Raw genomic sequence first — 284460 nt, forward strand, 5'->3', positions numbered from 1 at the left:
AAGCAGGCTCCCCACCAGGAAGGCAGCCCGATGTGGGACTCAATCCCAGGACCCTGGGATCATAACCTGAATGGAAGGCAGACGCTTAACCAACTGAGCCACCCAGGCGTCCCCATAGAATGTCTTTTTGTTGATTTCCCTAACTCAGGATCCAAACAAGATTCATACACTACATTATGTTGATGTCCCTTAAGTCTCAATAAAAATACTTAGTAGTTCCCCTTCTTTGCCATTTGTTGGGAAAACTACGTCATTTGCCCTAAAATTTCTCATATTCTAGAGTCACCTAGTTGTATCACTGTGGTGTCATTAAATATATCCCACTATTGCCCACTTTTCCTGTAAACTGGTAGAGGCAGAGGTTCATTTGGACTCCAACTCTAATATTTTTGGCAAGTATACATAATGGGAGGTAAGAGATACTTGGTTTTGCATCACATCAGGAATGACCCGATTTATTAATCAGGTGCCCAACAGCCTTTCACCTAAATTATGATCTACCTAGTTTTGATCTATTACTTCATTAGGGATTGCATTCTGGTGATGTCCTATTTTATCATCCCTTCTGCCTGAATTAGCTTTGATCTATAAAGAACTTTCCGTCTTTGAGACTTATCTGTAAAATGAGGCAAGGAGATTTTCCTAAATGAACACAAAATTAGAACCTCCGGAACCTGGCTCCTTTTGTAGGAATCAAGGTTGCAACGCAGAGAGACTATAAGGTGTAAATAGTGAAGACAGACCTCATTTTGAATCCCAGTTCAAATCACAACCTCTGAGAGCTCTCATTTCCTCACCTATAAAATGAGGATAATGAAAGTAGTATCTGCCTTCTGAGGTTGTAAGATTGAGAGCAGGGCACAAAGTAAACACTCCGTGTGTGTTAATATATGATCTCAGGGCTCTGGCCTTTTGGGCTCTTCTCAAGTCTGGGAAGAAGGCTGTTCTTTGCTCTCTCACCCATTCTTCCATCCTTAGGGTTCTAGCCTATTAGTGGACTCTTCCCCCATCCCAACTGTTCAGGGGTTTGGTGCCCATACTCTATGCCAAGTGGGCTGCTCACATGCCTAACCTGATGAGCAGATACTGTGGGCACTGTGTAATGCTTTTAGTTTTGAATTAGTTGCTAACATTTAGAGAGGATTTCCCATTAATGGATTTCCCATTTCTAGCAATGCTGGGCCTGCAGGTCCCCATGGCAACCATCAGCTGGAGTTGGATGGCAGCTGTCTCCCTTTACTGGGCAGCTGTCTCCCTTTATTGGGCAGCTTGACTTGTTTACATATGGCTTGGCTCTAGCTGGAATGAGAGCACCAGCTGATGTTTCAATTTGGGTCTCGCCTAAAACAAGCCCAAAACAAGACCTCTTGGTGCAGATAGTTTATTTGCGAGATGATCCCAGGAAGCAGGAATCAGGCCGCAAGGAGAGTGAGACAGAGAAGGAGGAAAATCCACTAAATGTATGTGTTACCAAGGTCCCTGCTACAGGCAATAAGGACTCAGTCGCCAGAGGGCAAGAGGTGGGGGCAATGATCTCAAAAGCATATAAATGTCCCAGAACTGCCTGCCTGAATTGGGGTTGCCTACAGGGGAGTTAGTTCCCCTGAATTAACAAGCAGCCTTTGTAGCCAAGTCGGCCTTAGATGTCAGAGGAGAAAATAAAAAGCCACATGGCGGCCCCTGAGGTGGGCTTCTGCCAGCATGAGGTGAGTCTGACCTTGTAGAAACTTGTCCACTACCAGCAAGGTAGGAAGGGTCTGTGACAGAGCGTCAGAGGTTCCACTATGGGCTCTGAGCAAGCCAGTAGGGCCTATGGGAGGTAAGTGTAGCAGGGGCAATAGCCTTGAAGACAAAGTTCAGTTCTCCCTCAGAGGGAAGGAGTTTTGTGACCTGCGTGTTTCCCTCCCTTTGTCTCTTGGAAGGTATTTCAGTCCATGTGTAGAGGACTGAAGCAGGGCCAGTCAGAGGCCTCTGGAAATGGCCGAGGTGATTGAAGCCACAGTTTAACCTACTCTCCAGAGGGCCCTTTCCTGGGGAAATACACTGGAGAAGCTGGGGCAGGCCAGTTAGCTGTCCTCATCCATGCCGCAGCTTACCTCTACCTGTCTGCTTCAGAGACAACCTGAAGCATAAGTATCTACCATCCCTCTTAAGGCACCCAGAAATCAATATAGTTGTGAAAGGTGATTTAAAAAGGTAAAGACCAGGGGCACCTGGGTGGCTCAGTAGGTTAAGCCGCTGCCTTCGGCTCAGGTCATGATCCCAGGGTCCTGGGATCGAGCCCCGCATCGGGCTCTCTGCTCAGCAGGGAGCCTGCTTCCTCCTCTCTCTCTGCCTGCCTCTCTGCCTACTTGTGATCTCTCTCTGTCAAATAAAAAATAAATAAATAAAAAATAAAAAGGTAAAGACCAAACCTGATCAGAATGTATTATCCACTTTCTCTTCTCAGAGGACCTCCTACTTCAGCATTAAGCCTCTACTCAGCCTGTCTACCCTTTTCCAACTCTCAGGGTCAAGCTGATCTCCCACCAGCTTACATGGGGCTTGAGCCTTTCTCTGGCATTTCCAAGCCTGCTTCCCAGGATTTGCAGCTGTGGTGACTTACTTCTGTCATTATCACATTCTCCTGAGATCAGGATATGGCAGATAAAACAGAGAGCAGATAATTTGAGGTCAGGTTTATTCCACAAGATGTGAAGCTGTTTTTCCACTTCCTCGTGAGGCTTTTTGACAGTGAGTCTGAGTTTTGGGGACCCCATGTAACAATATGGCTAGGGAGGAAATGATGTTCAGGGCTATTTCATATGCTCTTGAACCTCTGTAATAAATTTCCATTACTAAAGGTGATCCTGAGTATATTTCTTAAGCTGGGTACATAGTATCTTCATTTTGTTGTTACTCTACCTCACACTTAATATGGTTTTGATTCCATACTAATAAAAGCAATTTGGGGAGCTTGGGGGCTCAGTGGGTTAAGCAACTTCCTTTGGCTCAGGTTATGATCCAGGAGTCACAGGATCAAGTCCTGCATCGGGCTCCCTGCTCAGCAGGGAGTCTGCTTCTCCATTTGACCCTCCTTCCTATCATGCTCTCTCTCTCAAATAAATAAATAAAATCTTAAGCAATATAAAAAAATATAAGCAAGTCCCAGTGCCCCTTCTCTATTTTCCTCAATTTTAGGAAGTTAATTAATCTGTTACCTCTTTTCCCAATGAAAATCCTACAGATTCCTCTGGAATCTCGATGTTCTGTTCCTTCACCGGGATCTTTCCTTCCTAAATCTTTTTAGTAAGAGTCTAGGGTCCAAAGGGAGGTTGTTTTCATTTCTGTTTATGATAAACTCATTCATCTAAAAAATATTTACTGATCCACTAGTATGTGCTGAAGGTACTACAGTGAGGAAGTCAGACAATGCCACTGCTCTCAGGGAAACTTTATTCTTATATAAAGAAGACACGACAGTATAAATAACCTGTATTTATGGGGGAGACAAGCAATAAAATAGAAACAATCAAGAAAAGCTTCACATGGTAATAAGTACAGAGAGTTACAATAGGATCATGTGCTGGGGAGTGTCTGGGTGGCTACTTTCAAATTACGGAATCAAGAATGACCTTAGGAGGTAACATGACAGCTAAGAGTTGAATAACAAGGAACTTGACATGTGACAGTCAAGGGAACTAGCAGTGCAGGCAGAAGCAAGAACTATGCAAAGCGTTCTCTCTCTCTCTCTCTCTCTCCCATCCATTTATAGAGCAGTATTTGCCTATGTGATCATCAACTCAATTATAACATGAGTTCTCATTTGACCAGGTCTTGTGCTGGGCTCTACAGTGAGGAAAATAGAGAAGGGGCACTGGGACTTGCTTTCAGGGAGCTCCTAATAAACCTGGCAAGTCAAAAGGGACCCACACCCAGCCACAGACCAGGGAACTATGCAGGGCCCAAGATGCTGAGAAATAGTCCAGATATTGAAGCTGCAGGGATTCCAAGTGTTAAGTTATGAAGTGCTTTTTTCTTTTTAATGTGAAGCTTGCATTTTTTAAAAAAGATTTTATTTATTTATTTGACAGACAGAGATCACAAGTAGGCAGAGAGGCAGGCAGGGTGGGGGCGGGGAGCAGGCTCCCCGCTGAGCAGAGCACCTGATGCGGGGCTCAATCCCAGGACCCTGGGATCATGAACCGAGCTGAAGGCAAAGGCTTTAACTCACTGAGCCACCCAGGCGCCCCTCTCAAGTGCTTCTTATATATGGTTGGAAAAGTCTATGCTGAAAAGCATAGACTGAGCACTCTTTTGTCTGCAAACAAAAAATTGCCAGTTGCTGCAGTTTTCAGCATTCCACACTCATTCCTTAAAGCTTATTCCTTTAATTGTGCTGCATCTGACTCCCAACAGTTCATATCCATATCTCTATCCTGAAGACTTTTTTCTAAAACTGGAAGTCTGCCTTGCCCAGGCATAGCAGATCAGAAGAACCTGGGGATTACAATGCTGGGAACAGCTCACAACTAATGACTCAGTAGATGGGAGTATTAACATCCCAGCAACCTCACCCATCCATAGGGACAATTCCAAGATGTTTCTTCTTCTGTACTGGTTGCCAGAGTTCCCCCATCAGGGCTAAGGTCTAATCATCACTATGGTAGCTGGCTTAAGAGCACACATTTTACTGCCTATCTTCCTTGTTCACTTCTCCACCCTCCAGATGCGAGTTTCTTAGGGCCGTGTCTCAAATAAGCAACCTGCACTCAAACCATTGTCTGAGAGTCTTCTTCTGAGAGAAATAACCAAGATAACAGTTGTTTAATGCCATATCCTAGACCCGATGGACTGGCTGAGCAAATGTAGCCCCACAGCAGATGAAAAATTTTTACCAAAACCCAATCTACTTGCAAAAACGGGTGTCTAGAAAAGACATCAGAGCCAAGGACAATTTAGAGTTTGAAATGAGAGAAAAAGATGATCAACACAGAGTAAGGAACCTGTCTGACAAGAAATGTTGATTGTAGTAAGTTTTTCATATGAATTTGATGGCATCCAAGCTCCCCACTAACAAGGATGAAGCCTTAGACATTTGTGAAAACACAGTCATGCTTTTTTTAAAAAAAGATTTTTATTTATTTATTTGACAGAGAGAGATCATAAGTAGGCAGAAAGGCAGGCAGAGAAAGAGAGAGAGAGGAGGAAGCAGGCTCCCCACCAAGCAGAGAGGCCAATGCCAGGACCCTGAGATCATGACCTGAGCCGAAGGCAGAGGCTCAACCCACTGAGCCACCCAGGCACCCCACAGTCATGCTTTAAAGCAAGTTAGTGGGGGGAAAAGTCACTTGCCTAAAAGGCCAAAAGATGGGTGCATTATCCACATTTAAGGTAACTCCTTTTCTCTTTTCTTTTCTTTTTTTTTTTAATTATTTAAGACCTTTATTAATGGGTGCTTGCTGTTTGTTGACTTTTTTTTTTTAAATCAAGTTGTAAACTTTGCACATTAAAAATGAGGTTCTTAAAAATCTCAACTTGCCCAGATATGAAACAATATAAAAATCTTCAAAGCTGTGTTGACAAAAATCAGGCTTTTTAAAAACAAAACAAAACAAAACACGTCTGTCATTACCAAAAAGAAACATCTTTAGGTTAAAATAATAAAAACCCCATGCCACATATAGTTCTTCTTATCTGGCCAACAGGCAAAAAGCAAGCATTTAAGGTCTTCAGCTCCAATCTTCTGTTCATTTCTTCTTTTTTTAAAAAATTTTATTTATTTATTTGTCAGAGAGAGAGAGATAGGAGTGAGAGCGAGCACAGGCAGACAGAGTGGCAGGCAGAGGCAGAGGGAGAAGCAGGCTCCCTGCCGAGCAAGGAGCCTGATGTGAGACTCTATCCCAGGAGGCTGGGATCATGACCTGAGCCGAAGGCAGTCGCTTAACCAACTGAGCCACTCAGGTGTCCCTCTTCTGTTCATTTCTTATTGCTGGAATTTCATCTTCATTTCTTCGTGTCGGGTGACTAAACTGGATGATGTTAGAAATGGTAAGCCGGCGTTTACTCAGCCTTGGGAGCTGACGAATTCTCAGCTGGTGGATTGGCTGCTCCTGTGTCTTTGCCATCTTGTGGTTTAGGGTTATGTGGACGTCTGCCTCCGTAATTGAAGTTGTGGTGATGGGAGCGTGGAGGTGGTTGCTGACCTTGGGTCTCATTTCCTTGGTTTTCCTTATCTTCCTCATTGCCATCCTTTCTAGGCTGTCTTTAGTGAGGAGGCCCGCTGCGGAATTGTGGTCTATAACCCCGATACATATTGCCTGGCTGGTCTACCTTGTTCTCCTTCATGCTGGTTGTCAGCACCTTCCACCACTTCTCCCTGCACAGGACTGCTGGAATGCAGTGGTCGAAGCCCTTAGGGTCTCCCCATGTAGAAGGTGCTGTCTCCCGTAGAGCCAGCGCTGTTGGGCCTGGCCTCTGCGAGCACTTTCAGATCCTCCCTCTTTTCCGAATTCTCACTATTCTGGTAATGGCTGGGAATTGCACGGAGGACCCCTGGGACATGCATACTGTCTGTGATGTTTCAGGTCTGCTGCATGCTTACTGCCTTGTGTAGGAACCCCACCAGGGCTTGTCACAGCTGCTGCCTCCACACCCTTTTCTCCTTCAACAACATCAAACTCTACACTCTCTCCATCTTCCTCGCATAGGTGCTTCCCGGAGTTATTCTTCTTTATGGCAATCTGGTGTACAAATACGTCTTCCTGGGTGTCATTCCTGTTGACGAAACCATATCCGTTTCTTACACTGAATCATTTTACTGTTCCCAAAACCTTCGCTGCAACGACCTTCCTGTCCCTAACAGCAAGTGACGCGGATGGGAGGCCACCCGTGTTGCGGGGCTTGGTTCAGGCAGCGCTGGGGTGGGTGGGCGGCGGCGGCTGTCTCCACCCTGCTGCTCATGGTGGTGGGGATGGTGGCTGTGGCTGGCTGCAGCTCTCGCCTGGGGTGTGATGGTAACTAGGCCGGTGGTGGCAGTAGGGTTACTTAGAGCTCTGGGGGTCCACTCTCCGCTCCCGATCGAACTCGACTTCTTAGACTTAGTAGTTGTCAGTCACTGCCCAAAGGGTCATCTCTGTGCTGCCATACCCTCATCCTTCTCCTGGTTATTAGCCCCACCCCAAGCTGATCAGCCTTGGGATCTGCCCACTATTGTGGTGGTCAAGACCGATATGAACCCCATCACGTCAATCAAATCTCTCGCTGGGATTTTTCTCACTGGTGCTGGCAGGATATGTGCTTTCCCCTCAGACTTCCCCAGGTATAAGGATGTGTGCTTGGAGCCGCTATGGCCTTGTCTCCTGACCCTCATGGAGAAAGCCCATCTGCTCTTGACTAATAGCATGAGACTTATTCTGTCAAAATACACATTTTCTGCAAAATGAAATGGTCTACTCCTTGTTTTCCACAAAAAAAGAAATCTAGCATTTAAGAAAAATGTTGTCAAATATTCAATACAGATTTTTATCAAATTCTGGTAATATTTGTTGCTGTGTTATAGGTCCTAAGATTACCTCAGGTTTGATGATTGGCTAGGAGGACTCATAAGATTCAGCATGTAACTGTACTCACAGCCATGATTTATTATACCAAAAGAACACAAAGCAAACTGCCAAAGAGAAAAGGCATATGGGGTAAAGCCCAGAGGAAAACAGGTTCAAGCTTCCCCTTCCCAATGGAGTCACACAGGATGAGCTTAATTCCTCTAGGGATGAATCATAACAACACGTGAGAAATGTCTACCAGGGAAGTTCATTAGAGACTCAGTGCCCAAAGTTTTTACTGGAGGATGGTCACATATATACACATCCTCTACCTACACACAAAATTTCCAGATTCCCAGAAGGAAAGCAGGTGTTCAGCATAAACCATATTGTTTGCTCAAATAGTTTAGGCAGAGCGAAGCACTCTAATCACTTACCTCAAGTTTTCTATAAGTGTAGGAAAATGACTACCATAGAGATTCCCAGATTCCATCCAGAGAGCAACCTTCTAAGCAGGTTTTTCTAAAGATAGCAGTCTTGGACCTATTCTTTTCTGCACAATTTACCATTTAAGATACAGGATATCCTTTTATAATGGTGTAAGCAAATAAGACAAAATTACATATGTATCTTCTCATTGGATTCCTTTTCTCTCCTTTTGTTTTACCTTTTTGTTCTAAACTTAAGGACATACAACGTAACAGTCAATTTGGTAGAGATCCCTCCTTGAGGCTAAACTGTGGGACAATTGAGATAATCATGTCTTTTCTTTAATCTGTTAATATGGTGAATTATAGGAATAGATTCTCTGATGTTGAACCATCTTTGTATTCTTGAGTTAAAGCCAACCTAGGTCATGAACATTTTGGGGTTTAAATGTTGCTAAACTCCATTTCCTAATATTTTTTTTAAAGATTTTATTTATTGATTTGTCAGAGAGAGAGGAGCGAGAGCAAGCACAGGCAGACAGAGTGGCAGGCAGAGGCAGAGGGAGAAGCAGGCTCCCTGCCAAGCAAGGAGCCCAAGGTGGGACTCGATCCCAGGACGCCGGGATCATGACCTGAGCTGAAGGCAGCTGCTCAACCAACTGAGCCACTCAGGTGTCCCTATTTCCTAATATTTTGTTTGGATTTTTAAATCCATGTTTATAATGAGATTGGTCTATAACTTTCTTGTCCTATCTTTGTTTGGTATCCGTATCACAAGATAAGTTAGGAATCTGTCTTTTTCCATTTTCTAAAATATTTTATTTTTATTATTATTATTTTTTAAAGATTTTATTTATTTATTTGACAGAGAGAGATCACAAGTAGGCAGAGAGGCAGGCAGAGAGAGAGAGGAGGAAGCAGGCTCCCTGCTGAGCAGAGAGCCCGATGCGGGACTTGATCCCAGGACCCTGAGATCATGACCTGAGCCGAAGGCAGCAGCTTAACCCACTGAGCCACCCAGGCGCCCCTAAAATATTTTAAATAAGAAAAGATTATTGATACTTATGGGTCTGGTAAAATGTGCCCATGAAACAATGTGGAACCTGTGTTTTTGGAAAGGAAGACTGTTTATTATTACTGATTTTATTATGAATAATTCCAAAGAAATATAAGAGTAGAGAACATATCTGAAAAATCCCCATATACCTCTCACCTAGACACAATAATTGTCAAGATTTTGCCACATTTGTTTCACTCATTATATGAAAAAACTAAGAACATTTTCCTGCATAACCAAAATTTCATTATCTTTATCTTCATTATTAGGTACCTAACAAAATTAAGTATATTTCTTGGATTTCACCTAATATCTAGATCATTATCAAATTTCCTATTTGGTTATATCAAAATGTCCTTCACAGTTGTTTGGAAGGAGTAGGGATTACTAATTCAATTTCTTCAAAGGTTGCTAGTTTATTTAGGCCTTCTATTTCTTTGAGTCAACTTTGGTAATTTCTATTTTCTAGAAAATTATGTTTCATCCAAATTTCCCCACTAGTACTCCTGATTAGTTTTGCTAGAGCTCTATCCATTGAAGTGCCAATTGCTGGTGTAATCCCATTCTAAAAGGCTTAACACCCAGAATCATTACCTGAAAATTCCTCCTACAAAGCGTTCTTCAAATTAAGCCTGAGTTTGTAAACTGCTTGGATATTATTTTTCTACTACTCTTGATGATGAGGGAGAGGGTATTGAGTCCTTTTGGTGGATGCTAGCCCTGGGCCTGCCTTGTCCCAGTAGTTTCTTCTTCACCTTAACCACAGACCAAATAGCATACCTTATCCTCAAATCATCTGAAATATAATTTCAACTCACAGGACAGAATAAAAGAATTTTGAACAAGGAGGGAACTTAGAAAGTATGTCATCCTGCTTATTTTACAGATGAAGAAACTGAACTTCAGGATCAAAGTGATTTGCCCTACATCATATAATCAGTGGCAGGAAAGAAAGTTCAGTGGAGTGTCAAGATAAAAATGATTTTCAGAAGATTTAAAATATTTTAAATACTCCCCAAATTAAGCATTTCATTCCAAAGCTCTAAAGCCAATTTACATTGACGCCAGATGCCCAAAGCACAGTAATTACAAATCACTTCCCTGGGCAATGCTCCCGTTCTCTTCCTTTCACAAGTCTGTATGGAAGTTAGCTTTACCAACCCATTTCATCTCTGATTAGGTATGTACATTTCATCTTTTCCAAACCTATCGTTAGCTGTAACAGTGTAAGCAAAATCAGACCCAGGACCACAAGCTTCTCAATTCAGCCTAGGTTACAAAGGTGAAACCCAGGAGACTGTTGCTCTGATACTGTAGATAGAGAGGTAGAACTGGCAACCTCCGACAAGAATAGCACTTTCATGATGGTGCAGAAAGTCTCTGCACTTTACAAGGTGGCACAGATGCAAAAACAGATTAGAAACTTAGTGACCTTGATTTTTAAATTTACTATAAAGCTACAGTAATCAAAACAGTGTGCCACTTCACTCTTTAGGATGGCAATTATTAAAAAAAAAAAAACCAACAGAAAATAACAAGTGTTGGTGAAGATGTTGAGAAATTGAAATCCTTGTGCAATGCAGATGGAAATGTAAAATAGTTCAGTCACTATGGAAAACAGAATGGCAGTTCCCCATAAAAAAAAAAACAGAATTAGCTTGGGACGCCTTGGTGGCTCAGTCCTTAAGTGTCTGCCTTTGGCTCAGCAGGGGAGTCCACTTCTCCAACTCTCTCTCCTTCTGCCCCTCTGCTATCTCTTCCTCTCACTCTCTCAAATAAATAAATAAAATCTTAAAAAAAAAGTTTTTTTAAAAGATTTTATTTGACAGAGAGATAGAAAGCACAAGTAGGCAGAACAGGAGACAGAGGGAAAGGGAGAAGCAGGCTCTCCACTGAGCAGGGAGCCTGATGCTGGGCTCAATCTCAGGATCCTGGGATCATGACCTGAGCTGAAGGCACATACGTAACCGACTGAGCCACCCAGGTGCCCTGAAAAAAAAGAAAAAGAAAAAAAAAAAGAAATTTAAAACAGCTTATGACCTACCAATTCTACTTCTGGGTATATGCCCAAAGGAATTGAAAGCAGGATCTCAAAGAGATATTTACACACTCATCTTCACAGGAGCATTGTTCACAATAGCCAAATGATGGAAGCAACCCAAGTCTATATCTGCTAATGAATGGATAAAGAAATTATGGTATATTTATACAACGGGGTATTGTGTAGCCTTAAATAAAGGAAATCCTCCAATATGTGAGAACATCGATGAAACTTGGGAATATTATGCTAAGTGAAACAAGTTAGACACCAAAGGACACGTATTGTACGATTCCATTTAATATGTGGTAACTAAAACAGGGAAGTTAGAAGCAAAGAGTTAAAGAGTGGTTGCCAGGGGATGGGAAGAGAGGGAAAGTAGTTCCTATCAAAGGTTATAAATTTCTCCTATGCAAGATGAATTCTAGAAATCTGCTTTACAACATTGGGTTATTGATAAAAATACCATGTTGTACACTTGAAAATCTGTTAAGGTGGGGGGAGCTGGGTGGCTCTGTGGGTTGGGATCCAGCTGCGAGTCCAATGCCAGGCTCCCAGTCAGTGAGGAGTCTGCTTGTCCCTCTCCCTCTGCTCTTCCTGCTACTCACTCAAGCACTGTCAAATAAATAAATAAAATCTTAAAATCTGTTAAGAGGGTAGATCTCATAAAGTGTTCTTACCATAATAAATTAAAAAAAAAAAGAGTGGTTGTCTGAAGCTGGGTAGAGAGAATGCAGTTATTGTTTAATAGATACAGAGTTTCAGTTTTCCAAAGTGAAAAAAGTTCTGTGGCTAGATGGTGGTGTTAATTGCACAACAATGTGAATGTACTGACTCTGAACCCTACACTTAAAAAGAGTTAAATGATAATTTTGCTAGTGTGTATTTTACAGTTTTAAGAAAATAACTTAAAACAAAAACAAAACAGTTTGGCCCTAACATACATAGAACAGTTAACAAAATAGAGTCCAGAAACAGCAACACGCAAAGCGAAGGTAATTTAACAAACAAAAGGCAGGGTTCTTTTCTTTCTTTCTTTCTTTCTTTTTTTCTTGTTTCGTTTTATTTTTTTTAAACAAATGGTGGTGGAACTCCTCTATGTTTTCAAAGGGAACCAAAACAAACAAACAAAAAAACGAACCGCAACCTCTACCTGACACCACAATGAAAAATTCCAATAGATTCTAGACTTACACGTAAAAGTTCTAGAGGAAAACACAGGAGAAAAATTTCCAGGGATTTGGAGTAAGCAGAGATTTCTTAGCACAGAAAAAGCAAACCACACGAAAAACTGATCAAGCAACTTTACTAAAATTAACTGCTTTGCACAAACCACCACCAAAATAATGAAACGACCCAGCTCAGGAGAAAATACTCGGAATTCTATATAACAGAAGATTTGTATTTAGAACATACACATATCACCTGTTTAACAAAACATTTGTACTCTGAACTCCCGCATTCAATGGTAAGACGAACACGAATACAACATGGGCAGAGGTCTTGAACTGACTTCACAAAAGATGAATGGGCTTGAACAAAGACTGCCCCTGCGATGCTGACGCCAGAGAGAAGACGGACGCACACCTAACGCCTCTGAAGTCAAACAGTCTAAGAGGAAGAGAGTGTCATAACTACGCCTTGAGAAAACGAAAACAGGCCAAACGATCCGTCCGACTTCATTTCTCACGGCTTGCTCGCAGGTGTAGACAATACGGAAGCATCGCGGTACCGGAAAACGCACGAACACTCACAGATCTTGAGGCTCAGAGGAATCAGAGAGCGCATGCGTGATCAGGACGCCGAGATCGGGCGACTGACTCTAACGCGAGGAAAGGGGCGGGGCAAAAGAAGACTAGCTCAGGTATAGGAGCGCAGGGCTAGAAGCTCCTCGGGAGCTCCCAGACACGCCCACCTGCGCGCGCACTCTTCGGTTAAACACCCCCTTCGAGGCTGTGCTCTCGCGGTATTTGTCCCGACTCTCGCGGGGTTTAGCGTGGCACTGGGAGGCCGGCCCGGGGGAGGGGGTGGTGGTCCGTTAGTGGCGTTGGGCTCCGGCCGCTGCGGTGACAGCGCTTTCCCCTCCGCTCACGGAGAGCTGCTCAGGCTGGAGGCCAACCAGGTGAAGAGCTCGCCCGCACGTGTGCGCGCTCTTTGGGAGTCGGGAGGCCCAGGGCTGGAGGGAACCCCGGCTCGGCCTCCCGTGGTATCGCTACAGGCCAGCGCGAGGCGATCGTGGCGCGGGCTCCGCCCCAGCCCCCGCCCTAGCTCCCGCCCTGATCGCTTTCCTCCCCCTTTCTCGTAGCTCTTGCCGCCGCCTCGGTCGCGATGGGGGCGCAGGACCGGCCGCAGTGCCACTTCGACATCGAGATCAACCGGGAGCCGGGTGAGCGGGAGGCTGGGCTCCTGCGGGGGCCTGGACCATCCTTGGGGAAGGGGAGGGGTCTACTCTCATCAACCCTCCCCCAACCCTTTTTGGGAGCGGGTAGGCGCAGTCAGCACTACCGTTGCTCCTGAGCGAAAATCATTGGGAGAGGAGAGCGGCCGGCATCCGCCACTCCCATCCCACTCAGGGTCTGGGTCTCGCCCTCCGAAGCCCTTTGCCGGGACAGTCACGCCTTGCACCCCCGGACTGAATGTTCGTACCATTCCTGGCGCCAAAGGGAAAGGGTGCAATCTGTCTCGGACTTTGATGTCTCAGTGTCTCTTAAGGGGACAATCACTCCAATTCCTATTTCTGGTATTTTTCTCTGCTCTGAGGTTTAGATTCGTATATTCTGTATTTCCCAATTCTTGTATATCAGTAGGTTAACTCCCACCTTTATTTTTCCTTAAGTATCTTTAGCCAGAATTTCTTGGTTCATGGGCAAATGACTTAGTGAAAGTCTAATGTGATAAAGCGAAGTGTTCTGTACCAACAGAGACTTGCAGCACGCACGCATTTAGCATTAATGCTTCGTCTTTCAAGGAATCCAGCCATTCATTAATATATATTACTGAAAATAAAATATTTTCTTCTAAATGGTAGTTGTTTTATTTTAAATAGCAGAGCCTGCCAGGTTCCGAGCTGTTTTCTTAGCCTTTTTTTTTTTTTTTTTTGTATCTGTGACATAAGTTTTAGTTGGAAATAAATATGCAGTCTTTGTGCAGCATCTTGTCCAGCAGATTCTTGAGAGCCTGCTACTGTCCAAGACTCTGGGGATATAGCAATGAATAAAACAAAGGACTCTCTTCCTTGTAGTTTGTATTCTGCTGGGAGAAGACAGACCATAAACAAGGGGAAAAAAATACAGTGGCTTGTAGTAGGGATACTGTTTTATTTATTTATATTTTTATTTATTTTTCTTTTAAAGATTTCATTCACCTATTTGACAGAAAGATCACAAGTAGGCAGAGAGGCAGGCAGAGAAAGAGGGGAAAGCAGGCTCCCGGCTGAGCAGAGAGCCCGATGCACTCGATCCCAGGACTCCAAGATCATGACCTGAGCTGAAGGCAGCGGCCCAACCCACTGGGCCGCCCAGGCGCCCCAGGGGGGTACTGTTTTAATATGTTGGTCAGAAAAGGCTATTTTGAGATGACTGGCAAACATCTGAAGCAGAGGAGGGGGTACGCCTTCCTGGATGTCTTTGAGGAGCATTTCTGGCCAAGGAAGTTAGTACAAAGGCACTAAAGAGGGAGTGTGCTTGGGTGTTTGAAGAACTGCCAGAAGCCCAGGGTGGAGTAGAGGAGGGATGAGAGTAGGAGGAAATGGTTATAGACCACAGTAAGGACTTTTGACCCTGTGAGATAAGATAGGGAAGGATTTTGAGCAAAGGAATGTTGTGATGTTAGAAATACGGTTGCATTCTCTGTGTTTAATATTTTGAGCCTTGATCTTAATCCTTACTCTATAGTGAGTCTGTGCTTCTGATAACAGGGCTGGCTTTTTTTAAGAATTAAAAATAGCAAATTGAACATATTAAAATAAAAAAGCTATTTCCCACTGTCAAAAAAAATTAAAGATAGACTTATGAAAAGTATGCATATCCTAGATTTGCAAATAACCTTTGTTATGAAAAATCTCCAGGATATGTTTGTTAAATGTAGAACGAATTTCGTGCTTATACTGTTCTGCGTTAAACCGGTTGATAATTGGCAATTTCATCTGGTTCAATCTCCTGTATAATACTTCAAGCACTTTTCAGTGTATTACCTAAATAGTAGGTACTTGATTTTTACACAACTTTTAAGGATCACTTCAGCTGTTTGAAGTGAGGTACCCTGCTTTGTAGGATTTAACCATTAGTAAGTACGTCATTGAGGACTTAGCCAAGTGATATTCTTGACTTCTTGTATTGTTAATACTTTACTTGCTGTAAATACAAAGTAGTATCAAAGATCCTTTAGGAGTGACCGTAATGACCACATTAATGAGAGATTAGAAAGTAATGATAAGGGGTTCCTGGGTGGCTCCGTTGGTGGAGCAACTGCCTTCAGCTCAGGTCTTGATCCTGGAGTCCTGGGAGTGCCCCATGGGGAGGAAAAAAAAAAAAAAAAATCCCTGCTCAGCAGGGAGTCCGCTTCTCCCTCTGATCCTCCCCTTCTCCATCTTTCTCATTCTCTCAAATAAGTAAAATCTTTTTTTTTTTTTAAGATTTTATTTATTAATTTGACAGAATGACGTCGAGAGAGGGAACATAAGCAGAGGGAGTGGAAGAGAGAAGTAGACTTCCTGCTGAGTAGGGAGCTGGATGCGGGGCTCATCCAGGATGACCTGAGCTGAAGGCAGACGCGTAACGACTGAGCCACCCAGGTGCCCCTCAAATAAGTAAAATCTTAAAAAGTTCTGATAGAAATTGAGTTGAATGCAGCACAGTATGTATTGTTTTTCGTTACTATCCATGAAAATTTTTATAGGAAGTTATCAAGAATTTTGAATTACAAAATGAGTTTTAAGTATGTATTAGAAGAGGAAGGTGTCTGTATAGAGAGTTTTTCTCTGTGAATCCAATAAAATAAGTTGGTTCCTCTTTGAAATAATTCCAGGACTATACTTCAGGATTTTTTTTCAGAAGGTTTTTAATTAAGATTTTAATTTCTTCAATAGTTGGCAGAACTGTTCATCTTATTTATTCTTGAGTTAGTTTATCTGTGGGATTTGTAGTGATAGCTCTTCTTTCATTCCTAATATTGATAATCTGTGCCCTTTGTCTTTTTTCCTTGGTCTCTGGCTAGAAGTTTATCACTGTCATACTTATCATCATTTCAGAAAACTAAATTTTGGTTTTGTTCATCTTTTTCCCCTATTTTCTTCCAGTTTTAATGATTTCTGCTTTTCATACGTTTTCTGTTGCTTGCTTTGGGTTACTTTGCTCTTTTTCTAGTTTCTTTAAGTGCAGATTTGTATTGTTGACTCGAGACCCTTTTCCAGTATAAGGATTTAATGCTATAAATTTCCTTTATATGCAGGACCCCACAAATTTTGACATATTGTTCATTTTCTTTCAGAAAAGAGAATATTTTCTCTTTTCCCTTGAGGCTTAGTCTTTGGCTCAAGAATTATTGAGAAGTGTTTTAATTTCAAAGTACTTGGCTATTTTGTAGTTTTTGTGTTAATGATTTCTACTTTAATTCCATTATGGTTGGAGAACATACTTTATATGATCTCAGTTCTTCTAAATTTATTAAGGTTTGATATGTTCTATTTTAGTGTATTTCCCATGTGCACTTAAAAAGAATATATATTCTGCTGTTTTTCTGTGGAGTGTCCTATAAATATCAACTTGAGTCAGTTGGCTAATGGTGTTCAGTTCTTCCATATCCTGGCTGAATTTTTTGTCTTCTTGTTCTATTGTTTACTGAGAGAGGACTATCGAAGTCTCCGTCGATAATTGTGGATTTAATTTCTTCTTTCAGTTCTGTTAGTTTTTGCTTCATTTTGTTTGAGGCTCTCTTGTTAGGTGGATGCATGTCCATTTAGGATTGTTATGTCTTTCTAACGAATTGACCCTTTTATTGTTATGTAATGACCCTTGTTATTCCTGGTAATTTTTCTTGCTTGGAAACCTGCTTTGTCTGGTATGAATACTGCTTTCTTAGCGTTTATCTGGTATGTCATTTTCTATCCTTCTACTTTTAACTTATATTTAAAGTGTTTCTTGGGGTACCTTCCTGGCTCATTTGGTGGAGCATGAGGCTCTTGATCTTGGGATTGTGAGTTCAAGCGTCATGTTGGATGTAGAGATACTTGAAAATAAAATCTGGTGCACCTGTGTGGCTCAGTCAGTTGAGTCTCCAGCTCTTGAATTCAGCTCCGGTCATGAGCTAGTAGGGCCCTGCATTGGGTGTCGAGCCTGCTTGGGATTCTCCCTCTCCCTCCCTCTGCTTCCCACCCCCCCCCCCAAAAAAAAAACCGTGAATAAATGGGTTTCTTACAGATGGTAAATAGATGGGTCTTGTTTTTTTAACCCATTCTCATAATCTTTTAATCAGTATATTTAGGCTTTTACACTTAGTGCAACTATTGTTTGTTTGGATTTGTCTTAATTGTTTTTGCTTCCTCTGTTTTCTTGCGTTCTGGGTTATTTGAATATTTTTTAGTATTTCTTTTAAATTTTCCTGTTGATTTTTTTGATGATCTTTATATGGTTTTTTTAGTGGTTGCTTTAGAAATTATAATATATATCCTTGACTTTTCACGATGTACTTAGAATTAATATTTTACCACTTCAGGTGAAATGTTGAAACCATCCCACTATGTAATAACCCTTTACAACCTTATGTTGTCTTGGTCATATGTATTACATCTACAAACATTGAAAGCCTTTGCTTTCAAACGTCACACATACTAGCTTAAGAGGAGGAAAAAATACTCTCATTATTGACTCACGTGTTTACATTTCTGATTCTTTTTTGTTCATTTCTGAAGTCTTAGGTTCCCTCTGGTATCGTTTCCCTTTCACCCGAAGAATTTGTTTAAAGCATTTCTTCAGAGCAGAACTTTGGCAATAAGTTCTCTTTATTGGTTTTCTGGTTTTGGTTTTTCACCTGAGAATTTTACTTTGCCTTTCTTCTCTTTTTTTTTTTTTTTTTTAAGATTTTATTTATTTATTTGACAGACAGATCACAGAGATCACAAGTAGGCAGAGAGGCCGGCAGAGAAGAGAGAGGAGGAAGCAGGCTCCATTCTGAACAGAGAGCCCAGTGCGGGGCTGGATCCCAGGACACTGGGATCATGACCTGAGCTGAAGGCAGAGGCTTTAACCCACTGAGCCCCCAGGCACCCCTCTTCTCCATTTTTTTTTTTTAAAGTAGGCTCCATGCCTAGCATGGAGCTCAATAAGGGGCTTGAACTCACCACCCTGAGATCAACACCTGAGATCAAGAATCAGATGCCTAACTGACAGAGCCACCTAGGCACCCCCACTTTGCCTTTATTCTTGAAAGATATTTTCAGTAGTTACAGAATTTTGGGTTGATGATTACTTTCTTTTAGCACTTGAAAAATGTTCCTTCTGGTCAGTTTTGTTTCTGATAAGAAATCTATAGTCATGCAGATTTTTGTTGCCCCATTATGTAATGTGTTCTGGTGTGAATGCTTTTGAGATGTTTACTTTGTCTCTAGATTTCAGCAGTTTTATTATGATGTGTGTGGGTGTGAATTTCTTTGGTTTATTCTCTTTGGGGTTTCTGATCTTATTGAATCTTTGTCTTTTGCAAAATACAAGACATTTTCAGCTACTGCTTCTCCAGATACTTTTCTGTCCACCACTCTTTTTCCTATCTTTCCAGGACTTTGATGACACAAATAAATCTTTTGATGTATTTTTTGAAGACTGAGGCTTTGTTCAGTTTTTATTTTTGTCTTTTTTTCTTTCTGTTTTGCACATTGAGTAATTTCTATTAATTGGTCTTAAGTTCACTTTTTCCTCTGTCATCTTCATTGTGTTGTTGAGCCCATCTCGTGAAATTTTAATTTTGACCATTTTATTTATTTATTTATTTTTAATTTCATTGTGGTTTTGCTTGAGATTTTGTTTTTCCATTCATTTTAAGAATATTTGTACTTAACATAGTGTGGTTGAAATACCTGCTTTAAAATCTTTGTGTAGGGGTGTTTGGGTGGCTCAGTCAGTTAAGCAGCTGCCTTCAGCTAAGGTCATGATCCTGGAGTCCCAGGATTGAGTCCTACCTTGGGCTCCCTGCTCATCGGGGAGTCTGCTGCTTCCTCTGCCTCTCATCCCGCTCTTGTGCTCTCTCTCACGCTGTCTCTCTCAAATAAATAAATAAAATCTTTAAAGTTTTTGTCTAGCATTTCTAGCATTGGTATTATCATATAGTTGCTGTTTTTGCCCTTTCCTTATGGAATATGAGATTTTCATAGTTCTTTATTTTATTTATTTATTTATTTATTTTTTTAAAAAAGATTTTATTTATTTATTTGACAGATAGAGCTCACAAGTAGGCAGAGAGGCAGGCAGAGAGAGAGGGGGAAGCAGGCTCCATCCCAGGACCCTGGGATCATGACCTGGGCCAAAGGGGGAGGCTTAACCCACTGAGCCACCCAGGCGCCCCTCATAGTTCTTTAAATGACAATAAATGTTGAATTGTATCTTGGCCATTTTGTGTATTACGTTACATGACTCTGGGTCTAGTTTAAATCCTGTGGAGAGCCCTCACTGTTGGTGAGGATGAGGTTTCTGTAGCAGGCAGTAAGCCTGGTTAGGTTTAGCTGGCAACCACCTTCTCCTGTTAGAGTCATATCTACACATGCATAATGTATGGATGAGCCCTGGAGTTCATAACACCATGGGACTGTTTTCTTGAGGGAACTCCCTCTTCTTTGAGATTTCCCCAATATATTCTGGCCCATAGGGACTCCCTTTTTTGGTCATCCAGCCAGAAAGCCAGGGTTTTAGTTTCCTTACTCTACCATGTGCTTTTTATAAATATGTCTGTCTGAGACTTAAGTGGCAAGAGAATTGAGAGTTAAAGAACAGCAGGGATTCTTCTGTGCTCTTGGGAGCACAGTTCCTCTAGTCAGAAGGATTCTTTGCCTCCCTTGAAGTTTCATGTGCTTGTCCAGTCACCACTGTTCTTGACACCATCCTTGTGTAATTGCCTAGGAGCTAGAACTAGAGAATGGAAAGAACAGAAAGAAAACGAGATGTCCCCCATTCACTGTCACCTGTAGGGGTCCCTTTCCTCAGAGCTCTTCTGTACCCAGAGTGCAGTTCCAGGTTTCAGATTGCTTTTGATTCCCGGCCACAAGATAAGGTAGGAAAACAAAATTCATTACTGATTTGGTGGACTTTTTTTGTGTTACTTCCCCAGTCTGCCTGCTTCCATTTTTTTTTTTTTCCAGTGCTAGATAATTGTTCCATGCTTTCTGTTCAAGGTTTCTTAGTTGCTTTCAGTGAGAAAGGTAGGGTGGAGTATATTTATTCCATTTTTATTAAACCTGGAATTCCTCATAAATTTCTAAAAATGTTAACTGACAGAAATTAGCCAGTCATTTTTCATTATCTTTACAAATAAACTCTTGTTTTCTGAAGGCATTACTTTTTGTATGAAATGTGGTACCCAGTTTGGAAGTGTGTGTCTGTATATATGAAATCCTCATTGATTTCACATTGACAACTTCATTTTACTGACAGACTTAACCTTAACCTTCTCTGGTTAAATGTTCTCTAGGGTTAGTAAGAGCCTCCCAGGGTGGGCATGAAATAGTAATCTTGTTTTTCCCTCTTTGGTGCCTCAGAAGCTTGCATTTTCCTTGCCTTATCATTCAGATCCTTGTACTAAGAAACGAGTCCAAGGAACCAGGTCTTAGATATCTGCCAGTAAACTGATTTAATCCAGGTTAGTCAAGAATGGCCATTATGGGTTTTTTAAGTACATATCAGGGAGTCATCAGTAAGTTAAGTGAGGGTCATGGGTTGCCTTTATCACAGCCTTGCTATGAGGGTACACCAAAAGTCACGTTTTACCATACATAGACATTAGCAAATAAGTATGCCGACATATAAGGAAAAAAAAAAGGTCTGTAAGTTTGATGGTGTCCCAGTTCTGTTTTCTTTCAGTGCTCCCGGCACTTCTTACATGAAAGATTTCCTGCTCTTGAATATTGTCCTGCAAATGTTTGTCAGGTACCAGAATACCGTAAACATGTGGCTAGCCTTGGGATTTTTTGGTAGACCCAACCTCAGGTTCTACTCCAGTTGGTGACCCTCCAGATTCATTTGTCCTGTTAATGTAAGGGTATGGAATAGCTCCAGATATTTTTGTTGTCTGTATATCACTAATTCTGAACATCACTGGTATACCAGTAAAAACCCATTTCTAACGTGCATGTTGCTAGTAATAAAGCCCCAGGTTGATCAGAGATAAAGATAGCAAAAGTATTTTTAGTAACCATCTCTGAGGTGTGGCCTTTGATTCTCACTTTTAGAGGGTATTTCTTTCTGGTTAAAGTTTAATTTTTAAAATCCTTTTTTTTTTTTTAAAGATTTTATTTATTTATTTGAGAGAGAGCGAGTGAGAAAGAGCATGAGCGAGGTGAAGGTCAGAGGGAGAAGCAGACTCCCCATGGAGCTGGGAGCCCGATGCGGGACTCGATCCTGGGACTCCGGGATCATGACCTGAGCCGAAGGCAGTCGTCCAACCAACCGAGCCACCCAGGCGTCCCTGGTTAAAGTTTAATTTAAAAACTCATCATTCATTTATTTTTTTTTTCTCATGATTCTTTTACATCAACATTTATGTAAGGTATTTCAAAGTAAATTATAGTTATACTACATTATAGTAGTAAAATGATACAGGCCTTTTTTTTTTTTTTTTTTTAAAGATTTTATTTATTTATTTGACAGAGAGAGATCACAAGTAGGCAGAGAGGCAGGCAGAGAGAGAGGAGGAAGCAGGCTCCCCGCTGAGCAGAGAGCCCGATGTGGGACTCGATCCCAGGACCCTGAGATCATGACCTGAGCCGAAGGCAATGGCTTAACCCACTGAGCCACCCAGGCGCCCTTTTGTTTTCAAATTGCAAGATGGCTTTCATTAGGCCCTAGGGTGTCAGACACCCATTTGTTCACTCTGATGATGCAACAGATATAATTCACGAGCTGTCAAAAAAACCAGTCTTCTACACCAGACATAACTGAGATTTGCAAAAATGTAAAATGATGACACATTAAAACCTCTTGTTCATTTTTGAAAATATAAATTATTTAAAATATTTGTGTTGGGACACCTGGGTGGCTCAGTGGATTAAAGCCTCTGTTTTCTGTTCAGGTCGTGATTCCAGAGTCCTGGGATCGAGCCCTGAATTGGGCTCTCTGCTTGGCGGGGAGCCTGCTTCCTCCTCTCTCTCTGCCTGCCTCTCTGCCTACTTGTGATCTCCGTCTGTCAAATAGATAAATAAATAAGACCTTAAAAAAAAAATTTGTGTTAACATATAATGAGTTTATTGAAAACTGATTAATATTAAAGTTTCTCTATTTTAATTTCTATTATGGTAAATATCAATAGATAAAACCTATACAAAAAATCTCTAAGGTCCTCAGTAATTGTTAAGAATATAGAGGGGTGGGGCACTTGGGTGGTTCAGTTGGTTAAGTGGCTGTCCTTGGCTTAGGTCAAGATCTCAGGGTCCTGAGATCAAGCCCCCAGATCAGGTTCCCTGCTCATTGGGAAATATGCTTCTCTATCTCCCTCTGCTTGTGCTCTCTCGCATTCTCTCTCAAATAAATAAAATCTAAAAAATACATATATATATATATATAGAGAGAGAGAAGTTCCAAAAGCAAAAAGTTTGAGAACTGCTGTTCTAGACACATGCTTTCACAGAATGCAAGCATTGGGCTTTATTTACAGATGTTTTAAACTTTTCTTTTGGCTATTATTTCACATTTATAAGAAGCTGAAAAATAAAATTAATAAAAATCACCCATCTATCCTTTATACAGAATCACCTCTTTACATTTTATTCCATTTGCTTACTTTTTATGCACATGCAATTTTTTCTGAATCATCTGAGGGTAAGTTACCTACATCATGGCTCTTTATTCATAAATACTTCAATGTATTTTATTTAGCATATTTGTTTAGAATGGAGATGTTGCATAAGTGCAGTGTAATTATCAACTTTATAAATTTGCATTGATGTGATACTTTAATCTACCATCTCTGTGTTCCTTCCATTTTTGTGATTGGGCCTAAAAAGTCAATTATAGTATTCTTTCTCTTCCAATACAAAATCTAGTCTAGAATCAGATACTGCATTCAGCTGCCATGTAACTTTATTCTCCATTTTTATACCTTTTTTCTATTTTTTTTTCTTTTATGACACTGACATTTTAGAGGAATACAGTGCCATTCCACTTTTTTTTTTTTTTTTTTTTGAAGATTTTATATATTTATTTGACAGAGCACAAGCAGAGGGAGAGGGAGAAGCAGACTTCCCAATGAGCAAGGAGCCCCATGGCAGGGCCCGATGCCAGGACCTGAGATCACGACCTGAGCCGAAGGCAGTCATTTAACAGAACTGAGCCACCCAAGTTCCCCGAAGTTCGTTTTCAAAAGTGATAACCAGGGTATTTCTTTAGAGGAATGATTGGCTTTGGAATTTTTTTTTTTTTTTTAATGTAGGCCTCAGAGCAATATTATAAAAACCTGGCAATTCATCAAAATAGATAAAAATGGATAAAGATAAAATATATAATAGATAAAAATATATATCTGAAATTGATGTTTCTACTTCATTGGTTAAAATTCACATGGATCCAAGAAACAATTGAAAATGGAGTACTACTTGTGACTTCGGGCAAGCCACCTGACCTCTTTGTAGAATGCAAATACTATCAGTTTTGTCTTAATGTGGCTCTAAAGGTAGCACAGCAAAATTTGCTTATATTCAGAATTTCCTTTTAAACATCAGAGTCATCATATTTAAGATAGTTTCTGCTTTGAGAGTGAGGCATGTGGGGTCTGGTATGTACTAAGGGAATAGGAGAAAGGCATCTGCTATCTCAACCTCACCCTGGTCCTGAGCTTGTGAATAGAGTGACTGGATGCAGTAGTCTCCACTATTAAGAAAATTTCTTCCCTTTTTGTATACTCAAATTAAATAGGACTCCAGTGTAGTGGTGCCTGTGTAGTAAAGTTGTTGGGAAGAATAATAAAATAATGCAGCCAGCTACCTTACAGATTGTATTTTTGTAACAGGAATTTAATGTGATGGCATGGATTAATTAAGGAGCATGGTTTTAATTAGGCTGACTGCCCTTTGTGTTATAACAATCAGATAACAAGGTAGGGAGCTAGTAATATAGGAAACAAAGGCAATTGAGCAGCACTCCTCTTAAGTTATTCGTGTCTGTCCTTACTAATCTTAAAAACCACTGGAAGGATTATGCTACTGAGAGTGCTGGGAAAGGGGGACAGAGTGAGGTGCGATCAGTTGTAGGATTTCCACAGTGATGTGGAAGTTTTACAGTGTATGACCGTGTACGCTTATAGCTAAAAACATGCCTTTATTAGTGATACTTCTAACGAAGAAATCATTCTTAACTGCAGTCTTAAATTCCCTTGTCACCTCCCATTTTCCCATAGAAACCATTGTTTTTATATGTGATTTTTGATGATGCAGTGTTTCTTTAAATGCTATCATGTTACTTGCGGAGAGCAGACTGTTACTTGTAAAGAATCTGGCACGGTGGGGGCTTAAGTGGGTAGAAGAATCCATGAAACAAGATGGGATAGGGAGGGAGACAAATCATAAGTGACTCTTCATCTCACGAAACAAACTGTGGGTTGCTGGGGGGAGGGGGGTTGGGAGAAGGGGGCTAGGGTTATGGACATTGGGGAGGGTATGTGCTTTTGGGTAAATTGGAAGGGGAGGTGAACCATGAGAGACTATGGACTCTGAAAAACAATCTGAGGGGTTTGAAGTGGCGGGGTGGGGGGTGGGGGGTTGGGGTACCTGGTGATGGGTATTATAGAGGGCACGGCTTGCATGGAGCACTGGGTGTGGTGAAAAAATAATATTGTTTTTCTGAAAATAAATAAATTGAAAAAAAAAAGAATCTGGCACAGTGTCTGACATGATTTTTTTTAAAGTTGCTTTAATTATTGTATGTGCATGAACATGAGCATGTACCCTGAGTTGAGTACATGGCTTTCATATTAAGGTATTTAGACAGACCTTTGTAAAGATTAAGGCTTTTTGTTCACATTTTAGGAAAGAGACTTGTTTCAGGTTTCTGTAAGCAAAGAGTTTGGTGTGGTTTCTTGCCCTTTTTTTGGTTTGTTGGTTCATTCATTCAGAAATTGGGCGTGAAGAATGCAGTAATAATACCAGGCCTGATTGCATGGTTTTGAAGGCAGACACTTGGATTTTTATGGGGACTTTGAGAGGAGAGTTGACTTCATAGCACCTTCCTTTCCCTCCCCTTTCTCTTCCTCAACCCCAAGTGAAATATACAAACATTTTTTTTCCCTTTTCTGCCTTTAACATGAGATGGCTGTTCCTTGTCTAACTCGTACCTCCTGCCACTGCCCCTCTTGAATCCCTGTGCTTTTCTGTTACTTTTCTACCTTTGTTGATATTTGCCAGTGTTGTTGCCAGGGAATTGTGACTGGCATTAGTGGTATGAACTAGCTGTCCAGTACCATTCCTTACAGTTCTCTTTTTGCACAGCATGTTTGGAGTCTTAAAACTTCCCAGAATATATCTTTCAGCCTGAATCCTTGGTAGAACTTAGCGCTTACACAGACGGTCAGGTGTTCATTAAACACTTATCTTACTGGGAATAAAAGCAGATGGAAACTAAAAAGATTTCTTTAAATAGGCAGAAAAAAGCTCAGGCTAAAAAGGGGAAGACTTGGGTGACTGACAGAGTTATCTAGAACTGAGGTAATGCTTTCAAAATTATCTCAGAAATTGCATTCAGAACCACTATCTGTGAATGCCTGACTGTACGCCTTGCTACAGGTAGTTCCCTATTTTAGTTTGTGTTCCAAGAGACTGTGTCTTAAGTAGATTGCTATTTGGTGAAATCCCAAATTCCTGTTACCAGTCCGTACAGACTTGCACAACTCACTGAAGCCTTACTCTTAATTAGATGATTTGTGTGAGTAGAGGGCCTAAAAAGGGTAGATCTCTGTATTCAGGTTGGGTACCCCATATGATGGGGAAAAGAGAAGAGTTAGGTCCCTAAATTAAGCTCCAAGAAGGGATCCGCATAGGTAATGTAATTAATACGAAGACCCTGACGTTTTCTTTTTTTTTTTTTAAAGATTTTTTTTTATTTTTATTATTTATTTGAGAGAGACAGTGAGAGAGAGCATGAGCGAGGAGAAGGTCAGAGGGAGAAGCAGACTCCCCATGGAGCTGGGAGCCTGATGTGGGACTCGATCCCGGGACTCCAGGATCACGCCCTGAGCCGAAGGCAGTCGTCCAACCAACTGCGCCACCCAGGCGTCCCGACCCTGACGTTTTCATCAGTAACTGCAGTGACATTAGCAGTTTGGAAGTTACCAAACAGCCCAGACGGTGTGAACTACTACAACTACTGCTCCCTGCCTGTCTCCCTGCTCTCTTACCTAGCTGTTGTCATCACCTGAAAAGCTTGGTGTTTTTTCTAGAAGTCTAATTCTGGGAGTAGAAGAAGGAGACTGAAGAGCAGAAATAAACCGAGGGTACCTAGCTTCTGGCCCAAGACAATCATCTTTCCCAGAGAGCCTGAAATTTTCCACTTAACTGTTAAATGCAAACTGCAGTTCTGTTACACTGAAGTAAATAAGATCAGTTTGGGCAAATAAGCATCTCCTTTTAAAGAATGCTATCATTTCTAAGAAGATTTGTTTTTATACATGACCTGAACTTCATGCAGCAAGACTCCTTTCTTTAATTGCTCAATGAGAGAGCCAGTCCAGGAGTGTGTGTCGGGCAAGGGAAAGTCAGTGATGTTAGAACCTAGGAAGACAGCTGAGTATGTTTGAAGGAGCACTGGTTGAGGACTCAGAAGACCAGGCTGTTGCTCTGCTCATTTCTATGTAGGTGGCCTTTCATAAGTCCCATTATTAATAGCTATGATAATACTAATACATGTATGTGTGTGTGTATGTAATTTTTTTTTTTTTTTTTTAAGTAGGCTCCATGCCCAGTGTAGAGCCCAACTCAGGGCTTGCACTCAACCCTGAGATCAAGACCAGAGCTGAGATTGAGAGTTGGACGCTTAACCGACTGGGCCACCAGGTGCCCCCAAACCGTGTATTTTTAGGTTGACTTAGTCCCCACAATATTATGATGTAAGATTTATACCCATTTTACAAATGAGGAAACTCAGAGAGACTATTTGATCTAAGATCATATACTAGAAATTGCAAGCCAGGTCTCTAGCCTAGGTTTTCTTTCTTATCATTATACCATGGCTGCTGTGCAAAATCTAGGAATTAGTGGTGTGACATTCCTTTTTTTTTTTTTTTTTTTAAGATTTTATTTATTTATTTGACAGAGAGACACAGCGAGAGAGGGAACACAAGCAGGGGGAGTGGGAGAGGGAGAAGCAGGCTTCCTGCAGAACAGAGAGCTGGATGCGGGGTTCGATCCCAGGACACTGGGCTTAGGGCCTGAGCTGGAGGCAGACGCTTAACCAACTGAGCCACCTGGGCACCCCAGTGTCGTGATGTTCCTTGAAGAGCAGATTGGAGGGGAGTGCTGAGTCCTAGGGTACATTAGGATATTTGTTGGCCAGGGAATGGAGCACTTGAGATGGGAAGGTTGGAGATGGCAGTAGGGAACTCTTAAACAAAAAAGTATTTCTGAAATGTATCTTCCATTATCATTGTATACAGGAAGGGATGAAAAACTCCTTTTACTTCTCCCTCCCTTCCTAGAATTTTAGCTAATACTCCCTAGTTATTTGCTTAATTACATCAAAATTATGGAACAGGTAGGCTTTCTTGGCTGTCCTCCGAACTTAATCACCACTTACAGCACTGTTGGTTAGAAAATGTTTTCCATATTCCAAACTGCCAATTTAAAGGTGGCTTTTTAAACATAAAAGATTTAAAATGGAGATTGCCAGTGTTTATGAATGACACATTAGGAAAAGAAAGGAATATTACAGTCATTAAATCTAATTTGCAAGTTCTAAACTATGTGACCTAAACTCTTGCTGCATCTGTTTGGCACATTTTAAGCTGAAAAGGGCTTCATTGTTTTTTCTGTTAGTAAAAATAGTACATGCTCATTATAAAAATTCCAGTAATATTTAAAAAGTTAAACTTGCCTTAAAATCCTGCCATGGAGAGGTAATCACAACCTTTTCTGAACATTTTTTTTTCAATTTAATTTATTTTTTCAGTGTTCCAAGATTCATTGTTTATGCATCACACCCAGTGCTCCATGCAATATGTGCCTGCCTTAATACCCACCACAAGGCTCACCCATTCCCCAACCCCCGCCTCTCTAAAACCCTCATTTTGTTTCTTAGAGTCCAGTCTCTCATGGTTTGTCTCCCCCTCCAATTTCCCCCAGTGCCCTTCTCCTTTCCTTCACCCTATGTCTTCCCGTGTTACTCCTTATGCGCTGCAAGTAAGTGAAACCATATGATAATTGACTCTCTCTGTTTGATTTATTTCATTCAGCATAATCTCCTCTAGTCCTGTCCATATTGATACAAAAGTTGGGTATTCATCTTTTCTGATGGAGGTGTAATACTCCATTGTATATACTGGTTCATACACAATTTTTAAAAATAGCTACATACTGTTCTGGTCCTGCCTCTTTCTGTTAAAGGGGGTGTTCTCAACTTTTTTCCGTTTTAATAAATTGAGCTTTATGTGATCACTTTTAGTGGTTATACTGTTTGCCATCATATGAAAATATCTGTATTTTTTTTTTTTAAAGATTTTTTTTATTTATTTGACAGAGAGAGGTCACAAGTAGGCAGAGAGGCAGGCAGAGAGAGAGAGGGAAGCAGGCCCCCTGCTGAGCAGAGAGCCCGATGCGGGACTCGATCCCAGGACCCCAAGATCATGACCTGAGCCGTAGGCAGCGGCTTAACCCACTGAGCCACCCAGGTGCCCCGAAAATATCTGTATTTGTTAGACTGTATGAAAGTGATGGTTGCTAAACATAAAGGCTGAATAATGGGGGCTTAAATTTAAGACAGAGATTCTTCTCTTATATGGCTCCCAGCAGATCCAGCCTGATGGTATCAGGGATCCAGGCTTTTTGTCTTGTTTAATAACTCTGTGTTAGAGTAGATGGCTGGATAAAGCTCTTACCTGAAAAACTCAATTTGGATAAATACAGATGAAATGATGGAATTAGAAGAAACATTTTGCTCAGTATGATTGGTTTGGGAAAGGATCATCAGTGGTCAAACCATTGGGTGAAAAGTTGTTATAGAACACGGTGTGCTCTTAAGTTTCAAAATGTCATTCCACTTACTAGTGTAAAAGTGGGGGGAAGTTCTTTTATAACTGACAGATCTGGTTAATATTTCAGCATTGCCAGTAATGTGTCAAACTGACCTGTGCTTCCTGATGGGATGCAAAAAGAAAAAAAATACGGAGTAGAGATGGGGACTGTTCTAGATTAAAAGGGGCCAAGGCATGACAACCAAATCAGTGTATAATCTGCAGTTAGAGTCTTGGATTTTAAAAAGAAGTATAGGGGGGCGCCTGGGTGGCTCAGTGGGTTAAAGCCTCTGCCTTCGGCTCAGGTCATGATCCCAGGGTCCTGGGATTGAGCCCCGCATCGGGCTCTCTGCTTAGCGGGAGGCCTGCTTCCTCCTCTCTCTCTGCCTGCCTCTCTGCCTACTTGTGATCTCTGTCAAATGAAAAAATAAAATTTTAAAATAAATAAATAAATAAATAAAAAGAGGTATAGGGAAGCCTTGGTGGCATTGTTTGTTGTGCCTCTGACTCTTGGTTTCAGCTGAGATCATGATCTCAGGGTGGTGGAATTGAGGAGTTGTGTTACGCTCAATTCTTGGCAGGGATCTCTGGGATTCTCTCTGTCCTCCCTTCGCCTGCCTCCCCATGTGTGGTGTCTCTTGTCTCTCTCTCTCTCTTTCTCTCTAAAATAATCTTTAAAAAATAAAAAAGTATAATAAAAAGGACATGTGGAGTCAGTCGGGTAAATTTGAATATGGACTGTATGAGACTGTGGTGTTAATCACCATTAACATGGTGTGGTGATGTTACTGGGGCTAGGTAGGAGAATGTCTTGGTTCTTTAGGAGTATATACAGAAGTAAGTAGGGTGAAGCATAACAATGTCTTTAATTTTAAGTTTGAACGGTGGGGGGGGCGAAGGGCCTCGCATGTTTGTTAGATAACCTTCAGAGGTCATTTTGTTAAATTCTTCTAGAAGTCTCAGTACTTTGGGGGGTTGCAATTAAATGACTGTAGATTACTTTAGGGAAAATTGGACACATTTACAATTTTGAGTCTTCTTGTCTAAGAACAAGTTACGCCCTCTTTTTATTCAAGTTACCTTTATGTCTGTCAGAGGTTTGTAACTTTTTTGAGTCCTGCACTGTTACGGCTAAGTGGTTAGAATGTTTTTTATTGGTGTTGTGAATGTGATTTTAACTGTTTTTTAAAATGTGCTTTTAACTGATTTTTACTAGTTCTTGTTGATCATAAGATAAATATCAACAATTTTAATGTTTCTGTTAATATTTCAATTTGTTTTTGTAGGTTATTTAGATGTACAGTTATGTCTTTCAAATGATAAATTTACTTTTTGTTATGTATACTTCTCATATGGTTCTCTTGTCTGTTGCATTGCTTAGAATTTCTAGAATGGCATTAAACAGTAGTGATGCTGGGACACCTGGGTGGCTCAGTGGGTTAAAGCCTCTGCCTTCGGCTCGGGTCATGATCTCAGGGTCTTGGGATCAAGCCCCATGTTGGGCTCTTTGCTCAGTGGGGAGCCTGCTTCCTCCTCTCTCTCTGCCTGCCTCTCTGCCTACTTGTGATCTGTCTGTCAAATTAATAAATAAATAAATAAAATTAAAAAAAAAAAAAACCAGTAGTGATGCTAACAAGCACTTTTAACTTGTTCTTACTTTAATGACATTAGTGCAGTGCTAATGCTCCACCATTAAACATAATGCTGGCTATTGATTGGAAGGGTGTCTGATAATTTTTGTGTTTTTGTTAAGGGATGAATGTTAATTTCGTCAAATGGTCTATTGGTTTCTGTCTTAGGATATTTATAGAGTTCTTCCTTCACTTAGTAAAATAATAGATTTCCTAAATTTTATTTTTAAGATTTTATTTTAATAGTGAACATGCATATACCCGCTTATGGGGAAGGAGCCCAAGAGTTGAATACTTAACTAACTGAGCCACAGAAGTCAAGTGCCCCAGACTTCCTAGTATTTAATATTTAATATTGTAATATTTAATAGTATCTTTTAAAAATGAGATTGATATATATTGATATATATTTATATATATATATATATTTTTTTTTAAGATTTTATTTATATACCTGAGAGAGAGAGCGCGCAAGTGGGCAGGGAGGGGAAGGAGGAACAGACTCCCTGCTGAGCAGAGCCCAACACAGGGCTCCATCCCAGGATCCTGGAATAATGACCTGAGCTAAAGGCAGATGCTGAACAGACTAAGCCACCCAGGTGGCCCAATATATAGGATTTTAAGGTTTGTTTTATATCATCTTTCTTAGGCTTTGGTATCAGTTTGTTTCATAAAATAATGTTAAGCTTTTCATCTTTTGCTGTGCTATGAAACAGTTGAGGTAACATTACACTTTAATATGAAGACAATGAGGTGACAGTGAAGTGACATTACACTTTAATATTTAACAATGCTCTTTTGGATACTTAATAGCATTTTAGTTTCTTTCTTGGCTCTGTTTTTTAATCTCTGTTGGCATGGGGTTGTAATCCATACATTCTTTTAATTCTTTTTTCTGTATTTTGGTATTCCTTTTTATTTTTCCTCCAAAAGAGCCAGCTTTGGAATTTATTTGTCAAGTCTAATATTTTTGTTTTCTAATTTATTAATTTCTGCTTGCAGTTTCATTAAAAGCTTTTTTACATTTTTCTTAGGTTTGTTTACTGCTTTTATCTTCATTTGAGTGATTAATTTATCTAATCATTAATGAAAATATTTATAGAGTTGTATGCATTCATTGGGACAAGGAAGTGGTATTCAGAACCTTTTGCCTTTTGAGACCTGGCAGTTCTAAGATCTGGCCTCACTCCTTGACATCCTGGTTCCTAGAGTTCTTTGATTTTCTGATCTCAGCCCATATCCTTGTCAACTACACGAGCCAATAGATTCTCTTGAGTTTTTGCTGGTACTATCTGCAGGATACCTTACCTGGGTGATTGACCTGTCATGAAAAAAGTTCTGTGTGCCAAAAAAAAATTACAGAACTGTTTGGTTTTAAATCTTATTTGTATTCTCTTGCTATTTGCTTTGCTTTGTTTTATATCTTTTTACTGTGGGTTACTCTGCCACAGTAATTTGAAAGATTTTTAATAGATTTTTAGCTCTGCAAGTGAATTATATGTTTAAGTATTCCTAAACCATATTTCCTTTACCGCTTGACTCCCACTATGAAATATGAGGAAATTGACTTTTTCTAACCAACTCCGCTCTCTCTCGTTGGTTTTAATGTACTGTGATATCTATCTTTGTGATATATTCATTAAGTATATAAAGCAGAGTATATTACAATGTGCATAATGTGCCACTTATTTTTTTAAACCTAGGAGCTGCTTGTTTTTATCTTAAACTTGAGATATAACATCTTAGTTTCAAGTATATAGCATAATGATTTGGTATATGTGTTTATATTGCAAAATGATAGGAAGTCTTGTTAATATCCATCGCCACACAGTTAAAATTTTTTTCCTTGGGCACCTGGGTGGCTCAGTGGGTTAAGCCTCTGCCTTTGGCTCAGGTCATGATCTCAGGGTCCTGGGATCAAGCCCCACATCGGGCTCTCTGCTTAGCAGGGAGCCTGCTTCCCCTCTCTCTCTGCCTGCCTCTCTGCCTATTTACGATCTTTCTCTCTGTCAAATGGCTCAGTGGGTTAAGCCGCTGCCTTCGGCTCAGGTCATGATCTCGGGGTCCTGGGATCGAGTCCCACATCGGGCTCTCTGCTCAGCGGGGAGCCTGCTTCCTCCTCTCTCTCTCTGCCTGCCTCTCTGCCTACTTGTAATCTCTCTCTGTCAAATCAATGAATAAAATCTTTAAAAAAAAAAAATTTTTTTTCCCTTGTGATAACTTCCCTTACATTTTTTTCTTGTAATAAGAACTTTTAAGATCTACTCTTAGCAAACTTATGCTATTGTTTTAAAATAAGAATATATCAATATTTGCCTGTGTGTACAAAAAGACTGGAAGCATACACATGAAATTGATGAAAGTGATTACCTGTTGACAAAAGTGGGAATAAGACTACTCACTCTTTACTTTTTTCTGCTATTGGATTTTTGGATCATGAAAACATTGCCTGTTCAAAACAAAAAGAACATTTTTAGAAGGTTCTTAAAAATAACAAAAAAAATTTACTAATACATACTTTGTTTCCCAGTAGTTGTAACATTTATATTTTGTAACCATAATTACTATGGTTATTTAGGTTTAATTCTGTGTTGTAATGGATTTAGTGCTCAGTGCCATTTTTTTTTTTCTCATTCTTTTCTCATTAGTTCTTTGAGTCCTATCTCAGGCTTATACTTCAGATGGATTTTTTTAAAGGTTTTATTTATTTATTTGAGAGCAGAATGAGAGAGAGAGAGAGAGCGCACAAGTGGGGTGGGGAGGGTGGAGGGGGGAGAAGAGGAGGCTCCCCACTGAGAGCAGGGCTCCATTCCTGGACACTGGGATCATAACCTGAGCTGAAGGCAGACATTTAACTAGCTGAGTCACTCAGGCACCCCTCAGATAGATTTTTCAGGATAAAATCTCAATAATGTATTTCCTTTGCTATATATAGAATTTTTGTTCACAGTCTATTAGTCCCTTTAAGATGGTAGACAGTGTTCTGTTGTCTCCAGTTTCTAATGTAAAGTATCAGAAGTCAGCCTGATTTCTTTTTCCCTGTAGGTGACATGATTTTATTGTCTGGATGCTAGAAGGATTCTTTTCCTTTGTACATCTGAAAATAGATTTTATTAAGTTATGTCTTGATGTCATGCCACTTGTAATAACTTTTCCTGGTATACAATGAATACTTTTTTAAAAAAGATTTTATTTATATTGGGACACCTGGGTGGCTCAGTTGGTTGGACGACTGCCTTCAGCTCAGGTCATGATCCCGGAGTGCTGGGATCGAGTCCCGCATCGGGCTCCCAGCTCCATGGGGAGTCTGTTTCTCCCTCTGACCTCCTTGCTCATGCTCTCTCTCGCTGTCTCTCTCTCAAATAAATAAATAAAATCTTTAAAAAAAAAAGATTTTATTTATATATTTGTCAGAGAGAGAGCACAAGCAGGGGGAGCAGCAGGCAGAGCAGGCAGAGGAAGAAGCAGGCTCCCTGGGAGCCTGATGTGGGACTCGATCCCAGAACCCTGGGATCAGGACCTGAGCCAAAGGCAGACACTTAACCAACTGAGCCACCCAGGCATCCCTAATGAATACTTTTTATCTGTGTATCTAGGTATTCCTTTGTTTATATTTTGTTAATCCCTATCTTTGAATAATGTGGTTTCAAGTGTTCTTATTTTTGTTCAGTTATTTATTGCGTACTTGTTCTGTACCAGCCACTGTACAAATCAGTGGGGATAGAATGGTGAGTAAAACAGATATGGCCCCTATCCCTCTGCCCTCACACACATCAGTCAGGTTTAAGGTAGATATAAGTGCATTTTGTTCATACCACTCATGGCTTATTACACTAAGATTTGTAGCTGTCATTCCCAGCTAAGCTGTGAGCTCCCCAAAACAAGCACAGTGTCTTATCTACTGTTAAACAAACTGACACATGGGGAGGAGCTCAGTTAAATGGGTAAATACTTGGCCTGATTTTGTTGAAATGGTGCACCCATTCCTTAATTTCCTCTTAGGTTTTGCTGTCTGCCTACACACTATGATCTGTTATACCTTTGTTCTTAATCCTCATCCCTTACTTGTATGTAGTTACTCTTTGTCCTGTGTAATATACCATTTCTTAAAAATTTTTTTCTAACCAGTGCTCATTTTTCCAGCTACTGTATCTTTTATGTCTCTGATATGTGTCTCCTTTTTCACTAATGCACCTCTAATTCCAGTGCAGGTGTTTCTAAGAACAAGAAGCAATAATACTGAAAGGTGATATTTGATTGTATGCAGATTATGGGTACTTGCTGATTTTATTCCTGCCACCTAGTGGCCAAATCGGGATTACAACATGACATAGGTGTGTATTGGCTTTTCCAGTCTGTAGCCAGTGATTAAAAATGTGTTTATCGGGGCACCTGAGTGGCTCAGTCATTAAGCATCTGCCTTCGGCTCAGGTCATGATCCCAGGGTCGGGGGATCAAACCCTGCATCAGGCTCCCTGCTTCCCCGGGAGTCAGCTTCTCCCTCTTCCACTGCCCCTGCTTGTATTCTCTCTCTCTCTCTCTCTCTCTGCCAAATAAATAAAATCTTTTCTAAAAAATGTGTTTATATTACCTGAGTAATCTCAGTATTGTTCCCCTGTCATGGCTCTTTTAAAGGATCTGCATGTTGGTATATTGGGATTAAAGTCAGAAGCCATTCCTGTTCTGTAATTTTTGTCCTTAATCATGTATTTTTTGCCCTAAAAACACCATACTGATGCTTACACAAGCTAATGCTAAACATAAACCAGTTTCAGATTTTAGTTTGAGAGTTATAGAGGAGTGCATATTCATTGGCACAGTGGTAGTTCCTTAAGAAGAAATCTTAGTACATATAAAAGGTAATATTATTGACAGTAATGATTGATTACCAGAGATTACTAAATCCCACTAAAGTATAAGTAGTGTTAACAGTATCCTGAGATCTTACTCATTCATTCAAAGGCATCATCATTTTCTGAAGAGGCATCAGCAGAGCATGTTAATTTATTATAGGAGACAGTAAACCTCAGGCATATATTATTGGGAAATGGGGTTGCTATCATAATCCTTAATCAGTTGGAGAGTCAGAGAATCTTCTCTTTCAGTCTTTTCCTTAAGTAACTAGTTTACATTTTTCTTTTCAGTGTGTTTTATAATCACAGTTCATGCCTGCTATGTCTGCTTTGAAAATAACTACTTAACCACACTGCTTGCTTGCTTGCTTGCTTGCTTCCTATCTTAGAGAGGGAGAAGGGTAAGAGAGAGAGCATGAGAAGGGGAAGGTCAGAGGAAGAAGCAAGACTCTCAGCTGAGCAGGGAGCCTAATGCAGGACCTGATCCCGGGACTCCAGGATCATGACCTGAGCTAGAGGCAGTTGCTTAACCAACTGAGCCACCCGGGCACCCTGTTTTTTATCTTAAAGACTATATACATCAGAATATTTTCTGTTTTGATTTTCAAAAAAGTACCTGTTTTCTATAAAATGGCTATTGCAATTTAATTAAAAAACATATGTTGAAAACTTGTTTATCTTGCTAATGACCTTATTTAGTTCAAGCTAATATTTGCTAGAATGTGTCCTATAGTGTTCACTTTAAAACTTTTTTTATTCAGTTTGGAAGGAATTAATACTAGTGTACTGGTTTGTAGGTAGAGATCTTCTGTGTTTTCCTGATAGAAAACTTTGACCTTGCCTTTTGTTTCTAGACTCTTCAGATTGAACATTTGTAGGCATTTTAAATTAAGAAGACAGTCTAAACCAATGTCTGAATGTCCATAGCCTTTCTCATGTCTTGCAAGCCCAGTTGGTTTAATCTATTCTTTCTGTAGATTTTTAAGTTATTTTTCTGGTTTTGGCAGTGTTTCCAGCCTTGCATCATGTTATTGAGACCAAAACAATGTGGTTTTGTTTTATTTTTTTCTTTACTCTTAACAACATAATGCTGTAAAGGACATAGAACCTCTGCTCTAAGCCCTGTCCTATGAGACTGAGAAGTCAGTCAATAGAATCTTCTTTTCTTCACCAAGTTAGAGGGTAAGATATTAGAGGTGAGTGTGTTTTAAAAAATATCATTGTCTCGGGTGCCCGGGTGGTTCAGTGGATTAAGCGTCTGCTGGCTCAGGTCATAATCCCAGGGTGCTGGGATCAAGCCCTATACCAGGCTCCCTGCTTGGCAGAGAGTTTGCTTCTACCTCTCCCTGGGCCTCCCTCCTGCTTGTGCTCTCTTGCTCTCTCTGTCAAATAGAGAAATAAAATCTTTTAAAAATTAAATTAAAAAAATAACATCATTGTTTGATATCCCTCTTTGAATATTAGGCCTGGAAATGTAATCACATTTAACCGTTTTCAAATGTATTAAAGCACTAGAGGGTTCAAAACTTCTAATCATCTGTAAAGGAGAAACTAGAAACATTTGAAACTTTCATCAGCTTTCTTTTGGAGGCATTAAAGGTTTTGAAAAAAAGAAAACTTGATGTTGAAATCACTGTGGTTTCAAAAGGCTGAGTTTTTGATTGTTTAGATAATACCTTTTATCTAGAAAAGTAACCATCTTACAGGGATCCCAAATATCTAAATATGTTTGCAGAGTTAGATGATTTTGAACTTGATGCCAACCTATCCAGCCATTTCCCAGGGGTTTATGAAGATTGATGAAAATACTTTCTTCATACTGGTAAAATATTTCCATGTAAATACAGAGGATTATATTACTGCTGTTATATGCATTTTTTAAAATTCCAATTTCTTGGGGTGACTCAGTGGCTCATTCAGTTGGATGTCCGACTTTTGATTTGGGCTCAGGCTGTCATGGGTTGTGGGACTGGCCAGAGTTGGGCTCTCTGCTCAGTGGGGGAGTCTACTTGAGATTCACTCCCTCACCCTCTGCCCCTCCCCACCATGCATGTGCCTCCGTGAGTGCTCTCTCCCAAAATAAAGACAGTCTTTAAAATTCTGATTTCCTTTTTCTTTATTCTTTTAGATACAAAGATCAGGTAGACCATTTTGAAATTGCTTTAAAATTTTGGCTCCATTGAAGCTATAGACAGAATGACATAAGAAAGTCTTGTATGATGCCATTATTCCACTTTTTATCCCTTAAGGATGTCTTTTATGTAGTAGCTTTGTAGCTTTGTTCTCTCCTCAGAGGAACTGACTGACATGGCCAAGAATAAATTCAGTTCTTAGCGACAGAGAATAAATCAAATCAGTTTGTGTCTGTGCTGAAACTGACTTATATTTGGTACACAGTTAATTTTGATTTATTTATAAGTCCGTTTGAATAAATACAAATGTTTATTCCTGGGCGCCTGGGTGGCTCAGTGGGTTGGGCCGCTGCCTTCCGCTCAGGTCATGATCTCAGGATCCTGGGATCGAGGCCCGCCTCCGGCTCTCTGCTCAGCAGGGAGCCTGCTTCCTCCTCTCTCTCTGCCTGTCTCTCTGCCTGCTTGTGATCTCTGTCTGTCAAATAAATAAATAAAATCTTTAAAAAAAATAAAAAAAAAATAAAAATAAAAATGTTTATTCCTAATGGAAAAGATTCTTTAGATTGAAGTGAAAGGGGACACAGGAAAGTGATTGTAAATCAGAATATTATTTTTTACTTTGTTGAGAACCTTTCGTGAGGCCTGCAAAGTCAAAACTACTTTTATAATAATACAATTTGCCTGTTGCGCTCTCATTCACAAGTTGAGTTTTCCAGAGATTACACAATAAGTAATGATGTCACCACTCTGACAGCTGATAGAACATGTGCTTTATATTCTTGTGTTTTGAAAATTTCTGAGTTTTAATTTATAATATAATAAATAGCAATAGACATAACCCACATTGTAAAAGTGCAATCATTTTTAAGAGTTGGAAGGAGTCCTGAGAACAGAAGGTTTGTGAAGCACTTTTCTGTGGCATAAATTTGTAGGCTTGCCCCTTACCATTTCCTGTGTATTGTATGTTTTTTGTCTGTTCAGTGTGTTTTGGGTATTTTTTAGGAACCGTAAGCTATTCTCTTTATGCTCTCTCAGGGAATAGAAGGTGAGTTTTAGTTGTGGGTCGCAATTCAGGAGTTTGGCTCTAAATAGTTCTTGCATAAAGGTAGAAAGCTAGATACAGAGGACAGAAGAACTTTCTTCTAACAGTACGGGCCACAATGACTGTCTTGTGATATAATGTGCTGTCATCACTGGAGGGGCTCAGGCATAGATTAGACAACTATTGAGACTTATTTTAAAGCAAATTAATAGTGTTCTGGTAGGTAACTGTACTAAAAGGGATCTAATCATGTAAAGCCCCTTTACAGGACACTTAAAATCCTGCAGTTTTAGGGCTGAAACCACTTAGGCTGCCTGTGAATTCTGACACTAACAAATTGCGTGGAATTCTTGTTAGTTGGCATTGCTCAGTGAAATTTTTTCCAGTTAAGTCTTTTGAAAAATTAAATTACAGAAATGGGTCTTTCAGTTTGTTAATTCTATCTGTCCTATTTCTCCCATATAAAATGTGGCATATTTAATCATCTTGCTTACCTTTCTTTAATGTGTTTTGTTTCAGTTGGTCGCATTATGTTTCAGCTCTTCTCAGACATATGTCCAAAAACATGCAAAAACTTCCTTTGCCTATGCTCAGGTAAATGAATTATTAAATTATTTCCAGTGAGAAGTTGTGGCTTATAGTTTTATCTTGCTTCTCAGAGTAGATATTTTCTGTAAAAAGTGGCCATAAAATGAATTTTTAGGGCATTAAAAATGCTATTGTCACTAATAAGAAATCAGGGAAGCATAAGAATAGAGACGACAAAGAAGTGGTCTCAAAAGTAAAAAAAGAAAGTACTACTGTGTGTAACAAAGTCATCTGTAAACATTGTAGTTCATAAATTCTAAATTTCAGTGTTTTGAACAAATTTACCATTCCAGATTCACAAGACTTCTAGTATTAGAAGATAGACAAAACATAATATGGCTGTTCTTCATTATATTTAATTGGATTTATATTTTTTAAAGTACAAAAAGATAAAAACATGTATAATGTTATTTTAAAATAGCATTACATTTTTAAATCCTTGCTTGGATACACTTAAATACATATATGCTTTGCATCAATTCCTTGATTGCCCTCTTTTATTGGAGTGATAACTATTTCTAATCCCTCTTTTCTCCTGTTGGCATGTAGAGTCTCTGCCACACAATTTAACATTTATATGCTGCTTGATATTTATTTTATTTTGTGTGTCATTTCCTCGTTGCCTCATACTTTGTATCTCTTACAGTGCCAACATGTATGGGAGGGATTTCACAAAGGACTAATTGGATGTTTCTTTCCATGGAAAGATGTTTGTAGCTAAATTTCACTTCTTTTTTTTTTTCCCCAGGAGAGAAAGGCCTTGGAAAAACAACTGGGAAGAAGTTATGTTACAAAGGTTCTACATTCCATCGTGTGGTTAAAAACTTCATGATTCAGGGTGGGGACTTCAGCGAAGGTAGAGCTAAAGTTGTGCTTTTAATAACCATCCATCAGTTTCTTAAGCTATTATACTGTTATAAGTGTTGTGTCACAGCGTGATGTAAATATTAAGTGGTCACTGAGTAGATGTGTAGAGCAAGAATGTATGAAAAGAAAAATACTAAGCCATTTTATTTTTATATACTTTTAATAATAATATTATAAACAGTTGGTGAATTCCCTTACAATGAATGCCGAGTACTTGTGGATTATTTTTATTCTTCCTGAATTTTGTTGGTGTGATTACTTTTTGAAATAAATGGGTTATAGAGATAATTTTTAATAGTGTTTATTATAATAGGACTGGTCTCTTTTTTGGACTTTTATTTTCAAGCTGAGGTTAACTGAAGATTTGTAGAATTTATTATAGCAGTCACAAGGTGTTAGCTTCTTCAGCAAATTGAAAGCATAAAAATAATTTAAATGTATTAATATATTTTTAATTTTCATTATAATTTAATGTAGCTCATTATTTGCAGGTAATGGAAAAGGCGGAGAATCAATTTATGGTGGATATTTTAAAGGTAAGGCTTAATATTTTATGGTCCTTTGTTTCAATTCTGATATTAAAGCAAATTTGATCATGTACTTTTAATGAGGAGAGGTTTACTTATAGTTCACTTTTTGCATGAAACTAATGCTGCATGAAAATACTTTATTTGCATGAACTTGGGGATAAATTATATTGTAATATGTAACTTGTAATTGACAAGATTAATTAAGGCTAACTTTATGGTTAAACATGACTTTCAGCATGGAGGTTAGGCAACTATATACATGAAAACTCCTATCTTCCTGCCTAAAACTGTCAACATATTCTTTTGTTTATAGAGAATGTGGTCTTTTGCAAAATGAAAAGGTAAGAGAACAAAGCTCAGTAACACAAACTCCAATTCTGTTCCCTTGCACCCTTCCTAATAAATTTATGGAGAGCCTGGGTTAGGTTGTGGCTGGATTTCTTATATTGCTTGAAGACTTGGAAAATTCTGTATACTGTTTCATACATACATCTGTATCTTTTTTCTTTTCGCAATGGGTTATTAGTTCTACATCAGGGAAAAAAATTCTAGTTGTATTTCTCCCCCCTAAACCAAACAATTTCTTTTAATAAAAGTTGGCATTTCCTACTTTCTCAAAGGTTTGTATGTTTTCTTTTGTATACTAGAACTATATGATTGTGTTTTATTCCTACAGTAGTAATATTTGCATTAAGTCTAACTATTGCACTTGCCCCAAAAAGCCTTAGAAAAGTCAGTTGCAGAGATTTAAAATGGGATCCAATCTTACTAGATTTTAATGCCATGATAGCTTCAGTGTTATAATAGTCTTTTATATTTCTTTTGGGGGAAAATGGATTACTACTCTTTTTCAGAAGCCTGTTCCCAAGGTAATCATTTTTTAAAGTTTTCTATGTTTCTGTTTGTTCTAAAGAAAAATTTGTTTGTATGAATGCTACAAGGAAATTTAAATTAGTTTTGAAGATATTTCTGCTGGAATTAAAATCATCTTTGAGTGATCTTTGTAACAGTTTTTCCTTTGAACCAGTAAGAAGTAGGTTCATTAGCTGGTTCTGTCTGCTTATAGCAATTGGAAGCTAATGTTGTAGGCCACTTTAATGTGGTGGTTCCCTGTGGCAGATACTTGTGTATCTTAAAATTATATTTTGCCCTTTAAGTTTTTGTTTTTACGGGACTTTCCTCCTTAGATAATTTTTGATCCTATCTATTAGGAGTCTGTATACTTGATTTAATTTACATACAACCTTAAACTTAATTTATGTAACTTTTAATTTTTTGCTCTCATAGTCTAGCTTCAATACAGTTGAATAATAAGTTTACCATATAGAAATTAGGCACATAAGATTATTAAACTTCTCCCATATATAGTGTGTTAAGCAAGATAATTGGAAAGTTGAAGAAAATGAGCTTTACTGTAGAGATTTTTCTAAAATCTCTTTACTGGTTTTCTCTGAAAGTTAATAGTTCACATTATCATTTAGCAAAAGTATGTTACTATTAAAAGTGACTGTTCTAAGGCTGTTTGTATAAAACATTAAATGTATATTCTTTTCCTTAAGGCTTTAAGTAGTATTTTTGATCTTTTTATGCTTTTGTATTTGATTAGTTAAAAAATTTTTTTCTAAATATTCAGACAAGTATCTATACTGACCAGAAGAGGAATTTCATCCTTTGCTTTCTATTTATTACTGTGAACATTAATTACACTTTAAAAGTGTCTTATAATTGGAGACTGACAAATTTGTGTTTTCTTCAAACAGATGAAAACTTTATTCTCAAACATGACAGAGCGTTCCTTTTGTCAATGGCAAATCGAGGGAAACATACCAATGGTTCCCAGTTTTTCATGTGAGTAGGCATAATTCAGAGATGAGCTTTTCTTAAACAGAGAAGCGCTGTTCATGAGAAAGATGGTATAGTTAAACCAAGTTTAAATGCTAGAATTCTGTCAAATTGGACTTTGTTATTAATTTCTAACATTGCAGAAACTGGTAAGCTCTAACAGCCGCCTCAGCATTCAGCATATATCCCCCATTTGAAGGATGGTACTTAAAAGATGTAACTTGAAGATGAACCGTAATTTCAAAGTATGTTGTCATCTTAAAAGAAATTGGCTTTGACTGAAGAAATTTGGAGGGTCAATTTACCATTACCAACAGAACATTAACTGTTGATTAGCATTTAAAAATTGTTCATAGACTAGGACTAGATGTGCCCTTGGCCTGGAGAACACTTGTTTTGAGTAAACCATGGTGTGGTTGCTTTTTCTCTTATTGTTGTTCTTTGAGCTAATTTGAGAGAGGTACCATTATTTTCTGATACTGTACAGAGATAAGTAACTTTGTTGTTGCATCAGCATTGTAAAAAAAACCTAAATCTTTTGTGATTTCTATGGTTAATTGAATTAACCCAGTATTGCTATCATTTCCACCAAAATTTATGAGATTAGTACTCAGGAAACTTCAGAATGTTGTATTTGCTTTTTAAAAAAACAATCACCTTTTCATGTATATACAGGCACAACCAAAACCTTACTTGGCATACTTTTAGTTACATTCTTTTTTTTTTTTTTTTTAAGATTTTATTTATCTGTTTGACACAGAGAGATCACAGGTAGGCGCAGAGGCAGGCAGAGAGGAAGGGGGAAGCAGGCTCTCTGCTCAGCAGAGAGCCTGATGCGAGGATTGATCCCAGATGACCTGAGCTGAAGGCAGAGGCTTAATAACCCTCTGAGCCACCCAGGTTCCCCTTTTTAGTTACATTCTTATCTAAAGCTACTGTAAAACCAATTTTTATTATAATCCCAGGATTTAAAATAGGAAAGATAATTGGCTAGCATGAAGTTTAATGCTTTTGATTGGAAGTAAATCTCCATAGTTGTACTGTGTATGTTGGAGAAATATTTTATTCATGGTTTTCCAGAAAAAGTTCTTGTCATCTTTCTGAATGGACAAATATGAATGGCGCTTCCCTGTCGTTAATGGAGTAAATTATTCATGTAAAATAAATGTCACATTTTAAATTTGTCTGCAAAATAGATTTCCAACATGATCTGATAAAGTTCAGATAAGGGGCATTCTGTTCATAAGAATGTCCTAAAAATGGAAAGCTGATGGAAGATGACAGTGCCTGGAGCTGTGTAGGAAAAAAGGAAAGACCAAAAACATTTGTTCCTAGATCATGTTTTGATCCCATAGAGCAGTAGTTATTAATACTTCTCTACTAGAGTATTTTTCTTTCCTTAACCTTCTTAAAAAAAGTAGTGGGAGATGTTTTGAAAAACTTCTTTTATAGTAATTTAATATAAAGCTATTTACTCTTTGAGGTTTCCCATTTCCATTTTTAAGCTTATCTGAACTGTGAACATGATAAACTAATGAAATTCATTGGTCAAGAAGCTACCATCTGAGGGCTCTAAAGTTTCTTTTAGATTTCCTTTTTTTAAATACGACTACATTGAATTTATCAGGTAGCAGCAGCTTCTTTCCATTGTTACATACCAGTTAGCTTGTTTAATCAAATGTTAAGAGTAAAATCCAGTGCAGGTACATACATTAATAAATATCCAGTGTATGATGAAATTCTCCCTTCAGAAAATTAATTTTGTTTCTGTGTTATTTAGTACTTGCCTAAAAGTCTTTTGTAGAAATGCTTAGTATCAAACAAAATTGCGGCCATTGCTGTTTCTACATAGTTTAATTTTACTTTGGACTGCTGCTGTTCTGGCAAGGAGTGCCAAATGAAAATTTTAGCATCCGTGAATTAGGATTAAAAGTTTTAAGCTTGTTTTCATAATTAACTGTAGATGGCACTAAAATCACTGTGAACTTGTGTTGAAATAAAATTTTCTACTTTTAGTTTGAAATTTACTTCTAGAAATGAGTTTGTAGTTAAAAACAGTCTTAAAAGTAATAGTGTTTTTGTACATACAAAAAAAATCCTTTTTTTCCCTCTAATTTTTTAAAAGAGCTTTTTGTAGCATGTCCTTTTTTTAATGCTAGCTCAAAGTACTGGTTCCCCACGGTTGAAGGATAAAATAAAGCTAGCAATCACCTTTCTAAACAAAATACTTCCTTGCTTTTATAATAAGGGAAAATGGAAATGATGATGGCCGATAAAAAGAAAGTCTTTGAAAAAATCTCTGTCTTGCAAGCCCAGATCATTTTGGAGCTGAAGTAGTGAAAAAGTATAATGTACTGTCTCCAGGTTTTGTCTGTCATCCTAGCTAAGCCTTCTAAAAGCTGGGGCTACAAGGGCCGCCAAAGGGTGGTGGTGCACTTCCCCTCTCACCACAGCTCTTGCTGGGGTGCCTCATACATCTCTTCTGCATTCCAGACAGGAAAGGGTAGTGTGAGAAAGGGTGGTAAAACACCAAGAACTGCCTTTATATTTCTAGTTTTATAGGCTTAACAAGGACTTTTAATACAACTTTGGCAAAATAATATTTGTATTTCATATTCTAAATAAACTACCTTGTAATTCCTAAGGAGGAAATTTGATGTCATAGTATATATCAAAATATTCCTCAAAGATTCTTGTGCTTCATTCAGTAACTAATGAAGTATGTCTTCATTACTGACACATTTAAAACCTCCTCTTCTTAAGGCATGCATCATTTTTATTAAATGTAATTGTGCATATATTGCTTTCTTTGGTTGAAACAATTTATGTATATGGTAAAAATCAGATTTGCTTCTGTAAAGCTATTCATGATTTCTGCAGTAACTGCTTTTATCTGCTATTTTAATCATGATGATTTTGCTTTGCGGGGGCCTACTATTTTTTTTTTATATAGTACTGCTCAAGAAACGTGGAGGTAGTGATAGACGGCACTGTCCCCATATATAACTGAGGAAATAATGGTTTGTTCATGTTGAGGTATTTCTGAAAGAATTAAAAGACCTGGAACCAAAGTAGTAACCAAGTTAACTTGGTATTTAGTCATTTTGTCCCTTTTATTATTTATTTGTTGAAACCAAACACTAGGAAGAAACTGTAATAAAAGCTATAGAATTATGAGGTCTAGAGTGGAAAAGGATTTCAAGATCATCTTGTCCAATCTTTTCCTTCTATAAATAATGCTAGGATAAAATGACACACCTGAAAACATTTTTCTTTTCCTTTGGCTGTTAGTAATGACATTGTGTTAATTCTGTAATTTTCATTGTTTTTCAATACATTCATTGAAAAGATAAAGAAGGTATTGCATGAAGGAGTCATTAAAATGACTAGGTGGTTTATAGCTTTGTATAAATAACAATCACTTGGGTTAGAGCTACTGTTCTGGCTGTCAGGAGACCTTGGTTCTAGTTCTATTGGCTATTTACCTTGAGTTAGTTTTGTCTTTCCTTTTTGGCTTATGAAGTATCTATCCCATTCTTAAAGTAAACATTTGGATATGAAAATGTGGACATAAAAGGAAGAAGGTGTTTTGTAGGTTGATCCTCAGTTTCTGAATATGTGGAATGATTTGTGTGCAAACATCATCTTGCTTAAAGGAAAATAGTAGTAATTGCCTAATTTCCATCAGTCTGAAAGGTGCTGCAAAGAAGCTTCAGGCTCATTTGCCTAAATTAGACAGCAGTCTTCATCAGCTGCAAACAGAACATTGATGTGGTGGTTACATTTGTCTTCCTTCACCTGGTCTGTGCAACCTTATGTTCAGCCATGGAGTAGAAAGACCTGCAGAGCTTTGGTGAACAGTCTCTGTTTGTTGGCCACTGTCAGTGGTCATGATAATCATAAAAATTTAAGAAAACAAAATAATGCAGAAAAGTCAAACTTTAAGCAAAAAGTGTTAACAGGTATAAATAGGATTATAGGAGGAAAATATCAAGTAGTTCCAGGATATGTTCTAACCAGACTTGGGAATGGCTGCTTTCCTGAGTGGGAGAGAAGTGCTGATTGTTTCAGAGCAGAGCAAGGGGAGGTGAAGAGTGGTTTTGGGTTAAGGGGTTTATAAAGCTATGTTGCAATTTGGGGTAGCAAAAGTAAATTTGGGCAGAAATGCTTTTTCCTTCCACATACTCATGCATCTGTATGAGAATAAATGCTAGTAAGTGTCAGTAACCTGGGAGGTTCTAGTTTTTTCTTCTTTTGGCCAGTGGTGGTGGGGGGGGTAGTATCTATATGTGTACATTGCAAGATTTTTCATCAAGATGTTGGTGAAACTTAACCATAAACCAAATTCTCTGAGTTTCAAGTGTCATCTGTAACATCCAGTCTTAAAATCACTTAGTGTTTTGTGACATATGTATTAGCAACCTGGAAGGAGTTTTGTATCTAGTAGTGTTTGATGTGTATTACATATTGTTAACATTAGTGCTGAATTTTTGGTGACTTTTGGAACATACAGGGAGAGCTCTGTAACATGGCTTGGTTCGTTTCCATGGCCCTTACACAAGCTGTATGTCTCTATATCATTTGGTGCCTCTTCATGATGATGTGTAGTGTCAGGAGTTGAAGGAAAAAATTGCATGTTCAAAGCTACATTAGACAGAAATCGGTTATCTTTACGTTCATACTATTTTACACCTGGAGTCACTTTTTTTTTTTTTACAACATTTTTTGAAAACACCATATTATTTGAAATGTTGTATTCTTTTTGGCAGTAATTCATGTATCAATCCTTGATAAGAAATTAAAGCTTGTTTTTAAGTATTTCAAGATTCAATAGTCTGAAACCTTTGTAAAGAATTTTATCCACTATATATGACATGGATTTTGGTCTGAGTATATAACAGATATGTTTAAAGTATAATAAAGTTGTTTAGACTGTGTATTTTTTTAAATTTTTTTACAATGGGGAAAATCAGAGATTAGGCAAGTATCGTGGCCAAAATTTGACAGAATACTTCTATACTTTCATCTCTCTTGCCTTTTTATCCTTTGAGAAGATCCTTAAAATTCTAGTTATGCATTATTATTATTATTATTTTCGGGGACTTAACAACTACAGAAGTGTTGAACAGAAACTGTAGTCCAAACTTTGCTCACTTATTCCTCATAGTGGTCTGTTGTGTTTGATGAAAAGATTTCAAATGTAGAAACATGAAAGATTTTTTAACTATTTGAAGTGAATTACTAAAAAAAGAAGAGAAAGTTCCCTGAAATGTTGTTTTGAATTATCTTAACTCTGTCCTTTTCATTGAAATTTTTGCTTTCCATTGGTAGTAACTCCTCCTGGGAATTCAGATTTTTATATTCATGTATGTACTTGGGATACATTACTCTCTTGTTGAGAAAGATGTTTGTTGACTTAGCTAGTTTGTAGGATTTGCAAAGCGAAATATACTGTTTGGTTCCTCACCCTCTAGTGTTAACATATTAAGGCTCTGAGCAGATTCCCATGTTTACCACAGTGTTTTTCTTAAGCATAGTTCGTCTCTACATACATATCCTATGTGAAAGAAAATTTAGAGCCCTCCATTTTAAAAAAAGCTTTCTTGCTTTGCATAAAACTTGAAAATATTTAATTTCAAAGTTATATTGATATTAAAACATAGATTCAGTCTTGTCTTAAAAGTGTATTACAATTTATTTCTTGCCATTTTTGTGTAAAATTTACAGAAAGAGTGTTACATCGTGCGCTCCAAAGGTAATGTCTCATTACTCTAAGGCTCTCTTTTTCTTTCTTTGCTTTTATCTCTTTAATCCTATTGTTATGTGCATTGAACCATTTTAAGCAAAACTTTCTGTTTGATTTATGGCAGCAGTACATGTAAAACAAGTGTGTTTTATTGCTCGTAGTTAATCCTGGGAAGTATATTTTCATTTCAGTGGCTTGTTGCCACCATGTTTCCACACCTCTTCTGGGGGAGGGCAGGGAAGAGGGTGTATTGTATATAATGGTGTAGATTTCATTTCAGTACAGAACTGTTAATTTCTGTATAAAGCCAAAAGCTTCTTTGGTAATGGTATAATAATGTAGATTGTTTTTTGGAGTAACAGTGACACTTTTCAGTTTCTAGGATTTACAAACTTTAAATGAATCCTTATGCATATATTTTTAAAGTTCGTTCAGGGGGTGGAGGAAACTGGAAAATCAGTGTCTAAGTGACAGGAGAAAATGGAAATGTGAAAATATTGAAAGCTTTTATGATTTGAAATGTTTTATGGTTCTTTCTCCTTCAGGCATGTTTTCATAAGCCTGTATAAATTTACATATTTATGGTAGTCTTTGGCTGTAAGGTTGGAACTTACTTGAGTGTCAGCCCTGCATGGGTCTTTAAAACTGCATAGTTTTGAAAGATCAGTACAATTAGGATTTGGTGGGATGGGATCTCTTTGTCCGGTTGAGTAGGATTGAATCGCTTGGACCAGGAATATCATTTCTCTCTGCCCATTTGGCAGTGTCCTCTCTTTATCCATGTCTGGTGTCAGCCTAGGGCCAGTATGCCTGCTTTACATTGTTATTTCTGCTCCTGGAATGTAGGCTGAGAACCCCGAGGGGCTTCTTTGTTAAGATACTTTCAGTATCCTTTTTTTTTAAAAGATTATTTATTTATTTATTTAACAGAGAGATCACAAGTAGGCAGAGAGGGAGGCAGAAGCAGGCTTCCTGAGAGAGCCCCATGCAGGGCTCAATCCCAGGACTCTGAGAACAGGACCCGAGCCGAAGGCAGAGGCTTAACCCTCTGAGCCACCCAGGTGCCCCTACTTTCAGTTTTTTTTTTTTTTTATATACTTTCAGTATTCTTAATATGCAATCCAGCCCGATATAAGTGCACATTTGTATGTCTGCCTCCTGAATTGCGGATGTGAGTGATGGATTTAATTATTCATACCACTCCAGGCACAGCAGGCCCCCTGAAGTTTGTCCCTGAAATTGTTGTTGTCTTCATTTGTTTTCCCCACTGTTGCAGTAAAAGACCCAAGTTTTTTTGTCTTCAGTTGTCATTTGAATTCAAAACAAAACTGGAATCTGTCATAAAGGTAGCGCGATTCCATCCTCAGACTGAGTCTCAAGTGGTACATTGCTACCTAACTGCATTAACTAGAGTGTTTTCATCTTCCTATTTGCTCCAGAGTTTTGCCATAAGGTGGTTTTTACAGGACTCCTTGGTTAGCCGCTGTGGCAAATTGAATTGGGTTCTGTGTGTTTTAGAAAAATCTGTGGGCTTTTCCTCCAAAAATCTGAGAGTTGTGAGAAAAAGCAACAAGGAAGGAGGAGGAATATGCCTTAATCAATAAACCACTCCTTGTTTTCACTGCTACATATTTGAAATCTGTCCCTTAATATTGTAGGATGTTTACCTTTACAGATTTTCCCTCTTAGACCTTTCATACAGTGGAATCACTGTCTGGCATATGTACTAATTTCTTCCTATCATAAGTATGCTTTGGTAAAGTTTTCTATATATGGGAAGTACATTTCCATCTTAAAGTTATTATACAGAGTAGTTTCTGGAAGCTAGTTTAATTATTTAAGCATTAGTTCCTTTCCTCACCTGCTTGCCAGATTTTTTTTCTTTCTGCCTGTTTTTTACTCATTTTTACTATTTTATTGGTTTGAATTACAACTTCTCACTCTTCTAAGGAGAATTTGAGACTTTGTGGTTTTAAAACTCAAGATCGCTTTTAAAATTCTGGAACTTCTTAAATTGACGTTTTTTAAAATAAAATTTCTGTACTGCTTTTACACAACTGAATATTTTTAATGTAAGTATAAATGCTACCATTCCTTGTAGAATAATGATTTTTAACATTGTTGTGAAGATTAAAATTGTGTTTTGTTGAATTACATGTCTTAGAATTGCCTTAAAATGAATATAAAAATTGATATGGGAGCTCCTAGCACAATTGACTGCTTTAAACATGGCCTGATAATCCAGTGTCCTTTCTCAAATTCTGCTATTTCTCTAAACTAAGATTTTTGTGGTATATACTTCTGAGTCTAGTTATCTGCTTTTGAATTTTTTCACTGCAATTCACATAGTGTGAAGATCTGTGAAAATGCTGTGGGAAACAAGCAGTTTTGGTTCAAAATGTTTTAACCAAATGTATCCTGTAGGCTTCTTAAAAGTGACTATCTGCCAGTTGGTGATTGTAGAAGAAGCAGGTTGGGCATTTTTGGCCCAGAGAAATGCAGTGTCTATAAGGTTATCCCTCATTACTTACTTGCTGTTAGAAGTGTTGACAAAGGGAAGGTTCGCTCCCTAGTGCCTTTTCAGGGTCGCTCTGAGTGGCAGAGCTTCACCTTAGGTGGGAGTGTCAGGAAGTTCTGAAAACAGGACTTCTGTGGCCTACCTCCATCTGCCTGCCTAAAAGATGCAGACTGACTCAGTATGAAAAATAACAAATAGGAGAACTCATTTAAGTGCGGGGTGCAGGTATCAATCATGCTTTTCTTTCTTTAGGGCAAACAGTAGTGCTTTTTATTCTAGTTACGTTGATAAATTTTGAGTTTTTTTTTTGTTGTTTTGGATTCGGGAATAACTTTAATTTTAATGTATTTTTATGCTATTTCCAAATTGTTTCATACATATTTATAAGAATAGTCTTCATATTGGAGAAATAAATACAACTTTGTAATTTGTTATAATCTTGAGTGATGTTTTTAACCAGTAAAATGGCTACTATTGTTATTTGAAAGGTTAAGTTTGAATGTTTACCACATTTAACTTTTTCCCTATCTTTTTATCTTTACCTCTTTGTTCTCTACATGCTGTGCTTTAAACCCTTCTGCTCTGTTCATCTGAACACCTGGTTTTTGCCATCTTCTTTGTGTTGATGTTTATTACACAGTACCACAAAACCTGCTCCACACCTGGATGGGTAAGAGTGACATTTCACTACCTTGGGGAGTTGTTTGGGTGGCCAGTGCAATACAGGTTGAATCATGGATAAACCACAAGGGGGCGCTCTTGATCTCTCGGTTAATCTCAAAGCCAAGCTCCTCCTTAAGGATCCCAGTTTAGTCAGTCTTGAGACCTCATAGCTATTGTGTTACTGAGTGGGGTCTTTATCTGGGCTTATGGATAGACCTCCTAGTCATGAATTTAGTGACCCTGTAGCAATAGTTTGAGTATCAAGGGCAGTCTGTTCTCAGACTCTACCGTAAAGGATATTGTTTTAGGCAGAAAACTGAGTCCCAATTTGAGTAATTTTTGTTGTTTGTTCCTTTTATGAAGCACATTTCAAGTTCTACTTACCTTCCAGTTGTTTCATTCATCAAACACTTTATTTTATATTGAGGTCTGTAGACCAGTCATTTATAACAGTTGTGAATACTGCTTATGGCTTGTCAGCAAACCAGTTCTTTCTTGAATTTGTATTATAACAGGGTTCATGTCGTCTTTGGATTAGTTATTTCTGGTTTTGAAGTAATTGAACAGATTGAAAATCTGAAAACAGATGCTGCAAGCAGACCTTATGCAGATGTGCGAGTTATTGATTGTGGGGTGCTTGCCACAAAATCAACAAAAGATGGTAAGGGTTTTGGGGTAGTGGGGGGAGCTAGGATATCAGTAAAACGTGTTGAAGACTATAATTTAAACATACCTCTTGGATTTTGGTAGTGGAGGAAACCATACAAGTTGTATAGCAATAGCCTGATGCTTCTGTATCATACCTTCTACCCAGCCATGCATAAATCTTATCAAATCTCCCTTTTTTTTACTTCCCCCTGCTGTCAGCCTTGTTCCAGACCTGGATGATTGCAGTAGCCTCATACCTGCTTGTTTACCTCTGTTCTTTTCTATAATCTTTTCTCAGCAGTAGTAAATTCCTACTGGTCTCCTTGCTTGTACTCTTGATCTTCTCCAAGGGTGCCCTTCTCATTCAGCCAAAGCTAACGGCTTTACTTGGTCTGTAAGGCAGTTTGCTCTCTGCAGTTTTCTTTCACCTCTTCCCCCTCATTCATAGTCTTCCCAGCCATGTTGACCTTTCTACAGACTGCCAAATACACAGGGACCTTTGTGTTGCCTGTCCCCTCTTTCTGTAGCACTCTCCATCCAGATACCTACCTGACCCCTTAGCTCATTTCCTTCAGGTCTCTGTTGGAATGTAATTTTCTTTTCTTTCTTTCTTTCTTTTTTTTTTTTTTTTTTTAAGATTTTATTTATTTGGGACGCCTGGGTGGCGCAGTTGGTTGGACGACTGCCTTCGGCTCAGGGCGTGATCCTGGAGTCCCGGGATCGAGTCCCACGTCAGGCTCCCAGCTCCATGGGGAGTCTGCTTCGCTCTCTGACCTTCTCCTCGCTCATGCTCTCTCTCACTGTCTCTCTCTCAAATAAATAAAAAAATAAATAAAATAAAATCTTAAAAAAAAAAAAAAAGATTTTATTTATTTATTTGACAGAGATCACAAGTAGGCAGAGAGGTAGGCAGAGAGAGGGGGAGAAGCAGGCTTCCTGCTGAGCAGAGAGCCCAATACGGGGCTTGATCCCAGGACCCTGAGATCATGACCTGAGCCAAAGGCAGAGGCTTAACCTATTGAGCCACCCAGCCGGCCCCGAATGTAATTTTCAGTTACCCCCTGACTCTACCTATTCCCTTACTCTGCTTTTTTTGGTGTTTCTGTCCTAGCACTTACCATTTGTCATATTATGCAGTTACTTACTTTCTTACCTGATCCAGCTAGAATATAGGCCTCACGAGGGCAAGGGCTTTGTTACTTGACAATCTCAACAGCACATTGTATTATCAACGTGAAGAAAAATTTATTAAATTTTGTCTTCAGTTTTCTGTTGATAAAGCATGTTTTACTATACTAGATAGTCACGTTTTACTCTGAAAGGTAAGCACTGAAATGCAGTACTAATAGTCTTGTTAATATTTCTTAAAAGTTTTTGAGAAAAAAAGGAAGAAACCAACTCATTCAGAAGATTCGGATTCCTCTTCCAATTCCTCTTCGTCTTCAGAATCTTCTTCAGAAAGTGAAATTGAACATGAGAGAAGCAGAAGAAGGAAACATAAGAGGCGGCCAAAAGTTAAACATTCTAAAAAGAGACGAAAGGAAGCAAGCAGTTCAGAAGAACCAAGGACTAAACACATTATGAGCCCAAAAGGGTAAATGTGAAACACCAGGGGAATCTTAAGCTAAAACAAACAAACAAACACACACACACACACACACACACACACACACCCACCCACCCACCCCCCCACACACACACACCCACCCCCAGGGGAATCTTAAGCTAAAACAAACACACACACAAACACACCCCCACCCACCCCCACCCCCCATGGGGAATCTTAAGCTAAAACACACACACACACCCTGATGGGGAAAGCATGTGCAGCTGTGTAAACTTAGCTTTTTAACCTGTTGCTAATAAAGGTTAATATTTTTTGAACTTTAATTTGAAATTTGACTATTCTAGGGGTAGCACAGACATTCCATATCAAAGATCTATGTGTTTGCAGGTTCTCTACATGCTGTGCTTTAAAAAGAAAAAAGTTAGGATCGTTTGACAATTTGATAGCAGAATTTTAGTACTGTGTTCATGCTTTATATGTTCTCTTTGTGAAAACTGTACAAACCTTTTGAGTGAGATATATCAAATTTATTTTATTGCTATTAATATTACGTCGTAATATTTAATATTATTGTGAAATGCAAACAGCACATTTTAATTGGTGACATGCTTTATTCTCTCCCAAGTCACTCTGAGAGGAGTTATACTAATGAAAAAAGGTCAGTTGATTCAAATGCTAAAAGGGAGAAGCCTGTGGTCCGCCCAGAGGAGATTCCTCCAGTTCCTGAGAACCGATTTTTACTGAGAAGAGACATGCCTCTTGTCACGGTGGAACCTGAACCGTAAGTAGGGTGATTAACCACAGTGTTTTCATTCTGTGAATGATAATTCCATCAGCTCGTTGCAGTTCCACACTCATTTATTGAGCATGACCTATAATCAAAGCACTTTGAATGGTACAGTGGGAGGTGCTAGGTTAATGAATGACATGTATCTGATCTTGCAGAATTCTCATTCTACTAGTAGAGAAAGGGGGTTGGGTGGGCAAGTTGGCCAGGGGGTAAGTTTTTACTGGAGCTCTGGAAAGATTTCATTACTAACTTTTTTTCCCCTGGCTTTTCATTAAAAGTGAGATTAGGTTGTCAGAACAGAGGATCAGTTGAACTGTTTGGAGTCAGTTGAATGGTAAAACATGGTCCAATTTGAATACTGTTAAATTAATTGCATGGTGTTTGGGGATACAGTTTAGTATCATAAATACGTGACTCTTGCTGACTTGCAAAGTTGTAACTTCTCTGCATTGGACAGATAATGTGTAGATTTGTAGATCTGGTCTACAGAGCTACACATTTGAGACCAAATGTGTAGATTTGGTCTCAAAAAATACTATGTAGTATATTTTGTGTGTTACCTCAAGTTTGGAATTATTAAAAAAATGTTATTTGAACAAAAATACCATAATGTGGCATATCATTGATAAGTTCCCTGTGAATAGTTCTGTTGGAGGTTTAGAAGTGGTCTTTGTTTACAGTCAGGTTTCCACATAGGGTAATCATTTAGTTCATTAAACATTTTTAAATCCTAATATTGTCTTATTTTTAAAAGCTGTTATGAAATGAGATGTATCTTTGAATTAAAAGCTTAACATGCTGATGTCTTCATTTCAAATTCTGGCTTGTTAATAAATTTTAGTGGTACTCAAAATACAGGACGCCAAGTTCATTGGTCAAATCTGTTTGGCTTTCAAAAGTCAGGGAACTTGGAAGGTCAGTTTCTCTGTCAGGTGGTGGGTGTTATCCATGGGCTGGATTTGGTCTATTACCTGTACAGCCTGTGAGGTTAAAAAAAATGGTTTTTACATGATTGAATGTTTGTAGAAAAAACAAAAAGGAGAGTAATATATATTTTTTAAAGATTTTATTTATTTATTTGACAGAGATCACAAGTAGGCAAAGGAGCAGGCAGAGAAGCAGCAGCAGGCTCCCTGCTCAGCAGAGAGCCTAATGTGGGGCTCAATCCCAGGATCATGACCTGAGCCAAAGGCAGAGGTTTAACCCACTGAGCCACCCAGGCGCCCCTGAAAATATATTTTTAAAGATAAAATACATATAGTCCCATTACAGATTAGCATTACCGTATGAACAGCATTATCTCTTTTTATAGGGAGCATTGTGAATCCTACTTAAGTGAAATGTTATTCGCCCCCTGCAAAAGAACTCAATTCCTCTCATTGGATCTTTAGTACAAAGAACGATACTCAGGTGTCATGTTTCAAATTTTACTGATAAAACATCAGTGAAAATTTGTTTTCTTGTTATCTAAGTACCTATCTAATAGCTTTAATTTTCTTCTTGGCCTACAAATCCTAAAATACTTACTACTCTCGGATTCTTTTCAGAAAAAGTTGGCTGACTTCTCTTAACCTGGTAGTGGTAAACAGGTGATTGCATTTGTGATTGAAAAGTGCTGATAATTTTGTTCGGTCATACTCTTCTTTGGTCACATAATAATGTTCTTGGAAGTTATTTTGTGCAGAATTATTTTAAATCATAATTGGATGGTTGTTGTGTCATACAAAGATAGCACAATTGATGTATTTTATTAGGATCTTTGAGATTTTGATCAGTTGTTTGGGAGCTGTAATTAAGTGTGCTTCAAGAACTCAGCATATGTAAGGATAAGAAGCAGGGGTCATCAGCCATAGTGAACTTGTCACCTTGCTGATTTACCAGCAGTTAAGCTCCTATCATTTGTAATTTGCTTAGTGGAATTTGGGTTCCACACTTGACTGCAGTTTCTTTGTTTTTGACCTTAGAGGTACTTCAGAATAATTTACAGGCTTTTGAAAATACCAACTTCTGGGCCATACAGCAAATAAAATTAGAATGTTCTGGGGACAAGGTAGAGGGTTATAGCATTGGATTAGTACCTAAAAGGTTCCCAGGTAAAGGTTAATTTTTGCTGAACACATAGAGGTGAGTTCAGTCCTTTTTCTTCATGAGGAATATGGGGTTAACAGCCTACCAAAAGTACCAACCTACCTCACTGTGAGAATTAAGTAATGTCATGAAATGACTGAAAAACACTATATGTATATTTTGTAGTTAAGATTCTTCTGTAGAAGAATTGTGTTTTGTTGTGGTTTTTTTTTTTTTTTTTGTATGTTTATTTGGAGCTTGATTTCTAGAGTCTTAGAAAACCCTATTGGAAGGGCTGAAGCAGTGTGGCTAGGTTGGAGCTGGGGTTCCATCCCGGCTGGGCTGTCGCCCCTTCTGGGCTGCCACAATGGAACTCAGCGCTGAATGCCTCTGGGAAAAGCTGCAGCAGGACCCAGAGACAGAGCTTATTGAAGTCGAAGACACGACTCCCAACCGTTGCGGGTCCAGTTTCCCCTCCGAACTTGTTGGCCAAGTTCAAGGGGAAGTCACTGCTTCAGAGACACCATGTGAACACATGCCTCGCCAAAGAGCTTCTGCACATTCATGCCTTTGAGCAGAAAACTCTGACCGCAGAGCAGTGGGCCTGCGAGAAGCAGAAATAAGAGACCAAGGCCTACACAGCCATTAAATTATGAATCAGGGCAAAAAAAGAAAAGAAAACCCTGTTGGCTTTAAGAGTCAAGTTGTATTTCTTCATATGACTTAGGGCAAGATTTGTAACCTCTTAATCTTAAAATTCTCTCTTTCAAATGAAGATGCTAATAGTACCTACCTCACAGTGTTGTTATGAGAATTCCATGAGTTAATGTCTTTCAGGTGCTTGTTAACTAAATGTTAACAATGAAGAGTCTGAAAGGGAAATTAAGAAAGCAGTTCTATTTAAAACAACAGCTAAAAGAATAAAATACTTAGGAATAAATTTAAAGAGGTAAAAGACTTATACAGTGAAAATTACAAAATATTTAGACCTAAATAAATGGAAAGATGTCGCATGTTCATGGTTTGGAAGACTTGATATAGTTAATATGTTCAGTACAGCAAGCTTTGGATTCTGTGTGATCACTGTCAAATTTCAACGGCCTTTTTGCAGAAATGGAAAAGTCAATATCAGATCATATGGAATTGTAGGGGGCCCCAAATCGCCAAAACAATCTTGAAAAAGAAAGACAAAGTTGAGTGCCTGGGTGGCTCAGTTGGTTAAGCAACTGCCTTCAGCTCAGGTCATGATCCTGGAGTCCTGGGATTGAGTCCCGCATTGGGTTTCTGGCTCCATGGGGAATCTGCTTCTCCTCCCTCTGACCTCCCCTCTTATGCTCGCTCGCTCGCTCTCTCTCAAATAAATAAACAAAATCTTGGAAAAAGACGAAAGACAAAGTTGGAGCACTCATACCTTCTGATGTCAAAACTTAACACATAGCTACAGTCATCAAAATAGTATGGTACAGGCATAAAGATAAATATATATAGACCAATGGGGTAGATTTGAGAGTCTAGAAATAAACGTGTAGCAGTATGTATGGCCAGTTGATTTTAGAAAAGACTGCAAAGTATTCAGTTGAGAAAGAAGTCTGTCTGTTCAATAAATGGTGCCGGAACAACTGGATTTTCACATGCAACAGAGTAATGCTGGACCCCTACTTCACATAATATACAAAAATTAAAATGGGTCCATGACCTGAATATAAGAACTAAAACTATAAAACTCTTAGATAGCATAGAAGTAAATTTTTATGACCTTGGGTTTGGCAATGAATTCTTATATTTGACACCAAAAGCATGGACAACAATATAAAAAGACAACTCAGTTTAAAAATAGGCACAGCATTTGAATAGATGTTTCATACAAATGGCCAGTAAACACATAAAAAGGTGCTTAACATCATTAGTCATTAGGGAAATACAGATCAAACCCACAGTGAGATAATATTCACCTGGCAGGATGGCTATAACTTTTGGGTTTTAAAACAAAACCCCAAAAAAACTAGTGTCAGCAAGGATATGGAGAAATTGGAATCCTTATACATTGGTGGCAGGAGTCTAAAATTATTCAGACATTGTGGAAAATAGTTTGGTTGTTCCTCAAAAAGTTAAACATAGATTTAACCATGTAACCAAGCAGTTCCATGGCTAGGTATATTTTTGCAGTGTATTCACAGTAGCAAAAAGAAAGCAATCCCAGTCACCAGCAGATGGTTGGATAAACAAAATGTGTTGTGTACAAAATCTTATTTGGCCATAAATGAGAGATTACAAGAGGCTGAGGGAGTTTGGGGGGATGGCGAGGTATTCTTAATGGGGGCAGTGGGTCTGGGTTAGTGAAAAAGTTTAAGAAAGATAGTAGTATGGTTGCACATCAGTGTAATTCATTAATACACTGAACTATAAAAATTAGCTAAAAGGGCCAGTATTATGTTATACATGTTTGACTCAATTACGTTTAAAATGCTTACTAACATAGTGTCTGCCACGTGGTAAGTACTCAGTAAGAGCTATCCATCATGCTAGTAACAGGGAAAAACTTGAGGTATGAAGACTTCTCACTTGTGGGGAATGGTAGCTGCCACCAAGTCTGTAGTCTTAGAATTACTGTATGGCAGCAGATTCAGAGCCCTGAAGGAGGGGCAGCTTATTGTAGAGTTGGGGGAGACAAATGAATTATTAAAAACATAAAATAATAAAGTTTTTAAAACAATTTAAGTATCAGAGTCAGAAATATCTTAGGATTCCATTAGAACATCACTTAGAGACTGATAAAAAGGGATTTTGTTTAAAAGTAGTACTATGCTTAAAAAGATGCACAGTTCATACCTACATTTCTACCCAGTCGGGTTACCTTTTTTTATTTTATTTTTTTTTAAAGGTTTGGCATTTAAAAAGTGCCTAGAAAATCAGGTTACTTAGAGTGCCTCATTCTACAGAAGTGTTGGATCTAAATGAAATGACTGTATTATAGGAGCATAAATTCTGCATTTAAATATTGAGAAAACTGCTTGGCATTTGCTTAGTTTTACTTTTCAATCTTCTTTTCCAGGAAGATTCCTGATGTTACACCCATTGTAAGTGATCAGAAACCATCTGTATCAAAATCTGGACGGAAGATTAAAGGAAGGGGCACAATTGTATGTGTGTTAAGACTTTTCTTTTTTTCAAATTACTATCTAAGTGGCAAAATCCTAGCTTTAATTTTAGATATAGTCCAAGATCTGTTGAAGGAGCTAGTTGTATTCTCCATAGGGATAGGAGGGTATTGCTATTAGATTAAAGTTTATTGAGCATTTTAAGTACGAAATGGTATGTGAAACAGTGTGTTGAGAAATCTTAGTATGTTGAATAATCTAGGCTAATGAATGTAACCCTTAGGACTAAAAAGGAAAAAAAAATCCCATTTCTTTCTCTCTTTTTTGCCCCCCTCCTTTTTTTAAGATGTTATTTATTCATTTGAGAGAGAGAGCACAATCAGGGAGAGGGGCAGAGGGAGAAGGAGAAACAGACTCCAGCTGAGCTGGGAACCTGACATGGAGCTTGATCCCAGGACCTAGAGATGATGACCTGAGCCAGAGGCAGACACTCAACCATCTGAGCCACCAGGCGCCCCAGTCCCATGTCTTTTAGTGTCTTACGTTTGATATCACTTTATATCATCCTTTTGTACTTTAATCATTATTGCTTTTGAATGGCATCTGGAGTTGGGTCTTATACCTAACTCTCTCCTGTAGCAGACTATAATTGAGCAGTATTTTAAAAACAGGTATTCCTGTCTTTGTTTTTGAAGCGCTATCACACTCCTCCAAGGTCAAGATCATGTTCTGAATCAGACGATGATGATAGCAGTGAGACTCCTCCTCACTGGAAAGAAGAGATGCAGAGATTAAGAGCGTACAGACCACCTAGTGGAGAAAAATGGAGTAAAGGAGATAAGTAAGAGCTTGGAGTATGAGCACAATCCTGTGTCTACTAGATTTTACGTGACTTCTGGACTTTTCATTAAAAGTTCAACTGTGACCAAAGAGAATTCCCATTTGGGAATACTTGGCAGGAAGAGAGCTATTACGTAGGAGGGCTCATTGGCTTCAGGGTGCTTTTAAATCAAAATTTGGTCTTCCCTCACAAAACTATAAAACCACTGAATCTCTCCAAGATAATCTTACACAATTTTAGAAATAATCAGGGCTTAAAAATCATATAGCGGATTCTTTCCTAGCCAGGTCTCTTAGACACTGATGAATGAATTGGCAGGTAGGAAAATTGTACCTAGCATGTGCATTAACTTCTGACCCCGCAGACTGTTGGTTCTTCAGAAGTGTACCCTTCTCTTAACCCTCAGTAACGTTCCCCCCAGCGGACTATCTGTTGTAGAAATGGGCTGGCTCCAGAATAGTTAGTGAAAAATACACCAGTGGGACCCTCTGTAATTGTTCCTCCTGGTAGTAGCTGCCTCTTCTCTGTGGGTGTCCAGGGGAATGGTTAGATGTCAGAAGAGGGAATGTGTCTGCTCTGTGAGAGTGGTTTAGACACAGTGGTATAAAGAACTCTTAATTTTGAGCCCTGACATTAACCCATTACCACTAAGATTATAAAGCCTGCATCTATTTTCCTGAACTTTTCCCTCAATTTCTGTAGGAAGTAATTTAACTAAAACCTTAAGAGAAAGTCTTGATTACCTCTGTGAAGCTGAAATAAAACAATAGCCATGCTAGCTTCTTAAGAGGCTTCCTCTTTAGAATTCAGTCAGCTGTCCTGTATCTGCAGGGACTCAACAAATTGTTTGGGAATTTGATTTGACCCTCCCTCAGAAATTGTTCGAGGAGGCAGAGATGTCTAGATGTCATGAACATCCTAGCCAAGGAACTCAGTATGTCAGCAGTGCTCTCGTGATAAATTGGTTTGGTTTGATTCGGTTCAAAACCGTTTTTCTGTCAAATTTGAAGTTTTTTGCTTAATTAAAAAAATCCTTTTATAAGTGAATCTGTCAGTAGTTGTCAGTATGTATCTCTGAAATTAAGAGGTTCAGATGAGGCCTATCACCCTTTGATGTAGCCTTGTACATGTGCTTAAAATGTTGTTGGAGTCAGTACTTTGTTCTTAACTAGGCTTTTGTCAAGCATTTGTATTGAAAACAAATGTGTTTTAAACTTAAAGCATAGAAAACATGCTTAAAATAATTGCATGCATATTGTATCCTTTTCAATAGATTAAGTGACCCCTGTTCAAGCCGATGGGATGAGAGAAGCTTGTCGCAGAGATCCAGATCATGGTCCTATAATGGGTATTATTCAGACCTTAGTACAGCAAGACACTCTGACAGTCACCATAAAAAACGCAGGAAAGAGAAAAAGGTTAAACATAAAAAGAAAGCTAAAAAGCAGAAACATTGCAGAAGACACAAGCAGACTAAGAAGAGAAGGATTATTGTACCGTCAGACGTAGAATCCTCAAAATCTTCCACCCGACGAATGAAATCCTCTTGTGATAGAGAAAGGAGATCTCGTTCTTCCTCATTATCATCTCATCACTCATCAAAAAGGGACTGGTCTAAATCTGATAAAGATGACCAGAGCTCTTCAACCCATTCCAGCAGAGACTCCTACAGATCTAAATCTCACTCACAGTCTTATTCTAGAGGAAGCTCAAGATCAAGGACTCCGTCAAAATCCTCATCACATTCTCGAAGTAGATCAAAGTCCAGATCTACTTCCAAGTCAGGGAATCAAAGGACAGCATCAAAATCACCAAGACGAACAACCTCTCAGATAAGTGAAAATAAACCAGTTAAAACAGAACCTTTACGAGCAACAGTGCCACAAAACGAAAACGTTGTAGTACAACCAGTGGTGGCGGAAAATATTCCTGTAATACCATTGAGTGACAGTCCCCCTCCTTCAAGGTGGAAGCCTGGACAGAAGCCCTGGAAGCCCTCTTACGAGCGAATTCAGGAAATGAAAGCTAAAACAACCCATTTGCTGCCCCTCCAGAGCACTTACAGTTTGGCAAATATCAAAGAGACTGGAAGTTCATCATCCTACCATAAAAGAGAAAAAAATTCAGAAAGTGATCGGAGTGCTTATTCAAAATATAGTGATAGAAGTTCGGAAAGCTCACCAAGGTCAAGGAGCAGATCTTCTAGGAGTAGATCGTATTCCAGATCATACACAAGGTCACGAAGTCTAGCTAGTTCACGTTCAAGATCTAGGTCTGCCTCATCTAGATCTCATTCACGAAATAAATACAGTGATCGTTCACAGTGTAGTAGATCTTCGTCATACTCTTCTGTTAGCAGTGATGATGGAAGACGAGCCAATAGAAAATTCAGATCCAGTGGGAAAAAAAAGAACACTTCAAATAAGAGGCACAGCAGCAGCTCTGAGAAGAGACTTCGCAATAAATATGTGAAAAGCAGGGACAAGTGTTCGAGTCAGAGAAAGTACAGCGAAAGCCGGTCGTCTTTAGATTATTCTTCAGACAGTGAACGGTCAAGTGTTCAGGTTACACAGTCAGCTCAGGAAAAAGAGAGGCGGGTCCAAATGGAAATGCACAGTAAGCAAGAGAAAAACAGAGATAAAGAGAAATCCAAGCCTGAACAGGAATGCCCTCGTTCAAAGAAAAGGGCCTCGAAAGACAATCTTTCTGATCACCTGAGAAATGGCAGTAAGCCCAAAAGGAAGAATTATGCTGGGAGTAAATGGGACTCTGAGTCAAACTCTGAACGAGATGTAACTAAAAACAGTCAGAGTATTTCCCGGCCATCTTCTGATAAGGAGGAAGGTGAAGCTACATCAGATTCTGAGTCAGATTTTGGTGAAATACACAGCAAAGCCAAACCCCCAAAGAAATCTTCAGCAGGTACTTCACTGCCTGATGGTAATGGTGCTTGGAAATCAAGTAAGCAGCGGTCTTCAACCTCTGATTCTGATGGGTCCTATTCCAATTCAGAAAACACTAGAAGAAAGGCACGGAAGCATAAACACGGGTCAAAAGAAAATCTTAAAAGGGAACAGACCAAAAAAGCAAAGGAGAAATTAAAAGGGAAAAAAGACAAAAAGCACAAGGCTCCAAAACGAAAACAGGCATTTCACTGGCAGCCTCCACTAGAATTTGGGGAGGAGGAGGAGGAGGAGATGAGTGAAAAACAAGTTACTCAGGAGCCAAAAGAGAAAAAACAAGTTTCTGAAAATAGTGAAACCATGAAAGAAAATACTCCACACCCTGAGAAGTCCTGTGAAGAGGGCATCCTCTCAGGTAAACGTAATCCAGTCATGACTTCGTCAGATACCGATCAGCCTCCTAAAGAGGATGGTAAACTCGGCGCTTCTCCCACGGCTTTCAGTCCTGAGGAGCTTGCTGCTTCTCCCTCCAGCATTCAGCATGTTGCAGAAGGTGTCCCGGGCGGACTGGAGGATGTCCTGCAGACAGATGACAACATGGACATCTGTACTCCTGACAGGAGCTCCCCGGCCAAGGAGGCATCCCCTCTGGGACATTCAAGGCTGGCTGCCCCAGACGTAAACATTGTTCTAAAACAAGATGTGCACACGGAGCCTCCTGAGACAGAGGAGGTAAAACAGGAAAGCAGCACGTCGGAAAGCAAAATGATGGGGGACGTGGGGAAACGGGACAGCAGCCCTGCTAGCCTGGCGTGCGCTGTCGAAAGCACTGTGAAGAAAGAGGGGGGTGAGAAGAGCCAGCTTGGTGTCCTGGATAACAAGTGGAAGCCCCTGCAAGGGGTGGGGAACCTGCCGGCACCGGTGACCCCCACATCCAGCACCGTGGAGGTGAAGGCGCTGACTGCGGCCCCCGAGATGAAGCCACAAGGTTTGAGGATAGAAATTAAAAGCAAAAATAAAGTTCGGCCTGGGTCTCTCTTTGATGAGGTAAGAAAGACGGCACGCTTAAACCGGCGGCCAAGGAATCAGGAGAGTTCAAGTGAGGAGCAGACACCTAGTCGGGATGGTGATAGCCAGTCCAGAAGTCCGAGCAGATCTCGAAGTAAGTCGGAAACCAAATCAAGACACAGAACAAGGTCTGTCTCCTATAGTCACTCAAGAAGTCGATCGCGAAGTTCCTCGTCATCCTATCGGTGAGCAATGTAGTCCCCTCCCCCTCAAGAGTCTGTTACTGTTTAACTTGGAAGAACGTCAGAATTAGAGACAAGATCACTATTTCCAAATATCTGGAAGGGAGTAAGGGGAAGTCTTGTGCTGAGTGACTGAGAGAGCCAATTGAGGACATAGGAAGGGGGGGTTTTAGGTGAAGAAATTTGGGCTCGGTGTCAAAAACTATTGCTTGTTAATTAAAGCTCTCTGGCAGTAGACATGAATTTCCATGATAGGTGGCAAGTCTGTCTCTAATAGTGTGACACTGCTTTTGGTGATGCCTTAGAAGGAAATCCTGAATTTATAGAATTATGTAGGATTGAGAGATCATTAATATAACCCTCCATTTTCCACAAATGGAAGCTGGGGGCCACAGAGGCCAAGTTAACCTGCCCAAGACCTACATCTGTTTAATTTTTATTCAGGGGTTAGTGGGGAGGAGCATGGTATAAACCATCATCTTTATATTGATTTATTTTGTTTCAAAGTTGGGTCTAACTTTTGTCATCAGCATAGACTGGATTGTGCAGAGAATGAGAATTTTTATAAACTAAAAAAAATGAGTGATGTGATATATTAATAAGTGATCTGTATTCCTTTTTTTTCCTTGTGAATATTTCATGGTTTTACCTATCTCTTAATTGCTCATATCCCTTAGTATACTGTGCTTGCTTTTCATCACTTGAGCCTAAAGTACAGTTAAGAATCTTAAATTTCCCCTTCCTATTCATCATCCCTTTCTCACCCAGATTTCTTTAAAAATAGGAACCAACACTTGCCATCTGTAGTAATTGTCTCCCATTTACTCTTTAGCTGCTTGTAGTCTATCTGCTGCATCTTCCCTCCCCTGCCTCTTCCTAAAAGGGCAGGTACCTCATATGAGTGCCAGGGCATGTTTTCAGTCCTTTTGATCCTTCTGGAATCTGCTGCTAGCTCTCTTCTTCCCTCTCAGACCATTCCGTGCTTACGTTGTAGGCTCTTCTCCGTCCTCCTACCCTGACTCCCAGCTGGCCCAGAGAACTGGGAAATCCTGGCCTGTTCTTTCTAGGTTCATATTGCTAGATGCAGGCACTATTGAGCGACTCTAGCCGCCCGTCTGCTTAACATCTGCCTTCCATTCGTGCTTTGACAGTTCTGAACTGCTGGCCACTCTTTTAGCTTCCTGCTGCTGCCTTTGGGTGGCATTTCACTTGATAAATGAAGACAGGGTTAGAAAGCCTGAGGAGTTTGCTTTAAGTTATGCTATGAATGGGTAGTAGACCAGCAGCTAACCTTGCCTCCCCTACTAGGTTGTGATATATCACTTCAGTCTGGGGCCATTTTCTACTCATCTTTTGGTTACCTCACAGAATCTGCTCTATAATTATCGAGTAACTGACTAGACTCTGAGAACATAATGTGTTCATTCTCTTATAGGTAAACTGGAAGTAGATCATGTCTTCTAAAACATAAGTACATAGTGAATAAAATAAAACCTATGAAGATGTTTCATAAGTTGCCTAGACATAGGGATATGGTTCTGTCCTAAACAACAGGTGGAAAGTCGGAGGAGAAGGGTGGGGAGCCAAGGGAATGCAGAGGGGCAGAATTGTACTTTAACTTAAGTTCCTTGTTTTATTAAATATTAAATAGATTAAAAAAATTAAATGATTAGGTATAAATAATTTAAAGTGTCATCTAGATTTTTAAAAATAGAGCTTTGACATCCTGATTATGTCCCTACCCAGTGTCAGTCTACTTTATTTTCTCTCCTAGAATTAAACATTATTGTAAATTTTTGTTGTAGTTTTGTTGTTCCTTAGTTTTGCCACAAATATTTCTATTTGTATAGTGTTTTTGCATGTCTTCCAACAGAATCTTTACAGATATACATACCTACATATGTGTTCTAGCTATGCATTTTTCACTGAACATGATGTTCCAAGAAAAGTCTCTGTTGATATATGTAGCTGTATTTCATTCATTTTGCTATTTGAGAATATTTTACTGCATATCTGTGCTTCTCCCCTCCCCCATTCTATATTTAATGAAGCTTTGGATTATTTCTTCTTCTGGTCTTAACAAATAGGGCTCCAGTGAATATACCTTTACTAGCCTTTTCTGGTTTATTTGATTCTCTTTGATTTAAACCCTCATTAGCTGTCACTTTCAAACCCACTGTGAAGAGTTTGTGAATGACCTTTCCTTTTGCTGTGTTCTTCCGTTCCAGTCCTACTAGGATTCATTTGAACAGCATGGTGAGTTAATATAATTCTATTTTTTCACTTTTAACTGTAGATCAAGAAGCTATTCCAGAAGTCGCAGCAGAGGATGGTACAGCAGAGGCCGCACAAGAAGCCGGAGCAGTTCCTACCGCAGTTACAAAAGTCACAGGTGAGTGTGGGAACCCCACCCTACCATGGTCTGTATCCTGTCTGCTTTTCAAGGCCTGCACTCACAGAGTGGGGGAGCTGTTGAGAAGGATCTTGTCATTGCTAAATACCAGACAGATCTATTGTCTCGTCTAGTTGTTTCTTTCTAGGAACTGTCAGAGTCTCACTGGCTATCCTCAGGATGTGATCTTATCAGAGTGAGGAAAGAGAAGCAGCAGAAATCTTTTTTTAAAAGGCCCTGCCCATTTTCTCCCCCCACCCTACTCCAGTATATCTTCCTTGACTTCCGTTCACATCCGTAGTCCCCTCTTAGCTTGGGTTAGGGATTGGGGATAGGAGGACTGTTAATAGGGGGCCACAGAATGGAGCGTCTTGGGGGTGGTGACCCAGGTTTGTATTTCTTCCAGCTTCCTCAAACCCTCTTTTGCCTCTCAGATATGTTCTACTGTTGCAGCTTCATTTTACCTGTTGGTGTCTGTCCTGTGCAAACTTCCCCTCCCCGTCCAGTTAGAACCTCCCCAGTGACTTTGGTTATGTGCACCTCATAGAAGAATCAAAGTTAATCAGAATGAAATCCAACATGCTTTTAAAAAATCCACCATACTTTTGATAAAGAAATGAAATAAATACAGCTACTGGATTTCATTGTTTTTTTCCTTGATGGCAAATATGTGTCTTGATTTTTGATATAACATGTCCTGACCCACAAAATGATGGTCCCTCATGTGATTCCTATCAGGACATCCAGCAGGAGCAGATCCAGGAGCAGCTCGTACGACCCCCACAGCCGGTCCAGGTACAGACGGGGTGGGGAACCACCTATGGGGACAGAATTGAAAAGCTGAATTTCATAAAACCCTTCATTCCCTTTTAAAAAGTGTTGTAGTCTGTTGAAAAATTGAAACACAAGTATTTGTCTCATGAAGTCATCTCTCTCTACATGAGGCTTTTTTGCATGGCTGTTGGCCCATCGTACTCTAGTGTCAAAGTGACAATCGATGTCCAGTTGTAATGGCAGGTATTGATTGAATATAATGGCCTAAGAAGATCCACTAGATTCAGTCAGACTAAATCAGTGTGTTAACTTTGTGATATTTTTCAATGCAGAAAAGAAATGAACATTTTTCTGTTGCATGTGGTAAGCCTCACTGGGGCATTTGTTAAATGTCTCCAGTACTTGCTGTGCAGATGTGCCCATGTTCTCAGAGAACACTGAGGAGATCATAAAAAGAAATGGAAGCCTGTGGGTATTTGAATGGGGAACTTAAGTGTGTGTTGTTGCTGTTGAAGCAGGTCCTACACTTACGATAGCTACTATAGCAGGAGTCGGAGTCGGAGCCGGAGCCAGAGGAGTGACAGTTACCACCGAGGCAGAAGTTACAACAGGCGATCCAGGTGGGTCTTCCTCCTTCAGGGCGCTGCACGGTATTGTGGGTACTTGGTGTGGGAGGTGACGAACGGCTCGTAGAAGAGAGCATAATCGTCTGAGGTCAGAAATCTTTCTTTCTCTTGAATTTTAGCAACCCACAGGAAGTGGCTTTGTATTAAGGGTTGCTGGTCAGGTTTGTTGGTTATTGTTAATATTTTAATCTAAAATGGATTTTGTAATATTTACATTCCCTTGGACACACAGTTTTTTTGGAAGGAGTAAAGAGAGAAGGCCGCCTAGATCATGTCCCACTCCCTTAAATAGGGCCAGTTGCTAAAAAGAGCTAAACCGGGCTCCTGGGTGGCTCAGTGGGTTAAGCCTCTGCCTTCGGCTCAGGTCATGATCTCAGGGTCCTGGGATCAAGTTCCGCATCGGGCTCTCTGCTCAGCGGGGAACCTGCTTCCTCCTCTCTCTCTCTGCCTGCCTCTCTGCCTACTTGTGATCTCTGTCAAATAAATAAATAAAATCTTTAAAAAAAAAAAAAGAGCTAAACCAATTTATTAGTTTTTTAAACTTAAAAAAAAAGTATACTAAAATGTCATCATTGGCTTCAACAGCAGGGTTGAGGTATATAGCATCAGTTTTAGTAAAAATATATTTATGTAAATTACAGATATTTATAGGTATTATTTTATAGAACTATTTGGGCTGGTACTGCCATAGTCTTTATGGCAACTTTTTGTAATGTCCCTTTCCTGGTCACTTTTGGTCTTACCTTTCCCTCATCCATTGCAACTATAGTCAGTGATCCTTGTCTAATGTCAGTGTGATGTAGACACCTCCCTTGTTTGAAATTCTTGAAGGGCTCCCTACTGCCCAGAGGGGCAGGTTCAGGCTCTTCAGCATCACATGTAAGTCCTCTCTACCTACCAGCTCCAGCTGGGGTTTTTCTGTCTTCCCTCCTTTAATGTTCTAGAACCTCTCCTTCTGCCTGGAGATACACACGACTCTTGAGATGGCCAGTTTCCCACCTACCTACCCTATAGGTCTAAGCTGCAACCCACTGCCCCAGGGGGCCATCCTGACTGATAACCCTGAGTTATATCACCCCCACCTCCCCATGATGTGGCCTGTTTGTCTTGTCCACTATTCTGTGTGGTCCATGAGTCCCAGGAAACTGTACTTTGTTTTGTCTACTGTATATGTCTCTCGCATCTAGTAAAGTGACCTCCTTTAATATTTTTCAAAATTACTGGTGACTGTTGCCAGGTCCTCCAGATGCACTGTCCCAGTGGTCCTGTCCATGCCTGCCCCACCTTCACCCCTCATTGGGGTCCTCATTTTGGTTTCCATATTTTTAATGAATCTCTTCTTATACTTTTTTAAATCCCTCACTTCCTCCGTCTAATTAAATATTGATACTCATTTTGGGTAACATGGAAAATTACTCTCATTTGCACGAGTGGATTTTAAGTAATTTCCCAAGATGCGATGTTTCATCTTAACCTTGATATTATTGCCATCTGTCATTTAAAACATCTTTGAAAAGTCTGCACTGTTGCTGCTGGCAGGACCCCACTCATCCACCCACTGTGCTATGCCCCTTCAGTATTGCTTTCAAGCCAGTTGTATCAAAAAAGAAGCTTCAAGAGGAATTCAAAGGGTTGAAGTTAAAAGGTGTGTATATATTTCTTTTGTTATACAGGAGTTGTAGATCTTATGGTTCTGACAGTGAAAGTGACCGAAGTTACTCTCATCACCGGAGCCCCAGTGAAAGCAGCACATATAGTTGAAAGTGTCCCCTTTTTTGATACAAATTATATCTTGTTTGTAAATATCTGGTAACTTAAAAGTTTAAGAAACTTAATGGCAGTCTGTTGTTCTATTTCAATATTAGGGATAAGTTTCAAAAATAGGCACTTCTTAATTGTTATTGTCCATTTACATGTGCACAGAATTTAAAATACAGATATGTCTCCTAAAAATATTTTTATGCCACATTTTACAGTAGCCAACTATGGAAATGAATTTCATTTTCTTGAATCAAGAAGTCATGAAATTTAAGGATAATTTGCAATATTATTTTAGATTTTTTCTTTCCATCTCACGTATTCCTTAGAATACAGATTCTTTTTGCCCGTTTTTCAGGTTTTAGCCTATATGCTGCCAAGCACAGAACTGTGAAGAACTGTTAAAGGTGGCCAAATATTTATATACCACTTACACCGTCTTATACATATGTGCTCTTAAAAACAAACCACCCAGAATTGTTACTGATGGTAGCCAGGAGTCTGAGGCAGTGGCTCTGGAGTTCTTAATTCCTTCCTTCCTTCCTTGGTTCTCAGAGGATCAGGAACGTGGTCATCATACAGCCCACCATCTATCTGTACTACTTCTGCCTGGTGGGTGAGGTTAGGAAGAATAAATCAGCCTTAACTACAAATACCTGGACTGTCTCTAAGGCCCTAACGTTTTATGTGCTTTGTAATACATACTCTCAGAAGTTTAGATTGTAAAGAACAATTCTGTTCCAGTTCCTGTTTTGGTGCTTGGTACCTTTTGGTGCCTCTTCAAATATACGTCATGGTAGAATCTCAGAGGAGAGAGAAGTGATTTTTTTGTTTGTTTTTAAATTCGCTGGTAACCAGGCATGGTTCCTTCTTCTGAGCTGTATTCACTTTAAATATCTGGAGGGTCTCTCTTAAGCTCAGGTGTGGCCTAGGGTCCCCTGGAGCAGGCAGGATTGGCACATGGTGTCATGTGGCCCCTCGGGGCTGTTGCACACAACTGGCACTGTGCCTCTGGAAGAGTGGATTGACGAGTAGATTTCTAAGTACCACCAGAACCTCATTGCCACCATCCTGGAGACATTTTGGGGGGCTTTTAAGTCTTTCAAGTCAGAGGGATCTGCCCCAACAGCAGCTGAACTGTTCTAAGCACCAGCATGTTTTTCCTCTTTCTACTGTGACCCACTCTGACTCAGTGATGCTCGCAAGACATGAGTAAGTCCGGGACAACAGGGGAAGAGGGGTACAGGACTGCACAGACAACGTTTTCAGCTTTGGGTGGTTCCTCCAAAAATGATTTGACCTGTAAAAACGTGTGTGTGTGTGTGTGTGTGTGTGTGTTTAATCTTTTGAGTTTTTCCCCCAAGTGTACTTAATCACCTTAGTGCCAGTTTAAGCCAGTTATGCAGAAGAAATTCATATTGGATGTTTGCTGTGGAACTCTGCACACCCTACCCGGGCCTTGCTTGGGGTACTTGAGAAGTGGGAAAGAGCCCTCAGTTGGAGGGATCTGACAGCCCTTGATGGGTGAAGGGGTGACCGATATTTTAAAACCATCACCCATAAAAGGTTCATAAACAGGGTTAAATGGTCAGCTGTTCGCCAGGTTGATAGACAAGAATACGTTAGAAAAAAAGGACCCAAGTCAACTAGACCTACTTCCTAGTGAATGCAGAACAATATGTGATTCATGTGAAGGGTTTTCTAAAAGTTGCCTGTAATACTCTGGAAAAAAAAAACTACATTCAGAACTCAAACAAATTGCCAAATCTAACTAGGTTAAGAAAAGATACCCTTGGACAATACTCGTTTTCTCTTGCCTTGTAACAAATTACCCCATGCTTAGCAGCTTAGAACAACACCCATTTCTTAGCTCACAGTTCTGTAGCTTGTGAGTCTGGCACAGTATGGCTGGATTCTCTGCTCAGGGTCTCATGAGGCTGAGATCAAGCATCAGCAGGGCAGCATTCCTTTATGGAGACTCTCGGGAAGAATCTACTCCCAAGTTCATTTGGTTCCTTGTTGGTTGTCAGCCAGAGGCTTCTCCCTCATCTCCTGAAGGCTGCTCACGCTCTTCTTGACCATTCCCTTCCATCTTCAAACCCTCAGTGGCCCATTATACCTCCCATTCCTCTGGCTTCCTCATCATTTGTAAGGTTCATATGATTAGATCAAGCCCACTGATCAAGTCTCCCTGTTTTCATGTCAGCTCTGCCATAGAACACAACATAATCACAGGAGTGGCTGCATAGGTGCAGGGTCCTGGGATGGGGGTGGAAGCGGGGGTGCGGGTGGGGGCAGGCTGTTCTAGAGCCCCACCTAACCCAGACAATAACTGCCCACTGTGGGGAAGTTTCATCCCAAAAAGGCCCTAGAAGCCTCAATTGTTTCCTCCATGGAAAAGAACAGCCCTCAGCCGCAGCATTCAATTGTGTGTTTACTGAATGAACTACAAAAATAGCTTTTCTGCCTAGAGGGGATTGTTCTGTATTTTAAGTTATTTTTTAATAAAATTTAATTATGTTGCGTATTGTGCTTCTTAATAGAAAATATTATTGGACTGTTTTTGTAACGTCTTGTTTACTGCAAATGAAACATGATATAGCTGGTATTGTTCAAAACCTGTAGAAAATACTTTTGTACATATCGGCAATGTCTAATTTGTATACACTTCATTTAAATGTTCCTAAAACTTGAAAGGGGGACCTTGTAGAAATTAAAATATATACTTAGTCTAAATCTGTGCCTGTTTCATCTTTCTTTTACTCACCCAGACTTCAGATCTCTCTGAAGCGGAAAAGGAACCGTGGGGTCTCTTTGCTGATCCAGCCAGTAGAGAGACTTCATCTCTGCAGCTCATATCCATCCTGTGGCTGAGTGTTCGTGGTGGGGCGTGAGGTGGAGCTGGAGAGAACCTCAGGCAGAGATGGGGATGTTCAGTACCCAGAGAAGCGTTGATGGTGCTTGGTCTCACTTCCCCTGCACATTCTACATTGCCCCCAGGCTTTGTGGTCATTCAGCTGAGGTGACCTGCCTACAGATGCCTTTGCTGAGGATGGACGGGTCCCATCTCATCTGGGAGCTGCTGCCTTGGAATAGCACCCTTAGCTGTCTGTACCCTGGACAGCCTCCACCTTCCCGCCCTGACAGCGGTTCGCTGGGCACACGGCACTCGCTCCTTGAGAAAGCATTCATGGTGATATTTTTAGTGTCCACATGAGAATTTGCAGGGCAAGTACAATTAACTTTTTTCTCCTCAGAACTCAGAGGAATATGTATTTTCTTAGTGAATACGACATAACCTGTCACAGACTTGCAGAGATTCAATTTTCAGAATTAATGGTAGACGTCCAAGTCAGAATCCCTGACAAGAGTCAAATCTAGATACACTAAAATTTAAAGGAAATTTCAGTCTTTTTGCTATAGGAGAGTTCCCAAGTAAGGTTCCTTTTTAGTGAGCTCCATCATTCTGTTCACATTCTGATTTTGTTCATGTTACCATTCTGATAATGATTGCTTTGATCAGCTGGGCGGTGCTGGAGGGAAATGTGTCAAAGACTTTGGTCTGGCTGTTCTGAATTAGCTGGGCATTAAATAAGAGGTAAGAGAATTCAAGAAATATGCCCCTATCACAAGTGTCCCTGAACACTGGCTTGGCATCACTGTTGGGGAGGGAGGGGAAGCTGTAGTTGGTGCAGAGAAACTTGCTGAGCTAGTGATGCAAATTAGCTGGCCAGGTGAGGCTTGGAAGCCACGCCTCACACGCCTACCTCACTCGCTGGAAGAGCCTGGACTCGAGAGGGCGGGTTTCTAGAAGTCCCAGGAGAGACTTGTGAGATAATGAGTTGGAACGCAAGCTGAGAGGAATCCTGGGCCAGAAGAAGTCCTTGGGTGCGGGGTGGGGGGGGGGGAGGGGAGGGCACACTGCCAGGACACAAAGCAGGCAGGAGGCTCTACTGGTCTGTTTAGAGGTTTTGGTAGAGGCAGTGCTTCCTTGCCCCTTTTCCCAACCCCTGTAAATCACCCGGCCACCATGGGCTGTGCCAGTCTTGAGGCCAAGTACTTCTGCCTCGTGGAGACCCTGGGCCCACTATTCATAGCTCCACAGGCTAGCCTGAGCACTCTTGGGTCTCCTCAACTGGCCTAGAGCCCCAAGGAAATAAGTAAAAAAGGAGTGACCCAGGGCTGCAGCAGAGACACCTACATTCCGCCTCTGGAGTCCTGACCCTGAGCCTTTGCTCTGTGTACTAAGAGGACTTGGATTGCCCATTGCTTGGCTCACAAGCCCACAAGCCCTGAAGGAAGGTGTGCACAACTGGCGCAGCTGGACGTGGAAATCGGTGGTGCCAATACCTTCCCAGGCTTGTCTGGTGAGGAGCTGGCTTACAGGGGGTTACCCAGGTCCTCCTGCAACCAGCATCTCTACCAGCAGGCCAGGTTCCCAGAGAAGGGGGCTGAGAAGGACCCCACTAATCTCAGTGCCTCTGGCCTAATTTGATTTTATTTTGAATTAAGACCTCTCTGGCAACTATTCTACGGTACAGTCCTTAAGGGATTTGACTCAGGCCACACTGCCTGGGTTCAAGTTCTACTCTGCCAATTCCTAATTGAGTGAGTAGATAACTTGCTTGACCTTTATAATTCAGCTCCTCATCTGAAAATCTGGGATACCAAGCCTCCTCCCTAGAAGTAGTGAGAATTAAATGCTCAGAACCAAGGATACATCAAAGGTCCAGGGATGCTGGCCCCTGGGATTTGCCTCCAGGAGGAGGGTAGGAACCCACAGGTTTCATGTGGAGGGCCAGGCTCAATCACTACTGAGAAGCCCAGGGTCCCTTGAACCAAAAGGGTGGGAGAAGATACTAGAAGCTTCTGGGGAGGCCTCGAATGTGAATGCCAAGGCCATGATGTTTACACAGCAGGAGGGAACTGGGCAACCTGCTGGTTTGAATTACGCCCCCACCCCCCCAGCAGCTGTAGCCTATTAGTGTGGTGCTCAGTGGTGGCAGAACACAGGAGCAACACCCCCAGCTCCACACCCAGAGCTCCATGCTCTCCAACACTGAAGGGGCCTGAGTCAGCCCCTAGCGGGTAGCTCGAACCCTACCATCCCACTGACTTAATGCTGTGTTGTCCCCCTCTGTTCCCGGACACTGTTCACTCTACTGTCCTATTGCAGCTACAGCAGCTATACAGCCTCCTGACTGCCTAAGGAGGCTGAGTCCTGGGCACACATGCATGTATACACACACACACACACACACACACACACACTCCCACCCTGGGCTGTTTATTCTTTCTAGGCTCAGTAGGGGAGAGTCCGGTGTCCCCAGGCAAGGCTGGGAACTGCCCTAGCACAGTTTGGGTCTATCTCTCCTCGACACGGGACAGAAACCAAGCTAGATGCTTCGGAAATTTACGAGGACACCCATGAGCTGACCTCTCAAGGCAGGGGCATGGCTTTGCTGACCTTGCCAACACCCAGCCCCAAGTGTCCAAAGGATCACCCAGCTCCGCACCTGTCTCCACACACTGGATTACCCTTGGGGCCTGGGATTTTGACCTGGGATCCTCATTCCCAATAACCCAGTCCAGAAAGCCTCCCTTGACCAACATTGAAGTGAAGTGCCCAGGGCAAGGCCCTCTCCAAAGCCAAGAGCAATTTTGCCATCCCTATCCAGCCACTCACTCCCACCCGACAAGAATTGACTCCACCATATCAAATCGCCTGTAGTTGCCTGCAGATGGTATCCTGTCTCCGCTCTCCTGGCCTTTCCAGGTGCCGTTCTCTGCCGGGAGTACCCCTTATCTCCCTCTGCTCTAGTTAGTTAACTGTCAGTCCTAAACTGAGTGGCCCCATTTGAGCCCACCATACTGGGCTTTTCAAACAGCCCCTTCCTGCCTGTTCATGGGACTCAAGTGCCAGCAGCCTCTCCCAGAGCTGCCTCTGCCCTTGGGCTCCCCTAGTAGATGGGCTAGAGACCAGAGAAGCAAGAGAGGAACAGCTGTGGTCTTCAGGGAGATAGACCCCTGTTCCCGCTCTTCTCACCCCCACCTCCAGCCCCTCATTGGCTTGACTGATGCAGCAAGGCCAATCCCAAAGAGGCCAGCAGCCCTACCTTGGTTATGTAATACTGGCCATGCCCCCTGGCCAAGCCTTGGCTGGAAGTGGGCCCAGGAGTGTCCAAAGCAGTCCACACAGCCAGGCTTCTCCTAGCCCTCAGGGGAGGCCACTCTCTCCCAAACTCTCCTTTCCCCAGCTCCTGACACTGGTGCCCAGCTGCATGATTTGTCCTGCTCTGGGCCTCACTGTGTACAAGTAATGGGTACACAATCCTTCCCCCGTCACCTCCCAGCTCACTGTGTCTAGAACAGAGGACGAGGCAGAAAGCAGCACTGGGGGTGACAAGTTTGGTCAGGCATGCAGGCCACTCTGGCCTGGGTTCAGCCTGAGGCCTCCAGGAGCTGGACCGGCTGTCTGTGCATTTACCATGGCCACAGAAGCGAGGGATGTCTGCAGTAGCTCCTACCGGAGGCATGTCCCTGGCTGTGCCCCCACTCTCCTCCCACGCCATTATTCCCCAGGGGCTCTCCCCACGCTCCATCTAGCTCTGTGTGTTATTCCCCTTCATCTTGGCACTCTTTTGGTCACCCCCATCCATGCCCCTGAGATGTCTTCTCCCTGGCCCTGGGGTCAGGAGGCCCTTGCCATGTTACAAGGCAGACCATCACACTTTCTGATGGTGCCTGCCTGGGATCTTCACCTCTGTTCCATTTCCTCCCCTGGCACCCAGAACCAAGTGACTCTGAGCAGGCCCTAGAGTCCCTGCCCACTCAGGAGGAAGATGGCATCCCCAGGGGCGCCTGTTCCAGTCAGGCAGGGGCTGCTGTGTAAGCACACGGGCTCGTGTGCCCGGAGGGGTGTGGGGACCGTCGGGATGAGGGCACTATCAGAGTGACCAGAGATGGAGCAGCAGCCAGCTTGGGGTGGGGTGGGGGGCACAGGAGGGCATTGGAATGATAACATGGGCCACACGAGAGGCCCACAGAGGCTCCCTCTCCACCCTGGTGGCTCAGCTACCACCTAGGCCCTGCCAGGCCAGCGCCCTGTGGTCCCCACCCTGCCGCCTGCTCAGGCTGGCAGCGTTCCTTTGCAGCCTCCTGCCAGCACGGCTTGCCCCCTGCCCCCACTAGTGTCCATGCCAGAGCAGCATTCCGCCGGCCTGGCTGCATCTCCCCAGCAGAGGCTGAGCGGGGAGGCTACTCAGCAGTGGTCGGGTCACACGGGGGAGGGGTGCAGTGCCCCCCCTCCCGCCCCCGGCCTCTGGCCCTCACACCGCTCATCTTGCCTGGGCCCGCCACCTTCAAGGCTGGCTTGCTGCTGCTGTAGTCTGAGCTCTTGTACCTCCCGCCCTAGCGTGGGCGCGAGCAGCCAGAGGAGGTCACCAGGTAGGTATGGGTCAACCAGCACAGAGCAAAATGAGCCCTGGGCTGTCCTGGGCTAGGGGTGGTGGGGGCCAGGCTAGCTGGAGATCCCAGACTCACCCTCAGGTCAAAGCGGCCCAGGCCAGAGGGTGGGGGTGGTGAGCGAGGCTAGGGTACGGGGGTTCGGTCTCTCAGCTTGGGGTCGCTCAGGGGAGCAGGTGGAAGGCTTTCGGCAGCTGGTTGGGGAGTGGGCGCGCCCAGCTTCCCGATTTCAGGGCCGCCTCCTACTCCGACCCCGCCTCTGTGGCGCAGCTGGAAGGCACCTAGATTAGACTCTGGGACGAACTTCCCGGCAGAAAGGGGGCTCGGCGCAGGAGAGTGAGACCGGGGCCCATCGGCTGGGATGGGAGCAATGAGACCTGGCTGGAAGCCCCGGCGGCCCGAGGCAGAGCAGGCTGCGGTGGAACCGCGCACACCACGCGTGTCCGCGCCCCCCGCCGGCACGCAGGGCGGCCTGGCCCTTTAAGCGTCCAGACGGCGGCCCCAGCTGACGCGCGGGCTCCAATCGGCGCCCCGCGCCCCCCGCCCGCCGCGCCCGAGGCTCTGGGGCCGCAGCTGCTCGGCGGCTGGACTCGCCGCGGCCCTGCGCCTCCGCCCGCCCGGCCGCGCCCCCGGGGGCCATGGTCGCGGGGCCCTGCGCGGGGGCGGCCCCCAGCGCGGCGCTTCATGGAGCGGCCCCGGCCCGGCCGCCGGGGGCAGCGCGATCCCGCGGGGCCCTGTGAGCCCCCAGCGCCACGGCACCATGGTACGCAAGGCCCTGCCTGTCCCCCCGCTTATCCGCCCACCTGCCCGCTCTGCCCTCCCGAGCGGACGGCCCGCCGGCTCCAGGTGGAGGAGTTGGAGGGATCTTCTCCCTCGCCGAGTCTCCCCGGCCCCTTCTCTCGGGTCCCCGCGGGCCAGGAATGCGGCTCTTTGGCGCGGCCCTCGGCGGGGAGGGGGTTAAATTCCTGGGGTGGGGGCCCGGGCGCGAGAGGCTGAGGTCTTACTCTGCACCCGCGGAGGGGGGCGCTTCTCTGAGCCTAGGACGGCGCCGCCCTCGGACTGGGTGATGGGGGGAGGGGGGAGGTCGGATTCCCGCCTGGGCCTTGGGCCACGTGGGCGCTGGAGCCGCCCTGCCTGGGGATTTGGGGCGACTGGGCCAAGCGGGGTGTGTTGGGGCGGACGTCCTCAGCTCCTGTCCAAACTACTGTGTGACCTTGGGCCAGTCCTCTGCCCTCTCTGGGCCTGTGTCCTGGGAAAGGAGTGGGGCCATGAGTGCAGAAGAGGCTGGCACAGACACCCCTTCTCCAAAAGGAGGCGCCTGGGAGTCATGAACGTATGCCCCCTTGCTCAGTGTGGGTGCCCCCCTCCCCACACCGGGCTGCTGGGCAGTAAGGATTGGCGTGGGCGTTTGGGAGGTGGTGCAGATGCCTGCCCAGGTTTCATCCCAGTGCTTCCAGGAAGGCACTGGGACAGGCTAGGGAGCCTGTGGGGCTTCATGGCACAAAGATAGGGTACCCCTTCGAAGCAGAAGGCTTTGGCCCTGGCAGGCCGTCAAGGCAGAAGTCCCTGGCACCTGGCCTCTCCCCACCCCACCCCCAGCCCCACCCCCAATGTCGCTTGCAAATAGAGTTTGAGGGCTTGAAACCCCCTGGCAGTGGGAGTCCAAACCACTCCTCTGGTCTAGCATCTCAGGTCCTCCTGGGCTGGACTTGAGGGTGGGGTGTATGGCTTCAGCTGGCCCCCATGATAGGGAGGCATGTGTGCAGTTTCAGGGAACTGGCCCATCTGGCTGGGTTGGGGGGGACAGTGCAGCTGGTGGGCCTTGTATGGGAGGTGCCAGGCAGGGTTGCGGCGGGGGACAGTGAGCCCTGCTGAGGTAGTTGAAGGGTTATGGACTTCCAGCAGCATGGGTGTGCCCTGTCAAGGAAGTCCAGGCAGGGTGCCTGGTGGAGACTCTTGGGCCCTTCCAGGGTGCAGAGTGACTCTGGCTTGGGGCTTTTCTGGCATGGGAACAGAGTCTTTGGGGCACCCAGTATTCGCTGAGCTAACCCCTCCTTCCCTGCTGAGATCAGGGGGCCCTGGCACCAGATCTGCGCACAGAAATGTCAGGCACTGCCTTTTTTTTTTTCCAGCGCCAGGTAGGCACTGGGGGGCATTCTTTGATGGGAGAGCAGAGAGGACTGGGGGCCCTGTGGCCTAGGATGTCCTCCCCTCAACAGACCTGGCTTGAACGGGCCTTTATCCAAGCCACTTCTGCCCCTATCTGGCCCCTGGTGGCCCTTAGGCGCCCCGTCACAGCCCAGGTTGCACGCTGCCCTCTCAAGGACCTGCAGGTGGTGGGGGTAATGGCGGGGTCCCGGCAAGCACAGCTGGTCCTCTGAGTCAGAGGTTCCCCAGATGCCTCTTCCTGCTTTTTCAGGCATCAAAAGCCAAGAAATCCATCCACCGGGAGGGGTGTCCAGTCCTGCCCAGCAGGGAAGGGCTGGCCTTAAGCAGAGCTGGGAGTCTAGGGGTTCTGCCACTGCCCACTGTGCGACCCTCCTGTTCTGAGCCTCGGTTTCCCCATCTGTGCAATAGAGTTTTGTCCCAGAAGATGAATCAGAATGAGTCAGAGGAGAGAGATGGGAGGGACTTGGCACCATGTCCCTGTTAGATTGGCCCAGCCTGGACAGGCCAGCAGTCCTGAGACAGAGGGGGCAGACGGGTGGCTTCTTGGCTGAGGAGAGGGAGGCGTAGGAGAACTCAAGGGAGGTAGTGTCCGTGGTCAAGAGTGGCCAGACCGGGATTGGAGAGCATTGGGTGGGTGCTGCCGGACGTGGCTGGGTATGCAGTGGTGGGGTGGGGGGCCAGGGACAGATCTGGAAGCACGTTGCCCCTGAGGCTCTTTGAGGTTCATCCTGAGACCCCAGTCTGATTCTCATTTAGGCAACTGAGAAGGTGAACCCAGATATCACCTCCCCCCTCCCAGCCCAGTCTGGGCCCACCACTGCTGCCCCACCAGTGGAAGGACTAGCATGGAGGGTTGGGGTGGGCTGTGGATGGATGGACTTGCAGGGAGGTGCTTGGGGGAGAAAAACTGATGGCTCTGTGGCAGTGAGGCAAGGTACCCCTCAAATACAGGAGGCTCTGACCCAGCTCAACAGGGCCTAAGGATGGCCAGAAACTGGAACGTGCAGACTTAGTCCAGCCAGGCAAGTGATCCATAGACGGTAACTGAAAAACTCTGCCCTGGACCCGGGCAAGGGAGTGGGCAGCCTGCTTCTCAGTGCTGGCCATCTTTTGGGAAAGCTGCTGTGGAGGACCCAGGAATGATTAATCCAGCCCTTATTCTGGACAATTCACAGGGGCTGGTTGTGGCTCAGGAGCCTGATAATCTGACCCATCAGACTTTGAGGGCCTCTCTGGGGCTCCAAAGTTCCCAGGTAGTGCAGCTTCCAAGATGGGGCCATCTCCGAGCCTCTGTGCCTGGACCACACCTGACCTGGGCTCTGGGGGCCTAGGGGGAAGAGGGTCTAGGGCAGGCCTTGGGGGCCTCCTGTCTCTAAGCCTGGTGGACAGAAAACACAGCAGTGTCCTTCTACCTCCACAGAACCCCTGTGTGAGGGGGAGATGCCGACAGCCAGGCCTGAGGCCCTGGGCAGCCGCCTGGCCCAGTAAGGAAGGGCTGCCTAGATCCCACCGGCCTCCTCTAGCAGGGCAGGAAGACCAAGGTCTGGGCCTGGATTTCTTCCCAAGAATTTCTATCCCTGCAAAGCCTTAGGCCCAGGCCTTGAGCCCACTGCTGGTGAGGTGAGGGGTTCCTAGGTACTATTCCTGGGGCACAGTAGCAGCCAGAGGCCAAGCAGTGAGCCAGTGAGCCTTTCATTCTGGAGGGGCCTGGGGTCGGGCAGGCGTGGCTTTATTTGTGCGTGTGAGGGAGAGAATCCACAGAGCTCAGGAACTGCTGAAGGAATGCTTGTTCCTGGGGTGGCACCCTCGCCCCAGTTTGCCCGGACTGGCCCAGTGTTAGCATGGAAAGCCCCTAAGTCCCACGCACTCTGGGATGCCAGTGACCCTCGTCCCTGTTCCTTCCTCTTCCCTTCCCTGCCCAGGAGGACTTCCTGTCTCACAGGGAAGAGCTGGACGCCCAGAAAAGTTAACCAACTCACTCAGGAGCTGCCTGTCGTGATTGGAATCTGAGTTCTGAGGGGCAGCTGGCTTGGGCCCGAGCCCTGGCTCCCCGCGTCCTGGCCAGAGCTTCGGCTCCTTTTCTAGAACACGGAAACTGGAGTACCGGACAGGCTGCCTCCTGCACGGTGGGTGCTGCCCGGGTTGCTGGCCTTGACCTGACCTGTGCCCTCTGCTCCCCCCCTCCGCCCCTCGCAGTTGCTGGTTGAGAAGACGACAGACTCACCGGCGGCCGAGTTCTCGCTGGTGGAGGACGTGGCCCTGCACTTTGCCTGCTTGATGGGCCGCCTGAACGAGCAGCGCCTCTTCCAGCCCGACCTCTGCGACGTGGACCTGGTGCTGGTCCCCCAGCGCAGCGTCTTCCCGGCACACAAGGGCGTGCTGGCTGCCTACAGCCAGTTCTTCCACTCGCTCTTCACCCAGAACAAGCAGCTGCAGCGTGTGGAGCTGTCCCTGGAGGCGCTGGCCCCCGGCGGCCTGCAGCAGATCCTCAACTTTATCTACACGTCCAAGCTGCTGGTCAACGCGGCCAACGTGCACGAGGTGCTCAGCGCCGCCTCGTTGCTGCAGATGGCCGACATCGCCGCGTCCTGCCAGGAGCTGCTGGACGCCCGCTCCCTGGGTCCCCCGGGCCCCAGCGCCGTGGCCCTGGCCCCGCCGGCCACCGGGGGCTGCACCCCGGCTGCACCCCCCTACTACTGCGACATCAAGCAGGAGGCAGACGCCCCGGGCCTGCCCAAGATCTATGCCCGTGAGGGCCCCGACCCCTACTCTGTGCGTGTTGAAGACGGGGCTGGGACTGCGGGGGGCCCGGTGCCGGCCACCATCGGGCCAGCTCAGCCCTTCTTCAAGGAGGAGAAGGAGGGTGGTGCCGAGGAGGCCGGTGGGCCCCCAGGCAGCCTCTGTAAGCTGGAGGGCGGGGAGGGGCTGGAGGAAGAGCTTGGGGGTTCCGGCACCTACAGCCGCCGGGAGCAGTCCCAGATCATCGTGGAGGTGAACCTCAACAACCAGACTCTGCACGTGTCTACGGGGCCTGAGGGCAAGCCAGGCTCCACCACAGGCCCGGCCACCATGGTGCTGGGCCGGGAGGACGGGCTGCAGAGACACTCAGAGGACGAGGAGGAGGAAGAGGAGGAGGAGGAAGAGGAGGAAGAGGAGGAGGAAGAGGAGGGTGGCGGCAGTGGAGGGGAGGAAGAGGAAGAGGAAGAAGAGGAGGGTGGCAGTCAGGGAGAGGAAGAAGAAGAGGAGGAGGAAGGGCACAGTGAGCCAGAGGAGGAAGAGGATGAGGAAGAGGAAGGGCACAGTGAGCAGGATCAAGAGAGCTCAGAAGAAGAGGAAGAGGAGGAAGAAGGGGGTGACACAGGAAGCAGGCAGGGGCCGGCGGGGCGGCGGGGCAGCAGGGCAGAGCCCCCTCCCCACAGCCGCATGGCCACACGGTCTCGAGAGAACGCCCGACGCCGAGGCCCCGCTGAGCCCGAGGAGGCCAGGCCTCGGGGTGGGAAGAGGCCCAAGCCTGCTCCAGGGGGAGCCCCTGCGGCGGCCCGAGGGCCACAGGCCACTGACGGGGTGGGGGCCAAGGTGAAGCTGGAAGAGAAGCAGCACCACCCGTGTCAGAAGTGCCCTCGAGTCTTCAACAACCGTTGGTACCTGGAGAAGCACATGAACGTGACCCACAGCCGCATGCAGATCTGTGACCAGTGTGGCAAGCGCTTCCTGCTAGAGAGCGAGCTGCTACTGCACCGGCAGACAGACTGTGAGCGCAACATCCAGGTGGGCCTGGGGGGCTCCTCCTAGGGCAGGTGGGGCAGGACTGGGCTGGAGGGCCGAAGGCTGGCCCCCTAGGCCGCGTCCCCAGGGTTCTGCTGCCTGCCGTGCCCAGACACACTTACCCCTGGCCCATGGGGCCAACCTGGGCCCAGGGTGGTGAGCACTCGGGGGAGAACACCAAGGAGGGCTTCCTGGAGGAAGCAGCTAGACCTCGGCTTTGGCACATGGTGACTTGCAGATCGGACAGGAACAAATAGTACTCTTGGCCAGAGGGGCAGAGGGGAGGATCAGAGGAGGGAGTTGTCTGAGTACTTGAGGCTGGTGGATAGCTAGCTCTGAGGAGGGGTGAGCCTGTGTTTTAGTAAATACTAAGGCTGCTGGAAGGCCATCAGGGCCACCATGCATAGTTTCTCAGGCTGGGCTCCGCACAGAAGCCCAGACGAGGAGGGGCAGGGTTTGCCTGGAGGGGGCGCCATTTCCACTTGCACAGAGGCTGAATAGAGCCAGGGGGTGGCCCGGAGGAGGAAGCCCCTGCTGTCAGCTCTTTGGAGATGCCAGCTGGCCTGGGCTTGGGAAGAGGGATTGGATGAGAAATTTGGGAAAAGCAGGGGCTGCCGGGGCCAAGCAGGGGGCTGGGCTGGCTGCCAGGCCTCGTCGGCCTGAGTGTGCGCCAGCTCTGCCTCCCAGGGTGCAGGCAGCACAGGGCCCGCCAGGCTGCTTTTTATCCCTTCTGGCCACGAAGGGGTTGTGGGGGCAGCAGGTAGGCAAGTGCTAATTGCCTGAGCTAATTGTTAATTGCAGTGCCCTGTGGAGAAAGTGTTACCTGGAGGGTTACCTGGTCTCCTGCCCCGCCCTCCTGCACCTGTTCCCACTTGCCTGCCCGCTGGGCTCCCCTTTGTCTCTCCACTGCACACACCCGAACCTTCCTTTTGGAGGGGAAAGCTGCATGTGCCTCTTCTGACCTGGGCACCTTGACCTGAGTCCAGTTCTGCCCCAGTCCTGACCTGCTCCAACCCTCTGGAAGTGTCTCCTGTGGGGATGGGGAAGACAAGAGGAGGAGGGGAGCATGGCCCCTGGGGTTCCCACTACCATCCCATTTCCTCATGGGACCCAGGACTCCTGCAGCTCCCCACCCCAGCCAGTACTTTGGCACCTCTCTTCTTCGGGATCTCCAGGGTGTCGGGGCACAAGTCTTGGCAGAGAAGAGGCCAGACGTGGGATCTGAGAAGGGCTTCTCCATGCACTGTGCGCAGCTTCCTGACACACTGTGGCCCTTCGGCCAGTTATGTGTTTCTCCTCGGTAGACAGGTGCCTTGTTGAAATGAGCACGGAGTCAGGGCTTCCTGTATAGGGGGTCCCTGACCTGAGTCCAGTTCAAGGGTAAGGAAGGGCCCCAGGCCGCAGCCCAGGGTAGGTGGGCATCTTTTTAGGGAGTTACCATCCCCAACTCCCAGAAAGTCAGATCTGGCAGGCTGCTGGACGTTGAGGGCTCTCCCTCCAGCACAGTCCACGTGCAGAAACTGAGGTCCAGAGAGGGGCAGATTGTCCCAGGGCACACAGTCCTGACGAAGGACCCAGGGCCTAACATCCTCTCCCTTTGCAGTGTGTGACGTGTGGCAAAGCTTTTAAAAAGCTCTGGTCTCTCCATGAGCACAACAAGATCGTGCATGGCTATGCAGAGAAGAAGTTCTCATGTGAGATCTGCGAGAAGAAGTTCTACACCATGGCCCATGTGCGCAAGCACATGGTTGGTAAGTCTGGCCCCGGGAGAGTATGGGGTTTGGGGTCAGAGCTGGGCCAGCTGCTGGTTTTGCTGGGAAGGACTTCTCATCCCAGTGCAGTGTGAAGGTGTGTGGAGGCCCCTCTCAACTGGGAAGCCTGGGAAGACTTGTTGCAGTGGCAGGTGTGACCTGGATAGGCTCAGAGGTTGGGGCTACCATGTACGGTTGGGCAGTTTGGACACTGAGCAAGCGTTCCAGGACAAGATGGAAGGGGGCGCCCAGAATCCAGCTGGCACACTGCTAACTAGACTGTGTGTCTTAGCATGGGGTTTTAGCCACCAGGGAAAGAAGTACCTTTTCCTAAATTACACAGAATGCCATATGGGCTGACACAGGCCCTTTCTCAGTTTGATGAGAACTGTGCCTCTCATTTTTTTCTCACCTTATGGCCCTTATAGGCCTTCAGGCTCCACTAAATGAGGAGGCCCCCACAAATGTGTGCTGGGCTCCTCCTCTGTCTTGGGATGGCTGTCCCTCCCCTCTAGGAGGGCCTGACTGGCAGTCTGGTGTTTGAGTGGCCCTCCTTTCTTTGCCAGCTTCAGGTCTGGGGCTCAAGAGAGGTGTGGCCCCGGGCCAGGTCTTACCCCTTTCTCTAGCCTCCTGGGAGCTGGGACCTTGGAGTGGAAGTCCTGGCCAGGAGCATGTTGCATAGCCCAGGACCGGCAGTCTTCCTGGGCTCGGCTTTCCCAGCTCTGAGCTGTAAAGGGAACTCTCTGGCCCCAGTCACTTCCTTGAAGACCTTCCTTGAAGAGTTTGTTTGTCCTTATCTGTCCGTGGTTTTGGGGGGGAACACAGCCATTCCCTCTGGACTGCCCAGTGTCATCCCCTGTAAAGCCCACCTTTGAGATTCAGTACCACTTCTGGCCTCTCTCCGTAGGACACTGTGAGGCGCACAGAGGCAGTGCGGAGAGCCAGTGGCAGGGCCAGGGTCTGAGCAGAAGCCAGTACTGCTTGGGGTCCTTGCCCCAAAGTCAGCCCCAGGTGCTAGACCAAGGCTCTGAGGCAGACCGTGAGGCAGAGGGGCCTCCCAGGAGGCCCAGTATGGGAGGTGGCCAGGTAGGGATCCCCTAGGAGCGGCCGTGGAGGTCGCTCTGAGACATAATGGCCTGCCCCACAGCCCACACCAAGGACATGCCCTTCACCTGCGAGACCTGTGGGAAATCCTTCAAACGAAGCATGTCTCTCAAAGTGCACTCACTGCAGCACTCTGGGGAGAAACCCTTCCGGTGCGAGGTGAGTGCCATTCTCCACCTGCCCCAGGGGCCACCCTGGACCCGCAGGGGTCAGGAGCAGCAGCTGTTTCACAACCAGGGGGCAGTGGAGTCCAGGATTCAGAAAGAGGGGTGGCCCCCCTGGTGTCTGTGGCCCCCACTTCCCACAGCGTTCTGACCCCACCGCTGCCCCCTTGCCCCCCTCCCACCCCCACCCTCAGCCAGCCCTCCCTGACCCAACCCCCACACAGTCATGGTGGGCCCTGCTCTTGGGCTGCCACCAGGCAGGGACAGACTGTCTGGAGAGGTCCAGAGAGGCACATCTTGGGCAGAGCAGTGAAAGAGTTGCAGGCTGCGGGGTGGGGGGTGGTGGTGGAGGGGGACAGTGTTCCAACAAGGAGCAAGGATGGGGGGGCTTGGCCTTACGCAGGAGGGCCTTATGCAGGACGACTCCCTCCATTCTATGGCCTTTCCCCACTTCCTGCCTTCCCTTCGGGCCTGGGCCCTGGTGGCCGTTAGTGCCTTCTCTGCCCCATGCCCCCTGCCCCAGGAGCCCCTTCCTGTGTGTGTCCGCCCTGGGCCCCTAAGTCCCCACAGCTGCTCCCCACCTTCTGCTCCCCACCTTGCGCCTGGGCCTCACCTTCCCCCCACCCGCAGAACTGCAATGAGCGCTTCCAGTACAAGTACCAGCTGCGCTCCCACATGAGCATCCACATCGGCCACAAGCAGTTCATGTGCCAGTGGTGCGGCAAGGACTTCAACATGAAGCAGTACTTCGATGAGCACATGAAGACCCACACAGGTACGCGCGCCTCCCGACGGCGGGGTGGGGGTGGCGTACAAGGCTGCAGGGGTACCCCCTTCCCACACCCCGGCACTGCCACAGGATGCCTGCCTGCGTGCGATGGCCCCAGCCGTGCCCCTTCTCCACTCCGTTCACCCTTCTCGGGGGCTCAGCGCCGTCCTCCGCACCTCTCCCTGGGCAGGGAGGCCCCGCGGGTACCGGGGTGCGCCAACTTCTCGGTAACGCCCCTCTGCCCGTGCCAACGCCCAGGGGAGAAGCCGTACATCTGTGAGATCTGTGGCAAGAGCTTCACCAGCCGCCCCAACATGAAGCGGCACCGACGCACACACACTGGCGAGAAGCCGTACCCCTGCGACGTCTGCGGCCAGCGCTTCCGCTTCTCCAACATGCTCAAGGCGCACAAGGAGAAATGCTTCCGCGTCAGTCACCCCCTGGCCGGCGACGGCCCCCCTTCCGGCCCCGGCCTGGCCCCGGCCCAGCCTCCCACGCACACGCTGCCCCTGCTCCCAGGGCTGCCCCAGACCCTGCCTCCCCCGCCCCACCTGCCGCCCCCACCTCCACTCTTCTCTACCACTGCCACTCCCGGCGGGAGGATGAGCGCCAACAACTGACTGCGGGAGGGCACACCGGGGTCTGGAGCCCCCCGGGCCGCCTCTGGGAGGGACCCCAGCCCGCCCCTCCTGCCTGGGGTCGGACAGCGACATCGGCCACCCCCACCTCCAGACGTGGCTGGACCTGTACCGCTTGAGGCCACTGGCCATGGGGGTGTGCAGGCTGGTAGCCCCCTGTGCGGGGTGGGGGAGAACCTCACTCCCAAGTGCCCCCCCTTTCAGTGACTCCTTGAAGCCTTTGCCTTTTCTTTTCTTTCTTTCTTTCTTTCTTTTTTTTTTTTTTGGAAGTGAAGGAAAAGGAAAAGAGCAACCTATTTGCAGCACGCCCTCCAGGTGAGGGGGGTGCTGGAGGCGGCAGGTACAGCAGGGAGGGCGGGCCTGGGAGCAGGTGTGACGGGTCACTCGCCTGAGGCCTGAGCTGAAGGGCGTTGGCCAGGCAAGCCCGGGTCAGCTTCAGTGACTCATCTCAGCTTCCCTTGTGCCCCCTAACTTGTTCCCTCATCTTGGAGGCTGTGGGGAAAAGTTGGGGTGTCAGCCTCCCTGGAAGGAGTCGTGGATCCCGTCTGAGGGCTGTGGACACTGAGGCAGGGCTTGAGTGTGGATGCCCACGAGTGTGTCGTGGGGGGAGTGGCGAACTGTGAAGGCTGCAGACCCAACTTTGCACCGTGTGCAGTGGGGCAGGCAGGGGCTGGACCCCATGCGTTTGCTCTCTCACCCACCACCTTGCCGGCAGGCACAGGGATCCCTGAGCTGTACCAGATGCCTCGAGATCCCTAAATCCAGGAGAAGACATAACCCCAGAAGCTGCTGGGCCATGGGGGGCTGGGGCCTTGGCCCCAGGTGGGCAGACGGGCTGGCTCCCGCAGCTCCAGATGCCGGGGACTACAGTCCCAAGAGTCCCTGCGACTGGGTGAACCCCAAGGGCAGGCCCTGAGAAGGAGGCCATGTTTGAAGGTTTCAAGGTGCTATCAGTGGGGCAGGGGGCAGGGCAGCTATTCATAGCGCACCCGGGTCCTCACGAGCTGCCCTGGTTGTCTCTCCCGTGCCAGAGGAGATGTTTGTGTCTGTCTCCATCCCTGCTCTGAAGGCAGAGGCCTCGTCTTCTTCCTGGGCCTGGCCACAACCCACTCCAGGCCGGTGTGCGGCCTCCCTGTCCTTGCAGGGCCTCTGCACCATGGGCAGGGAGCCTTTAGCCCTGGTGATGAGAGGCAAGTACACATTCAGGCCCCAGGGTGGGGGGTCAGGGTTCTGGGGGAGCCCCAGCCTGTGCTCAACACTTGCCCCCATGAGGCCAGCACTAATAGGACACCCTTTTTGTTGTCATTTAACGTCTTCATTCCTGCCTCACAAATGGGGAGGAAGGTTCCATAAGCTACGTTTCCTAGTTAAGCTCTTTCCTTTTGTGTTTATACAGTTTTGTTTGTTATACTCTGCACCTTAAACCCCCACAACTACCCTCACACTACCACCTTCCCAAGCATGGCTGGAGTGGGAAGAGGCCTAAGCCCAAGGAGGACAGTGGCAGGGGGCGGGGTTGGGAGTGGGGGACTGGGCCCCATCAGCCCAAGGGCTGAGGGGGTGGGAACCCCTCTGACCTCCTTGTGAGGCCCATGGCACTGGGTGGGGGCTGGGGACATTTTAATCATCAATAAACGAAGCACTTTATTCTGTACAGATGTGGGCAGGTCCAAGAAGCCCAAGTGATTTGAGGATTTATAATCCAAGCTACACACCCCCAGATTGTTCTCCGGATGCACAGGGGGCAGTGCCCTGGCCTAGTTGCATTTGGGGCTGCAGCAGGAGTATTCCAAGTCAGAGCCTCCAGACGTACCCTCAGAACAATCCTGCTGTCCTTCGGAGAGAGAAGATGGGCCCCTCACTGAGAGAGGACGCGTGCCTCCCTTTCTGGCTCCCAGTTCTGCAGCTCCCTTACCCCAAGGCTGGGGGTTTTAGACTCCCGCTGTACTATAGCTCCCTCTTCTGCACCCCTTGATCTCTGGGCTTCCATGACGTCCTCAGGGTCCCCCCATACACACACACACTCTCTCCGTTTCCTCCTTTTCCTTGCTATTTCTAACCTCTGGTCCCAGGGCCTGGCAGCTCTTCCGAACTGGCTCACATTTTCCCCAAGAAATTTGATCTCCCCCGATTTGCTGTATGTCAGGACCCCTATGGGTTCCCCAACCCCTGTCACTGACACCAGTGTCTCCCATGGGGACTGGTGGCCTTATCACCAGCTAGCCCCACTGCAGCCTTAGTGAGGGAGCCTGGGGGGTTCTGGCCAGGCCAGGTCCCTGTGTGGCCACACTTTGATAAGCAGAGACGAGATGGGTATGGGGCAGGGGAGGATACCTGGTGTGGAAACCCTCTCCCATGACTTGGGTTCCCTGTTCTAATACACCTCTCCTCTGAGGGCAGGGGTCCAGGCGGCAGGCTGGGCTCTGGTCACAGTGGTCATTATAGCTGTGGGTGGGCACAGCCAAACCCTCCTGGGAGGCCCCTGTCCCAGCGGTGACAGGAGCCCTGGTCCCTGGTGCTAAATGCTCTCTTCCACTTGGGCCAGTGTGGGTGGGAGCTCCTTTCCAGCCAGATCACAAGGGTCTGAAGCAATAATGGAACCTCATCAGTGCCAGTGTGGGCAGGGGTTCTCATTTTACCAGCTTTTACATTTCCTTTTTATTTTTAAAATAAATAAACGAGCACCTAGATGTGGGATTAAGAGGACCAGGGCCGCATACCCACTTCCTGGGGCTGGTGGCGGGGAAGCAGGGTTGGGACCATCACCACCCGCTGGAGATGTGCTGGGGGTGGGGAACCCCTCAGTCCAGATGGACTTTTCAGCCCATTTGGCCAGAACTCAGGTCGGAAACCTGGGTCTGCTCCCTCCTCTGCTCCCCATGGGCTCCCTGGTCTTGGGCCAGCTGGGGGTGAACAGAGAGATGAGGCGGGGCCTCAAACAGGGGCTAGAGGGCAGTCTCTGACCTTGCCATGTAAGGCCACAGCACCCCTCTGCGGGGGTTCCGTGATGGCAGAATGGCTGTGCCAGGTGTGTGGATGCTTGATGTCTGGGCCCCAAAGGCGTGGGGGATAGCAGGAGGTTGAGGACGAGAGTGAAGGCGAATAAAGTCAGTACAACTGTCCCTTGGCCCGGCCTCTTCTTTACATATTGCCTACCCTCTCCTCTGGCTGGAAAGACCTAGAGCACCTGCAGGCTTGCCATAGGCCTGGGCTTTAGGAACACCGAGAGTCAGGAGCTGAGGCAAGAACAGAGATGTACCCCCCAAGCGGATGTTTGATCCTGAGCTGGATGCAGAAGGGGATTCTAGGAGGAGAGAGATTCTGGGGTTGCTGACGCTGAGGTCCCTGAAGGCAGCCCCTGCAGAAGGCCAGAGCCCACAGGGAGCTCCAGGACAGCCCAGGCCACTCCTGCTCCTGAGCTCAGCAGTTAGCCGGCAAGGGCAGTTTGAAGCCGCTTGCTATCAGAGATGCTGACGTGAGCACCAGAGAGACAAAAGCTCAGATGGAAGGCAGCTAGTGGCCTCCAAAGAGGGAGCAGACAGTCCTCTGTGGGGACTCTAAGAATTAATTCCTTATGCAGGTGATCCATGGATCCTGGCTCCGTGCCGAGTGGAACTCTGGGCCCCCAGGACTGTGTGCTGAACGAGACCCCTGGCTTTGTGACCCTTGGCACAAGATGCATGTGGGGTCTGAGCAGGAGGGGCTGGGTAGATTCCTGAGCCAGAGACAAGATGCAGGTGCCCCCCATCATGTGAGGCTGGAGATGGGTGTGGGGGAGCTGGTCCTGTCCTAGGACAGGTTTCCTGTTCTTGTACACCACCCCTCCGAGGATAGGGGTTCAAATAGCAGGTCCTAGAATCTGGGAGCCTTTCCACACAGCCCTACTTCTTTGGCCAAAAGGAACTCACTCAGTTTCAGTCACCCTGAAAACAAGGCTTGCAGGTGAGCCTGAGGGCCTGGCTGCTCCCGCCAGTCTCGGGATTCTGCTTCTGTGTTTCTGCTCTCCACCAGTCTTGCCACCATCTGCTTGCATGACGCTTCTCTGCACAGTCTCTTCCTTCAGGTCCACCCCATCCCACCCCAATCATTCTAGTAACGTTCCCAACTTCCTGCTCCATTGTTGCTCAAGCACGAGTCTCACTGGGCTGGGAGGAAAAGGCCACAGGGTGGTGGTGGGCACCATGGCTGGTGTCCCTGGAACACTCGTTCTCCCCCGGTTTTGCTCTCTGGGACCAAACAGCTTGTTAATACCTCCTGTCCTGGAGCACGGGCCCTGTATTTACACCTGAGTCCCGGGGAAGGTGGGGAAGGCGAGCATGTCTTCTACTTCGGGCAGGTAGTGCTCGCGATCAGGAAAAGGTGGTCTAAAGTCATGGGGTGGCCACAAAGAGCCCCTCCCCGACCCCGAATCCTGGTTCTGGCTCCAGGCATTCTAAGAGAAACCATGGTGCATGCCTGCGCTCTGGACACAGGTCTGGAGTATACTGCCTCCTATAGGAAGCTCCCAGCCTGGCAAGGCCAAGTCGCTGGGCAGGTTCCATAATGGATTGTTCCCTAGGTGATGCCCCTCTTCCATAGCATCAGTGGCTCCTGGGCGAAGGGTAAGACCAGTACCTGCTGTGAGCCACGTGTGGCCCAATGCCACACAGCACTGTGCTGTGTAGAATCCCTGGGAAAATACCAATTTTTTACAATTAAAATTTTTCTTAGACATAGTTGAAAAAGTCAAATATTTCTGGAAGGCATTTTTTCTCTTAAATAGAAGTTGCAGTGGCCTGTATACCCTCTTTTCCCACTCTAAGTAGGTAATGTTCCAATCCAATTGGTATTTTTGGTGTCGACTTTCATGCCTATGAAATCATGTGTTCACTCCTACTTCCTGATGGATTCAGTGTTAGGTATCATTTATTGATTTCTTTCTTCAACATTCCCAACACACACACACACACACACACACAGAGAGAGAGAGAGAGAGAGCTTCTCTTTTCCTTTCTCCAAGCACATTTATATTATTATTTGGTTAGATTAACATGCAGTGTAAATACTATGACTATGTAATCGCTGATCTCAATCAAGCCATATCATAGAATATGATTCCTTTCCCTTTCCTATACAACTGTTCCCCTCCTCTCTTCAAAATGTAGTTCCTTCAGCTTCTGTGTCCCCAAAAACCCTGCCCTAAGGGTAACTCTCCTTCTCATAAGTGCACACACAACGGGTGTCCCATCATCTCCCTCTTGGCGGTGTCTCTCCAGAACCCTCGCTCATCTCTGGAGTGGTTGACTTCCCCCAGCTGTCATGGTGGGATCTCCCACCCTCCTGAGGACTCCCTTTGCCAGTTCCTAGATGCACCTCCCGTTCCCCTGAGTCCTCTATCTTCCTCGATCTGCGCTTGCTCCCTCAATTTGGTGAAGTGTGTCCTCCAGGGGCTTCCTGAGGAGGGGCTGATGGGCACGTGAAAAGCCATGGCCAGGCCCGATGTGATCGGTCCTTCCCTAGTCGCACAGGAGGCAGCAGACCTAGGGACCATCCTTACACGGCTTCATCATCACCACCACTCGAGAGCAGGGTGGCAAGACGACACTGGCATGCACCAAAGTGACGCCATCTCCCTTAAGGACACTTCGGCTTAAGAACAACCCCAGACCTACATTCCCTGTCACACTGCTGAGACTGGATCCCTTCAAGTTAACTACCGAAAACTAACCTCTAGAAGGTTTATGTCTTAGTGGACTACTTTTTTTTCTAACCCTGAAATGTAGCTTCTCTTCGGGACCACTTCAGGGAATGAAATTCTGAAGATCTTGACTACTTTTATTCTACCCTCACACGGGGATGACTTCGTGTGGGCACAGAACCCTCTCTTAAAAATTGTTTTCCCCTCAGGATTTTATTTTATTTTTAAGATTTTGTTTATTTTGAGAGAGAGCGCAAGAAGGGGAGGGGCTGAGAGAGAAGCAAGCTCCCTGCTGAGCAAGGAGTCCTCTGCCGGGCTCGATCCCAGGACTCCAGGATCATGACCTGAGCCGAAGGCACCCAGGCACCCTTCCCTCAGGGTTTTAGATGCCAGTGTTTCTGTTGGGAAGCCCGATCCTGTCTTGACCCCAATGCTGTGTAGGTGGCCTGCTTCTTGCTCTCTGAGGCCTTCAGGGCCTCTGCTCTGCCTCCAGCATTGTGAGCTGTCACAGCTAAGTCCCTGGTGTGGGTTTTTTCTCACCGAGTGAGCGCAGGACTCAGTGAGCCCTGTCGGTTCAGGAAAGTTATCTGAATTACGCCTTTAACCGTCTTTTTCTGTTTTTCTCTGTTCTTCAGCTCCTGTCATTTAGATGTTGGACCCCTTGGGCAGCTTCTCTCATTCTCTTACCCAGTATCATGGTCTTCATCTTTTTTCTTCTACTTTCTGGGAGATTTCCTCAAATGTGTTTTCTAAGCCTTCTAATGAGTATTACATTTCTGCCATTATAGTTTTCAATTTCCAAAAGTTCTTTGTTTCTCTGGGAGTTCCTTTTTTTTTTTTTTTTTAAGATTTTATTTATTTATTTGACAGAGAGAGAGAGAACACAAGTAGGCAGAGAGGCAGAAGCAGGCTACCCACGGAGCAGAGAGCCCAATGTGGGGCTCCATCCCAGGACCCTGGGATCATGACCTGAGGTGAAGGCAGAGGCTTAACCCACTGAGCCACCCAGGCACCCCAGGAAGTTCCTTTTTTATAGCATGTTTCCTTTTATGTAAGGATCTTTCTGATATTAATATTAGCAATGTGTGACTTTTTTCTGCTTCCAACTATTTTTTATCTATGTTGCCTCTAATTTCCTTTCCTTTCACTTGTTTTTTATGAGACTTTTTTAGAATGAGATTTTCCTTAAATGTTGGGTGACCTTTGATCACTTTCCTCATTGAAATTTTTATGGAAATAAGGGTACCTGTGTGGCTCAATCAGTTAATCGTCTGCCTTCAGCTCAGGTCATGAACCCAGGGTGCTGGAATCGAGCCTCATGTCAGATTCTGTGCTCGGTGGGCTGTCTGCTTCTCTTCCCTCTGCCCCTCCCCCCAACTCATGCTGTCTCTCTCTTTCTCTATCACAAATAAATGAGTAAAATTTTTTAAAAAGATTTTATTTATTTATTTGACAGACAGAGAGCCCAAGTAGGCGGAGAGGCAGGAGAAAGAGAGAGAAAGAGAGAAACAAGCTCCCTGCTGAGCAGAGAGCCCAATGCGGGGGCTCAATCCCAGGACCCTGAGATCATGACCTGAGCTGAAGGCAGAGGCTTAACCCACTAAGCCAACCAGGTGCCCAAAATCTTTTTTTTTTAAAGAAATTTTTATTGCAATTAGAGCCATACACAGCCATAAGAAATTATACAGAGAACCCTCTTTTTAAATTTTTTTTTAAATTTTTAAATTTTTTATTAACATTATCATAGCACTCACCATAGCACATACCTTCCCCAGTGTCCATAACCCAACTACCCTCTCCCTACCCGTCTCCCCCAGGCAACCCTCAGTTTGTTTTGTGAGATTAAGAGTCTCTTATGGTTTGTCTCCCTCTTGATCCCATCTTGTTTCATTTCAGAGAAATCTCTTATACGTTGTACCTAGGTTCCCCCAATGATAACGTTTTGCACAACTAGTACAATACCACAACCAAGACATCGACAGTCACATTCCACCAATCTTCTCCAGATTTCCTGTTTTACTTGTTCTCACTGGTGTGTGTATTTACTTCTTAGAATATTATCATACATGTATATTCACATATACACCACACCATGGAGACAGAGCATTCCAGAACCATGGGCTTCTATCTCTTGCCCTTTTTGCCCTCTTATAACTATACACAACCCCCTCTCTGTTCCGAGGCACTGGCAACCACTGATGTGGTGGTTGTCATTTAAAAATTTTTATCGTTTCAAAATGTTATATTAATGTGTATGGTATCTTTTGGGATTGACTTTCTGAACTCAGCCTAATTGCCTGGAGATTGACCCAAGTGACTGTGTATATCAATAGCTCATTCTTTTGTATGGCTGAGTAGTATTCTATAGTTCGTATGTACTACATTGTTCTGCTGAAGGAGAACAAGGCTGCTTCTCATTTTTTGCTAGTTCTCATACAGCTGCTATGAGTATTCCCGCATAGGTTTTGTATGAACGTAAGTGTTACTTTCTCGGGGATAAATGTCGCAGAGGACAATTGCTGGGTTATGTAAATAGTTGCTTGCTTAGTTTTATCAGAAACGGCCAAAGTATTTTTTTGTGAGGCTGTACCACTTTGCACCCCCACTAGCAATGTGTGAGGGATACAGTTTCTCTTCATCTTCACCAGCATTCGGGTGTTGTCACGATTTTTTATTTTAGATGCTCTGACAGATGTGCAGTGACATGGTGGTTTTAATTTGGATTTCCCCGATGAGTAATGATATCGGACATCTTTTCAGAGATGGTTTGCCATCTGTACATCATCTTGGACGAAATATCGGTTCGGGTCTTCTGCCTATTTTCCAGTTGCATTGTTGGTTTTCTTTTTTACTGTTGAGTTTTGAGATTTGCTTATGCGTCTAGATATTGCAAATACTTTCTCCCAGTCCAGAGCGTGTCTCTCGAGCCTTTTCCCATGGGCTTTTGCGGATCATAAGTTTTGTATTTTGATGAGGTCCAACTTACCAAATTCTCCTTTTATGGATCATGCTTTTGGTATTGGGTCTAAGAACTCTTTCTCTAGCCAAATGCCAAAGGTACTCTCCAGTTGTTGGTCCCCCCCCCAAAAAAAAGTTTAGTTTTTTTTCACATTTTAAATTTTTAAAAAAGATTTTATTTATTGATCTAACAGAGAGAGAGCAAGCATGCAAGTAGGGTGAGCAGCAGAGGGAAAGGGAGAAGCAGACATGCCGCTGAGCAATGAGCCCAATATAGGGCTCCGTCCCAGGACCCCGAAATCATGACCTGAGCTGAAGGTAGATGCTTAACCAACTGAGCCACCCAAACACCCGTTGTTTCACACTTTTTAAAAAAATGCTCACTTACTTTATTCTTTAGGAGCCAACTCTAGTCGTGGGACCAACAGTGCTATAGTTTTTTTTTTTTTTATTGTGGTAAAATACACATAACATAAAAGTCACCATCTTAACCCTTTCTAAGTGTATAGTCAGTGACAGCAAGCACATTCACACTGTTGTATAACCAGCCATCTACAGAACTCTTTTCATCTCCTAAAACTGAAACTCTCTACCCATTAAACCCTAACTCCCTACGCAGCCGCAGGCCACCACCAAGCCCTCACAACCACCATTTTACTTTCTGCCTCCATGATTTTGACTATGCTAGATACCTCACATTCGTGGAATCATACGATATTTGTCTTTTTCTTTCTTTTTTTTAAAAAAGATTTTATTTATTTATTTGACAGAGAGAGATCACAAGTAGGCAGAGGCAGGCAGAGAGAGAGAGGAGGAAGCAGGCTCCCTGCTGGGCAGAGAGCTCGATGCGGGGCTCGATCCCAGGACCCTGAGATCATGACCCGAGCCGAAGGCAGCGGCTTAACCCACTGAGCCACCCAGGCACCCCAGTATTTGTCTTTTTCTGACTGGCTTATTTCACTTACTATAATGTCCTCAAGGTTCACCCATGTTGTGGCATGTGTCAGAATGTCCTTCCCTTTTAAGGCTGAGTAGTGTTCCATTGTGTATAAACTATATTTTATTTCTCCATTCATACATTGATGGACATGTGGGTTGCTTCCATCTTTTGGTTGTTGGGAATCATGCTGCAATTCACACAGGTATACCTGTTTTTAAGACCTTTGGGTCTATAACCAGAAGTAGATTGCTAGAGCATATGGTAATTGTATTTTTAATTTTTTGATGAACCACCATACTGTTTTTCATAGTTTCAGTGTCTGTACCATTTTACATTCCCACTAACAGTACAGAGAATTCCAATTTCTGCACACCCCCACCAACATCTGTTTGTTTGTTAGTTTAGTTTGTTTGTTTTTAAATAGTAGCCATTCTAATGGGTGAGGTGGTATCTTGTGGTTTGTGTTTACATTTCCCTAGTGATGAGTGATGTTGAACAGCTATTCGTGTGCTTGTGGGCCTTTTGCACACCTTTTCAGAAAAAGGTTGAGGCAAGTCCTTTGCCCATTTTTTTTTTAAAGATTTTATTTTTAAGTAATCTCTACACCCAACTTGGGGGCTTGAACTCACAACCCTGAGAACAAGAGTCACACACTCTACCAACTGAGCCAGCCAGGCACCCCTATTTGCCCATTTTTAAAATCAGATTGTCTGTTTCATTGTTGTTGTTGACTCTTAGGCCTTCTTTATATTTTTTGGATATTAAAACTGTATATGATTTACAAATATATTCTACTATCCCATGGGTTGCCTTTTCTGTCAATTGTGTTCTTCCATATACAGAATTGTTAAATTTTTATATAGTTCAATCTGTTTTTTTTTCTTTTCGCCTGTGCTTTTGGTGTTGTATCCAAGAAATTGTCAGATCTGATGTCATGAAGTTTCACCCATATTTTCTTCTAAAAGCTTTCTAGTTTTTGCTCTTACATTTTGTGGTTATCTTTGGTTCTAAGACAAGGGTCCAACTTCATTCTTTAGGGTATGGATATCTGGTTCTCTGAACACCAGTTGTTGAAAAGAATATTTCTTTTCCTCATTGAATGGTTTTGGTACTTTTGCCACCAATCATTTGACCATATATGTGAGAGTTTATTTCTGGGCCCTCTGTTCTGTTCCACTGGTCTCTCTGTCTGATTTATGCCAGGACCACACAGTTTTGATTACTTTAGGTTTATAGTTAAGTTTTGGGAAAAAAAATGTGTGAGACCTCCAACTTTGTTATTCTTTTTCAAGGTTGTTTAAGATGTTTTACATTTTAAGCCCATGATCCATCTTGAGTTAATTTTTGTATAAGGTGTAAGATTAAGATTGAAAAATTTTTTTCCGCCTATGAATGTCTAATTGCTCCAGAACCATTGGTTGAAAAGTCTCTTTCCTCCTTTGACTTGCTTTTGACCTTTGTCAAACATCAGTTGAACATTAGTTGGATCTATTTCTGGGTCCTCTATTATGTTCCATTGATCTATGTGTCTGGTGCTCTGCCAATACCACACAATCCTGATGACTAGAGCACATAGGAAGCCTTAATATCAGGTAGAATGATTCCTCCCACTTCATTCTTCCTTGTCAAGATTGTTTTTACTATTCTAGGTCATGCACTTTTCTATACAAATTTTAGAATAAGCCTATATATGTCTATTAAAAATGTTTCTAGGACTTTCATAGGCATTGAATTAAACCTATAGTTCAGTTTGGGGAGAACTGTCATCTTTACTGTGTAGAGCCTTCTAATCCATGAACATAGTATGTTTCTCCCTTTATTTAGGTCTTCTATGATTTCTTTCATTAGCATTTGTAATTTTCAGCATGGTTCTTATATGTGGTTTATTAGGAATATTCATAAATATTTCAATATCTTTGGAGTGATTATAAATAGCATTGCTTTAAGTTTTGGTTTCTACATGTTCATTGTGAGCAGATGGAAATGCAGTTAATTTTTGTGGGTTGATCTCATATCCTCTGACATTGCTGAGGCTATTTATTAATTCCTAAAGGTCTTTTTTTTTTTTTTTTGGTAGATTGCCTGGAATTATTTATCTTTCATTCCAGATAGTTTCACCAGATATAGAATTCACCACTGACAGTTCTTTTAGTTCTTGAAGAATGTTGTGCCACTTCTTTTTGGCCTCCATGGTATCTGATGAAAAATCCACCATCACTTGAATTAGGGTTCCCCTATAGGTAATGTGTTTTTTCCTTTCTGGTTGCTTCCATGACTTTTTCTTTTGTCTTTAGTGTTTGGAAGTTTAATTATGATGTGTTTTGGCATGGATTTCTTTGGGTTTATCCCTGTTTGGGGTTTGCTTAGGCTATTGAATTTGCAGATTTGTGTCTTTCACCAAATTTTGGAAGTTTTCAGACTTTATTTCTTCAGTTACTCTTCCAGTCCCTCTCTTTTCTCCTCTGGGACTGTAATGATACAAATGGTGGATCTTTGGTTACTGTCTCATGGGCCCAAGATACCATCCATTGTTTTTGTTTTTGTTTTTTTTCACTCCACTCTCTCTCTGTTCTTTGGATTGGGTAAACCCTATTCACCTGTCCTCAAGTGGACTGATTTTATCCTCTGTTTGTGAGGCCATCCAGCAGGTCTTTATTTCTGTTCTTGTATTTTTCAGTTCTATTATTTCCATCTGGCTCTTCTATATAACTTCTATTTCTTTACTGAGATTTTCCCCTTTTCCAAATTTATTTCAAGAGCATTGTATTGATTGCTGAACCATTTTTATGATAGGTGCTTTAAAATCCTTTCCAGAAAATGTCAACATCTGATTAATGTCAACATCTGATTAATGTCACTGTTGGCATCAGCTGATGCTTTCTGCATTCAAGTAGTGATTTTCCTGGTTATTATTATGATGAGTAATTTTTTTTTTTACTGTACCCTGGACATTTTGGCTTTATGTTTAGAAGACTTCAGGTTCTATTTGGTTCTTTTTTTATAACAGGCAGTTGTCCTGTTTAAGTTTGGCATGCAGGTGCTGGCCTACTTTTGTGGGCTGCGGTTCCAACGAAAATTTAATTTTCAGAGACTTTGCTGTGTTATTTTCACCTGCTTGGTTTATCTGGTGCTTCTGGGGCTCCCACCTGTTCCTGCTACTGCTGCCAGAGAGAGCAGAAGGAGTTTCCCCAGGCCAGGTTGCCCAGGGTCCCTTGGCAGGGAGATGGGTCTCAGGCCAGATATGGAAGGACAGCGCTTTCCCTGGCTGCTTGTTGTTAGTGGGCTTCTGACACACTCCCCTTGCTGGTGATGCTGCATTTGTTTGGTATTGTCATTGGGACTCCTGTTCAGTTTGTGAGATGAATAAACCCACCCGGGTCATCCTTTGCTGGGTGTGTGTGAGGGAGACACCTGTTGCTGAGATGTTCCTTCATTCTTAGATTCCCAAACCAATTAGTCATCCTTCTTCCATCTTTCTGAGTTACCTTTTAATTGCCTCTTGCGTATCTCCATGGTTTATCATTGTACTTAACAGAGAAGAATGGGGAGAAATGAGTCCCATATTGTGTAGGCCAGAAGTCATCTTTTCAATAATTTGTTTATTGTAGCACCAAAGAGCTCAGTGGCATTCAGCCTTGTAAACTGGGGGGCTTCACTTTACATAGGTCTCACTGTGTCTTTGAGGTCCCTTGGTTACTGATATCTTTTTTTTTCTTCTAGACTGTCAGAGATCAGGGAAAGTTCTGGTTTCTACCCTGGGGAAGGACCACTGATGTGGGACTGTCCCAAACATAGAAAGACTACTTAGGAGATATGAGGAGACCACCAAGAGTGACAACTGTCTGCCACATATGGACATATAGCATGGCTACTCCAGCAAATACTCAGCAGCTGAGTCATCACCCCACAAGCCTATGTCAGGGTGAGGCCTGTTCATGCATTGAGGGCAGCAGATGTTGTTGAATCTCTTGGTGCATTGGCAAGGTGTTCTCTGACCTTGGCGAAATGCGTGTAAATTTTCTCAAGATTTTGGCTTGGCATTTTTCTTAAATAACCCTTGTGATGTGCTAAGATTCCTAATGAAGGCAGAACATGAGTGGGCAAACTCGCTGAAGCTCAAAATAGTTATCTGTGTGAAAGAAGTCAGAACAGAAAGACAGACGCCACGATTCTGCTTATATAAAACTTTAGAAAATGCAAATGGATGATGGTGATGGAAAGTGGATTAGTGACTATCTAGGCTTGAGTTGTTGTGGGGAGAGGTGAGGGAGGGATTAAAGAAGGGCACAAGGACATGTGGCTGATGAATACATTCTTTTAACTTGATTGTGGTGCTGGTTTCATATATATATATATATATATATATATATATATATATATATAGTTTCATGGGTATGTGTGTGTATATATCAAAACTTAACAAATTGTGGGATACTTGCGTGGCTCAAGTCAGTTAAGCATTTGCCTTTGGCTCAGGTCATGACCCGGGGTCCTGGGATAGAGTCTGCCATAATTGGACTCCCTGCTCAGTGGGGAGTCTGCTTCTCCTTCTCCCTCTGTGGGCCTTCCAAACCCCATCATGCTCTATCTCTACCTCATGTTCATGCGCTCTCTTTTTCTCAAATAAATAAATAAAATCTTTTAAAAAAAACATCAAATTTTATACTTTAAGTACATGTAGTTAATTGTATGTCACTTCTGCCTCAACAAAGCTGTTTAAAAAGAAAACATAACAAGACTATTTGCTGGCCATCTAAATTTCAGTTTCTATAAAAGGGGGTAAATAATATAATTTTGGGTAAGATTAAATGAGTAAAAATGAGGGGCGCCTGGGTGGCTCAACCAGTTAAGCATTTGTCTTCGGCTTGGGTCATAACCCTGAGTCCTGGGATGGAGTCTCCCATTGTTGAACTCCCTGCTCAGCGGAAAGTCTGCTTCTTCCTCCCCCTTTGCCCCTCCCCTTGATTCTATGCTCTCTCTCTCTCTCTCAAATAAATAATCTTAAAAAAAATGAGTAAAAATTAAATTTAAAAAATGAGTAATATTAAAATTTAATTTAAAAATTAAAGTGAGATGACATTTTCCCTTAAGTCAACCAAAAGCCATGCAGTTATGCTCTGTCCCTCTCTCCTGTACTCACAACCAATCCCTGGCTGACTCTTTGGGTGACTACCAGAGTGGCTGGGGGCAGAGGTGAAACAGGATCGGCCATGTTGGTGACTAGATAGTTGCTGAAATGGGGAGGTGGGTACATGTTAAACTGACATATTATTCTCTTTACTTAGGGATATGTTTGCATTTCTCATAACTATAAACAATAAACAGTGGCACTCCATTTCACTGAAAGGAAAAACTGGCCCAAGTGGCCCTACATGATTCCCCCACCCTAACCCCCCGTCCTTTTTCCCTCCTACTCACCTCTTCATTCATTGTTCCAGCCCCACTGGAACCTGCCAGGTGCACTCCTGCCTCAGGGCCTTTCCTCAAGCTGTACCCCACCCCCCACCCAGAATCCTACTATCCCATGGCTTGAACCTGCTCAAATGGCATCCTTTCAGTGAGTTCATCCTGACTGTTCCACTAAAATTATTACCACTACCACCTGTCCTTTTCCATGACCCCTTCTCTGCTACTTGTCATTTAGCAGTTACTATTATCTGACATCCTGTGTAACTACTTGTTGCTGACTCCCCCCATGACTTGGGCTGAATGTAAGTACCATAAAGACAGGAATTCCTGCCTGATGTGTTCACTGTTGAATCCTCAGCACTGAACAGAGTGCACAGCAGGTTCTTGATGAATGAATGAGCTACATATAAATATGCTAGTGGAATGCCTGGGAGGGAGTGAGCACTACAGGAGTCATCATAATCTAAAAATATGTCATTGAGTCACCTGATAAACATAAGTTAATTGTTCCGTATATACTTTCTGTCCTGGTCTTTGGAAAATGAAACAGCCGCTAATTTTTGTTAATTAGTGGGAAGCAATATGGTAGGGAGGGATTCCCACAGTCTCCGGAGGTGAGCACATCTGCTTTGAATCCTGGCGCGGGCTCTTGCCAGCTATGTGACCTGACCAACTTGCTCAGCCCCTCAGAGCCTGATATCTTTACTGATGGTCCCTGTTGGAAATGGCCTACAGTCAGGGCTGGGCTGGAAGCCCTGGGGTGAGACTTGACCCTTTCCACAAGAGGGACAGGACCACCTCCAGAACCTGTCCAGCGGCTGCCTCTCTTAGACCTGTTGGTGGGATGAACAAACGATGGTTGAAGGCATTGCTCATGGGGGACAGGCAGTGACATCTCTGAGATCACAAAAGGGGAGGTGACTCAGACCTGGGCCATCTTTTGGTCCCCTCTCCAATCCCTCCACCCCTCAAGCCCGAGGTTATAAACAAGTGACTCAGAGGAATGATGGGAGAATGCCCCATAACAGTTCACACTAGTGTCCTGGGGGCTAAATTTAACCCACAGCTGCAGCTTCTGGCACTTTGGGAACAAGTTAATCTTGGTGGCTGCGTCTGATTGTGTGTGTGTGTGTGTGTGTGTGTGTAGTGGGGGAAGGGTGGTAAGTCCAGAGAAGGCTGGGCATCAGTACTGGCTACCCTGGGCCTTTACCCTGACACCTCTTCGATGGTAGACAGGGTGCAAGGGCCCCAAGGCAAAGGTAGGCTCTGATCAAGCTTATATGAATCAAGAACAGTGAGCATAGACAGCTATCTTGCAATATTAAACTCTTAGAGTGTTACCTTTTGAACATTAGACTCCAGACTGTCCCTCCCCTAGAATGTTAAAACCCTGGGAATTTAAGTACCTAGAATAGTTGAATCCTAGAAAATTACTTTCTTAGCATGTCTGACACCTTGCAATGTTAAAACCCTGAGACAGTGTATTCCCAGGAACACTAGAGATGAGGTCCTTAGACTCTAATTCATGAAACTCCCCATTGTGTAGAAAGGGAAACTGAGGCTCAACAGAGCCATGTGACCTGTGCAGGCCCTTAGAAAAGTAGTGACCAAGTTTATCCTAAGGCACCTTCTTGCTTTCTTGCACAGTCTAAGGAGGGTCTCAGATTTGGAGTAGGAAGCGGTAAGGTCTTCCCATATAAAAGGTACGGCAACAAGGTCTCCAATGAGTGACTGCCTTTCCAAGTTCATTGAATAGGAAACACAAGCACACTATATCCAGGGATGGCTGGGATGAGATATACTCAGGGAGGAACACAGAAGCACCCAGACAGAAAGGCCCAGGAGGCATGAACAAAGGGAGATCCTGGGGGAGGGACGCCGATGCTTCTCTCTCTCTGGACTGAGGGGCAGAGCTTGGGTCAACTCCTCCCCTCAGGGGCATTGCCTGACCAAGGAATGTAGTCAAGGCCTTGCTGTGCTCCATTTAGAAATGAGGAAGTGAGGCCCTCGTAGGCCCAAATTCCCCACCCCTGTCCCATAAGCGCCCGGGGCTGAGTCAAGGCCGCTCTGGGAGGGGTCCTCTGCCCAGCTGTCCCCTCCGTGTCATGTGCAGGAAGCCAGGCAGCTCGCCTTACAGGGCCCTGTCCACCTCTATATATAGCCCCGCGAAGACAGCTGCGTAGACGAAGAGTGACCTAGAAGGAAAGCAGGGGAATAGAAAGAGGAGGCCCCGGCCAGACAGCAGCACCCCCAAGCCACCCACCATGACGCTGGGCTTGGAGCAGGCAGAGGAGCAGCGTCTGTATCAGCAGACGCTCCTGCAGGACGGGCTCAAGGACATGTTGGACCACGGCAAGTTCCTCGACTGTGTGGTGCGGGTGGGTGAGCGCGAGTTCCCATGCCACCGCCTGGTGCTGGCCGCCTGCAGCCCCTACTTCCGCGCGCGCTTCCTGGCCGAGCCCGAGCACGCGGGCGAGGTGCGCCTGGAGGAGGTGTCCCCGGACGTGGTGGCGCAGGTGCTGAACTACCTGTACACGTCGGAGATTGCGCTGGACGAGGCGAGCGTGCAGGACTTGTTTGCCGCGGCGCACCGCTTCCAGATCCCATCCATCTTCACCATCTGCGTGTCCTTCCTACAGAAGCGCCTGTGTCTCGCCAACTGCCTGGCCGTCTTCCGCCTCGGCCTCCTGCTGGACTGCGCGCGCCTGGCCGTGGCCGCCCGCGACTTCATCTGCGCGCGCTTCTCGCTGGTGGCGCGCGACGCCGACTTCCTCGGGCTCTCGGCCGACGAGCTCATCGCCATCATCTCCAGTGACGGCCTCAATGTGGAGAAGGAAGAGGCCGTGTTCGAGGCGGTGATGCGGTGGGCGGGCAGCGGCGACGCCAAGGCAAAGGAGGAGCGCCAGCGGGCGCTGCCCACCGTCTTTGAGAGCGTGCGCTGCCGCCTGCTGCCGCGGGCCTTTCTGGAGAGCCGCGTGGAGAAACACCCTCTCGTGCGTGCCCAGCCGGAGCTGCTGCGCAAGGTGCAGATGGTGAAGGACGCGCACGAGGGCCGCCTCACCGTGCTGCGCAAGAAGAAGAAGGACAAGGGGAAGGAGGCAGCCGGGGCCAAGGCCGCTGACAAGAGCGCGGGCGAAGCCAAGGCGGAGGACGAGGAGGAGGAGGCGGAACGCATCCTACCCGGGATCCTCAATGACACTCTGCGCTTTGGCATGTTCCTGCAGGACCTCATTTTCATGATCAGTGAGGAGGGGGCTGTGGCCTATGATCCGGCAGCCAACGAGTGTTACTGTGCCTCCCTCTCTACCCAGATCCCCAAGAACCATGTCAGCCTCGTGACCAAGGAGAACCAGGTCTTTGTGGCTGGGGGCCTCTTCTACAACGAGGACAACAAAGAGGACCCCATGAGTGCTTACTTCTTGCAGGTGCCTGCCCAGCCCTGGGAGGGACAGCCAGTGCTGGTTCTGGGAACGGGGGTCAGCTTTGGGGCCCATGAGAGACTTGTGTCTACTTGTTGGGGGTGCCACTGTGTCTAAGATGAGATGTAGACCAGAGAGGTTGACTGACAGCCACTTACCTGAAGGTTGAAGACAGTTATAGGCAACTGGCAATTAGTGTAACACTGATGTCTCAGTTTCAGGGGCATGTGAGCCCCAGGGAGGTCTAGTATGTTGGAGGCCCTCTCTCTGCACAGGGATTGGGATCAGGCAAAGTGAGAAGGAGGAGCAAGTCAGTGGAAGGGTCTGGGGCAGAACCTTGGCATGAGGCCAGGACTGGAGTATAGAATAAGAGTGTCCTATACACAGGGACCATCCTGCCTAGTCTTTTCACTGTACAGATGAGAAAACTGAGGCCCAGAAAGGACCAGTAGAGTCGGGTGACCAGTCCAAGTCGTAGGGTACTGCAGGATCTCAGAGGGCAGACGTGGTTTCCTGGTGACTGGCCATGTAGGTTTGGGTCTTGCTATTTGGGTGGAATTTGGACACATGAAGGGAAGTTAGCGTGTTTCTGCCTGAGGAATGGTGAGCAAGGGGTACAGATTGGAATGAGCCTAGTGAGTAGTGTGCTTGGTGAGGCCTGACCAAGTGCAGAGAAGGTTGAGGGGCAACTAGGCATCAGGGTTAAACGTGGGGGGGGCAGGGAGGGAAGGGGGCAACTCCAGCAGTTTCCAGCCAAGGTATTTCGTGAGCATTGTTTATTTTCTCTGGGCCTACGTTTGTAACTGGGGTTATTATTCTTCCTGCTTGATAAGGTTGTTTGAAGGTTATAGATGGTTATAAAGTGCCCATCGGCACATTGCTCCCTCAGAAAGCTGAGCCACAGATATGGTTGTAAGACTGTGGAGGTGTAACAGGGCGTCAGACTTTTGGGGATGGTTGGTAGAGCTGTACAGTTTTCTGTACAGTGGGGTTGGGTGGAAAACGGAGGGCAGGCAGGCCTCAGTTCCCGAGTTGTACTGGGGAAGGGACATGGCTCTGCGTGGGGGGGCCCCATTGTGGTGCTGTGATGTGGTCTCTGGGCGCCCACCTCCGGGGGCCCTCCCTGGTTCTCATCCTGGAGGGAGGTTAGGATACTGCCTCCAAGGATGGCCTCCAGGCTGCGCTGGCCTTACCTGGAGACCGGGCCTCGTCTGTGACCCAGGGTGGTGGGGCTGGGCTGTGCTGGGCTGTGCTGGGAGAGTGGGGGGTGTGGGGCCGGTGGCTGACTCGACGCCTGACCCGCAGTTTGACCACCTGGACTCCGAGTGGCTGGGGATGCCGCCGCTGCCCTCGCCGCGCTGCCTTTTCGGCCTGGGAGAGGCTCTCAATTCCATCTACGTGGTCGGTGGCCGAGAGCTCAAGGACGGCGAGCGCAGTCTAGACTCGGTCATGTGCTACGACCGTCTGTGAGCTGGGGCCCGGGGCGGGGTTAGAGGGGCGCGGCTGGAGCCAAAGCCAGAGCCCGGGACTGAGAGGGGGGCTGGGGGCGGGGTTGGGGGGCCCTGGGGCGGGGCCCGGGGGCGGGGTTGAGAGGACGGCGGGGGCCAGAACCAGAGCCCGGGGGCTGCGAGCTGGGGCTAGGGCGGGGTTGAGGGGCCCGGGGGCGGGGTTGAGGGGCTAGGCGGCGGCCAGGGCTAGGGCCAGAATCCCGGGCTGCGGGCTGAGGCGGATTTGGGTAGGGGCAGAGCGGTGGGCCGCTGAGTGGGAGCGGGGACCCGAGAGGTGCCGGTAATACATCGGTGTACCCCGGATATGTGTTGGGTGTGTGGGTGAATGCAGAGGCAGGGACCCAGCCCACTCCTGAACCCAGCGCTCGCCCGACTCCGGTCTCCTCCAGGTCGTTCAAATGGGGCGAATCGGATCCTCTGCCTTACGCCGTGTACGGCCACGCGGTGCTCTCCCATATGGACCTGGTCTACGTCATTGGCGGCAAAGGCAGTGACAGGTAAGGCTCGGGACTGGAGCGAGGGCAGGAGCAGGGTTGCAGGTCAGAGTGGGAGCACAGTCTCCCCAGGCTGTCAGGGATTTGTGCGGGCTGCCTGGGCAAGGCGTCCGGAGCGGCTGAACCAGAGGAGCGGCGCTATGTTCAGGCTTCCTCCCTCTCACTTACTGTCCTCCATCCCCCAGGAAGTGCCTGAAGAAGATGTGTGTCTACGACCCTAAGAAGTTCGAGTGGAAGGAGCTGGCACCCATGCAGACGGCCCGCTCCCTCTTCGGGGCCACCGTCCACGATGGCCGCATTTTTGTAGCCGCTGGGGTCACAGACACGGGGCTGACCAGTTCAGCTGAAGTGTACAGCATTACAGACAACAAGTACGGCTGTTTCCTGCCCCTTTCCCTAGGCAGCCAGAGACCAAGGGCCCCACTGTGACTGCCTGGCTGTGTGATTTTGGACCTGTTGGCTCGCTCTGTGATGGCCCTGGCAGGAACCATGGTTGCTGCCCCTGGACATCAGCACAGAAGTAGCCTCTCTCTCCTGATCAGCCATGAGGGGGGCTTCCCCCACGATTTGGGGCCAGGGTTAGGGCCAGCGTGGTCTGCAGGAGACAGTTCCCAGGAGTGCCGGGGGGAGACACCTGATTCCTCGTATAGAGTCATACTGGGCAGGAGTCTGGCGCTGGGCGGTCAGGGGAAAACTGAACCGGCAGTCCACCTGGACTTCGCCAGCAAAAGGGATGGCGGGAGAAGGATGCCCCAGGCCAAGGAAAGTTGGTACCAAGGCAGTTAGGAGGAAAAAGGCAGGCCTGTTGGAGGAAAGGTTGGATGGGGATGGGGAAGTGAGGATGGGGGTACTGGGGCTGGAGAGGGGGCAAGCAGGGCTGAGGGACTTAATCCTGAGAGCGGTGAAACGCCTGTGATGTGTTTTAGGCTCACATCTGTGTGTCTTAGGTGACAGCTGATGTAGAGAACAGATTAGAGATTTCCCAGGAGGCAGGGGTACAGCCATAGAGTGGGAGGGGGTGGTAGCCTGCTGATGGGACACAACGGAGATGAGGCAGAGGGGACGCACAGGAGAAAGACATGGCCAGCGCTTCTCTCACTGTGATGTGCACACGAATCTCCTAGGGGTCATGTTAAAATGCAGATTCTTATTCTCGGGCCTGGGGAAGGGCCTGAGTGTATATTTCTAACAACTCCTGCTCCCTTCCCCCCCTGCATCCCAGCCCAGGTGCTGCTGATGCTGCTGGTCCATGGGTCACACTTAGAGTAGCACTTAGAGGGTCCAGTTAGGACATGTGGATTTGAGGGGCCTGGGAGTGTCCAGGAGGAGCCCATCAGGGCAGAGGAAATGCTGAGCTGGAGAGATCTGGGTACAACAGTAAACGGAGGGGATGAACTCCCTCAGGAGAGAGAGTATAAGAGGGAGAAGCTGAGGCCCAAGCCCCAGGGATTGTGGGGGTGGATGCATTATCCAGGAAGGAATCTGAGGACAAGAGAGCAGGTGGGAGGTGGGCAGGTGGGAGGTGAGAACATCACATCAACAGAGACGTGTGTTGTGCCTGGATTTTATGTTCTGTGGTGGCTGGGGACGGGAGAGCTGTTTTGGAGCGTAGGGATGAAGGCCCAATTTCAGGGTCAGAGGAACGGAGTGAAGAGACCCTGAGAATAACTGGGCAGTGAAGAGGGGAGGAAGGGTGAGGCACGGGCATCAGGGGAGGGCAGCTCCCCTGGAAGAATTAGTTCAGGAGCAAAGGAGGGCCACTGGGGGATCCATGGTGGATGGCACGGGGTAGACTGGATGCTATGACCAGGGAACCGTGAAGGGAAATGGGAGGAGCAGGAGAATGGGGAAGACCAGAGGGCGGTGCTAGCAAGGTCAGGACACAGGAGGCTGTGCTGGGAGCATGGGTGCTTGGGATTTGGGTTTCCAAGGGGTTTGTAGCTACAGCTGTGGGTGCTGGGGCTGCCAAGGCCCCTGGGTGACACACCCCTTCACACCCCCTCCTCCCCACCAGGTGGGCGCCCTTCGAGGCCTTCCCACAGGAACGCAGCTCACTCAGCCTGGTCAGCCTGGCGGGCACCCTGTATGCCATTGGTGGCTTTGCCACGCTGGAGACTGAGTCTGGAGAGTTGGTCCCCACAGAGCTCAATGACATCTGGAGGTGAGCCTGGGCCCAGGGTAGTCCCCGAGCAAGGCTGATGCCCCCCAGCGGCACCTGGGAAGCTCATCTGGGGATAGGGTGATCCTCTTCCAGGGAGTGCCCTGGGGAAGGGACAGCAGACATGCCCGGCTCAGCCCGGTTCTTTCCCGTTTGACTGGCAAGGTCCCCGTGGGCTCACAGGAGACCACGCCTGACTGTGAAGCCTCAAGCATGCCGCAGCCAGGAGCTGGCCCAGGCTTAGGGCCCAGACCCATGGAAACAGGCCCCTGGGAGTAGAGGGGGCCCTGAAGAGGCAGCCAGGTCTTTCCTCCCCACTCTGTCCTGAGTACTCTTGCTGGAGGGGAAGCTGGAACCAGGATTGAGAAGAAGCTGGACCCCAACTGCCCAGAACCATCACTTTCCAAGCTGGCCCTTTCTGGGGGTGGAGGGAAGAGGTTTCGGTACCTGGGGCACCTGCTGAAACTTTCCTTATTCCCACTGCTACGTGGGGACAGGGGGTCTTGGGGGGACATGTGGAGTGCCGAGTACAGAATTCTCCAGAGGAGGTGCTGTGGAGATGCAGGCCTTCCTGGAGGAGTGTGACATTCCTTGAGAGGTGACCCTTCTTGGAACGTGGGGTGGCTGTTCTTTGGGGGGTGGGCCTTGTGGTGGGGGGTCCTTTCCTAGGGCATGAGAATTCTCCAGAACCAGACCTTTCTGGAGATGGGCCTGGGGCTTCAGGGACATTTTCAGCCACCCCTCCCTGCTGGGGCCCACTCTGCTCTCAGCTGACCCAGCTCTGTGTCCCTGTCCCCACTCCTCCCTCTCACCCCCAGATATAATGAGGATGAGAAGAAGTGGGAGGGTGTCCTGCGGGAGATAGCCTACGCAGCCGGCGCCACCTTCCTTCCTGTGCGGCTCAACGTGCTGCGCCTGACCAAGATGTGACCAGCCCCGAGGCCTGAGCGGAGCACCCCTCCCACTCTGCGGCCACACGGGCCTGGATTTTGGGGGCTCCCAAGAGGAGGCGGGGAGGGGCCAGAGTCCACCTGGATCCTGTCCTGCCACCCGGGGTGCTCTTCAGCAGAGGAGAACTCGCTGCCCAGTCCTAGACTTGCTGGCAGGGCCCAGGAACTTTAGGGCTCTCCGGTCCCCGTTTCCCCAGTCTTCTTGTTCCATGAACCAGAGCCACAAGGGGGTGTCCCAAGCTGCATTCTGGGCCCGTCCCAGACTACCTGTGTGCCAAGGAGGAAGTACCCACAGGACCCCATCTCCTTGCCTGTCAGCTGGGGAGCATCCGTCTCCAGCACACTCGGCAGCCCGGGGAGGAATAAAGTATCTTCTGAGCAAGTAGCTCAGGGTCTAGAATCAGGTCCTCCAGGAGTCCGTGACCAGGTGGTTGAAGATGCCAGGTTGCCCAGGTTGCCCAGCGCCTGGGTTGCCCAGGGCAGCGGCCTCCACACTCCATGGGTGTATTGCTTCCACATTCTGGTGCCCCTAGAGCCTAACCCCCCCTCCCTGGGGCTCAGAGACCCCACCTCCTCATACAGCATGGACAAGAAGCCAGAAGATTGCTGGTGGAAGGGACAGGGAATAGCCGAACTGTGGTAGAAAAGTTTTTTATTCTAGTGGTCAGGCCCCCTCCGACCTGGCCTGGGCCGGACCCGGGAGTAGCTGAGCAGTGCCCATTCCTCTTCCCTCTTACTCCTCCCAGCTACTCCGGCTTCTCTTTGTCCTGCATCTGCTCCTCTTCTAGTGCTAGGGTTCGCTCTCGTTCCTTCACCAGCTGGACACCACAGTAGGTGACGAATAGGACGGCCAGAGTAGTCTGGGGGAAGCCTGTGTGGGGAAGAGGTCATCGACACCTGGGAGCAGGACCCCAGCCTCAGGGATGCTTTCCTTCTCATGCCTCTCCCCACTTGATTGGCCCTCCCTGCTGAGTCCCCGGGGTGTTGGGCTGCAATGGCGGCATTTCAGGAGGTCACAGTCCTCAAGGTGAATGCCTGGCACTTTCTGTGTCCACACTCCCCGTCCCTCACCTGTGAGTAGCAGGCGCCTGGCGACCAGCTCTGTGAACTCAAGGCTGTTCAGGCTTACAAGGTTGTACATGATGATGGTCCAGAAGTTCACGGCCCCAAAGAGAGCTCGGACCCTGCGAGACATCTGCTCCGACAGAGAAGCCTGCCCAGTCCAGGAAGGCATTGGCAAGAGGGCCAGGGGAAAGAGGACACCGTGGGTCAGAGACCCTGTCCACATGGCTACCCCAGGTCCTGGGGATGAGCTTGGGTCCCTGAGAGTCCCCAGGGCAGCCCTCCCTCATTGTTAAAGATGGGAATACTGACCACCAGACAGAGGGGAGGGCCTGACTGACACAGCCTGGCCCAGGTGTCCACACTCCACAGAAGGGGGTGCTAGATACCCACAGGGGGAGCCATGGCCCTGATAGCCAGGAAGTCGTGTGAGAAAGTTCTGGATTGAGAACTCTTCAGAAACTCCACATGTGGCTGGAAGATCCCAGAGAGCCCAAGGCCACCCCCTCCAGTGGCCCAGCCAACCCCTGCCCTCAACCTTTCCCACTCACCTCAATCTGTGCTAGAGGCCCCCACTCTGCCAGCTTCTGCGCCCAGAGCTCAAAGTTGAGGCCAAAGCAGTTCAGGAATGACCATAGGTAAACGATATCACAAGGTCCAAGCCACAGAGTAGTGATGGCAAATGTGGCCACAGTGGCCCCCAGCTCTGGGATCACCTCGGAGTGCTCCCCACCAATGTGGTCATACACGTACCTGCAAGAAAGGCAGGAGAAAGGACCAGCAGGGGGTGTGGGAGAGGGCAGGCAGGAGAAAAGCAAAGAATTTACCACAGGGCAGCCCTCCTCAACACTGTCATCCTGGAGAATGTCCCATGTTCCTGATCTCAGATGCCTGGTCCTCCTCTACCCAAGTTCAGAATGTGGAAGGCTCACCTTTGAACTTCGGTGTCTTCTCATCCATTCCCCAAGCAATCTCATCTGACCCAAGACTTTGAACACTGTCTCTAGGCTGATGAGCCCCACATCTATGTCTTTAGCTCACTTTCTTGACTCACACATCCAACTGTCACTAGACATCTCATTTGAATGACTGAGTCCCCCATCCCTGTCGAAACCTGCTGCATCCTCATCTCAGATAATGACACTTCCCTCTACTCAAGCCTTGGCACCATCTTGGACTGTCAGTTCCCCTCCCCACATCCAAGCCAGCAAGTTCTGTGGGCTCTATGCAGTCCTGATTGCTGCTTGTCACCCCCACTACTGCTACTTGTCCAGCATGTCATCTCCTCTCATAGATTATTGCAAGAGTCTCTTAAGTCATTTCCCTGCCTCTGCCTTTGGCCCCCTACCATCCATTCTCCACATGGCAGCCAGAGTCAGATCATAGGACTTCCACAATCAAATGTGCCCCCAAGGCTCCCCATTACGATTAGAATAGACCACCTCCTAAGGCTAGAAGATCCCAAGGTTTCTCCCTCCTTCCCTGACCTCACACCCACCAGTTAGCCCTCATTCTTGCCTTCCTGTCTCTCAGATACACACAGCTTGTTCCGGCCTCAAGCCTATGCATTTGCTCCTTCTCCCTGAAATTCTCTTCCCTAGATTTCCTTATCACTCAAGTCTCAATTCAAATATCATCCCACAGAGGCTTCCCCAGATCACAACTATAGAAGCTTCTATCCTGTGGCCAGCTTCTATCCCATCACACTTGTTTTATTATTTTTTTTTCATAATGCTTACCACTCTCTAAAATTATCTTATTTATATTTTGTTTACCTGTTTATGGGCTGTTTCTCCCCACTAGAGTGTAAGCTCCATGTGTTCAGAGTCTTTGCCATGTTCACTGCTGTATCCCCACTGCCTAGAACAGTGCCTGGCACATAGTAGGTACTCAATAAATATTTGTTAAATAAATTCAGTAGAAGACCCATTGAGTAACACTTCTCCATGCCTTGACCTGTTCATTTCCAATGGTTTCTTCTCCACACCATATTCCAACTTTGTCACCACTTGAAATTTCATTCTGTCCTAGTTACCATTCTCCACCCACCCCCTCCTGATGTGGCCCCCAGCTCCAGTTCTTCTGGAGAACTGGGATCTCATAGACCCTCCCTCTCTTCCTCACCTTGAGATCCTATCTTTACCATCCTCTTTAACTGGCTAAAATCCAATGAGTCATCTTTATAAATAACCTAAAACCCCTTATCCTTCACTTCTTCCCACCCAACTGGGAGAGCCCAATCACCCACATTCTCCTCACTTGCACCCAAGAAGCTAAGCCCTGATGAGGAATATCTCATACCTTCACGTGCTAGAGTCCATAAATCCACCACCTCCAACCCCACCCGGGATCTCAGTTCCAAGGTTTCTCTAGTCAGCGTCTTCTGCCATGCTCTGCAGTGGCTAATCCACCCTTATCTCTCCCCCCAATTATGAGTAGGTGTGGTGGGGGGATCTAGGCAAGAAGAAAGGGGCCATGGAGATGCTGCCTCCCTCCATGCCAAACCCTGCATCTCTCAGCTGCTGACCTTGCCTCCTATTTCATGGCAAAAACTGAAGGCTTCAGGTGGACCCTTACTTCTTGACATTAACCCGCCACCCTGCACCCATGCTGGCTTCTCTTCTTCCTCCCTGTCCTGAAGCCACGCCTGTGCCTAACACTGGTTCCATCACCTCCTCCCTCCTTGGAGACCTCACTCTGTCAATCACCTCTCTATCCTGCCTCCCAAACTTAGACTTCCTCTTAGCAACCAGGCATGTTCCACTATTTGCTGTCTTAAGATACCTCACGTCTCCCTTCAGCAACTCCTCTGTCTCCCCCTCACTAGCTAGCTTCCCCAGCAGCATCTGACCCAGCTGCCCCCACCGTGCCTGGGTGGTCTTCCTGGTTTCCAGACTGTCATGCTGTCCTGACTTGCTCCTCTGACCACACTTTTCAGTCCCTTCTACCACTCTCCTCTCTCCCCCAGTGGGAGTCCTCCCAGCTCCAACCCCAGCTGCACCTCTCTCTTCTTCTTTACTCTCTCTCCTTGGGACGTATGCACTCCCAAGGACTAAAGACCACCGTCCCACACTCATAAAACTCAGAGCTACATCGGTCCTCCAGACTTCTCTGAACCCCAGACCCTCAGACCCAGCAACCTCCTTGAACCTCCACAAGGATATCTCCCGGATTCCAACCATTTCTCACATAAAAAACCCCTCTCTAATGCTGCCCCTCCATCTTCCCAGGCAAAAAGGAATCTAGGGGCCATTTCCTCTCCTTCTTGATCCCCGCAATCCATGGCCAAGTCCTGTCCAGGGTCCCTGGTGTGTGTCTTGACTCCAACCATTTCTCTCACCTCCAGTGCCCCCATTCATGTCCAAACCCCTTTCACCTAGCCCACTGCCACAAACCCCTCCTTGCTTCCTCTGACTCAGGGAATGGGCCATCTTTTAAAACGTGGACCCATCTCTGCACTGCCGGAGTCACACACCTCGCGAGATGACTGTGACCATTACTCCACCCTACCCCCCCACCCCAACTCACTTGCAAAGCCAGTCGTTGATGCCACGGTCAAAGTGCCTGTGGGAGGAGAGCGGATGGGTGTGAATCAGCCAGGAGTAGAGCTCAGGGGGAATGGGAGAAAGAGGCTACGGGAGGGTGAGGATCCCTGCGGTGTTTCCCGCGGATCTCACACTCACGTTTCAGCGAAGACATAGAGCGCTGTGATGCACTTGGGAGCCTGAGGCGGGTCCAAGTGGTCAAGGCGCGCCACGGTGTTGACCACGCCGAAGAGGACGGCAGCCTTCACCCAGTCGTACACCAGGTTTGAGTAGGCCAAGCCAGCTGGGGACAGGGTGTCGTCACTGCCTGGGGGAGTCATGTGGGTCTCCACTCCCAGGATCCCCCAAATTGTGGTGGGAAGGCAGGAAACCGGGCCCTACCCTACAGCCTCTCTCCGCAGGTCAGGTCTTAGAGGAGGCCCTGGCAGCCGACCCGCCCCCATGGAGGCCACACTCCCATTTCCTGGGGGAGGAGCTGGTACGGCCCGCCCCAGGGAGACCCCATTGGGGCAGTGGAAATCAATCCGAGGCCTTTGCGAGGCGGGCTCTGCAGCTATCGCTCTGGCCTCACAGAGCAGAGCTAACTCCAAGTCCCAAGCATTTCAGAGAGTAAATCCCGGCTCCCCCACCCTTGGATCAGTGCTGTGCCCTTTCAGCTGTCAGCTCCCCAGCAGTGACGCCCTGGGGCGCAGAGGGTCTGTCTTTCTGTCTTTCCCAGCCCCGTGTTCTGGCCCAGACGTGCACCCACCGAGGGCACTGTCCGGGAGGCGGTTGGCAAACTTGAGGTCACTGGGGATGGTGAGGATGTAGAAGAAGTGGAAGAAGATGTCCACGGCCATGATGGCCACGACGCTGAGGCCGGCCTGGGCCCGGATGCGCCACAGCTCACCCTCACGCCTCACTGGCTCCACCTGGCTCATCTGGGAGATGCGAAGTGTCTGAGTGGGGAGGCAAGGCCTGCTGGAGGAGAGTCTGAGTGGGAGGGGTCACCAACTGGGGATCCGTGGGTGAGGGGAGAGGGGGCTTCATCCTGGCGGCCCTCCCTGAGCCTGGAGTCACTTCCCCGGCCTGTGACCCCTGTCTGAGCAGGGGCCCCAAGCTGTGGCCCCAAGCTGGGGTCTGAGGAGGCTAGGTATTACAGCTTCATCCTGGAGTCATGACTGAAGGTGAGGTCGCAACCTGTCCTGGGAGCCCTAGCTGACATGGGAGCCCCTGTCTGGAGAGGGAGACCAAGCCCGGCTCTGGAATCCCATAGGGTGTCCACTCACCTGGGCGTGGAAGCGATCAAAGGTCATGATGGGCCCAAAGAAGAAGAAAGGCAGGTAGAAGTTGTACTTGAGCAGGTCAGCTAGGGAATAGTGGCGGTCAGGGTGGGCACAGCTCTCCAGCGCGAAGCTGGCACAACGCAGTACCGTGAAACCACTGCCCCCGTGAAACAGCACCTCTTGAAGATCAAAAGTGCCTGTTACCAACCCGCTCTGGATGGGAGAGAACAGGCCGCCAGCTCACCAGTTGCCCCTGTCTCTGGGAAGCCCACCCAGCTTCCCACAGGGGCCCAGCTTCATCCTTCTCCCTCTTCTCTTGCAGAGCCAATCAACACTAGCCACTGAGGGCTCATTCATGTTAACTGTTTGGATAGCACAGGGAACAAGCAGGACATGTCCCCGCTGTGGCAGAGGGGACCACTCTGTGGGCAGGCATGTGCCCCAGTCAGAGACTTGGAGACAGGTGGGAAGTGAAGGAAATGTTTGGGGAGTCTCGGGAAATGAGGGCTTTGGATTGGGTGAGAAGTTTGGGGTCCTAGTCCTTCCCCCTCTCTACCCTTCCCCTCCCCACTGCACACCTGCCAGGAGATTAGGGGATCCAGCTTGAAGGAGGCGAGGCTGGCCAGGCTGAGGCCAAGACAGAGCCAGGGCTGGCCCAAGAGTGAGGCCAAGTAGAGGCTGACACAGTGGCCAAGCAGTAGCAGCAGGTACCAAGGGCCCATTGTGCCCAGCACAGCCAGGGCCCCATACACGGCATACATCCAGGAACGGAGCTGTGGACAGGGAGAAGGGATGGTTTATCTATCCATACAAATGGACGTGGGACCCCCAATACTTGTAGCTCAGGGGGAGCTGGCAAGGCAGACTGGGGTGGCTCAGGTTCAACTCACCTGGGGGGCAACCATCGTGCAGAGTTTAGCAAATAGCACGTGTCCAGAGAGGGCGAAGACGATGACGTTGCGGAAGGAGGTGAACCACATCACCCACTCGAAGTCAGCCACATCCTGGGGCAGGCCCGGGCAGTTAAGGAGGGGTAGGGGGGCAGGATGGGCTGGTACTTTGGCTGAGCAGAGCCCCAGCATCTCCCCAACCTCCATATTCTTATGCATTAGAGGACAGCCATGGCTGGAGGCCCTCACCTTCTCCTCTGGGGGAAGTACCAGCCAGGTAGGTAGAGAGAAATGAAGGGTGGGGTGTGTTAGCTGCCCTGCCCCTCTGTTCGGCATATTGCCTGACAATTCCACCATTCATGGCACTGTTCCTGGGAAAGAGGGTGCTGGGGGCCCCTGCTGAAACATGTCTCAATTTATTTCCTAAATGAGCAGTGCCTGGGGGCAAGCTTGATGTGGCCCCAGGAGGACACAGGGTGGACTGGTGGAGAAACAGAAGACTCTGAGACTCAAGCAGAGACCCTCTTCACCGTGAGCCCTCTGTTACATGGGAACATCTGGAATGGGGGAGAGTTGGAAAGGGTCTGGGATGTGAGAGACATGCCGGGATCAGGGACCTCTGTCAGGGACCCAGGGATGTGGGGGACCTACCATCTTCCGGCCAATGTATTCCCAGCCAGGTCGCACAGACTCCCGGAAGGCCTTCCGGTGGGCCCCATCTGAAAACAGAGTGTGGCCTCAGTGGGGGCTGGGGGGACTTCACGCCCACACCCACACCTGCCCCTACAGCTGGGCTGACCATGACCCTGGGAAGATGGGAATGGGTCTAAGTCTCTCTCTCTCTCTCTGCTTCTGCTTCTCTCTGGGTCTCATTGTGTGTCTCGGGCGAGGTCTCTGACTATACCCCCGAGGGTCAGAGTTTCTCTTTCTCTCTCTGTGGCTCTGTGTGCAGATCTCTGTCAGGGCCTCTGCATCTGTCTCTCCCTGTGACTTCACCTAACTCAGCCCAAACCCCTGGGCTTAGGGAATATCCTGGGTCTGGAGCCTTGAAGTTTATAGCCTTGCTGGGTGGAACCCTGAAGCCCGCAGGGGACAAAGCATCCCACTCCCTGCTCCAGAGCCCGGCTGTTACCTTGTGAAGCTTCAAGGAGGCCCCGACCAGCATAGGCCAGAGCCCCACTCAGCACCAGGGAGTATAAGCCCAGCTCCGCCGCAGGCAACGCTGTCTTGATGCCCATAGCCTGGGTGGCGCTGGGGGAGACAGATTGGGTGAGGGTACTGCTGCCCCCTAGCCCTGCCTCGCCCTACCTGATGGTCCCCCGTGGAGATGGTGGGGATCCCATATGGGATCTCAAGCTATTATCCTACTCCAGTCCCCCACTCATCCCAGACACCATAACATCTAGTACCTGTTCCTAGCTACTGCTCTAGCTCCCGCCCATCCATTTGAAGGCTTTTGAAAGCATAATCTTCTCTCTCAGCCTGCCCGCCTACCTTCATTGACCCTTTCATACCTTTCAGGTGGACTGGTCCCCACCCTTTGCTTGAATGGTTCCTGCCAAGGCCTCAGGTGACCTTCACATGGGGGGGACTCCATCTATGTCACCTCAATCATGTTTCTCACCCCCAGGACCCCCAACCCCCTCCTGACAATGCCCCCCGCCCCCCACCGCCCATGCCCTCTTCTCGGATTCCCACACCCCTCCAGAGCTGCCTTCACTTCCCTGAGATCTCCTCGCCTCCCAGGTCCTGTCCCCAGTATTGAGCTTTCTTACCTCTCATTCAGCCTCCAGCCTCTCACTGATTCCCATTGCCCCAACCAGCCCTGAGCCCCAGCCCGCCACTTTCTTGTTCCCTGCCCTGTGTCTGTGGCTACACCAGCCACTCAGTGCTTGTGTCTTCAGGCCCTGGATGCTGGCTAGAGGCGGTGCTATTTGAAGAGGTGCCCTGGGGTAGTGGGTGTGGGGCCAGGCAGGGCCAGATAGGGCCCCAGGGCGGGTGTTGGCCTCTGTCCAAGGTGCTGACCAGTATCAGGCTCATGGTGAGGCTAGCCACTCCCTTCTTCCAGGACCTAGTTGTCTCCAGGATGGGCCACCCCCTTGTATGCCCCTCCTATGCTCCAGCCTGGACTTGGGCTTTCCCAAGGGTGCCTTGGGTAACAGACCTAGGGCCAAATTAAAGGGAAGAATGTGTCTAAGCACTTTCTTGGGCTGGGCTGGGCCAAGAGGTGGCTGGCATGTCCCTGTTTCCCACACCTGATCCTCCTCCCCCAAATTTCCCTTCCCAGCATTGTAACCAGCTCTCCCAGCCCCCCAGAGTCAGCATTCTCCCCACTTCATATACAGAGGGGTCATGGACCAGAGAGGGGAGGGGATCTCAAGGTCACACAGAGAGCCTGGGACAGGATTGTGTGTTCCCAGGGAGCCCTTTGGAATCTCAGATAAGAGAAGAGCATTTCCGCCCCTGCCCATACCAGGGGGCTCTCCAGACTGACTTCTGCAGTGCTGGCCTGAGGGCTGAGGCGTCTCCTCATCAGCCAGGTGGGGGGAGGGAGGCCTGGAGGATCGGGTTAATGGAGCAGGAGCTTGAAACCGGAGCACGGTGAAGAGCCCGAGAAATAGCTTTGTCAGCTGCCTCCCACTTGCTACTTTCCAATTTTAGCTCCCCATGGCCGGTGCGGGGTGTCCCCAGTGAGGCCTCCATGAGCAGGACCAAGGCTGGCCCCTTGAACTCTTCCAGTAGACCCCCAGACCTGGGCCCATTGGATACAGTCCTGCCCCCTGCCCCCTGATCCTGCTGCCTCAGGCACACCTGAGGTAAAGACTGCTTTGGGACCTGAAGTCTGGGATGAGGGGCTTAAGGGCTTAAGGTGGGCTCCACGGGTCTCAAGGACCCCAGAGTAGCTGAATTCCCGGCTGGCACTGACCTTGAGGAGGCTGTGAGGGACCCTGGCACACTGCCCACCTCAGGGCTCCGGGGTCCTGCGTCCAACCGTGCGTCCGTCCGACCAGCTAGGCTCTGGGGCCACAGTGGGGTGTGTCCAGGCCTGGGGTCCCCACCCCTTCAAGGCTATGAGCGGTGAGTGGTGACAGCAGGAGGAGGGTGGAGGAGGGCAGGGAGGAGGTGGCCTTCCTGGAGCGGAGCGGAGCGAAGCAGAGTGGAGCAGAGCCGAGTGCTGCAGAGCTGCTGGCCACAGGGAGCCGCAGGGAGGATCGTGGGGGGGTAGGGGTGGGGGAAGGGGTGGCCAGTGGCATAGGCTCTCACAGGGACACCTGGGTCTCACTTCAGCCTGCCTCTCTTGGTCTGTAGAGCCTGTGCCTTCCTCTCCCTGCTGACCAGAACTCCCCTCTTCCGGGAAGTCTTCTGGGAAACCCGCACTGGCCTCTTGTGAGCCCTGCCCCCATTGCATGCACACACATGCACACTGCATGCTCAGCTTCATACTCTAGCCCACATCTTTACATGGGAACTCCCAAGGGCTGTCCCAGGGCAGATCCATCTAGTCCCCTGTCCTGGTTCATTTCACTATCAAGAACCCTTGCTGCCCAGGTGTTAGTGCCTGGGGGAGGACTGGCTTGACTGGTAGGATTGGAACTGGCATGAGACACGTGGTGGAGGGTGTCCCATACCCCAGCCCTGTCCCACAGGCAGTTGTCCAGGTGGCGAGGTGCTAGCAGGGTCACCTGGCAAGGCTTAAATAGGTTCTTGGAGTGACTGGCATCTCTTGAATGTCCCTAACCAACCAGAAGCCCTCTGGGGGCAGCAGGACATGTCCCTCATTCATGCAAGGGGCACCCAAGGCCTCAGCCCCTCCTTCCCAATGGGTAAGAGTATCCTAAAGAACCTGCCAAGAGGACAGGAACACCTGACAGTTTCCCTTTAGGAAGAGGACCCCAGAGTCTAGGGGAGCTGGGTGTCCTTGTGCCTTCTCTGTGAGGGCCAATTCAGGCATGTGCGGTGAGCGGGACCTGGGGTCTGGGGGTTTGAAGGAGCTATGTGACTGTAACAAGTCACAGGACAGGTCCTGGAACTCCTGCTGATCCCTGGACTCCAGCCATGGGCTCAGCAGAGGATGGGGAAAGAAGGTGCTTTGCCCTGAGACCCTCCTCCACCCCCTAATAAGGGAACTTCCAGAGCCTGACCAAGGTCTGAGAAGGGGAGAGTCCCCTACCCTCCCACAATGCCCTTAGGCAATGAGCTTCCTCCCAAGCAGACACTTTGGCCCAGAGGAAGAAGCAAGGAGACCTCAGCATCAGAATGATGCAACAGAACAACATGGAGGCCTTCATCACTGGTACCCACCCCCAAGAAGTGTACACCAAGATTACCACACAGTATAGAGGCTGGGTGAGGGCGGCAGTTGGAATCACGGGCACTTGAGTTGGCCAGCATCAGGGATGGATGCCTCAGCCAGAATACAGGGGTTAGGGAGGGCTTTTGGACAGGGGTGGGCATCGGGGTGAAGCTGAGCAGAGTCCCGAGGTAGAGTCAATGGTTGTTAGAAGGGCAGTAAGTTAATCACAGTAGCTGGACATGGTTCTAAGGCTTTACATGGACTTACTCTTTTTAATAACACAACTACCCCTAGGGAAGGTGTTTCCATTTCCCCCATTTGATAGAAAAGGATGCTGATGCACAAGGAGTTCAGCCCCGTAAGCTTCTGGGGCTGATAACCCTGCAGGGCAAGAACCCCACTCATCCACACTGGGTGCACGTTGTGACCAGCTTGGGCCAGCCGTCTAGTTGGTACGCCCATGAGACTCAAAGAGAATGGCTCAGAGAAGCAGATGGGGGGTTTGGCTCTGCAGTCAAGAGCCAGGTTCAGCCAGCTGACTTGTTCCTGAGTCCCAGATCTGCCTCGCTGGTGGGATCTGCTTCTCAGAGCCTCAGATCTTCATTTGTAAATGGGCCTGCTCTGACCTTATTGGGCTTTTGGGGGGATTCCATGACTCACTCCATGAAGGGCATGGCTCACTGAATTGCTCATAAAGAAAGTCACAGAGGTCTTACCCCAGAAGCCCAGAGAAGCAGGGCTCACATAGCAGGAGCTGTGCACAGTGGCGTCTGCAGGGAGCCTGGCATTTGGGGATGGCAGGCTGGATAGAGGGCTCGGGAGGTCTCTTAGACCTGGCGCTGGACAGTCCAAGGCCAGCTCCATCCTGTATGAAGGTAGTGGCAAAGAAGGGTGCCTGGCGTGATCAGACCACAGAACAAGGGGAGGAAGCAGACTGGGCCTAGACCAGCACAAGGGCCTGGGTCAGCATCTCGAAGGCCGCCAGGGCCCCTGGGAGAGCTGTAATGGGCAGGGGTAGGGCAATTCTCTCAGGTCTCAGCGTCTCTTTTCATTTCTCGGTGTGTTGTTGCTCGAAGTAAAAATGCATGAAGAGTAGTGGGTATATGCAAGGCTTGGGGACTGCAGGCAGTGCCTGTGGAGAATGGGTGGGGTGACTGTGGGCTCGCTGGCAGTGGCGGTGCAGAGGGAGAGGGGAGGCTGGTTCCTGCCACTGCCTATGTGGGCTCAGAAGAGGACCCCCACTGCAGGCCATCCTGCCTTGAGCTCCTGAAAGCAGGGAGGGGTCCCATGACAATGGAATGTATTTGGAGCTTGAATCAGCCTAAGCCAGGCTGTGACCTTGTCCAGCTCCGTGGTGGTGCCCCAGAGGCCTTCGTGGGGATGGTGGCCAAGCCACACCCACAGCTCCACCAGGTCTCACCTGTCAGTGCAGGAACCTGAGCACCCAGGCCTCCCGCACCTGTCTGAGGTGCAGCCAGGGAGAGACCTCACGTGAGGCCTCTCTCCAGCCCAGCCCTTTTACTTGTCCTTGCCCCTCGGCTCTCCAAGCACCTCTCCTCCTCCTCCTGCCCCGACGTTTGGCTCTGGGCACAGACCTCAGTGTTCTCATCTGTGAAAGACAAGTCCAGCCCAACTGCTGTCCATCCACTGCCCAGCCGCCCGAGGGAAGGGTCCCAGGGACAGGTGGTGCGGCTTGGGAGGGACCATGGGCACTAAGCTGGAAAGACCAGGTTGCCCCGCTCCATGCCTGGCCCACTTGCATCCAGATCCTCAGGGCCCCAGTCCTTAGTCCCTCTGACAACCCCTCCCTGCCTTAGAAAGCTCTGCTCCCTGGCTCTCCTGGGCCTTCCCCTTCCACCCCCGAGCCCCAACCCCTCAGGGAAATACAAACAGCCCCTGCTCCATCCAAATCTGGGTGATGAGCCTGGAAGCCTCAGCACAGGTGGTGAGAGGCTCTGAGGAGCTGTATTCCGTCTCTGCATCCTATAACCTCCTGCTTCCTCGTGGCCCTACTTCCTATGCCGTCTGACTTGACCAGGAGCTCCCTGAAAACAGCAAGTCAGATTGACCTCTGGGCCCCTCACAGGCCTGGAGAGGCTGGTGTGCCGGACGCACTCACTGCCTGATGGCCGGCCAGCTGAATAGACGGTGGCCGACACCGCCGTGCCTGACACATAGAACAGCAGCCCTTTAAGGAGGCTTCTATTCCTTTCCACATTTTACAGATGAAGACATGGGGGCTTGGAGAGGTTAAGTAACACGCCCAAGGTCATGAAGCTGATGAATGGGGAAAGAGATGTGCCCCAGGCACCCCCACCTATTCAGACCCTGTTACTTGATGCCCTTTTCTCTCTCAGATGCAGCCCTGAGCCAGGAAGGGCAGCCAAATGACCCTCCAGTGGTTAGGATGTGTGTGATGCCATCCTGGTGCTCCCTGAGGAGATCCCTGCCTCTGCCCATCCCTGAGGAAGGACAGCTGGTTCTCTGCCTGCTTATCCCTCCCAGGGACCCCATTGAGGGCTGGAGCATGCACCACCCACACTCAGATCCCCCTGCGGGGGGCTTCTCCACGCCTGCAGGGGAAGGCACGGTCTATTTGGTCTGGTGCCCTAACTCTGCTTTAGGCCACTCTTCACCGTCACACACTGTCCCTTCCCGCACAGGGCCTCTCAGTCCTCTGGCTCTACGTGGCCAGCTCCTTTCTCAAGGAATCAGAGATAAATTCTTCCTTTCCTGGGACACTTAGGACCCCATCAGCATTGTGGCTTCATCCTGATGGCCTTCATTTTAACTTGCCAGGGGGCCTCTAGACCTGTGCCACTCCAGATGGGGTTAGGGGTGTCCTGGCTGGGGGACACCCCTGAGGAAGGGCCTGAGCAGAGAGTTCCCAGGAGCCCCAGATGGAGCCTCCGGGAGGTCTCTGTATGGCCCGCATGCCTGCACCTGTGAGTCACTATGCAAGTGACTGGTCTTCGTGTGCTGGGGTGTGAGCATGTGCCCATGTGGCAGGCCTGTGAGTTTGGAGCTGACATGGTCTGGGGGCACGTGCATGCACCATGCTGCTGGGTGCTCCTGGGTCTAGGTATTTCTGTGCACCTGCAGCTTTGTGGGGACCTGTGTGTACCCACGTGTGGTTAAGAGTTCTGGTTGGTCTGTACGGCTGTGGGTGACTTTCCTTAGGGCCACCCTTCCCCAGGGCTGTGAGTGTAGTGAGGCGGGGGGATGACGCTGTGACAGAGGGACATTGGGGGCTAACCCCTATGTGGCCATGAAAGAGGAACACTGTGACTTGGACTGGACTCACTGCCTCAGAACCTCCCTTCCCTGCCTGAAGCTCCTGCCCAGCGCTTCCCGCCCCTCACCAGCACCCACTAGCTGCAGCCTGTGGGAGCAAATGGAGAGGACTCCTGGAGCAGCTGGCTGGGGGTAAGTGAATCGCTCAACTTGGAAGACCCTGCTTTTGTAGTCAGCACCCCCCCCCAGGGTTAAATGTTAGCCCAACTCCTTTCTAAAAGCCTCCGTTTCTTCATCAGCAAAAGAGAGTGACAAATCCCTGGGTCACTAGAAGACTAGACGGGGTCAGGTTTCCACAGCAGATGCTCACTCACTGGGGACCTGTGACGATTGTGAAAATAATCATTATTATTACCAGTCCGAAGGTCTGCAGCTGAGGAAGAGCCCTGAAGAGTGGGCTGACAAAGTGGTGGGGAGCATGTGCCCCCAAGGCTTCAAAGGTCGGGGTGACCACAGATGGAGCCATGGAGGGGTAGCTGGGGAAGTGTGGGGGTAATGCCCTAGGAAGGTGGAGGGGTGGGGCTGGGGGAGGTTCGCAGCTGGAGCCCTCAGACTGTCCCGTGTGGATGGAGTCCTGTGGGACTGCAGGGCCTCCCAGCTGGGGCTGGGGCCAAGGGCGATGAGCACCTGCCTCAGGGGCTGCCTGTGTCTTTCCACAGCTGGCTGGCCATCCCAACCTCTCGCTGGCACTGAGAGGGCTGCTGGACCTCCTCCACTGCCATTGTCCGGCCTGTCCAGTTTCAGGGTTCGCCTCCGGGGCTCTGCATGTGCCTCTCCTTTGCCCTCCAGGTCTGACGTGTTGGCTTTGGCCACCCTTGGGGAACCTCTTCCAGGAGAAGGGGCTCAGCTGGTTGGCCCAGGTTGGCTTCCGGGAGCGGTGGAGGCCTCTCCGGGCCTAAGGCTGCCCCGTCCCGCCAGGCTGACCCCGGGCCACCATCCTGGTAGTGTCTGCCTTCTGCTGCCGCAGGGCCTGCAGAAAGACCCCTTTCACCTGGCCCAGGGTCTCGTGGTACATTCGGAAATCCTCCTCCTTTCCACGCAGGGCACTGCCCAGGGCAGCCTTCAGCATTTCATTCTCCTCCACCTGGATGGCCAGCCTGGGCCACGTGAAGAAAGGGCTCAGTGTGGCCCACGCTAGCATACATGTGCTAGCACACATGTGTACAGGGGTACTGGGGACAGGGCTGGTGGCACAGCTGCTCTTGCCGCTCTCTGACCTCTCCCCTCCTTCCCTGGACCCTGGGGGAGTACCATGTGGGATTCCTCTCTGTACCCGCCCACAGCCCTGGGCCTGGCACCCTGTAGTTCCCCCAAATGTTGGCTGCCTCAAGGATGAGTACTAATTTGTAGGGGTCCCCCCACCCTTCCTTGAACATCACTGTCTTTGACCCTGAAAGTTAAACTGAGTGAGAAAAGTGGCTTCAGCAACCCAGGCTTAGTCAAACTCTTGGAACTTGGAGGCCATCAGAGATGCAGCTGGGTCTCTTTGCCCTCTGATGGCCAGCTGCTGAATTGCAGGCTTAGAATCCAGGACCAGCAGGCAGCGGCCTTCTGGACAAACAACCCAGATGGGGAGAGACATGATCCTTCTGCCCATGGAAGTACTGCCACCCAGACAATGCCACCCTTAGGAAGATGGGACAGGAGAGCACCTGGTGTTCAGCTCCTCCATCTGAGCTTCCATGGGCACATTGGAGAGCTGGGTGAAGGATGGGTCCTTCCTTTCACTCCCATTCGGGTTGAGCCTGGTGTTGGAGGTGGGCAGACCTGTGGGGCAGCAGCAGCCACTTTCTTTGATGAGGCCATGGCCCTGTGTTAATTCTCTCCTTCCCCCCTCTCCACTCCACTGCCTATTTCTTGCTTTCCCACTTTCTGAAACATTATACTTCCTTCAAGATGGAGGACATGGCACATAGCCTATTAAGTTGTCAGATCACTACGCCTGAAACTAACACTATGTGTCAACTATACTTCAATTAAAAAAAATTTTTTTTTTCTTTAAGATGCAGGACAAGGGCTGCCTCCTTCCCTGATGCCTGCTCTGTATTCCCTTGGATTCACACTTTGGTCTCTTCTACAGTCCTGATTGTGCTTACTAAGGTGGGTCCTCTCGTGACTGTCTCTATCTTTGCAATTCACAAGTTTCTGGCAGGCAGCCAGGGCTGAAGTCTTCTCTGTATTTGAGCCTGAGTCTAGATCACCACTGTCTCTTATGCCCTCATACCACTGAGTCCTCCCTGCCTCCAAGGCCTACCCTGACCTGCTCCCTACATTCATATAGGGGGTCCATGGTAGCCAGGGCCAGAGGCCACAGAATACTCGGAAAAAGAAATCAAAGGTGACTGGTAGGAATTTGGGTACCATCCGGCATCAGAAAACCTGTGCAGAAAAGGCCCTCAGAGGTGGCGTGGTTCTCAGGGATGGTGTGGCCCAGGGAAAATCACCTGGCATCAGTAGACTTGGTTTTCACCCCCTGCTGTGTGGCCTCTGGTAAACCATCAACCTTTCTGAGCTGGTTTTCTCATCTGTAAAACGAGGATAATAGTTCTTGCCTCCAGAGCTTTGTGAGGCCTGGGTGAATTCATTTTTTTTTACCTTGAGGCCCTAAGTGATCAGACCAACTCCTCAGAATGCTGTCATTTCTCTGAGCTTGCCTCATGCTCCCCTCCCCTCACCACGTGCCAGCCTCACTTGCTATGCCTTGCTATTCCTTCAAGCCTCCAGCCAAGCTCTCACTGCAGTGCCTTTGCACTTGCTTTTCTGTAGAGTATCTGTACACCTCATCGCCTGCCCCTCCTGCTATCTCTGTGCGGATGCCAGCTCCTCAATGAGGTCTTCACAGGCCTCCTGGAAACCAGCTGCTCTCTCAGTGCCTCCCATCCCCTCCTCGGCTGCCAGCCCCAGCCCCAGCCTCCATCTGACTTAGCATGTCTCTTACTATTTTTTGTTTTGTTTTGTTTTTGTAAATTATCCATCTTCCTCACTGGAGTGTAACTGCCATTAGAGGGACCAAATTCCAGACTCAGGTCTCCTCTTTCTACAGATGGGGGTGGTGGTGCTCTAATCCATGAAGTAGTGGTGCTCTGCCCACATCACAGGCCAGCAGGTGGAAAAGACCACAAGGACACTTTCTGTTAAGCAGATGCTCTTTGCTGTCTAGGCAGAACTAAAATGGTTTGTTCTGCTGTGGCTGAGCACCCCATGTTTGGGTTACTCAGGACATAAGCCCCAGACCCAGTGACACCACATTCCTAGAGGACCTATTCTTGAAGGTCCAGCAGGGCTAACCTATAGGGACCTTCCTCAGCCTGGACCCTCAGCAGCTACCGGAAGGGCCCTTGAGTTCTCGGCCCTGCTGATGGGACAAGGGAAAAGTGCACAACTTCTGCTTTGTACCTCATCCTGACATGTGTTTCTGGAGCATTCTGATCTTATCTGGGCTGGGGACAAAGGTCTGAGTGTCCTTGTTAAGGGAGGTGATGGGGGATAGAATGCGGTGTGGAGAGGCAGGGCAGTGGGGGATGGACCTCCACTCCAGAGCCTATTGGGGATTGGGATGGGGACATTAGAGGGAGGCAGGTCTAGCCCCTCTGTACTAAAGATTCTTCCCTCCTTGGATTCTGGTGCTGGCCTCCTGCACCCCTAGCTCGACCCAGCCGCATAAGATACTGATGCTGCTGGTCCGGGGATCACACCGGGAATCACTGTGTTAGGGGCACCAAGATGGCTCAGTTGGTTAAGCGTCTGCCTTTAACTCAGGTCATGATCCCAGAGTCCTAGGATTGAGCCCGGCATTAAGCCCCGCATCAGGCTCCTGGTTCAGTGGGGAGTCTACTTCTACCTCTCCCTATTCCCTTTACCCAGCTCTTATGCTTTCTCAAATAAATAAATAAAATCTTTTTTAAAAAATTACTGTGTTAGAGCAATAAATCTTTTAGTTGAGGACAACAAAATCTCCCTCTGCAGCTAGGCATGGTCATGTGACTAGGATCTGTCCTGGGGATGAAGGCAGAAGTGACACAAGCAGACTTAGCCTCATGCCCTTAAAAGGTGAGGAGCAGGTTGTCCTTCCTCTCCTTACTGCTGCTGGTGGGAAAGCTAAAGGCACCATCTTAGACCATGGAGGCTGCATGTTGGGCATGGTGGGACAGAAGATGGAGCAGCCCCGTCCCCAGGCCTATGGAGAAGCCCCATCACCCCTGCGTACTTCATCCCTGCTCAAATGCAGCCAGCAGCAGAGACAGAGTCTTCTCCTGGTCAGCCACTGCTGCCCAGGCCTCCTTGCAGGCCAACTTTGCTCCGGGACCAACTCTAAACAGCCTCAGCTTGGGGCAGAGGGTTCAGGGCTGGGGTGGGGGCGGCAGCTGAGGTCATTTAGCAGAGGCACGGTCACCCCACGGAAGGGTTTGCAGATGTCTGAGTCAGGGCCACGTGCGAGCCCGTTGGGGCTCCTGGTTCTGATCAGGAGGCCAAGGAAATAGGACCCCAGCAGCACGGGCAGGCAGAGCGCCACCCTGATGGAGGCCTCTGTTTCCCATGTTCTTCTCGAAGGGACTGAAGCGGTGCTGCTGATGGGCTCCTCCATTAGCAGCAAGGCTGCCTCCACCCCCCCCCGACACTGGGGCCCCTGGTCCAGCCCCTACCTGTTTTGCTCCTGGGGGCTGCTCTCTGGCTGACCAATGTCCTCCCAGGCTCCAGGCGCATCTTCTCGAGATGTTGCTCTAGCACCACGCTGCGGTGCCGCTCCTCCTGCAGCTTCTTCTCAGATTCCAGAAGCTTGCTGTTGCTCTCCTCCACCCTGGGGATCAGACAGGAAGGGCTGCTGTACCCCAGGGCAGGCAGGGGCAGCCCCCACCCCAGCGGCTCTGGTTCTCAGAGAGGCAGGCGCATCTTCCACCAGTGGTGGTGTGACTTGTCCTTTATTTTTACTGCAGGAACACAGGAACATGTGTTTAAAAATCATATAGTTCTCTCCAAGGCTTAAAATGAAAAGCTTGCCAGCCGCTCACACTCCTCCCCACTCCCATTTCCGGCTCTCCAGAAGCAATCGCTTAGAACACTTTGAGCTGTTTCTTTGAATATTTACTGTCGTATTTCTACAGATGCCCATACTGCTATTTTTCAAGGTTTAAATATAATCTTTAGACTTCCTGTCACGCAACATGAGAATTTAGCTTGAGTTTAGCCCTCTCAAACAGAGTCAGCCCTTAACAAACAGAATCACCCCTCCACCTCCCAAGGTAATTACATACCATTTTTCAGCTAAATTAATAGTAAGGGGTGTATTAGTTTTCTGTTGCTGCTGTAACAAATTACCACAAACTTAGCACCTAAAACAACACGCATTTATTATCTCACAGTTCTGTAAGTCAAAGTTCAGCAGGCTCTATTGGTTAGTCTGCTCCAGGTTCCACAAGCCAAAATCAGAGGGGTTGGCTGACCTGGGCTCTTACCTGGAGATTCTGGGGGAGAGTCCACTTCCAGTCTTACTCAGGTTATTTAAAAGCATTCAGTCCCAGTTGAAAGACTGAGGTCCCTGTTTCCCGCTGGCTGTTGGCTGGTGATTTTCATCTTTTAGAGGTCCCTTGGCCCTCTATAGCTTCAAGGCCAAACAGATACCCTGAGCATGCTCTGAATCTATCTGACTTCTTCTGTAGCATCTCTCTGGATGACCCCAGCTGGAGAAATTTCTCTGCTTTTAAGAGCTCAAGTGATTAGATTGGGCCCACCTGGTAATCCAGGATAATCTTCCTATTTTAGGGCCCATAACTATAATTACATCTGCAAAGTCCCTTTTGCCATATATCATAAAGTGTTCTCAGACACAACAGCAGGGAGTGAAGGGCATGGGAGACAAAAATCCTGTCTACGACAGGGAGTTACATTAGAATAATTATTCAAACATGGAGCGTGGCAATGATCACATTTTCTTTCTTATTTAATTTTTTTGCTTTTCTTGGGGTTAGTGAATGCCTTCTGTTTATTATTATTTATTGTTATGACTTATTATTATTCTCCATATGCTCATCATGAATTCACGGAACTTGAAGATACTGCCATTTGGCCATTTCACATGAAAGATGTCTTTAATCTCACTGAGGCTGGGGTTACAGTTTCTCCTGTGGCTAGGTATGGCATTTCAGACTTCTATGATACAAAAGATTCAGCTAGAAGGCCAGGACTCCCTGGAATGTAACCTAAGCAAAGGGTTGCATACACACATGCAAATCAGAGTGGAGGTCTGGAAATTTACAGTGTTGGAGGAAGTGGTCTTCCACTTCAGTGAAGAGTGAAGAAGGAGCAGAATGGTGACAATTATCAACAGCATACAACTACCAACACAAAGCTGTATACTAACACAGTTATTCAGCTACTAACTTGACTTGTTCAAGCATGTTCCCTGAAACTTTATTTGCAAAAGTCAAAACAACAACAACAAAAACAACCCACATAAGCCTACAAGTCCATCAATAGAGGAAGTACAGAATAAGTGGTAAATATTCATACCATGGTATGTGATAGAATAGGGCAGGGTTCAACACAGTGGCTGCCAGCCCTATGTCCACAGGTAGCTATTTCAACTGAAATCAATGAAAAGGATATATAATTAAAAATCCAGTTCTTCAGTCACACCAGCCCCATTTCAACTGATCCAAGTCACATGTGGCTAACGGCCCCTGCACAGGACAGTAGAGCTATAGTACACCTCCACCATCGCAGAAAGTTCTGCTGGACAGCACTGGTCTGGCCGAGAAGTAATGAAGTAGAGCTACATGTACAAACACAGATCTCCACATCGTGGGATCAGAGAAGAAAAACAAGTGCCACAAGAATGCGTACAATATGATGCCGCTTATATAAATAAAGGAAAAATAAATCATAGTGGGTTAACACAATAAAAATGCTCCTTAGCCATAAAAAAGAATATGTACTGACCTGAAGAGGATGTCTGCGATACATTATTGAGTGAATGAAGTAGCAGAAGATTATGCATAATATATAACCTAATTAAAAATTTTATAATAGATTAAAAATTTAAAAACAAATAGATATCAGCATTCAAGAAACTCAGCCAATGTGCTGACAACAGGGACATGCACCAGTTACTGACTAGACAGCGGGGTAAGGGTGAGGGGCTTTCATTTTTCTGTCGTGTATTTCAGCGATGTTTGCATTTTACTGAGGTTCGTATTCTGTTTGTGTTGGAGGAAATAAACAAACAGCAAACACCACAGTAATGCGAAAGCACTTGATGATTCCCACAGAGTTTAGGAACAACGAAACGTTTGGTTTCTCCTTCCCAAATGTGGCTTCCTCATCTTGATAAATGTCACCGCCAACCATACGGTTGCCTAGCTTAAACACCCGGGCGGCACTCTTGCCTTCTTTCTCTTCCTTGATGCTTGCAGCTTCTGATTTATCCGCAGGCCCTGCAGCTCTTCCTCTGAACACACACCGGGGCCAGCCTCCTTCACCTGGTCTGGGGCTGCTCCTCCCCAGGCCTCCACATTTTGTTTGTTTCTTTCTTTCTTTCATATTTTATTTATTTGTCAGAGAGAGAGCAAAAGCAGGGGAGCAGCAGGCAGAGGGAGAGGGAGAATCAGGCTCCCCACTGAGCAGGGAACCTGATATGGGACTCCATCCCAGGTCGCTGGGATCATGACTGAGGCCGAAGGCAGCCACTTAACCGACTGAGCCACTCAGGTGTCCCACAGTTTCACTTTCTAATCAAGTCTTCCCATTGGGATTCTGATTATTCTCTTTGGACCAGTCTTGATTCTCACAGATTTTTTTCTTCTTCGATCACAAAATGAGCTAATTTGTCTCGATGCTTGTCATGGCTTCAGGGTGACTCTTACCAGCTCTCTCACACCATGTGCATCAACCTTCTGACAGACCAGATTTTTTTTTCCTTTGTCATTTTACTTTGTAATTGATTTTTAAAAAATATTTTATTTATTTGACAGACAGAGATCACAAGTAGGCAGAGAGCTAGGCAGAGGAGGCAGGGGAGCAGGCTCCCCGCCAAGCAGAGAGCCCAATGCGGGGCTCGACCCCAGGACCCCGAGATCATGACCCGAGCCGAAGGCAGAGGCCTCAACCCACTGAGCCACCCAGGCGCCCCTTTGTAATTGATGTTTATTAGAGTTGAAGAGTCTGACCAAACTGACCCAGTGGTAGTATAAAGTGAACGATATTAAGTAAGGCAAATCATTCGTGAATATGTTCATATAAAAATTTTGTTTTCATGAGGACTATAAGTGTGGGGATACTGACAAAGAATACTCAGATAAGGAGGTCCCCCTACCCAGGTATTAATTTTTTTTAAATATTTTATTTACTTATTTGACAGACAGAGATCACAGGTAGGCAGAAAGGCAGACAGAGAGAGAGGAAGGGAAGCAGGCTCCCTGCTGAGCAGAGAGACCAATGCGGGGCTCGATCCCAGGACCCTGGGATCAAGACCCTGGGATCAGAGGCTTTAACCCACTGAGCCAACCAGGCACCCCTCCCCCCACAGGTATTAATTTAATATAAATGATACAAGACCTTTATGAAAGACAAACATACATAATATTATACTACATACATAATACTGTATACATAATTCATAAAGAGCTCTTTATGGATGTAAAGAAAAAATATAAATGACTCCCTAAAAAATGTGCAATAGTTTGCATAGATATTTAACAGAAAAGTTTATAAACGGGGCACTCAGTTGGGTGGCTCAGTCTGTTAAGCATCTGCCTTCGGCTCAGGTAATGATCCCAGGGTCCTGGGATCAAGTTACACATCAGGCTCCCTGCTCAGCAGGAGCCTGCTTCTCCCTCTACCTTCCCCCCTGCTTATGATCTCTCTCTCTGATAAATAAATAAAATCTTTTTTAAAAAGGCTATAAGCGGGGCGCCTGGGTGGCTCACTGGGTTAAGCCTCTGCCTTTGGCTCGGGTTGTAATCTCAGGGTCCTGGGATCAAGCCCCAAGTCGGGCTCTCTGCTCAGGGGAGAGCTCACTTCCACCTCTCTCTCTGTCTGCCTCTCTGCCTACTTGTGATTTCTCTCTCTCTCTCTCTCTCTCTCTCTCTGCAAATGAATAAGTAAAATCTTAAAAAAAAAAGGCTATAAGCATGTGAAAAATATACCCATCCCCACTTTTGGTTATAGCAAAGTAGATCAAAACAACTGAGATAATAGTGTTCCTTTATTAGTTTGGAAACATGTTATGGATTGATAAAACTTTGTAGGGGTGAGGGTATGGGGAAATGGCAGCTAGTTCCCATTATTAATGGGAATGCAAATGGATTTATGTTAAAAGGGCAATATACCATTATTTGTGAACATTTAAATGTACACATTCTTTGATCCAGTGATTCCATTTAGAAACTGACAGTGATATACTCTCGCAAAAATGCGAAGATGTGTTTAACATGAGTTCATCTTGTAATAAAAATGTGCATATGTGCACATATGTCCAGGCACGTATATACATATATCTGCAGTACATTTTTGGATGTGCAAAGAAAACATTTTAGAAGTTCTGGCAGTTCTTTTCTATGGGGAATGGGGAACTGCAGGTTGGAAAAGAAGGCTTTTTACTATAACAGAAATACGTTTGTAATAGAAAAACTAATAAAACTTCCAATCGCATAGAGCAGGGATTTTGATGCCAATGTGAGGGCAGAAGCTATAATCCCAGGTTCCTATAAGGCAGCAAACTGCAAGGAAGCTCCCTGAATGATTCTGGAAGTCTCCAGAGTTCCCCGTTTGCAATAAAAGACTGAGACACCCATAAGCCAGGGAAGTGGTAAGGAAGCCTGTAGTCTATCAGGGCCTTAAGTGTGGGAGGGGGGAAGCACCAATCACGAGAAAACTGAAACACAAGGCCAGTGCTCATGCGCTCAGGAAATGCTAAACCAATAAATTAGCATAAAAAACCAATCAGAGACCACTGAACCCCAAAGCTCCACAGAGACAAAAGCCGAACCACTCCACAGGAGCACTTTCCTAACCCGAGAACTCCCACAGGAAAAGACAATAAACCAACAACACAGAAGACAAGCTCACAGAAATAACACGAAAGTGCAAACCACACAGAGAAATTGTTCACTAGGAGGGGAAGTCAACAGACATTACTTAGGATAGTAAGTAATGAAGAGGAGAGAGCAACTCTAAAGGGATGAGTGAGTTTAAAATTAATACAAGGAGAAGTCTTCCTCATGAAGGCTTCTTTTTACTGCTAGAAGTGAAAAAATAAGTTATTAAAATAGGTTTCGTGGCAGAGGAAGTGCAACTGAAGAGATTTAGGAAGCTGGAAGCCAGATTTGAAGAAACCATGCAGTTATCAGCCCAAAATATCACGGAGGTTTAAGAGCTGCAGAGAAAAGAATAAGAAGGTCTACTGTGGGCTGACTAGGCATTTCAGATGAGAAGAACAGAAACAATGAGCAGAGGCAACACATGGAGAGATAGATGCCCTTGGCAATATACAGACTGAAGACCTCGGAATGAAAAAGCACACCAATTCCCAAGTAGCAGAAACACAATGAGATAGAGTACCTAGACCCATCACCGTGAGACTTCCAAATACTAAAGACAAAAGAAACATCTGAAAAAACATCTAGAGAGAAAAGAGGTGACTAGGAAGGAACAACAACTAGACTGACAGCAGATTTCTTTTTGGCCGCAGCGGACACTCAAAGACAGTGAGCTGTCATAGCCTCCCGGTGCAGAGAGAAAGTACCCGACCATCTAGACTTCTACACCAAATGAAATTCTCTTTCAAGTGAAAGGCAGAATAAAGATTCCAAAATAAGCAAGGACATGGAGGGCTTACCATCCATGTGGTCTCAGCTGAACAGAAGGCCTTTAGTAAGAAGGAAGCTGAACCCAGAAGGGAGACTGAGATACAAGAAGCAAGAGTGACAGGAGACATTTTTGAGTTGGCCAAAGTAAGTGAACGCTGGCTAATTTTTTAAAAAGATTTTATTTATTTATTTGACAGACAGAGATCACAAGTAGGCAGAGAGTCAGGTGGGGAAGGAGGGTGGGGAGAAGGTTCCCCACTGAGCAGAGACCCAGATGTGGGGCTCGATCTCAGGACCCTGAGACCCTGACTTGAGCCGAAGGCAGAGGCTTAACCCACTGAGCCACCCAGGCGCCCCTGGCTAATTTTTTAAAAGATTAACTTGGGTTAATGTCAGAAGGTTTAGAAAGAAGAATGCAGTATTAGAGAAATTTAGAAACCAGTAACGTGAAAGACAAGTAGGGGAGTCAGGGTTAAACACTGTAAACTTCTCAGGGTACCTGGGTGGCTCAGTCAGAAAACCATGGGACTCTTGATGTTGGGGATGTGAGTTCAAACCCCATGTTGGGGGTAGAGATTACTAAAACAAAACAAAAACCTCTATGGTTATCCTATTGCTCAAAGGGATAATAAAGAAATCTACTGACTTTAGACTTGCTAAATTCTATGTTAAAAGTTATAGGTAACCACTAAAAGAATAGAGATAGAAAGTATGACTTACAAACTTGTATGAAAGAGAGGGAAATAAAACCCTACCTATCCAAAAGAAAGGAGAACAGAGAAAAAGGAGCAGAGAAATCACGGCAAATAGAAAATATTAATTGAGATGATCAAACTATTTCCAAATACTACAAAAATGAAAATGGATTAAACTCTCATCAAGCACCAAGTCTCAGGTTGAATTTCTTTTTTTTTTTTTAAAGATTTTATTTATTAATTTGACAGAGAGAGATCACAAATAGGCAGAGAGGCAGGCAGAGAGAGAGAGGAGGAAGCAGGCTCCCTGCTGAGCAGAGAGCCCGATGCGGGGCTCGATCCCAGGACCCTGAGATCATGACCTGAGCCGAAGGCAGCGGCTTAACCCACTGAGCCACCCAGGCACCCTCAGGTTGAATTTCAAAACAAAGCCAAGGTGTGCCTGGATGACTTGTTCAGTTAAGTGTCCAACTTGGTTTGAGCTCAGGTCATGACCTCAGGGTTATGGATTGAGCCCCACATCAGCCCCAGGTGGGGCTCCATGCTCATCGGGGAGTCTGTTTGGGATTCTTTCTCTCCTTCTCCCTCTGCCCTTCCCCCTTCTCTCACACACAACTTCTCTCTCTCTCTCAAATAAATAAATGAAATATTTTTAAAAAAAACAAACTAAAAACAAAGCCAATTATATGCTTTTCAAAAAGAGACATGTTTAGTGACATCTGTCATGGTAGACTAAGCAGACTAGCCCCTCCTGTTGTAAACAACTAGAAAAGTGGATAAAATATCAGAAATAAGTTGTTCTCAGACACTGGACAGCAGGACGAGAGGCCATGAACCCTGGGCACAGGACTTGAGAGAAGGGAAACAAGGATGAGCTCTATTGTCATTTTTAGTCTGACTGCACAAAGAGAGGGGGAAAGGGGACCCCCAAGCAGAGCACAGCAGTCTCACTGGGATGAGGACACAAGACTGGGCACTTGCAGGGGGCCTGGGGCTGCTGGCAGTGGTAGGACAGAGTATGAAAGGTGAAACTCTGCCTCCCTGATGTAAGACCATACAGACTCCCCAGAAAAAGAAGGGAGTAGAAAAACTGGGGGTCTCTGAGAAGGGCAGGTCCTATACTTCAGAGTGAGAAATCCAAACAGGTTTGGGGGCATCTGAATGCTTTCTTGTTAGAGCGCCAGGAGACAGCAATGCCCCTGAGTGGGAAAGGCCATGTGTCTTGGCTCATGGGCCTGGGACAGCCTCCGAGAGCTAGGTCCCCCGCACCCTAAAATGACACAGAGCAGCAGAGTGAACCCAAAATGATCAAGCTAAGAGAAAATCACACATGCATGACCCTAGTGAGTGCCTCCTTAAATTCTGTGCCCTGAGTGCCTTGCTTGCCTCCCACGAATCCCAGCTCTGCATGGGGAGGCCCTGGGAGAGGGAATAGCACGTGGAGAAAGAGGCCAGTAAAGGAGAAGCGAGGAACCTCCATGGAGTTTCCTGTGGAACCGGGCCATGTGAGTCATGCGGGCGTCATGTGGACTAGAATCCCCTAGCTAACTCACGGAGCCACGAGAAGGAATATACCATCGTGTTTGAAGCCACGAGGTATGGAGTGGTTTGTTACACAACAGTACATAACGAAGTCACCTCGGTTCACGAAACCCCCCAAAACTCTGGCCCCACTCGAGGGAAATGGGAGAATGTTTCTTCCACTTGGTAGGCTGGAGGCTTATACCAGCCACTACATTTCAGTTACAGAAAGAGAATTAATGTTACCTTTCTCTTATCCCTGAATATGTCTGCAATTCGTATCTTCATGGGTTAAACACACACACACACACACACACACACACACACAAGAAACCATTAAAGCTGGTCCCTTCTCACTGCTTAGGTACCATCCATTGACCACTTCCCAGCAGCCCTCACTCCTTCTTTGCTAACGGCAGTCTGATTTTCCCTTTGGCAAGCCATCCTTCCTCCACTCTGTGAGCACCTGTAGGTACTTCCAATCAAGGTGCTTGGCCTACATTCAGGGAAGGACCTGTGAGCGACCTAGGCCAGCTAGACCTTCTCTCCCAGAATCCACTGGCACAGGAACTGGAAGCCATTGGGCCAGTGTGGGTTCCTACCACCGCATCCAGCTTCCAAGATTCCCAGACTTCCTTGGGCTCCTCTCCTGTCCCACCCCTTGAAGCCTGCTAGTACCTTCCAAAATCTGCCTTTCCCTTAACGTAGCCAGGATTGGTTTCTACTGTCTGTCACCACAGAGCCCTGGCCACATGCCCTGGTAGGGCAGGAACTCAGTGGTGTCCTCTATATTTTTCAGTGTGGAGGTCACACAGTTGGGCCATGCGTTGGCCTGAGTACCTGCAATTCTCGCCAAAAGGGTCACTTGAACAAGGAGCAATGATTTATCTGAATGGAAGTCTGTCAACAGCCCCTTGGAGAAAACTATGCCTCCTGGTCCACTGCCTGGGGCCACGCGCTTCCCTTCCTCTCCCCAGAGAAGTCTCAGCAGCCATCTATGAGCAACTCTCGCTCTTTATAATTCGGATGTGCGTCAAGCCTTTGTCTTCCCACCAACTCCCCCAGTGCCCTGAGGAAGGTGTCTTGTTCATCAGAGATTTTGATTATTTGTGGACTGATGTGACTGATAGAACTGCTCCAGAGAGCCTCTCCGCTGAGACTCCCACCTCACGTCCTCATGCACGCGACAGTCCCACTGAATACACGTAGGACAGGGAAAACCCCACTTGTGACCACAGGGCCCCAAGGTTGTGGGAAACCTAGGTAGGCAGACAAGTAGCGAATGGGAATACTTTAGACCCACACCGTGGAAGCTGAACTCTCCAGGAAGGTGGACCCAGTCACAGATGAGACCAGGTCCCGGTCCAAGCCCACACGGGCCCACAGTAGCTGGTGCCCGGGCGCCACGGGTTACCGTTTCTGCAGGACACTGACAAACTCGGTGAGCCGGTCGCGCTCCACTTGAGCAGCCTGCCAGAGGGCCTTGAACTCTGTCACCTGTGCCTGCCAGCCTTTTTGTTCCGGGGAGTCTGAGAACCTGCGGACCAGGGTGGGGCAGAGGTCAGAGGTCAAAAGTCATCTGAGGGGTTATCTGAAGATGTACACTTCCCCATGATGGTGGGAGGGATTGGAAGAACATTCAGGGATCCTCAGAGACCACCACAGAGAAGGAAGCCAGTCCGGTCCTTCCTGGGCTTGCCGGTCCTCCTCCTCTGGCTTCTTCTCAGCCCATCATTCCTGTGCCTGCTGAAGTCTCCAGATCTCACTCAGCTGGTTGCACAGCTGACCCCACCGGGGCTAGAGCTGCATCAGTACCTCTGTCTGTCCAGTCCCTGTATGGGGCCTGGAATTGGGCTGGCTGCTATAGAATTTGGCCCTTGAGGGCCTAGGGTGGCCTGGGTATCTGTGTGGCCAGGGGCCTGGCTGCCCTGCCCATTGCCAGGTGAGCCCAACCTCTGTCTCCCTGTCAACCTTCCCTGCTCTCCTGTAGCCCCTGACTTGGCCCCATGCCCAGCCCACTTTCATGGACACTTGGCTTGGTGACTTGGTCAGTTTTCTTCAGTGCTGATCTAGCTTGTCACCGCTTCCTTCCTTATCAATGGGCCTGCCTACTGGACCCTTACCCACAGGTTGGAGCCCAGACAGAAGGGGAGCCCTGCCTCCCACCCACCCCCACCCCAGAGGGCAAATGTAAGTCCCAAGCTGCTCTCTGCCTTGCTCTCACCTTTCCCCCTGAGACCCTGGTGGCCCTGGTTTGCTCCTCTAGGATCACAGGACAGAGGGAGAGCTGGGCTGGAGCGTGCGAGACCAGAGGTTAACTTGGTCTGGGGTCTTGGACAGGGGTCTCTTTCCCTCTCTGGCCCTGGGTCCTCCTTTTGAACACTGAGGGGTTGGCACTGCAGACCCTTCCGTGTTCTGACTCCTAAATACACTTTAAGGCCTCACAGCTCCAACTATGGTCTCTGAGTCAGCAGCTGGGGTCTAGACCTGCCGAGTCAGAGCCCACATGTAACCCAGCAGATAGCTGGTGGGTCTGTGTGCATGCTGACCTTCAGAAAATCTCTGGTCATCTCACCGCCAGGATTTTCTCATGGGGGGAGAGGGGAAGGGGGGCATAGAAGAAAGGGGCTCTCTTCCCAGACACCCCATCACAGTCAACAGAGACATTCTCTCTGGGGTCACTCCTGCCTGTCCTGTCACTGATGGAAGAGGATGGTATGCTCCAAGGAGATAGGGCCGGCACATGGTTGGGTTCAGCAAGCATCTGTGTAGTGTACAACATGGAAGTTTGGGAACTAGCAGTCTGGACAGCCGAGGAGCACATCTGCTCCTGCTTCCCTGTGGAGGGCAAAGGTCACAGCCACACAGGCTTGGAAGGGGTCTTGAGGACCATCTTGTCCTTCTTCCTGCTCCCACTACTGTGACTAAAACCTCAGGGAGACAGATCCTGTCCATTCTCCATGGGGCACCAGGAGGCCTCCCACTTTGGGAAGTGTGGCATGAATCCTTGTGGCTCAGAGCAGCCCACTCTCACCCAAATGCCCTGGTGACCCCAGGCTGATGGGGTGGGGCAGCCATAGGGTCGGTCTTGGCCCACGGTCCCCGTGCTGCCAAAAGTGTCTCAGGCCCTTCTTGGGAAGTAACATCTCAGAGATGATCACTGCCTGGAGCCATACAGCAAGTCAAACATGGACTCAGGCCTCACAGAGGCCTGGCCCAGAGCCTGAGCTGACCTGCCTAAGGGGTGGGGATGGGGGCTGACAGCAGGAGCATGGCTCCAGTGGACAGGGGGCAGGGCTCAGGACAGGGCTCAGAGGCAGGACAAAGCCACCATTTGTCTGTGAGCTGGCAGGAAGAACAAAAAGCCCATTGAAGCCTTAGGCTTGATTCTAACAACAAAGAGGGGGCCAGAGAGCTGAGGGGATATCAGTGACTTAAATTGGGAACCCATATGACATGAAATTCTTTCCTTAGAGACTGATTCTTGTGGGGAAGAGAAGACAAGAAAGGGAGCTGGGCTCCAGGCCCTGGAAGGTTCCTTGTGTTAACTCTATGGTAGCAGGAAGGGACATTAGACTGCAAGCCAGAGGCCATGACTCTGGTCCAGTAGCTTCTTGCTCTATCACCGCCAACAAGGCATTGGGTCTCCCTGACCTCCACGTCCTTATGCAAACTTGGAGGAGTCCCTGGACATGGCCTGGCCTCGGTTTCCCCTCCTTTCAGTGGGATGGCAGTACTGGCTGAGTGATCAAGGGTGGGAGGGACCATGGGGGCCCCGAGGTCCTGGGTTCATACCTGGGTGAGGCCCCATGAGGACTGGACAGAGAAGGCCACGTGAGAGCAGATTCCACCAGCGTGTGGCCCAGGCTGGTCACGGAGCTGTGTGAAGGTAGAAGGGGCTCATCAACCCAGGAAGGCAGGCTGGGCCTCACCTGGGGGGAGAGCAGGGGCCAGCAGGGATCCGGGGAGCCCAAGGAGGTGGCCAGTGCCGGCCCTGGCAGCAACCTGGACTGCCCTTCTTTCCAGGACTCTTGCTGGCTCAAAACGAGACAGAACCGGGAGACATCAGAGCCTTGAGCAATCCAACACAGGTCTTTTGGGGAGTCTTAGAAACAGGGGCGTTTCAAGGCCAGCTCAGAGACGATATCACAGGCAGCTGCCACCAGTAATTATTACTGCCACTAGTAATAATATCTGGGCCTAACTGGCTCCCCCAAGCAGATGCAGGCTAATGGAATACGAGAGGCCCTCATATTGCAAGGACAATGCCACAGTCATCTTAAAATTGCACTTGTGGCTTCCCAGAGGAGGCAGGCTTTCTTCTGAATAATTAATATTCATTTTCCAACCCTTCTATCCCATTTTTTTTCTTTCTTACCGAGAAGATCCAAGCCTGCCAACGTGATCGCCTGCTGAGGCCGGGGACTTGGTCTGGCCCGGGTCCTCCAGGAACTTGGTGTAGGCAGTGTTGACCTCGGTCCCACCAGACCCCTTGCCCACTCCTTTATTCTGAAGATACTGCAGGGAACAGATGTGGGGTCGATTCTCAGCGCTTTGGCTCAGAGGCCTGGAGAAGGCAGGAGGGGGGCCTTGGCTAGAGCTAGGAGCTTTGAGGGGATATGAAAGAGGCTTCTTTTCAGGAGTGGAAAGCCAGGCCTGTTTGGTGAAGGCAGTGAAGGCGCTCCTTGCATGATAATGGCGTCTAATAATGACTCTCTTCAGAAAGGGAGCTACATGGCGCCAGGGGGCCACTGAGCCGGGAAGCTGTTCTACATTCAGGTCCCAAAGGGAAGTGCACGGCCTTTGATTCGGGCCAGATCAGAGACTGATGTCTTTGAGTGGGCCCACCTCTCGAGGGCAGCCTCACCCACACAGGGTGAATGCCAGGTGTGACTTGAGCCCAGCTGCCTTTGTCAGCTGGAGACACTTGGACTTGGCAGACAGCCAGAACCAGAGAGGTTGGCAGGGCCTCAGCAAGGGCCACAGTCTTGGGTGGAGGCTGGGCTCACCAGGCCCCCCTTCCTCCTCCCCCCACCTCCTTCTTCCGGATAGCTGGTGAGGCCGGATTGAAGAAGGAGTCCCTTGAGGACCCCCAGCAGGGGTGGACAGTTGGTGTGAGAGCCAGCCCACCCGGCATGTCCCCTACCCCCAGCTCCCCTGAGACGCACCCATTAGCTGTCTGCTGGGTCATGCTTGGCCCCCAGCTGGCTGATGATCTCTGAGGTAAGAAGTGCTTCCCTTTTGTGTGTCCGGAGGCAGGACAGTGGTGAGGTGAAACTACTGGAATGTTCCTGTGTGTTCCTTCAGATTTCACTTCCCAGTGGGAAGCAAGCAGGGCAAGGATGGCGAGGCAGTGCCCCCCACTCACTGTCACACACACCCTGTCCCCAGGCCTTTGACATAACCCTGGGCTCCCCTCAGCCTCGGGGACTTCAGCATTTTCCACCCAGCCACCGGGGTCCTAGGGGATGGACGGCTTGAGGGAGACAAACCACCAGCCCCAACCAACACCGGCCCACGGCTGGAGCTGAGGGGCTCCAGGGCTCCCATGCTTTTGAGGGGATCGTGGAACCCTGGAAATAAAGGGCAGGGCTGCTCTGTGACATGCCTTAGGCTATACCAGTCAGCCTGGCTGTGAGGCTTCTCTGTCACTGGGAGACTTGTGTGCCTGTCAAGGTTGCCAAGTCCCCTCCCCTCTGAACACCACCACCACCGCTAGAAGGAACTGCAGAGAGCCCATGGGCCCTGACTCCTGGCAGCCTGGGCTATGCCCGTAAGGCATCTGTCAAGGTCCAACCCTTCAGGAGCTCCCTCACTGGATAGCATTTGTAGGCCTCTACTGGCTGCCCAGTCCTGGGCCAAGCCAGGAGGCACTGAGGTATGCACCCCTGGGAGTGGGGGGCAGGAAAATGATGACACAGGGTGACAACAGTTTGTCTTGGGGACTCACAAGGAGTTAGGAGAGTGCCCAAGAGGGGCATGGAGCACAGCTTGGGGGCCCTAGGGCTCCCTGGAGGAACTCATGACTTGGTAATTCCTAAAGACTGAGGGCCCCGGCCAGACAGTAGCAGTGGGGGAGGAAAGGGAAGGCATGTGCTTCAGGCATGCGCACAGGCCTGGAGTGGGGAGAAAGCAGGGCTGTGTGAGGAGCTAAATGGTGGTCATGCGGCCAGAGTGTGGGAGGAAAGGGAGGGTGAAGAGGGGATGCAGGAGGGAAGGCAGCAGGAGCTCATCATGTGGGGCCCTGCAAGCTGGGTGGAGTACTGCTTCCTTTCCACCCTCCTGCTGCCTGGAATTTGAACATGAAGCCTGGCACTGCAGCCACCATCTTGGATTGTTAGGACGAGGGCCACAGATGGGAAGATGCAGAAGGGAGCCTGGACCCCTAAGGATTGAAGCCAAGGGCAACCGGGAGCCACAGACAGGTTTTGTGCAGAGGCAGGAGACAACTAGGAAAGAGAGGAAGGGTATGTGAGAAGGGATGGGAAGCCAAATGGAAGCTGAGGGCCAGAGCGGAGCTAGGGAGGACATGGTGTGGCCTGAGGGAAGATAAGTGGAGAGCAGAGGAAGCTGCTGAGATTTCTTTGGACAGTAGATGGACTTTCTGGGACTTGGAGACAATGTCAGGCCGGGCTAGCGCCCGACTCACCTGCACACTGAGTTGGCCGATCTCCACCTCCAGCTGCTGCACCTTAGCCTCCCGCTCTGCCACCATGGCCCGTAGCTGGGTGATGAGGCTGCTGCTCTGCTGAACCTCACTGTTGACCCGCTGGTCCAGGTGGCGCTGGGACGCCCGGGTCTTCTCCTCCTGCAGGCTCAGGCTACCCAGAATCTCCTGGAGCTGCTTGAGCTGGTCCTGCGGGGCCAGGCAGGAGGGCAGACGACAGACAAGGTCAGCCATGACCCCTGGACAAGGCAGGATAGGGAAGACTGTCTTCCCTCACCCACTTCCTGCTGCGGCAGGACCCTAACAGTGGGATGCCACCTGTTCCTTTGAGAAGCAGGAGGACTTTCCTCGCCTGCCCTTGGGGGACCCACCAGGTAGGTGGGGACCATGCCATTTTCCTGTCCTCAACTTCCGTCTCTGAGATGGGGTCGAGAAGGACATCAAAGGGACTCTTGGGACGACAGAAAGCATCTCAGCCAGTGGGGGAGCTATTTGGGGAAGAAGACACCCTATCCTTCTGCTGGGAGATGGCCTTGAAGGCAGTACCTGGACCCCTGGCCAGGGATACCTCAGCACCTGACTGAGGCCCCCCATCTCCTGCAGATGCCCCCAGGACACTAGCAGGCTGGAGGCTTCACTTGACAGTCAACAGGAAGGAGACTGGGAACACGGAGGGAACTGAGGCCCAGAGAGCCCAAGGGCACAGTGCTGGTGGATGGCCTGGCTGGGGCTCGTCTGCAGCCTTCATCCTGCCGTCTGCAGTAACACAGAATGATGGCACACAGCGACCGCCGAGGACATGCAGCTCCACAGCTTATTTAAAAACCGGGAGCTGAGGCTCAGAGAGGGGGTGCCACTGGCCTAGTGTCCCCCAGGGAGATATCCCCAGAGGTGTACTCCACCTACCAACCCAGGCCCCCCAGCCAAGCCAGGCATGGCCGCCCCGGGGGCCTGGGGCACAATTTGGGATTCAGAGACCAAAACCCTGGGGCAGCACAGTTCCCAGAAAGAAAAGGCCAGGCTAGGGGTCAGGAGAGCAGTGGGCCTTATGGTCAGAGCAACCTGGTTTGAACTCAGTTGTACAATCTTGGACGACTTAGTCAACTAATCGGAGTCTTAGTTTCCCCAGGTGTGAAAGGGGATTAGAACAGATGACCCTAAGGGTTGTCTTGGTGACTAACCATTATGAACCACATGTACCCCAAGTACCCAGAAGGGACTGTGTGCTGTCACACGGAAAAGAATTTGTTCTGAACGTTCAGTTGTCCCTTTCGTTCCTTGATGGAATGACCCAGTGTGTACTCCCGTCTCCTCCCCCCACACCCACTTCTTCCCTTTTGGGGTCCACAGGTCCAGTGGCTGTGCCAGGCTCTCACACGTTACAGCCAGCACCGACACCACACAACACGATGTGTACGTGTGCTTGGGCAGCCTCGGAGCTGCTCCTGTCCCTGGGGCATGGCTTTGGGGCCGGCACCCAGGTGAGGCCATGGGCTTCTGAAGGATGCTGGCGGCGGCCTCTGGGGTCTGTGAGGGCCCACTCTGCCTGGGGCCGGGTCACGGGCTTCCGGGAGGGCTGGGGGCCCCGTGTTGGAGGCACTGGGCACTGGCTCTCGTCAGGCCTGAGCTGCAGAGCCATACCAAGAGGGCATCGATGAGCTCATCATCATGCCGGCCCTTCTCCACCAGGGTCCCCATCTGACTCCTGAGGGTCTTCACTTCACTGGATAGCACCTTATTCCGGGACCTGACGCCCTCCAACTTCTTCTTCAGTTCTTCAAGCTCTTTCTGGAGAGCATTCCGCTCAGCCACAAGTTTCTGTAATCAGGAAGGAGAGTCCTGGGCAGTGACACTGAAGGGATCCCAGGCTCCTGCTCATAGGTGAGGCCCAGGGACAGGAGGAAACTTCTGAAGTCTGGAGAGCAAGACAGCAGAGCTGGGGCCCCAGCTCCTGGGCCCCACCTCTCCAGGGTGTCAGGTGGGATCTTGCCCTGTACGTGACAGACATCACTAATAGATGACAGCACTCCTCTGTCAGCCCAAGAACACAGGCATCAAGGCAGCTGCCCTTGCTCTGTCAGGGTTAGACGTGAGAGGAGCCCCACTTGCCAACTGTAGGCTAAGTCTAGGCTTCAAACAGAAGTGACTCACCCCACCAAGAGCAAGAAAGAGAGGGAGGGGCCACCCTGCTGTGTTGCCTCATTTCCTCCATACCTGTCCAGCACGTCAGCCCAGACTGTGCCGTGCTCTGGTCAACTACTAACGGGCAACTCAAGTGCTGGCATGCCTTCAGAGTCTCCCTTCCTCCCTCCTTCCCTTCTTCCTCCCTCCCTTCTTTCTCCTTTTCCTTCCCTTCCCTTCCTTCCTTTCTTCTCTCCTTCCTTTCTTCTCAAATAAGGCCTCAGCTGAGGGGCTACCATGTGCTTTAAACTGTTACAGGTGCTGGGAAAACAGCAGAGAACAAAACAGTATGTCCCCAAGGATCTAACACCCTAGCTGGGGAGACAGATATTAAACGTTTTACCTGTTATCATTATTTACCTGTTGCTCAGCTTATGGAAAACTGCAGAAGGGAATGGGGTGGGGAAGGACAATGGCATGGTCAGGGAAGTCCTTTCTGAAAGTTGACATCTGAGAAGAGACTAAAGGAGGTGACAGGATGAGCAAAGGCCCTGGGGTAGAACATGTGTGGCTAGAGCACAGTGACAGAGGGAACAGGTCAGGGGCAAGGTCAGACAGGGCAGAGACTAGATTAGGTAAACCATCAGGAGCCCAGACTGAGACCCTGAGGAGGGTTTTGGGCAAGAGGTGATGTAATCTGCTTTGGTCTTGAGGGTTAATTATCATTGGAAAAGTGTTTTCAGATCCTTGTGGAAGTGTCTGTGAATGTGTAACTCTAAGCTAGGGGCACCTCAAACCCAACATTTTCAAACCCAACATTTCAAATTTCCCATCTCCCTTGAGTTCCCTCTCTGTCTCCCCTACCCACCTGTTAGACTCACTGGAAGTCCTGCACAATCCTTCTGCTTCTCCCCTTTCTATCCCGTCACTGAGCCCTGTAAAGTCGACCGTCAAATGTGGCAGGTGTCTGGCCTTTGGTTATAGTCCTACTGCCTTGGCTCAGGTCCTCGGTCATGTCTCAAGTGGATTATTGCCTCTGCCTTCTATGTGTCCTCCGACCTAGGTGTCCCTGCCCCCACCTAACCATGCGACCTTTCCAACATGCACAGCTGTCCATGTCCCTCCACAACTTAAAACACTTTGGTGGTTCTCCACTTCTTTCAAATAAGAGTCCAAACCTCTGGCTGGCATACAAGGTTGAGGAGGACCTGGCCTGACCAGCCTCTCCAGGCCCACTGTTCCCTCCTGACACCTGATGATCTAGGATCCTGGGGGTGTACTACAGATCACAATGTGTACATGGTCACAGTGTTCCTAACACAGGGTTTAGTCCTGGATTTGCACTCACAAATGGAAGTCCCCTGATAGAAAGGTAAGGCCTCACTATTAGGAAGCCCACTACCTGCCAGCATCCCGTCCCACTTTTTCCTCTACTTTCTTTGAAAGCCCTGCTCCCCACTTCTGAGAGGCTGACTCAGCTCCCAGACCTGGAGTAGGGATCCGAAGCCCGGCTGGTCAGAGCAGCCTGGACCCTCAGTGGCAATGACCAGCTCAGGGATGGGCTCATGGCCTAAGCTAGCTAGGGGACACTTCACTCTGGGACTGGGTTGGAACCACTGGGAAAAAGAAGCCTTTGGTTTGTGGGGGCCAGGCTGGAAGAGAGAGGCTGGGACTACCGGACGTCCCCATGGGAGAGAGTGAAGCTGGTCCAGAAGAAGCGGCAGCAAGACCGCATCCCCAGATCCCTGGAACCATCTGTGTCTGAAGCTAGGCCACCTCTACACCACTCATCTACACAAGCCAATCAATTCTGTTTGTCGCACAAGCCTGGTAGAGTCGGGCTCCTGCCACTCCTGGCATAGTCAGGGAGATGTGGCCCCCAGCTTTCAGCAGTCTGGAGCTCTTCTCCCCTCAGCCCCACCTAACCCTGTCCCTGAGCCATCATCACTCTGGGCCCTGACCATCTCTGCTCCTTCTATGGTAAGAATTTCAGGTCTAGCATCTCCAGAACACCCGAAGCTCAGGAAATGGGCTGATGACCCAGTCAGGCAGTTCCAGCTGGATTGACAGACAGGACATGAGGAAGAGGCACTGGGGGGACCCCCAAGCCCCAGGTGTCTCTTGCCTCTAAGGAGTGGCTCAGAGCTCGTGACCACATGGGCCTCAGGGCCCTGCAGAGGTGGTCACGATCTCCCAGTTCCATGGGCCCCACTGACCTCTTCCCTGGACTTGCATTACCTCCCAGCCCTCCTGTTTTTCCCTTTCCAGGCTGCGGATCCTCAGCAGGTTTTTCTCCTGTGCTGACAGTTTCCTTGGGTCTGGATAGACAGGCAGCTCATCACAGGGTGTTCCTGCAGACTGGCTCCGGGTCTGTCCCAACTGCTTCTCCAGCTCACGAACCTGGGGTGGGGGGGTAAAACTCGTCATCGCATGGGGGGTCTGCCCTCACAGACTCAGCCACTCTGGGGCTGCCCTGAGGTGTGCGACGAAGCCCCACTAGACAGAGGACACTGCTATTCAAGGTGGATGCAGGATTCCCTCACACGGGATCCCCTTTACTGGGGATCCTAGGGGACTAGGTGGGGGTGGGAGGTCTGAGGTGGCATCTTGAGCCAAGCAGAGGAGGACAGGAAGGAGGTCTAGCTTGAGAATGAGAAAAATCACCCCCTTGCTTAGGGGTTCTGTGAGACCAAGAAGCAGATGTGACTCCAGGAACCTGGGAGGAATAGGATGGAGGACCTCAGTACAAGGATGGACTCTCTGGCCCAAGACCAGGTGCGCTCCCTGGGAGATGTGGCGTCCTGGCCTCTTGCAAGAGACGCTTCAGAGGGAGGGCGGGGTTTAAAAGCTGGGAGACCAGTTCAAAGCCTCACTAGCTGTGTGACTGCCCACAGCTTACTTTACCTCTCTGAATCTCAGGCCCCCTCATCTGTGAAATGGGTTCCCCCCACATAATGTTGTAAGGATTCAGTATCCTGAACTTGTCTTGAGTCTGGGAACCCCCAAGATGCTTCTTGGGATGACAAATCTTGGGGCCCACTCCAGACCAACAAGTCAGAGCTCCAGGGGAAGGATGGGGAATCTGCATTTTAAACAAGTCCTATGGGCACTTTTTAGGGCTAGGTAATTTTAAGAAACTCCAAGATGGCCCAGGTGAAGCCCTCAGCACTGTCCGGCACTCACAGGCTCTCAGCAAGTAGCAGGTAGATATCACACCACAGAACGATGGCTTTATTGCACTGCGGTAGAATTGAATAACTCCTAGGGCCCTTCTAATCCTGGTTTCCATGTTGATACAACATAAATGATGGAATACGTTGGGCAAATATGTGCAGGGCCCAAATTCCCTAGGATCCCCAGTAAAGGGCAGTGCCATTGTTTTGAAAGCATGTATCAGCGCCCTCGTGTGGCACTGTGTGGTAATTCCATTTAAGCATTCGAGAACAAAGTATGAAACTGTCAATCGTTTATTTACACAGCTTAACAATAACAACTAACAACTAATGTGTCAGTGCTTATTATGACTGGGCACTGTGCTGGTACTTTACAGATGTTATTTCATTTAACCCACAACACTCTCCATTTGCAGGTGAGGAGACTGAGGTGCAGAGGGTCAAAGTGACTTGTCTAAGGTCACTGAAACTGTAGACCAGTGACTGAGGCCAGACTCAAACTGGGGTCTCTTGAACCCCAACACCATCACAGTGTTCTGGATGCCATCCCCTCTTCGTTTTGGCTTCAAGGATCCCACAGGAGGCCCCAAGGATCCAAGCGACCCAGGAACTGTGAACTTGAAGTCCCTGGGGCTGAGGGCCATATGCTTGGCCAATAGGGGAAGTTTCATTCCTACTCTTGGCTTCTTGGCTTGAAGGGGAAAGAAGAAGATAACCAAATTCAACCTTTGTACAGTGTTCACTCTGCACCAGGCACTGTGTTGGCCATTTTATGCACATTGACTCATTCAGTCCTCCCATCAACCCTGTGGGAGAGCCCCTATCGTTATCCATGGTATAGGAAGAAAACTGAGGCCCAGAGAGGTGAAGGAACTTGCCCAAGGTCGTACAGCTGCTGAGTTGAGAGCTGGGATTTGAGTCCAAGCAGCCTGGCTCCAGAGCGCCAGCTTTTAGCCTCTAAAGATGGTCCAAAATATTTAGAACGTAAGGAGGGGGACAAAGCTAAGTCTTTACTGGGTAACTCAACTTTCAAAAGTCTACAAGCATCTGGACAAAACTGGAAAAAGCCAGCAAGTACAACAGTCACGCGAATTTACATGAACTAGGGGAAAAAATATGCCTAGAGTAAAATAAATCAAAGGTTTTGGCATGTGTTAAGCGCCAGGGCCTGGCACGTGGTAAGTGTTATATAAATGCTTGTTCATCAAATAACAAATTAAAATCATGCCGGTGGGGGGAGAATATTCAACAACAGCCCTGCAAGTACGCTCTGCTGGGCCTAAGGGCCTTTTTAGGGTTCTGTGTCTCTCACGTGGGGTGATGTGACCTTTCTGGGGGTATTTCAAGCCCTCTGTTCAGGGCCTTTGGCAGAAGTTCACTCACCTTGCTTTGCAGCACGAGAATCTGTTGAGCCCGGCCCCTCCAGGTCCCCGGGGAGGACAGGAGCTGCTGGACATTCACATCTTCGCCTACCTCGCTGGTCAAAACCTGAAAAGGGCGGGGCCTTTACTGAGGCCAAGAGAGAGGGCCCCCACAAGAGCCCTAAAAGTGGTGCATCCTCAGAAGCAGCGCTGGGAGCGTGGGGCTCCCAGAGGGCCCGGCCCCCCATCTGCACCCCTGCCGCCTGCTTCAAAGGCCAACTGACCATGCTCTCGGAGCAGCGGTCCCTGGGAATGTAGCCATCCCCTTGTCCCCTGCGTTTCTTGGTGATGCTTTTAGCAGGCAAGGAAATGCCAACAGTGCCCAGATGGGGTCCTCTGGTCTTGACATATTCTGGGATGAGTGAACCACAAAGTTGACCAAAATCTGCTTCCTCAATTTGTTCACCTGCCACTTAGAACTGAGATCCTTCTGGATGGCTGCAGGAAGTATGCTACCACAGTGCCTCGCCTTCTGTGAAAAGCCTCTGACTAGAGGCCATGCCTGAGTGCAGCGAGGAGAACCCCTAAATGTCAACTGGGGATGTTTGATTCCAGAAAGTTTCAACATTGCGGCTATTGGAGAATGGGGCACAGGCCCTACCTCAAGGCTTTGAGGTGGAAACAAAACCCTCCAGTGCATGCCCTGGGCCCCTGAAGCCTGTCACAGGAACCAATCTAGCGCCCCGAGTCTCTGGCGCTTGTTTCCACAATAGAACACTGTTTTGGAAATCTTGGCTAGTCTGAGTGGTTCCAGCAGGGAAGACAAATGCCAGAGAATTCACTATGTAAATAAAAATAAATAATGAACCAGCTGGGACTGTGTCCCAAGTCTGAGTATTTTCCTTTGAAAGGAGCCTTTAATACACAAACAACCTATTCATTTTCTAATATTACAGAGAGCAGAGGGCAGGAGGCAAGTCTGGGCAGGCTTCCAAGTCCAAGGTGGCTTATGAAGGAAAGACCCAGGATCCACTAGGGCGCACGTAGCTCAAGGGAAATCTGCAGGACTCTCCCTGGGTAGAGGGCACTGTCCTCCTCTGTCCGGGCTGGGGAGGGCACCACAAGGGCCCCTCAGGCAGCCAGCAACCCCACTCACCAATGGTGTGTAGGAAGAGCTGACAGAAGGAAGTTACTGGATCTGGAGCCTGGCCCAGAGCATGATACTCTCAGGGCCCAGCACTTGGTGCTCCTGAATGGAACCCATTGTCCTGGCCATGCTCTTCCCAGTCCCAGCCCCACAAGAACACCTGAGCCCTGGCTCTGGAATACCTTCTGGGCCATCCGGAGCTCCTGCTTCACGGACTGGATCTGGTTGCGCAGGTCACTCATCTTCAGGTTTGTGGCCGCCAGCCTGTCCTGTAAGGCCTTCACCTCTGGGGTCTCTGGCTATTTGGGCAGGACAGAGGAGAGAGTGGCCACTTATTGCTGAAATCATCACAACAATCCTGATTCCATTCACCCAGGGCTGTGCCAGGCACCGGGCTAAGGGCTCCAGGTGCTGCCAGTCATTGAATCATCAGGAAGGTCTGTGAGGTGGATTCGGTTGTCAGCCCCCTCCAGATGTGCAAAGCAGAGGCTAGAGGAGGGGGGAGTCCTCTTGGTTGGGGTGGGGGTGGGGAACCTGGCTGGGACAGGTGGAGCAGGGACGTGTATCGTGGCAGCCCACCTTTGGGGGCTGAGGCCTTTCCTCAGAGTCTTGCACAACCGGGGACGAGGGTGGTGGCCACCAAGGGGGAGTCCTTGGAGGAGGCCTGCAAGCTCCACCCCTTTCAAACCCTTCCACCCCTCCCACCCTAGGCGTGGGCTCTCTCGGCTATGCTCGGGAGACTGGAATCACAGCAAAACAATCTCCACTCAGAATAAAGAGGAGACTAGTTCCATCACAGAAGGCAACCCCCAACAACCACCCTAACTTGGGGTCTCCTTCTCCTGAAACCATCAGCTTGGGCCTTGAGCTCCCCTTCCTGGCAAGGAGCTCCTGCAGCAGAAATAAGGACCCAGTTTTGTTGCCAAATGCTCTGTTTCTGTGGCTTGAAGAACTGCAGCAACCATAAAAACTCTGCCTGCTGGAACTCTTAGTCATGTCTTTTTTTTTTTTTAAATTATGTTTGATTTAAACTACTTGGATGTAAATTTTCCTCAAATGAGCCACCCATGTCTCTGACTTCAGTAGAAGTTTCTGAGGCTCTCAGAAGGTTGGCATTAAAGGGATTCCACAGTTAGCCCATTGGAACCCCTTCTATAAGTGATAAAAATAAGGCCCAGAGAGGGGGAGTAACTTGCCCCGGGGCACACAGCCAGTTGGGGATGACATGAGTCGGGTTAGAAGGGGCCCGGTCCTTCCCCTACCCTGGCTGATTGTCTCCCTTGAAGCTGTTTCTGGAACCCAGAATCATGGGTGGGTGGAGCAGCCCATCAGGCAATGATGCCAAGACCATTTGGTCCTGCCCCGACAGACCAGGTAGGCTGAACTTCTGGCAAGCCAGGTAGGTGTTGCAGTGACTTTCTAAGTTTTCCTCACTAGGCACACACAGAATCTTCCCAGGGACCCTGATGTGGAAGGCAGATCTGCAGATATTGGGTCTGGGAAGTTCCCTGGTCCCCAGAGGCTGTGGACAGTCCAGGTGAAAATCATCAGGAAAGGAAACGGGAACCAGACACATAGTCCGAGAAGTTTTATCTGGTTTCCTCACTTATGGAATGGGTACAAGAATCCTTCTCTGTCCTGTTTCTTCACAGCACCACCACAAGGCTCAACAGCAACCCAGTGTGAACAGAGTATAAACTGGCAACTTACATAAAACACAAATGTATCTTTAAAAATAGGGGCACCTGGGTGGCTCAGGAGTCCTTGGAGGTTAAAGCCTCTGCCTTCAGCTCAGGTCATGATCTCAGGGTCCTGGGATCGAGCCCCGCATTGGGCTCTCTGCTAGGCGGAGAGCCTGCTTCCCCCTCTCTGTCTCTGCCTGCCTCTCTGCCTACTTGTGATCTCTCTCTGTGTCACATAAATAAATAAAATCTTAAAAAATAAATAAATAAAAAATAAAAATAAGGGGTGTGTGTGTGTGTCCTCCCCCACCCCGCCCCCGTATCTGACTGCTGCTTGCCATTCCTGCTCCCTGCTGTTGGATGCCTGTCCCCCTGCTGCCTGCCTAAGGGGCCTTTGGTACCACTAGGCCTGCTGGCCCTGACAGGCCATGGTGCAGGAGCTGTGTTTGTGAGCGCCCCATGTGATGACTGTGATCCTGCTCAGAGCACAGGGAGAGCACGCATTGCGGGCAGACCTAGAACGCAGGCCATGACTCCCCTCTCTGAGCCTGGTCTCGTCATCTATATTAACCCCAGGGCCCAGGAGGCCTGTGAGTGTTGGGACAGGAGGCACATGAAGTATGCTGTCTAAAACAGATTCTGTCAGAGGGCAATGCTGGGGGGCCTGGCCTGGCCTGGGGTAGCTGGCAAAGGGGCTAGCCAGTGTCCTAGGGACGTTTGGGCCCACGTGTGTGGCAGCCTTCTCCCCTCTGCTCTGCCAAGGCCTGTCCTCCCCTCCTGGACAGCTGGGCCAACCCCACATCACTGCCATCTCAGAGCTGCCTCAGCTCAGAGCGAAATTCCACAGGCTTTGTGGGGGACCTTGAGTGGGGCCAAATCCTCCCCTTCCCTGGGCTATTTTCTGTTTGGGAGTAAGTGCAACGCAGTGCTGGGGGAACAGATGATGCCAGTGCTCTCGCAGCTCAGCCTCGGGGAGCCCTGCGCCCACCACCAGGCCATTCAGCTCCACTCTGGAATGCGCTTTGGCCCCCGCGTAGACCTCTGAAGTATGGTTCAGGCTTGGGCTACCCTGAACGAGGAAGTGAGGGTGCACGCTGCTTTGGTTCTCTCTCTGACCAGAAGGTGCCCTGGAAAACACAGGGTACGGCTGAACGGAGGCTTGCCGCCCATCACCCCCTCTTCTGTCAGAAGCCTGCCAGACTCCCCGCGGCCACTGAGCAAAGCTGAGAGCTCCAGCTCCAGCTGCCGGTCAGTCAAGGCCGCCCTCCGTGGGTGACCCCACCCTAGCCTTGTGTGGCTTACATTCCCCTTTCCCCTTGTGGGCCCAGGGCTGCAGCAAAACACTGTCCAGCCAACACCCAGCTAGCAAACAGAATAGGAATACTAAGTGCTCCCCAGCCTCTCAGCCTTGGCCTGTACCGCTCCTGTTGGAGGGCCCTCCCCCACCTTCCCCCTTCTGCAGCAAGGCCCACCCCAGGACCCCTTTCTCCAGCCCACCTCCTGGCAGCCTCACAGGGAGGGTGTGTTCTGAGGCCCTGGGGCTCTTTTGGAGGCCCTGTCCCCGCCTCCTTTGGTGTGGCTACTCGTCTCCCTTCCTGGGCTCCCCTGTGGAAGAGGCCCTGTCTTGGATTCCCTGTGTCACAGGGCTCAGAAAAACCTATCACGCCCAACAAGTGACTGAACGAGCATCCTTCCATCAATGGCGGCCTCATCAGGGACGTGGCAACACTCAATGTTTTGGATAAACTGGGAGCCGCTTAGCAATGTCCCCTGTAACCAGGAGAAGCTCTACAGAACAGCCCCTGCCAAGGGCAGAGCCCCTCTATCACCTCTCCAGCAATGACACAGAGTTACCCAAGACTAGCCTTCACCCCCCTAGATTCCCCCCATGGGAACTCTGGGGGCCTATCACTATAGACTGAAAGCTGAATTCTCCCCAAGAGAGGCAAGCGGTGGCTTGACCCTGAGTTGTAGGCAAAGGGAGGTGGAGCTGGAAAAGGAGCACTGAACAGGGAGTCCTAAGGTTTGACTCCTTGTATCCCCAAGAACACCACTGGGAGGCCTTCTGGGTTGTTCTAAAGACTCTGAGGTTCCTTATTATCTGGCATGGGCTCCACGCCCCTTCCTGGAGCCTACAGTGACACTGCCTTCCTTTCATGGAGCCGCAATTCCCATTGCCTGGGTTCCAGGCCCTACTCACTGGCTGAGTAGAATGGAATCTGGGGAACAAGCCACCATTCCCAACAGGCACCCCAACTTTGTAGATTTAGAGCTCCAAAAAGGGAAGACTTCTCAGAATATGAAATGTCCCCTCATCCCCAGTAGGGCTCAATTGGGCAGTAGTGTGCTCCCTGTCCTGGGGTAAGTAAGCGGCTGGATGTCTCCCCAGTGAGGATGCTACAAAGGATACAGCTGAGAGTGGGAGGCCATTTGGACGAGGCCTTCCCTGCTGGTCTTGAAATTCTAGGTTTCCAGGGTCCTCGGGCCCTTCCTATTCTCCCTCTCTGGGGACTGAATCAGTTAGACCTTCACTAGCCTCCACTGTGGACATTCCTGTCCTCAGGCCACAGACTTGGTTACTGTTCCCTGATGGCCATGCTGATGATGCTTTTCACTGGTGGGCATTGGCTCAGTGGGGTGGACCCAGACGGAGATGCCTACACTCCCACAGAGGACAGGAGGCCTAGGCCCATCACTGCCTCACAGACTCCCCAGCACAGAAAAGAATTCATACCAAGGCTCTGTCGCCCATCTGAGCCCTCGACGCCTTGGCTCCCCCGTCGGTGGCCACTGTGGCTGGTAGTTTGGCCAGGGCTGCCTGCAGCTACAAAACAAAACTTGCACTTAATATTGGATTCTGTTTGGCAACTGTGAGGCCTGAGTGTGGTGCTCCATGTCACCGCCGGGTGTGTGGTTACTGGATCTCACTGGTTCACCTTTCAGCTCACTTTAGGACCATTCACAGAAGTACTCATCCTACAAACAGCTCTGCAATGGGAGAGGGTTTAATGGATCCTCTGGCCCACTCCCCAGTCACACACTAGAATTCACTAACAGCTTCACACTCAATACTGCAGCCGTGGTCCATATCCTGGAGCTCCGTCCATAATCTGGGAGGCACAGTGTAAAGGGATAATGGACTTCACGTGGTAGACAGGAAGACAGGGTCAGAGATGCTAAGAAACTGCCCCACTGGCTCAGGGCCTCGAGCCAAGCCCAGAGCTTCAAACAGCCCCTTTAAAGCTTTCCCGGTTGTTCACCCAAAGACCAGACCACGTCTAACAAGGCTGGGGGTGGCCTGCCCTCCCACCCCTCTGACCTCCTCTTCCTCTACTCTTGGCCACCTGGGTTTCCTCTCAGACCTTTTTCCCCACTCAGGGCCTTGGCGCCTGCTGAGCCCTCTGCACGGGAGCCTGAGGGGACATCCCACACCTTTGCCGGTGTGGCCCCTTCCCACCCTCCAGGGACCCCCTGTGTGCATCCCTCCTCTAAGGGACCCTCGGTGCTGGGTCTGCCTCTGAGGAGGGCAAGGCCCATGCCTATTCTGCTCCCCTCACAGGGACTGGCACAGAGCTTGAGGTGGTTCTCAGACCGTTTGTTACAGAATAACGAAGTTCTAATTCAGTGGCAGCATATAGCAACTAAGGAGGACTGTGGGGGATCACAGAACTTGGGTCACAATGAGGCACCAGTGTGTGCTGTGTGACTCAAAAAAGCCCCCTAATATAATGTAGTCATATTATTGTTAAGTTAATTAGTATTAATATAAGCCATATAAGGGAGCTGCATAGGTTTTCTCTAGCACGTGGATTCCATCCCAGCTCCAAAGGTACCATGAACTGCTTGGGCTGTGTCCTTGCAAAACTGGAGGGGGGTCTGTGATTAGCAGTGGGAGGGGAGGAGGCAGCAGAAAGAGGAAGATGGGCAAAAGTGAGACCAGCTGCTGGAGTGCTGCATACTCGCAAGGATCCCTGTTAATTTAGGTATAAATGTTTTCCTAGTGCTTGTTACCTGCCAGGCACAGGTTGAAACGTTTTACACTGTTACATCTCCTAATGGTCAGAAAAACCTTAAAGTTAGTACTGTTAGTACTATTATGTGTCAGATGGAGGAAACTGAGGCACAGTGTGTTTATAACCTACTGGAAGTCACAAAGCAGGTTAGTGATGAAACTGAGATTCACACCCAGGTGGTCAGGCTCCAGATCCGAGTCCTAACCACTCTGATGGCTGCCTCCCTGTGTCCTGTGTCCCCCCTTGCTTCTAGACACACTTCCCTCCCCTCTCCGGACAAGACAAAGACTGAGGAACTCTTTGTAAACACTGACCCACCAACCCTTCAGAAGGACCCAAAGCATCTACATGTGGCTCCCTCTCTGGAGGAGTAGACCAGGGTCCTGGGAGTCCCCTCTGGAGGCAAGAAAATGACCAAGGCCCCTCACTTCCCGCTCCAGCTCCCGGACACGATTGCCCAGCTGCTTCACTCTGGTTTTTGCCCCCTCCGACTCTGCTGTCAGCACCCGGTTCTTTTTGGACAGCTCCACAATCTTGGTGGCAATCGCATCCCCGGCCACACCAGCTGTTCCTACAATAAAGGAAAGCAGAGAGGTCAGTGAAACACACACAGGCCTACACATCGAACTCATGGCACACTACCAGTGGCCCCGGGGTTTTAAAAGCTAGAACACTCATGGAAGGGCAGAGGCTCAGGCAAGTGACCATGTACCTGGGAACTCTGAAACCCAACTTCAATGAGTAGAAATGCAACTGCTCAGAAAAGTATACATTTTACTTCTATGGGATGTAAGTTTATTGCCCCAATTCTTCATGTTCTCCTCAATTACAGGGTTACATATCCACACTCTAGGCTCTATTACTCTGCCGTGCCCTCCAGCCAATAGGGTGTACCCCCTCGACCCTTCTATGCTTGCCTGACTCTGGCTCAGCCAATGACTTGTTTGGCCAATGGGTTGTTAGCAGATAAGGCACAGGTAGAGGCTTGAACAGGACTTGGGCAGTTAATTCCCCCTCTTTTTGCTTGTACTGTGTCCACAAGAACACAGCCAGACCAGCTGACTGGTCCCAGGAAGAAGAAGAGACACGTGGAACAAAGCTGAACCGCCCTAGCCAGGCCTGGCCTACATCTGCTGAGCCCCAATTAACCCCAGATGTTTGAGCTCAATCCATGCTTCTTGCTGAATGCTGCTGACATTATGTGCTGGTTTCTTGCACACAGTTTTGTGGTGATACCTTGCCAGTACAAACGCATGCATCCATTTGTAAATATTTTCTGGGTTTCATCAAGTATTGGGCACTCTCTGTACTAGGGATTTAATGGTGAATTAGAAAGACTTATGGAGTTTACATTCTAGCTGGGGAGAAAGATAATAAAAAACAAATAAATATATATTCCAATGTCCAGGAGAACCATGGGCTATGAAATAAAGGGAAGCTGGGCAAGAGGGTGAGAGGGATGGGTGACACTATTTTATTTATTTTTTTAAAAGATTTTTTATTTATTTGCCAGAGAGAGAGAGAGAGAGCAAGCGAGTACACACAAGCAGGCAGAGAGGCAGGCAGTGGCAGAGAGAGAAGCAGGCTCCTCGCTGAGCAAGGAGCCCGATGTGGGACTCAATCCCAGGACCCCTTGGATCATGACCTGAGCCGAAGGCAGCGGTTTAGCCCACTGAGCCACCCAGGCGTCCCGGGTGATGCTATTTTAGATGGAGTGGTCAGGAAAGGCACGTCCAAGGAGATCCATGTGAACAGAGACCTGGATGAATAATGAAGCAAGGGGTCAAGCCATAAAGAAGAGTGTTCTCAACTAGGAAAAGTATTCTAAGTAGAGGACACAGCGAGTGCAAAGGTCCAGAGGCAGGAATATGTTTGGAGTATCTGAGGACCATCAGGCAGTGCAGAGTAGCTGGAACACAGTGGGCAAGGGCAGGAGGCTGGGGAAGAGGTAGCCGGAAGGATGGGAATGTGGGAAGTTGAAAAATGTGGTGCTGTGCTGATGGCGGGCAATGGGAGCTTGCCTGGCCTGGCTACTGACTGACTTGACAGCCTGAGAGCCCCAGCCCAGCTGGGCAACGGCAGGTCTGGTCAGATGGTCTGCAAGTTCTCTGAACGCTGCTGATGCTCTAGCAATGCGTAACTGGCAGAGGCACCTTTCTAAGCCTGCTTTTTAATATGATTGTCACAAGCCTCAGAACAGCCTGAGAGTGACAACTGGTGGAAGGTAAACAAGCATGCCAGATGGCTTTCAAGGCGATTCAGCCCAGGCTTGCCGCTGATGGCCTGGGCCTGGCACCGAGTAGGGCAACTAGGAGTGGCTGCCCTTGGCCATCTCCCATCTCCTGAAGAGGCCGGGGATGCTTCAAGAGAAAGGGTTTAGAACATGGGGATGGCAGCCAGACCTAGAAGTACACGTGGCCCAGCAGCGAGTTTTCTGGGTTATGTTTTCCTTCCAGGACTCAAAAATCCCAGAACTAGAGATCATGAAGAGGTCCAAGAGAGACCCTCTCTAGTCTATTTTTTTTTAAAAGATTTTTACTTATTTCAGAGAGAAAATGTACAAGCTGGGCAGACAGGCAGAGGGAGAGGGAGAAGCAGACTCCCTGCTGAGCAGGAAGCCTTATGTGGGGACTTGATCCCAGGACCCTGAGATCAGGCCCCGGGCCAAAGGCAGATGCTAAACTGACTGAGCCACCCAGGTGTTCCTACTAGGCCCTTTCTAGTATAAAGGGCAGGAAGGGGGACTCAGAGAAAATAAGAAAAAAAAATTTTTTTTTCCGTTTTCCTAAACCCTACTCTTGAAGCTTCAACTGCATGGTAAGGGGACAGCAATGAATGGACAAGCATAAAAATGCTAAATATATGGGTAAATATAATAGGCTATTTGTGTCTCCTTAAGCTTTTTATGTGTAATGGTTAAGAGCAAATATTATAACACTGTTTGTTGGGATTTTCAATATATAGAGATACAATATGTATAAAGCTGCATTCTTACAGGGGAGGGCAAAGGGATCGATAGGGTGGTCGTTTCTTCATTCTGCTTGAAGTGGCAAAATACTAATTCTAAGTAGACTGTGAAAAGATACATATTGTGTGCTTACCTGAGCAATCACTAAAAACTCATACAAAGAAAGAGTTAAAAAAAAAAAAAACAGAATTAAAGCAACCAAAGATCCAGCTAAAAGAAAACCAGTCCGTCAGCTGTCAGCAGCCCATCCCTTGTGGCCTGGTCTAAAAACATGCGCCAGGCCCATCAGACTTTTCTCTTCCAGACTTGATGTTGGAAATCAGAAATGGGAACTGCACAGCAAGGACTGGATTCAAGCGGTCTTGAGAAGTATTAGGGCTGGGAATCAGAGGAGGCCATGAGCAAGTGGGCAGAGGCGACAAAGAGAGAGCATGGAACAGGCTGGGCAAGAGGGAAGGGCCCCCAGATCCCCAGTCTCCCAGGGTGAGGAAGCATCTTGTGCTTCCCCCCTACAGCTTACGAGCTTCTCTAGAGCTCTGTCCAAGGGCAAGTTGCCCCTTCACATCTGAGCTCGAGCCAGGCTGGGTGTGTTTCTATGTCTCACAACTCCTTCTCCTCAGTGTGGCTTTTGTTTTAGACAGAAGAGGCCCAAAGAATGGAGGGAGACACAATGGGCTACCCAGGGCCTTTACGATACCAAATTCCCTTTGCTTTTTCATTCAGTACTGGTGCTTTGCATGCACCCACACTTAAAGAGACTGGCTCTTGGAGGCAGGGAGGGACGCCCTGGCAGATGGTAGCAGAGGCCCGTTGTTATCTGTGATAGGTTATACCAACTTTCTGGTTTAGTCAGCTACCTGGGAATTGCTCAATGGGTATAGATGGAATAGAGGACAGTCAGGGCCAAGGTCCCCACCAGATAATGCAGGGCCAAGGTCTAGCTTATAACCACAGAGCCAATGTCCAGCCCACACCCACAGAGCTAAGGTCAACTCCAGGACCACAGGCCAACGTCCCTACCAACAGAGCCAAAGTCCAGCCCCACCTGAAGGCAAGCCCCACTCTAGACCCTCCAGGGTCATAGGAAATCCCCTCAGAACAGCTACCTTCCCTGTCCCATCCACTTTTCTGGGGCAGCACATGCTGTGGGGAAAATGCCTACTTCCACTGGGATTTTTTCACATCCAAAAACAATGTCTGAGTCAAACACAATGCTTTCGTGATTGCTTAAGTCTCCACCAACTCCAGGGGCCCCTGGGTGGCTCAGAATGGACCCCACTAGCCCACTGACATGCAGCGAGCACCTATGGAGAGCACCTGTTGTGAGTCCTAGATGGGCCACCAGCACTGCCCGGAAAGCCTGCTGACTGTTCCCGCTGTTCTCGCACTCCCATTTCCTGGCACACTGGCCCCCGAGGCCTGCTCTCTTCCTCCACTCGCTGCTTCATTTCCTACCCTCATCTGGACAAGCCTGACCGCAGCTGGCCCTCGCACTCTCTCGAGCACCTGCCCTCTGCAACCTGCTGTTTGCCCTGCCCAGGGGTGCTCCACGGTGGCTGCTGAGCCAGCTACGGGGACTTCTGGGGTGGGGGGGTGGATTTTCACAGCCATGCTGTGGCTACCTGTGAAGGCAAATCTGTCCTCTTCTATTTTCTTTTTGAGATGTTTGATTTCAAAGTCCCTTTCCTTCAGCAGCTTGTACAATCGCCCATTTTCATCCACCGTCTCCCTGAGCTGCTCTCGAAGGTGTGCAACCTCATCTTCAAGCATCCTACAAGGGAAAGGCAGAATTAACTGGGAGCAATGGGCGGGAGTCAGGTCTCTGCCGCGCAGGTGTGCTGTATCCGGCCGGACACTAGGTGGCGGTAAGAACAGGCCTGTACGATGGGGGCCTGCATGGCTCAGTGGAGTTGAACCTCTACCTTCTGCTCAGGGTTCTGGGATTGAGCCCTACATCGGGCTCTGCTCAGCGGTGAGCCTGCTTCTCCCTCTCCCTCTGCCCCTGCTTGTGTTCCCTCTCTCGGTGTGTCTCTCTCTGTCTAATAAATAAATAAAATCTTTTAAAAAATAAATAAAATAAAATAAAGTAAAGTAGGCTCCATATCCAGTATGGAGCCCAATGCAGGGCTTGAACTCATGGCCTCATGACCCCTAAAGCAAGACTGAGCTGAAATCAAAAGTTGGTTGTTTAACTGACTGTGCTGCCCAGGGGCCCCTGGTGTTATCATTAGTGTTGTTATTCTACCAATGGCTCAAGTCTGCACCAATTCCAGCTTCTCCGATTTGGGGAAAGATCATTGGGAAGTAGGTCTGGAGTTAACTTAGAGCTAATAGCCATAGAAACTTTTTCAATTAATGAACAACCTGTATGTTTTTCCCAATTAGCATTTTTTAGCATAATATTTTGAAAATTGAGAAATCATAAAAGGTAGAATCTGAAAACGGAGAAGAGAGATGCTGGGCCAAACCAGAAGCAAAGAGACAACTCAACAACCATTACGGTTTCTTTTTCTTTTCTTTCTTTCTTTTTTTTTAACTTGCAGAGAATCTTGTATCAACATAGCCTTCAGTTTCTAATAGCAAGAATAAATCAATATGCATCTGTGATATTGCTGAATTTGGAGCAAAATGAAAAGATTCTGGACTCCTTTCAACCTTTTCACTGCAAAGAACCAAGGAATGAATCAAGAGCTTTTTTATGCAGGTATGTTTATGGATTGTATGTGTCAGGAGAGGGAATTGGCATAGGAGAACGATCCCAGATGAGAGTTTGGAACAATGATCTTTTATGAACCATGACAGTTAGCCAACCAGCTCCTCAGAAACCCAAACACGATTTTCATGAAAGAGAGACTGAATAAGAAAATTCAAGTGAATAAACTACACCATGATGAGCTTCCAATTTTCCATTTGACTTTAAATGATTTTTAAACACAGTTCATACCAAATTATATCCACAGGAGCACAGATCTATCAGACATCTGTGGCTCAACTTAGAAACATACATCTAATCAACCTAATTAGTGGTCTGTGATCAGTTTACCCCCTCTCTCCCTCTCCCTCCCGTGTTCCTGGGAGAGTTCACATTTGCATTTACCTCTGCTCAAAGCTGTATTTTGGGTTTTGCTCCCCAGCTTGGAGAAGGTTGAGGCCATCGGAGATCTTGAAGGACTCTTTTTGGTCATCGACTTTGATTTCAAGGCTCAATTCCTTTTCCTTCTGTTTCTCCATCTGCTTTTGTAACCTTTTGTGCTGCATCTCCTGCATGGCCTTGAACTGGAGGCGTAAGGTGTCCTGTGTGCCTTCATCTGCTGCCATCTAGCCCTAGGAGTAGGAAAAGCAGCAAACCCCCGCAAGTACACATTTCATGACAGTACTCAGCACACCTCTCTGTCTACAGTCTCCAAGTCTGGAGGACCCTGCTCAGCCTTGTGTGTGTCCATATAGAAGCTCAGAAGACCCACCCTCACCTCAAATCCCCTGAAAGCCAAAGCTGAGCTGAGCATCCTCCCCAGCCCTGAATGTGCCACCAGACCAGGAATGGTGTCAGACTATGCCCCAGCCTTGAGACTCAACACTGTGCTCCTTCCTGTCTCTAAAAATGGTGGCTCTCAGCTCTGGCTGGATTTTCGGCTCTCCTAGGGGCCCCTAAAATATAGCAAAGCTTAGGCACAACATTCTTGGACCAATTAAATCCCAATTTCTAGGAGTGAGGTCCAGACACCATTACTTTTTAAATTTTAAGTATAGTTTACACAGGGTAAAGTGCATAAATCCTGAATCTACATTCAATGAGTCTTAACATAAGTATACATCCTTACGGTGGCCACCCAGATCAGGGTATCGGGTACTTCCTGTCCCCCAGCAGGCTATCTTGTGCCCTCTCCAGTCAGGAGCGCCCCCTTCCCCAGATAACCACTATTCTGACCTCTGCCATTAAAGATGAGTTTTCTTTTCAATTAGCTCTATTGAAGTATAATTCATTGCTACTAAAATATTCCATTTTAGGTGTGCAATTGAGTCTTGACAAATACATATGCTTGTGTAAATCACCACTACCATCGCTGTATAACATTTCTTTCACATCAGAAAAGATCCTTTGTGCCCCTTTGCAGTCAGTCTCCCTGCCAGTCCCAACCCCAGGCAAACTCTGATCTGCTTTTGGTCACTCATGGTTTTGCCTTTTCTAGAATTTCATGTAATTGGAATCATATGGTAGGTAGTCTGTGGTTTGTTTTTGTTTTGTTCTGTGTTTTGTTTTGCTGTTTGTGTGTGTGTGTGTGTGTGTGTGTGTGCTTAGTACTATCTTCTAAAGACTCATCCATGTTGTTGCATATGTGTCATTGGCTCATCCCTATTTATGGTTGCGTAGTACCCCACTGTGTAGATATATCACAGTTCGTTCACACACTCACCTGTTATTGGACACCAAACTGTTTCCATTGTCAGCTAAAATGAATAAAGCTGCTATGAACATTCATATATAAGAAAGTCTTTGTGTGAACATATTTCTTTTATTTCCTTTGGGTAAATACATTGAAGTAGAAATGTCAGATTATATGGTAAAGTTATGTTAGCTTTATAAGAAACTGCTCAATTGTTATATTGGGCATGTCAGGCTCAGAGTGACTATAATATTTTTCATTCCCACCAGCAGTGTATGAGAGTTCCAGTTGCTCCACAGCCTTGTCAGCATTTAGTATGGTTGGTTTCAATTTTAGTCATTCTAGTGGGTATGTGGTAATATCTCAGTGTGCCTTCAATTTGCATTTCCATGATGTCAAATTATATGAGCATCTTCTCATGGGCTTACTGGCCATTTGCATATCTTCTTTTGGGATATGTGTGTGTGTATATATATATAGAATATATATTCTATATATATACATTTATATATGCATTCTATTTAAAACTGCACCTAAATATATATATATATTCTATTATTATAATATATATTATAATATTATATATTATAATATATCTATATATATTCTATTTATTATTGAGTGGTCAGAGTTCCTTATACATTCTGGGTAGTTTTGTCACTTTTGAACTTCAGATAAACAGAATAATAGACCACTGACACTGGAATTTTTAAATGGTCCACACCCGATTTTAAAGTGTAGACAAGTGTTAAGCACCCCTGCCTTAAGCCAACCTAAGTCACACCATTTGCCCACCATACAATTACTCATAAATCTTATGGGTTCTCCATAAATGTCTTTACATCCGCCCCCATATTTCTAGCTCCACTGATAGTACTCTCACTGTCATGCTCACAGCCACCTCAGGGCCTTTGCACTTGCGGTTCTCTCTCTCTGGAATGTTCTCCCACCACCTCCCTTCAGCCAACAACTACTTGACTCACTTCTCTCAAATGTTACCTTATCAGAGAGGTCTCTGTACTCTACTCTTGTAGAAACCTTTCTTACTCTCACTTTCCATGCTCCTTACCCTTTGGTATCTTCCTCCATAGCACTTAGCTTCCCTTGACATGCTGTATGTTTGTTGGTTGTTGGGCTGTCTGCCAGCCCAACAATGGCAGGCCCTGTGTGATGTTCACTGTTGGGTCCTCGGTGCCTAGAATGCGGCTTGGTGTGTAGCAGGTATGAAGTGAGTATTTGGTGAACCAATAATGGATGGTTCTGTTCCCAGGACTGCTCAGGGGGTCCCCCCTGCCCTGGTTGTCCTCTCCCTCTTCCCACTTCACTTAGAGTCAAGCCTGCATTGGCCAAGGGACTGCTTTCTTTAAAGCACAGCTCTGAGCCTGACATGCCCAGCACCAAAGAGCCTCATTAGATGCCCATTAGCCACAAAACCAAGTCCAGTGGCATTAAAGGCTTTGGGGGCTTAAGCTTCTGTCTCTCCTTCCAGCCTATTGTCCTCTCTAGTGTGCCCTTCCTCCTCTCTCTACATCTCCCCCTCCCCTGACTTAAACCTTGCTGGTTTCCCCAGGCCCAGCATAGATAGCACTTCCTGGCCCTCCAGGAAGAATATGTTCCCAGCATCTACACCTCTCCACTGGGCTTATCTCCACCCTGTCCATAGAGGTGGTCCCAGAGCCTATACCAAGGGATTCTTAAACCTGTCTCAGTATCGAATCTCTAGGGATAGGATCTGTAAGTAGTGATGTCCAGGCCCCAGCCCTGGAGGTTCCATCGAATGAGTCTGGAGTGGAGACTAGGCATGGGGCTGTGTTAGTGTGGCCCGGGTGGCTGGGACGTGCTGAGGACTGGGCCTGCAGTCTGACCTTGAGCCTAGTGCAGTAAAAGAGGCACCGGTGCCACCTTGGAATTCCTTACCAGGTAGCTTCGCTCATAAAAGGAACTGTGCAGTAAAGAATTAATTCATCCTTCTGGGCTGTCCACACCCAGCCCATTGCAAAGAAAGGTTTGACCCTTGACCTGCTCCTAGAAGCTAATCTCTAAGTCCTTCCTGACAACAATGCCCTTCTTGACCTGGGTGACTTGGGCCACTGCAGATGCTCTGTGCTAGCTAACGATGTGATTTTTATGATGGGGGCCTTAGGCCACGCCATGTATCAGCTTGACCTCTACAGGGGTGGGAAATTCAATGACTAAGGTCAGGCCATGCAGGCAGTCAGCCATGCCTATGTGACTGACCCACAGTAAGAACCTGGGACCCCAAGGCTTGGGTGAGCTGTTCTGGCTGGCAACGCTCCATGCGTGTTGTTGGGAGAAGCAAGCACTGTTCCTGAGACTCCACTGGGAGAGGACAACTGGAACCTTGTGTTTCATGTCTCCTGGGCTCTGCCCAATGTGCCTTTCTCCTTTGCTGATTCTAATCTGCACCTTTTTGTCATAATTTACTGTATAACAGCTTTTTTGAGTTCTGAGAATGCTTCTATCAAATTGTGGAAACTGAGGTTAGTCTTGGGGACCCTCAAACTACAGGACCCCCTGGACACCTCTGGTGAATGTGTGACAGCCCTAGATAAGTCTCCACTCACACTTTATTAAATAAGCAGACAAACAAACAAAAGGGTTTTTATTGGGGGTCAGTCACATAGGTATGGCTGATTGCCTGCATGGTTGACCTTAGTCATTCCATTTCCCGACCCATCTTTCGGGACACCCAGAGATATAATGTAACTTAACAACCGGACTCAATGTTACAAACAGGAAAATCAGACTTTTTCTGTAAAGGGCCAGACAGTAAACATTTTAGGCTTTGTGGGCCACATGGTTTTTGTTGTAAGTACTGTGTTCTGCCATTGTAGCAGAAAGTAGCACTAGATAAGCCAGAAATGAGTCGGTGTGGCTGTGTTCCGATAAAACTTTATTGCAAAAACAGGCAGTAGGCTGGATTGGGACTGTGAGACCTTAGCTTGCCAACCCAATTTAGGAGAATTTTACTTGAAAAAGTGTTCAGAGATTGAAGAAAACCCTTCTGAGCCTATTATTTGAAAATATAACCCAAGAGTTTAAAAATAAGTTTATCCTGTGATTCCCTATTTCCGTAGATTGTAAGAGGGAACAATCATATACTTCATTTTCCAAATTGGGTCACCTTGAAGAGTGAAAGGGAGAGCTATTAATAATCATTTTGGGTCAAGAGCAACTTGGAGGCTGTGCCTAGCATATAAAGCAGTAGTTCCCACCCCTGCTGAACACTGGAAACTCTTGGGAAGCTTTAAGGATCCTGGTGCCTGGGTCCCACACCCAGGGATTCTGAAGTCACAGGTCAGGGTGCTGCCTGGGTGTCAGACATGCTGGTCTGGGCTACTGTACCAGTCGCCTGGCCCAAGCTGATACGGCACCAAGGGTTCAGAGTGAACTTGGCTCTGTGTGAGCCCAGAGTGTTTCTAGACCTCTTCGGATCTTAAGATCTCTTCTTCAAGAAGCATGAGATGACAGGGAGGCCACAGATGTGCTGGGAGGAGCGAATGCAAAGCGGGGGTGGGGTGTGTGTGGGTGTTTGTATGAAGATACTTTGTTAGCTATTCATTGGCAGGAAAAAATATTTTATTTCTCCCTTCCTGGTGATTTCTCTTGGAGACTCCCTTCCTCCCCACTTGCCCCACACCTAAATGCTTCCTGTCCCTCACAGTGATGCTTGTGACCTATCAACAGAAAGCCTCCCATGGCTGCTGGGCCTGCAGTGCCTCAGCTCCATGACATGGCTGGGGAAGCCTCCACAGCTACTCCTTCACCTCACAAGGTCACCTCTTCTGCACCTTATCTTCAGCCTGCTCGCCCCAGCATCCTCCTAGTGCCTCCCCATCTCTCTGGCTGCCTACTTCCCACCTTAGCTCCGGGTCTTGTCTCGGTACCTCTAATCTATACCACATATGGCCATTTAGGACCTTTCTAAAACCAGATCTACATGGCTCCTACCTCTCCAAGACCCTGCCAGGACTCATGGAGGGTACTCTGGCTGGCCCGAGGGTGCCATCCACCCCACATTTTTATTTAACTTTTATTTAACTGAATTTGTTGCAAATATTCAAAGATCTTCAGATTTCAATTAAAGCCAGATTTCCAGCTTCTTTTTAAAAAGTTTACAGGTCTGGCCATGCTGGGTCCATAGCCCAGCATGAATAGCAGCGACTGGGCAGAAGGAGTGCCCTCTGGGCAGGCTATGCTCTTCCCACTCAACACCATCCAGACCACCCCAAGATGCTGCAGCCGGCACATCAGCCGCCTGGTGTCACTGCTCGGAAATGCTGTTCTTTCTCTTACACCTGCTGGATTCAACCACTTTCACTTCCCATCAGCCCCAGCAGATGTCTGCGTTTGTGACTCTTCCTAATGCTCAAGCCTAGAGGCATCACAGAGCCTTGCTTCAGCCTCTCTACCTTCCTGGGATGCCTTCCTCCCCAGGTTTTTCCCCCTTTACTCTTTAGCTTTTAGGATTCCCCTGGGGGCACACTGTGGACTCCTAGAATCCCCTGAGTGTCCCTTAATCACTAAACATACTTCAATGTATTATAATTATCTATGATTTTGTTTCTATTCCTTCCTTTTACTAAGAGGACCTCTAAGGGCAGTGGTCTTAATTTTTTAATTCTCAGCATCTCACCAAGCATGGGCTTTTGGTTATTTATAGAATTGTCATTGAAAGAATGTAGCAGGTGCTCAAGGATGAAGGGGAAAAAATGAATGCATGACAGAAAATAAACAAAAGTGGTTGCCAGAGAGGAGGGTGTGGGAGATGGGCCAAATGGGTGAAGGGGAGACTTCCAGTTATGGAATGAGTAAGTCACGGAATGAAAGGTACAGCAAAGGGAAAATAGTCAATGATACTGTAATAGCATCGTATGGTGACAGATGGTGGCCACGTTTATTGTGGTGAGCACAGCACAACATATAGACCTGTCCAATCACTCTATCATACACCTGAAACTAATGTAACATTGGGCAGCTATGAGTTTTTAACAAAAACTTAAAAATGACTGACTGAGTAAATACATGAACAAGGAGTGACTTGAAAAGCCTTTTCTTCTGTTCTTGATGTGCACTTGAAGTCACTGGGGAACAGGTACTTCCTAGATGCATACTGTTACCTGGGCAAATTAATCTCTGTGCTTCAGTTTTCCCATCTGTAAAATGGGGGGAGGGTCATTGTATACTTCACAGAGTGGCTGTTCACTCATGGAGTAAACGAGAGGATGTGTGGCAAGTATTAATAGTGCCTGGCCCAGAAACTCTCCTGATAATTTAGCTTTTTTAATTTTTTTTGACAGTTTAGCTCTTATTAACTTTCTCCTCCTATGAAATGGGGTGTCCTCACCCCGGCCAAGCCTGTGGGAGACAGACAACACCGCAGACAGACAGGGCCCTTTGGTCTACATCAGCCCCCAGGCCACTGGCACCTGCTCTGTGCTCTGCTGGCAACCAGTGGAGATTTGGATTTCGTTGACCTGGGCTGTGGCCTAGGCTTCTGTGTGTTTTCACTTATTTTTTATTTTATTTGTGGTTTTTTTTTTCTTTTTTACATCTATTTTTACAGTTTCCCATGTGAATCTAACAATGAGGTAGGCCTGAGAATGAGGGGAGGTAAACAGTCTGAGGGGCTAGGGAGACCTGCAGGGGAGAGCACCCCCAACAGCCTGAAGCTGAGCACTAAAGAAACTGGCTTAGGGTGGGGAAAAGGGGGTGCTGGAGTTGGGGGATGGGGGACAGAGGGCTGTCCTGTCAGAAGAGCATTTGCAGAGAGAATGTGATGAGTGTGGGGAACTGAGAAAGACTCAGGACGGCCGGAGGGCAGGGCAGAGGTTTGGGGAGGGACTGGAAAGAAGGCCTTATCTGGCCTAACTAAGAACGCTGAACTTCATCCTGAGGATGTTGGGGATGTTCAGAGCATGCAGACAGGATCACACTTGCATTTTGTGAAGCTGGAGGCAAAGGGGCCTAGCTGGGAGGATGTTTCCAGAAAGGAACATGGTCCTGAAACAAGGCTATGGCTGTGGTGATGGAGAATGGGGAACAGGAATGGTGGCAAATAGAAGAGATAGGAAACAAGGATGCAGCCTAGAAGGAGAGGAGAATCTAGAGGGTTTGGGTTTAAGTGGCTGGGGAGATGGTGGGCCTGGGCAAAAGAGTTTTCCAAGTTGCAGGCAAGCCTGTTGCTAGGCACTGCTGAATTTGAGACTCCCTAGGCTTTCCACATGGAGATGCTGGGTGGGTGTGTGGCTCAGAAGGGCAGCCTGAGCTGGAGCCTCAGGAGCCCAAGATTGGGAGGCGGACAAAATCCAGTGGGGAGAAGGTGAGCAGGAGTCTGGGAAGGAGCTGAGAGAGAAGGAAGGGGAAAATGGAGGAAAAAGAGATAGCCAGGAACAGATAGAAGTGAGCAGATACTACTAGGTAGATACGGCGACAGATGGGTGAGTCTGAGCAAAAAAGAGGCAGGTGGGCTGATCAGGTCAGGAGGCTGCAGTTAGGGGTCACTGAAGGGTGGATGCCAGGGACCTCCTGAGATGGGCCCCAGACCACATTCTTCCACTCTTCCTAAACAACTTAATTACAAATCAAGGTAGACCCTTGACAAAAGACAACACAGATCTCAGTAGGGATGCTGATTCCCAGGAAGCAGAAAGGAAAACTCGTAATTTATAAAAGCAAATAACAATAATGCTAAAGCTAGATTTTTTTAAAACACCCTTTAGCCCCACCTGATTCCTGACTAGTTCATGACCATGTGGTTGGTATACATTAAGAACAAGAGCAAAGATATGCCTGTGCTTTGTATTTTGGGGAGTCAAGATGAAAGAATGAAAGACTTCCTGTCACCTTCCACATACTCTCAAGGTGGAAAATGTTATATTCATCTCTAAATCTTGTCTCTGCAGTATAAGCCAGCATGGGTACGCAGCGGTGCTAAGTTGACATGTGTGCCACGAGTGAATAAAGGAAGCCCAGCAGCTGTTTTGCCCTTAGAGCAAATAGCACCGAAGACATTCAAGTTGATTTCATTTGGTCCTGGAGAATGTGGTTGAAAGATCACTCAGCAAATGTGTACTGGCATTGCACAGAGAGCTATGGATAGATCTCTTCATATGGAGCTTGTAGTTTGGAGGAGGAGACGGACATCGGTCCAATGATCCCATTAAAAAAAAGCATAAAATGGTCACTGGGATGCTCTGAGAGACATAGGGTTGAGCCTCTCCATCAGGGAGTCTGACATAGTCTGGAGAATTTAGGAGAGCAGTCCTGAGGGAGTGAGACCTGAAGTATGAGTAAGAGCTAAGCAGAGGAAGAGCATTTGGGGCAGAGGGACAGCATGTGTGGAGGCCCTGTGGCAGAGTGAAAAATGGCAAGGCCTCTAATGACCAGAGGCCTCTACTCCCCTTGCACATCTAATTCATCAGCAAATTCTCTTGGTCTACATTCAGAATATACCCAGAACCCAAGCACTTGCTACCTCCTGATCCCTGCTATAGCCTCCTAATTTCTGTCCTTACATCTGCCCTTGCCCCCAACCCCATGGTCTCTTCTCAACACTGACGCTGTTAATACATAAGTCAGATCATGCCCACCTCAGCATAAAAATAGGGCCTTGTGTAATCTGGTTCCTCTGCCAGCCCATCTTTCATTATCAAGGACACATCAAATTCACAGACTCTTCTGCTGGCTGTTCCTCTGCTGTAATGTTCTTTCCAAGGTACTCGTTGTTATTGATTCTTAGGCATTTTCTACACAGACAATCAGGTTGTCTGGGAACAGGATCATTTTATTTCTTCCTTTCCAACCTGTAATGGTTACTTTTCCTCTCCCACTGCCAGACAGGTAGATAGGTATTTACTCAAAGGGCATGTTCTCAGGGAGCCTTCCTTGCCCACCCTACCTAGTTCTGTATTCCCTTCTCCTGCTTCCAGCCCCTGAACTCCCTCTTCCCTACCCATGTTTATTTTTCTCCATCATGCTTTTTAAAGTCTGATACACAGAACATTTTACCTGTTTATCATCTATGTTCTTTAACTAGCACATAAGCTACCTGACATAGCACATCTTCATTACTGTCTTTCAGACCTGCAACAGAATTTAGCACACATTTAGGTGCTCAGTATTTCTGGAAAAATGACTAATTAGGCTTTTCTTAGTCCCACCATCTTTGGTAACCAGCTGTATCTGTGAACATGCTATTCATAAGTAATGATAACAAGTGCTTAGACAAGCATTATCTTTAAAAATCCATCTTAATAATACTGTGCCTTCTACATGTGGTGCTCTGGGGCATAGCCAGGGTCTTGTTACTTGTTCTGGACTTAAGGAGTGGAAGTGGAGGTGCAGAGAGTTTTAAAAGTTAAAGCTGAACAGAACTTCTGACATATAAAGAGTTTAGAAGCTATCATTTCTATCCTCACAATAAGAAAAAATCTAAAAATCAACAACTGGAAATCAGTGGAGCTCAGAATCATTAGACAGTTGAGGTCATAGGACAAATTGCTCCCAGAAAACTGGAGAGTCAGGTGAATACAAAGAATCAGCTTACTAGGAGCAGAAGTCTACAGCTAGAGTCAATATCAGTAGACACACTAACCTGTAATTGAGTAATTGTTGGGGGCTAGGTGTGGACTAGCTTGCAGTTTTAAAACTCCAAGGGGTCTAGTTCTTTGGGTGCCCTCATACTTTAATGATTTTTAGCCCCAGATTTTCCTACCAGATTCTCACTGTGAAAATCAGAGGAAAATCCAATCCTGCTTCTGGCAGTGGGAGAGAAAAAGACTGGAAAGAAAAAAAATAAAACTTTCTTGTTCTCAGATGACATGACTGTGTATGTAGAAAATCCCAAAGAATCAACAAAAAGAACAAAAAAGAAATCCTGGAACTAAAGTGCTACTATAGGGGTGCCTGTGTGGCTCAGTGGTTTAAGCCTCTGCCTTTGGCTCAGGTCATGATCTCTGGGTCCTGGGATTGAGCTCCACATCAGGCCCCACATGGGGGGGGGGGTCTCTGCACAGCAGGGAGCCTACTTTCCCCCTCCCCCTCTGCCTGCATCTCTGCCTACTTAGGATCGCTCTCTCTGTCAAATAAATAAATAAAATCTTTAAAAAAATAAAAATAAAAAGCAACTATAGCAAGGTTGAGGACACAAGTTTTGTAAACAACAGTCAATTGTTTTCCTATATGCCAGCAAAGAACAACTAGAAACTGAAATTTAAATGTAACACCATTTGCAGTCACATAAAAATGGAAATACTTTAGTATACATCTAACAAGATATGTAAAAGATCTGTATGAGGAAACCTATAAAACTCGGATGAAAGAAATCAAAGAAGAATTAAATAAATATTCCATGATCATGGACAGGAAGATTTCACTACTGTTAAGATGTCACTTCTTCCCCCAAATAAACAAAACAAACAAAAAAAGTTGTCGGTTCTTCCTAACTTGATCTATAGTTTCAACACAATCCCAATCAAAATCCCATCAAGTTACTTTGTGGATAATAACAAACTGATTCTAAAGTTTATACGAAAAGTCATAAGACCTAGAATAGCCAATACAATTTTGAAGAAAAAGAACGAAATTGGAGGACTGATGCTACCCAACTTTAAGACTTCCTATAAAGCTACAGAAATTAAAACAGTGTGGTATCGGGGAAAAAACAAACAGATCAATGGAATGGAACTAAGAGAGCCCAGAAATAGATCCCCACAAAAGGAGTCTACTGATCTTTGAAAAGAAGCAAAGGCAATTCAATAGTCTTTTTGACAAATGGTGCTGGAACAACTGGATATCACATACAACAAAATGAATCTAGATACAGACTTCACACCTTTCACAAAATTAACTCAAAATGGATCATAGATATAAATGTAAAATGAAAAACTGTAAAACTATTTGAAGACAATATAGGGAAAAAATCTAGATGGCTTTGGGTTTAGGAGTGAGTTTTAAGATACAATACCAAAAGCATGATCCATGAAAGAAAAAACTGGTAAGTTGGACTTCTTTAAAATTAAAAACTTCTGCTCTTCAAAAGACACTGTTAAGAGAATGAAAAGACTAGCCACAGTCTGGAAGAAAACTTTGACTGCAGAACACATATCTGATAAAGGACTGCATGCAAAATATGCAAAAGAAGTCTTAAAACTTAACAATATGAAAACAACCCAAATAAGTGAGCAGAAGATCTGAATACACATCTCACCAAAGAAGATATATAAGATGGCAAATAAGCATATGAAAAGATGTTCAACATCATATGTAGTTAGGACTTGCTAAATAAAACAACAATGAGGGGCGCCTGGGTGGCTCAGTGCGTTGGGCCGCTGCCTTCGGCTCAAGTCATGATCTCAGGGTCCTGGGATCGAGCCCCGCATCAGGCTCTCTGCTCAGCAGGGAGCCTGCTTCCTCCTCTCTCTCTCTGCCTGCCTCTCTGCCTACTTGTGATCTCTCTCTGTCAAATAAATAAATAAAATCTTTAAAAAAAAATAAATAAAACAACAATGAGATACTACTACACACCTACTAGAATGGCTAAAATCCAAAATACTGACAACACCAAATGCTGACAAGGATTTGAAGCAACAGGAAATTTTATTCATTGCTAGTGGGAATGCAAAATGGTACAGCCACTTTGGAACACAGAATGGCAGTTTCTTGCGAAGCTAACCATATTCTTACCAAATGATCCAACAATCATATTAACCCAAATGTGTTGAAAAGTTATGTCTACACAAAAACCTGTAAGTGAATATTTATAGCAACTTTATGCATAATTACCTAAAATGAGAAGCAACTGAGATATCCTTCTGTATGTGAAAAGATAAAAAAAAAATTGGTCCAACCATACAAGGGAATATTGTTTAGTGATGAAAAGAAATGAGCTATCAAGCCATGAAAAAGCATGAAGGAAAGTTAAATGTATATTTCCAAGTGAAGAAGCCAGTCTGAAAAGGCTACATTCTGTATGACTCCAACTATATGACATTCTGGAAAAGGCAAAACTACAGAGAAGTAAAAAGATCAGTGGCTGCCAGTGTTTGGGGAGAGGGGAGGGAAGGATGAACAGTGGAGAACAATGGGTTTTTAGGACAATGAAACTCTTCTGTAAGATACTTTAATGGTGGATACTTGATATTATGCATTTGGCAAGACCCACAGAACTGTACAACGCACACATTCACACAGCCCCTAACATAAACTATAGACTTTTAAAGTTAATAACGACATAGTTTTAGAGGTAGTAACAATGTATCACAGCAGTGCATGATGGTAATAATGGGGAAACAGAGGCAAATATAGGAACTCTGTATTTTTTGTTCAATGTTTCTGTAAATCTAAAAGTTCTCTAAGAAATAAAGCCTATTTATTAATTTTTTTTTTTTAAGTTAAAGCTAAGTCTGCATGGAAGGAACTTTTGGCTCAGGAAAGATTTGGAGCCAAAGGATGGGGAGAATGGCACCTACCCACTAGGCTACTCCTGTAGCAAAGCAAAGGTCCCAGAGGCACTTGAGCACTGGGAACAGACACCAGGAAGGAAGGGCTAAGGCATCTCGCAGGCACGAGCCGCTCTGCCTCCACCAGCCTCCCTCTTCCTTCTCTCTCTTTTTTATTATGTTCTCCTAGAGTATTCCGAGCAACAGCCTGGGGTCCTGGGGGTGGAGAGGAGAAGCTCAAGAGATTCCCAATTGAGACCCCTGTGCATCTACTAGTCGCCTGTCAGGACCCGCATCAACGTAGGGATGGGTTTGGGGTGGGGCGCACAGGTCTGGTTCGCCCGGCGGAGTCCCGCTTTGAGGGGACTCGCTCGTCTGGGTTTCGGTCCATGGGGGCTGGCCCTGAATCGGGAATGCGAGGGAAGTGGATACCAAGTCGCTTAGTTCCCGCTCCACCTCTCAGTGGGCGCAGCAGGGCTCTGTAGAGGATAACCAGAAGAGGGTGCTGGTCCGACGGACCTGGGTCGGAGTTCCGACCATGGCGCCTACTGTGTGACTTTGGGCAGCAGATCCCTCTCTGCACCTCACTAACTCCTGTAAACACACGGAATCTAAGTCTCTGTTTGGAGAGGCGAGGAAGCTGTACATGGAGACTGACAGAATGAAGTGGGGCGAGACCTCGCTCGCCAGGCAGGCAGTGGGCACCGGGCAGCGGCAGGGAAGGATGCCGGGGCGAGCTTGTGCGCTCCCACCCAGGTCCAGCACCCCCCACCCCCACCCCCAGCAGTTGCTGGCTCCCCGGGCTTCAGCCTAGGACCTTCCGCCCTTCCCAGCACTTACAGCCGTCACTCCGCTCCTCACTTGCAAGGCCGGAGCAGCTCTGTCTCCTCTTCCCCACGCCAGCACGCGCTGCCCCAGCAACCGTCACCAGGGAAACCAGCAACGTCACGACTAGCGTGACGTCACCACGTGTCTACGGAGGCCGTGTCTACGGAGGCTGTGGGAGCTGGAAAAGTGACGGTGGCGTTTGTGGCCCAGGTTGAGGAGGGGTGGGAATAGGGGCGGTAGGCTGAAATAGGAGTCCTGTGCCTGAAACTTCAACGTTGGCCGAGTTACCTGGTTCTGGAACATGTTTTGAAAGTTTCGTCGGCTAAACATTTTGTGCAGAGATGCACATTCAGTTGTCCTGTAAGGGAGTTGAAAAATGATCCCACCACGAAATTTAACGTATTCTGCATGTCTTTGAAAAATGGGGGAAATTATGTTGTGATGGTAAGTGAAAAAAACAGGACGCAAAATAGTAATTGCTAAATAGTTTTTAAAAAGAAACAAGACTGTGAGGAGCATATAGAAATATTAAAATGATTATATTTAGGTGGTGGAATTACAGTGCTGTTTTTCTTCTTGCATTTTGGGGGATTTAAAAAATAATGAATACGGTTTATTTTCATCGTGGAAAACACTTGTATGTTTGTTTTTTTAAGGCACTCCCCAACCTAAGTCAAATCACTACTATATTAATGGCTATGTGGAAGTGGGAGGCAAATTTCTATGAAAGGAAATCGAAGGAAGCTTTCCAAGTATTGATTCGGGCCTTTGTAATTTGAAAATGTCCAGACATCTCATAATTGCTTTTCTTTCTTTTTTCCTCATAAGGCATTCACCCCATACACATTCAGAAAGATGTGTCACCAGACCACACTTTGCAATACCAATCAGAATACTGACACTGATACTCCTATCTTATTCATGTTTCATTTGTATTCATGTTTGTGATGTATTTTGTCCTCTTCAATTTTACAATGTGTGTAGGTTTTCGTACCCACCACCACAGTCAGGACACTTCATTCACCACAAGGATCCCTCTCTTCGAGGTTTATAACCACATTCACATCCCTCTCTCACCTCCCAGTCCCTAAACCCTGGTAACCATTCATCTTCCTTTTCTAAAATGTTGTCATTTCAAAAATTTTATGCAGATCGGGGCGCCTGGGTGGCTCAGTGGGTTAAAGCCTCTGCTTTCAGCTTGGGTCATGGTCTCAGGGTCCTGGGATCGAGCCCCGCACCGGGCTCTCTGCTCGGCAGGGAGCCTCCTTCCTCCTCTCTCTCTCTGCCTGCTTCTCTGCCTACTTGTGATCTCTGTCAAATAAATAAAATCTTTTTAAAAAATTTTATGCAGATATACAATATCTAACTTTCAGGGATTGATTTTTCTTTTTTTTTTTTTTCCTCAGAGGAATTCTCTGGAAATTCATCCAAATTATTTTGTGTGTATCAATAATTTGCTCCTTTTCATGGCTGGGTAGGTTTCCATGGTATGGACATACCAAGTTTGTTTAACCATTTACCCATTGGAAGGCTTCTGAGTTGTTTCCAGTTTGGGGATATTATGAATAAAGCTGATAGCAACATTTATGTACAGTTTTTTTTGTGTGTGAACCTAAGTTCTCATTTTTATGAGATAAATACCCAAGAGTGCAGTTGTATGGCAACTGCATGTTTAGGTCTATAAGAAACAGCCAACCTGTTTTCTAGAGTGGGTGTACCATTTCACATTCCCACCAGAAACTGTTTCTCCACATCCTTGCCAGTATTTTTTAATGTAATTTCTATATTGTGTTAGCCATTCTAATAGGTATGTAGTGACACCTTATTGTGGTTCTAATGTGCATGATGGGTGATGATATAGAGCATTTTTTTTCATTTCCTTGTTATCTATCATCTTGGTATTCATGTCTTTTGTCCTATATCTGTAGAATTTTGAGAATTCTCTGTATATTCTAGATAATAGTCCTTCATCGGATATGTGGCTTGTAAATATTTCCTTCCAATCTATAGCTTGCCTTTTAATTTTCTTTGAATGGGCTTTTGCAGAACAAAAGGTTTTGGTTTTGAGGAAGTCCATTTTATCAACCTTTTGTGGATCATTTAAGAACTGCTTACCAAAAACAAAATAAAACAAAACAAACAAACAAAAACCCCTTGTCTAGCTCTGGATCCCAAAGATTTTTCCCTATGATTTTCTAAAAGTGTTAGATTTTTATGTCACATTTTACTTTGACATAATCTTTGCATGAAATGGAAAGTTGAGGTTGTGGTTCCCCCATCCTTTGGCTTATGGATGTCCAATTGCTATAGCACCATCATTGAAAGGTAGCCTTCCTCCATGGAATTGCTTTTGAACCTTTGTCAAAAATCAGTTGAGCAAACTCAACAACTAAACAACCTAATTTGAAAATAGGGAAGGACTTGAACGAATTCCTCCAAAAAAGATGGCCAACAAGCATATGGAAAGATGCTTAACATCACTACCCATTAGGGGAATACAAATCAAAACCACAATGAAATACCACTTCATTAGCATGACTACCAAAAAAAATGGAAAATAACAAGTGCAGATCAGGATGTGGAAAGCAACCCTTATGCACTGCTAGTGGGGTATAAAATGGTAAAGCTTCTATAGAAAAGTCTGGCAATTCCTTAAGAACTTAAACATAGGATTATATGATCCAGGAATTTCACTTCTGGGTATAGAACCAAAATATGAAAGCAGGAACTCCAAGAGATATTTGTACACCAATGTTCATAGAAGCACTATTCACAATAGTCCAAGGTGGAAACAACCCAAGTGTCCATCAACAGATGAATGGATATACAGAATGTGCTCTATCCATACAGTGGAATATTATTTGGCCATAAAAAAGAAATTCTGACATGCTACAATATTATGTTATGCTAAAGTGAAATGAGTCAGACATAAAAGGACAAATATTATATAATTCCACTTATATTAGGTACCTAGAAAAGGCAAATACATAAAGAGTAGAAGAGAAGTTGCCAGGGGCTGGGGAAAAGGGAAATTGGATTTATGAAACGGTATTAAGTTTCTCTTTGGCACGGTGACAAAGTTCTGGAGACAGATGGTGGTAACAGTTGCACTGCATTGTCAAGTGTACTTTGTGCCACTGAATTGTACACTTAAGGTTAAAATAGTAAACTTTGTTGTGTATATTTTACAATAAAATTAAAAAATCAGTTGCACTGATGTGTGTGGACCTAACTGCTTCTTTTACTAATCCATCAATTAGGTCTTTCCCACAGCTCCAGCTTTAAAGCGGGACTTTTATCCATGCTTATTTATTTTTTAAAAGATGATCATAAGGTCACCAAGTAGATTTTCCCTCACTGGAATTATATGCACTGTCCTACAAATAAATATAAGCAGTCAGTGATCCTATTCTTACTATGAGAAGCAAAATTGAATTGAATAAATGATCAGAAGAAAGAATTCTCTGACAGTAAAGTCACAAACCTCAATTTTCTTAAAATAACAATAGTACTCTTACAACTATGATAATCAAATAGGTCATGAATGTGTTTTGTAAACTGTGAAATGCTCTTCAGGTGTACTATTACATATTTTGCTGTTTTGTGTCAAAATGGGAGCAAGCTTTGCTGCAGCTTAAAACTAAGGCACCATTTGGCTCTACACATTTCAGACCTCTCCACTTATGGACTTCAACTTTGCAGGTCCAAAATCTAATTTGGTCATTATACCATAAATGTCTACTGGGGCTAGACTTAGCAGCAGTCATGGCATTAAGTGATTGACATACAAACCAGAGCACTAAGCCACTAGTTTACATTAGGGAATTGTGACCCATTTCCAGAGCCTCTCCCTTCCCAGAATCAAACACCCACAAAACCAAGCGTCATTGGAAAGATATTCTAAGCATGGATTCAGAGCAAACAGAGGTAAACTGCCTTGAGATATTTTTGACCCAGTGTTAAGCCTTATAAAAATATTCCTCATAATCAGGAACCCCTTTCCCCTCCAACAGACAAAAATTGTTCGTTTTCACCGGGGGCAAGATCCTTCTTGTTGGAAGGTGTTAAATATACGTCAGTTCCACCTCTTCAACTCACCATGGATTTGGGCTTTCTTTGCTGGCTTTCAGCCTCTAACAGACCCCTCCCTGTACACTTTTTTAGTGTAACACCATTTTGGCTACAGTCAAGTCTTATTTTAGTCATGGTGCTATTTCATCTAAAATGTGTTTGTACATATGGTGATCTCACATATCATATGCTGATCTTATTAGAAAACTCAAAAATGTTCTGCCAAGATTCAGTAGTCCTTAGTTCCAAGGGACCTCTCTGATGGATGAGATCTACCTTGGCTCTCCTCCTAGCCTTTAGCATAATGGACTGGTCATTATTTTATATTTTACTCAAAATTTCTCAATTTCACTCTTGGCTCCTATCATGGTCTTTCAAAACACTTGGATGAGTCACCTGGTGTCAGGAATTCTTGGTTTCTCCCTGTTGACTAGGTTCTTAGTGCCTTGAGTACATATTAGTTTTTTTATTTTACCAGCTTCACAGTAAAGACCATTTATATAGAGAATTCATTCACCTTTCTTTTCATAAAGGCCACAACAAAGACTGAGAATTTTCATAAATGAAGAAATCTGAGGACAAAGCAGCTATGGCACATTGGAAAAATAAAACACGGGGCTTAGGACCTGAATAGGGAAGGAATGCATGTGTGTGTGATGGAAGGTGGAAATGAAGGTAAGACTTAGTATATCTTGAACAGTTATTACTGTATGTACCTTTTTTTATCTACCTTCCTTTCCATCATGCAGTTTCTCCATGTGACCAAGGCTCTAGGTTTGTGCTCTGCCACTTTTCAATTTTATGTATTTGAGTAAATTAGTTTTCCTTGATGATAAAGTCAGGGTAATATGTACTTCAGCGTCTTTTTGTGGGGAACTAGTAGAAGAGTACTGAAGTGTTTACTATACAGCAAAGCAGTACACAAAAGTATGTATTTTTTTCTCACAAAAGTGTTGTCTTAGGCATTTACAACTCATTATGGGAAGATGTGAGAAAAGGGAAAGTTCACTGTGGCCTACAAGAGTTCAGAGAAGCTTTACAAAATAGAATTTGGGGTGGGTCTTTACGACGCGCATTTGAATTGTCTGGGAATGGGGAAAGGGAACATTCAGAAAACCAGTGGCACAGGAGCAAAGGTGTTGGGGGCAGTGGAGAGCACAGGGCTTTGGCACTCCTGAACTAGGTCACAGGACAGGAGATGAAGGGCCTACATTTAAAGTAGTAGCAACAGGTGGAGACGGACAACTCTGAGAGACTGTTTATGAAAACCTGGCAGGATTTGGTGAGTGGTTTAACAGTGATAACACAGGAGAAAGTAAAGACATTTCTAAGAGTCTGGGGCCAGAGAGTGACAGAGGGAGGTGGAGGGTGTCAGTGACAGATGGGTGAGCCAAGAAGGGGCATCAGTGGGGAAGACAGTAAGTACAGTTATGTGTGGGCTGAGTTTAGGTACAGGCATGGAAGGCAGGATGGCATCTTCTCCTCACATTGTGCAATTTTTGTCTGTGACACTTCAGTTACACTAGAGACAGGAAAAAAACCAAATACCATTATAAACAGCTCATTATAAGCAGCTCAGAATACTAGAGAGGACCTGTTAACTGAGTTCCTCTGAAGGGATCATGTGGACACTGACCTCCAAACTAGAACCAATTAGGACTGCTGAATTTAGGGAAAATTTCTATCGTATACCTTGCTAAAAGGAAATTCTTTATTTCAAAGAGGATCAGGCATATAAATAGTAATTGTCAATTCTATCATTTGACGCAGGAGAACTTTAAAATACCTTATTCATTCAGCTTTGTTCTGGCCTAGTAGGTATATTATGATGGGCTGTAGATGTACATAGAGATAGAGCCTATATTTCAAGTTCCTGAAACTCTCCAAGTAGCATTTCCTCATCTGTGAGGCAAGAGGGTTGCCCTGATGCACTACTCCAAAACCCTGACAGAGAAGCCGTGTACTTTGAAGACGTCAGTTCCAACTCTTACCACCAGATGTCACTGTTGCTCATCAAAAATAGGTAACTTCTGGGGGTGCCTGGGTGGCTCAGGTCATGATCTCAGGGTCCTGGGATCAAGTCCCACACTGGGCTCTCTGCTCAGCAGGGAGCCTGCTTCCTCCTCTCACTCTGTCTGCCACTCTGCCTGCCTCTCTGCCTACTTGTGATCTCTGTCTGTCAAATAAACAAATAAAAAAAAAATAGGTAACTTCTGGGAACTGACTCATATGTAAAAAAACAAAACCTATTTATTCCCATTAAACAAATATTTATTGAACATTTATATGAGACAGGCACTAATGCCAGGTGCTCTGAATGAAAAGGATCATCATGGCCTCAAAGATACTAAAGGAGAGGGGCGCCTGGGTGGCTCAGTGGGTTAAGCCTCTCGGGGTCCTGGGATCGAGGCCTGTATCTGGCTCTCTGCTCAGCAGGGAGCCTGCTTCCCTTCCTCTCTCTCTCTGCCTGCCTCTCTCCCTACTTGTGATCTCTGTCAAATAAATAAATAAAATCCTTAAAAAAAAAATACTAAAGGAGACATGGAAGCAATCACACATCAATGCCCCAATAACACAGAAATATTAAGCCAAGGAATCAAACTGAAAATCAACATACCACCTCTTTAAGGTACAACATTGCTTCCTGAGGGGTACTTATCTCTGATTCCAACCCTGGGTTAAGTGCCTCACCTCCCCCCCTCCCCCAACACACACCACGCTGGATGTTACTGCTGCTACCTCTCCCTAGCATTCAACAGGCTTTTTATAACCACTTAATGGCGGCCTTCCCTGCCGGACTTTCCCAAACTTACCACTGTACCAATGGGCGCAGCAGTCATTTGTAGAGTTTCCTTCCTCATCAGGTGCTGTGCTAAGATCTTCACAGTAACCACTGCATTTTACCATCCCTCTCAGCCACTAATATTGCCCCCATCTTACAAATGATGAAACCATGGCTACTTGGGTAATAGGTGATAGAGCTGTGAACCCAGGACTGACTTAATAACATGTACTATCACACCCACCTAAGCCGCTTTTAAGAACTTCATTATCTGATGGCAATCCCTTCATCCAGCTAATTTACCACTCTCTTCCTTGAATGAGCAACCCCACCTTTAATTACATAATGCTCAGTACCCAACACTTGGCTTTTGTTTGCCCTATCCTCTGGCAATGGTCCAGGCCAACTTCTCTCAAATGAGTATTTATTTGGTTTAACAAATCAGTAATATACTCAACTGTTAGAACAAATTCCTGAAAATTGTTCCCAAATTTGTTCTACAGAAGGCTTATCCTTCGTGAAACAATTGCTAGGACTGCCTACCAGGATCTCCTATCAGGTCTATTGGAACCTGAGAAAATAGTTCCTAGTAATAGTTTTTATTTTTAAAGCATTTTTCAGACTCATATAATGACCTATAAGCTATATAGGACTGTAGAAATTACCTAGCTCACCTTCTCATTTTATACCTAAGATTGAGAAAACTCGGATTTAATCCAAGTTTAAGATTCAGTGGTGAGTCAAGACCATGCTGTAACCTCTTGCCTAACTTTATTAATTTATGATAACTGCAGCCTCTCAGTTTCACAAAGTCCATCATTTCTAATACCTATTGGCATCTACGACTTGACTGCCCAGGTTCCAGTCCCAAACCTATAACCCTCTCTAGCTTTGTGACCCTGGGTTAGATATTTACACTCATGCCTCAGTCTTCTCCTCTGTCAAATAAGGATAATTCCTACCTCTTAGGATTGTTAGTAAATCTAAATGACATTATGCATGAAAAGCACTTAGAATAGTGTGTGGCACATAGTAAATACTCAACAGATATTAATGATTATTCCTGTTTGATAAATATGCTTTAACCATAGTTCCTACCAAAGGTATAAAACATTCTTTTTTCTTGGAACTTAATCCTTGTGTTACTAAGGAATGACTGATTTTTTTCCAAATTGAAATAAATATAAGGCATTTGATGTGTTCACCTTCTTTACTAACACTACATTTACCATGTTATCACCATGGAATGTAAATTTAAGTTAGACAAGAAAATTTCACAAATGTAATAAAGCATTCTGGAGTATACCAAAGTTTGTGTATTATGTCTGACCAAACTACCTTGTGAGTAAATCATCAATCACTTCAACTGTAGGTAATTTGTTAACATTTATGATTCTTACAGAGAAAATAAATAAGCTTCATACATTTAAAAAAGTGTTTTTCACTTAACCTTTGCATTAGTACTTAAAATACACATTTCAACATTTAAAAATTATTCTAATACAACAGCAGCATAAATATAACTCTGCAGTTACAAAAAAAGCTAAACTGGGATCCACAGTTAGGTTATTCTCATGTTTACAACTATGATTCTGAAATAAATATTACTACTAAACAGCTCCTTATCAGCTTTTTAGGTTTAGTTTAAATAAACGTATTTTAGGTTGTTGGGAAGCTTACTATATTCCATGCACTGTTCTGAAAGGATTAAGAGCCAACCAGTCCTAAAAACTGAAGTACCCAATCAATCTGCAAAATAGACAGAAAAAAGTTAAATGGGATTCCTACATAACATCAAAACCATGTTTTGATACTAGAATCAAATCACAACTAGGAGTACTTCAGGACTGGCACACTGTCCTCTTTCTAACTGATTTTATCATAAGAGTTTAAGGAGGAGCATATTTTACCACTGTCCAGTCCATTTAAAAGTGACATGTTTCTTCTTTTGTGCTAATGTGACTCCCCTGAATGACCTAGCTAGTTGACTGGTCACTAGTAATCTGGTAACCAGGCAAATCAAGCCTGCAAGAAAGGAAGCCAATACTTAAACTACCATATTATCTGACCCATTCAAATGATTTATTTTCAACATAAACATATAAACTCAATATGAAATTCCTAACTAAAGCAAACACCACCAACAAAACAGAGACAGGTTCTCTTCTTCTAAGGTTTAGGCTTTGCCCAGAATTCCTTATACATGGAATACCCCATACCTAAAGAAAAAAAACAAAAAAATCAGTAGTTAAACATTTAATATTTTCCATGATATTAAGAAAACGGAAAACAGTTCATAAAATAGCTAAAAGTAGCACCTTGCTACCATGCAATATTTACAAGGGGAACAAGACCCCAGGCTGTTTATACTCTTGCCTTTACATTTCTGAAATTCTTTTTATATAGGTTCCCAGTAGCTCGAGGTTCTTGTGTCTACTTCAGACTACTGAAATACTTGTTTTAAAAGAACAATTAGGGGCGCCTGGGTGGCTCAGTGGGTTAAGCCTCTGCCTTCAGCTCAGGTCATGATCCCAGGGTCCTGGGATCGAGCCCCACATCGGGCTCTCTGCTCAGCCAGGAGCCTACTTCCTCCTCTCTCTCTGCCTGCCTCTCTGCCTGTCAAATAAATAAATAAACAATCTTAAAAAAAAAAAAAAAGAACAATTAATATTTATCTTAACTTTAAAAAGAGTCACTCTTGCCATGTAACAGTAAGTGAAGTCAACACAATTATAAAGCCAATAAAAGACTGTAATACCTACATTAAAAAAAACATTTTCTGGGGCACCTGGGTGACTCAGTCAGTTAAGCATCTGACTCTTGATTTTGGCTTAAGCATAATCTCAGGGTCCCGAGATCAAGCCCCGTGTTGGTCTCCCCATTAAATGTAGAGGCTGCTTAGATTCTCTTTCTCCTTCTCTCAACCTGTCCTACCCCCTTGGGCTCTAAAAAAAACCAAAAAATTTTGCCACTTTCAAAAATACAATAAAACAATAGTCATATGTCATATGTCTCTCCCAGATAATGGCTCTTACTACCAACCCTATTTACGTATTTAGACTCCAGTGAAATTGTAAGTTCTATGATGGACAGAACGGCCTTTTTTTTTCCTTTAAAACATGTAAAACAAATAAAGCATTTACTGTATCAGACAGTAAAAACTGTGTCACTAATTGAACTACCTTTATTAATACAATTTTTATGAGAAAAAAATAAGTGACATTTCAAACTACTACCATGATTTATAAAATCTATTAATGGGAATTAGAAATTTGAAAATTTCCTCTAAGAACCTACCAAGAGTCATTGCTCCCACAACAAAGCCTTGGGCTGCCACACGCATGTGGATCAAGTGAACAGACATTTTAGTATTTCCCCTGCTCTTCAATTTATATAATCCATATGCAACAATTGCTGCAAAACCGGCCATTCCTGTGAAACAAAGAGTCACAAGTATATCATTGCATGGGGTCAGGGAAGCAAGATAACTTTACTATCAATCAATGTAAACCTCTACTATTTTTACAAAGATGTTCTATTGAGACCATTAATTAACTAACACACAAATTGAGTTTTTAATTTTCCCTCTTAAAATCCAAAACCCATAATTGATAGTAAACAGTAGCAGATTCAGGAAGTTAAGATCATCTTCAAATTGTGGGCTGTGCAGCCAGGAGGATGCTTTAAGAGTGCCAAGGGAACTCTTCTCTCAGTCCTATTTCCTTCCCTGAGAGGAATCAGTTAACATAGCAGAGACTGTAATAAACCATAACTGTGAGGGTAAGCTTTTTTATTTAGCCTTGTTGAGTCCTTCTAGCAAATCATTGAGACTGAGGGTGGTCATAGGGTCCCCCAACACATTCACTGAAATGAGAGTCAATAAATGAAGGCTGAAGACACACAGAAGAATTTTTATAGACTGTTATATCAAGGCAATCTTACATATTTCAACAACATAGGAACAAAATATATGAAAACAAATGCTTTCAGAATGTGCCTGGTGAATGAGTTGACCACAGTTCTACTGATTCATAGCTTACAACAAACTGATTATTAGAATATCAAAGTCAAACTTACCAATGGGAACAAACGGTGCCTCTTTAGCTTTTCGGATAAGTTTAGATCCCTGATCTTCATCATACGAAGAAAGAGAAACATCTGTGCTGGTTGACATAGTGGCTGAAGAATCCTCCTGAAAGAGAATTTCCAGGAAGTTCTACAATTAAAAGCATCTTGAACACTGAATGGCTGGATGTACTTAAAATGCTCCTACTTTCCACCTAAAAACCTGGTATGTTGTCCATAATGTTTAGAAAGTATTTTTTAGAAATTAACTATATTTTTAACCTATAGCTACCTTTAGGAAGAATTCTATTTATCCCCCCCCCTATTGTTTTGATGTTCATCCCATACAACCAATTCCTTTTTATTTATTTATATTTAAGTAGGCTCCAAACCCAGTATGGAGCCCAAGGTGGGGCTTGAATTCACAACCCTGAGATCAAGACCTGAGCTGAGATCAAGAGTCAGATGCTAAATTGACTGAGCTACGGGGCACCAACCAATTCCTTTTTAGCAGCACATTGTTGATAACAGTGAAAGTTTTGTTTTGTTTTTTTTTAAGATTTTATTTATTTATTTGACAGACAGATCACAAGTAGGCAGAGAGGCAGGCAGAGAGAGAGAGGAGGAAGCAGGCTCCCTGCTGAGCGGAGAACCCAAACCGGGGTTCCATCCCAGGACCCCAGGATCATGACCTGAGCCAAAGGCAGAAGCTTTAACCCACTGAGCCACCCAGGCACCCCAAGTTTTTTTTTAATTGAAATAACTTTTGTCTTGCTTTCTCAAATAAATAAAATCTTTTAAAAAAAATAAAGCTTTTATTTTAAATACTATTGTTAGAAATGCCTCTTTTTAACCATAATTTATGTTCAATTGAACACAATATAGCCTTTAGGGTTGTTTTTTTTTTAACCTAGGGTTATCATTTTTAACATCACTGCAGTGAAAAAACTGAACTATCCTCAGGACCTTCTTAATGAATGAATGTCTTCTAAGTTTCAGCTCTACTTTCCTTTACATACCTTACATTCCCTAGACCTCCCTCTTAAAACTCTCTACCTTCTTTTATAGAGACCAAAGACTCCATTCTCCCTTTTTCAGTCATCTCCTTTTACAAAGGAAGCTATTTAACAGGTGTTTCATCACAATGAGAAAATAACAAAGTCAGTTTCACCTTAGTCACAATAAATGCGTATATACTTCCCTCTTCACTGAGCTGATTTAAACCGCCTGTAAATATTACCCACAGATAAAAGAAGGGAGTCAAAAACATGTTAAGTGTACAAGTCTGATCAGTGTCAGTTACAATAACTTCAAAAGTCAACTGCCCATCCCACTACCCATGTAACATCTTACCTTCACTTCTGGGTTTTTTCATGTGCATCACGCATCATACTCCCTTCTATAGCAACTCTCATTCAGCACTTTGCTATTGTGGGGGTGTGAGCCATAGGTAAGACCCTCAAAAAAAAAGTCAACTCTAGAGGGCGGCGTACTGCTTAGTTTGAAAAGTGAAATCATCCTTCTGAGCCCCCATCCCCATTGGGAAGAATCCAATTCTGGCGTCTGACAAAGAAATCCTTAATCTCAGGACCCTGAGATCATGACCTGACCCAAGGCAGAGGCTTAACCCACTGAGCCACCCTGGCACCCCAGGAATTATCTTTAAAAACAAGAAAGTCAGTGGTCTTTCCTCTAATCCCTCACATCTGGATCAATATAATTTTCAACAGGTCAGTGGAGCAAAAGTCTTTTCTCCCTCCTTCAGGAAGACAGAAGATGGCAGTCTCTTTCCTGTACATATATGAAAGAAGAAAATCCACTCAACTCCAGTTCTCACCTATGATACAGAATCTAAAGTTTGTATGAGTAGGTCATCTGATCAGATTTTCAGAAAGCAATCCTTAGAGTAAGAATAAGGGCGTGGGGGTAACCATGTGGTCATTATTTGCTTTCAGTGACTAAAGATAACCTGTCTCTGATCGAAAATGCCCTGTAGCACACTTAAAGACAAAAGAGGGATATAAAAAGTCCAACACTCACACCACAGATTGTACTATAATTCAAATTATATTTCTCTACCTAACATACTATATATTCGCAACACTCCTTGCATATAAAATTTGGTAATTCTCTTCCTAATTACCATCTGACCCAAGCATTCATGATTTGCAGCCATACAAATGGAAAATGGCTAACTTTTTAAAAGTATCAGGATCAGGGGTGCTTGGGTGGCTCAGTGGGTTAAAGCCTCTGCCTTCAGCTCAGGTCATGATCCCAGAGTCCTGGGATCAAGCCCCACATTGGGCTCTCTGCTCAGCAGGGAGCCTGCTTCCTCCTCTCACTCTGTCTGCCACTCTGCCTGCCTCTCTGCCTACTTGTGATCTCTGTCTGTCAAATAAATAAATAAAATCTTTAAAAAAATTAAAAAATAAAATAAAATAAAAATGTATCAGGATCAGTAACTAAGAATCATATAATTTGTTAATAACAACTCAAATGATTAATCCATGCCAACAGCCTAATTTTACAGAGGAAAAGGGGTTATATGAATTGTTCAACACCAAGAATATATCTCTGGCAGGCAAGGATTAGAACCCAGATCTCCTGACACACGGTCCAGAGTTCTTCTGACTGACAATATATTGCCAAAGCACCAACGTTATGATGCTGATAATACACTTAATCTGAAAAAGATTAAAATTCATTTAACAGAAGCCTGCATTTCTTTCAATTGTAAAAAATATGCAAATCATGCCTAAAACCAAATGGAACTTCCTTCCCTAGTGACTTAACTCACCCACCAATTTCAACTGTGCTTTGAATAGACCTTTTTCACTCGCACCAGTTCTAGATTTTCCTTTATTTTAATTTTCTCACCTGCCCATGGCAACTGACCCAGATCTCTGTCAAAAAGTTGAACAGGTACAAAAAGAGGCATCAATGACCAGATGATATTCAAAGCCAGTTTGAAAACCCTAAATATTCTCTAAACTTAGTAAGATACTACTGCAGACCTTTCCAAATGCATGGGAACCTAGAAAAGACCTCAGGGAGGATGAGCTGTCCAGCGTGAGATGATGTAACAGACTGAAGGATCTTCACAGCCTGTCATTTTGGTCACAGGAACTACTAACAACAAGGGCTTCAAATTCTGATTTTCCATCAGTCACCTGTCAGCTTGTTTAAAATGGCTGCAAAGGCCCCACCCTGGAGATTCTGATTCAGAGGGTATGGAGCAGAGGACCTAAGGAATCTGTATTTTAAGAAGCCCCCTTCGATGGATTCTGGGGCACAAGGAAGTAACAGATGCCCTGGGATATAGGACTCAAACTTGTGTGTCATGCTGGGGCCTGATGCCGCCTCGATCTGTCTGAACTTTTCCATCCAAACCGGTTGAACTCGAAAGTGCCTGCGTGCTTCTGGAAGCATAAATCCTGCGGTGGGGACTACCCCACTGAGGAAATTAGCTGCAGCCCGCACCCGTGATGGGAGAAAGGCGAGTAACACCTCCGAATCATTTCAGCGGCTTCCAGTCTAAACCCGCGATTTCAGCGGCTTCCAGTCTAAACCCGCGCTCTGTTTTCCTATCTCTCACTGGCTGGCTTAGCTTTCAGGATGAAATTTAAATTCCGTCACAGATGCAGATGCTTCCTACAGGGCTTGAGGCCTTCTTACCGTCCCAGGGTAGGACAGGGTCGCCCAGCGTGGGAGGAAACCCGCGGTTCTGGAGAAGAGTAGGGTGGTGTGGTTTTACGCCCTCAACCTTTCGAACCGCCCCACCCCCTGTCTCCTCCCGCGACCTTGTCTGGACTCCAAGGCCGGAGCGCTCGCCCTCCCAAGCCCTCCTCACTCACCGCGCGGGCCGGCTCTCCGGAAGGCTCCCGGCTGCGGGAACTATCCGCGCTACGGGCTCCCTGAGGTCGGCCCCAGCCCCCTCCATGGCTCTCTCGTTACCGCCCCCTCCGCGAGTCTTCCCTTTCGGCCGATTCACTCCACAAGCTTCCACTTCATCCCCTCACCCGACAGGCCGTGAGACACCCCCCAAATTTCCCGTCGGGCCCGAGACCCGCTAATTCCTACTTGCACCCTTCAAGCCGGCCATCGCCCCCCTCCTCCCAGCTCCGCGGCCCCTACCACTCCCAAGGCGCGCTCGGCGCAGCTAAGCGCTGCCGCACTTCATCCCGCCCCACGGTAGCGCAGCCTCCGCTCCCAGGACTCCCTCAAGCCTCGCATACCTACAGGGACAGGACTCAGGCTCCCACTGGTTTTTGGCTCTCACCCACGCTCGCCGTCCAGCCGGCTTCTTCTCGTCCCGCCCACACCAAGCCCTAGCCAATAAGAAACCAGCGCCCGGCAGGCGAGGGTTCCGGTGGATGCGTGCGTGTGCGCGGTGGGTAGGGCGGGTCCCGGATTGGCCCGGGCGGCGCGCGTGGGCGGTGGCTCCGCGTCTCCGGCTCTCGCGTAGGGATCTCGTCTTGCGTGAGAGTTTAGCGTCAGAACTTTGCCTGAGAGTTCAGCGTCAGGGCTTCGCGCAGGCGCTCTTCTGCGCCCTGGCTCCCAGCCGGGCGGAACCTCAGGTTTCTGTCGCGCTTTTCCTTTCGTGCGGCCGCGGCATTGTGTTCCGCGCGCGGGCGGGGCGGGGCCGGGCCTGGGGCGTTTCGGCCGCAGCCAGTCCTTGGGAGGCTCGGGGGAGGACGTCTCTGTGTTCCGGGGCGCTGGCCGCGGTGAGGTGGAGGAGCGCTCGTCCGTCCCGTTCCCCTGGTGGTTCTGTGCTGCCGCGAACGTGCGCTGTCGGTCCTCTCGCGGAGCTTTTCTTGGGGTTTACAGTGTGGTGAGAGGCAGCCATTAGTCGCAAGCATGGGGTCGCTAGAGGAGCCCTCACCCTGAAGGGGGGAGGTTTCTCTGAGAAGTGTCAGCGGCCCTTGGTGACGGTGAACTTCGGGAGACAGCCCCTAACTTGTTCGTAGGACAAAACCAGTCTGTATGGCGAATTGAGGCAAAGCATCAACGACTGTGCCCCCGGGGAGTTGCGGCTAAATTAGAATCCCGTAGTGGAACCGCGAATTGAGGCGTATTGCCCATGCTGTATCACACAGGTAGGAACTTTGTGACACGGCCTCCGGATTTGGAAAAATCCTTTGTCTAATCTGGAGAAGCAGATTCCCCACTGAGCCATGAGCCTGAAGACCCTGGAATCATGACCAGAGTCGAAACCGGACACCTAACCGACTTACCACCCTACTGCCCCTAAAGTTTTATTTAAAGTTAGCCCACAAGCTAGGAGCTTTTAAGCAAACAAAAGAATTTCCCGTGGCAAAAAGTAATTGGGTCCCTCCCTGGACTGCTTGTGTAACTCTTCAAAGCGTTTTGTAAGAAATGCTGTTTTTTGCCCTCAGGAGCAGCTGCTGATCACATCAGACCACCCTGTTCTGCTCAGGTGTGACAGGTTCTCTTTTTCACAACTTAATATATTTCAGAGGTATAAGTCTGAGGTACCTTGTCCATTGCTCTGCCCTTTAGAAAGAATAGTTATAAAATGTAATCTCAAAGCTCTCCAGAGGAAGGAAAGCCACAACTACCTTTTACATTTTATGAGAGGCAGTATGATAGTGTTTAAGACCACAGACTCTGGAGCTTACTTTGTTGCTTACAAGCTGTGTGATACTGAGCAAGTTACTTAATCATTCTGTGCCTCAGTTTCTTCACTTGTACAATAATAGGACCTACATGATAGGACTCTGGGGAGGCTCAGGTGATATGTAAAGCTGCAACATTGCCCGGCATATATAGTAAGTGCTATATATGTTAATTATTATGACATTTCTGGTTTTGTTTTTGTGTGTATGAATTCCTGGCAGTTCAGCTTAGCTAAGCTGTAAACACCACCGGTGGTTTTACCTGTGTGTATGTGTTTGTATGCTTTCCATTTTTAAAAGTCTTTTGGTTACAGAGGATTTGCATACAAATCATAAATATAAGATGCTCACAACCAGACTTTAAGAGAGCAGAAGCAAGGAACATCAGGGACCTTTCTTTAATCTCTTCAGTTGACATGTCTCCTACTTTTCTATCATTGGTTTCATTCAACCATGTAAAATATTTTTCCTATTAGTAACCAGTAGGGCATTAGGATTTGTGTCTTTAGATAGGGATTTTTTTATAGTGAACTAACATACTTTAAATATCTTAGTCTTGAATTGATTTTTCCATTAATGCACTTAGTATTACTTGTTATTTTTGTTCCAGGCAACAGCACTCTTCTTAATAAGTACCAAGGTGAAAAAATGTAGTAGAGGAGAAAGGGGACTAGACTGTCCCCAGGACTGCTACTTGCATGTGGTCAAAAGACATGGATTTGTATGCTGACTTGAATGCTTATTAGCATTATGACCTTAAACTAGTTACTTATCCTGTTGGAACCTCAACTTTTCATCAACAAAACAGGGATATTAATAGGTACCTTATAGGGTTACACTGTCTGTAAAGAAACCTATATAAGATACCAAGAACAGTGCTTGGGACATAATAGACCCTCAGGACATATTAGTTTCCCTTTCTAAACCAGCCCCCTTCCTCTTGCTGCCCTATTCCTAGGCAGTAACCACCAATGCAACCTTAAACAAGTTACTTTTCTTTTCTAGACCTATAAGTTTCCTGAACCAAGCTCCTAAGTCATCCTTTTAGTTATCTTTGCTCAGCCTCACCTTCCAGTCCCCTGATATCCCCACAAACTCTTTCCACTCAGAACACTGAGAACTTCTCTCACCTCTCCCTTTGCCCCCACCTCTGGGCTTACCTGCACCCACCTTGGTCATTTCTCCTGGTCTTGGTTGCCTTTCTCCCACTGAACACCAGTCATCCCGTACTGGACTCCATCATTTCCTTCCACCTCACTTGTCAGCGTTTGCACGCTCATCTGTAATTTTGCTTGGTCTCTCTTGTTACAGGCTTCTCATACCCAAGATTCTTCTACTTACAAAAAGCTCCCTCCTAGCTTCTTTAACCCACTGAGCCACCCAGGCGCCCCTCCTCCTAGCTTCTTAATCCTTCCTGTAGTTATTGCTTTATTTTCTCTCCCCCAGCTTAGGAGAAAAAAAGCATGTATACCTATTTCCACATCACTCTTTGCTTAACCCACTTGTTTCTATTCCTGTCACACAACTAAGACTACAAGTGGCGAAGGACATCATTCAGTGGATACAATTCAGTTTCTTAGCACATATATGACTTGATTCCTCTACTGTGCTTGACACCAGGAATCTTCTCTTGACACCTTTCTTTTGGTTCTTGCAATCTGGCCATTCTTTCTTAGTTCCTATCACTGAATTCACTTCCTCTGTCCCTTAAATGTTTGTGTTTTCCAGGATCTGTTCTTACACTTTCCTTCTTACTCTCTTTTCTCCTCTTGGGATGATCTCATGTACCCCCATGGGTTTTTATTCCCATCTGTATACTGATGCTCTCTTGTCTTCTATCTGCCTGAGCTCTAGAACTCTATACTCAACGGTTTGTTGGACGTCTCTACCTCAGTAGTCCACAGATTCCACAACATGTGTATAAATGAATTAATCATGACTCCCCTGTCCTTCCTCCTGCTCTGGACACTTCCCTCCTGATAAGTACTTTCTCCTAAATTCCCTGACTTGGTTGGTAGAACAGCTATCCATCACATTAATCAAATATGAAACCTGGATGAATCCTGACACAACTTCCTCCTTTCTCCACATCCAGCCAGTGACATCTGAACAGAGAATTGAAAGACAAGGGGCCAGCCCTGTGAAACTCTGTAGGAAGATTTAAGGCAGAGAGGAGACTCTGCCTTTAGTCTCATAGTAATGTGCTCTGACCAAACTGGCCCAGATTTGCCTGACTCCTGTATGCAGTGATGTTAAGAGGTTTATTTATACAGGAAAGCTCTTAAACAGATCAAATAAGGAAATGCTTTTATATCATCTTAGGGTGGAACACAAGACTGTTTTCACTGACAATGTTTTCAAACAAAAAGCTGTGAGGTTGTCACACACACACACACAAAATGGATCTTAGATTCAATGTAGCTCCTCAAATTTCTTTTTTGTTCTTTGAGGGAGGGATCAGGGGAGAGAGATAGGCAGGTGGGGTGAGTCTGCATTGACCTCCCCTAACTTAGATGGAGCTCTCCTGCCTGTTGGCTTTGTTTTGAAGACACTCAGATTAGGGATTAACAACACAATCATTCCTTCTTAAAAATTTATATAATTTTATATTTCATATATTCTGTTATGATGCTTTTCAATAGAGGATATTCAATTTTATGTTTAATATCCTGACTTTCTAAATTAAAAAACTTATAATCTTAAAGATTGCCTTATATTTATGATCTGTATTTTTTTAAAGGTTTTTATTTATTTATTTGACAGAGAGAGACACAGCAAGAGAGGGAAGGGAAGAGGAAGAAACAGGCTTCCTGCAGAGCAAGGAATCTCATGTGGGGCTCAATCCCAGGACCCTGGGATCATGACCTGAGCCAAAGGCAGACGCTTAACGACTAAGCCACCCAGGCACCTCTTATGATCTGCATTTGCACAGGTTGTGTGAAAACACAATTGATTACTGGAAGAAAAAACTTTGCTTATCATAAGCAAATAGCTCTTTCTATCAGAGAGGATAAACATTATTTTTCTCCCTGGGCTCCCTCCCTAGCTGCTTTCTGGCTCTTGACACAATGTTGAGTACCATGGTTATATGTGAACATTGGCTTGCCAGCATTGTGCAGCAGAGCCTCTGGTACAGGGATCTTTGTATTGCCTACAGTGGTAGCCTAGTGGAATCCTGTACATGGGAGGCCTCCGGTAAGTACTGGCTGAATGACTGTCTCTTTGCAGCCTCTTTGCAGAGGTGAGTAACAGAGGTCAGTGACATGGGCTGCATCTCAGCTACTGGGGCTGCAGTAGCTAGGCGGGGCCTATAGGCTCCCATGGCTTCTTAATTCTCTTGGTCACCACCCTTTACACAGTCGTCCTCTCACAGCACCCCCTTGCTTCTGCCCTACTGCCTTGGATACGGATTGCCTCTCTGCTTCCCCTCACTCTGTCTCTCTCAACAATGATTTAGGGCTATTTTTATAGTCTGCTAATTCTCTGAGAATGAGGTGCCTCTTCTGGGAGGCATTGCCATCCTCAGTGGCACTGCAAATAGGTTTTTGTTGACTGATCTCCAGGCTCTTCAAGTCATTTTGCCCACACCCTGTTTACAAGGCACCATCTGTTTTCCTCAGTGGCTTAATGAATCGAGAGCTCATAATGTAGTTGATATCTAAAATGATCCTAATCACAGTGAGGACAGAAGAATGGTCTCCTTCAGCAGAGATGGATGGACAATTACTTTTATAGCTTTGTAGAAAGACGGATATGCAAACACACTTCACCCAAATTGGTGGCCCTAAGTTACTCTCCCTATGCCGATGCTTTTGCTCAGGGGCAGAGACCCATCTGCTTTGTTTCAGGAGACACAAGAAAGAAAGATTATCTGTCTGGCCCAAGTTCACTCAGTGAATCAGTCAAGTTCTAGCTATCATAGTCCTTCTGCCACTTTGGTTTATGAGGCCAGAGGAATTTTTCAAGCATGAAGAACATTAGAATAACCATTAAAAATGTGAACTAGCAACCTTGGCCTGTTGCCTAGCATAATAGGGCTGATCAGAGTGAAACAGCTGATTGTGGTCTGTGTACTACGCAGTGATTTCTCTAGAAATTGAGTGGGCTGGTAAGTAGTTTTAAAAGATTTATTACCACTTCTGGATAATTTGTTCTTCAGTTAGCTGAGATCTGGAATCCTTGTGACCCATGGGCTGCAGTGAGTGAGTTGTTTCTGACCTCTCCATTACTTGCAAGTGATGAGGGAGCAGGAGGCTGGCTGAGGACAAAGCAAAAGCTGGCACCTTGCACTCCCTCTCCACCCACTCCCCTTGGTATGTGTCACATTCCTCAGGCACCCCTGACTGCCCTAAAAGAAAAACAAATAGTTAACTTGCAGAGATCACAATCCTGCAAGGCAGGAGTCTCCCTTGGTTTACAAGTGTCCTTGAGATTTACAACAAAGAAGTTACCTTATCAATAGCCCAATTTCCAAAGGCACATAACTTAGTTCCTCAAGCCCTAATGTCACCCTCCTCTCCATAAAAACTGAAGGAGGCTGAGGTAGAAGGAAAAGTAAATAAAGTTAAATTTCTTCTAAACCCAAATCTCACTAACAAGGACGCTTGATAGCAGGAATGTAACATTCCACCAGGAGACTCCCAATTGTCTTTATGTTAGTGCCTCATTAGAGGGAAAGTAGCCTTGGCTTGATAGTAACCAGGACTTCAATATCCTGACAGTCTTCTTTACCCCAATAGCCCTTCTGAACACCCCTTTGTCCTCACCTACTCAACTCCTATGTACATAACCTGCCATCCCTCACATCCCCGGGGCAGCAGCTCTTCCTGCCCACAGGTCCTGTCCCCGTGCTTTAATAAACCACCATTTTGCACCAAAGATGTCTCAAGAATTCTTTCTTGGTCATCAGCTCTGGACCTCAGCCCACCGAACCTCACCTAGGTTCTAGAGCTTCATCACAAGTGTCTCGGACCAGAAGCAAGCAGAGCCGCACGCAGCGGTCCAAACAGCCTGTTCTACCCCGACACGTGCTCCGTGCCTACCTTTCTCTAAGCACGCTGCTGTGTACTCGAGATGCTGTCATGTCTCTGATCATGAAAGGGGCTCTGTCATCTGCATATTGGTATATGTACACCCATATGTATATGGGTATATGTAAACCCATTTTGCACACGAGGAACCTGAGGATTAGCACAATGAGGTAACTTGCTAGAGTGTCCAGAGAGGCAGAGGATTTGAAGCCAGTCCTGTTCAGCTAATGTTTTTTCTGGAATGCTCCATTGCCTTCCAGGGCTCTTTTCCGTACCTGTTCTGATTCTCTGTCTCACCTTCTGTTTCCCTGTCAGATCCTTATCAATCACAAGTGTTTTTGGAAATATAAGAATATGTGTGTGGGCGCCTGGGTGGCTCAGTTGGTTGAGTGTCTGCCTTCAGCTCCGTTACGATCTCAGAGTCCTGGAATTGAGCCCTGCATGTGGCTCTCTGCTCAGCAGGGAGTCTGCTTCTCCCTCTCACTCTCCCTCTGTGCAGGCTTTCTCTCAAATAAATAAAATATTTAAATATATATATGTGTGTATATATAGCTGTACACAGACACAATGTGCTTTTAATATCTATATGCCTATATAGTTAGATGTAGGTATTTATAGACAGATATCAATAAACAGAATGCAGAAAGATAAACCCCTCAAATGTTAATGGTTCTTTTATATGAGTAGTAGAATAATTTTCGTTTTTTTCGTTTTTTTCATTTTTTTCTTTTCGGTTTTTTTCTTCGTGTTTTTCTGTACTTCTGAAACTAAATATTACTGTGACCAGGAAGCAGTTTTTTAAATCTTTCACATCCTTTCAAGTTCATGTGCTACTAACTTTATGAGTAAAATCTTTCCCAACTTCACTTTTCCTCTTGAAACACACTTCTTTCCCTAGCACTTTGTATTGTCTTGGGGCATTTCTAGCATTTTGCTTTGTATTCTGTGTAACCTCAGTTTCCCAGGGCCAACAAACTTATAGAGGGGAAGAGTCAGGGAGGCACAGCTAATGATGAAAATGGTGATTAACAGACTAGTTTTTGTACCCATCATGAAGGCTAGAATCTTCCTGCTATATCCACTATGTCCCAGACTTTGTTCTCTTCCCATCACCGTGGGCTTGGCCATGTCTCCTCTACGCTGCTGTTCCTGTGACATGAGTGAGCCATCATGCTCAGTCTGATTTTTGTGTGTGATGCTGTCCTCTCTTCTATCACTCAGTACCAAGCTAGGCCCCGTTATTCCATCAGGCCTCACACGGGCCAGGCTATGTCTCTACTCTCCATCACTTTGCTAAAGTGGGACCATCTCTTTCCACCCAGGTTGTACTTTTCAAAAGTTATCCCCTTCCCCTCATTTTCTAAATCTCTGATAAAACCTAGCGTGATAACTCATGTTTTCCTGTTTCTTAACTTACCCTCTCCCCTGTCCCCTTATCTAGAAGATCTTGCACTAAGATTAGGTCAGGGGTCAGAGTAAGCTGGCCCAATCCTTCCCTCTCAGTCAAGGGCCCCAGACAGAAGGGTGCACAACTCTTCTCTCTTATGTGGGAGATCAAGGCGTGATTTCATTCTATAATTTATTCAAGTGTCTCTTTCCTGGGTAGCTTGTTAGCCTTCATCTCACCTGTCATTCCCTTTCCAGGGAGGCCTGTCCGTGGCTCCCAGGACTGGAAGCTGGTGGCCTGCTCTGACAAGCCATGCTTAGGTAGATGAGCACAGCCAACCCTGCTTGGGCTGTCAGTCCACTCTTCTAAGCCTCTCAATTAGCTTCTCAGCCTCTCAGTTAGCTTCTAAGACCCTTAGGAGCTGAGGACCATTCAGATTTGTACACTCCGCAGCAACTAGCACGGTTGGATAGGATGGCAAGAGCCCCATTAACTTTTGTGGAATGAATTACTGAAATCTATTGGATTTCTGTGCTCTGCTTTTCTCCTTTATTATCACAGCAAACAATCTAATAAGGGTGATTAGTGGCACTTTGTTCTATATTAAGTATATCATACTGATTCTGATTCTGTGACTTATTTTGAGTTTTAAAACATTGAAGTATAATCCACATACTGTAAAATTCACCCCTTCAAAGTTTACAGTTTAGCAGGTTTTAATATATTCACGGAGTTGTATAACCATTGCCATATCACTGCTAACTGATTCCAGATCAATGTTCCATCATGCCAAATATAGGTGACATTCTTTATCATTCCCTGTCACCCTCCTACCCCAGACCTCTCCAGTAACCACCACTCTGTTTTCTTTCTCTTTATATTTGCCTGTTCTGGACATTTCACAAAAATGGAATCATAAGACATGTGGACTTTTGCGTCTGATTTCTTTCACTTAGCACAGCATTTTCAAGGTTCATACATGTTATAGCATGAATAGGTGTTTCATTACTTTTTAATGGCTAAATACTATTCCTCTGCATATATTCCACATTTTTGTGTATCCATTCATCACTTGATGAACATTTGGATTGTTTCTTCTTTCTTGCTATTATGAATAAAGTTACTAGGGGGGCACCTGGGTGGCTCAGTGGGTTAAGCTGCTGCCTTCGGCTCAGGTCATGATCTCAGGGTCCTGGGATCGAGTCCCGCATCGGGCTCTCTGCTCACCGGGGAGCCTGCTTCCTCCTCTCTCTCTCTCTGCCTGCCTCTCTGCCTGCTTGTAATCTCTCTGTGTCAAATAAATAAATAAAATCTTAAAAAGAAAAAAGTTACTAGGAACACTCATGTGCGTGTTTATTTCTTGGGACATATGATTTGAATTTTGGGGTATATGTCAAGGCTTATGGTAACTTTATGTTTAACTTTTTAAGGAACTGCCAAGTTGTTTTCTAAAGTAGCTGCATCATTTTACATTCCCAAAAGCAATGCATGAGGGTTCCAGTTTATCCACATCTATACCTACACATGTCATCGTCTATCTTTTGATTATAACTATCCCAGTGGGTGTGAAGTGGTATATCATTGTGGTTTTAATTTGTATTTCCCTGATGGCTAATAATGTTGAGTTTCTTTTCATGTGTTCATTGGTCATTTGATATTTTGGGGGAAATATCTGTCTAATTTACTGCATGTTTTTCTCATGTGTTTAGAAGGTGGGGGAGGAACAGTGAAGTATCCTCCAGATCGATACTGGTAATTTGTGCCCTTCCCATACCAGCAAAAGTCCTGTGTAATCTATTTGCCTGTGAGACAGAGGACATGTAATCTTCCCACTGTACCCCGGGGTAGGGGTATTGGCACAGCAGCCCTTGCCTGAAGTAGCACTGGGGGCAGTCTGTCAACAGCTCTTAAGTTGGAATTTTTAAAAGGCAAATGTAATCTTTTTACTATTTCCCAAGTAGATTGGGGACCTAAGTGCTTTGATTTACAGTGGACACATCCTACGGCATCAGACAGAGTCAAATTTCCCTCTAGCAGAAGGGCTCTTGCCCAGGCTAGTGCATCTGCTTCCTGATTGCCTGGCAGTGTGGGTGGGGAGTGAGCGGACACCTGCCGTACATGGGCAGCTGTGTCAGGTTTAGTGCATACACCCCAAATATATTGCCTGAGGTCTGCTCCCCATAGGGCTTTATTTAATATAGCCCTGCTTCCTTTGTGCCACTGCAGCATCCACGTTGTTAACCCTTTCCACACTGCCCAGCTGTCAGTAGCCAGATCTCAAATCAGTGGGCATGGGTTCATGTGTTAACACAACCCATAACACTCTCAACTCTGCCCACTGACTACTTTGTTTAGTTCCTTCTTCAAACCAAAGTACATTAGAATCTAGTTGGATGGCACAGGAATGCCTAAGAGGCAGGTTTCCCCGGGATCTGCCATCAGTATACCATATGTCTTCTGCACCTTCTTTCTTTGCTTGGGGAAGAAGAGACATAATGTCACCAACTTCTGGATGTTGGGCTGGGTTGACATAAGCGACGGCCCTTATAATGAGTGCAGTTCATGGGATAGCAGGCTGATATTGTTAAGTGCTCCTGTGCTGTAGGTAAGTGTGCCATTTCTGTAGGGTGCTTACTTGGGCTCAGGCATTCTTATGTTTGCCGAACACATCCTTAATCTATCCTGCTATCGGCCCAGAGGTTCACATTACCACTGGCAGGTCAGCAGTCAGTCCTCCCTGTGTTGTGGTGCAAGATAGACAGCTAATAGTTGTTTCTCAATGGGACTGTATCTGATTTCTTTTAAATTTCTTGAGACTTGTTTTATGGCCTAACGTGGTCTGTCCTGGAGAATGCTCCATATACACTTGAGAAGAATGTATATTCTGTGGTCATTGAGTGGAGTGTTCTACTTATCTGAGTTTTTAGTTATTCGCTTTTCATCTTTTAAAACACTATCCATCGGATGAGTCTTAGGTCCAAAGGATCTCATCTGTCAAGTCTTCATTAATACATCTCACTAGCTAAAAATGTACAGTTTCTTTGTCTGAATTTCTGTCACCCATAACTGTGGTATATGGGTGATGGAAACCATAATGGCCAACATCCATAACGGTGTTATAAATTCTGTTATTTTTTTTTAAAGATTTTATTTATTTATTTGACAGAGAGAGATTACAAGTAGGCAGAGAGGCAGGCAGAGAGAGAGGAGGAAGCAGGCTCCCAGCTGAGCAGAGAGCCCGATGCGGGACTCGATCCCAGGACCCTGAGATCATGACCTGAGCCGAAGGCAGCAGCTTAACCCACTGAGCCACCCAGGCACCCATAAATTCTGTTATTATAGGTCAGTCTTGCTAAACTCTGATGTTTGGGGTGTGTGTATGTGTGTAGGGACCATGTCTTAGCTGTATCTCCATATCCCTGAAATATTACTTCCCTAATAACTTTAAAGCATGCCATTGAAAGGATAAAAACAATGTGGTAACTATTGAACCCCTGTTAACTGCTGAGCTCTAGGCTATATACTGTAGAGATTAGAGCAGAAGAAATGCAGTGTGCTCTGCTTCTGGAGAACCTGAAGCTTAGTTATGAAGACTGCATATACACGAGAACCCTTTAACATAGGATTTGACCAAGTGCAAGGACAAGGGCTCTAGGAGATTAGGCTTGTCCTCCTTGCCTTTCTCCATGCATGGGATAGAGTCTCATAGACTTTTGAGGTTGCAAGTTTGCAAAAACCATCAGGACTGCTGATTTCCAGCCATCACTCAATGTAGAATCATCTGACAGCTGGTCATCTAGTTTAGACATGCCTCCACTTAAATACTCTCACCCACACGAAGAGACCCCTACACTGCCCACTCAGGACTAGACGATGGCTGTTTGCCAGCTTTGGGCAGTGAGAGAAAATCAGATTGCCTTTTAGCTAGATGTATGCATCTTTCAGTCTTTGCCATAAAAGAAACTGCAAGTCCGAAAGAATGCATGTAAGGTCAACAAAGAAAAGAAAGAGCTCTAGTCACAAACTTGAATCTCAGTAGGCAGGTCAAATGATACTTACATGCTGATTTAGCTAAGGAAAGTCAGATCAAGCTCATCCCAAGAGGGGTAACATTACTTCTAGGGGTAACAAATGAGGCCTGTTATCCTCCTGGACCCCACACATATGGGAATGTCCTTGGAGGGTCTGAGGTATGAGATTTGGAGAGGTGACTTCATTCCACATGCCACTTAGACATTTTATTCTATCTAATTTAGGATAAAGACTGATAATTTCTGGGGCTAAGCAGATACTCCTGGAGGTTTCTTGTCAGGAATGCAGTGTAATAAAGGAGGTTTTCAAGCCAGAATGTAAAACTCTTCTCTAGTAATCTTTGAAAATAGAATCCTCTTAGGAGATAAAAGTATATTATGAAGTACAATACTTGTAATTTTGGTGGAGCAAGTTACATAAAACAGTAGGATAATACAAGGGCTGGCCTATAATTGTATATAATAGTGGAAAGGAATAGTATCTTTGTCACAGTCATGGTAACGTGGATTGACAGCCACTGAACCATCTGATGCTGGGAGAGTTAGAGAAGGGACAGAGCAGATCTTCTGATGGGTAACAGATGTAGACAGGGTGGAAGAGAAGAGATGAGGTCAGTGAGAGGGCCATAGAGGTTGGAATGTATCAGAAATACTACTGGATCAATGCAAAGTACCCAGAAAGCTGTGGACCTGGCCTTTTGTAGAGGCAACACACAGGAAAACTGCTGTTATCTGTGTCCACCTAGGTGTGTCAAGAGTCCTTACAGCTTTCAAACAGATTAGCTCACTAGGTGCAAATAAATCACCCACATGACTCCTGTGCTCCTGGCAATAGCTCCTATTGAATTGATGACTAAGGCAAACCACCCATGACTTTTCAGAAATTGTCTTCCCAAGGAAGTCAGGGGAGAAAATGGGTGTGGCAGGTCAGGAATGATGGGCAATTTTGGGTGGGCCTGAGTGAGTCACCTTTCCCAGAGCTCATACCAGAGAGCAGGCCAAAGGGTTTTGCCTCTGCTGCTCATTTTTTTCACCTTTTCCCCAAATCCTGACCCTGTTAGCTCTTTAACCTTTCTGATATGAACTCGGAGCTGGAACAGCTCTAACTTTATAGACAGGGACCCTGAGGCCCAGAGAGGAGAAGGGATGTGCCCTAATTCCCATAGCACATGGATTTCAGAGTTCAGAGTTGAGAGTAGAACTAAAACTTCCGAGAGAGTACAAGCCCCTTGCATTCTGTCCGCCACCATGTGACTTTCCTCTTTGAGTCTTTTCCCCATTGTGCCAACTGCGAGGCAAAAAGGACACAGGACATGGCAGACACTTGAAAGGGTTTTCCCTCAACTGCAAAGTGCCCTATGGAACAGGAGAAGTTTGGGAGCAGAGGCTCATCTTCTGTGACCCTATTCTCAAGAGAAGAGCTGGTTTCAAGTCACATTTTCTAAAATGTAAACTCTGGAAAAAAGTAAATAAATGAAAAGCAAATAAAATATAAACTCTGCACTAACAAACGTGATACTTTCATCAGTCTCTAATATTTTTCTGAACAAATATTGGGATCTCTTTTCGAAGTTTCGTTTTCTCCCTTTTCACATACCTTTTTAAAAAATAATTATCTTTTGATTCAGGTATAGTTACCATACAGCGTTTTATTAGTTTTAGGTGTACAATATAGTGATTCAACAATTCTGTACTGCTTGCTCATCGTGACAGGTGCACCTTTTATCCCCTTCACCTGTTTCAGCCACCCTCCCACCTGCCCTCCCCTCTGACAACCACCCATTCTTTATATTAAACTTTTTAAAGTTTGGTATCTTACAACAAGGTCCATATTTCTCTCTCCTGAGAAAGGTCATTCTTCCTGCCTGAATGCCCCCAAGGCCTCTCTTCCTCCAGTAACCAAAGAGCAACCCTGGAGGCTTGAATCAGAGGAAGCATGTCAAGTTCCCTATGTAAAGAATGGGAGATGCTGGTCTCTCTGGCTGATGAGTGAGGCCAGCACTCCTCTTTCATTTTGCAGTGTGGTCCCTGATGTGGTTTTGGAATACAGGTGAGGTTCTGTGGGGTGGGATCTGGAGCCGATGACCAAGAAAGAATTCTTGTAATGTCTTGAATGCAAAATGGTGGTTTATTAAAGCATGGGGACAGGACCCATGGTCAGGGGCAGGGTTGCGCGGGGTGGCTGATTATATACTATGGGGTTGGGAGAGGTAAGGAAAAAAGGAGATTTTGAAAGAACTTTCATATGCTATAGAGGACCTACTAGGGTTAAGGTGGTTTTTCCCCTCTAGCAAGGCATTAACATTAAGATAGTTGGGAGCTTCCTGGAAGAATGTCACGCTTCTCCCACCCAGAATGGGGGTTTGGGTGGGGGGAGGGAGGTTGCAGGATGTCAGCTTATGCTTTGTGTCTTCAGTCAGTCTTCTGCTCCCTCATAAGTCCCTACAAAATCTTGCTGTTAAATCTTTTCTGTACCCCCTTCCCCCAACAATCTGGCATAGTCAACAAGGCATGGAGCAGCCAACTCCAAGGGAAGCAGAGGTGTAATGCAGGACGAAACAAGTGCCCACTAGTGAGATCCTTAATATCTTACTGTCCTGTCCTCCTGTGGGCATCTCGGAGGCTTCCTTTCATGGGGATGCTGCATCTAAGTTCCATGTCTGGGCTGGGTCCCCCCCTGCCAAAAGGCATTGTTGTTTGAGACAAGCATCATAAGCTAAACCTGGCTGTGTATCTGTTTGACTCTCTGGCCTTTGTCATACCCTTCCGCTTTCAGACTCCTCAAAATCAGGTGTACCTATTTCTCCTTAGGCTAGACAATTGTTCCATGGACGATGCTCTTGTGTGGGTCAGGAGGGGACCTCCAGCTTCTCCCATAACGTCAATTTCAAACACTTTGGTTCCTCTTACATATAATTAAGGATTGGTGTATCAGAGATCAACTAAAACTTCCGAGATTGGTCCTGGGACCATAATTTACTGAAATGTTTAAGGAACAAAAAGATCTTCTCATCATGGCCAGATTGAGTCAGATATCTGAGTAAAGGAGACTTAAAGATTAAAAGCCTAATTCCTTAATTGCCACCCAGAGTTGCAGCATTTCATTAAGGCTATTGGTAAAATTCTTTTCTGCAAAGTCTTTTATGTACAGGTACAAAGGCATAGCAGAAAGTCAAGCCCTCCTACCTTTAGAGGAGATGTGCCAGTTGTTACTTAATATCTCCTCATTCCAGATCCATCCTTCATTGCCTTGTTTTGGGGATATGAGGACATTTCTTCGCCAGGAGGCTCAAAGTTGAGCTTTATTAGTAGGGGGTGTTGGAGAGCAAATTTCACGATATAAGCAGGTGGTTTCTTGTCTAGCTTCTGCCTACTAGTACACCAGCTGTGGGGGCCAAGCCAAGGCCCACAGTTTCCTACCCATCGGCCTCAGCTGCTGACTGTCGACCAGCTCTGACCCTGACAATCCAGTGAACTTCTTTGCCATGGGGGGAGTCAGTGGCACTAGTCACAACTTCTCCAATGAAGTCTGCATCCCAGCCTTAGGGAGGGTCTTCCTCCCCTTCCAAGTTGGTTCTTTTGTTACCCTCCCTCTGCTCTAGGGTATTCTTTGGAGTTCTCTTTTATTCCCTCCTAGTAGTTAGTTCCCCTTTAAATAGTAATACTTTCTATTAAACTCTTCCTGCTCAAATTACTGTAGTTATTGTTTCCTGAATGTCCTTCCATGGGCCTTGGTGCTGAAATGTAATTACTTTACAGTACCCCTTAGGTCAAGATTTTGATAAATTCAAAATTTGCTGTGAAAATACATAGGTCCTAATAGAAACTACACAATAGAAACTACACAAAATGTGTCAGAACAAGTTTTATTCAACCAGAAATCATATCTATTAGTATTACACTTAGAATTGGTATTAAATCATTGTGTGGTTTAATGGTCATGAAATGAAACTCTTACAAAACACGGAGATGATGATTTCTAGAATAAGCGGATTCTTCCTTTTCCTCAAGTAGCATCGGCGCTCAGAGCATTCAAACAGCAGAAAGCCTCCATCTTTTAAGACGTTAGGACAATTAATTGTTAGATATCCAGTGCTGTCAAATTGGAAAAAACCTCACCAATCCATCTGTCAGATAAAGGAATCCCACTGCCACACACAGAATGTGACTCTAGACCAGTGCTGTCCAATGGAAACAGATGGTGGACCGCTAATGTAATTTAAAATTTTCTAATGGTCACATTAAAAAAGAGAGAGAAACAGGTGAAATTAACTTTAATAATATATTTAATTTAACTCAAAATATTGAAGATATTGTCAAGATAATAATCATTATTAAGTTATTAATATTAAATCATTAATAAGATACTGACCCTGTTTTATTTGTACCAGGTCTTTGAAATCTAGTGTGTGCTTAATACCGGCTGCGCTTCTCTGTGTAGACTAGTCAAATTTCAAGGACTCAGTAACTACATATGGCTAGTGGCCACTCTGTTGGACAGTGTAGCTCCAAAAAATGGTTTGACCATCATGGGATGTCATGGGAGCAACTATTTGGGACACAGTTTTAAAAAAAAAAAAAAAAAAGAGGCACTCCGAGGTGGCTCAGTTGGACAAGGGTAAGACTCTTGATTTTGCCTCCGTCGTGATCTCAAGGTCTTGAGATTGAGCCCCCTGTGGAGCTTCTTGCCCAGTGTTGAGGCTGCGTAAGATTCTCTCTCCCAGTCCCTCTGCCCCCGCACTCTCTCTCTCAAAAAAATTGAAAAATAAAAAAAGAAACATTATAAAAAATATTGGACTTTATTCTGTATGTTTATTGATCATATTAGCATTGTATTTTAAACCATTTTCTTGTATTAGATACAAATAAACATAGTGCTTATGTGAATTATTTTAGGAATCAAGATTTTCAGTCTAAAAGAAAAGGAAGTGCAATTACAGAATTAAGAATTTAAGTAGGGGAAACTGTGGAGCACTACTATAGAGCTTGTTACTTAATCATGTTGCTATGAACCCACTTACTGGTATCCTGAAGATTACAGAAAATGTTAAAAATAGCAGGAGACTTTTTTTTTTTTTTAGGAGACATTTTTTGACTCAAATGGAATATTAGTAGAATGAAGCTCTAAGTTCTGACCTTGAGTCACGGAAAGCCACGTGAAATAGCCAAAATCCAACTGAATCTAATTTTAAAGATTTGTAGGAATTACATGGTTGTATGAATATGGTAAAACACAATTCCATCAGGTCTTCATGTTTTTGAGATTTTATGCATTTATTTGACAGAAAGAGAAAGAGAGAGAGCACAAACAGGGGGAATGGCAGGCAGAGGGAGAGTGAGAAGCAGGCTCCCATTGAGCATGGAACCCAATGCAGGCTCTATCCCAGGACTCTGGGATCATGACCTGAGCCCAAGGCAGACATTCAACCGACTGAGCCAGGCAGGTGTTCCATGTCTTCATGTCTTAAAATTAAATACAAAAGACATTACTGTGGAACCTCAAATTCAAGCATCTCTAGATATACCTACATAAATTTTTAAATAAAAATATTTACATAACTTCATATATGTACATTTCTTTATCTTAAGATTTCAAAACTCAATCAAGTAACTACCTTAGCTAGGAGCTGCAGACTTTTAGGGAGAAGAACTTGAATCCAGGGAAGTGGACTAGGTGATCCTTTCTTTGTATATTTAGCTATATATTTTCTCTTTTGTTTTGGAGTGTTTCACAGCAAATCCCAGATATCATATATTTTCATCCAATTATTATCCCCTTGACATTATGGAGCCATTAACGTAATCATATATAGATCCACTAACATAATCATATAATCATGAACATAATCATAATCATCAGCAACATTAGGGTTGCTAAAGGGGCCTCAAAATTCTCTGCCTCCCACCTCAAGTAACTGCTAATAAATAGCTTTAATTCACTGGTATTTGCTGTCTTCTTGCTTTCTTTAGGTGGGAAAAAATATAACCTTAGAATAAATCATAGAAATATTATGGGTCTCTTCTAGACCCATTAGTATTAATATTTTTGCATGGTAAGAAACTGGCTTTGCATATTTGATGTTTTATGTATCTGTCAGAGGAGGATGGGTTTGGTCTGGTAGAATGACAGCTTTGTAATTGATTTGAAATGTTTGAGCAATACAGATTTTTTTATTTTAAGAGGAAATCTTGTTAAATTATTCTTAATATTAAAACATCTATGACATCTTTGGATTCCTAATATTTACACGTCTGGAGTTTTGGATGTACAAGTATGAATTTTTACCCAGAAAGTGTTGTTTATTTAAAGTCAAGCAGTTGATGGCATCTGGGTGTCTCAGTTGGTTGAGTGACTGCCTTCCGCTCAGGTCATGGTCCTGGAGTCCTGGGATCGAGTCCGGCATCAGGCTCCCAGCTCCAAGGGGAGTCTGCTTCTCCCTCTGACCTTTTCCCCAGTCATGCTCTCTCTGACTGCCTCTCTCTCAAATAAATAAATAAAATCTTTAAAAAAAAGAAGAAAGTTAAGCAGTTGAAGTGCATAAAGGGAAATGCTTGAGATGAAGCAGTCCACTATGTAAATACATTATAAGCACCCTCTTCTAATCCCTAGCCCCTTGTCACTTTCCAAAAAACGACCACAGAGCCTACAAAATGGAGGCCCCAATCAAGAAACGCTGCCTGGACACTAACAGGTTGCTATCCTGTCTTATCTTGTTTGTAGCTTTCACCAAGATTGGTGACTTATGGTCCCCAAGTCCATCTCCCCTCCCTGCTCATCAGGGCTAGCATCTTAGCACACAGCTGGATGAAGGAGAATGATAGAGTAAAATATGCTAGCCATGCACCTGGATTTTGCAATATATCGGTTTTTCATTGTGTGCACTGCCTTTCTTCTGCACTGGTAATGTGGGGAAGCACTCTAGAAGCCATGGCCCAGCCTTAGGCTCGTCCACTGGCTGAGAGCTAGTACGCGTATTCTTTTGGTAGCCTTGAGGCGACCCCTACTGGAAGGCAGATGCTACCACAGTCAGAACTTAAAAAGGCATTACTTCCTGGGGGAAAAAAATAGACTCATATCTAAACTCAAACTAATGTTCTCATTTTATGGGACAACTTTTCCAACATATGTATAAATTACAAAACACGCATCCCTCCCTACTTCCAAAGCTCTGATGTGATAGAAGCAAAACTATGGCACTAAGCAAAAACTATATAGAACTTTCAACAAGTGGGCTTTATGTGGCCTGAGGCTTTACCAAGGATCAAGATGAGGAGGCCTGGATGACTCTGTCAGTTAAGCGTCTGCCTTCAGCTCAGGTCATGATTCCAGGGTCCTGGGATCAAGTCCACTTCTGGCTCCTTGATCAACAGGAAGCCTGCTTCTCCCTCTCCCTCTGCCTGCTGCTCCCCACACTTGTGCTCTGTGTCAAACAAGTAAAATCTTAGAAAGAAAGAAAAAAAGAAAGAAAGAAAGAAAGAAAGAAATGAACTCAAATGCTGTAATTCTACAATCCACCAGATTTGGAGATCCAGCCCAATTCAATAGTATTATCTAGCTAGCATTCCAATAGTGTCACTCTAACCCTGAGAACTTTCTTATTTGTCTGTTGCTTTCTTATTACCAAGTACTCATGTGCTGGGTTCCTTTGCAGCCCAGGCCATCCTGGACCCCATATAATACATATGTTTAGCAGGCTATGAAAAAGAATTTCAAGAAAGAACCCAGATGGAAGGAGTCCTATGACGTCCTCTTGACCATTGCCACATCTCTATGGGGCTCTAGATGATCCTTGAGGATACAAAAGTGACAAGCCACAACCATATCAAAATCTGTAGCAAGCAAAGCAAATCTGTTTAATAGAGACCACCAAAGACCTCTGGGAGATTTTTTCTAGAAAGGAAAAGGGGTTGCTGGGTGTATCCAAGATGGACCAAGTGAAGGCCGCAAAGAAGTTTTGTAGGACATACGGAGATGCCAGATATATAACCTCAAGTCTAGTGTAGAGAGTGGGAGACTGCTCGTCTAATATTAGGATTCTTAAGTCCTCACCTTGTTTACTACCGTAGTTACTGCTGCATATCAAGGAGGTCCTTCTTCTCTGCCCCTTTCCACCATAGCTCTCTCTTTCAAATGTCTTTTGCAGTGTTGACTCCCAGCCATCCAGAAGTTGGTACACAACAGATTTTAGCATTGTCTGTAAAGTTCTCAGCTGCATCTTTGGGATGCAATGTGATGGACACTCTAAAAATTCCCCCACCTAAAGACTACCTGAGACATGAATCCTCCCTGACATAGTAAGTGTGTGTTGGTCAGCTGCTTTGGAATATAGGGAACTGCTTGTGTTTTGGAACATTTGGCTTAATATCCTTTTTCTAGCTCTAATCCTTGGAACTGAGATTTTTTAAAAAAGATTTTATTTATTTTTTGACAGACAGATCACAAGTAGGCAGAGAGGCAGGCAGAGAGAGAGGGGGAAACAGGCTCCCGCTGAGCAGAGAGCCCGATGCGGGGCTCTATCCCAGGACCCTGAGATCATGACCTTAGCCGAAGGCAGAGGCTTTGACCCACTGAGCCACCGAGGTGCCCTGGAACTGGGATTTTTGAACTAGAGGGGCCCATTGTAAAACCGGTGGGGATTCTAGAACATGGTCTCATGTGACTAAAGTTGTCTTTGGAACTCTAAAAACCAAGGAGTTGTCTCCTGCCTCTGTAAAGGAAGAATAAAATAGCTCAGGAATTTTAACAGTGACTCAAAAGTAGATAGAAGAAGATACCCAGAAAATTGGAGAAGTATTCTAGTTTCTTCACTTTATAAGAGAGGAATACTGTATCCGTTGGTTCAGGTAGATCCTGGACATTGGTGGACAATTATCAAGTTATTAATTACAAATTAATTATCTTGATTGCAAGATGGACTTGTATGTATTTGTTATGCTACTTACGGTTCGTTCGCTTGCCATGTTAAATTAAACAAGCTTCACTCCCAACCCTTAATTTTTGAAAGATGAAAACATGAGCCTCTGAGCAGAGGAACAAAGCCAAGATTATATGAAATTATTTATAGCCTAAAAGGACATATTTATAGCCTATTAAATATATATCGTGGATGTACCTCTATCAAAGGGAGGATGTGAAAAGGAAAGCAGCTCCCATCATCCAGAATCTCGTGTCATTTATTCTGAAAGATAAATCCTGAATTAGCATAAATCTTTAGCACTGACTCCATGCACAGAAAATATGACCCTCCTTATGTATCTTAAATGTTTTACTAAACTATGACCTTTTTCAATGTACATTATCAGAGCCCCCTTGTAAATAGCCTTCTGAAGTTTGCTAATATAGGTTTATCAATCATAGACCTAAATATAAAAGTAAAAATTATAAAATTTCTAGAGGAAAACATAAGAGAAAATCTTTATGACTTTAAGGTAAGCAAAGATTTCTTAGGCAAGACACAAAAAATACAATATAAAAGAAAAAAATAAATTTTTTTGACTTCACAAAAATTAAGAACTTCTGTTCTTCAAAAGATACTGTTAAAATAATGGGAAGTAGGAAAAAGCATTTGTAAATCATATGTCTGATAAAGGACTTGTATCTATGATCTATAAAGAGCCCTGCAGGGGCACCTGGGTGGCTCAGTCCTTTAAGCATCTGATCTCAGGGTCATGAGTTCAAGCCCTGTGTTGGGCTCTACCCAGTGTGGAGCCAACTTAAAAAAGAAATCTTTTTTAAAGAGCCCTGTATACCCAAGAATAAGAAGACAAACAGCTTAATTTTTTTTAATGTGAAAAAGTTTTGAAAAGACACTTGATCAAAGAAGATGTATGGATGGTAATTAAGCATATGAAAATATGTTCAATATCATTAGTTTCTAAGGAAATGCAAATTAAAATTGGAATGAAATACTACTTCACATTTGCTAGAATGGCTAAGACTGACCATACCAAGTACTTAGGAGGATGTAGAGCAATTGGAACTCTCATATTTTGCTAGTGGAAATTCAAAATGGTACAGCGCCTTTTGGAAAACGGATTTCCTGGTTCCTTACACAGTTAAGCATACACTTACCACACAACCCAGCCATTCCATTCCTAGTATTTACCCAAGTGAAATGAAACCTATATTTACACAAAATCCCACATAATATTGTTTATAGAGTTTTATTTGTAATCACACACACACACACACACACGCATGCACATACAACTGGAAACAAACCTAATGTCCTTCAGCTGTGGAGTGGGTAAACATCCGTAAATGTATCCATAAGTGTTGTTAGAGAGAATGTGATTTGGTACAATCACTTTGGAAAACTGGCAGTGTTTACCAAAGTCAAACATATACCCCAGCAATTGCACTGCTAGAGACTCAATAGAAATGCATGATATGTTTGCCAAAAGGCTTCTACCAGGATGTTCATGGCAGTACTAATTGTAATAACCCTGTGAGCAAGAGTCTGACTCCATTTTTTATGTTTGACCACTGATAGCCTTAAGCCCATCACTCCCTTTTTCCTTCCTGTCCCACATCTGAACATGCTGCTGAGAAAACCCAGGTTTCCCAGGTGTGGGTGGGAATCGCAGCCGCACCAACTCCAGCCTGTGGAAGAGGGAGTCTTCATCCTGGACCTCGTACACCCCAAACCACTGTAAAAACCAGAGCCATTTTCCCCTTCTACTCAAGCCAGTCTGGCTTGAGTGTAGCTGTGCTCTCCCCTGAAAGCCTCACTACGTGAGTAATGAATCTCTCAGACCCTCTGGGTGAGTGTATTGTGTCATCGGTCTCCAGCTCTGAACCAATTCTGGATGGGACGATACCACCCTTCATGGAGCAACCACAAAACAAACCCCAAAGTAGAAACAATTCAAATGCCCAGTCACCAGATAAACAGATAAATAAATTATTGCATAATCACCCAATGGAACTTATAGGGCAATGAGAATAAATGAACTACTTCATGTAATCTTACAATGTTTAACAAAGGAAACCAACACAAAAGAATATATTATTGTGTTATTATAATTATAGTTTTTTAATTTGAGTGTAATTGACACAATGTTAAATTATTTTCAGGTGTCTAGCATGAGAGTTCAACTTCTCTCTACATCTCTCACCACAAATATAACCACTTTCTGTCACTATATAACACTATCACAGTATCATTGACCATATTCCCTATGCTTCACCCCTTATTTCTCTGACTTATTCATTCCATAATTGGAAGAGGGTATCTCCCCCTCCTCTTCACCCATTTCGCACATTCTCCACTCTCCTACTCTGTGGTAACCATCAGTTCTCCATATTTATAGGCCTGATTCTGCTTTTTGGCTGTTTATTCATTTGTTTCATTTTCTAGATTCCATATATGAGTGAAAGTATTTGATATTTATCTTTCTCAGTATGACTTATTTCATTTAGCATAATGTTCTCTAGGTCCATCCATGTTGCCACAGATGGCAAGATCTCATCCTTCTTTATGAGTACATAATATTTTTTTGTATCTGTGTATACATGTATATACAAATACGTGTATATACATGTATGTATACACACATACACACCCATACACACATACCACCTCTTCTTTATCCATTTGTCAATCAGTGGACAGTTACAGTCTTTCCATATTAAGGCTATTGTAAATAATGCTATAATAATATAGGGGTACATAGAGCATTTCAAATTAGTGTATTCATTTTCTTTTTTTAAAAGATTTTATTTATTTATTTGACAGAGAGAGAGAGAGACATCACAAGTAGGCAGAGAGGCAGGCAGAGGGAGAAGGGGAAGCAAGCTCCCTGCTGAGCAGAGAGCTTGATGCAGGACTCAATTCCAGGACCCTGAGATCATGACCTGAGCCAAAGGCAGAGGCTTAACCCACTGAGCCACCCAGGTGCCCCTAGTGTATTCATTTTCTTTGAGGAAATACCCAGTTGTGGAATTACTGGATCATATGATACTTCTATTTTAATTTTTTAAAAGAAGATTTTTAAAAATTTTTTTAAAAGATTTTATTTATTCATTTGACAGACAGAGATTACAAGTAGGCAGAGAGGCAGGCAGAGAGAGAGGAAGAAGCAAGCTCCCTGCTGAGCGGAGAGCCTGATGCAGGGCACGATCCCAGGACCCTGCGATCATGACCTTAGCCGAAGGCAGAGGCTTTAACCCACTGAGCCACCCAGGCGCCCCAAGAAGATTTTATTTATTTGAGATCACAAGCAGTGCAGGGGGTGGCACAGAGGGAAAGGGAGAGGGAGAAGCAGTCTCCCTGCTGTGCAGGGAGCCCAGTGTGGGGCTCCATCCCAGGATCCCAAGAGCATGACCTGAACTGAAGGCAGATGCTTAACCAACTGAGCCACCCAGGAGCCCCTCTATTTTAATTTTTTGAGGAACCTCTATATAGTTTTCCATAGTGGCCGCACCAATTTACATTCTCACCAACAGTGCATGAGGGTTCCCTTTTCTCTACATCCTTGCAACACTTGTTATTTCTTGTCTTTTTAATTTTAGCCATTCTGCCCAGTGTGAGGTGATATCTCATCAGGTTTTGACTTGCATTCTTCTGATGATGAGTGATGTTAAGCATCTTTTCATGTGTCTGTTGGCCATGAGTATGTCTTCTTTGGAAAAATATCTATTCAGTAGCTTGCCTTTTTTGTTGTTGCTGATAGTTTTCTTTGCTGTGCGAAAGCTTTTAATTTTGAGGTAGTCCCAACAGTTTATATTTGCTATTGCTCCCCTTGCCTCAGAAGACATATGTAGAAAAATGTTGCTACAGCCAATGTCAGAGAAACTACTACTTGTGCTCTTTTCTAGGATTTTTATGGTTTTAGGTCTCACCTATAGGTCTTTAGACTATTTTGAGTTTATTTTTGTGAATAGTGTTAGAAAGTGGTTCGGTTTCATTCTCTTGCATTGAGCTGGCCAGTTTTCCCAGCACCATTTATTGAAGAGATTGTCTTTCCCCCATTGTATATTCTTGCCTCCTTTGTTATACTTTAATTGGCCATGTAATCATGGGTATATTTCTGGGCTCTCTCTTCTGTTCTATTGAGCTATGTGTCTGCTTTTGTGCCAGTATCATAATGTTTGATTATTACAACTTTGTAGTATTGTGATACCTCCAGCTTTGTTCTGCTGTTTCAAGATTTCTTAAGTTATTTGGGGTCTTTGTGGTTCTATACAAATTTTAGGTTATTTGTTCTAGTTCTGTGAAAAATGCTATTGGTATTCTGATAAGGATTACATTGAATCTGTTGATTGCTTTGCACAGTATGGACTTTTTTCTTTATTAATTTATTTATTTGCAGCATAACAGTATGGACTTTTAAACAATATTCGGTCTTCCAATCATGAGCACGGAATATCTTTCCTTTTGTGTCATCTTCAATTTCTTTCTTTTTTTTTTTTAAAGATTTTATTTATTTATTTGACAGACAAAGATCACAAGTAGGCAGAGAGGCAGGCAGAGAGAGAGGAGGAAGCAGGCTCCCTGCTGAGCAGAAAGCCCAATGCGGGACTCGATCCCAGGAACCTGGGATCAAGACCTGAGCTGAAGGCAGAGGCTTTAACCCACTGAGACACCCAAGCGCCCCTCATCTTCAATTTCTAAGAATATATTCTTTATGACTACATTTAAATAAAGTGTAAGAGCAAGCAGTTAGCCTATGTTAAAAGTCAGGATAGTCACCACCATTCTTAGAGTAGTAGGTTGCTGGAAAGGAGCACAAAGGGGGTGTTTTTTCTGAATGTCAGGCTCAATTTGGAAGAGAAAAAAAAATGGCAGAGCCGAGTTCTCGCTCTGCCCGTGGGCTGAAGGGTTAAGAGTGTGAAGCAGCCCCACCTAGTGGACAAATGTGAATATGCATGTCAATGTTTAGAAGAGGAGAGAGGATGCTCTCCTGGGTGCCTCCTTGTGTCAACCAATTTGGGAAGTTGGGTGAAGAGTCTGGGCTCAGAAATGGCATAGAGTATGTCAGAAGAGTCTGTAGTCAGATTTTCTGTCCTGATACAGAAATATGGGCTCAGCCAGTCTGAGGGGGGGACAAATGACTTCCCTGATAAGAGAGGTAGGAAGCCCCGGGAAAGGTAGACCCTATCCCATTTGAGGGCTCTCCTACCCCCAGGCTTTGTCTGCCCCACCACACAGTCTGGGCTGGGACTGGACATCAGCTTTATTCAGGTATGAGATGTTAATCCAATAAGACAGGTAGTGATCCCCGTTCTAGAAGTGAGGGAGATGAGGCCAAGTAATTTGGCTTGTAAATGGTAGAATTAAGGTTTGAACCTGGGTCTGTCTGGTTCCAGACCCAGTCCTAAATCATGATTCTCTATGTAGTGACTTAACCTCCTTTGTCCCCTGGCTCCCTCTGGCAATCTGGTGAAGCCTATGGGCCCAACTCAGAATAATGTTTTAAAAAAAGCATAAAATAAAATACATAAGGAGGTGGGGGAGGGGAAAAAAGAAAAAAAATACATAAGATTAGCAATCTTATTGAAATTGCCAAGAACTGCTGATCGTGTTAAAATACAGATACCACGGTATTTTGTCAATTGTGGCATGGTATGACTATCATGTGTTTCTTTATTGAGGTCTTAAATACAAGAGGGTCTGCAACAACCATAATTTCCAGAATGTGATGTGTAAATATTTTGAGATGCCTGTTACACCACTGGTGATGTGAAATAAAGCTTTGACTTTACTGGTGACAAGTCATGAATCACATTCCGTTTGAAGGAAATGCTGAATTTCCAACAAAAGTCGATGAAAATAAGGATCTAATCTTGTTCTTATCTAAGTACATGGACCGCCTGCATGCTAGGCTGAGTCCACTGGGGATCTGTGGACAGCAGGTTAAGACATCTTAATTCTGTTGTCCTGACTCATCCCCCCCCTGCGGACTATTCCCAGGGCTTCGCTGGAAACTAGCCTGTGAGTGGATAACTTGCAAAGAGTGCCGGGTGTTTGTTAAACAAAAAGCAAAGATCACAGGGCCCAACAGACACTTACTGAAGGCCTGCAAACCTCAAGCATGTTGTTGGGTGCAGGCTTTCTTTTAAGAAGCCCCCAGCCTGGTAGAGACAGTATCACCAAGGAGTTTATGATTAACCTCCAAATGAATTAAACAAGCAGGAATTGAATGCTTTGGGGACAGAGGAAGAGCAATCCTAAGTGTAGGGCAGTCCAGGAGGTTCTGGAAGGGGCAACAGTATGGCTGGCAGAGGGTGGTATAATGCAGTAGTCAGGTGCACAGGCTCTGTTGTCAGATGGCCCGAATTCAAAACCTGGCTCCATTACTTCCTAGCTACGGGCAAGCCTGATCTCTCCATACCTCAGTTTCCTCATCTATAAAATGGGGTGAGCCTAATACTTTATAGGGCTGGTGTGAAGATTAAGGAGTTTAAATGCTGTTAACCATGATAATGGTACTGATATTGGATAGGTGGACGGAGGGAAGGGATGAATCCTTTCTGGGCTTAGGGACAGCTTGAGCTATACATAGGCTAGGATTGTTTTCTTGTGAAAGGAGCAGGTGAGGGAGGGCCACTGGCTGGGTGATTTAAGGTGAAACACAGAAAGCATGTTTTATTTTTATTTTTTTAAAGATTTTATTTGTTTATTTGACAGAGAGAGACCACAAGTAGACAGAGAGGCAGGCAGAGAGAGAGAGGAGGAAGCAGGCTCCCCGCTGAGCAGGGAGCCCGATGTGGGACTCGATCCCAGGACCCTGAGATCATGACCTGAGCCGAAGGCAGCGGCTTAACCCACTGAGCCACTCAGGCGCCCAGAAAGCATGTTTTATTTTCATAATTGTGCTTTTGTTTTATTTTGCCAGGGAATAGATCAAAGCTTTGACCTTACCAATAGTACTCCATATGATAGGGCTAGTGTGAATATTTAAGTTACAAAAAAGTGGTGAGTTGATTTATAGAGAGTATTCATACAATAGTACATAGTCCAGGTGGTACAGGGATATTACAAAAAATGAGAACATGGTAGCAAAAAATGTGAAAATGCCTGGTTTGAATCACTGGATTGGGAAATAGGAATCACTTTCAATTTGACAGGCTGTCCTGGCTCAGCCCAGCAATCCCTGCAGCCCTGAATGGGACACAGGGGCTGATGGTAAATACACAGTATTTAGGAAAACTCAGCAGTACTGTCCACACCCTTTTATTTCTGGATACACTTCAGGGCAATATTTCATATTGTAGGTTGCCACCCAGAAACATGTTGTGAAATCAGCTAATGGATCATGTCCAGCATTTAGAAAATAGGAAAGAGAACAGAATAGGAAATATCAAAGTACATTGTGGGTAGTTACGGTAATTATTATTTTATAAAGCTTATTCAATGGACTGTCAGGTAAAATGTATTTCCTCCAGTGGGTCTGATCATTGGAAACAGACCTGGATTCTAGACCAAGTTCTGCTCTTGCCCTGCTGTCTAGCAGCGTGGTCCCCTACCTTCAGAGCCTTAGACAGCAGAGTGGTCCCCTACCTTCAGAGCCTTAGAGACAGATGAATTTTGCTGGGTGGCTAACTGAGATGTGAAAGTGCTATTTATTCTCAGGGTTCTGTTTTAGCCATAGTGTTCTTGAGCCTATCTATATGTCCAGAGCCCTCCACTTGGGAGGGGTTGAGTTCTCCAGGAGGGAGGATTGGGATCAGGCCAAATAGGTCCCTAGAGTTTTCAATGTCACCTTCCTGATCTCAGCCACATGTTCCTCTTTCCAGATTTTCAGCTCACACCCAGGTCTTCTGCTTCCAAACATTCCACCACATTTCTAGTTATAGCATTTCCTTATCTCCCATAGTTTCCTCATTTTGTGGCCACCTTCCCACTCTAATAATGTGTAATATCTGGGTGGAGCACGTATTCATCCTCAAACAGCCTCTGCTGTTGTTCTGCCCCACCTCTTCCAAGACCCACTGTCCTGTGGAACGAGAAGTGCCAGGGAGTCCTCCGTAGATCTCTAGTGGTTCAGCCTCTAGATTTGGTTTCTCAGTTTTCTCCCATTAAAGCTCCCTAAGGATAGCTGGGCGGCAATTCAAGGAGGTAATCCTTAGCTAGACTTTGTTGATAACTGTATTAGCTGCTCCTGAAACAAAGATTGCAATGTAAATTTTAGTTTGGTCTATACTTTGTTTGCCATTTTTATAAGCCAAAGAAGGTCGACCATTGACAATGTCTTGTGGTATAAGTAGTGGTTTATTCCAGAGACACAGGCAGGAGAGTGGGGAAGTGAGGCGAGGGAGGGAAGTGTGTTACTCCCATTAGCCCTGTGGGTAGCTGGAGCTTCATCCCACTAAGAAGCTCGGGGTAGTACAGAACACACACCTCAGAGTTAGTCCAACTCAGGCGCAAGGGAGGTGGAGTAGTTCTGTACCAACTCACCCGTCATTTGTTGAAGAGGTTGTGGGGATGGGGAGCCACACAGGCTGGGTGGGGGCCAAACAGGCTTTGTTAGCCAGAGCAGGCCCTCAAATGAAGCAGGGTACATCTTGCCAGGGGGAAGTGGGTAGCGTATACTGAGCAAAGGAGGCCAGAGTTTGGGAGGACCTCCACCAGAGCCTGCTGCAGAAGCTATGCCCCTGGACTCTCAAAGTGCCACTAGCTCTTGGCCCCACACTCAAGTGTACAAGTAAACATGGTCAAATTTTTCTAGAACAACTTATTATTTGTTTTGAGACCCTAATCCACAAGAAATTGAAAAATAAATCTTGGTCACTGTGCAGGTCACTCATTTCTCAGAATTGTATCAGTTCTATGACTCGGTCAGTGCCAAGGTTCAAGCAAGCATGTGCCACCTGATCTTTGGTGGCTTCTGTCCATGTGGACCTTCGCTTAGACGTCATTGCCTGCCTTCCTGTTGCTCACCAGCCCCATCCGTCCACACTCAGTATGATCCACTGGCACTGTCAGACTCTGGCTGCAAGGCCAAGCCTAATGTCTAGACGATTTGCTTCCCTCAGACCTCTCATCTCCCCAGCCTGGGAAATAATGTTTTAGATGGATATAGGATAGAAAGGGAGGCTTAATGTCCTCAAACTCCTGTACTCCAAGGACAAGGAAAACTTGGAATACATTTTCTGAGGTCTGGCTGTTTGAGTGGAGGGAAAATCAATATGGGGAAACATCAGCTAATATTTCAGAAATGCCCCACTCCCATGACCAATGCAGTGTGATCACTGCCTCTTCCATATCTGCTCCCTTTATTACTCATCTCCCTTTATGCTCATTATCACTGCATGACCGAAGAGGGTAAGTTGCCATTATTTTTTTTAAGATTTAGTTTATTTAGGGGCGCCTGTGTGGCTCAGTGGGTTAAAGCATCTGCCTTCAGCTCAGGTCATGATCCCAGGGTCCTGGGATCGAGCCCCGCATTGGGCTTTCTACTCAGCAGGGAGCCTGCTTCCTCTTCTCTCTCTGCCTGCTGCTCTGCCTACTTGTGATCTCTGTCTGTCATATAAATAAATAAATAAATCTTTAAAAAAAAGATTTAGTTTATTTATTTGAGAGGGAGAGAGAGAGAAAGAGCAAGCAGGGGGAAGGTCACAGGCAGAGGAAGAAGCAGACTCCCCACTGAGCAGGGCTCAGTCCCAGGACCTTGAGATCACAACCTAAGTCAGTGGCAGACGCTTGACTCACTGAGCCACCGAGGTGCCCCAGAAAGTTTCCATTTTAAACAAGGCAGGGGTTCTTAACTTGAGGGCCCATAATCTAATTCAGGGAACTCTAAATTTGGATAGGAAGAAAATTTACATTTTTATTTTCATTAACCTCTAACAAAATTGACATCTCCTTCAATCATGAATGTAAGCATAGTAGTATTAGCAGGACTTCATCTTAAAACACTGTTCATGGGGCTCCTGGGTGGCTCAGTGGGTTAAGCCTCTGCCTTCGGTTCAGGTCATGATCCCAGGGTCCTGGGATCGAGTCCCGCATCGGGCTCTCTGCTCAGCGGGGAGCCTGCTTCTCTCTCTGCCTTTCCCTGACACTCTGCCTGCTTGTGCTCTCTTTCTCTGACAAATAAATAAATAAAATCTTAAAAAAAAAACAAAAAAACAAAACACTGTTCACATTCACCACTGTCATCAGAGTTGTAAGATCCCCTGCTAGTTCTTTTGAAATGTGTTAATAATGAAATGCCTACATTCCTGTATCATAAATGTGTTTTTAGCATGTTTTAATAATTATATTTCAGAATAATGTTTTAACTTTTTATTTTAAGGTAAGATTATCTTGATATAGACATGAATTTTAAGAAATAGTTCAGGCAGATCCTATTTGCCTTTCACCCAATTTCTCCCCATGTACTATCTTGAAAAACTGTAGTACAATATCACAACCAGCAAACTGATGTTGTTTGATTCTGATCTCACCAGTTTTATGTGCACTTGTGTGTGTGTGTATGTATTTAGTTCCATGCAGTTTTATCTATGTGTAGATTTGTGTGACCATGACAACAGTTCTATCATCACAAGGATCCCTCGTGCTATTCTTTCATAGTCAGACACTTGCCACCCCCTCCCTTCCCTAAACACTGGCATCCACTAATCTGTTCTCCATCTCTATAATTTTGTCCTTTAGAAAGTGTCATGTAAGGAAATCTATAGCTTTTTGAGGTTTACATACTTTCCAAAGTAGATAAGCTTTTGAGACTGGCTTGTTTTCATTCTGTATAATTCTCTTGAGGTCAACCCAAATTGTCTTGTAGATAATAGTTTGTTCCTTTTTGTTCTTAAGTGGTGTTCCATGGTAGGCATGTACCTAATTTATTTAACCATTTTCCCACTGAGGACATTTGGATTGTTTCCAATCCTGAGGTATAATTGCTTTTTAACATATCTTGCTTTATGTTTTTAAAAATATTATTCTGAGAGAAAGTCTAAGGCTTTGCTACACTGCCCAAGGGGCCCACTGGCACAAAAATGTAGTTTTAAGGAGGAGGAGGACTATGTATTTCCATATTATCCTTTTCTCCATAGGGACTGGTGGGAATGTGGACAGGGGTCAGGGGAGGTATTTCAATGATCTGTGCTGCTGGGTGAAACCTGAGGCAGGTGGTCTCTGTCACTGCAGTGAGCCCCTGAGCTGATCTTCACTGTAATGAGGGGAGTGCCTCTGTGGGAAGGATACTCAGTGACTGAAAAGGGTCCAGAAAAAAGCAAGGGACACAGACACAGGTCAACTTGAAATCCAACCAGGGGCCCAAACCTAAGGAATACCTGTCATGCTCACAAAGGAGGTGTGAGTGATTCTGAGGAGACAGAGTCCCAGGGCTGAGTCCCATACCTGGATGTGCAGGGGTAGGAGAACAGCTGGGGGAGATGAGCTGTGAGTGGGCTGGAGAGTTCAAGGTTGCAAAGACTCAGAGCTAGAAATGACTGTGACAGAACAAGCTGCTGGGAGTTTTAGCGGGGGCATCCTCCTGCTAGGTACAAGTCTATTTCATTCCTTTTCAAAAAACCATGTGACCTCAGCTGGCACTGAGCTACACTTGACTTAACCTGTGAGAATCTTATTTTGGTTGGAGGAGTCAGAGCACACATAGTGATGATCACCAAATCTCCTATCTCCCTAGAGCAGCCCCCTAACAGAGACATTTGGGGTAGAATTTGTGATATCCCCTTCTTTTTATGCCCAGCCCTGTGTGACCTTGACAGGAATCTGGTAGCCAAGTGCCAAGGAATGCTAGTAGCTAAGACCCCATTCAGGAGGAAGATGCTATAAAAAGATCGTCGAGGGGGGGTAGCGTGGGGGTTGGAGCAGAGTTCGCAGAAGGAGACCATAAATCATCAAAGGTAAACCAGCCACAGTTGTGCAACCTCTAAAGAATGAATGGGCCTTGGCATTGAGCATCTGTGGCTGCTCAACTCACAGGAAGATCAACAGCCTGACAGTACGTGCCCCTTAATGGATGAACAGCACCAGCTGTGAAGTGTCAAAGCTAAATCTGGTCAGAACGCAATTTACAGAAAAACATGAGGGCAGAGAAATGTGCTCAACACCACCAAGGAAGCAATCAGCACAATCCAGACCATGGGAATCCCGACATACAGGACAAACAACCAGTTTCTTCAATTAAAAAAAAAAGTTTTGAGGAAAAGCAAAAAGATGGAGGTGGTATTTTGGGGTGAACATTTGAAAAATACCATAATAAACAACTTAGCAAAACTATAAAACATATCTGGTGAGGAGGGGAGAACATTTGGATTCAGAAGGAGATGTGGTCAACCAACTGGCTGGGGATCAAGGTCGGGAGTGAGGAGTCTTGCTGCCTGCGCCTGGGACAGACACTTGGGGAAAGCCTCCTGGATGGACACATGACATGAAAAGATGAAGGAATAGTCAAGCAAGACTTTCTTTCATTGCTCAACCATTGATTAACAGCCAGCTTTCCAAGAGTTTTGAAAAGGAATGAAATGGGTTTGCTCCTAGCAGTTCAAAAGAGAGTAATATCAGAACTTGGGAAGATGGCAGAGAATTAGGAAGACCTGAACTTGCCTTGTCCTTTGAATTTAGCTAGATCAACATTCAATTATTTTTGAACAAGTGGGAAGATGATCCAAGAATAAAGAAACAATCTGCACAGTTGGAGGGAGAGAACATGGCAGATGTGAGGCTTATCTCAACAAACAAAGCACATCTACTTAAGGGTCCAAACACTCCCCACTACAAGCAAGGAGGAACTCTGTAGAGTAAGGTGGGAAAAGAGCAGCCAAAACACAACGGAGTGTACACAGCATGCACCAGAAACACTTCCTGAAGTTTTTATTGTTGTTATTACGGTTGTTTTGCTGGGTTTCTCTTTCCTCCTTTCTTTTCTGGACATAATGACTAGACAGGGAAATTCACCCCAAAAGAAAGAATAGGAGGTAATACCCACTTCCAGGGATTTAATCAATACAGATATAAGTAAAATGTCGGAACTAGAATTTAAAACACGATTATAAAGAAACTAGCTGGGCTTGGGGAAAAAAAACATAGGAGACACTAGAGAATCCCTTACTGGAGAAGTAGAAGAACTAAAATCTAATCCGGCTGAAATGAAAAAATGCTATTACTGAGATGCAGTTACAAATGGAGGCTTTAACAGCAAGGATAAATGAGGCAGAAGAGAGAGTCAGTGATATTGAAGACAAAATGATGGAAAATAAGGAAGCTGAAAAGGAGAAAGACAACTACTGGATCACAAAGAGAGACTTTGAGAACTCTAGTAATTCCATAAAATGAAATAATATCTGGATAATAGGGGTCCCAGAAGATGAAGAGTGGGAGAGAGGGACAGAAAATCTATTTGAACAAATTATAGCTGAGAACTTCCCTATTTGGGGAAGGAAACAGTCATTCAAGTCTGGGAGGCATATAGAACCCTCCTCAAAATCAATAAAAATAGGTTGACACTTCAACATACTATAGTGAAGCTTGAAAATTTCAAAGAGAAAGAGAAAATCCTGAAAGCAGCTTGGACAAGAGGTCCTTCTACAAGTGCAGAATCATAAGGCTGGCAGAAGACCTGTCCATAGACACCTGGCAGGCCAGAAAGGACTGACATGATGTATTCAATATGCTAAATGGGAAAAATATGCAGCCAAGAATATATTTTTTAAATATTTTATTTATTTATTTATCAGATGGAGATCACAAGTAGGCAGAGAGGCAGACAGAGAGAGAGAGGAGGAAGCAGGCTCCCTGCCAAGCAAAGAGTCTGATGCGGGGCTCGATCCCAGGTCGCTGGGATCGTGACCTGAGCCAAAGGCAGAGGCTTAACCCACTGAGCCACACAGGTGCCCCAGCAGCCAAGAATATTTTATTCAGCAATGCTGTCATTCAGAATAGAAGGAGAGATAAAGAATTTCCAGGGAAAAAAAAAAGTAAAGGAATTTGTGAACACTAAACCAGCCCTGGAAGAAATATTGAAGAGGATCATTTGAGCAAAGAGAGAGGCCAAACAAAGACCAGAAAGGGGGCGCCTGGGTGGTTCAGTCGTTAGGTGGCTGCCTTCGGCTCGGGTCGTGATCCAAGGGACCCGGGATCAAGGCCCACATCTGGCTCCCTGCTCTGCAGGAAGCCTGCTTCTCCCTCTCCTGCTCCCCCTGCTTCTGTTCCCTCTCTGTGTATCTCTCTCTGTCAAATAAATAAAATCTTAAAAAAAAAAAAAAGACCAGAAAGGAACAAAGACAATCTACAGGAACAGCAACTTTATAGGTAATACTATGGCACTAATTTCAGATCTTTCAATGATTACTCTGAATGTAAACAGACCAAATTCTCCAATCAAAAAGCAAAGGGTATCAGAATGGTTAAAAAACAAAACAAAACAAGACCCATTGATATGTTGTTTACAGGAGACTCATTTTAGACCCAAAGTCACCTCCAGATTGAAAGTGAGGGGGTGGAGAACCATTTATCATGCCAATGAAATAAAAAGAAAGTTGGAGTGGCCATCCTTATATCAGACAAACTAGAATTTAAACCAAAGACTATAAGAGATGAAGGATATTATGTCATAATAAAAGGGTATATCCAACAAGAAAATCTAACACTTGTGAACATTTATGCCCCTAACTTGGGGAACAACCAAATATTTAAAATTATTAATAACCAAATTAAAGAAACATACTGAGGGCTGCCTGGGTGGCTCAGTCAGTTGAACATCTGCCTTCTGCTCAGGTCATGATCCCAGGTCCGGGGGTGGAGCCCTGCATGGGTGTCCCTGCTCAGTGGGAAATCTGCTTCTCCCTCATCCCTCTGCTTTTCCCCACCTTCCCGTCTTGTGTCTCTCTCTCTCTCACTGGCTCTTTCTCTCTTAAATAAATCTCTAAAAAAATAAAGAAAAACATTGATAATAATATAATAATAATAGGGGACTTTAACACCCCACTCACACCGATGGACAGATCACATAAACGGAAGATCAATAAAGAAACAAGGACATTGAATAACACACTGGACCAGACGAACTTAACAGGTATAGTCAGAGCATTTCATCCTAAAGCAGCAGAATACACATTCTTCTCAAATGCATGTAACATTTCCCAGAACAGATCACATATTGGGTCACAAATAAGGTCTCAAATGGTACAAAAAGATTGAGATCAGTTCATGCATATTTTCAGACCACAGTGCTTTAGAACTTGAAGTCAACTACAAGAAAAAAATCTGGAAGGACCACAATACATGCAGGTTAAAGAACATCCTACTAAAGAATGAATGGGTCAACTAGGAAATTAAAGAACAATTAAAAAAAACATGGAAGAAATGAAAATGAAAACATGATAGTTCAGAACCTTTGGGATGAAGCAAAGGTGGTCCTAAGAGGGAAGTATATAGCAATACAGGACTTTCTCAAGAAACAAGAAAAGTCTCAAATACACAATCAAACTTTACACCTAAAGGAGCTGGAAAAAGAACTGCAAATAAGCCTAAATCCAGTAGGAGAAGAGAAATAATAAAGATTGCAGCAGAAATCAATGATACAAAAATTTAAAAAACAGAACAGATAAACAAAAGTAGGAGCTGGTTCTTTGAAAGAATTAATAAGATCAATAAACCCCTAGCCAGAATTATTAAAAAGAAGAGAGAAAGGACCTAAATAAATAAAACCATGAATGGGAGAGGAGAGATCACAACCAACACTGAAGAAATACAAAGAATTAGAAGAGAATATTAGGAGTCATTATATGTCAACAAATCAGGCAATCTGGAAGAAATGGATGCATTCCTAGAAACATACAAACTACCAAAACCGAAACAGGAAGAAATAGAAACTCTGAACAGATCCATAACCAGCAAAGAAATTGAATTAGTAATGAAAAATCTCCCAACAGGGCGCCTGGGTGGCTCAGTTGGTTGGCCGACTGCCTTTAGCTCGGGTCATGATCCTGGAGTCCCATGATCAAGTCCTGCATCGGGCTCCAGCTCCATGGGAAATCTGCTTCTCCCTCTGACCTTCTCCCCTTTCGTGTTCTCTCTCACTCTCTCTCTCTCAAATAAATAAATAAAATCTTTTAAAAAAGTCTCCCAACAAACAAGATTCCAGGGCTGGATGGCTTTCTAGCAGAATTATACCAAGCATTTAAAGAATTAATATCTAGAGATTCACATACCTGTAGCCCTGGGGCTAATAATACATTATATGTTTATAAAAAAATTAAAAATTATAAAAAAGAAGAAGAATTAATATCTATCCTTCTGAAACTTTTTCAAAAAAATAAAAATGGAAGGAAAACTTCCAAACTCATTCTATGAGGTCAGCAGTACCAAACCAGACAAAAGACCCCACTAAAAAGAATTACAGATCAATATTCCTGTTGAACATGGATGCAGAAATTCTCACCAAGATACTAGCTAATAGGATCGAAACAGTACATTAAAAAGATTATTCACCACAACCAAGTAGGATTTATTCCTGGGCCGCAAGGGTAGTTCAAAATCTATAATCAATCAGTGTGATATACAACATTAATAAAAGAAAGGACAAGAATGATTCTCTCAATATGATCCTCTCAATTGACGCAGAAAGAAACATTTGACAAAATACAGCATCCTTTTTTTTAAAAAGATTTTATTTATTTTTTTGACAGAGAAAGATACACAGAGAGAGGAAACATAGTAGGGATAGTGGGAGAGGGAGAAGCAGGCTTCACGCCGAGCAGAGAGCCAGATGAGAAGCTCGATCCCAGGACCCTGGGATTATGACCTGAGCCAAACGCAGATGCTTAATGACCGAGCCACCCAGGAGCCCCTATGGCATCCTTTCTTGATAAAAACTCTCCATTGTATAGGGATAGAGGGAATATACCTCAATATTATAAAAGCAACATATGAAAAACCCATAGCAAATATCATCTTCAACAGGGAAAAACAGAGCTTTCCCCTTAAGGTTAGGAACACAAAAACGATGTCCACTCTCACCACTGTTGTTCAACATAGTACTGGAAGTCCTAGCCTCAGCAGTCAGACAACACAAAGTGATAAAAGGATCTAAATCAGCAGAGAGGAAGTCAAATTTTCACTCTTTGCAGACAACATAGTACTCCGTGTAGACCACCCAAAAGACTCTAGCAAAAAATTGCTAGAACTGATATAGGAATTCAGCAAAATGGCAAGATATAAAATCAATGCACAGAAGTCAGTTGCATTTCTATACCCTAACAATGAGGCAGAAGAAAGAGAATTCAAGGAATTGATCCCATTTACAATTGCACCAAAAACCATAAGATACCCAGGAGTAAACCTAACCAACGAAGTCATAGGATCTGTACTCTGAAAACTAGAGGACACTTACGAAGGAAACTGAGGAAGTCACAAAGAAATGGAAAAACATTCCATGCTCATGCATTGGAAGAACAAATATTGTTAAAATGTCTAAGCTACCCAAAGTAGTCTACACACTCAAGGCAATCCCTATCAAAATACCATTGACATTTTTCAAAGAGCTGGAACAAACAATCTTAAAATTTGTATGGAACTAGAAAAGACCCCAAATAGTTAAAGGAATGTTGAAAAAGAAAACCAAAGCTGGAAGCATCACAATTCCAGACTTCAAGCTCTATTACAAAGCTGTAATAATCAAGACAGTATGGTACTGGCAAAAAACCAGACACACAGATCAATGGAAGAGAATAGAGAACCCAGAAATGGACTGTCAGCTCCATAGTCGAGTAATCTTTGACAAAGCAGGAAAGAATATCCAATTGAAAAAAAAGACAATCTCTTCAACAAATGGTGTTGGGAAAATTGGACATCCGCATGAAGAAGATTGAAACTTGACCACTTTCTCATACCACACACAAAATAAACTCAACATGGATGAAACACCTGAGTGTGAAACAAGAATCCATCAAAATCCTAGAAGACAATGCAGGCAACAACCTCTTTGACGTTGACCACAGCAGCTTCTTGCTAGACACGTCTTCGAAGGCAAGAGAAACAAAAGCAAAAATGAACTATTGGGACTCGATCAAGATGAAAAGCTTTTGCACAGCAAAGGAAACAGTCAACAAAACTAAAAAGGCAACCTATAGAATGGGACAAGATATTGACAAATATATCAGATAAAGAGCTGGTATCCAAAATCGAGAAAGAACATACCAAATTCAACACCCAGAAAACAAAAAATCCAATCAGGAAATGAGCAGAAGACATAAACAGATACTTCTCTAAAGAAGGCATACAAATGGCGAACAGATAACATGAGAAAATGCTCAAAATCGCTCAGCATCAGGAAAACACACATCAAAACCACAATGAGATACCACTTCATACCAGTCAGAATGGTTAAAATGAACAACTCAGGAAACAACAGATGTTGGTGAGAAATTAGAACCCTCTTACACTGTTGGTGGGAATGCAAACAGTGTAACCACTCTGGAAAACAGTATGGAGGTTCCTCAAAAAGTTAAAAATAGAGTTACACTATGACCCAGTAATTGCACTACTAGGTATTTATCCAAAAGTTATAGACATTGTGATTTGAAGGGACACCTGCACCCGAATGTTTATAGCAGCAATGTCCACAATAGCCAAAATATAGAAAGAAAACAGATGTCCACTGACAGATAAATGGATAAAGAAGATGTGGTAAATATACACAATGGTATATTACTCAGCCATTAAAAAGAATGAATCTTGCCATTTGCAACGATGTAGATGGAACTAGAGTGTATTATGCTAAGTGAAATAAGTCAGTCAGAGAAAGACAAGTGCCATATGCTTTCACTCACATGTGGAATTTAAGAAACAAAACATGATTGTAGGGGAAGGGAAGGAAAAATAAAGTAAGACAAAAACAGAGAAGGAGGCAAACCATCAGGGACTACAGGGAGCAAACTGAGGGTTGCTGGAGGGGAGGAGGGTGGGGTTGGCATAATTCGGTGATGAGCGTTAAGGAGGACACTTGATGGAATGAGCGCTGAGTATTGTATGCAACTGATGAATCACTGAATTGTGTCCCTGAAAATAATGATACAGTATATGTTCATTAAATTGAATTTAAATAAAAATTTTTCAAAAGTAGTATCAGAGGAATGTAATTGACTGCAGAAGGCCAACAGCTCAAACTACCCGCTTCCTTCCAGGCTCAGCTCTAAGCACCAATTTCCAAGCCCTATGTTGTCTTCTTTACCTCGTGATGTACCCAGCTCCTCCTATATGCTGTCCCTGACCTCAGGCTGGCTGGGTATCATGTGTTCCCAGAAGCACAGACACCAGCCCTCCTGGGCAGAGTCCCAAAGCCAACAACAGAGCGTCACAGCTTAAGGAATATGGACACCATCGAGTCCAACTGTACAACTGCCCAACAGACAGGGAAAGTGAGCCCCAGAGAAACTGAGAGACTAGAATCCGTGTACAAAAATCTCTGGGACCAAGTAGGTAATTCTTGGGAAGGATTTCTACGTAGAAACGTACATTCTCTCAATAAATTTTTACTGAGTGTCTGCTGTGTTATCACCAGCTGGGCTATGATGTGAGGGATCCTCAGATGAATGGGAAATAACTTCTGTCCTAAAATAGCTAACTAGAACTGAGTTAGAAGGGTTGCAGAGTAGGAAGGAGAAAAGAATTAAACAGAACATTCATATATATTGTGGGCAAGAGAGCACTGATATTGGAGCCAGATGGCCCTGGTGATTCCTATCAACTATGTGATTCCGGGAAAGTGACTTGCTCTCTCTGAGCCTTGGCAGCCTTGCCTTACAGAATGGGTGTGATAACCTCGCTTTGCCTACCCACAGAGAAGACATCTGGAGAACTCTAACATGTAATATGTGGTTGAAGACATCTTAATAAATGAATAAACACACCGATTGCAAATATGTTTGTACCAAGGCAAGGGAACGGTCACACACACCATCCCTTCCTCTGCTGGAAGCAGCCCCCCTCCCAAAGCCCTGAACACAACACACTGGGAAGAGGTACAAAAAGAGAGACAGGCTGGGTGGCTAGAATGGATCAGCCGGTGGGGGTAGCACAGAAAGAGGAAATGGAAGAGGTGAGATGAGCAGAATTTCCTTCCTGTTTTGCCGTCAATGGAGCATGGTAGGAAGAAGTCGGTCTGGCGTGAGACTCTGGCGCGACGTCTATTCAACGTGAGTAAACATGGGTGTTACAAGAACTTCTAAATTGGAGGGCAAGTTTGCAGTTTAGAAATTCCAACTTGGAAAACCTAGAGAGAGTCCAGACTGACTCTGTAATGGGCTTGGCTCAGAAAGGGATGAAGTTTGCCCAAGGAAGACAGAAAATAGAGAGAAAGGGACGGAGAGTGAGGCAGAGCTGGAGGCAGGGCCAAATGGGGGCTCTTCCATCAGAACCCCAGCTTGTCAAGTGCTGGCCGAGCTCTGTCAGCAAGTCAACTGCCCAGCTCCCTAGCCTGGGCTCCATGAGTAGCACCAGGCACTGCGTACAGATGAACAAAAACCCTGACTATGAGGAATTTGCAGGCTAGCAGGGAGACAGACTTTCCCCTGGACAATATTTCCTCTACAGACAGGAAGCTCAAAGCAAGGCATCAGGGAGGGCTGGAGAGATTGCGGAAGCTTCTGGAGGGGAGATGGGCCTGGAGTTGGCTGGTAGAGGACAGGAAGGGTCAGGCTGCCGGCAAAAGTTTCACAGATTCAAGTCCTCAGCTGACAATAGAAGCAGGTGTTTTGAAAATGTGATGTCACTTTTTGCTATAATACTAGATACGGTCAATGTGTTAAAATTGTGTGTTAGTAATGTGTGAGAACAGTATTTTAAGGTCTGTATTCTGAAGTTGAAGCAGTGTGGTCTCCTGAAGGAGAGCCCCCTGTGCATCTCGGCTGCCTGGCTTCAGAGGCTAGGGTCTGCACCCTTCCCAGGGCAAATAACCCTTGCACATCTTAAAACACAAGAAAATGAGGCAGAGCCTTCTCCTCCCAGCCCACTTCAACACGGGAAAGTCCCTCTTGTCCTTAGGTAGTCTGTCTTGCAGTAGTGCCAGGCTGTCTTTGCTTTGGCCGCTCTTGGGATCCGTGGAGAACAGCTGGGAATTAAACCCCAGGAGGAGGGTACTTCCTCTGAATAAGGTAAAGTGCTGCCCAGCTGTCTGCCGCCTGACTTCTCGCTGGTGGCTATACCTGTGCTGGGCAGAGAAGAGCGGGTCAAGGATGAAAAACGCAGGACATGTGAGGTCTGAGCTGGTGCTGCTACTGGGACAGGCCTGGGTGGGTCTATGGAGGGCAGGATGAATTATGGAAGAGCCTACCTGGCAGGGTTAGCCCTTCCTGGAAGTCCCTGGCCCTGGAACCATGACTGACTTCCCGTGGCTGGGATCTGTCCGTTTCTTTGCTGGGAAAGTGCCTCAGTGAATTCCCCAGAAACCTGGCCCTTGGTGCAAGGGCTCGGAATCTGCCCTGCACACAGGGAGTAGGTGACTGAGGGGCTGTGGCTGGAAATCCAGCTCAACAGGAAGCAGATGGACTGAAGTATTTCGAAAGAGGATGAGACAATTGAACAGCAAAATTGATGATGATAATAATGGAATAAAAATTGAATACTCCTGAGTCCATAACAATATACATAAATAAATTGAGAGAAGGGCCAACCCTTTCTTATGGTAAAGTCCAATTAGTAAATGTTAAAAAAAAAAAAAAAGATGTAAACTGTGAGAGAGATTTGCTGGGTAAGAGGTTATAGCTCCCTGAGCTGGAATTTTTGGCGCAGGCATAAAAACTGGTTTCATTTTGTAATGTTCCTGGATAAATGGCTGAGTCTTGCAGGTTTTGGTATAGTTTTACAAGATAATTATTACTGGTACTGGCAGAGGGTGAAGCCAGAGTTCCAGCCCTGCCAGGGTTACCGCTCGGGCAACTGGTTCAAGCAACAGCATGGCGGTTCCTCCCTTTCTGGCTTAAGTGTGATGGTGCCCCAGATGGAAATGCATGCAACCCTTCTAGGGACACCCAGCTGCAACTCTGGCCATGCCTGAGGAAAGCACACTTCTGTCAGAAAAACAAGACGAGGACACACTGGAAGATCAAAACTTCATTAGAATGTTGAGGAATTAAAGAAGGACTTCATGGTGAAAAGCGAGGAACTCTCCGACTCTCTCAGGAGTTGCCAGTGGCAGCCCTCAGCCCTCAGATGCAGCTCACTCTAAAATCCCAGAGGAGCCCCCACTGAAGCATGAGGTTCATTAAATTACCCAACTATCATGTTAATTATCTCCTGTTTTGTTTTTGTTTTTAAAGATTTTATTGTTTTGTTTTGTTTTGTTTTTTTGAGACACACAGAAAGAGAGAGTGCACTAATGGGGGGAGGGGAGGAGGGAGAGGAAGAAGCAGGCTCCCGGCTGAGCAGGGACCTGGATGCAGGGCTTGATCCCAGGACCCTGAGATCTTTGACCTGAGGCAAAGGCAGACAGGTAACTGGTTGAGCCATCCAGGATCCAGGTGCCCGTTTTTGTTTTTGGAAAAAAAAAAAATCTCCCAGGAATGTCCTGAATTCTATATGTAAATAAATACAAATCTCTAGGACTTAAATGTGACTGATGTGCTGAAATGCAATGTAAATAAACTTTACCAGCACACACACACACGCACACACGCACGCACACACACACACAAGAATTATGGAAATAGAAAAATCACTGTTTGGCAAACAATACAGTAATAATTGTCAGCACCATGGATGAATGAATATTTATGTTTGTGGGCGAAAGTTTCTCCCCACAAGCTGCTTATTAATTACAAAGGAATAAGTGGTAATTTTATGGTGGAAAAACCTGGCAGACACCATCTTACCGGGTGATTAAAGTTAACACTGCCAGTAATGAGACATATCGAAATCATATACCTCTGGAACAATGCACTGAGAAGGACACGTCGCTTCTGTGGGGTTCCTACCTAAAATGCATAACTGTAATTTAACCTTGAAGAAGTATCATACCAAAAGTTAGCGGTGTTCTACATTCCTCTTCAAAACTATCAAGGTCATAAAAGACAAAACAAGATGGAGGAACTGCCCTCGAAACGGAGCAACTGAGGAGCCACGACAATCAAATGGAATGTGGGAGTCTGCTTCAGATCTTGGACCAGAGTAAGGACATCAGTGAGACAGCTGGCGACATTTGAATAAGGTCTGTAGAATGGTATCGTGTCAATGTTCATTTCTTGGTTTAGATCATTATACTGTGGTTCTGTGTTTAACATTAGGGGAAATTGCCTGACAGGTGTATAGAAATCCTGTGCACAATTTTTGCAAGTCTAAAAATTATCTTAAAATAAAAAATTTGAATAAGGTGGTGGGGGGAAGAGGAAAGAGCCTAGATTCTAGAACTTAGCTGTTCTACTTCTCTTGAGAGACTTAATACAGAATGAAAACAAGACAATCTTTAAAGGTTATCCATCGCCAGGGGGGAACCAGGGCTCTGTGGCTTCTGTTGGCTATCTCCCTATTCTTTATCCTTCCAGCATTTATTTGGCCTGACTTGGAGACCCACTCACTTGGAAGGTCCTTTGCTCCCCTCTATTGGGGTGAGAACCCATCACAGTTTGACCTCCATGCTAGGTGGCCTGTGGACCCTGGGTCCGTGCCATCTCTCTGGGGACATTTAGTTCTCATCATGACAGTCTGAAGAAGACAGGGTCCCCACCTCCAGTGCAGATCTGAATACCAAGGCACAGAGAGGTGAACCCACCATCTCTAGATCACACATAGGTACACACAGCGCCAGATTCAAGTCTGGCACTGTGTGACTCCAATGCCAGTACCTGTGACCACCAGGCATTATTCTGTTACTGCTTAATTCAGGTAGCGACAGCAGGACCAAGCTCCTGCTGTGTATCAGCCTGGCCGTGGGGGTGGAGGTGGAGGTGGCTGAGATGTTGTCCCCAGACCACAGGTGCTGTCCTGGCAGAGAGTTACCCTCGTACTGGCATGCCTATAGCAGGCAGAATGTCACACATGCACACATATTCAGTGAGTTTCTGCTCTTGCCTGGCCCTAGTGTCAGGCTGATTAGTCAAGTATGGTCCTTGCCCTGGGAGTTCCTGACCCAGGAGGAGAGCAGACAAATAAACAGGCAGAGATACATGCTGTGATGTGAGTCCTAGAGGGAGAAGGGTGGAGGAAGAGGGAAGATGGTTTGGAAAGTCCAGGAGATGAGAATATGCCTGACTCTCTGGGGAGGCAGACACAGCTCTGCTTGGTGGGAATTTTGGCCGGAGGAGATGTGGGGGAGGGTGGTAGTCAGATCGTGTCGGAGAGGTGTCTGAGATCAATGCAGCTGCATGGAGTTGGGAAAAGCTGCCAAGCAAAGACCTGAAGGTCTGGCCTGGAGCTGTTCATCTCCTTGGTGCAGCAGCCCGGGAACTGGTCCAGAGAGGTGTGGTTGGGGAGGAATATTTTCTAAAGTCATTAGATTGTCTTGGGGTGGGGGGAGTTGCTCCTTAATGAGGAGCGGTCCTTTGGGCTTGACTCCTTTCCAGGGAGGGAAATAGGCTGCGACAGGCGCAAAGGGATGCCCTGTCCCCGCCTTAAAAGCAGGATGTGTGCAGGGCTGATCCCAGAGGGGGAGGATTCATACTCTCTCTGCACTTCTCTGAGGAAGCAGGACCCAGGCGCTGCTGCTCTCCTCCTGGGCGAGGTTGGACACCCCCAGGCAAGTGGGTCTGGCTCTGGTAGGTTATAGCCATGGTGGGATTGGGCTGGGCCCTACCCGGGGGGCTGCAGAGAGGGAGACTGGGCCCAGTGGCTTAGAGAGTGGCCACAGGTGTGGGGAGAGGGAAGTGTGAATGGGTCAGGTGGAATATTCTCTCTAGGGCAACTCTTGGAGCAATTACCTCAGCAGCTGTGGAGTGAGGCAGTCTGCTGACCCCTTTCCCCTTGACTCTAGCTCTGAGAATCTGCTTTGGTGGATTCTGGAAGTCCCTGAGAGTTGGTATCAGACAACTGAGTACCTCAGGCATTCCCTTTCCTCCCTGGGCTTCAGGTTCCCCATGGAGACAGACAGGGATGGTCTTTAAAGCTCTCCCTCCCAGGGCTGAGGTTCCCCAGCGGTGCGGTCTTCTTTTGCCTATGTCTGCACTCTCTCCTTAGACCCCCTTCTTCTGCCCCAGTCTCAAGATTTCCTCTTATCCATCCTGGGCTGAGCCAAGGGTTATTTTGGGGCCTGGAAGGGAACCAATAGTTAGGTGCCAGACACTCATTTGATTATTATAAACACTCCAGGAAGGAGGCATTTGCTAGGTAAGGCTCAGAGAGGTTAAGTAATTTGCCCAGGGTAACTCAGTCATTAAGAAGTGGGCTCATCTATTCTGTTTATTCTTCCGTGCCGCACCATGCCGAGTGTCCCACCCTCCCTGCGGGTAGTGGAGGTGGTGACTTGTTTCATTCTGAACCAAGCAGCATGCTGAAATAGAAATGCAGAGAGCCCTAGTGGTAAGATTTCAGGCAACAATGAACGAGACAAAGGAGAAAAAAACAAAAGTGGTTCAGGAAAGACATGAAAATCATACCTTCCTCTCCAGCAGCAGCTCCTTCAAGAGTTGGGTTCTAAAACCACTTCGTTTCTATTAACTGAAACAAGCTTTGGGAGGAGGGGTTGCCTTGTGATTTTATCAATGTCACAAAATCCCCAGTCCCTGATAAGAGCCAGGAAACATTGAGTAATGTGGGGTCCCAGAGAGCATGGGGAGAAGGCGGGCCTCGCATCTCCTAGGGAGCAGGAATAAACTTCAAAAGCCCTTACTCCCTGCAGGGGACTGAACAAAGGCACTCTCTTCCAGCCAGGCTGTGATTCCACAAATCCAGGGAGGTGTAGTGCAGTGGACAGAGCTCCGGACATGAAAACAAACAAGATAAACCAAAATATTCCCGAAGAATATTCCTGGAAGCAGTCAGCCTCTTTTCTATTTTTTTTCTCTTATATTTCTGCATTTTACATTGCACATATGTCACTTTGGTAATCAGGACAAACATATGCTAAAAAAGTAAAGAGAGAGAAAGGGAGATCGTGCTATAGTCCAGGGGTCCGCAAGTCAGGACTCTGAGGTCCGCTGTGCATGACTTGTGGTGTGGCTCTGGGCTTCCTGAGGAACCAGGGATGTGACACCTGCTCCTCTACTAAGGGACCCAGGACGACTTGCAAGGAGCAGGCTTAAGAGTCTGGAGAGGTAAGGAGCCCCGTGTAAATGTTGAGACCCAGTTACTATTGTTTCCACTGTGTCTTATACATTACAATGAATCCAAATGCAAGGAAGCGGACCATGAAGAGGGCAGCTGTGCCTCCCCTGAGTCTGAGATCAGGGCTCCCAGCAGTGGAGCTCCCAGTGTGTGGTCAAGGGCTCTGGCCCTGAAGCTCCTGCAGGGACTCCATTTCTGACCCTGTAGCACACTTGCCAAGTGTCCTTGGGCAAGTTAGTCCCCATCTCTGAGCCTCAGTTCCTCATTTATTAAATGAGAATAATAATAGTGCTTGTCTCACAAGGTTGTTGGGAGAAGTGAGTACATTAATACACAGTAAGCTTGGCAGAGGGGGACTTTCTTTGAGAGGTAGTATGACTTAGTGTTGAAGAGCATGGACTCTGGGAGAGGTGCCTGGGTGGTTGGTTAAGTGTCCGACTCTTGGTTCTCAGGTCATAATTTCAGGGCTGTGAGATCCAGCCAAGCCACGTGCTGGGCTCCTCGCTCAGCGTGGAGTCTGCTTGAGATTTTGTCCCTCTTCTTCTGCCTTCTGCCCTTCTCCCCAAGCTCGGTCTCTCTCTCTCTCAAAATAAATAAATAAATAGATAAAATCTTTTTAAAAATCTGGGTTTCAGTTCCTGAATTTACTACTCACTTGCTGTGTGATCTTGGGCCAGTTCCCTAACCTTCCTGTGCTTCAGTGTTGTCGGCTATAAAAGGGGGATGATAATAGTATTGAACTTCTATAACTTCTGTAAGGTAAATGTGAGGATTGAACAAGTCAATACAAGTCAAGCTCCTTGCCTCAGCACCCGGAAGCCGTCAGGGCTCTACGGTGTTAGCTCTAACTCTATGGTGTTACAAAGATTGCACGCCATTTACTCCTCACAAAATTATTTTCTGTGAGTACTCTTTATTTTATGGGCCAGAAGATAGGCTTGTGCAAGTCAGGGGCTCCAGGATGGAAGCCTTGACTTTGTGTTAGGGGTGGCAGGGCCCTAAGTTCAAGCCCAAGGGCCTTCCAAACCAAGCAGTGAAGCAGAGACTCAACTGAGTTCATGAGTTCTCTCCCAGTGTGCCGTTCCTGAGACACTAAGATTCTTTCTTCGGGTCCTCCTTGTATGGCTGGCATTTCCTTTCCCTGTTTTCCATTCACGTACCATCAGCCCCCCAGCCTCTTCCATGCAGGCACCCCCAAGCAACAGTCGCAGCCTGATCGGTCACTTCATCTCTAGGCCCCATCCTTCACCCGTGTCTTTTAATGAGCAAGCCCAGACTCCGCCTGCATTCAAAGCCCAGCTCTGTGACTTAGTAGCTGTGTGGCCTCCCTTAGCCTCTCTGTGACTAACTTTCCTCATATGTAAAATGGAGATGACAATAGCACCTGCCTCCAGGAAGAAATGCATGGAGTTCTGAGAACAGAGCCTGGCCCAACATAAGTGCTATGGAAGTGGTGGGTGTTTATCACTGTTGTTGAAATTGTCACATAGGCAGTAAGGTTTAACATCTGGTGTTTTCTCAATCCCAGGGGGAAGAAAATAGAATGATCCCCAGCTGTGACCAGTTCACCCAAAGGAAAGTCTTCCCCTATGTATGTCCCAAGGCCAGAGCACTTTCTGTGGTTGGAGAGGGCGTCACTTCCTAACTCCTTGCTTCAATTTTTCCAGCCACAGCTAGGCCAGAAATGCAGAATGGTAAAACCAGATTTATAGTCAGAGGGAGCCCATCCCAAGCTGGACTAGGGTGGAGTCCTGGCCTTGGACTCCATCTCCATCCCAGTCCTCCCAGAGCAGTTAGGGGAGCCTCCTGAGGGAGGAAGCTGGGGGTGGTCAGAGGGCACATCCTGTGACATTGGTCCAGGGAGGCTGTGCCAGCTGGAGACAGCACTTGAACGTGGCTCAAGGAGAGCAGTGGGTCGGATGTGCTCCACGGCTACGGGCTTCCAAAGCCGCGGTGGCAGGGCTGACCCAGGCTGGGGAAATGTCCCACACAAGGAGGATCTTGGCTTTGCTGTGTCCTGAGCACCAGTTGTGGGGGGGGGGGTGGAAAGCCAAGCAAGGCAAAGATGTTGTGGGAGAAAAGGGGATGAAGAAAGGTGACGGTACTGATAAAGTCCATGGTCACTTGCTGAACGCCTCTCAGATGCCAGCCCTGTGCTAGTGAGTTCCAACCCCCGCCTCACAGAGGAGACAAGCCAGTCTCACAAGGTGACTCCACTCAAGGAGACAGGCACTGATGCTGAAGAGTGGCCTTCTGTGAGAGCTGGGGGTCAGGGCAAGAGTTACACCAGGCTAGCGGCCTGGGTAGGCTTCTGGGAAGGGAGAATTGGGGTTGCATTTTAAAGGATATGACTTCTAAACTGTAAGAAGGCCAGCATAATTATTGTTCACTAGGAGTGATCTCAGATGCTATTCTTGGTTTTACATTTTGAAAGCTGGCGTAGCTTTTTGGGGCAACATTTGAGCTTGTTTATTTGTTCACTAGTCAAGGCTGCACGGGGACAGCGTGCTCAGTACGGCTGTGCCACGGGCCACCTACACGTGACTCTGTCCCAAGGGCCCTTGGCTAGAGAGAAGGCAGCTACAGGACTGATGTGGCACGTGGAGGAGAACAGATGATGGAGACACAGACAGGGTCAGAGGAAAATGGACAGGGGTAGGACAGGCTTCATGGGGTCTTGATCAGGGGTATTCCCCAAAGGTTTAATAATCAGCTCTCAGGGATAGAGGTGGTGGTGGGGGCATTTGCAAGAAGGAGAGGAAGCTCCAATTTGTAGCATTTGCAACGGTAGAAATAGCCTCACCAGGATCAATTTCAAGCTACCAACTTAACAACCCCAAATGAGGAATCGGTTAATTCTACGATCGTTTGTTGGTTGCCTCCCAGATGTTGCATAACTGGCTCTCACAAGCCTGTGGGAGCTGTTCCAGCATATTAATGACTTTGGATATTTTCTGCCACTGGTTACTAAGGTCAGAAGTCCCGCTACCAGAGGCCCATCCTTCAACTTCAGGTTTGGCCATACTGAAAAAGGGAACTAGAGGGAAAGGGTCACCAGTTCTACCTTATATTGTTGGGGCCATCCAATCCTGGGTCCCTGATTTGCTGATCTGAAGCTGGGGGCAGTGGGACTCCACCCATTGCAAGCCTCAGTTTCCTCATCTAGAACATGGGAATCACAGTAGTATTGCTTCCCAGAGCTATGGTGAGGATTAAAGGAGGAAATGGCATCCGGGTGTTCAGCTCTTGGAAGGAGCTCAGCTAACATCATTGCCTTCTTGCCTAGATGGACATAGCAATATCCTCTCTCTTGTTGCCTCAACTGTGACTTCTCTGAGAGGCCCAGGGAGGCGAGTTCTAGATCCTCAGGAGGAGACATTACTCTCCGGCCAGAGATTCTTGCTGAGTCAACGCTGGAGCCAGCCCGGGATGGCAGCCTCAGGAAGTCACAGACCATGATGTTACTGCTCCAGAGACAAACTGTACTTTGCTTTTGTGCCCTTGGCTTCATTGTTGGGGAAGCTCTGCTCACCTCACCTTTGTTTTCCCTCCTCTTTAAATCCTCCTTCCCCATATAATTCCCTAGATTTCCCCAAAGGTTCCACAACAGAACTTCATACTGCTAATTCATACCAGCATGTATATAACTGATACCCTCCTTTATTCCTTTCAAGGTATTGCTGGATAAACCAAATGAATTCAGGCATAAAGAAAAGTGAACACAAAAAACAAAAACCCCAGTGAATCCAGAGGAACAGGTAGGTGTGAGTTGACAGGGACCTGAAGGGCAGGCTGGAGCATGGGGTTCATGGTCTCAGAGTTCAAGGCAACCTGGAAAGATTCCCAGAGTGAAATATCAGGAGGCCAGAGGCCATGAGAGGGAAGGGAACAGTGTTCCAAGGGGGAAGGAACCTTGTAAAGGTGACCTCGGCCTGCCTGGAGCCTGCTGACCCTGACTTCTGGCTTTGATCAAAGCAATCATCAGACTTGATTGTTTGTTAAAGAGGGGACTTTGAGAAACCAGGTCAGGATCAACGTCAGTAATGCTGGCTGGACCAGAAGAGATGGTGTTTAGTTAGTGATAACTTCTAATTAATAATCCCTAATCAGGCCCAAGTGCAGAAGAGCTCTCACTCCTCCCATCCCCAGTAGCTCATGGACTCCAACACCAGTCCTTACTGCTGCCTAGGAAAAGGAGGGGCTCAGAGACCCCAGATGCAGAGGAAGGAAATGGAGGAGGAACAGGAAAGGAAGGCACGAGGCAAATTTCCTGAGGCCAGTCCAGAGCCCAGCCCTAGATAAAGCCACCCAGGCTGAACTTCTAGGCAGACCTAGGGCATGTGTGTGATTTTCCCCATTTGGCAGATGCCATTTGATAGGAGCCCTAGGGTGATATAGAGGTTCACTGAGCAGGAGGACACAGGGGTTTCCCTGGGAGACATTCTGTCTCGGCAACATAGTAGATTTCCATCAGCTGTGAAGTCCAGGTGTCATGGATATAGGCTGTGTCAGCTGAGGCCCTGAGTCAACAATTCTTTCAGAGTTCTTCCTGGGCAAGGGGGTGGGGGTGGGGGGGAGAGGCAAAACTTCTACCAGGAAGGATTGGGGCAAATGTTTGCAATGTATAAGTAAGAAGCTAAATCCCTACCAAGAAATCTCTTATAAAATGAGAATCCCACCCATCAAAACAAAGAACTCTTCACAGAAGACATACAAAAGGGCATTGAATATATTAAAAAGTTCAATATCTCTTGAATCAAAGAATAACAAATAAAGCACAGAAGTGCAAAGTGGGCTTGATTTGTATTTCTTGATTTATGAACCATAATCACTAGCCTATAGGCCCCAGTCCAGAGGCCATGCATGATTGCTTGCTTGAATGACGCTTTTTTATCTCCTACTCTTTCCTCCAAAACCCTTTTCTTCATTGGCAAACAATCTAATGTGTTGAACATGAAGTTTTTCTCCTGGAACACAGAATGGAAATCATCACAGATTCTTATCACTGGCACATGTGAGGCTCTCTCTTAAAAATCATTTATTTTATTTTATTTTTTAAAGATTTTATTGAATTATTTGAGAGAGAGATGGAGAGAGAATGAACAGGAGGAGGGGAAGAGGGAGAGGGAGAAGCAGACTCCCTGCTGAGCAGGGAGCCTGATTGGGGGTTCAATCCCAGGACCCAGGATCATGACCTGAGCCAAAGGCAGACCCTTAGCCCACTGAGTCACCCAGGTGCCCTTAAAAATCATTTTTAATAATACAATTAAAACCTGGGAAAACACTGCTCCAGAGGGAACTAACTTGACCATAGACAGTGACCTGCCCTCCTCCCATGCCTCCAGGTTCTATCCAGGCAGCCTCCATCTTGAATGCTGTGCCTATCAGTTCTCTGCTTTCCCTTTCATCTCTTTGAACTCCTTCAAAGTATTTTTGTTTCATTTGTTTTCGAGTATCATGCATGCATTTTTATGGGACTTAGAAATGTTGGACATATTCAAATGGCAGTAAGGAGGTAGAGATTCTCAGGTGGTGGTGGGGTGGGGGGTGAGGAAGGAATCCGAGGTGTCTCCCACGTTGCAGTCCTAGGTGACTGAGTAGTTGGTGGTGCCATTCAGTTAGACGCAAGAGAGGAGAAGACCCTGGTGGGAAGACGATGGACTGAGTTCTCAACGAAGCAATAATTTAAGCTAACATTCAATGAGTGATTACTCTGTTCTGGCACTCTTTCCATAGAGTGTGAAGTGCTCTACATGATTGATCACATTTAAGCTTCACAAGAACCGCACGAAGTAGGTGCTGTTATTAGTAGTATCATTTTAAATAGGAAGAATGGAGATATGGAAAGTTTAGTAGGTTCTGAGTCTCTCAGGAAGATGGATCTTGCCTTTCTGCTTCAAAACTACATATACTGGATAAAATGTTTTTATTTTTAAAATATTAAATATTTGTAAATAAAATATTGATATAAAACTAAATTTTTAAAATAAAGTGTTTTTAAAAATAACAAAAATAAGGGAAATCCTTCGGTGATAGAAGTCGAGAAAATTGAAAATCAGGGTGGACACACACTAGATATTTATGCATAAAATAAGCCACTGAAGAGAAGTGCTTGTTAAAAAAACAAAACAAAACATAAGGGGGCGCCTGGGCGGCTCAGTGGGTTAAGCCTCTGCCTTCGGCTCAGGTCATGATCTCAGGGTCCTGGGATCGAGCCCCACATCGGGCTCTCTGCTTGGCAGGGAGCCTGCTTCCCCCTCTCTCTCTGCCTACTTGTGATCTCTCTCTCTGTCAAAGTAAATAAACAAAGTCTTTTTTTTTTTAAATAAGGCACACAAAGAAGAATAATTATAAGGCATACATGAGGAAGAGTATGGAGAGATAATACATAGGTGAACCGGTATCCCCTAAATAATAAAGAAAAATCTGAGAGACATTACCAGTTCTTCCAAACGATGAAGGAGAAAATAAAGAAGAGAAGCCATAATGGAAGAAGGGAGTCCTATGAAAACACCTGAGGTTAAGCCCCCACCTAGGGTGCTGAGTCTAAGTAGTAGACTCAGGCTCCCCACACTTGTGCTCTTCCTCACTAGCTTACAGGTACTGATGTCGATGTGAAGAGTGTGCAGGGCCTCCCAGAGCAGTAGCAAAAGTGGGTTTGGAGGACGGTAAAGAAGGCCTGGTTTCATCTTCTTTCTCTCCCACGTACTCTGGCCCACAGAGCTCCAGAACTGGGCGTGTCCTCTCAACATGGCCTCCACCACCTCCCCTCTGCCGCCCACCACCGAGGTTGCAAGTTCTGAGAACAGCAGCTCCTTCTATGACTATGAGTACTACCTGGACCAGGTGGCTTTCATGCTCTGCAGGAAGGATGAGGTGGTAGCCTTTGGCAAGATCTTCCTGCCAATCTTCTACAGCCTGATCTTTGTGCTGGGTTTGGGCGGGAACCTCCTCCTTCTAGTGGTCTTGCTTCGGTATATACCTCGCAGGCGGATGACTGAGGTCTATCTGCTGAACCTGGCCATCTCCAACCTCCTGTTTGTGGTGACACTGCCTTTTTGGGGCATTTCCGTGGCCTGGCATTGGGTCTTTGGGAGTTTCTTGTGCAAGATGGTGAGCACCCTCTACACCATCAACTTCTACAGTGGCATCTTCTTCATTAGCTGCATGAGTCTGGACAAGTACCTGGAGATTGTCCATGCTCAGCCCCACCACAGGCTGAGAACCCGGGCCAAAAGCCTGCTCCTGGCTGCCACGGTATGGGCTGTGGCCCTGGCCGTCTCCATCCCTGACATGGTCTTTGTGCAGACACATGAAAACCCCACAGGTGTGTGGAACTGCTATGCAGATTTTGGGGGTCATGCGACCATCTGGAAGCTCTTCCTGCGTTTCCAGCAGAACCTCCTGGGGTTTCTCCTTCCGCTCCTTGTCATGATCTTCTTCTACTCCCGCATTGGCTGTGTCCTGGTCAGGCTGAGGCCCCCAGGCCAGGGCCGGGCTCTAAGGATCGTCATAGCGCTGGTGGTGGCCTTCTTTGTGCTGTGGTTCCCGTACAACCTCACCTTGTTTCTGCACTCACTGCTGGACCTGCAAATCTTTGGGGAATGTGAGGTTGCCAAGCGGCTAGACTATGCTCTGCAGGTGACCGAGAGCATCGCCTTCCTTCACTGCTGCTTCACCCCCATTCTCTACGCTTTCTCCAGCCGCCACTTCCGCCAGTACCTGAAAGCTTTCCTCATCACTGTGCTCAGGCGTCATCAGGCCCCTGGCCCAGCACAGGCCCCACTGTCCAGCTGCTCTGAGAGTACCAGGCTCACAGCCCAAGAAGAAATGACCCGCATGAATGACCTCGGGGAGAGGCAGGCTGAGCTCTCCCCCAGCAAGAGTGATATGGGGGAAAATTAAGCCTGAGTGACCATACCACAGTCTGGCGAGAGTGGATGGGACCTAGCTCTGTTGGGCATCCACCCAAAGCCGTCTTACCAGAGGCTTCAGGGACCATGTTGCCACACCCTGTGGTCGTCCAGGAAACCAGACTCTCGCGTCCGAATTGCTAGAGTAGCTTCCCAACCGACCGCTGTGCTTCTTGTCATCATGCTCTCCTGTCATCTGATCTGCACCCACAGGCCAGAATGATTACCTCACCCGCAGCCATCACTCCAGTCTTCCTCAAAGTACCCCAGATCTGCTATCCACCATTTGGCTCCCTTCCCTGGAGCTGAGCTGGGGAATAACTGGGGCAATATTGTTTAATGCCACAGTGTTGGTGGTGGCTCCAAGGGTCCGGGAAGCAGGAAGGGTGGGACGGGTTCCACTACGGGGGCCTGGGGAACTTCCCTAGAACATGAGGGTTGGCAGGTGGGAGGCAGAGTGAACACGTGTTCCCAATAGTCCAGGAGGATCACCCTCCCTCTGCTTCCCATGTCCCTCCCTGGAGGCTTCGGGGGTCCCTAGGGCCTGCACAATCAAGTCTAAAGTCTTTGTCCAGCTTCAAGACTGGAGCTTTCACAAGGAGAATCCCATTTACCAGCTTGACCTTATACTCCTTCATTACTTCTCATTTCCTGGACACCAGGCACCCCTTGTTTCTTTTCTTTTTTCTTTTCTTTTAAGATTCTATTTATTTATTTGCAGAGAGAAATCACAAGTAGGCAGAGAGGCAGGCAGAGAGAGAGGAGGAAGCAGGCTCCCCGCTGAGCAGAGAGCCCGATTCGGGGCTCAATCCCAGGACTCTGAGATCATGACCTGAGCCGAAGACAGAGGGTTAACCCAATGAGCCACCTGGGTGCCCCACCCCTTGTTTCTTACACATTTCCACCTCCCTGTTTTATGCTTGCCCACTCTCTTGTGCAACAGGGGTCATTTTTCAGCCAGCTGTCCTCTCATCCTTGTTCTGTAATGGAATTCTGCTTGCTCTGGGAAACCACTTGTTTTTCCCTCTGCCTTGTGCTTTGGGTGGCATTCATGTAGATCACAGAACTTGGGCCATTTCCAGCCTTACCTTTCCCTGGTATGGTGATTCATTTAGGATGGGCACAGGACCCAGATAGAGCTTGTGAAATGCAGCAACTAGAACATGCTAGAACAGAGGCATAAGATTGAAGCCAAGTGGGTGTGGTGTGTGTGGGGGGGGGTTCTCCTTCATCAACTCCAACTTCAGAGGGTGAGGTGATAGCCCAGTGAGTGTGCAGACCCCGAGGGCAGTGTGGAAGTCCTGGAATCCAGGCATGGCCGAAGCTCATCCCAGTCCTGGACCTGACAGTTACACGAACCCATATATTCCTTCACGTGGGGCTGTTTTGTCACTTGCGGTCTGATTCCTGGCTGATCTGCCCTGCCTAGGTGCTTCCCTCTTCCTGTCTCCAGTGGTTAGCATCTGTCCTGGCCACTGAAAACCTTTCCCCAGGGAGCCCCTGGCCCACAGTACAACCTGACCTGAAAATCTAGCACAGAGCCTGGCAGGCAGTAATGCATGGAAGGAAACTTACAGGCGGATAGACTAGGGGAGATCACAAGAGATGATCTTGTGATCTTGGAGATGCACAAGAGATCAGGGACCTTGCCACGTACTAAATCGGTATCCCCTGTGCTTAAGCCAGTGCTCAGATGTAACAGAGGTTCATTGAGCATTTTTAAAATGAATGGATGGGTAGAGAATGGACCAGGTGGTCAGTATTCTGCCGTTATTTCTTCTCTCCCCCCGAGCTTCGGATGCTCTAGTCATGGCCCCTGTGTCATGAGCAGGGCTGTCCCCAGATGTTGCCAGAGTTGACTCTGCTGGTTTCATACGCTTTGCTTTTCCCGTCCTCCATCTCACTCAACTCCTGTGCCTTTAGTTCTCTCTCCCAAGGCCCCAGATTCCCACTGTCACAAAGGACTCTGAGCTCCTGTGGTGCCCTAGGAAACGGAGCTCTGGCTCTGAAGGTGCTGACTTGTTTGAGGATGTGGGGGATGCGGTTCTACTTTAGAGCTCCTGAAATCTGCCTCAGGGGGGACCTCAGGCCTGCCCACAGAGCAGCCTGAGTGCACTGACAGGGTCTAGCGACCCAGAGTCTCCGACATTGCATCCATGATGCACAGATGGAATGGGACAAGGTATGCCAGCACCTGGCAGGGCTTGTCCCCAGCACTGGTGTGTGTGTGTGTGTGTTGCCGTGTGGGCTGTGCATAGTACATATGGCTGTGTATGTGGGTCCAACATGAACATGTTACTGTGTCTGCATGGGCCTGGGTTTGTGCCCATGGGTTTTATGTGTGTCCTCATGTGTCTTCCTCCAGGTGTGTAGGTGTGGGTATGTGCTCTCTGCAAACAGCAGGTGTATAAGAAGGGATTTGAAGACTGTGCCCAAGAGAAGGAGAAGGGCTGGCCACAGGTGACATGTTGATCCCTCTCACTGTCTTCCTTACCATTGACTGCTGCTGACCATGTTGAGGGCTCTGACTACACACAGACGGCACTGGTCAGGGAGTGAATTGGAGGTGGGCTCTCACAGCCCAGGCCAGGACAGAGCCCCCTTTATCCTGACCTTGCCTCCCAGCCTGGACATTGGTTCCTCCTGCTGCTCTTTCTTGGGAAGGAAAGCTCCCAGGATTCTCTTGGCCCTCAGATTCCGCGACGCAAGACAGACTTTTCCCCTGGCTGACCCAGGAAGAAGGACAGGCATGGCTCTGCCTGGGAGCAAGGCTGCCCACCCTCTACTCTATGAAGGTGTGAGGGTTTACAGCAGTTACTACCTATGGGGGTGGTGGTGGAAACAACCAAACCAAACCAACACAAAAACCTCTTTTCTTTCCCAGATGCCTGCAAATCTGCCACTGGCACGTCACCCCAGATCTTGTTCTGTTATAAGCTATCGTCACAGTATACACATTGTGGACTATTCTTTGAGGGAGATGAAACTGGTATAGAAATGAGGACTGCGGGGTCAGGTCTGTTGTGTCAGAATAGGTACTGACTAAATGTATCCTTGGGGGACTCAGTCTTCCTATTGCCTCAAGGCCCCTGGTAGGGAAGGAAGCATAGTCTTCATAGAGAGTGTGTCCAGCCCTCGTGCAAAGCACAAAGGACTACAGTTGCCATGGGGCCCTCCCTTGTCCTTGGGTAGGCATTGGACTCTGTGCACACACTCTAACAAGGTGCTCACTGTTTCCTGGGAGGCTGTTGTTACGGTGGATATCCATGATTGTGGGATGGTACACTTGTATTCATCTCAACATGACCCATGGAGGATTGCCTTGGTCCCAGGCATACCCTCAAACATGAAGTTCCTGGGAGATCTGAACGAAGTCACTTAGAGTTGAGACCTCTTGACTCAATGGACTTCGGCCCTCCGGTCAGGTCCCTGGTCCAGATTTCTCTGGGTGTGGGGAAAATGAGGGGATGCAGCATCTAGGTCTGGGCAGGGCCCAGGACTCTGTGAAGACTCTGTGTCTTTGCCCTGATCCAGCACAGGGCCTGGCTGTGTGGAGATCCAGGAGAGGCTCGTTGGTAATCTCCCCGTTGTGGCTCCCAGCCTCTCAGTCCCTTTCACCTTCTCCTGTGTTCCCCATGTCATTTTTTTCTTGTACTCCTAGCCCCTTGTGGAATAGGAGGGAATATTCTTCCTGAATATTCCTCCTGACTGGCTTGAGCTCAGTTAGCTTCAGGAAGACATCATCATTTTGGGGCAGCTAGACCCAGAGAAGGGCAGACTCTGGCCCAGAGTCACATAGCTAATGGGGACAGACTCCTAACTCCAGCCCCAGGCCCTACCTGAGTTGCTCTAACAGCCTGTTATCCTGGCAAAATTCTGGACAGAACAGCCAGCCTCAAAAAAAAAAAAAAAAAAAATGGAAGCGATCAGTCATAGATGTGGGATAGATGAGTAACAGAGAAGCCCCACTGGGCATCCTCACAGGGGGGTCTCTGCTGCCTGGCCCCCCTTCTGCAGGACACTTGGTTAGTCCCCACAGCATCTGCCCCTCCTGTCCGGGGCAGCGCTCAGCTCTGGCAGCCAGCAACACACTCTCACCCTCTCCCAGCCCTAGTGAGCCTGCCTGGCAATGGGATTGCCATCATTTCTCGTGCCAGAAAGCCGAGTGAGGCCAGGGAGGGGAAGGAAATGATTCGAGGACATGAAGTAAAGTAGCTGAGATGGAGTCGATTTTCTATCATTTAATCTCTATTTGGGGAATTGGGGATCAGAGACGAAGTAATAAGACACCAAGCCCTACAAGCTCCAGTCTGGGGGAGGGAGCAGGGACACAGAAACTGAAGGCACATAACAGATTTGCTGTGATGTAAACTGTGCTAGGGGAGCCTCAGGGGATGGAGTCCATTTCTGGCCAGAGGATGGGGGCGGGGAGATCCAGGAAGATTTCTACCCGTAGCTAATGGTTGGTCATTAAAGCTAGCAACTCTACAGACCATTCCGCTAGAGAAAGTTGGCAATGTTGAATTGTGCTGGATTGAAAATTTGGGGACCAACTGTGGCAAAGTTTAAATGTAAGGTGTGTGGAGGAGCCAGAAAAGTGAGAGAATGACAATCAGACGTGAAAGGTTTGGAGAACGGGCAGGGTGAAGAGAGGGCCAGGCAGGCCTGCTGTGGAGAGATGCAGAGTGTTGAGCTATCACAGGGAAGTGGGGGTGGGGAAAAAGTTTCAGAGACACTGCAAGGGCTTGAACTGACAGAACTGGAGCCTGACTGTGGGTGAGAGCTGGGGAGGTGAGGATGTCATCTCTGTGTCTGTCTTGGGGGGATAGATGCGTGGTTATGTTTTGAGGAGAGACAGACAGGGAAATCCAGAGAAGGACGTGGTTCAGGGCAGAGGTGGGGGACAGATGCTGAGTTCTACATGAGCCAAACTGAGTCAGAGGGTCTGTGGGACCCCAGTGGGGAGGATGAGGATCTGGAAGTCAGAGAGGGCTCCAAGCTCAACACTGGTTGAGGAAACCAGAGGAGGGACTAGGATCACCCTGGGGTGGGGGTGTGGTGGGTCCCCACAGAGTGGGGACTCCTTGAATAACTCCCATCTAAAAGGCAACATGTCTCCAGACCTGCTCTATCCAATTCAGGAGCCACTAGCCACACATGACTGTTGAGAACTCAGAATGTGGCTGGTCTGACATGAAACATGTTACAAGGAGAGAAAATACATGCCGGATTTTGAAGGCAACACAAGAAAAAGAAATGTAAAAATATTTCACTAATATCCTTTTATTGATGACATATTGAAATGCTAATATTTTGGATATATTGGGCTAAGTTAAATATATCATAAACATAAACTTCACCTGTTTATTTTTGCTTTTTTAGAAGTGTGTCAACTAGGAAATTAAAAATTACACACATGGCTTGCCTTCTGTTGCTTTGGATGAACCTGAATTCCACAGGATGTAGAATAGGCATTGAGGAAAATAATACAGTGAGATAGAAGGGTGGAGGGTAGTATTTGCAAGGGGTTATCATGGCTCACGATAACCCGTTTCTGTACCACAGGATTTGTCAAGGTAGGCATTCTTTCCAAAACTAAGTTTCCCCTAGATAGTTCCCATTCCTGTGGACTTTGTATTGGGGGGGTGTCTGCAGAACCCACTCTGAGAGACAGTGATTTCAAGGTAGATAGATAAGCCTATCAAGTAGCTAGAGAAAAGCCAGAGAGCTAAGGAAGGCCACCGGGACAGAGGTAGGAGATCCCACAGAACCCGAGGGAAGGGGGGTGATTCAGAAGGGCTGGAGGAGGTGGAGATCCCAAGGGAGGTCTGGAGGCCAGGCTCACAGCCACCTTGCCAGAGATCAGTTGATAGGTCGCAGGCGGTAACGGAAGGGCACCTCGTGGCTGGGCTGCATGGTGCCAAAGCCCCAGCGGCGGGGGTCCACAGGTGGCACAGGTCTGTCAGGGTCCACGAGCTCCATGTCAAAGTACGTGACCATGAGCAGGACAAAGAGCTTCATCTCATTGATGGCTAAGAACCTTCCAGGGCAGATGGAGACACCTGAGCCCCAAGGCATGGTATAGTGGTGGATCTTCTTGCCGGCTTTGTAGAAGTCCACTTTGCGGCTACCATTGGAGTCAAGGAAGCGATCATACTTGAAGGCAGTGGGCTCCGGGTGGATGTCAGGATCCATGTGCACTGAAAGATAGGGGAAAAGGGCCACAGTGTCTCCACTTCGGAGCTGGTACTCCTGTCCGTTGGCCATCTTCAGAACGTGGTCACCGTGTACCACCCTCAGGAGGGTGGGCGCAGCCCCCAGGCGCAGCGTCTCCTCCAACACACTGTCCAGCACTGGAGTGCGGTGTAGGATGCTGACGTCAAAGTCGAAGGACTGCCTGGCCTTCAGCTTGGCCTCCCCCAGGACTTGGGTGGCCTCCTCCTTCACGGCCTGCATGGCTTCTGGGTGCTTTAGCAGGAACAAGAGTGCCCAGAAAGAGATGGGGCCCGTGTTCCCCTGGGAGGCCCAGAGCATCATGAAGTTGAACTTGTCCTGCATGGCTGGGGCTACTCCCTGCTCCCTCAGATACTGAAGCATGTAGGATATCCAGCTGCTGATGCCATTCTTTTCCAAGTTTTGCTGCACGGACAGTGTCTTGTAGAAGAGACGCTGGAGCCGGCCCACTTGTAGCCACTCCCGGGGCCCCAGCAAGGAATAAACAAACCTGGGGAACAAGCGGTCAAACTTGCGGAACTGGACAAACAACTCCTCGGCCTGTCTCAAGTCCTGCTCCTGGTCCTTTGTATAGCCGAATAAGCTCAGGTAGCCAGCCTTGAACAAGATGTTGTAGCAGAAGTGGAAGAGGCCGTCTTCATGCCAGCAACTAGCATCCGGACTCTGGCTCATGGGCCGCAGCATGACCAGGGACAGCCCGTGCAGCATGGTTTTGTTGAGCTCTGTCAAGCCATCCCCCATGAGGTATTTGGTGCTGGCTGAGTGTATCATCCGGTAATCTCCTTGCGCTGACTGGTACCCAAATACCTTTAGCACCAGTTTTTCTGCATACTCCACAAAGTCTAGTTTTCTCTGTGCATCCTTGAGGATGGGGCCAAAGGAGAGGGGGTCCATGACAAAGGTAAAGTACTGGCCGCCTAGCTGCACTGTGAACACATCTCCATGCTTGGCCCACATGTGCTTCAGGAATTCAAACATATTCTTCCGGAAAGCCATGGCATGGCCCAGCCAGGGTATAGGGCCTTTATCCAGAGGGGGCTCCTGGGGCCTGCGTTGCCGGGATAGCCCCAGCAGACACAGGAACCCCACGGTGAACACCAGCAGGGCTCCGAGCACCAGACCCCAGAACACCATGCCTGTGCCCTTTCAAGTTAAGCTCTGGACACACTGTTCTCTGTGTGCCAGAGAGCTTTTAAGAGGCTGTGACAAGTTAGGGATGAAGAGGTCTGTCTGCCTGGACCTTGCCCTGTAGCTGTAAGTTATATTAAATAACCCTGGGAGCAAAGTGTTCTCTTCGATTTAGCACTTGCTGCAACCTGGTGGGAGGAGGGGTTGGGACCAGAAGGAAGCCCAGAAAGAAGCCTCTAGTTATGGTCACAGTCCCCTCACCAGATTTAGGCTTTGCTCTGATCTTTTCAGACTCAGCTCCAGCAGGATGTCTACAAAGCTTTCTTGGATCCCACCCTACCCCCATGATTTACAGACCATTCATACCTTTATTTTCTCATGCATTTATTTATTCATTGATTTATTAGATCATTCAGCAGAAATGCACCAAGCACTTATTAAGTTTCATATCTCTCCCTTCCTTATCTTTAAACGATCCATAGAGCCTCTGTTGGGGTCCGTTATCAAAGGAATGAGACTGAGACAAAGTGAAAGTTATGCAAAGCCTTATTCTATGCCAAGCATTAGAAGTTAGACTGACCGGCCAGGGCCTCCTCTGAAGAGAGGGACCCCTCCCAATCTCACAGGCTGGTTTTATAGGGCATAACTGCAGACCCAAGGTACATGGCTTCTATTGTTAAGGCATTTACTCCTGGAAGCCACACCCAGTACCATACCAGGAACTGTGGGGGCGTTTATTCCCGGAATGAAGTCCGTGGATGTAAAAAACAATATGGCTACCTAGGCAATATGGAGTTGCTCTGGCTAAGCAGGCCCTAATAGTTAAACAGGTTTTAACATTAAATTGGCCCTAACAGCCTCCCAGACTGGCAACACTTCAAGCAGAGGTTCAGACTTCAGTCCCTGAGCCTGGGGCCTGGAGCCCTACTGCAGGCCCAGCTGGCTTGCACAATTTTCCAGCAAGGGCAGATGGGGAATCTTGCAAATACAAAATGTTAGAGTTGATAAGGATTCAAAGCAACTGCTTTATTTCATGATGAGGATGTAGGCTCAGAGTGTAGTGGGGACTTTCTCTTACAACCGTCCTGGCTTCAGTGGGGGGAGTTGACCATTTTCTCGGGACCTCCTGGGAGGTGTCAGGCCAGGTCCCTGCCAGCAGGCCCAAGAAGGAGAAAGCTGTGCCATTGACTCTAAAGCCATTGCTGAAATAATGTGAGGTTCAGACTCAATTCAAGCCATTCTGATAACCCCCAGGTTACTCTTTAACTTTCTAAGTGACCCACAAATAGGGACTTTGTTTCCTCAGATTTCCACAGGCCCTCTATAGTGAGTTCTCTTTGTCTTGTGGAGCTCCCCTTTGTGGGGAGCTGGAAATGTCCATACTCTGCCTCCAGGAAGTCCTCTCTGGTTACCTGGGGCAACCACAGCAAGTACTCAGTATCATCAACTCTCCTCTGGCTTAGAATCAGTGGTCAGAAATTGTGGGCCAACTTCCATGAGCTGAACTTTGCCCCCCAGCTTTCAACGGATGGCAGCATCCCCCTACGTTCATTTTCACCTATATTTATTAAATCCCTCCTTCCTTGGAACAGACCCATCTATCCATTCAACAGATATTTACGGCTCACTTAACTGCCAGAACTTCTGCTATAACCAACCTCGAATCAGAGGGACATGGTCCCTGCCCTCTTGGGGTGTATAGTCTAGGGAAGGGGAAATATATTAGTTCCTAAACAAATAGGTAATTACAATTGTGTTAAGTTCTGCTTGGGAGAGGAGCAGATAGGGAAGTGGGGTGGGGAAGTCAGGAAAGCCATACTGATTACGTAGTAATTAAGTGGAAGCCCGGAGGAAGACAAAGCCAGGTCAGTGCGTGCTGCGTGCGGTGGTGGGGTAGACGTGGAGGTCGGGGAGCGCGCGGGACGTGCTGTTCAATGCAAGTAGCAGGCGGGTCCAAGGGATGGATGCATGTCCATGCCGGCGCCAGCGTGGCTGAGGGGCTCAAAGGAGGGGGAAACGTTTTAAGCCCAGCGCAGGCTCGGCCAGCTCAGGGTGAATTGGAGCTTGGACCTATCTCACGGCACTTAACTCTAGGGCCAGCGGGTCCAGTCCATTTGGAGCCACTGAGGGGCGGCCTGACGCAGGGACAGTCCTTACTGGTTCTTAACCGGCCGGAGGCTCGCCTGCCCCGGGGAAATCGGCCCATGCGGCTGCCCGGCCAACCCTCCCGAGTGGCCAGCGGCCCAGAGCGAACCCCAGGAGCCCCGCGGCACGACTCCACTTTCCCAACTAGGGCCGCAGCTCCGCAGGAGGGTGGCACAGAACTACAAAGTGGGACTGAGAGGCTCGGGAGGACCAACGACACGCGGAGATGGCTTCCGGGCGTGCTAGAGCGGGCGCGGGTTCGAGGGCCGGAGAGGCGGTGACGCACTTCCGCCCCTGCAGCCCCCGCGGCGGCGTCTCTACGTAGGTGCTGCGGAAAGTCCGCTGTGCGGAGGCGCCCTCTGTCGGTCGGTCGGCCAGTCTTACTTAGGCATTGTGTGTGTGTCCGTTTGCCTGCGGAGCTGTCAGTTTAAGGCCGTAGGCTGCGTCCTTCACTGCCACCGCAGCTGTTTTGCACGAGCGCGCTGAGCTTCACCGCACTGAGGACCGCATTCCTGAGAGTTCTCACCTCCTAAGTCTGGCGGGAGCATTGTTTCGGCTGTCCTTAGACATTTTCTGTGCCCCTTTCCTGACCTCCTTTGCACACTCCGTGGGGAGCAGGGGGTGGTCGTTTGAGTCCTGTAGACAGGGTTCCAGCGTGTCCCTGCTCCCTTCTGGTGTCTTCTCGTTACATATATGGCCCAGAATTTTGAGCAATCGTCCACCGATAGGAGGATTCCGTTTACCTGCTGTGGTTTCTATATTGGGGTTCTCCTTTGGGGGTTCTCTAGTCCAGCTGTACTGACTACTCCTGCATCTTGTTTGCTCTTTGTTGCAGTGCTGGATGATATTGACTGCTCCCTTAGTGCATGCCACTTCCTGCCTCACCCCCAGAACAGAACAGAACGACAGTGCTGTTGGAATGGAGATGCAGGAGGAGTTGTTTTACTCTGCCTTTAGAGCAAATAATAACCTCATTTAATTTAGTGCTGACTTATTTATGGCTTCATTTACTTCCTAGCTTTCAAGGGTCCTTATTTTTTCATTCCTCCCTAGTTTTTTAAGGTTCTGCCTTTATAGTAGCTGGGTTCTTGACAGCCTAGCCCCAGGTTAATTATTTTACTCCTAGGCTGCATCACATATACCGGGTGACAGTGAAGTCAGTACAGAATTTAAAGGGCAGTCTTGGGTTCTTGTTTCAACTTTGTCACCAACTCATGACATGACCTAGGACAGGTCAGTTTACCTCTCTGGGCCTTACTGTTATGCTGTGTCAAACAGGAAGCTGAACTTGAGGTACTTGCCAGCATTGAGAAGCCATTATAAAGGTATTGGGTTGAGGCTTAGATATGAGCGAATATAGTGGGAGAAGATAGAGGGAAGGATGGGAATTGGATTGATTGACCTTGAGCATCTATCCTATTCATGGCTCTGTACTGGTCATCCTCATTGTCACTGTAATCATTCAGTATTCTTATGCTGAGAATTTATCATGAGCCAAATTTATGCTAAATGCTTTACATGTATTAAGCAATCTAATCCTCACATCAGTTTGTGGGGGATCTCCAAGACCACCCTCACATTCAGAGATTCACTGGAAGAACTAATGGGACTCAGTATATAGTTGTACTCATGGCTAAGATTTATTACAGTGGTGTACTGAGGATGTATAGCCAGATCATAAGGGAAAAAGACACACACATGGAGTCTGAAAGAATCCACATGGAAGCTTCCTAATGCTTTCTTCTTCAAAGAGGAAATCAAGAGAAATTAGAAAACACCTTGTGATGGATAAGAAAACCAACATACCTAAACTTATGGTATATAGTGAAAGCAGTGTTAAGAGGTAAAATTATAACTGTAAATGCTTACAATAAAAAGAATATCTTCAATCAATAATCTTAAGTTTACACCTTAAGGAATTAGAAAAGAAGAGCAAGCCAAACCCAAGGCCAGCAGAAGGAAGGAAAGTGTAAAGATTAGAGCTGAGATACATGAAATAGAGAATAGAAAAACAGAAAATCAGTGAAACCAAAACTGGTTATTTGAAAAGTTCAAAATAGACAAAACTTGAGCTAGATTAACTAAGAAAAAAAGGAGAGAAGATGCAAATAACTAAAGTCCGAAATGAAAGCGGAGACAAAACTTTTGACCTCACAGAGATAGGATTATACAAGAACACTTTGAATAACTGTATGTCAACACTGTCAATAATTATAAATAAACAACTTAGATAACCTAGAAGAAATGGACAAATTCCCTGAAATAAAAATTACCTAAACAGACTTAAGAAGAAATAGAAAATCTCAACAGATGAATAATAAGTAAAGAGATTAAATTACTAATTAAAAGCCTCCCAACAAAGAGAAGTCCTAAACCAGATGGCTTCACTGGTGAAGTCTACCAAATATTTACTTTTTTAAGTTCATTTTTTTTAGTAATCTCTACATGAGATTAGTAATCTCTAATGAGCCCCAATGTGGGGCTCTAACCCACAGTCCCAAGATCAAGAGTCAATCTACTATCAATAGTACCATGATACCAAAGTCAGATGAGAACATCACCTAAAAGAGTATTTCAGGCCGGTATCCCTTGTGAATTTACATGTAAAAATCCTTGACAAAATATTAGCAAATCAAATCCAACAGCATATTAAAAGCATATAATTTGGTTATTCACCATAACCAAATGGGTGTATATCAGAAGTATAAGGGTGATTGAACATAAAATAAATATAATACATTAATAGAATGAAAGAAAGAAACCTACATGATCCTTTCAATCAATGCAGAAAATGGATTTGACAAAATTGAACATCCTTTCATAATAAAGTCTTTCAGAAAATTAGAAAGAGGGAAAGTTTCTTAACGTGATAAAGGGTGTTTATGAAAAAACCATAGCTAATATCATATTCAATGGTGAAAAACTGAAAAGTTTCCCTTGAAAATCAGAAGGCCTGAGACAAGGATACCCACTTTCACTGCTGCTGTTCAATTGTATACTGGAAATTCTAGCCATAGATATTAGATAAGAAATTAAAAGATCCAAATTGGAAAGGAAGAGAGAAAACTATCTCTAGTTGCAGATGAAATGATCCTATATATAGAAAATCCAAAAGAATCCACAAGAGAACTACTAGCATTAATAAATTCAGCAAAGTTTCAGGGTACAAGATCAACATAAAAATCAGCTCTGTTTCTATACACCAGCAGTAAACAATCCAAAAAGGAAATTAAGACTTACTTCCGGGGTGCCTGGGTGGCTCAGTGGGTTAAGCCGCTGCCTTCGGCTCAGGTCATGATCTCAGGGTCCTGGGATCGAGTCCCGCATTGGGCTCTCTCCTCGACAGGGAGCCTGCTTCCTCCTCTCTCTCTCTGCCTGCCTCTCTGCCTACTTGTGATCTCTCTCTGTCAAATAAATAAATAAAATCTTTATTAAAAAAAAAAAGACTTACTTCCATTTACACTGACATCTAAAAGAGTTAAATACTGAGGAAAAAAATCTAGCCTAGTTGGTGAAAGACTTGTATGCTGAAAATACAAAACATTGCTGAAAGAAATTAGATTTACATAAATGGAAAGACATTCCATGTTCAGGGATGGGAAGGCAAAACATTGTAAAGACGTTAATACTACCCAAAGTGATCTATAGATTCAACACAATCCATATAAAAATTCCAACAGGTTTTTTTACGGTATTGGAGAAGCTGATCCTCAAAAATCATATGGAATTGCAAGGGGCCCCAAATAGACAAAACAATCTTGAATAAAGTCGGGACGTCCACTCCTCTTGACTTTGAAAAACTACAAAACTACAGTAAATAAAACATTATGGCACTAGCATAAGGATAGACATATAGACCAATGGACTAGAATAGAGTCCAGAAATAACCCTCACTTATATGATCAGTTGATTTTCAACAAGGATGTCCAAAAGGGAAAGAAAGCAATTTCAATAAGTGATGGGGAGGGGAGACTGGGTATCATTTGCAAAAGAATTACCTTATACCACATACAAAAATTAACTCAAAGTGCATCAAAGACCTAAACAAGTTCTAAAATTATGAAACTATGAGAAGAAACCATTGAAGAAAATCTTTGTGACATTGAATTTGACAACAATTTCAAGTGTATGACATCAAAATCACAAGCAACAAAAGGAAAATAGGTCAATTGGATTTCAGCAAAATTAGCTGTACAAACCCCTAGCAGGATAAACCCAAAGAAATTCAAGACCAGACACAATGTAATCAAAATTCAAAATTCTAAGGACAAGGAAAAACATTTTGAAAGCATCTAGTGAGAGAAAGAGTGTATCACCTATAGAGAAACAATTCAAATGACCATGGATTCCTTAACAGAAACCATGAAAGTCATTTGCAAGTGGCCCAAAATTTATCAAGTGATGAAAAAGAACTGTCAATTCCAAATTCTAAATCCAATAAAAATATCCTTTAGAAATGAAGGTAAAATCAACGTGTCCTCAAATGAAGGAAAATTAAGAGAAATTGTCATTAGTATACCTACCCTAAAATGATAGCTAAAGTTCTACAAATAGAAAAGAAATAGTAAAAGCAGGACTCTTGGAAATCAATACAGAAAGAAGCATACAGACAAATGTATCTGGACTGCCAGCCACACAGTTGAGTGGCAAAGAAAACTGGAGCACTTAAGTCAGGGTACTGGACCTGGTGAATCCTGGCAAATAGACTGTATGGATTGCCTACCTTCATATGGAGAATACTGTTGGGCATGGACTATAGTAGAAACCCTTTTAAGATAAGTCACTACTACCTTCCACACAGCATATGGGACAGTACTACTCAAGGATTCTTAGATGACCTATGTTACATATTTAGCTTCCCCTAACACACCCAACAAGATAATAGTGCTATTTTTATAGCTAAAAGTACCAACAGTGGGGAGTGACCTGGGACATTAGCTGGACCTTTCAACACCCGTATCAACTCCCAAGAAGGTGATATGAAGAGAGACTGTGCACTCTTAAAAACTGAAAAAGATAATTGGACAACCTGTCAAAAATGCTGTCAGTGGGGGCACCTGGGTGGCTCAGTGGGTTAAAGCCTCTGCCTTCAGCTCAGGTCATGATCCCAGGGTCCTGGGATCGAGCCCCGCATTGGGCTCTCTGCTCAGTGGGGAGCCTGCTTCCCTTCCTCTCTCTCTCTACCTGCCTCTCTGCCTACTTGTGATCTCTGTCTGTCAAATAAATAAAATCTTTAAAAAAATGCTGTCAGTGCTGTACAAATTAAGTTAATTTGGGCGCCACATGTGATAATTACGTAAAAGTCCACTTCCCATTTAAGTATAATGTTTATGAGGTTCAGGAGTGGGAGAAAGCCCTAACTGGCTACAGGAAACCCAGACTACATAATTTACCCTTATTGCTCTATTTTTTTCCCCTCCTATGCCTATCACTGGAAAACTGGACTGTTAGAATTTTCAAGTAGGATAAAAAGAGCTGGGGGCTGGGATACTGAAATTTAGTTTATCTCCCCACCTAGCCATGCTTACTGGATTTGGGCAGTTATAGATAATGATTATACTCACCATGAATTAGGTGAAAACTCAGGTGATGTTGGCATGACCCACATGTAAGAGGGTAGGAGATATTCTAGGATGTTCTAAATTATAGAAGAAAGGAACTTCTGAGCTAACCAAGGATGAGTCTAAGCCTATGGTGTGGGTGAGAAATGGAGAGGACAGGGAAAAGGTGAGACACTAGTCATAATGGTCATATGGTTGTGGAAGAAGAGGGACAATGCTGGTTGGTAAGATTTAGACCCTGGGCCTGGGAAGTCAGGGGCAGAGGGAGGGAGGGAGGGACCATTACCCTCTTTGCTTTTGTCTGTACGATATCTGAGCAGCAAACGGCTTCCAACACCACCCTCAATTTTACAACTAGCCAACAAATAATCTTAATTTAAAAACTCAGTAAAAAAAATAATAAAAAAAAAATTAAAAAATAAAACAAAAAAACCCCCAAAAACTCAGAATCCTTCCAATAGCTACTGACTCCAGAAAAACAGTCTCAGCAAGAAACTACAGAATAAGATGAACTTCCTGGACATTGAAATTATTCTCTTTAGGCTCATGCTATTATTGTTGGACTTCTTGTACATTTTTCACAGACCGCTGATTGTTCTAAATTCTCTAGCATGAATGGTAATGGACAATTGTACTGCCCTGGATTTTTTGCTGGCCAGTTTATGAGGGGTATGGGTCATTGCCATTATCTCTTGCCTCATTTGGATTAATGACCTATTTAGCTGGTTTGGCTTCGGATGAGGAGCCCGACTATGGTCCAATTTCCAGTGGGCCTGGTTATACTACTACATGTCACTATCATGGTCATTTTTGTCTGAAGTTGCCTAAGACACATGGAATGTATTTGACCAAAGCCTCTATCAGTACAACTAATTAGAGTATCTGATAACCTATGTGGTAGTTCATATTCCTGAGAATCTTTATGTGTAAACGGTTGGGAGGTCTTGTTGTAGGGGAGTGGCTTCACCGCAGTGTCCCGGCTAGTTTGCACATATGTAAGCCGTGAAGGCAAAAGCTTGAACAACAGCTACTCTGAGTCATGGCAGAACACCTTGTGATCCTTCTAGAACATGAGATCACGAGAGGAGCTTTACAGGCTTTCAAACCCATCTCCCACTCCCTTCCCTATCTCTTGTGGGAGGTGATCAGGAGATGATTTCTCATTACCTCTCAGATTCTGAAGAGGTATGAGGCCTTCTGGATATAACTACAGACTGTAACACTGCTTAGCTACAGTCTGAAATTGGCTCCTCACCAAGGATTCCTTGAGCCCCCTTTTGTTTTGGTGTCATTGTGTTTGGTGTGTGAGACAAGGATCTGGGGACTGGCATGTTTGGATACTGGGATGGAGTCCCGCATCGGGCTCCCTGCTCCTTTTGCTGTTTACGTAAGTAATACATTGTATGAATCTAAAAGCGACTTCTTGTATCTTTCCTGGTCAAGTCAGTTGGGACAGGGCCCTGACCTTGCCTGCTGTTTGCCTGCTGTGTGTTTAACAGGAAGAAGAATGGAAAGAGTAGAAACATATGGTGAATATGGGTAAAAATAGACTATCTCCTCTTTAGTTTTGAACCAAAATGCTAGTCAGAACCATAAGAGACCTTCTTTCTGGTGGACCATGACTTAATAATCAGGCACCGGAGGGCTCCTTATTCTGAACTAAGTTTTGTACTGAGCGCAGTTTTCTCCACCTTGTCCCTAAGAAGATCATGGGAGGATTTGTTGTGTGCTCATCCTTCCTGTGATCTTTCCCAGGGTAAGACTCACTGCTTCCTTCTCAGTGTTCACAGACTATTCACTCTTGTCCTTTCAGGAGCTTCTCCAGTATCCTCTTAGAAACAAGCATGCAAACAAATCAGGAATCTCATCTGAAGTCTCAGTTGTTCTGTGATTTTTCACAGGTAAGGTATCCGTAAGCCCTTAATACTTGGGGACCCGGCAGGAATCTGAGCCTCTGAACTGGAATTTCAGTGAAGCAGACGTCTTCCTACTTTGTTCACCCCAAGAGACTATATATACAAATGGGAAATGGCCAGACCATATAGAAAAATAGAACTCCGACCCATAGCCTGCAGCAATCAGTCCAGGAAGCCAAAAGGAACCCTGTGGCAATCAGCACCAAAGAGCCAGAATTTAATTAATATCCTCCCCCAACCACTCACATAAGGTGCCTTGTTTCTAGTGAGCAACGCCCCCCCCCCAACCACCAAGCCAAGGATCTCCAATCAGAGCATACCTGAAGTCTCTCCCCATTCCCTCCCCTCTCCTCTCTCTTTTCTTTTCTTCCTTCCTTCCTCCTCCTCCTCCTTTTTCCTTTCCTTTCCTTCTCTTCTCTTCTTTCAGCCATAAATAGCTTTCCCACTTCTCTGCCCCGCTTAGTCTCTGCCAAATGCAAGTGATGGTGGTTGACTCCCTCGCTTAGAGCAAGCTCTGAATAAACAGTCTTTGCTTGTTCTCATTTTGACGGTCTTCTTTTATTTCTACAATTTCTTTTAAAGGTTTAACTTCCCGGCAAGCTGTGTGACGTTAGATAAGCCATTTCCTCTCTTTCTCCACCTGAAAAACTGGTTCAACATTTATTCATTCCTTTATTGGACAAGTATTCCTCAGCACTTAAAGAAACTGGGCCATAAGAGGTGCTAGACGTTGGGTAGATATCGAGGCACAAAGACGATCAAGGCCATTAGCTGCCCTTTGGGAATGTAGAGCCCCGTCAAGGTGATGAAGTTCTAAAACCTAGGTGAGGTTCGGTGGGCTGAGGTCCGGAGCTGATGACCAAGAAAGAATTCTTGAGACATCTTTGGTGCAAAATGGTGGTTTATTAAAGCACGGGGACAGGACCCGTGGGCAGGCAGAGATGCAGCCGCCCCCGGTTGTGAGGGATGGCAGGTTATGTATCCTGCAGTTGGGGGAAGGTGAGGGGAAGGGAGGTTTCAATGGAGTTTTCATATGCTAAAGGGGGCCTACAAGGTGCCAGGATGTCAGAGGCCTACCAGAGGCCTTGCCCTTGCGGCTTGATCAACGTTGTCTTTAGACCAGCTATTAACATTAAGATAGCTGGGAGACTTTTTGGTGGGATGTCTCAATCCTGCTATCAATCGCCTTTTTTAGTGAGATTTAGGACATTTGTAAGCCAAGGGAGACTCGGGTCTAGCAGGATTGTGAGCTCTGCAAGTTAACTTTTTGCTTATTGTTCATGGCAGTCAGGGCTGCCTGAGGGATGCTACACATATGACAGAGGGGGAGCGGATGGAGAGGGGGGGTGCAAGGCGCCAGCTTTTGTTTGGTCTTCAGCCAGCCCCGTGCTCCCTCATCAAAGGGATGGAGATCTATGAACAGGCGTGTCAAGAGAAGGAAGTGCTCTTTCATACTAGCATCCATCCTACGAGCGCAGTGCAGGAGAGCAGAAGGGTGGTCAGTGGGAAGAGGAGGGCTGGGAAAGGATTCCCAGAGGTAGCCTTCTCCCCAACCGCCCGCTCCCCTGCATCCCCACAGCGGCGCCCCGAGGCAGCTAGCGTCTCTGGAAGAGCCGGACGCGCTCAGGGCTCCCTGTTTCTTTTTAGGGCAAGAAGGGAGGACCACAGAGACGTGGCGCCCTCCGCAGTCCTAGAGAAGCCAGAGTGGCAAGAGTGCAGCCGCCTCCACCTCTCCGGTGGGGAGCTCTGGCTCGCGCAAAGCGTGGGGAGCTGGCACGGGGCTGGACCGCCTCGCCGAGCGTGTTGTGCCCAACGTGCGCGGCCGGCTGCCGGGCGCGGGGCCGCCCTATCGGATCCGCCCAGGTCCGGAGCGTCCCTCCCCAACCCTGGGCAGCCGCCGGTCTGGCCCGGCGCGCACTCGCTTCCCGGGAGGGCGGCCTGGGCCATGGCGGCTGCGGCCCTGGCGATCGGGGACCCGTTTGGCCCTGCACTCGAGCTGCTACCGGGACGGCCCGCACCGGTCCGGGCGCGCCCGGTGAGTGCGGGGCTGGCGCCACGAAGCTGGCTCGGCTCTGCCCCGGGCTCTAGGCCCACAACGAGGGGCGGAGGGGGCTGTGTGGCGACCGGGAAATCGGGGTGCAGCCCAGAGTGGAGGGGCCGGAGGAACAGGCAGGGAGCAGAACGGATTCGACATTCCCCAGACTGGTGCCAGCAGGGAAAACACACGTGCAGCTGCACAGGCGGGAGCCAAGCGCTGGGGCAGAGGTGTTCACAGAGCGCTGTGCGCCGCGACCAATGTCCAGCATTTCCATGTCTCTGGTTTTTACAGAACTGGTTGTTTGAGGTGGGTTTTGGGATGAATCTGAGTTTGCCGGCCCCGGAGGGAGGAACTGCATCTCCAGGCAGGGGGAGCTGCAGGTGCGAGGACACAGATCTGGGCAAGGCAGGGCTTTGGGTTCGTGACAGGTGACAGTAGGGGATGTGTGTGTGTGGGGGGGGGGGTGCAGGAGATGATTCTTGGCAGGTGAGCCGGGCATCTGAACAGTCAGTGGAATTGCCCGCGGCACAGAGCATTTGGATGTTTTGAGGCGGGGCAAGGGTGAACCAGCCAGTCTGAGCCCTGGGGTGCTGGGTGAGTCGCTGTGCTGACTTTGTAAGCCAAGGACCTGCGTGAAACGCAGCAGTATCAGCCTCTCAGTAGTATGGAGATGAGGCAGTGGCTTGGAATTAGAAACCTTGATGGCTCTTCATTAGTCCTGCTTGTGTTTCTTAAGGAAGAAGGTAAGAGAAAGTGCAGAAGCTTGGGCTCCCAGAGATACAGGAAAGGGGGGGGGAGGAGGGCATTGAGATTGAGAAGTGAGGAAGAGAGTAGGGTACCACGTTTGAGAGAATGTGCTGGAGTGGCAGAGTGCAGGGAGTCAAGTCAGAGTGTGGATCTCCAGAGCAGCCTGGGTATTCTGAGGTGCCTTTAGCTGCCTCTGGGGCCCATGACAGTGAGGGGGAGGGAGAGAAGAGAAAGAGCCTCACAAAGGGGCAGCGGGGTGGCTGCAGTGAGGCTAGAAGGCAGTGTGGCCCAGTAGAGAACAGCTGGAGAGGCAAACAGCCCTGAATTCTTTCTCCATTCTGGAACTTTGGGGGCAGTGATTCTCTGAGCCTGTTTCTTCTATAAAATGAATTTGATCCACTCCTCATAGGCTGTGAGGCATATACAAAGTTTAATATAGGTAAAGTGCCTGCCAAAGGCTCAGTCAATAGATGGTAGTTGTACTTCTTATCAAGGGTTGACAACCTCTGACAAAGGGCCTGCTGTGGGAAAAGAGGGTACCTAGAGTCCACATCGTTGTTTGGGCCACAAGGATGAAAAGGGAAAACTTGCAGAGACTCACGAAAAAGAAGAAAGGATGAAAAGACATGAAAAATTGATGGCTGATCCCTTGTATCTTTGTAAGTAAGCAGGGGTGCCAATTGGCAGAGAGTTCCGGAGACCTTCAGAATCCAGAAACTCAACTGGCATCCCTTCCAGTACTCCTTAGTGCCTGGTCTACCCCTTACTCCAGGCCTGGGTTTGGGATTGTCCTAGGGCATTTAAACACATGTTGTTTCAGGAGTTAGTGACCTTCGAGGATGTGGCTGTCTACTTCTCTGAGAACGAGTGGACCAGCCTGGCTCCCGCTCAGAGGGTCCTGTACAGGGATGTGATGCTGGAGAATTATGGGGCTGTGGCTTCCCTGGGTAAGGATTTTATTTTTGGACTCTGCTTCTGCCCTTCAGAGTTTCCTGGCTCCTTCTGCCTTAGAAGCTCAGGAGTCTTTGATAATCCCCACCTGAGTGGCAACCTGGGAACCTTGATGACCCAGCCACAGTGGTTGCTGGGAAGTGGGAAGTCCTGGTATACATTTGAGTCTCTTTCTTGCCCCAGGGTGAGAGCTACCTGACTCCCAGCTGGGGGTAGAGTAGAAAAAGAGCAGATTCCTGGTGCCCCAGTAATGCCCCACCAGATTCCTGGTGCCCCACCAAGTGCTCAGTTTCCCACCCGCTCCCTTTGGGAGATCGAACCCAGTACCAAGCATCCTCATGCAGATGTCTGAACTTGAGAGCTGAAGGGAGGGAGAGAACAAGAAAACTCAATCTCAATGAGTGGAGTCATCCATTGCTTACTCAGACTGTTATTGAGCACCTCTTACTCTAATTCCTGTCCTTTGTAAGTCTCCTGCTCCCCCGCTCTGCCCCCCAGTCTCTGGTCCCTTCCCCTGGATTTCCTTTTCTTGCTCTCCCTAGTTAATTCCCTTCTTTCGCCTCCACCCCTGAAGACAAAGCCTGGGAGGAGCCCTGGGATTGCTCTCTGTCACCCCACTCACCTGCCTGTCCCATTTCCTTCCCCGAAAGCAGCAGTTCCATTTCCTAAACCGGCTCTGATTTCCCAGCTGGAACGAGGGGAAGCACCCTGGTGCAAAGCTCCTCAGGGAGCTCTGGATGGAGAGGGCCCGAGGGGCATCTCCTCAGGTGAGTGAGGACAGGTGCCAGTCATCTGACCAGTTCCTTTGTCTTGATCTTTAAAATGTAATCAGTATGCATTCTCTTAACGGAGTGCTTTAGACACCAGTGGAATTCCTTTTTTTTTTTTCCCTCCTTTTCCGTGCTCCCACGATTTCCATCTCCTTGAGTCTGTTTATTATTCACCCTGGCTCCTCTTCATTCACCTGTTTGGCCTTGAACCCATCTCCTCTGTTCTTACCATGGCTTCCATTCATCTGTTTTCCCTGACTTTGCTGTTGACACACTGGGCTGGCCTTTCTACATTCTCTACCTCCTTATAGTCTTCCAGCAGAAGATTCTGACTGCCCTTTTGTGGTCTCATGCCCCTCTTTATCATTATAAATCAAGAAGGCCCAATAACCCCGAGCCTTATAGTTCCAATTCAGGGGTTTCTGGTGGGCAAAGCACTGGCATTCCTTTCGGCCCAACACAGGGCTTTCCTGTTCCTAATTTCCTAGTGACAACTGTGTCCCCTTTTTGCCTCCCAGGCCCTGTTCCATCTTCTTCCTGCAGAAGCTCTTCTGTGGGCACATGGAACTTGAGCTGTACCTTCAGCTTCCCCATTCTCACAGTTCCTTGCTGTGTCTGGCAGTCTTTCCATATTAGGATGTTTTTGATTGCAAGTAACAACCCAATTCAGATTGGCTTAAACAAAAAAGGGGAATTTACTGTTTCATGTAAGTAGGAAGTTCATAGGTAGGGTGCAGGTACACCTTGATCCAGGTTTCACTCACTGCTCTTTTATATCTCCTTGTATAGGCTTTGTTTACAGTCTGGCTCCTCTTGTGGTTGTAAGATGACTGGTAGTTATATATACACTATGGAGTATTATGCCTCCATCAGAAAGGATGAATACCCAACTTTTGTAGCAACATGGACAAGACTGGAAGAGATTATGCTGAGTGAAATAAGTCAAGCAGAGAGAGTCAATTATCATATGGTTTCACTTATTTGTGGAGCATAACGAATATCATGGAGGATATAGGGAGATGGAGAGGAGAAGGGAGTTGAGGGAAATTGGAAGGGGAGATGAACCATGAGAGACTATGGACTCTGAAGAACAATCTGAGGGTTTTGAAGGGGCGGGGGGGTGGGAGGTTGGGGTACCAGGTGGTGGGTATTATGGAGGTCACGTATTGCATGGAGCACTGGGTGTGGTGCATAAACAATGAATTCTGTTACGCTGAAAAGAAATTAAAAAAAAGAAATATTACATTAAAAAAAAAAGATGATTGGTAGTTGTAACCAAGGCTCTACTTCTTCATACCTAGAAAGAGAAATAGGGCAGGCCTTCCTCAGGCCTTTGCGATGTACCATCTTAAGTCTTACGGCAACTCTAAACCAATCTCTGTGGCCAGAGAAGCATGCACGGATTGTCTTGGCCTGGACTGTCAGTTTCTGAAACTATCTCTCTTGGAGTGAGTGGGATAGTTTAACCCGCTTGACTTAGACCAGTGATGGCTACACTAGGAACTGCAGTTGGGAGCACTCCCCTCCAAAGGGCATGGCTACTCCATAATGGTGGGGATGACGGGAGGGGGGTGGTTGGTGGTGGTGGTAGATTGGATGTAGAGAGACAACTGTAGTGTCCTCTGCCTTCTCTCAGGATCTCAGTGCTTACTCTCCTACCACCCATGGGAATTTCCTATCTTGGGTCTAGGCAGAAAGCTGACAGCTTCCCTGACCTGTAGAAAACTTCCTTTGAGTACATGCCCCTATTTGAAGTCCATTTTCATCTTAAAGAAGAGAATATCAGGGGACACACAGTCTTTGGCTTCTGCAATATAGAAGGCGGTCATTTGGAGGGTGAGGAATTGTTCTGTTTTTTTTTTTTTTTTTTCTTTTTTTAAGAGGCTTTGGATGGGAGTTCCAAAGAGACAAATCTTAGCTAAGCCTACAGAAAAGTTTATTCGAGTGGACCTTTGCTATTAGAAGTGTCTGTCATTAGAATAAGAAGTAACTTCTGGAAATGGCTGAGTGAGGCTTTAGGGCCATGTCTAATGGGTGCCATAGAGAGACCGACCCATAGTTGGCCCTTTGTAGAAAGAGAAGGTGTTGGCGTCCGTTATCAAAGGAACGAGACTGAGACAAAGTGAGAGTTATGCAAAGCCTTATTCTATGCCAAGCATTAGAAGTCAGATTGACCGGCCAGGGCCGCCTCCAAAGAGGGCGACCCCCCTCCCGAACTCACAGGCTGGTTTTATAGGGCATAACCGCAGACCCAAGGTACATGGCTTCTATTGTTAAGGCATTTACTCCCAGAATCGATACCCAGAACCATACCAGGAACTGTGGGGGCGTTTATTCCCGGAATGAAGTCCGTGGATGTAAACAACAATATGGCTACCTAGGCAATACGGAGTTGCTCTGGCTGAGCAGGCCCTAATAGTTAAACAGGTTTTAACATTAAATTGGCCCTAACAAAGGCAATGTAGATAGGTGGATAGAGAGGGAGGAAGCTAAAGGACTGTGGCTTCCCAACATAGCCTCAGGAACTACTCTTTGCAATTCCATCCCATCCTGTTGTATTCTATGCCAGTTTGCTTTTGCCTTCTAGGGGAGGTAAAGAAGAGACCTTGTCTCTCCTATTTCTTCTTGACATTTAAAAATGAGTGATTCATTTTCATGTTCTGGGAAACTGATGGAATCCCAGCTTTGCTGTGCACTTGTTTTCTATCCTTTATATTGTTCTCAAGCTTTAGGTCACCTGTGTACTAGTCTCTCCACCCACCTTCATTAACCCTTACCACTTCCATCTCTGCTCCTTTCCTAACGCACCCCAATCTTCTGACTGAGCCAGCCTTATTTATATCTTGACCCTGGCAGGATGTCCATTTCTAAAGCCTGCTGAGATCTCCCATCTTGAGCAGGTGGAAGAGCCATTGAACCTGAAATCGCAAGGAGAGGGTCCAAGCCTAATCTGTACTGGTAAGTGAGGGAAACAAGCGCTTTCCTCCCAGGCACGTTTTCCACTGTCTTTTTTTGTAAACTGTTAAAATTCCATTTTACTGTTTATGTTCTAAATAAAAATCCCTTGAGAAATCCCCAAGTCAACCATTTAATGAAGAGCAAAGTTAAACTCTAAACTTCAGCTTTCATTCGGACATGATCAATTAGTTCTGGTGGGTCTTGGGTCTTAGGCTCTAACAGAACAGATGGTCTACTGGCTGCTATGGTCAGCCAAAATTTTAAAAGTAAATGCTGTATTTTATTCATTCTGTTAGTTTTTAGGGATCAGAAAGCAAGTAATGTATGGCCCCTCTCTTGCAGGGCCTCACAGTCTAATGGTACATTCTACATATACATATACATAAATACGTATACATATATATAAATGTATAATTTACATAAACATATACATACATATACATAGGCATAAATGTATAGTTACAGCAAAGTCCGATGCTGTAACAGGTGTAACCAAAGCACTGTGGGAACAAAGAGGAGGCAGTCTTTGCCTGAAGTAGTTTGGGGAAGCGCTTTTCATGGTGGAACTGGGAACTGGATTGAATGAGAAGACCATATTTCCTTTTAGTGTTGACCAGTATGAGGAAGATTCTCCCTGTTGCTTCCCCCTGTGTGACAAGTTCAGGTTCCCCAGGTATACCACAAGGATTTGTTATTTCTGAACAGGTCCTCTGTCCTGAACCCTGGCCTTCTCATGTTAGAAACTAGACTACCTAGAAGAAATTCTGACTTGTTTCCCTTAGATTCAACTCATCTATTTCTGGAGAGCTCCCCTGGTGCTTGGGAATTGTAGCCCACAGGGACTCAGTCTAGTTTTTGCCTTACTGTGGCATACACTTTGGTTACTTTCTGTATGATGTCCCTATTGTGCCATTTTCAGCTAGAGCAGGGCCGCTGAGACACAGGGGTGGCACTTGGAGTGAAATGGACACATTAGTCTACTTGGTGACCTTACTCGCTCTGTCCTGGATAATGATGACATTTGCAGCTTTGATTTCTTCTTTCAGAGGGTGTGTTGAAAAGTGAGAAAGAAGATTGTGCTCTGAAGGAGGAACATTTTGAGGAGGCAAAGGACCACATGGTGGTATCATGCAGACCTCGGTGGTATGGTTCTCAGAAATTCTGGTTTGGAAAAACCTGTGAGGAGTTAAAAAGCAGGTTAGGGAGATGGTATGACTACTCAAATGAGAGAAATGTGGAGAACACCGCAAATGATATTATAGAAGTGATAGTCAAAGATGAGATGGTGTCAGGAGAAGTTAGTTCGGAGAACACTGATGTGAATACCCACCTTGTTATCTGTCAGAAAATTCTCAGTCAGCAGGTGTTCTATATATGTGAAGAATGTGGCAAGTGTTTTGATCAAAATGAAGACTTTGACCAACATCAGAGAATTCATAATGGAGAGAAGGTCTATGGATGTAAGGAATGTGGGAAGACATTCAGTTTTAGATCACATTGCATTGCACATCAGAGAATTCACACCGGGGTGAAACCCTACGTGTGTCAACAATGTGCTAAAGCCTTTGTTTGGAAATCAAACCTGATTCGGCACCAGAGAATACATACTGGAGAGAAACCCTTTGAATGTAAGGAATGTGGGAAGGGCTTTAGTCAGAACACTAGCCTTACACAACATCAGCGAATCCATACTGGGGAGAAACCATATACATGTAAGGAATGTGGGAAAAGCTTTACTCGGAACCCAGCCCTACTTCGACATCAGAGAATCCACACTGGGGAGAAGCCTTATGAATGCAAGGACTGTGGGAAAGGCTTCATGTGGAACTCCGATCTTGCTCAGCACCAGAGAGTCCACACGGGGGAGAAGCCCCATGAATGTACAGACTGTGGGAAAAGCTTTATCTGCAAGGCACACCTTATCCGACATCAGAGAATCCATACTGGGGAAAGACCCTATAAATGTAATGACTGTGGGAAGGCCTTCAGTCAGAATTCCGTTCTGATTAAGCACCAGAGGCGCCATGCTAGAGAGAAGCCCTGCAATTGTCTCACCTCTCACTTTCTTGAACATTAGCAAACACATAATAACGGTACTTGTTTGTAATTCTTATGCACCAGGAACTCCGGAGACAAAACGAGGTGGTTGTCCACAGTTTGTTTTAACTCTAGTCACCAGTATTATCTTGCCCCTTCTGAACAGATTCCCCTTGATCTAGCAAGACTGGTCATCCTGTTCTACCACGTTCATGCTAGGCAAATTTTAGTTGAGTGTCTGCTCTGTCAGATACTATGCTAACCACTTTACCTACAATCTTCAGTTTCTCTTAATCCTGTTCAGGTGGGTACTCCTCATTTTACAAATGAGAAGTCTGGGGTTGAAAGAAGTTATAAAACTCATTCAAGGTCACTTAGCTAATGTGTTATGGAATTGAGATTGGAAGCAGGTCTATCTGACTCTAGATTTACTGTTCTTTATTTGTGCACTTTTCTGCTTCTGCTCATTTCTATTTGCTCAAGTTTCCCTAGGCTAAAAATTTCCCTTCCTCATCTGAGACCCAGCTCTGTCAGCCAAACAGATCTCTCTTCCTCTTCTACTTGTCATCAGTACTGTCCAAACTGGTATTTCACTATGTGCTGTCTTAGATTCTAATGTCTTATGTAAGTCCAGCTAAATGGCTCTTTGAGGACAAACACTGTATTTCTTTTATGTTTTTTAAATTTTGAAACGTATTTATTTTTGACTAGCCAGAATATGCTTATGATAAAAAAAAGTTGAAATAGTTCAAAAAGGGAGACAGCCACTTTTGCTGGTTTCGTGTGTTCCTGGATGTATTCTTTTTATATATAAGTACTCAGCTTTCATAAGTCTACCTCACTGAAAACCATATTTGCTGTAGAACAGTGCAGTTACATTGCCAACTCCAGAACTTTCTTCCTCTGAGGTTGTGGTCCACCTTGAGGTCACCAAGGTAACTTAAGGAAAGTAGTGGAGGGTAGTCTGAGATGTGCAGTCTTGAGAGACCTGATTCCTCTTGTGTTAGAAGATAGCACTGTGGGACTGGGAAAATGTAGGCTTTTGTTTTGTTTTCATAAAAATATGTATAGCTACAACCCTTCTCATTGTTCCATTACCCCAATGCCTTTCCAGGCTTTCCCTTCTATTGTCATGATATCCCACATTCCAAAGTAAGCTGGAGCTTCTGGTAGTAAGCTACTGACTGTTAGAGAAACAAAGGCCCTATTCAGAGAAGAGTGCTGGACAAAACAGATGAAATGTACATTCCAGACTTCACCTTTAGACCAATTTTCAGTTTGCACTTTGCCTCTGCTCATTAGGCATTCCATTTTAGAAGTCCCCTACCACGTAATGTAATTGTTGACTAAGGAGCAAGGAAGAGAAGCCAGAGGCTGGCTTGGACTAAACTAATACTTCCTGAAAATTACAAACATACTATCTGATTGCTGAAGCCTAAAACCATGTAGTAAGGAGAACTTGGCTTAGCATAGTCCAGTTAGGTTAACTTCTAATAAGCATTGAAACTTTAGTACTACACAGAACCAAGGAATGGAAATGAGTGATGTGAACAGGCATTTGGGGGAAGTTTATTAGGCAAATATCACTGAGCACCTGCTTATATGCAAAGCACTGTGCTAGGTGCTGCATGAACAATGGTAAGGCAGACCTGCTTCCTGCCTTTCTGGAACATTCATCTAGTGAGAAAGACCAAACAACAAAAAAATCAAGTAATTTATTAAAAAATTGCTAAGTGTTATGAAGGAAATGAATGCAGCAGAGAAAGGGAATGATGGAGAGGGAGCCTCTTTATATAAATGGTCAGGGAAGGCCTAGGCTAAGAGGTAATATTAAAGCTAAATCAGAATGAGAAGAAGGCACATGTATCAAGAATGGGAAGAACAGCAGGCAGAGGGAACTGCTCTGCAGACTCTGATGTCTGAAGGGTTTGGCATGTTCAAGAAACCAAAAGTTTTGGGGTATAACATAATGATCAAGAGTGGGAGTGGCATAAGTTAAATTTGTAGACACAGGTGGACCAGATCATTAAATTCCATCCTAAGTGAAAAGCCATTAAAGGGTATTCAGTGGAGGAATGACATGTTGGATTCACATTTTAGGATGCTGGATTCACATTTTGGCTACTGATAAGTAGCCAATGGCCTGTAGAGGGAGGAAAGTGAAAGGAGACCTTGTTGGAGATGGCTAGCAATCCAGGTTGGAGATGATAGTGACTTGGAGTGGGTGGTGGTAGTAGAAATGGAGAGAAAATGTGTTTAAGATACAGTTTGGAGGGGCGCCTGGGTGGCTCAGTGAGTTAAGCCGCTGCCTTCAGCTCAGGTCATGATCTCAGAGTCCTGGGATCGAGTCCCGCATCAGGCTCTCTGCTCAGCAGGGGTCCTGCTTCCCTTCCTCTCTATCTGCCTGCTTCTCTGCCTACTTGTGATCTCTGTCTGTCAAATAAATAAATAAAATCTTTAAAAAAAAAGATACAGTTTGGAAATAAAAATCAGTGACCTGGTAACAGTGGATGCAGGAGTGACAGAGAGAATTAGGGAAAGCTTTCTGGTTTGTGGTTTGAGCATTTAATCTAATTGAGAATTAGACAGCAGACCACTTACTGGAATGAATAAAAGTGGGAATGGGTTTGGGGAAGGAGAAACTGAGAACTCTGTTATGGATTAACATTTGAGATACGTATGAGATGTATCAGTAGAAATTTCAAGTGGTGGTTGTATATGTGGTCTAGAGCTCAGGACTGGTCATATCTAGATTTTTGCAACTGGGAGTCCTCAAATGAGCAGAAGGTATTTAAAGCCATGGGAAGAAATGAATGAAATTTCCTGGAGTTGCTCTACCAAACACAGTAGCCAGGGTCTATATGTAGGTATTTAAATTAGATTTAAAATTTAGGTTCTTATATTGGCCAGAACATACTGGATAGTGTAGACCTAGAACATTTTCATCATTTCAGAAAGTTCTCTTGGATGGTACTGCCTCCAGCGAGTATAGCAAAATATGAGAACCCAGGATAGAGCCCTATGACACACCAATTCAGTATGATTGGTGACAATTCAATTGTTGACATGACAATTCAATTCAATTTAGGGAGTTGGACAGGTGGAAGTGCCAGGAAGAGATACTAAGAACAGTCAGTGAGAGACTGGCGATATTACCAGTGGACACATTACACAGGCACAGTTAATAGAGGGTTGAATGCTTGGACTAGTGCTAGAAGGAGATGGTCATTAGAATCCTAAATATTAATATGCTCCCAGAGTGAGGATATGTATGCTAGATGACACCAGTATCCTAAAATGGGAGAGAGATAATGAATAGAAGAGCAACCCATAGAAATGGAACCACAAAAGAGAAGAAACCGTTTGGATTAATGGAGGAGGATCATGGAAGTTAATCAACCCTAGGAACTCTTTTCCTCAAAGATGGAAATATTTGTAGGCAGAGTGGTGGAATGGCAAGACAAATTTTAGGAGTATTGCAATGAGAGAATTATCAAAATACAGTAAAAATGTGTATTTCAGAGGGATTAAGAAATAGCATGTAGAAATGGATGCCCCCTACTAAGAGAATTCCTGACTAGTTTTCCAGAGCCCCAGAGACAGGTACTTGAAAGCCCTGAGCCTATATCAAAAGACCGTAGTCTGTGGTGAAGGATTCATAACATGGAAGACCTTCCAATTTGTAATGACACTTCCCACACATCTCAAAGTCAGAAGAGGAATGAAATTAATACTCACTTCCTAAATTTTGGAGAAGTTTAAATATGAAAGAAAAATTAGAAGTTTAAGATACTTCTTGATAAATTGCAATTAGCAATATATTAAAATCAAAATTGATTATGGTAAAATTTTGTCTTCAAAGTTTTCAAAAGTAGGATCAGATATTGAGGAAATGTAAAAATAGTGTATAGCGTCATTCACGTATGAAAATTAACCGTTCTGTCCAGAATCTCTTGGGGGTAACAAATAATGAAATCCCTTCTGTTTTACAACTCAGAGGGAGCTATAGAGTTGTCTTAGAAGCAACTCAGTTGCAAACCAGTATCTGCAATTCTGAGCATTTCTTTGTCATGGTCAAGTCAGGGTCAAGTCAGAGTTCCATATTATTCATCTCTGATTTGGTTGCCAGCATCCATTCTCCTTCTTTATGGTGACAATAACCCAAATAATCTTTGGAAAAACATCCTTTCTCAGCCACATGGTTTGGCCTTTCCCCCAACTTCCTAAGCCCAGGTCTATTAACTTGTCCCATTTGGGTACGGAACCAAGGAGATACGAGGAGATATTTAGTAGGCCTTCTGAAAGAGAGAGGATTTTCTTTGAAAACAACCAAAGAAGACACTCTCTGTCCTCCTCTATATGACATATGAGAAGATATGAGGCCTTGAACTAGGGAAACACTTTTTTTTTAACTGTTAAAAGGACAAGTGAGGGGGAAGTCTGGAGCTTCCTGGTGTTAGCATGTGGAGCCTGAGAATGAAGGCAATACCAAAGAAGATAATGGCAAACTAGAGAAAAAGGGGTCCCTGGGGACATTGAGCCACTAGTCCAAGCCTTACCCGAGAGAGACTTACCTCTGGGCTTTTCAGCTATGTGAACCAAAACACATCTTTTGTTAAACCAGTTAAATTTGGATTTTTTGTCATTTGCAAATAGTCATACTGATAGAGGCTTGTATTTGAAAGCAGTGGTTTCTAGTATAGCACCTTAATGTTTCATTTTCTTTTGCTTAAAAGTCACACGAGCTGCTCATTTGTATATCATCTCAGTTGCTTGGAGTTTGAGTGGCTAAATAGGCATGCCCCATGCCTTAAACTTAATTTCATGAATACCACCAGCCATATTTTGTCATACCTCAGCATACCTTCCAAATGTGAATATAATACTCTCCATTCCAGATTCTCTAGTGGATAACTTCCTGTCTTTTTTGACATATTTTCTAGGCATCCCTACCTGACCTATGTGAATTTGGGGTTTGCCATGTCACCTATATTTTAAGTTGGTTTCTTGTGAAATAACCGGGTATTTTTCGTATCCACAGATGCATTGTTTTCCTGAGCAGTGTTCCAATACTACTGAAAGGTACAGAGTCCTGTAGAGCATATTCTCTGAAATTGAAAGTCATTTATCTGCCAAGTGATTGAGAAGTAAGCAAGAAGTTACTTCCTTATCTAGGCAAAAAGAGAAAACAGAAAGAACTGGCTTTGATCTTCCCTTCCCCCCAAGAATAGATTTATATTCCTGGTGTAAGTGATATGGGTGTTGGAGTTAAGCCACAGCCTTCTTCAGCTTCCACCCCCATTTCCAGGATCCCTAGTCCAGGCTGGACTTAGTATGTTGCTTAGTATGAATGAACTGTGAGACCCATTCTGATTGTTAGTATATTGAACCCACTAAAGTTGATAAATAGTTATTCACTCATTTTCAAGTATATAACAAAAATTTTATTTTGTTGATAATATAAAAAGAAATGAGAAAAAATGAGGAGAGCCTGCCCAAGCAGGAACAGCGGGCCTGTGGCAAGACAAGTGTCCCCCTCTCCCTGTGCGGAGAGAATGAATCCTGGCTGCTAAGGAGACAAGAGCGGACGACTAGGGCAGACGCGCCTGCTCCACTCTGAGGAAAGTGTCTGGGCAGAAGGCAGGCCTGTCCTGTGCCTCTGGACCGAAGGGGACAGCAGCTCCTTGGCCACCAGCCCATATGGCAGAAGTGGGCATACCAGCAGGGGCCCGGCCCTGTACTCGCAGAAACAGCTCCTGGAGGAACGGGCAGTCAGATGACATCTTGCTCCAGGATGTGGCAGCATTGGCGGAGGCAGGGTGTGACTCGGTGAAGCAGGACAGTTACCTATTACTCCCCATCACAGGGCGTGTATGGTGTGCTGTGAACATGTCATGTCACCTCTCGCTGGGGAAGGCACTGGCCTAGTGCCCTGTCCAACTGAACGCCAGAGCAAAAGGGCAGGCCTTGACCACGCCCGGAGATGGCATTGGAGCAGAGTGCCATCCTAGGCCACGCACTCTGCCGAAGGGTCGAGGCTATGTCTGCTTAGTTCAGCATGGCAGGGTGAACCCAGGGCGCGCACATGAAGCCCAGGAAACAAGGCCCAGAAGGCACCAGCTCTCCCGCAGCTATTCTCTCCTGACGCGACAGAGCGAACGCCCACAGCCTTGCTGAGGAAGGAGCAGCCATGTGCGGTTCGCGCCATGGTGAAAACCTCTGGGAAAACACAGCAGTCTCTCGGAATCAGAGTCGGTTCTGTGGGCTGCTGGTGCTGCTTGCCTTATCCTAGTATTTGTAGAACGGTGGGAGAAACCCACATAAAGCAAAAGCCTCTTTGCCCAGGCTTTCCTTCTGGCAAAACACAGCATTCTTTGTGAACTCAGAGTCGGGTCTGTGGGATGCTGCTGCTGCTTGCCTGAGCTAGTCTCCACAGCTCCTTGTATAGAACCCGCATAGAGCGAAATCATCTTTCCCGGGGCATCCCCACTGTGAAAGCCCAGCTTTCATGGAAACTCAGAGTCTCTTCTCTTGGATGCTGCAAATGCTTGCCTGAGCTAGTCTCCACAGCTCCATGTATAAATCCCGCATAGAGCGAAATCCTCTTTTTCCGGGGCAACCCGTCTGGGAAAGCACAGCTTTCTTTGGAAACTCAGAGTCGGGTCTGTGGGATGCTGCTAATGCTTTACTGAGCTAGTCCTCACAGCACGTTGTGATAAACCCTCATGGAGCGAAATGATTATGACCCTGTAAACCCGCTGTCTGAGGGAGAATCGTGCTTGCACCTGTCCAAAGAGGCTTAAGGAAAGGGACACGTCTGTCACTGGGCTCTCGAGGAGCATATCATGGGAAAGTGCAGCAAACTCTCTGGGATGAAGAGAAGGGGCCATTGGCCTTGTTGTCTGGAAACTGTCTTGAAGCAGGAGAGCCTGCCCTGGCAGGAACAGTGGGCTTGTGGCAAGACAAGTTTCTGCCTCTCCCTGTGCGGAGAGAATGAAGCCTGGCTGCTAAGGAGACACGAGCGGACAACTAGGGCAAACCCGCCTGCTCCACTCTGAGGAAAGAGTCTGGGCAGAAGGCAGGCCTGTCCTGTGTCTCTGGGCCCAAGAGGAGAGCAGCTCCTTGGCCACCTGTCCATAGGGCAGACGTGGGCATGCCAGCAGGCTCCCGGCCCTGAACTCGCAGAAACAGCTCCTGGTGGAACGGGCAGTCAGATGTCATCTTGCTCCAGGATGTGGCAGCATTGGTGGAGGCAGGGGGTGTCCCGGAGAAGGAGGACAGTTATCCATGACTACCCATCGCAGGGCGTGGGCGGTGTGCTGTGATCCTGTCACGTCTCCTCTCGGCTCGTAAAGGCACTGGCCTAGTGCCCTGTCCACCTGAATGCCAGAGCTAAAAGGCAGGCCTTGCCCACGCCCGGAGATGGCATGGAACAGAGTGCCATGCTAGGCCATGCACGCTGCCGAAGGGTCGAGGCTGTGTCTGCTTCGTTTGTCTTGGCAGGGTGAACCCAGGGCACGAACATGAAGCCCGGGAAAGCAAGGCCCAAGAGGCACCAGCTCTCAGCAGCTATTCTTCCCTGACGCGACAGAGCAAACGCCCACAGCCTTGCTGAGGAAGCAGCAGCGAAGTGCGGTTCGCGCCATGCTGAAAACCTCTGTGAAAGCACAGCAGTCGCTGGGCAATCAGAGTCGGTTCTGTGGGCTGCTGGTGCTGCTTGTCTTTTAGGCTAGCTTTCGGAGCATGGTGGGAGAAATCCGCATAGAATGAAAACCTCGATGCCCAAGTATCCGATCTGGGAAAGCACTGCATTCTTTGGGAACTCAGAGTCGGGTCTGTGGGATGCTGCTGCTGATTGCCTAAGCTAGTCTCCACAGCTCCTTGTATAGAACCCGCATAGAGTGAAATCATCTTTCCCGGGGCATCCCCACTGTGAAAGCCCAGCTTTCATGGAAACTCAGAGTCTCTTCTCTTGGATGCTGCAAATGCTTGCCTGAGCTAGTCTCCACAGCTCCATGTATAAATCCCGCATAGAGCGAAATCCTCTTTTCCGGGGCAACCCGTCTGGGAAAGCACAGCTTTCCTTGGAAACTCAGAGTCGGGTCTGTGGGATGCTGCTGCTGCTTGCCTGAGCTAGTCTCCACAGCTCCTTGTATAAAACCCCCATAGAGCGAAATCCTCTTTTCAGGGCATCCCCTCTGGGAAAGCACAGCTTTCCTTGGAGTCTCAGAGTCGGGTCTGTGGGATGCTGCTAATGCTTGCCTGTGCTACTCTCCACAGCTCCTTGTATAAAACCCGCATAGTGCGAAATCCCCTTTTCCGGGGCATCTCCTCTGGGAAAGCACAGCTTTCCTTGGAAACTCAGAGTCAGGTCTGTGGGATGCTCCTACAGCTTGGCTGTGCTAGTCTCCACAGTACGTTGTATGAAAACCCGCATAGAGCGAAATCCTCTTTTTCTGGGGCATCCCCTCTGGAAAGCACAGCATTCTTTGGGAACTCAAGCCAGGTCTGTGGGATGCTGCTGCTGCTTGCCTGAGCTATTCTCCACTGCACGTTGTAATATACCCTCATGGAGCGAAATGATCTTTGACCGGGCATCCCCTCTCTCTGAGGGAGAAACGTGCTTGCGCCTGTGGAAAGGGGCTTAAGGAAAGGGACACGTCTGTCACTGCGCTCCCGAGGACATGTCATGGGAAAGTGCAGCACACTGCTCGGGAATGAAGAGAAGGAGCCATTGGCCTTGCTGTCGGGACACGGTCGTGTAGAGTAGAGCCTGCCCAAGCAGGAACAGCGGGCCTGTGGCAAGACAAGT

General features: G+C 46.1%; 9 protein-coding genes, 1 long non-coding RNA gene and 3 pseudogenes across 20 annotated transcripts; 7 read left to right on the forward strand and 6 right to left on the reverse strand.

Moving 5' to 3' along the window:
* Nucleotides 1–6042: 6042 nt before the first annotated feature.
* LOC122910143 lies at nucleotides 6043–7222 on the reverse strand (annotated as a pseudogene).
* Nucleotides 7223–12662: 5440 nt separating this feature from the next.
* NKTR (natural killer cell triggering receptor) lies at nucleotides 12663–70659 on the forward strand. Of its 8 annotated transcripts, none has more exons than XM_044252468.1 (17): nucleotides 13033–13168; nucleotides 13352–13432; nucleotides 39629–39703; nucleotides 40446–40553; nucleotides 41056–41100; nucleotides 42855–42942; nucleotides 51841–51870; nucleotides 52379–52524; nucleotides 53883–54105; nucleotides 54704–54859; nucleotides 59988–60075; nucleotides 60729–60874; nucleotides 62148–65030; nucleotides 67324–67419; nucleotides 68158–68214; nucleotides 68709–68813; nucleotides 70493–70659. In XM_044252468.1, exons 2-17 carry the CDS (start codon nucleotides 13375–13377, stop codon nucleotides 70578–70580), a joined length of 4392 nt encoding a protein of 1463 aa, XP_044108403.1. In that variant the 5' UTR covers nucleotides 13033–13168; nucleotides 13352–13374; the 3' UTR covers nucleotides 70581–70659. The 8 variants fall into 8 exon arrangements, with proteins under 8 accessions (XP_044108411.1, XP_044108410.1, XP_044108403.1 ...); XM_044252469.1 differs by having other exon boundaries at nucleotides 68712–68813; XM_044252470.1 differs by lacking the exon at nucleotides 39629–39703.
* On the forward strand, nucleotides 57294–57723 carry LOC122908985 (annotated as a pseudogene).
* LOC122908986 lies at nucleotides 68052–73999 on the reverse strand. Its single transcript, XR_006385061.1, has 2 exons — nucleotides 73345–73999; nucleotides 68052–68237 (listed from the first exon to the last, which is right to left on the reverse strand). It is a non-coding gene; the product is annotated as an uncharacterized LOC122908986 (long non-coding RNA).
* A 4693-nt stretch (nucleotides 74000–78692) lies between these two features.
* On the forward strand, nucleotides 78693–91528 carry ZBTB47 (zinc finger and BTB domain containing 47). Its single transcript, XM_044252477.1, has 6 exons — nucleotides 78693–78804; nucleotides 82407–83978; nucleotides 85579–85726; nucleotides 86874–86989; nucleotides 87625–87769; nucleotides 88022–91528. Exons 1-6 carry the CDS (start codon nucleotides 78802–78804, stop codon nucleotides 88381–88383), a joined length of 2346 nt encoding a protein of 781 aa, XP_044108412.1. The 5' UTR covers nucleotides 78693–78801; the 3' UTR covers nucleotides 88384–91528.
* Nucleotides 91529–105649: 14121 nt separating this feature from the next.
* On the forward strand, nucleotides 105650–112527 carry KLHL40 (kelch like family member 40). Its single transcript, XM_044252478.1, has 6 exons — nucleotides 105650–106810; nucleotides 108110–108270; nucleotides 108702–108809; nucleotides 108992–109177; nucleotides 110821–110967; nucleotides 111783–112527. Exons 1-6 carry the CDS (start codon nucleotides 105650–105652, stop codon nucleotides 111892–111894), a joined length of 1875 nt encoding a protein of 624 aa, XP_044108413.1. The 3' UTR covers nucleotides 111895–112527.
* Nucleotides 112528–112549: 22 nt separating this feature from the next.
* Nucleotides 112550–122448, reverse strand: HHATL (hedgehog acyltransferase like). 2 transcript variants are annotated; one of them, XM_044252480.1, is made up of 12 exons: nucleotides 121603–122448; nucleotides 119809–119927; nucleotides 119328–119395; nucleotides 118677–118790; nucleotides 118365–118559; nucleotides 117790–117999; nucleotides 117270–117441; nucleotides 116660–116804; nucleotides 116505–116540; nucleotides 113528–113729; nucleotides 112986–113127; nucleotides 112550–112785 (listed from the first exon to the last, which is right to left on the reverse strand). In XM_044252480.1, exons 2-12 carry the CDS (start codon nucleotides 119912–119914, stop codon nucleotides 112661–112663), a joined length of 1515 nt encoding a protein of 504 aa, XP_044108415.1. In that variant the 5' UTR covers nucleotides 119915–119927; nucleotides 121603–122448; the 3' UTR covers nucleotides 112550–112660. The 2 variants fall into 2 exon arrangements, with proteins under 2 accessions (XP_044108415.1, XP_044108414.1); XM_044252479.1 differs by having other exon boundaries at nucleotides 117270–117459.
* Nucleotides 122449–127107: 4659 nt separating this feature from the next.
* CCDC13 (coiled-coil domain containing 13) lies at nucleotides 127108–179179 on the reverse strand. Its single transcript, XM_044254837.1, is given in 17 exon segments — nucleotides 127108–127170; nucleotides 127172–127361; nucleotides 127917–128031; nucleotides 130908–131062; nucleotides 140697–140819; nucleotides 143078–143161; nucleotides 143661–143800; nucleotides 145932–146138; nucleotides 147591–147767; nucleotides 150309–150470; nucleotides 152627–152731; nucleotides 153934–154050; nucleotides 158168–158257; nucleotides 159875–160017; nucleotides 164037–164185; nucleotides 165512–165738; nucleotides 179102–179179. Coding segments are annotated over 16 exon segments (2241 nt in total). The 5' UTR covers nucleotides 165733–165738; nucleotides 179102–179179.
* Nucleotides 179180–187309: 8130 nt separating this feature from the next.
* HIGD1A (HIG1 hypoxia inducible domain family member 1A) lies at nucleotides 187310–194346 on the reverse strand. Of its 3 annotated transcripts, none has more exons than XM_044252482.1 (4): nucleotides 194243–194346; nucleotides 190020–190134; nucleotides 189240–189374; nucleotides 187310–188161 (listed from the first exon to the last, which is right to left on the reverse strand). In XM_044252482.1, exons 2-4 carry the CDS (start codon nucleotides 190114–190116, stop codon nucleotides 188112–188114), a joined length of 282 nt encoding a protein of 93 aa, XP_044108417.1. In that variant the 5' UTR covers nucleotides 190117–190134; nucleotides 194243–194346; the 3' UTR covers nucleotides 187310–188111. The 3 variants fall into 3 exon arrangements, with proteins under 3 accessions (XP_044108417.1, XP_044108418.1, XP_044108419.1); XM_044252483.1 differs by having other exon boundaries at nucleotides 194247–194343; XM_044252484.1 differs by lacking the exon at nucleotides 194243–194346 and adding an exon at nucleotides 193862–194236.
* Nucleotides 194347–236752: 42406 nt separating this feature from the next.
* On the forward strand, nucleotides 236753–237265 carry LOC122910145 (annotated as a pseudogene).
* Nucleotides 237266–239651: 2386 nt separating this feature from the next.
* Nucleotides 239652–249495, forward strand: ACKR2 (atypical chemokine receptor 2). Its single transcript, XM_044255184.1, has 3 exons — nucleotides 239652–239746; nucleotides 244925–245008; nucleotides 247972–249495. Exon 3 carries the CDS (start codon nucleotides 248001–248003, stop codon nucleotides 249153–249155), a length of 1155 nt encoding a protein of 384 aa, XP_044111119.1. The 5' UTR covers nucleotides 239652–239746; nucleotides 244925–245008; nucleotides 247972–248000; the 3' UTR covers nucleotides 249156–249495.
* A 5530-nt stretch (nucleotides 249496–255025) lies between these two features.
* LOC122910564 (5-beta-cholestane-3-alpha,7-alpha-diol 12-alpha-hydroxylase) lies at nucleotides 255026–256531 on the reverse strand. The gene has a single exon (XM_044255185.1). It carries the CDS (start codon nucleotides 256529–256531, stop codon nucleotides 255026–255028), a length of 1506 nt encoding a protein of 501 aa, XP_044111120.1.
* A 13185-nt stretch (nucleotides 256532–269716) lies between these two features.
* On the forward strand, nucleotides 269717–276032 carry ZNF662 (zinc finger protein 662). Its single transcript, XM_044255186.1, has 4 exons — nucleotides 269717–269879; nucleotides 270534–270650; nucleotides 273510–273611; nucleotides 274658–276032. The coding sequence occupies exons 1-4, from the start codon at nucleotides 269741–269743 to the stop codon at nucleotides 275686–275688; spliced, it is 1389 nt and encodes a 462-aa protein (XP_044111121.1). The 5' UTR covers nucleotides 269717–269740; the 3' UTR covers nucleotides 275689–276032.
* The last annotated feature ends 8428 nt before the right edge of the window (nucleotides 276033–284460 follow it).

The sequence above is a fragment of the Neovison vison genome, chromosome 6 (genome assembly GCF_020171115.1).
Source record: "Neovison vison isolate M4711 chromosome 6, ASM_NN_V1, whole genome shotgun sequence".
In the NCBI taxonomy this organism is placed as follows: Eukaryota; Metazoa; Chordata; class Mammalia; order Carnivora; family Mustelidae; genus Neogale; species Neogale vison.

Excerpts from the sequence above, each read along its gene's own strand:
- ZBTB47 (XM_044252477.1), top strand. Across the intron at positions 83,979-85,578 it reads ACTGTGAGCGCAACATCCAG|TGTGTGACGTGTGGCAAAGC; the intron begins GTGGGCCTGGGG and ends CTCCCTTTGCAG. Across the intron at positions 87,770-88,021 it reads GCACATGAAGACCCACACAG|GGGAGAAGCCGTACATCTGT; the intron begins GTACGCGCGCCT and ends GCCAACGCCCAG.
- ACKR2 (XM_044255184.1), top strand. The coding sequence starts at position 248,001 with ATGGCCTCCACCACCTCCCCTCTGCCGCCCACCACCGAGGTTGCAAGT.
- HHATL (XM_044252479.1), bottom strand. The coding sequence starts at position 119,914 with ATGGGCATCAAGACAGCGTTGCCTGCGGCGGAGCTGGGCTTATACTCC. Across the intron at positions 118,000-118,364 it reads ATCCCCTAATCTCCTGGCAG|AGCGGGTTGGTAACAGGCAC; the intron begins GTGTGCAGTGGG and ends TCTCCCATCCAG. Across the intron at positions 116,805-117,269 it reads CCTCCCGGACAGTGCCCTCG|CTGGCTTGGCCTACTCAAAC; the intron begins GTGGGTGCACGT and ends CCCTGTCCCCAG.
- ZNF662 (XM_044255186.1), top strand. The coding sequence starts at position 269,741 with ATGTTGTTTCAGGAGTTAGTGACCTTCGAGGATGTGGCTGTCTACTTC. Across the intron at positions 269,880-270,533 it reads TGGGGCTGTGGCTTCCCTGG|CAGCAGTTCCATTTCCTAAA; the intron begins GTAAGGATTTTA and ends CTTCCCCGAAAG. Across the intron at positions 270,651-273,509 it reads CCCGAGGGGCATCTCCTCAG|GATGTCCATTTCTAAAGCCT; the intron begins GTGAGTGAGGAC and ends TGACCCTGGCAG.
- HIGD1A (XM_044252482.1), bottom strand. The coding sequence starts at position 190,116 with ATGTCAACCAGCACAGATGTTTCTCTTTCTTCGTATGATGAAGATCAG. Across the intron at positions 189,375-190,019 it reads GGCACCGTTTGTTCCCATTG|GAATGGCCGGTTTTGCAGCA; the intron begins GTAAGTTTGACT and ends TTTGTTTCACAG. Across the intron at positions 188,162-189,239 it reads TGTGGGAGCAATGACTCTTG|GTATGGGGTATTCCATGTAT; the intron begins GTAGGTTCTTAG and ends TTTTTTCTTTAG.
- NKTR (XM_044252468.1), top strand. The coding sequence starts at position 13,375 with ATGGGGGCGCAGGACCGGCCGCAGTGCCACTTCGACATCGAGATCAAC. Across the intron at positions 54,860-59,987 it reads GTCACGGTGGAACCTGAACC|GAAGATTCCTGATGTTACAC; the intron begins GTAAGTAGGGTG and ends CTTCTTTTCCAG. Across the intron at positions 65,031-67,323 it reads AGTTCCTCGTCATCCTATCG|ATCAAGAAGCTATTCCAGAA; the intron begins GTGAGCAATGTA and ends TTTTAACTGTAG.
- LOC122910564 (XM_044255185.1), bottom strand. The coding sequence starts at position 256,531 with ATGGTGTTCTGGGGTCTGGTGCTCGGAGCCCTGCTGGTGTTCACCGTG.
- KLHL40 (XM_044252478.1), top strand. The coding sequence starts at position 105,650 with ATGACGCTGGGCTTGGAGCAGGCAGAGGAGCAGCGTCTGTATCAGCAG. Across the intron at positions 106,811-108,109 it reads TGAGTGCTTACTTCTTGCAG|TTTGACCACCTGGACTCCGA; the intron begins GTGCCTGCCCAG and ends CCTGACCCGCAG. Across the intron at positions 108,810-108,991 it reads GGCGGCAAAGGCAGTGACAG|GAAGTGCCTGAAGAAGATGT; the intron begins GTAAGGCTCGGG and ends TCCATCCCCCAG.